Source organism: Papio anubis, chromosome 1 (genome assembly GCF_008728515.1).
Source record: "Papio anubis isolate 15944 chromosome 1, Panubis1.0, whole genome shotgun sequence".
Classification (NCBI taxonomy): Eukaryota; Metazoa; Chordata; class Mammalia; order Primates; family Cercopithecidae; genus Papio; species Papio anubis.
The window spans coordinates 120,789,065-121,061,735 of NC_044976.1; the positions used below are offsets into that span (position 1 = coordinate 120,789,065).

At 45.5% G+C, this 272,671-nt stretch overlaps 6 protein-coding genes across 22 annotated transcripts; all 6 read left to right on the plus strand.

Annotated features, from left to right (window-relative positions):
- The first annotated feature begins 12,887 nt into the window (after positions 1 to 12,887).
- Positions 12,888 to 45,839, plus strand: PRPF3 (pre-mRNA processing factor 3). 3 transcript variants are annotated; one of them, XM_021923375.1, is made up of 17 exons: positions 12,888 to 13,012; positions 16,296 to 16,488; positions 17,140 to 17,270; positions 18,927 to 19,022; positions 19,701 to 19,847; positions 24,629 to 24,712; positions 24,928 to 25,148; positions 26,924 to 27,230; positions 29,849 to 30,015; positions 32,259 to 32,338; positions 35,360 to 35,503; positions 36,150 to 36,249; positions 36,422 to 36,535; positions 38,010 to 38,128; positions 38,399 to 38,482; positions 41,195 to 41,256; positions 45,476 to 45,839. In XM_021923375.1, exons 5-17 carry the CDS (start codon positions 19,830 to 19,832, stop codon positions 45,620 to 45,622), a joined length of 1,647 nt encoding a protein of 548 aa, XP_021779067.1. In that variant the 5' UTR covers positions 12,888 to 13,012; positions 16,296 to 16,488; positions 17,140 to 17,270; positions 18,927 to 19,022; positions 19,701 to 19,829; the 3' UTR covers positions 45,623 to 45,839. The 3 variants fall into 3 exon arrangements, with proteins under 3 accessions (XP_021779067.1, XP_021779054.1, XP_021779060.1); XM_021923362.1 differs by lacking the exon at positions 18,927 to 19,022 and having other exon boundaries at positions 12,893 to 13,012; XM_021923368.1 differs by lacking the exons at positions 18,927 to 19,022; positions 38,399 to 38,482; positions 41,195 to 41,256; positions 45,476 to 45,839 and having other exon boundaries at positions 12,904 to 13,012; positions 37,898 to 38,122.
- Positions 45,840 to 56,511: 10,672 nt separating this feature from the next.
- Positions 56,512 to 174,845, plus strand: RPRD2 (regulation of nuclear pre-mRNA domain containing 2). 4 transcript variants are annotated; one of them, XM_009180472.2, is made up of 11 exons: positions 56,517 to 57,327; positions 115,142 to 115,271; positions 139,014 to 139,114; positions 141,321 to 141,373; positions 141,996 to 142,122; positions 143,968 to 144,143; positions 155,228 to 155,510; positions 158,324 to 158,581; positions 162,853 to 163,053; positions 168,840 to 170,021; positions 170,162 to 174,845. In XM_009180472.2, exons 1-11 carry the CDS (start codon positions 57,123 to 57,125, stop codon positions 170,248 to 170,250), a joined length of 2,805 nt encoding a protein of 934 aa, XP_009178736.1. In that variant the 5' UTR covers positions 56,517 to 57,122; the 3' UTR covers positions 170,251 to 174,845. The 4 variants fall into 4 exon arrangements, with proteins under 4 accessions (XP_003892628.2, XP_009178736.1, XP_003892627.1 ...); XM_003892578.4 differs by adding an exon at positions 139,976 to 140,053 and having other exon boundaries at positions 168,840 to 174,840; XM_003892579.4 differs by having other exon boundaries at positions 56,512 to 57,327; positions 168,840 to 174,840.
- An 8,774-nt stretch (positions 174,846 to 183,619) lies between these two features.
- Positions 183,620 to 204,564, plus strand: TARS2 (threonyl-tRNA synthetase 2, mitochondrial). Of its 4 annotated transcripts, XM_003892582.5 has the most exons (18): positions 183,620 to 183,763; positions 184,105 to 184,301; positions 186,251 to 186,374; positions 187,877 to 188,001; positions 188,657 to 188,774; positions 188,861 to 188,925; positions 189,673 to 189,751; positions 193,134 to 193,280; positions 193,462 to 193,560; positions 194,182 to 194,399; positions 195,444 to 195,606; positions 195,832 to 195,969; positions 196,156 to 196,233; positions 201,341 to 201,441; positions 201,636 to 201,737; positions 201,912 to 201,984; positions 202,594 to 202,708; positions 203,901 to 204,564. In XM_003892582.5, exons 1-18 carry the CDS (start codon positions 183,698 to 183,700, stop codon positions 204,047 to 204,049), a joined length of 2,157 nt encoding a protein of 718 aa, XP_003892631.2. In that variant the 5' UTR covers positions 183,620 to 183,697; the 3' UTR covers positions 204,050 to 204,564. The 4 variants fall into 4 exon arrangements, with proteins under 4 accessions (XP_003892631.2, XP_021779075.2, XP_021779074.2 ...); XM_021923383.2 differs by lacking the exon at positions 201,636 to 201,737; XM_021923382.2 differs by lacking the exon at positions 193,462 to 193,560.
- ECM1 (extracellular matrix protein 1) lies at positions 204,565 to 210,515 on the plus strand. Of its 3 annotated transcripts, none has more exons than XM_017946891.3 (10): positions 204,565 to 205,231; positions 206,487 to 206,537; positions 206,617 to 206,718; positions 206,875 to 206,955; positions 207,055 to 207,518; positions 207,829 to 208,151; positions 208,411 to 208,785; positions 209,303 to 209,523; positions 209,678 to 209,765; positions 210,191 to 210,515. In XM_017946891.3, the coding sequence occupies exons 5-10, from the start codon at positions 207,419 to 207,421 to the stop codon at positions 210,419 to 210,421; spliced, it is 1,338 nt and encodes a 445-aa protein (XP_017802380.1). In that variant the 5' UTR covers positions 204,565 to 205,231; positions 206,487 to 206,537; positions 206,617 to 206,718; positions 206,875 to 206,955; positions 207,055 to 207,418; the 3' UTR covers positions 210,422 to 210,515. The 3 variants fall into 3 exon arrangements, with proteins under 3 accessions (XP_017802380.1, XP_003892633.1, XP_021779083.1); XM_003892584.5 differs by having other exon boundaries at positions 207,055 to 207,135; XM_021923391.2 differs by having other exon boundaries at positions 206,617 to 206,955.
- Positions 210,516 to 251,264: 40,749 nt separating this feature from the next.
- On the plus strand, positions 251,265 to 263,395 carry ADAMTSL4 (ADAMTS like 4). Of its 7 annotated transcripts, none has more exons than XM_021923398.2 (19): positions 251,265 to 251,965; positions 252,222 to 252,751; positions 254,685 to 254,801; positions 255,032 to 255,095; positions 255,393 to 255,748; positions 255,921 to 256,617; positions 256,860 to 256,962; positions 257,921 to 258,057; positions 258,665 to 258,869; positions 259,121 to 259,293; positions 259,441 to 259,552; positions 259,653 to 259,838; positions 260,002 to 260,131; positions 260,448 to 260,652; positions 260,964 to 261,140; positions 261,454 to 261,657; positions 261,779 to 261,958; positions 262,242 to 262,386; positions 262,541 to 263,395. In XM_021923398.2, the coding sequence occupies exons 3-19, from the start codon at positions 254,782 to 254,784 to the stop codon at positions 262,675 to 262,677; spliced, it is 3,231 nt and encodes a 1,076-aa protein (XP_021779090.1). In that variant the 5' UTR covers positions 251,265 to 251,965; positions 252,222 to 252,751; positions 254,685 to 254,781; the 3' UTR covers positions 262,678 to 263,395. The 7 variants fall into 7 exon arrangements, with proteins under 7 accessions (XP_021779090.1, XP_031508431.1, XP_031508432.1 ...); XM_021923414.2 differs by lacking the exons at positions 251,265 to 251,965; positions 254,685 to 254,801 and adding an exon at positions 254,632 to 254,657 and having other exon boundaries at positions 252,221 to 252,374; positions 255,393 to 255,447; positions 255,659 to 255,748; XM_031652571.1 differs by having other exon boundaries at positions 251,265 to 252,374; positions 254,632 to 254,801.
- LOC101018850 lies at positions 252,733 to 253,656 on the plus strand. The gene is given in 5 exon segments (XM_017946896.2): positions 252,733 to 252,979; positions 252,981 to 253,090; positions 253,093 to 253,256; positions 253,259 to 253,465; positions 253,467 to 253,656. Coding segments are annotated over 5 exon segments (762 nt in total). The 5' UTR covers positions 252,733 to 252,764; the 3' UTR covers positions 253,533 to 253,656.
- Positions 263,396 to 272,671: the final 9,276 nt, after the last annotated feature.

Here is a 272,671-nt window from a genome sequence, read left to right on the forward strand (position 1 = left end):
GATCATGCCACTGCACTTCAACCTGGGTGACAGAGTGAGACTCCATCCCAAAAAAAAAAAAAAAAAAAAAACGGAAAGGGATGATGGATGGTGATGGTGGTTGCTCAAAAGGATGAATGTACTTAATGCCTGAACTATACCCTTAAATGTTTTAAGATGGTAAATTTTTTTTTTTTTTTTTTTTTTTGAGACGGAGTCTGGCTCTGTCCCCCTGGCTGGAGGGCAGTGGCGCGATCTCGGCTCACTGCAAGCTCCGCCTCCCGGGTTCCCGCCATTCTCCTGCCTCAGCCTCCCCAGTAGCTGGGACTGCAGGCACCCGTAACCGCGCCCGGCTAATTTTTTGCATTTTTAGTAGAGACGGGGTTTCACCGTGGTCTCGATCTCCTGACCTTGTGATCCGCCCGCCTCAGCCTCCCAAAGTGCTGGGATTACAGGCGTGAGCCACCGCACCCGGCCTAAGATGGTAAATTTTATGTTGTACTACAATAAAAACTTTTTTGGAAGTCTAGGAGAAGTAAGGAATTGTTTTTTCTTTTTTTTCTTTTTGTTTTTTTAAGAGGAAGTCTCACTCTGTCCCCCAGGCTGGAGTGCAGTGGTGCAGTCTCGGCTCACTGTAACCTCCGCCTCCTGGGTTCAAGTGATTCTCCTGCCTCAGCCTCCCGAGTTGCTGGGACTACAGGCACGTGCCACCACACCCGGCTAATTTTTGTATTTTTAGTAGAGACGGGGTTTCACCATGTTGTCCAGGCTTGTCTCGAACTCCTGACCTCAAGTGATCCGCCCACCTCGGCCTCCCAAAGTGTTGGGATTACAGGCATGAGCCACCGCACCTGGCCGGAAATTTTTTTTAATATATTGAAATATGTTTACCATTTCCTACCCAATATTTTTGAATCCCCAAGCAAAATCTTACTGAGAAAGCATCTATTACTTTTTATTAAACTGTTCCCTGTTAGATAGAGAGGAGAGGATGCATGTATGTATTTGGAATAAATTCTGCTTCTGAAAACACCTATCAACCAGACTGGAGTGCTGGAATCCTTGCCCAAAGAAGTTCTTAAATCTACCCTAATGTTCATTCCTGTTTTCTGTCCTTTTAGTTTTCTTAACGGAGACTTAAGAGAGGGATGATGGGCTGGGCACAGTGGCTCACGCCTGTAATCTCAGCACTTCGGGAGGCCGAGGTGGGTGGACCACAAGGTCAGGAGATAGAGACCACCCTGGCCAACATGGTGAAACCCCGTCTCCACGAAAAATACAAAAATTAGCTGCGCGTGGTGGCGCACGCCTGTAGTCCCAGCTACTTGGCAAGCTGAGGCAGGAGAATCGCTTGAACCCGGAGGCGGAGGTTGCAGTGAGCCGAGATTGCACCATTGAACTCCAATGTGGGCGACAGAGTGAGATTCCATCTCAAAAAAAAAAAAAGGGATGATGGAGAAGAAATAAAGCAATAGATGGGTGGGACTCAGTAGACTGTAGGAAAGAGGGAATGGAGTGTTGAGAGAGAATGGCACAGAGCCAGAAATACCCAACAAGCAGTGCTTTTCAGTGTCAGATCAGCAGCATCAGTTTCACCAGAGGGATTGCTTGAAATGCAGATTATGGGACTCTACTCTAGAGCTTCGATATTGGAAATTGAGGTTGGAGCCCAGCAATCTATTTTCACAAGCCTTGCAGGTGATTGTGATGCCTGCTAGAGTTAGAACCACTGCCCTTTGCAGTACTCAAAGAGACTTCATGTGGAGGTTCGCACCATCACTGCCTCTACCCAGCAGGCACTCCTGATTATGTTACTCTTGACAGCTGGGGAAACTGACCACTGTGGGAAGACAGCTATTCTGCTTTTTCTCCTGCTGTTTTCTTCACCATTGGTTGACTGACAGCTGTGCTGTTATTATAAGAGTTAGTGCCAGGCTGGGTACATGGCTGACACCTGTAATCCCAGCACTTTGGGAGGCCGAGGTGGGGGATCATGAGGTCAGAGGTTTTGAGACCAGCCTAGCCAATATAGTGAAACCCCGTCTCTACTAAAACTACAAAAAAATTAGCTGGGCATGGTGGCAGGCACCTGTAATCCCAGCTACCTGGAAGCTGAGGCAGGAGAATCGCTTGAACCCAGGAGGCAAAGGTTGCAGTGAGCCAAGATCGCGCCACTGCACTCCAGCCTGGGCGACAGAGCAAGACTCAGTCTCAAAAAAGTTGGTGTTGGCCGGGCGCAGTGGCTCACGCCTGTAATCCCAGGACTTTGGGAGACCGAGGCGGGCGGATCACGAGGTCAGGAGATCGAGACCATCCTGGCTAACAGGTTGAAACCCCGTCTCAACTAAAAATACAAAAAGAAATTAGCTGGGTGTAGTGACTGGCACCTGTAGTCCCAGCTACTCGGGAGTCCGCCTCCTGGGTTCACACCACTTTCCTGCCTCAGGCGTGATCTGCCTGCTTCGGCCTCCCAAAGTACTGGGATTACAGGCGTGAGCCACCACCAACGGCCAATTCTGTCTTTTAAATATATTTTCTTCCTTTCACAATTGCCATACTTACTAATGAAGCAGGGACTTCAAAAAAAATATGCAGGAACTTCTGTGGTCCCTACCTCTTAGGGCTTGATCGCTTTTACTCCATTAGCAATAAGGCCAAGTGAATAGAGCATATTATTGGACCCTCCATAAAAATTGCTCCAAAATACAACACCTTGGGACAAGCGCGGTGGCTCACACCTGTAATTCCAGCACTTTGGGAGGCAGAGGTGGGTGGATTCCGAAGTCAGGAGATCGAGACCATCCTGGCTAACATGTTGAAACCCCGTCTCTACTAAAAATAAAAAAAAAAAAATTGGCCGGATGTGGTGGCGGGCATCTGTAGTCCCAGCTACTCCGGAGGCTGAGGCAGGAGAATGGCGTGAACCCTGGAGGCGGAGCTTGCAGTGAGCAGAGATCGCGCCACTGCACTCCAGCCTGGGCGACAGAGCGAGACTCCGTCTCAGAAAATAAATAAATTAATTAAATAAAATAAATCTGAATTTGGTCTTTAGCACATTTTAATGATATTGAGCCATAACATAGTGTCATCTACCACAGTGGTAAGGCATGTTTGTGATAACAGAACCGGGCCTGTTACTTGGCATTATTCTCCTGGGGCTAAAGTTGCTTCTGAGCTCCCTCCAAAATACTAAGAGGTGGCTGAGATTTGAAATTTTCTTAGTCTCTAAAAATTATCCCCCACTTGTTTTAATCTTCAGTCCTATTGCCCATGCTCCCCCAGAGCAGTGAACAATGATGGGTTTTAGCAGCTAGTCCGTTGAGAGGCCTCATAAATGCAATAGGTGGCTGGATAAAGTTCCGATCTGCTTATGCTGTGATGATAGGGAAAAAAACTTTCCACTCCTTGCTCTGGGAAGCTAGAAGATAACTTGCATGGTAGTTTAATGAGTAGGGGTTGCACTAATCCTTTAATCCCTGCATTGGTTTCAGAGGAGGAGTGGTTTGGTGTTTACCCAGTTACAGGATGACAGGTAAGTACCTCCTACCCTGAACTTGGGCACTTGTGAAATCTCTTACCTGTATAGTGAAGTGCCTCTGACAGGCCTGCTCCCATCATAGTTTAAGGATCTCGTAATCTAGTGCTCTGGAATCAGGTACCCCTTTAAAATTGGGACTCTGTTGAGTAATTTTGACATTGTACTTTCAAGTTTTCAGAATTGCACCAAGTACAAAATAAGAGTTTGTATGTTAAGTGAGAATGCTAAGGAATAATCACTCACTGTATACTAACAAGGTTAAGGAATAGTGTTTATATAGGTAACCGAAGGGAAAAGAAAATGTTGGAACTTCCACTATGTGTCAGCTACCTTACATATACAATTTTTACTTAGTCAAAAAAATCTGGATTCCATCATGATCTTGGTACCTTATTTAACATAAACCCTTGTTTCCCCTGTGAAATAAGGATAATGGGGCTGGGCGTGGTAGCTCAAGCCTGTAATCCCAGCACTCTGAGAGGCTGAGGCGAGCGGATCACAAGGTCATGAGATCGAGACCATCCTGGCTAACACAGTGAAACCCTGTTGCTACTAAAAATACAAAAAATTAGCTGAGCGTGGTGGCAGACACCTGTAGTCCCAGCTACTCAGGAGTCTGAGACAGGAGAATGGCTTGAACCCAGGAAGTGGAGGTTGCATTAAGCCGAGATCATGCCACTGCACTCCAGCCTGGGTGACAGAGCGAGACTCCGTCTGAAAATAATAATAATAATAATAATAAGGATAATGGTATCTATAGTTTTTGTTTAGTTTTTTTTATTTTTTATTTTTTTATTTTTTTTTGAGACGGAGTTCCGCTCTTATTGCCCAGGCTGGAGTGCAATGGTGTGATCTCAGCTCACAGCAACCTCCGCCTCCTGGGTTCAAGTGATTCTCCTGCCTCAGCCTCCTGAGTAGCTGGGATTAACAGGCATGCGCCACCATGCCCGGCTAATTGTGTATTTTTGGTAGAGATGGGGTTTCTCGATGTTGGTTAGGCTGGTCTCGAACTCCCAACCTCAAGTGATCCACCTGCCTTGGCCTCCCAAAGTGCTGAGATTACAGTCATGAGCCACCTCACCAGGCCAGTATCTATAGGTTTTTTAATAAGCATGAAATAATGGAATGCATATCAAGTACTTAGCACAAGTCTGGCACACAGAACACAATGGGTGTGAGCAATTAATCATAGTCCCCTAGTTGTGCCAGCCAGACACCTGATTTTTTTTTTTTTTTTTTAAGATAGCATTTCACTCCCGTCACCCAGGCTGGAGTGTAATGGCTTGATCCTGGCTCACTGCAACCTCTGCCTCCCAGGCTCAAGTGATTCTCCTGCCTCAGCCTCCCAGGTAGCTGGGACTACAGTCGTACACCACTGGACCTGGCTAATTTTTGTATTTTTTGTAGAGATGAGGTTTCACCATGTTGCCCAGGCTGGTCTCAAACTCCTAGGTTCTAGTGATCTGCCTGCCTCGGCCTCCCAAAGTGCTGTGATTACAGGCGTGAGCCACGCCCAGCCTAGATACCTGATCCTTGATTCTTCCTCCCCATTCAGCCATGACTAGCATGTGTTTAATCCCTTCTGGCTGTCTCTATGATTAAATGCCACGACCCTACTCCCAGCTACCATCATGACTCTTCTGGATTACTACAACAGCTATTTGACTATCGGCTTACCTTAGTGTTGTCTGGCTTCAATCTATTCACGCTTTGGCCAGTGATTGTTCTAAAATGCAACCCTGATCTTTTCACTTTCCTGCTTAAACTGACCATTGGTTCCCATTGCTTTCAAAACAAAATCTAAACCACTTTAAACCACTTAGCATGGCATTTAAGACTCTTCATGATTGAACCCTGCTTTTCTCTCTACCCATTTTCCCCCTCAAATGCACATCTGGATCACAGCACATGCTGTTTTCTCTCCTCCCTAGTCCACAGGCTCTCAGTTGGAATTTTTTTTTCTCTTTTTGAGACAGGATCTTACTCTGTTGGTTAGGTTGGAGTGCAGTACTATGATCATGGCTCACTGCAGCCTTGACCTCCTGGGCTCATGTGATTCTCCCACCTCAGCCTCCCCAAGTAGCTGGGACTATAGGCACATGCCAACACACACAGCTAATTTTCATATTTTTTGTAGATATGAGGTTTTGCTATTTTACCCAAGCTGGTCTTGAACTCCTGGGATTAAGTGATCCACCCACCTCTGTCTCCCAAAGTGTTGAGATTACAGATGTGAACCACCACACTTGACCCTGGAATGTTTTCTAACATGCCTTCCTTGATCCCTTTACCAACTTTGTATTATCTTTTTAATGTCTTAAGTTTAATGTCTTTGTAAGTTTACTTCTATAATAACACAGCTTCTTTCTTTTTTCTTTTTTTTTTGAGATGGAGTCTTGCTCTGTTGCCGAGGCTGGAGATCTCAGCCCACTGCAGCCTCCGCCTCCCAGGTTCCAGCAGTTATTCTGCCTCAGCCTCCCAGGTAGCTGGGATTACAGGCATGTGCCACCAGGCCCGGCTAATATTTGTATTTTTAGTAGAGACAGGGTTTTACCATGTTGACCAGACTGGTCTCAAACTCCTAACCTCAGGTGATCCTCGCACCTCAGCCTCCCAAAGTGCTGGGATTACAGGCATGAGCCACCATGCCTGGCCTTTTTTACCACTGTATTCCCAGTGCCTTGTATAATGCCCAACATTTAAATGCTCAGTAAATATCTATTGAAGGAATCTATGACAACAGATATGATCTACTGAGTCTTAATATGTGCCAGGCCCTGTCCTAAATATGTTTTGTTTTATTGTGATAAAATATACATACACGAAATTTCCATTTTAATAATTTTAAGTATGCAATTCAGTATCAAGTAAATATTGTATAATTATCACCACTGTTTCCAAAACTTTTCATCACCCAAAACAGGAACTCTATACCCATTAGGCGTTAACTCCCCACTCACCTCTCTCCAGCCCCTGATGGCCTCTATTCTACTTTCTGTTTCTATTTGGCTATTCTGGTTACTTCATGAAAGTGGAATCATACAATATTTGCCCTTTTTGTCTAGCTTATTTCACTTAGCATATGAATTTCAAGGTTCATCTGTGTTGTAGCATGTATCAGTACTTCATTTGTTTTTATGGCTGAATAATATTCCATTGTATGTATATACCATATTTTGTTTATCTACTCATCTGTTGATGGACACTTGGGTTGTGTCCATCATTTGGCTATTGTGAATAATGCTACTATAAACACAGGGGTACAGATATCTCTTTGAGACCTTGTTTGCATTTCTTTGGGGTATATACCCAGAAGTAGAATGGCTGGGTCATCTGAAAATTCTATTTTTAATTTTTTGAGGAACTACTATACTGTTTTACATAGCAGCTGCACCATTTTATATTACTACCAATAGGGCACAAGGGTTCCAACTTGTTTCCTTCCTTCCTTCCTCCCTCTGGATCTTTCCTCCTTCCTTTTCTGTCACCCAGGGTGGAGTGCGGTGGCATGATCACAGTTCACTGCCACCTTGATCTCTCAGGCTCAAACTATACACCCGCCTGGGCCTCCCAAAGTGCTGGGATTATAAGCATGAGCCACTGCACCTGACCTCTTTTATTTTATTTTATTTTATTTTTATTTTTATAGTAGCCATCCTACTGGATGTGAAGTGGTATTTCCTTGTGGTTTTACTTTGCATTTCCCTAATAACTCAGACTGTGGAGCATCTTTCCATGTGCTTATTTGCCATTTTTTGTCTTCTTTGAATATACATATATTCAAGTGTTTTGCCTGTTTTTGAATTAGGCTGTTTTGACCAGGCACGATGGCTTACCCCTGTAATCCCAGCAATTTGGGAGGCTGAGGCCGGCAGATCACTTGAGGCCAGGAGTTCGAGACCAGCCTGGCCAACATGGCAAAACTCTGTCTCTACTAAATACACAGAAATTAGCCAGGCCTGGTGGCTTGTGCCTGTAATTTCAGCTACTCAGGAGGCTGAGGCAGGAGAATTGCTTGAACCTGGGAGGCAGAGGTTACAGTGAGCCAAGATTGTGCTACTGCACTCCAGCCTGGGTGACTGAGCAGACTCTGTCTCAAAAAAAAAAAAAAAAAAAAAATTAGGCTGTTTCATTGTTGGGTTGTAAGTGTTCTTAATATATTCTGGATATTAATCTCTTGCAAATATTCTCTCACATTCTGTGGGCTGCCTTTTCATTCTGTTGATAGTGTCATTTAATGCACAAAACTTTAAATTTTGATGAAGTCCAATTCATCTGTTTTTCCTTTGTTTGACTGCATGTTTGGCATCACATCCAAGAAATTATCGCCAAATCCAATGTCATAAAGATACTCTCTTGTTCTCCTGTATTTTCCTCTAAGAGTTTAACAGTTATTGCTCTTTAGTTTTAGGTGTTTTTTGAGACAAGAGTCTCACCCTAGGCCGGGCGCAGTGGCTCACATCTGTAATCCCAGCAGTTTGGGAGGCCAAGGCAGGCGGATCCCTTGAGGCCAGGAGTTGCCGACCAGCCTGACCAACATGGCGAAACCCGTCTCTACTAAAAATACACAAATTAGCCGGGCATGATGGCAGGCGCCTGTAATTCCAGCTACTCGGGAGGCTGAGGCATGAGAATTGCTTGAAACTGGGAGGCAGAGGTTGCAGTGAGCCAAGATCGCACCAGTGCATTCCAGCCTGGGGCATACAGCGATACTGTGTCTCCAAAAAAAAAAAAAAAAAAAAAAGAATCTCACTCTGTGGCCCAGACTGGAGTGCAGTGGGACGATCTTGAGTCACTGCAACCTCTGCCTCCCAGGTTCAAGAGATTCTAGTGCCTCAGCCTCCCGAGTAGCTGGGATTACAGGCATGCACCACCATGCCCAACTAATTTTTGTATTTTTAGTAGAGATGGGATTTCACCATGTTGGGCAGGCCGGTCCAGAGCTCCTGGCCCCAAGTGATCTATCTGCCTCAGCCTCCCAAAGTGCTGGGATTACAGATGCGAGCCACTGCACCCAGCCCTACATTTATTTATTTATTTATTTGAGATAAAATCTCCCTCTGTCATCCAGGCTGGAGTGCAGTCGCATGGGATTATTGATGTGAGCCACTGCACCTAGCCCTACTTTTATGTATGCATTTATTTATTTGAGACAGGGTCTCCCTCTGTCATCCAGGCTGGAGTGCAGTTGCGTGATCCCAGCTCACTGCAACCTCTGCCTCCTGAGTTCAAGCGATTCTCCTGCCTCAGTTTCCCAAGTTGTTGGGACTACATGAGTGTGCCACCACACCTGGTGAATTTTTCTGTTTTCAGTAGAGACGGGAATTGATTCATCATGTTGACCAGGCTGGTCTTAAACTCCTGACCTGACCTCAAGTCATCTTCCAGCCTCAGTCTCCCAAAATGCTGAAATTATAGGGGTGAGCCACTGTGCCTAACCCCTAGTTTTTGTATATTTCTTTTTTTTTTTCTTTTTTTTTTGAGACAGAGTCTTGCTCTGTCGCCCAGGCTGGAGTGCAGTGGCGTGATCTCGGCTCACTGCAAGCTCCACCTCCCGGGTTCACGCCATTCTCTGCCTCAGCCTCCTGAGTAGCTGGGACTACAGGCACCCACCACCGCGCCTGGCTAATTTTTTGTATTTTTAGTAGAGACAGGGTTTCACCATGTTAGCCAGGATGGTCTCGATCTCCTGACCTTGTGATCCGCCCGCCTCGGCCTCCCAAAGTGCTAGAATCACAGGCGTGAGCCACTGCGCCCGGCTGTATATTTCTTATATTCAGGTCTTAGATCCATTTTGAATTCATTTTTGTATATGATATGAGGTAGGGGGTCCAACTTAACTCTTATGTATGTGGATATCTGCTTTTCCCAGCATCATTTGTTAAACAGACTGTCCTTTTCCCATTGAATAGTCTTGGCACCTTTGTCAAAAATCAGCTGACCATGGCCAGGCGCAGGGGCTCATGCCTGTAATCCCAGCACTTTGGGAGGCTGAGGAGGGCAGATCACGATGTCAGGAGTTCAAGACCAGCCTGGCCAATATGGTGAAACCCCTAATAAAAATGCAAAAAAAAAAAAAAAAAAAATTAGCTGGGCGTGGTGCCATGTGCCTGTAGTTCCAGCTGAGGCAGGAGAATTGGCTGAACCCAGGAGGCGGAGGTTGCAGTGAGCCAAGATTGTGCCACTGCACTCCAGCCTGGGCAACAGAGGGACACTCCGTTTGGGGAAAAAAAAAAAGGGCCGGGCACAGTGGCTCATGCCTGTAATCCCAGCACTTTGGGAGGCTGAGGCAGGTGGATCACCTGAGGGCGAGAGTTCCAGACCAGCCTGACCCACATGGTGAAACCCCATCTCTACTAAAAATACAAAATGAAGGCCGGGCGCGGTGGCTCAAGCCTGTAATCCCAGCACTTTGGGAGGCCGAGACGGGCGGATCACGAGGTCAGGAGATCGAGACCATCCTGGCTAACACGGTGAAACCCCGTCTCTACGAAAAATACAAAAAACTAGCCGGGCGAGGTGGCGGGCGCCTGTAGTCCCAGCTACCGGGAGGCTGAGGCAGGAAAGAATGCGTAAACCGGGGCCCGGGCTTGCAGTGAGCTGAGATCCCGGCCACTACACTCCAGCCGAGGCGACACAGCAAGACTCCATCTCAAAAAAAAAAAAAAAAGCCAAGGCAGGCCAGGCACGGTGAGAAACCATCGTGTAATCCCAGCACTTTGGGAGGCGAGGCGGGCAGATCCACCCAGCGAGGTCAGGAGATCCCGAGACCATCCTGGCTAACACGGTGAAACCCGTCTCTACTAAAACTACAAAGAAATTAGCCCAGTGTGGTGGCTGGCCTGTAGTTCCAGCTTCCGGGAGGCTGAGGCAGGAGAATCAGCAGACAGGAAGTGAGGAGGTTACAGGGTGGTGTGCCATTACGAAATCCAACCTGGGCGACAGAGCAAGACTCCGTCTCAAAAAAGAGAAGAAGAAGAAGAAAGAAGAAAAATACAAAGCAGGCCTGGCTTGATGGAAAGCCTGTCCAGCTACTCCAGAGGCTGAGGCAGGAGAATGCTTGAACCTGGGAATTGGGAGGTTGCGGTGAGCCAAGATTCTTTATGCATTGTACTCCAGCCTGGCCAACAAAATGGCTCATTTCAAGAAAAGAAAAAAAAAAAAAAATCAGCTGACCACATATGTGAGTGTTTATTCTGGGCTCTCTATTCTCCTTTTTTTTTTTTGAGACGGAGTCTCGCTCTGTCGCGAGACTGGAATGCAGTGGCGCAATCTTGGCTCGCTGCAACCTCCACCTCCTGCGTTCAAGCGATTCTTCTGCCTCAGCCTCCCCAGGAGCTGGGACTACAGGCACCTGCTACCACGCCCGGCTAATTTTTGTATTTTTAGGAGAGACGGGGTTTCACCATGTTGGCCAGCATGGTCTCGATCTCTTGGCCTTGTGATCCACCCGCCTCGGCCTCCCGAAATGCTGGGATTACAGGCTTGAGCCACTCCGCCCGGCCCTCCATTCTCTTTGGTTGGTTTATGTGCCTGTTCTTATGCCAGTACCACACTAACTGTGTCTTACACATTACATTTAATCCTCACGATACCTTTTTGAAGTAGAGATTCTTATTCTATAATTGAGGAAACAATCTCAGAAAAAATTACGTGAAGGAAACACAGCTAGTAACTGGAAGGCTACAGTTTAAATGTATCCAATTCTAAAAATTGGAAATAAAATCAGTTTTGTTTTGTTGAAACGGAGTCTCCCTCTGTTGCCCAGGCTGCAGTGCAGTGGCGTGATCTTGGCTCACTGCAACCTCCACCTCCAGAGTTCAAGCAACTCTCTTGCCTAGGCCTCCTGAGTAGCTGGGATTACAGGTGCCCACTGCCACTCCCAGCTAATTTTTGCATTTTTTTAGGAGAGATAGATTTTCACCATGTTGGGCAGACTGGTCTCAAACTCCTGACCTCAAGTGATCCAACTGCCTTGACCTCCCAAAGTGTTGGGATTACAGGCGTAAGCCACCACACCTGGCCTAAAATCAGTTTCTAGAAACACATTTCTCCATAGGGAATTGAACTCAGACTGTTAGAAGCACTAAAACAAAATAAATTTACAACAACCCTGCAACGTTGAAACTCATTAACCCATTCAACAAACTTTTTTGAGTGAATATTTTGTGAGACATTGGTGTTAGAAGCTGTAAGTGGAGAAACTGATTTGTGAATAAGTTGAGCAGCAAGTTGAAGCTCCCCCAACTGGTTCCTTCAGAGCCAGGCTTTATCCTTTTAGGTCATGCTGCCCCATCAGGGACGGTGGGGCTTGGTATGTACATTGTGTCTTTAGATACAAAAATCTCCTACTATCTGGGGAATTTGAATAACCTCCCTGAAGAACAACTGCATCTTCTAGTGAGCCTACCACCAAGAAGACATTTTGGAATTTTAGTTTGGATAGTTTATAATATAAAAATAATGGAATTTTTTCCATTTCTCACATAAGAAATTGTGTCATAATACTGGACATCCTTTTTCCAAACTATCTTTGCCCACACACATGTTGTTATGATTTAAAGGGTCAGTAGGGGCCAGGCGTGCTGGTTCAAGCCTGAAATCCCAGCACTTTGGGAGGCCGAGGTGGGCGGATCACGAGGTCAAAAAATCGAGACCATCCTGGCCAACATGGTGAAACCTCGTCTCTACTAAAAATACAAAAGCTAGCTGGGCGTGGTGGTGCGCGCCTGTAGTCCCATCTACTTGGGAGGCGGAAGTTTTAGTGAGCCGGGATAGCGCCAGTGCACTCCAGCCTGACGACAGAGTGAGGCTCCGTCTCAAAAAAATTAAAAAAAAGAAAAAGAAAAAGAAAGGGTCAGTAGGTTAGAGCCTCATTTTGGAGAAAAGGAAATATATAGACCTATTGATAGAATGGAGAAAGCAATACTGGTAGGTCTCACTTGTCATTTATTGAGCCCAAAGTGCTGGGATTACAGGCGTGAGCCACGGCGCCCGGCCTGACACCACTGTTAAATTAGGGAGAAAGGTTAAGGATGGGTGGCTAATTCTAGTGATCACGACTGTGAAAGGGTTTACTTTCTACCAGAAAGACTGTGTTTGAACACAAACGCAGAAGCCTCGCTCTTCATTCTATCCGAAGTTTACCTTTGCGCACTTATTCTCCATATGAAGCAAACTGCAAGTAGCCCAATTTCCGCTTCAGGAAGTTAAAAACATTAACTTGGCAGAAATCTAGTTAATAGGTTTAGCCCGGGAAATAGCAAGAAACTTGCTCAGGGAAACTTTTCGGTTCTACGACGCATGCGTTCAGCCTCCAAGAAAGTGGCAAATACGGCTGCGCGAATTGCCGGCCCAGCCCTCCTTGGTCACGTGTTGGGAGACAGCGGCGTGGCGGCGGCCGTGGCGGTAGCGACGGCAGGCCGTAGGGCGGTCAGAAGGTTTCCGGTTCCGGTGTAACGTTCGGGCTCCGTCTCAGGGGCTGAAGTTTGTGAGGTGAGTAGTGGCCCCGGGCCCAGAGAGGGTAACTCCAGTCCGCGCGACTGTGGCCGGGGGCTTAGTCCAAGGGGAGGATCGAAGCGGGAGGGTTCAGCGGGAAGGAGTGTGAAAGGAGTACCTGGTTTGGTGGAAGAAGAGATTGGAATGAGATTGTTGAGAGGAAAAGGGCGGGGGCGGGAAGCAGACCGGGTGAGGAGACCAGCTCTGAGGTGAGGAGTTTGGGTAGAACAAGGTAGAGTAAGAGACTGGTTGGAGTGACGGAGAGTAAAAATAGAAGATTTGGGGCTGCAGAGGGAAACTCAGGTTCTAGCAAACAAGAGCACGGAGTAAGGAATTCCTTCAGAAGACTGGATTTGGATTCTGCTGCCTGCTCATTGAGGGATCATTGTACCTCGCTCTCCTTCCGCACCCCCATTACCCCTGCACCTCACAGTTATTGTTGAGCATTTGATTAGTGACAAAGCTAATTACCGTTTGAAACTTTTCTGTCCATGGCTGTTTAGTTTGCACATCATCTTATGGAGGTAACAGTGGCACCTCATTTATTGCTTTGGGCTTTCAAATTGCTTATACTTTGTAGCCTATCATTCAATTCTAGTGGAATATGAGACCCGTTAAGGTGAGGACTCTTGTTAGTTTTGCTCACTGTTTTGTGTATCCACTGCACTTAGTACATTGCTTGACACTTGGTAGTTAATAAATATTTATTGAATGAATTAAGATGTAAATATGGCAGTCCTCATTTTGTAAGATGAGTAAACTGTGGCTCCAAATAATTAATTAACTTGCCTAAGGGCCTGTAAATGGTGGAACTCAGTGTCCTAACTGTTCTGTGTGAACTCTTGTTTTCACTTTCTAAGTCGTCTGGATATGCTGCTTTTGTGCAATACGTGTATAATACGTAGAAATTGGTAGGCTGTATGTCTACTCATTATGGGGTAATAGAGTCACCATAGAATTACTCACGTAACTTGTCACTGAGGCAGAAAATCTTTCAGTCTTAGTTTCATCACTTCAGTCTGCTAGCTTCCTTTGGATATACCAAAAGTGAGTCTACTATTTGGCAGCAAGTCTTTTTTTTTTTTTTTTTTTTTTTTTTGAGACGGAGTTTGGCTCTGTCGCCCAGGCTGGAGTACAGTGGCGTGATCTTGGCTCACTGCAAGCTCCACCTCCCAGGTTCACTCCATTCTCCTGCCTCAGCCTCCCGAGTAGCTGGAACTACAGGCGCCTACCACCACGCCTGGCTAATTTTTTGTATTTTTAGTAGAGACACGGTTTCACCGTGTTAGCCAGGATGGTCTCGATCTCCTGACCTTGTGATCCGCCCACCTCGGCCTCCTGAAGTGCTGGGAAGGCGTGAGCCACCATGCCTGGCCAGCAGCAAGTCTTGTAGACTCTAGTATAGAAGCTAAACCTACCAAGAATGTAGAAGTTAATCAGACTGGATTTTTTTGGAGAAAAGATGTCTTAAAACATCTTGAAAAACTGATTCCCAGATCTCTGATAAGTGGCACTGCTGGGAATAGCTGAGCTTAGAAATTGAGGTCAGTGCAATTTATTGGCTCTCATTTAGGCACTTTTTTTTCCCCCGAGGCGGAGTCTTGCTCTGTCGCCCAGGCTGGAGTGCAGTGGCGCGATCTCGGCTCACTGCAACCTCCGCCTTCCAGGTTCAAGGGATTCTCCTGTCTCAGCCTCCGGAGTAGCTGGGATTACAGGTGCAGGTCACCACGCCCAGCTAATATTTGTGTTTTTAATAGAAATGGGGTTTCACCATGTTGGCCAGGCTGGTCTCGAACTCCTGACGTCAGGTAATCCACCCGCCTCAGCCTCCCAAAGTGCTGGGATTACAGGCGTGAGCCACTGCACCTGGCTTTCTTTTTTTTTTTTTTTTTTTTTGGCGATACAGTTTAACTCTGTCACCCAGGCTGGAATGCAGTGGCGTGATTTTGGCTCACCGCAACCTCCGCCTCCTAGGTTCAAGCGATTTTTCTGCCTCTGCCTCATGAGTAGCTGGGATTACAGGTGCCCACCACCTTGCCCGTCTAATTTTTGTATTTTTAGTAGAGACGGGTGCAGTGGGTCATGCCTGTAATCCCAGCACTTTGGGAGGCCAAGGTGGGCAGATCACTTTAGGTAAGGAGTTACCTGGCCGATACGGTGAAACCGCGTCTTTACTAAAACTACAAAATTGGCCAGGCGTGGTGGTGCATGCCTGTAGTCCCAGCTACTCGGGAGGCTGAGGCAGGAGAATTGCTTGAACTCAGGAGATGGAGGTTGCAGTGAACCAAGGTTACGCCACTGCACTCCAGCCTTGGCGACAGAGTGAGACTCTGTCTCAAAAGAAAAATGAGCGTATTCTTTTCTGAGCTGAAGGATCATCAAGTCAGCTGATGCAGACCCTGTAGATTGAACATGATAATTATCTGTATGCAGAATTCCCACTGGGATGAATATGACCACAGAGAAATGTGAGAGAACATTCTTAAGGATCATGAGATTTAATTTAATATCCAGGATGACTGACCTGGATAAACCTGTTTTACTTGCATATCTTAAAAGAAGGGAATCCTACATAAGTCAGGGTTGGATTAGGGAATGCCTGCCTGGAAGTAGGAAGAATGGAGAAGCTGGCCTCTGGATGGGCTTTTTTAGTTTTGTTCTAGTGTTACTAGGTTTGCAAGTCCTTGTTGATATGACAGGATCAAGAAAGAAGCTAGAATTAATCTCTCAGACATAGCTTATTCACAGAGTTTATTTATTCCACAGATTTCATTGATCAGCTTAAGAGTTAAAAATCAAATGGGATCTCTTTCTGCTTTGAGATAAGATTCTTGGGGAAAATACTTGCCTTCAAATGAGTTGGAAGAACTTGTTTAGGGATTGAGAATAGGGGTGGGGAATGCATTCCTGATGCACTAACCATTTCCCTGGATCACTTTAGTCTTCTTTTTTTTTTGAGCCAGAGTCTCACTGTCACCCAGGCTGGAGTGCAGTGGTGTGATCTTGGCTCATTGCAAGCTCCACCTCCCTGGTTATTCCCCTGCCTAAGCCTCCGGAGTAGCTGGGATTACAGGCTCATGCTACCATGCCCAGCTAATTTTTTTGTATTTTTAGTAAAGACAGGATTTCACTCTGTTGGCCAGACTGGTCTCTGACTCCTGACCTCAAGCAGTCCACCCACCTTGGCCTCTCAAAGTGCTGGGATTACAGGCATGAGCCACTGCACCCAACCCACTTTAGTCTTTTCTTATTCTCTAACTTGTCTCTCTTTTTTTTTTAGGTGTAGTATTGAGTCCAGTTTGAACTATTGTTCTCTTTTTCTTGCAAAATGGCACTGTCTAAGAGGGAGCTGGATGAGCTGAAACCATGGATAGAGAAGACAGTGAAGAGGGTCCTGGGTTTCTCAGAGCCTACAGTGGTCACAGCCGCATTGAACTGTGTGGGGAAGGGCATGGACAAGAAGAAGGCAGCCGGTATGTACCTTTCTGCAGCTTTTGTCTTAACATATAGGGTGACCCCAAACACTGAACTTCCCTAAAATTCTCTCTGTTGGGAACATCTAAAAAAAGGGCAGGCCATATTTTGTTTTCATCTGTATTATAATGAAAATAGGCTAAATCATAATTTGCTTTTTCTTATTGTTTATTTTTTATGTTTTTTATGATAGATTTTAAATCTTTGGCTACCATACTGAGTCACCTAAGTTAGATTTACTTAGGAAGTATGCTTAAGTCAGATAGGCATATTCAGATTCAGATTGACATCTCAACATATAAAAGTCTTTATGAAATACATCAAAAAGCTTGAAGGAGGTAGATTTTGTTAATGGTAGTCTCCTACAACTTGCTATTTGGGAAAGGTTAGGGTGGTTATTCATCTTAAACTTGATGTTCAATGTAAACAGGTTGCTCTGACTGTACGACTTCCCACTCCAAAAAATTATAACTATTTTCACCTCATAGGGCAAGGTCATTCAATGTAAGAGAGATGGGAATCGTAGAAAAAAACTTAAAATTTGTTTCACTCCTGGGAATAAAATTCCAGTGTTGGTACCTGTTATAGGCCTAGTATTAGACTATGTAGTCTTACCTTTCCAATCCTACCACTGCCTTTCTTCCTGTCAGATCATCTGAAACCTTTTCTTGATGAGTCTACTCTCCGATTTGTGGACAAACTCTTTGAGGCTGTGGAGGAAGGCCGAAGCTCTAGGCATTCCAAGTCTAGCAGTGACAGGAGCAGAAAACGAGAGCTAAAGGTAGGTTACAATTTACTGTCTAATGAGCTCAGGACTGTTTTGAATGGTAACAGAGTTGCTGAGCTTACCAGTTTACACGTTGATATCCTCTATTTAGAGCAGCAAATGTTCAAGAGAGGTACTTAGACATTAAAGTAGGAGAGGTGAATTTGTGTCGTCACCATCTGAACTACCTAAGTTCATGGGTTTAAATATCCAAATAAATAATTGGTAGCTTTGTCTTTTTTTAGATAACAGGAGTTTTGGTTCTCATGTTTCTCCATATTTCCTTTTTTTCCTTCTTACCTATAAACTGATTGCTCTAAGATTTTATGTTTGATTTATTTGAGGCCTAATAAGTTGTTTTAGAATGGGCTCCACTGGTACCTGAGCTGTAGACCTCCTTGTTGCCTCTTTGTAGAGGTTTCTCTGCAATGCACTTGTAGATAGGATACCAAAAAAGTAACTATTATTTATTATATTCTTGAGAGCTTACCATTTGCTCTATGGCATATTGCTGGTCCTCTGGTGCCAGAAGTGAAACACTTGGAGGAGTTGTCAGTACCCCCTTAACTACTACACTTTTTATTCTGTAGTTGCTGACTGATCCTGGCCTTTTTCAATATTAGCAGTATCAAGTAGTCTGTCTTTCTACTCATTTCCCAGTATCTCTCTTTAGAAAAAAAAAATTCTGCAACTCCTATCAAACCTTCCGAAGTTCTTTTGATACCTTGGCTATCCCATTGCTTTTCCTGAGGGAAAAGAGTGAATATAATGTCTGCTTGGTCCCCTGGCCAGGCTATGGAACTAAAAAAAACCAGAGAGATTTGTGCCCTTTGTGTTTAGAGCATTGTAGGGTGATCAGAGAAGGAGAGATAGTGCTTGCCTTAAAACAGTTTGTAATTTGCCAGGCACTATGGCATGTGCCTGTAATACCAGCTACTTGGGAAGCTGAGGCAAGAGGATCTCTTGAGCCGAGGAGTTGCAATTTAGAAGAGGCAGGAGTATCACAAAATATATATTTACGTATTATAAAATCTAAGTAGCAGTTTCATGTAAATTTTAGGGTTGGCTATAGAATTTCAGACTTATGTTGAATTTTGTTATATTTAAGGGGGAATGATTGAGCCACAGTATACACAGATCTGTACAGTGAAGATTATGTCACGATAGGGCATACTGCTTTGCTTTTTTTTTTTTTTTTTTGAGGCTGAGTCTCACTCTGTTGCCCAGGCTGGAGTGCAGTAGCACAATCTCGGCTCACTGCAACCTCCACCTTCCAGGTTCAAGTGATTCTCCTGCCTCAGCCTCCTGAGTAGCTGGGATTACAGGCACATGCCACCATGCCCGGTTAATTTTTGTATTTTTAGTAGAGACGGGGTTTCACCATGTTGATCAGGTTGACCTCGAACTCCTGACCTCATGATCCACCCGCCTCGGCCTCCCAAAGTGCTGCAATTACAGACATGAGCCACTGCATCTGACTAGTAGGGCATACTTCTGTATGAGTGTTGAGGGCATGCTGTGAATGAAGTGACTACATTGGGTGGGATTAATAAAAATGGCTTCTTGAAGGAGGTGTCTAGATAGCTTTGGGATACGGGTCCCATTTTTGGTCCATTCAAGTCCCCACCCCACACAATATATTATGGGAGAGTCCTTTTTCTTGAACTGTAGGAGTTCCAGGAAGCGCTCGCCCCTGGCCGAGGATATGTCCTTGCAAAACACGAGCCCTCCTAGTGAAGAGGGGATGTCACCCAAAGCCTACCACCGGTGTGTACATTTGCTTTTTCCCATTGTCCCTTCCAGTTGGCCACTCTCGGTCCTGTTAAATTCACCTTGCAAATTAGTCATCATATTTGAGTTTCCATTGTTTGATGAAAACAAAGTGTTAATGGGGATTACTGAAGAAGAAAGAGAAAGCCCGTGTCCTGGAAGAGCTTAGACTTAGTTGGGAAAATTATACTAACATTGACTTACTTAACACTTGGCAAACAGAATATCAACAGTGTAATTTAACCTAATATGAACCAAGCTCTTACATGATAAGAGAATGTGAAACAAAAAGTTTAATCAGAATGAGATAAGGTTGTAATGAGGAAAACTTCTTGGAGGAGGTGAGTTTTAGGCAGGATTTGGAACAGGGGTTGTGGAAAAGTTGAGAGAAATCATAAATGTGGGCAGTAGCATTTGCAAAGACCTTAAGATGGGAACATTTATAAGAACATGGGAATGAAATTTGTTTGACTGGATTAGGAGAATGTTGAAGTTGGGTGAGATGGTCCACTTGATGGAGAGTCTAGTAGACCCTGCTTCTGGCAGGTGGCTATTTGCAAGGTTATGTCATATTCCCCTGGGAATAGCCAGAAACTGCTGGTAGGGGCTAGGATAATTCTTCTCTTCTCCCCACGGGGAAGGATACAGCTTTTCTTTCACCTTGGGTTCCCTTAGGAGGTGTTTGGTGATGACTCTGAGATCTCTAAAGAATCATCAGGAGTAAAGAAGCGACGAATACCCCGTTTTGAGGAGGTGGAAGAAGAGCCAGAGGTGATCCCTGGGCCTCCATCAGAGAGCCCTGGCATGCTGACTAAGCTCCAGGTTAGTAATTAGGGACTGGAAGCAAAGTGGTTTTGTGAGTTGAAGAAGCAAAAGGTGCATGGGTCTGTATTTATTGTGATTTTTTTTTTTTTTTTCGAGATGGAGTTTTGCTCTTATCACCCGGGCTGGAGTGCAGTGGTGCGATCTCAGCTCACTGCAACCTCTGCCTCCCGGGTTTAAGCGATTGTCCTGTCTCAGCTTCCCAAGTAGCTGGGATTACAGGTACCCGCCACCAAGCCCGGCTAATTTTTGTATTTTTAGTAGAGATGGGGTTTCACCATCTTGACCAGGCTGGTCTTGAACTCATGATCTCAGGTGATGCGCTCGCCTCGGCCTCTCAAAGTGCTAGGTTTACAGGAGCGAGCCACCGTGCCTGACTTATTTTTTGTATTTCTTTTAGTAGAGACGGGGTTTCACTATGTTGGGTAGGCTGGTTTCGAACATCTGACCTCAGGTCATCTGCCCACCTCGGCCTCCCAGGGTGCTGGGATTACAGGCGGGAGCCAGCGTGCCTCACCTTATTGTGATCTTGATTTAAATTAGTGTTTAGCATTTGGGGAAGTTTGTTTTTTTTTTTTTTTGAGATGGAGTTTCACTCTGTTGCCCATGCTGGAGTGTAGTGGTGTGATCTCAGCTCACAGCAACCTCCACCTCCCAGGTTTAAGTGATTCTCCTGCCTCAGCCTCCGGAGTAGCTGGGACTACGTGCACACACCACTACGCCTGGCTAATTTTTGTATTTTTAGTAGAAGCGGTGTTTTGCCATGTTGGCCAGGCTGGTCTGGAACTCCTGGCCTCAAGTGATCTGCCACCTTAGCCACCCAAACGGCTGGGATTACAGGTGTGAGCCACTGCGCCAGGCCAGCATTTGGGAAAATTTTATTTCTTGCTTTATGTTTTAGCATTCTTTGATTTGACCAGGAGTATTCCAGGTAAGGGTATTGAAATTGCCATTTACTGTGGCCAGCAAGGTGTGTTATGTACATTATTTGCCTAATTACCTACGTCACTGAGTCATTGAGAAAATTAAATGAAATGATCAGAATTCATCTTGATGACAGAAGAGAATTTCCAAACATAATGCAAAGAAGATATAATCCACTAATAAATAATTTTAAGTTGACTTTGTATTTTTTTTTAACAGGAAATATTTGTGTTTTTTCAATTGGTAGTGTTAAATAATTTTGATACCACATGAACAATAAGTGTTTACCATTTAATATTTGAGGGGGGTAATAGAACATACACAGAAATATGGATGGGTGGATTTGCATATATGTGATATTTACAGAAGGAAAGAAATGGTTGATTTTTTTTTTTTTTTTTGGAGATGTCTCTCTCTGTCACTCAGGCTGGAGCACGCTGGTGCGATCTCAGTTCACTGCAGCCTCCGCCTCCCAGGTTCAAGTGATTCTCCTATCTCAGCCCCCCAAGTAGCTGGGACTATAGGCATGTGCCACCATGCATGGCTAATTTTGTATTTTTAGTAGAGATGGGGTTTCACCATATTAACCAGACTGGTCTGGAACTCCTGACCTCAGGTGATCTGCCTCCCAAAGTGCTGGGATTACAGGCGTGAGCCACCATGTCTAGCCTGTTTCTGTTTTTCAGGCAAGGTCTCACTCTGTCCTCCAGCTTGGAGTTCAGTGGCGAGATCTTGGCTTACTGCAACCTCTGCCTCCCGGGCTTGAGTGATCCTCCCACCTTGGCTTCCCAAGTAGCTGGGACTACAGGCCACTATGCCTGGCTGATTTTTGTATTTTTTGTAAAGATGGAGTTTTGCCATGTTGCCCAGGCTGGTCTTGAACTCCTGGGCTGAAACGATCCTCCTGCCTCAGCCTCCCAAAGTGCTGGACTTACAGGAGTGAGCTACCACGCCCAGCTGATTCTTTTCTTTTCTTTTCTTTTTGAGATGGAGTCTCGCTCTGTCACTTAGGCTGGAGTATGGTGGCGCGATCTCAACTCACTGCAACCTCTGCCTCCTGGGTTCACACCATTCTCCTGCCTCAGTCTTCTGAGTAGCTGGGACTACAGGCACGTACCACCACGCCCGACTAATTTTTTGTATTTTTAGTAGAGACAGGGTTTCACCATGTTAGAATGGTTTTGATCTCCTGACCTTGTGATCCCCCCGCCTCGGCCTCCCAAAGTGCTGGGATTACAGGCATGAGCCACTGTGCCTGGCCCGATGATGTTTTTTATGGAGAATAGGGATGGATGTATTCACAATATATCCTTTTGCAATTTTTCTTTTTTTTTTGAGACAGAGTCTTGCTCTGTCACCCAGGCTGGAGTGCAATGGCGTGATCTCGGCTCACTGCAACCTCTGCCTTTGGGGTTCAAGCTATTCTTCTGCCTCAGCCCCCCAGGTAGCTGGGATTACAGGCGCACACCACCATACCTGGCTAATTTTTTTGTATTTTTAGTAGAGACGGGGTTTCACCATGTTGGTCAGGCTGGTCTTGAACTCCTGACCTCATGATCCGCCTGCCTTGGCCTCCCAAAGTGCTGGTATTACAGATGTGAGCCACCAACCCAACCTATAATTTTTCATTTTATTATTTTATTTTATTTTATTTTTTGAGATGGAGTCTCGCTCTTGCACTGTTGCCCAGGCTGGAGTGCAGTGGTGCAATCTCAGCTCACTGCAGCCTCCGCCTCTTGGATTCAAGCAGTTCTCCTGTCTCAGCCTCCTGAGTAGCTGGGATTACAGGTGTGGATCACCATGCCCAGCTAATTTTGTATTTTTAGTAGAGACTAAATTTAGTTTCACCATGTTGGGCAGGCTGGTCTCAAACAACTGACCTCGTGATCTACCTACCTCGACCTCCCAAAGTGCTAGGATTACAGGCGTGAGCCACTGCGCCCAGCACTGTAATTTTTTATTTTTTTATTTTCTTATTTATTTATTTAGAGATGGAGTCTCCCTCTCTTGCCCAGGCGGGAGTGCAGTGGCATGATCTTGGCTAACAATAACCTCCGCCTTCTGGGTTCAAGCAATTCTCCTGCCTCAGCCTCCTGAGTAGCTGGCATTACAGGCGCCCACCACCACACCTGGCTAATTTTTGTATTTTTACTAGAGATGGTGTTTCACCATATTAGCCAGGCTGGTCTTCAGCTCCTGACCTCAAGTGATTCACCCACTTCAGCCTCTCAAAGTGCTACAGGCGTGAGCCACCATGCCTGACCCTTCTGTAATTTTTGAATTTTGAATATCACCTATTCAAGAAAAAATGTTAAAGACAAAATTTTTTTTTTTTTTTTTTGTTTTTGAGACGGAGTCTCGATCTGTCGCCCAGGCTGGAGTGCAGTGGCCGGATCTCAGCTCACTGCAAGCTCCACCTCCCGGGTTCACGCCATTCTCCGGCCTCAGCCTCCCAAGTAGCTGGGACTACAGGCGCTGCCACCTCGCCCGGCTATTTTTTGTATTTCTTAGTAGAGACGGGGTTTCACCGTGTTAGCCAGGATGGTCTCGATCTCCTGACCTCGTGATCCGCCCATCTCGGCCTCCCAAAGTGCTGGGATTACAGGCTTGAGCCACCGCGCCCGGCCTAAAGACAAATTTTTAAAAATATCTGGAAGCTCTTTTTGCAAAATGCAAGAGGAGTTGTTTGACTATACCCTCAAAGCTTATCATTCTGAACTTCTTTAGGACAGAAGGGCTTTATAGAGACTAGGGAGCAGGTCTTTGCACCATCGTCTCTTGTTTCTCAAACTAGTAGTTCAAGTACTAATATCATGATTTTTTTAAAAAAATTAAGTATAGGCTGGGAGCAGTGGCTCACGCCTTTCATCCCAATACTTTGGGAGGCCAAGGCAGGCGGATAAGGAGATTGAGACCATCCTGGCTAACAGGGTGAAACCCTGTCTCTACTAAAAATACAAAATCCATCCTGGCTAACAGGGTGAAATCCCGTCTCTACTGAAAATACAAAAAATTAGCCGAATGTAGTGGTGGGTGCCTGTAGTCCCATCTACTTGGGAGGCTGAGGCAGGAGAATGGCGTGAACCCGGGAGGCAGAGCTTGCAGTGAGCCAAGATTGTGCCACTGCACTCCAGCCTGGGCCACAGAGTGAGACTCCGTCTCAAAAATTTAAAAAAAAAAAAATTAAGCATAATATTTTGTGTAGGTTCTGTTAGGTTTGCATGCATTATTTAAGTGGTTACAATAGACCTATAAGGTAGGTACTGTTTTTTTCCTCCCTTTTAGACGCTTAGGAGGTTTAGAGACTAAGTTCCTTATCCAAGATAACAAAGGCATTAAGTGTCAGAGTTAAGATTCAAACTGGGGCCAGGCGCGGTGGCTCAAGCCTGTAATCCCAGCACTTTGGGAGGCCAAGGCGGGTGGATCACGAGGTCGGGAGATCGAGACCATCCTGGCTAACATGGTGAAACCCCGTCTCTACTAAAAATACAAAAAACTAGCCGGGCGTGGTGGCGGGTGCCTGTAGTCCCAGCTACTCGGAGGCTGAGGCAGGAGAATGGCGTAAACCTGGGAGGCGGAGCTTGCAGTAAGCCGAGATCGCACCACTGCACTCCAGAGTCTCAGTCATCACACTGTATTGCTACCTAATATGCCAATCTTGCCTTAGGAACTTGGGTTGAAAAATTCCAGTGCAAACTTTAATCTTGACTAAATTTTTTGCACTATGGTAGACAGTATGTGGTATATTCAAAAAATTTTAAGTGTCTAGACCTGAGAGCCTTGTGGGTTTAAAAACCTGAATGGGAGTAGTAAAGAGGAGAAATTAACAGTTTTTCAATTTTTTTCCTGGAGAGCAGATCAAACAGATGATGGAGGCAGCAACACGACAAATCGAGGAGAGGAAAAAACAGTTGAGCTTCATTAGCCCCCCTACACCTCAGGTATTGTATCTAGATTACTCTGAAAACAATAGTCTTTGGCACAGAATTTCTTGCCATCCACTCAAAATGAGAGACCAGAAGAGGTGACTGCATGTTTTACTTCATAATCATCTACTACAGTCTACCATGATGTGTATGTGTGTATCTGTGTGTATGCATACGTGTATTTGTCTGCCTGCCTTAATGCCTCTGATTTCTTTTACTCTATCTCACAGCCAAAGACTCCTTCTTCTTCCCAACCAGAGCGACTTCCAATTGGCAACACTATTCAGCCCTCCCAGGCTGCCACTTTCATGAATGATGCCATTGAGAAGGCAAGGAAAGCAGCTGAACTACAAGCTCGAATCCAAGCCCAGCTGGCACTGAAGCCAGGACTCATTGGCAATGCCAACATGGTGGGCCTGGCTAATCTCCATGCCATGGGCATTGCTCCCCCGTGAGTGTCTATTTCATGGAATACCTTTTCATTTCTGAAGTTTGAGAAGCAATAAATACCTTTGAATGTTACTGATCTGGCTGGGCGCAGTGCCTCAGGCCTGTAATCCTAGCACTTTGGGAGGCCGAGGTAGGTGGATCACCTGAGGTCAGGAGTCAGAAGTTTGAGACTAGCCTGACCAATATGATGAAACCCCATCTCCACTAAAAATACAAAAATTAGCTGGACGTGGTGGTGCATGCCTGTTATCCCAGCTACTCAGGAGGCTGAGGCAGGAGAATCACTTGAATCCAGGAGGCAGAGGTTGCAGTGAGCTGAGATCGTGCCACTGCACTCCAGCCTGGGTGACAGAGGGAGACTCTGGCTCAAAAACAACAACAACAAAAAAAATTACTGATCCTCTTTTTCCAGAGAACCTAGATCATTTCTCACAGTTCCATATTTCTTATGTGTGATTGATTAACCAGTTGAATTTTTTCTCTTGGCTTCCCTGTTGTTGCAGGGTTTATTATCTTCTTATGATTGATATAACTGAGATTAAGGTTATTCATCTGATATTGGAGCTCTGAATAGAGCCAGGTTTCCTTCCTGGTTTCAAACTCAGATTTATCCATTAAAGCACATTATGTGAGATCAGATCTGAGGTTCCTCTGCAACTGGTCAAAGATGTTACACGTTTTTTTTTTTAGCATCGACAGTTGGTCTGGCATCCCATGACTGATGTAAGAATTCAGGGATAAAGAAAGATAGGATTGTAAATTCATATAATTTATAAACTCATTTCTTTTGGTGGTCTTGTATGCTGAAATATCTACTTTGATATTTTTAATCAAGATGTTATTGGCAGGTCGTGGGGACTCACACTTGTAATCCCAGCACTTTGGGAGGCCGAGACTGGCAGATTGCTTGAGCTCAGGAGTTCAAGACCAGCCTAAGCAACATGGCAAAACCCCATCTCTCTAAAAAATACAACAATTAGCCAGGCATGGTAGAGCATGCCTGTAATTCCAGCTACTTAGGAGACTGAGGTGGGAGAATTTCTTTGAGCCTGGGAGGTTGAGGTTGCAATGAGCTGTGATTATGGCACTGTACTTTAGCCTGGGCAACAGAGTGAGACCATGTCTCAAAAAAAAGATGGTGTTACTCACTGATGAGATTGTTCCCTAGAATTATTTTATCGTCTTTTTTTTTTTTTATTGAGAGGGAGTCTCACTCTGTTGCCCAGGCTGGAGTGCAGTGGCGTAATCTCGGCTCCCTGCAACCTCCACTTCTTGGGTTCAAGGAATTCTGCCTTAGCCTCCAAAGTAGCTGGGACTACAGGTGCCCGTTTAAATTTTGTATTTTTTGTAGAGATGGGGTTGCACTATGTTGCCAAGGCTGGTCTCGAACTCCTGGGCTCAAGCGATCCACCTGCCTCAGCCTCCCAAAGCGCTGGGATTACAGTGTGAGCCACCACGCCCGTCCATCCAATAACTCTTACGGAGAAGGCACTGCACCCTCAACTCCTGGGCTCAAGTGACCCTTCTCAACCTCCTTAGTAGCTGGGACCAAAGGTATATGCCACCACACCCAGCTAATTTTAAATTTTTTGTTGAGATGGGATCGCCTTGTGTTGCCCAGATTGGTCTCTAACTCCTGGGCTCAAGTGATCCCTCTGCCTTGGCCTCCCAAAATGCTGTGGTTCTAGTCTTGAGCCACCAAACTTTATTTTGTTTGTTTTTTTGTTTGCCTTAATGTTCCATACAGGATTTATTTCTTTGCGGGCTATTTTTCAGGAAGGTGGAGTTAAAGGACCAAACGAAACCTACACCACTGATCCTGGATGAGCAAGGGCGCACTGTAGATGCAACAGGCAAGGAGATTGAGCTGACACACCGCATGCCTACTCTGAAAGCCAATATTCGTGCTGTGAAGAGGGAACAATTCAAGCAGCAACTAAAAGAAAAGCCATCAGAAGACATGGAATCCAATACCTTTTTTGACCCCCGAGTCTCCATTGCCCCTTCCCAGCGCCAGAGACGCACTTTTAAATTCCACGACAAGGGCAAATTTGAGAAGATTGCTCAGCGATTACGGACAAAGGTATCTGGCTTATAGTATAACACAGAATTTAGAAAAAGTTAAGAAGCTGAAAGGAAAACATTGTAAAATCTCTATGCTCTAGGAAATTAGATAAATAGGTCATTTAAAGCAGCAGTCCTCAACCTTTTTGGCATCAAGGATTCATTTCATGGAAGACAATTTTTCCCCTGGAGTAAGGATGGTTTTGTGATGGTTTAAGAACATTACCTTTATTGTGTACTTTATCATTATTATTATTTTTGAGATGGAGTTTTGCTCTTGTTGCCCAGGCTGGAGTGCAATGGCATTATCTCGGCTTACTGCAACCTCCGCCTATCAGGTTCAAGTGATTCTCCTCGAGTAGCTGGAATTACAGGCATGCACAACCACGCCTGACTAATTGTGTATTTTTGGTAGAGATGGGATTTCTCCATGTTAGTCAGGCTGGTCTTGAACTCCTGACGTCAGGTGATCTGCCCACCTTGTCCTCCCAAAGTGCTGGGATTACAGGCATGAGCCACCACACCCGCCTTTTTTTGGCAGGGGAGCGGGGACAGAGTTTTGCACTGTTACCTGGGCTGGAGTGCAGTGGTGCAATCTCAGCTCACTGCAGCCTCCACTTCCTGGGTTCAAGCCATTCTCCTGCTTCAGCCTCCTGAGTAGCTGGGACTACAGGCGTGCGCCACCATGCCTGACTAATTTTTTGTATTTTTAGTAGAGATAGGGTTTCACTGTGTTGGCCCGGCTGGTCTTAAACTACTGACCTTGTAGTCTGCCTGCCTTGACCTCCCAAAGTGCTGGGATTACAGGCGTGAGCCACTGTGCTGACTTCTATTATTATTTTATTTTAATATATGATGAAATAATTATATAACTCACCATAATCTAAAATCATTGGGAGCCTTGAGTTTGTTTTCCTGCCGAGACGGTCCCATCTGGATGTGATGGGAGACAGTGACAGATCATCAGGCATTAGATTCTCATAAGGAATGTGCAACACAGCCCCCTCGCATGTGCAGTTCACAATAGGGTTCACTCTCCTATGAGAACCTAATGCCACCGCGGATCTGACAGGAGGTGGAGCTCAGACCATAATGCAGGTAATAGGGAGCAATTGTAAGTACAGATGAAACTTTGTTGGTTTGCCTCCTGCTCACCTCCTGCTGTACAGCCCAGTTCCTAAAAGGCCACAGACTGGTGGGTTGGGGACCCCTGATTTAAAGCAATGAATAATTTGAAAATATGCAGGACGAGGTGGCTCAAGCCTATAATCCCAGCGCTTTGGGAGGCCGAGGTGGGTGTATCACAAGGTCAGGTGTTCGAGACCAGCCTGCCCGACATGGTGAAACCCCATCTCTACTAAAAATACAAAAATTAGCCGAGCGTGGTGGCGGGCACCTGTAATCCTAACTACTTAGGAGGCTGAGGCAGGAGAATCACTTGCAATTGGAAGGTGGAGGTTGCAGTGAGCTGAGATCGTGTTACTACACTGCTGCCTGAGCGAAAGAGCGAAACTCCGTCTCAAAAAAAAAATTTTAAGCAGATTTTACTTCCTAATTAGTTTCTACATAAGTGGAAATATTAAATTGAGTTTGAAAATTCTCCACATACAACTAAGTGGAGGGAAACAATTTGAAACATTCTGACTGACTAAGGAAGACTTGCCTGGAGTTAAAATTTCCTGCAGACAGTACACCTGGAGAGTTGAATTGATTGTATATTGAATGACCTTTGCCTTCTTTTTATCCTCTCAGAGTGAGGTTTTCATAAAATTCTATTTCTGTGTATTTACTGCAGGCATATACTGTGGAGTGAAGGGAGAGGGTGAAGGTGAGGATCTATGTAAATGAACTAAATAAAGGATAAAATAAAGCAGAACAACTCCTTTCTAAACTTTCAGAATGAATTTGTTGCATTAGGTGTAAAGAGTTCAAAGGGAAAATGTTTTAAAATTTGGGATTATTGGCCAGGCGTCATGACTCATGCCTATAATCCCAGCACTTTGGGAGGCCGAGGTGGGCGGATCACGAGGTCAGGAAATTGAGACCATCCTGGCTAACACGGTGAAACTCCTACTGTACTAAAAATACAAAATAATTAGCCGGGCGTGATGGCAGATGCCTGTAGTCCCAGCTACTCGGGAGGCTGAGGCAGGAGAACGGCGTGAACCTGGGAGGTGGAGCTTACAGTGAGCCAAGATGGCGCCACTGCACTCCAGCCTGGGTGACAGAGCGAGACTCCGTCTCAAAAAAAAAAAAAAAAATTGGGAATCTGGCCCTGCACAGTGGGTCATGCCTGTAATCCCAGCACTTTGGGAGGCCGAGGCAGGCAGATCACCTGAGGTCGGGAGTTTGAGACCAGGCTGACCAACATGGAGAAACCCCATCTCTACTAAAAATACAAAATTAGCTGGAGTTGGGGGCGCATGCTTATAATCCCAGCTACTCTGGAGGCTTAGGCAGGAGAATGGCTTGAACCTGGGAGGCGGAGGTTGCTGTTAGCCAAGACCATGCCATTGTACTCCAGCCTGGGCAACAGAATGAAACTCCATCTCAAAGAAAAAAAAAAATTGAGATTCTACAAATTCTGTTTTCTATGATTCCAATTTATCTTTCTGTCTTGGATTATCTTGTTTTTAGGCTCAACTGGAGAAGCTGCAGGCAGAGATTTCACAAGCAGCTCGAAAAACAGGCATCCATACTTCGACTAGGCTTGCCCTCATAGCTCCTAAGAAGGAGCTAAAGGAAGGAGATATTCCTGAAATTGAGTGGTGGGACTCTTACATAATTCCCAATGGCTTTGATCTGTGAGTTTGTTTTAGTACCTTTTTAAAAAAACAGTTTTTAATCAGCCGAGTTTAAGATTCAAGTTAATACCTTTTAGTAAAGCTAGTGGGAAGGATGGTACTCATTCATTAATTAAAATTTTAAAATCCAAGAAAGATAAGTAACTGTACACAAGCTCCTGTGTTTTTTGTTTTGTTTTGTTTTGTTTTTTTTTTTGAGAGGGAGTCTCGCTCTGTCACCTAGGCTAGAGTGCAGTGGCACGATCTCAGCTCACTGCAACCTCCACCTCCCGGGTTCAAGAGATTCTCCTTGAATTCTCCTTGAACCTCAGCCTCCCGAGTAGCTGGGACTACAGGTGTGCACCACCACGCCTGTCTGCTTTTTGTATTTTTGGTAGAGAGAGGGTTTTGCCATGTTGGCCAGGCGGGTCTCGAACTCCTGACCTCAGGTGATCTGCCCGCCTTAGCCTCCCAAAGTGTTGGGATTACAGGCATGAGCCACTGCACCAGGCCAAGCTCCTGCATTTGTGATGTATCATATAGGTTGTTTTTAGCTTTTGGGGTTAATGTAGGATAACCAGGGACACAAATAATCTACAAAAGCAAAGTCTGTAATTATTTTTGCTCTGTTACACATTGTTGCCTGTTTTTAGCATTATTTTCCTTAATTACATTCTTTTGCTACATATTATAGGTGTTTACATTTCCTAAAGATCTCATTGTGATAGAGCAAGGATTATTAGTTGGTAGGTGAGGTAATTGTAAATATATCTTATAAGGCTGGGCTTGGTGGCTGACACCTGTTATTTCCAGCACTTTTGGAGGCTGAGGGCTGAAGGATTGCTTGAGCCCAGGAGTTAAAGACCAGCTTGGGCAATATGGTGAGACCTCATTTCTATAAAAATTAAAAAAGAAAAAAAAAGTAGCTGGGCATGGTGGGTTGGCTACCCAGGAGGCTGATGTGAGAGAATCACTCAAGCCCAGGAGTGTCTGTGCTGCAGTTAGCTATGACCATGACCACTGCACTCTAGCCTGGACAACAGAGTGAAACTCTGTCTCAAAAAAAAAAAAAAAAAAAAAAAAAGGATATAAGACACAGTTGAGGAGCTTTAAATATATCTGCTCCATCATTCTTTTTTTTTTTTTCTTCTGTCTGAGACAGAGTTTCGCTCTTGTTGCCCAGGCTGGAGTGCAATGGCGCGATCTGGGCTCATTGCAACCTCCGCCTGACAGGTTCAAGTGATTCTCCTGCCTCAGCCTCCCAAGTAGCTGAGATTACAGGCATGCGCCACCACGCCTGGCTAATTTTTTGTGTTTTTAGTAGAGACGGGTTTCTCCATGTTGGTCAGACTGGTCTTGAACTCCCGACCTCAGGTGATCCACCCGCCTCAGCCTCCCAAAAGTGCTGGGATTACAGGCATGAGTCACTACGCCGGGTGTTTTTTTTTTGTTTTTTTTTTTGTTTTTTAAAGACAGAGTCTCACTCTGTTGTCTGAGCTGGGAGTGCAGTGACATGATCTCGGCTCACTGCAACCTCTGTCTCCTGGGTTGAAGCGATTCTCCTAGCTCAGCCTCCTGAGCATCCAGTACTACAGGCAAATACCACCACACCTGGCCAGTTTTTTTTTTTTTTTTTTTTTTTTGGGGTTTCACGGTGTTAGCCAGGATGGTCTCGATCTCCTGACCTCGTGATCCGCCCATCTCGGCCTCCCAAAGTGCTGGGATTACAGGCTTGAGCCACCGCGCCCGGCCCGCCAGTTTTTATATTTTTAGTAGAGAAGGGTTTCACTGTTTGGCAAGCTGGTCTCAGACTCCTGACCTTAGGTGATCCACCTGCCTCGGTGTCCCAAAGTGCTGGGATTATAGGCATAAGCCTCTGCGCCTGGCCCTGCTCCATCATTCTGATACATGGCTTTAGTAGATTTTATCTTAGCCTTTCCTTGCCCATTCTTTGTCAGCCACTGTTCCAGGGACTTATTGTCACTAATGAGAGAACATAGCATCTATCAGCTGTGGCATGGTAGAAAAAAGGTTGGGAATGACTGCTATGGAGAGTGTGTTCAACCATAGAGGGACTCAGTTCTCTCATCATAAAAATTATATGTAATTTAATTATATATTTTAGGTACGTAAATGCTATTTTAGGTATATCAAGCGCAAGAACCCATTATGGAGAATGGATTTTTTCATTGTATTTCTGAGACTCCTCTCTTAGAATCATCTCTACCCACATATCGCGTTTTCTTTCCTTCCTACAATTTTAGTACAGAGGAAAATCCCAAGAGAGAAGATTATTTTGGAATCACAAATCTTGTTGAACATCCAGCCCAGCTCAATCCTCCAGGTAATGTATAGATTCCTCAATCAAGTCTCCAGAGCAGCATTATCCACTGGAAATTTATACAGCAATGAACATGTTCTGTATCTGTGCTGTTCAATACAGTAGCCACTATCCATGTGTAATTCTTTTTTTTTAATTCAGTTTTTTTCCTAACAATAGTTTGTAGTTTGACCAGTGAACATACATTTTAAGTGCATATTCCTGTGCTTAGAATTTCATGAGACAGCCAAGCATGGTGGCTCATGCCTCTAATCCAAACACTTTGGGAGGCCAAGGCAGGAGGATCGCTTGAGGCCAAGAATTCAAGACCAGTCTGGGCAACACAGTGAGACCCATCTCAAGGAAAAATAATTTGGCTGGATATGGTGGCTCATGCCTATAATCACTGCACTTTGGGAGGCTGAGGTGGGCAGATTACTTGAGCTCAGGAGTTCCAGATCTGGGCAGCATAGCAAAACCCCATCTCTACAAAAAATAAAATCAGCCGGACATGGTGGCGTGCATCTATAGTCCCAGCCTCTTGGGAGGCTGAGGTGTGGAGGATGGCTTGAGCCTGGGAGGTAGAAGTTGCAGTGAGCTGAGATGGCGCTGCTGCACTCCAGCCTGGGTGATACTGCCAGACCTTGTCTCTTAAAAAAAAAAGAACCCCAAAAATTTCGTGAAGCTTTACATTTACAGTTCCCTGGTTGTTCCTAGGAAGCAGCCCTCAGCTTGCTCCTTTTATAGAACCACATGTTGTCATGGCATCCATAGCTAAATGCAAATGCAAGAGCTAAACTCCTGGTTTGGTGTGTTATTACATGCAATATGCTCCACTACCCACTGTGAGGGATGCTAACTCCAAAAGACTTTTTGTTAGTTTCCCAAAGTTGAAACTGGGAAACAAAGTCGCTTTTTTTTTTTTTGAGATGGAGTTTCACTTTTGTCACCCAGGCTGGAGTGCAATGGCGCGATCTCCATTCACTCATTCACTACAACTTTCACTCCCTGGCCAGGTTTAAGCGATTCTCCTGCCTCAGCCTCCCAAGTAGCTGGGATTATAGGTCCCCACCACCACACCTGGCTAGTTTTTGTACTTTTAGTAGAGACAGGGTTTTGTCATGTTGATCATGCTGGTCTTGAACTCCTGACCTCAAGTGATCCTCCCACCTCAGCCTCCTAAAGTGCTGGGTTTACAGGTGTGAGCCACCGCACCTGGCCCTAATTTTGTTTTCTGCATTTGCCAGGGATCATTGAATGAGGGGGTTTAACAGCTTAAAGGAAAACAACTAAGAACACTACTTAAGAAAGAGGCTGGGCGCGGTGGCTCACGCCTGTAATCCCAGCACTTTGGGAGGCTGAGGCAGGTGGATTATGAGGTCAGGAGTTCGAGACCAGCCTGGCCAATATGGTGAAACCCTGTCTCTACTAAAAATATAAAAATTATTGGGGAGGGGGTGGTGCGTGCCTGAAGTCCCAGCTGCTCGGGAGGCTGAGGCAGGAGAATCGCCTGAATCCGGGAGGCAGAGGTTTCAGTGAGCCGAGATCGTGCCACTGCACTCAAGCCTGGGTGACAGAGCGAGAAATGACCGGGCGCGGTGGCTCACGCCTGTAATCCCAGCACTTTGGGAGGCCAAGGCAGGCGGATCATGAGGTCAGGAAATTGAGACCTCTGGCTAACAAGGTGAAACCCTGTCTCTACTAAAAATACAAAAATTAACCAGGCCTGGTGGTGGGTGCTTGTAGTCCCAGCTACTCGGGAGGCTGAGGCAGGAGAATGGTGTGAACCTGGGAGGCAGAGCGTGCAGTGATCGGTGTGCCACTGCAACTGCCCCAGTCTGGGCAACAAATGAGACTCCGTCTCAAGATAAATTTTGAGGCGGAGTCACCGGCTCTATCACCAGGCTGGGTGGGCCAGATCTCAGCTCACTGCAAGCGCCGCCTCGGGTTTCGCCATTCTCCTGCCTCCAGCCTCCTGAGTAGCTGGGACTACGAAGCCTGCCACCTCGCCCGGCTAAGTTTTTGTATTTTTAGTAGAGACGGGGTTTCACTGGGTTAGCCAGAATGGTCTCGATCTCCTGACCTCATGATCCGCCCGTCTCGGCCTCCCAAAGTGCTGGGATTACAGGCTTGAGCCACCGCGCCCGGCCAAGAATGTTTTTTAAAAATATACTGCTGGGCACCAGGCCTGAACTGATTTTAATCTTACTGATCCCTTATTAATGAGTTTTCTATTTAAAGTTTATATATATATATACACACAGACACACACACATATTTTTTTTTTTAGATGGAGTCTCGCTTTATCGCCAGGCTAGAGTGCAGTGGCACAATCTCAGCTCACTGCAACCTCCGCCTCCTGGATTCAAGTGATTCTGCTGCCTCAGCCTCCCGAGTAGCTGGGACTACAGGCGTGTGCCACCATGCCCAGCTAATATTTGTACTTTTACTGGAGTCGGGGTTTCACCATGTTGGCCAGGCTGGTCTCGATCTCTTGACCTTGTGATCTGCCCGCCCCTGTCTCCCAAAGTGCTGGTATTACAGGCATGAGCCACTGCACCTGGCCTCAATATATTTTTTACATAAAATGTTTATAATAGAGTTGGGTCTCACTTGGTTGTCCAGGCTGGTCTGGAACTCTTGGGCTCAAGCAATCCTCCCACCTTGGCCTACCAAAGTGCTTTAGGCATAAGCCACTGTGTCTAGCCTAAAGTTTCTTTTAATGATGTTGATATTGACCTAGGTCTCTTTAATATTCTTATTGCTGTCCAGGCATGGTGGCTCATGCCTGGCCAACATGGTGAAACCCCGTCTCTACTAAAAATGCAAACATTAGCCAGGCATGGTGACATGTGCCTGTAATCCTAGCTACTCGGGAGGCTGAGGCAGGAGAATTACTTGAACCCAGGAGGCAGAGGCTGCAGTGAGCTGAGATCGGGCCATTGCACTCCAGCCTGGGTGACAGAGTGGGGGGGAAAAAAAAAAATATATATATATATATATAATTTTCTTATTGCTTTGGTATACTAATCTCTGCCCTGACAGTTGACAATGACACACCAGTTACTCTGGGAGTATATCTTACCAAGAAGGAACAGAAAAAACTTCGGAGACAAACAAGGAGGGAAGCACAGAAGGAACTACAAGAAAAAGTCAGGCTGGGCCTGATGCCTCCTCCAGAACCCAAAGGTACATCTCTTAGTGGCCTCTGCTGTTAAAAAGAGTGGCAAGTTTATGTCTTTAATTCTGGAGGAACTTTAACATCTCTCTATGTCTGAGTGATTTCTGTTTCTAAGAATCATTCTTGGGGTCTTTTTTCTCCAAGTGTTCTACCATCTTTTCATATTAAGATAGGTCAACACATTCATTATAGAGGCCATTTAAGGCTTATTTTTAAGCATACTGATCATACAACACTCTGGTTTTCCTGGAAGAATACAGGTCTTGAAATTCATGGAGATAGTAGTTGCAGTATTTGGGTAGACTTTTTATGTACATAATTCTTAATGTTTTAATTTTTACAATGAAAGTGCAGGATAAAGAAATTGCCCCTGTAGTTACATTCTCGTTCAGCAATATTTTGACTGAGGACTGTTATGTATAAACTCTCACTAGATGCTGTGATAAGTACCAATCTTCAACTTAATTGTGTGAACTTCTGCAAATGCTGAAGTGATTGGGTTAGATTTTCAAGGTAGTAGTTATTGGAGGAAGTGAGTTTAGAAGCAGAGATTTGAAATAGGTAAATAATATGAATTGGTGTAGAAGAGATAACAAGTTACTCCAGCTGGAGAAGTGACTTCAAAGATTGACTGCTGTCCTCTCTTCACTGCAGTGAGAATTTCTAATCTGATGCGAGTATTAGGAACAGAAGCTGTTCAAGACCCCACGAAGGTAGAAGCCCATGTCAGAGCTCAGATGGCAAAAAGACAGAAGTAAGTGCCATGGGATTGGGTGGAAACCCTGGGCAAGGACCTTTCCCAGACTCTTCTGGGGGATCCATATTTGGAGGGAGGGGAGAGTTCTCCGTTGCTCTCTCTTTCCCTCAGCCCTGCCTCTGATCTTCAATGCCTTTCTCACTTGTGGATGTCCTTCCTGTCACGACAGAGCGCATGAAGAGGCCAACGCTGCCCGAAAACTCACAGCAGAACAGAGAAAGGTCAAGAAAATTAAAAAGCTTAAAGAAGACATTTCACAGGGGGTACACATATCTGTATATAGGTAGGTGTCCATACTGGGCCGACCTTCCCCTTAGAATTACTAAAACATTTTCCAAGTGCTTGAGGCAGAATCATTGTGGCCTAAAAGCATACCTGACACCAGTTCCTACTCTCTTTTAATGACCCTAGTGTGGATCAAGAGCTAGTAAATCTTGTAAAATAGCGAGGGTTAATGACTTATGTTTATGGTTATCCAAGTCTTCCCTCTGAAGTCTTCTTTTTTTACCAGACTATTAGTTCTGAAAAAATGAACAAATCAATATACTTGTTCAGGCCAAGATATGAACTAAAGATTGTATGTCCTTTGAGGACTATAAAATATCATCCTATTTCTTTTTTTTTTTCCATCTTTTTTTTTTAAATGTTCTGAGTTTGCTTCCAACATCCATGGAAGCATTACAAATTTTCTTTCCTCGGTAGTCATATCCTTACCCTGATGTATTGCTGTGTTTCATCCTCACTCCAAAATGCGTTTTATATGTTGTAAATATTTTTCTACCTTTGTGTTGATTTAATGTTTTTGTTTTTTTATGTTGAGTACATGTTTATATTCTATTTTTAAAATGTGCTTATTTCTATTAACTAGTTCTTTATTATAAAAGTACATTATTACAAAAGTAGTGAATGTTTATTAAGATTTAAAAAATTGTCTGACAATACAGAAGAACACTTACTCAGAATGTCTCCTTTCTATTCTGTGATCCCTTAGAACCACTCTCTTTAGGTAATTGCTATTAACAGTTCTTCACATCTCCTCCTAGAAAATTTTCATGCCTATATAGTGATCCTATATAGATTTCATTTGTTTATTTATTTATTTATTTATTTGAGACGGAGTTTCAGTCTTGTTGCCCAGGCTGGAGTGCAGTGGCACAATCTCGGCACACTGCAGCCTCTGCCTCCCAGGTTCAAGCGATTCTCCTGCCTCAGCCTCCTGAGTAGCTAGGATTACAGGCATGCACCCCCACGCCTGGCTAATTTTTGTGTTTTTAGTAGAGATGGGGTTTCACCATGTTGGCCAGGCTTGTCTCGAACTCCTGACCTCGTGATCTGCCCACTTTGGCCTCCCAAAGTGCTGGGATTACAGGTGTGAGCCACTGCGCCAAGCCGAGTAATCCTATATTATGAGGGTCTAAGGGTCTAGAGGACAAAAAGTCTGTAGGTCTTTACATTGTCAAGAACAATGAGATTATAAACATTTTTGGGTAATAGTAAATACCGCTCCCTGATTCTTAGAGTAAACTTTGGTTACCTGCTATTGTGTAATGTAAAGTGCTAGACTTTGAAAAAATATAAGAGTGTGGAAATATTTCTAGACTCATCAACTCTACCTTTTAAGCATTCATCTATTTGTTTACTCCAGAGGCCTTTGTTTATAGAGAGGAAACCATTTGGGATTCATCTCTACTTGCCACTCCATTCAGGCAGCTGCTGATGCTAAAATGGAAGACATAACTAAACTTTCCCTTCTCCAGAGTTCGAAATTTGAGCAACCCAGCCAAGAAGTTCAAGATTGAAGCCAATGCTGGGCAACTGTACCTGACAGGGGTGGTGGTACTGCACAAGGATGTCAACGTGGTAGTAGTGGAAGGGGGTGAGTCTGAAAAACTTGAGGGAGACTGTCCCCAGACAACCCTGAGCTTAGAGTGATTAGCATTGTGGGGAGAAAGGAGAAAAAGATAGTATTTTAGTGCCATACCTGATATAATATGCTAGGTCATTGCTTCTGTGTTTATTGGAATAGAAGGCCCTAAGATGTGGTCCTGGGATTGCTTCAACTACCACATTAATGTCTGAGCTCAGAGGTTCTTTCTAACCCATCATCTTCCACAGTTCTGGCAAAATTCTTCTTCTCTGTTTCCAGGCCCCAAGGCCCAGAAGAAATTTAAGCGTCTTATGCTGCATCGGATAAAGTGGGATGAACAGACATCTAACACGAAGGGAGATGGTGAATGGGGGTTAGAGGGGATTAAGTGGGAGAGCTGTGGGAGGTGGGGATGGTGCATCTGTCCATTCATTTTATTCCCTCCCTGTGACACTCTTGCTAACACTAGATAGTGTTCAGGAATTTTAGAAAGACCCATTTAGACTTTGAGCCTCCTAGACATTCATATAATATTTACTATATAATTATATGCATGAATGGTAAAGCTTTTTTTTTTTTTTTTTTGGCCTATCATTTAAGGCTTTTCTACCTGCTGGTTTCTGTGTCGGTCCTGGATCTGAGTACTGGTTATATGAATTTATTCAGTATTTGAAAATTCAGCAAGCAGCTAGGCATGGTGGCTCCTGCCTGTAATCCTAGCACTTTGGGAGACTGAGGCGGGCAGATTGCCTGAGGCCAGGAGTTCGAGACCAGCCTGGGCAAACAACGTGGTGAAACCCCATCTCTACAAAAAGTATAAAAATTTGCTGGGTGTGGTGGCACACACCTGTATTCCCAGCTACTCAGGAAGCTGAGGTGGGAGGATCACTTGAGCTTGGGGAGGTCAAGGCTGCAGTAAGCTGTGATTGTGCCACTGCAATCCAGCCTGGGTGACAGAATGAGACCTTGTCTCAAAAAGATAAAGCAAATCCAGTAAGCTATACATTCATGTATACAGTGTCTATATTATATTATTATTTGATTTTTTTTTTTTTTTTTAAGGATTGAAGGCAAAAAGATTTTCAGGTCAAAAAAGCTCTGCTTTGATCAAACTACTTTTTCTTTTGCCTGTTTTTTTTTTATATGTATATACATACACATATATGTATACATGTACGTGCTCACACATATGCTCCTCAACTTATGATGGGGTTAGTTCCAATAAACCTAAGATAAGTTGAAAATATCGTTAAGTCAAAGATGCATTTAAGGCCAGGCGCAGTGGCTCACACATATAATCCCAGCACTTTCGGAGGCCCAGGAAAGCAGATCATTTGAGGTCTGGAGTTCGTAACCAGCCTGGCCAACATGGTGAAACCCCATCTCTACTAAAAACACAAAAATTCGGGGCATGGTGGTGGGCCTCGGTAATCCCAGCTACTCGGGAGGCTGAGGCAGGAGAATCGCTTGAACCTGGGAGGCGGAGGTTGCAGTAAGCTGTGATTGCACCACTGCACTCCAGCTTGGGTGACACAGCGAGACTCCATCTCAAAAAAAAAAAAAAAAAAAAAAAATGCATTTAATACATCTGATCTTTAGGACATCATAACTTAGCCTAGCCTTCCTTAAACTTTCTCAGAATACTTAGATTAGCCTACAGCTGGGCAAAATCATCTTACACAAAGCCTATTTTTATCTCACATAAGAGTATTTTACTGCATATTGCTAGCCCAGGAAAATCTCAAAATTTAAAATTTGAAGTACATTTTCTACTAAATATTTATCACTTTCACACTGTACTCAAGGCAAAAAATTCTAAGTCAAGGACTGTCTATCTGACATGCTTCTGGCCATCATACTTCCATTAGTGTTCGTTCTCATCTTTGAAGACCTGGATTAGCATTTAAAATCTGCAGAGAGGCTGGGCGTGGTGGCTCATGCCTGTAATCCCAGCACTTTGGGAGGCTGAGGTGGGTGGATCACCTGAGGTCAGGAGTTTGAGACCAGCCTGACATGGTGAAACCCCGTCTCTACTAAAAATTACAAAAATGAGCTGGGCATGGCAGTGTGTGCCTGTAACCCCAGCTACTCGGGAGGCCTAGGCAGGAGAAGCATTTGGAACGGGGAAAGCGGAGGTTGCAGTGAGCCAAGATTGTACCACTGCACTCCAGCCTGAGTGAGAGAGTGAGACTCTGTCTCAAAAAAATAAAAATATAAATAAAATCTGCAGAGAGTTCATCTTAAGAGACCCAAGAATAAAAAATAAAATCTACAGAGAGCCTTTTCTTAACTTTACCTAACTAGCCTTCCTGACTTTTTGTCCTTGAAGTATTTAAAGTACATTTTTGTAATATAATTGGTGTATATTTTATTTTGTTTTACACGTGCATTTTTTTTTTTTTTTTGAGATGGAGTTTTTGCTCTGTTGCCCAGGCTGGAGTGCAGTGGCACCATCTTGGCTCACAGCAACCTCCGCCTCCCAGGTTCAAGTGATTCTCCTGCCTCAGCCTCCTGAGAAGCTGGGATTACAGGCACCCGCCACCATGCCTGGCTAATTTTTGTGTTTTTAGTAGAGATGAGGTTTCACCATGTTGGCTAGGCTGGTCTGAAACTCTTGACTTCAAGTGATCCACTCACCTCAGCCTCCCAAAGTGCTAGGATTACAGGCGTGAGCCACCACACTGGCCGATAATTTTGATTATATCTGCCTTCCTCCATTGGGCGAAAGTTTTTTGAGAGTAATAAATGATGTTGACATCTGAAGCCTGCTTCCCAGAGTACCTAGGACAAGTTTTTATTCTTGACTGCTTGTCTTTTATTTCCTTATTCCCAGTACCTGTTACAGCTCTTGATTCATAACAAGTGCTAAGTAAATGCTAATTGTATCAATTAATATTCCTTTTTACTTGGAGCTTCAAGTCTAATTTGGGGAAAATAAAGAGCAACAGAAAATAAAACATTTGGTCCAACACATAAAAAGGGTGACAATATTTAAGAGAGTTTGGTTAGACTTGAATATTGTTTCTTTAGAACCTGAATCTCAAGTCTAAGTCTATAACAAGATTTCTCTTCCAGATGATGAGGAATCTGATGAGGAAGCTGTGAAGAAAACCAACAAATGTGTACTAGTCTGGGAGGTAGGTGATCCTTTGTAAAACATTGTAAAACTTTAGCCAACTCCTGATTATTTATACTATTTAAGTAGAGCAATGGAATGTAAGATCTAATCAGTGAATAATCCCTTAAATAATTTATGTTTCTTTTTGGAATCCATTTTTAAATGGTTGGCAATAAATTCTTCCTGATCATCTGTTTAGTTAAATTGATGAGTATTTAGTATATGCTATCTGGGGAAGTGTGTGGACAGTGCTGCTGGTAGCAGGAATACAAATTCTCTACCAAAAATTGTTTATTTCACAGTCATGAATATGAGACTTGGAAAGAGGGGAATGAATTGCTGTGGGATTTACCTTTGGATATAGTGAAGGAAGTATGATACTTAAGAATATAAAGTTAGGAGGCTGGGCAGTGCTGCTTATTAGCTGTGTAATCTGGGCAAGACAATGTCAAATTCTGTTGCCTTAGCTATAAAATGTGGATACTGTTTGCTATCTATATTGTCAATTTTTTGAGAATGAAATTAGATAATTGTGTGATAGTGCTTCATAAAATGTGACTAAATCACTCTTCAAGTGGAATATTTTTTATGGTTATCTAGTTCTTTAATCCTTGAAGGCTTCTTAGAGAACCAGTATTAAAACCAGTATTAATGTTTTCATGTTTGTTTTTAGGTATAGTACATGTATATCTTTTTTGGGGGTGGGTGGAGGGTACGGAGTTTTGCTCTTGTTGCTCTGTCTCCCAGGGTGGAGTGCAATGGTGTGATTTCGGCTTACCGCAACCTTTACCTCCCGGGTTCAAGCAATTCTTCTGCCTCAGCCTCCCAAGTAGCTCGGATTACAGGCATACGCTGCCATGCCCAACTAAGTTTTGTATTTTTAGTAGAGACGGGGTTTCTTCATGTTGCTCAGGCTGGTCTCAAACTCCCGACCTCAGGTGATAGACCTGCCTTGGCCTCCCAGAGTGCTGGGATTACAGGCATGAGCCACTGTGCCCAGCACCTGCATTTTTTTTTTTTTTTGAGACAGAGTTTTGCCCTTGTTGCCCAGACTGGAGTGCAATGGTGCAATCTCAGCTCACCGCAACCACTGCCTCTTGGGTTCAAGCGATTCTCCTGCCTCAACCTCCTGAGTAGCTGGGATTACAGGCATGAGCCACCATGCCTGGCTAATTTTGTATTTTTAGTAGAGATGGGGTTTCATCATGTTGGTCAAGCTGGTCTTGAACTCCCAACCTCAGGTGATCCGACCACCTTGGCCTCCCAAAGTGCTGGGATTACAGACATGAGTCACCACGCCTGGCTATACATCTTCTATTTTTAAAATGTACTTATTTCTAGTATATGTGCTGCTGAAGCAAGCACTAAAATGTGCTTGTTTCTGTTAATGAATTCTTTTTTTTTTTTTTTTTTTTTTTGAGACGGAGTCTCGCTCTGTCGCCCAGGCTGGAGTGCAGTGGCCGGATCTCAGCTCACTGCAAGCTCCGCCTCCCGGGTTCACGCCATTCTCCTGCCTCAGCCTCCAGAGTAGCTGGGACTACAGGCGCCCGCCACCTCGCCCGGCTAGTTTTTTGTATTTTTTAGTAGAGACGGGGTTTCACCGTGTTAGCCAGGATGGTCTTGATCTCCTGACCTTGTGATCCGCCCGTCTCGGCCTCCCAAAGTGCAGGGATTACAGGCTTGAGCCACCGCGCACGGCCGTGAATTCTTTATTATAAAAGCAGTACGTTATTACAAAAGTAGTAAATGTTTATTAAGATTAAAAAAAAATTCTAGGCCTGGCGTGGTGGCTCAAGCCTATAATCCTAGCACTTTGGGAGGCCGAGACGGGCAGATCACGAGGTCAGGAGATCGAGACCATCCTGGCTGACACGGTGAAACCCCGTTTCTACTAAAAAAAAAAAAAATACAAAAAACTAGCCGGGCGAGGTGGCGGACGCCTGTAGTCCCAACTACTCGGGAGGCTGAGGCAGGAGAATGGCATAAACCCGGGAGGCGGAGCTTGCAGTGAGCTGAGATGCGGCCACTGCACTCCAGCCTGGGTGACAGAGCCAGACTCCGTCTCAAAAAAAAAAAAAAAAAAAAAATTCTAATTATACAGAAGAGTACTTACTGAGACCCAGCACAGTGGCTTACGCCTATAATCCCAGCACTTTGAGAGGATGAAGTGGTTGGATCACTTGAGCTCAGGAGTTCAAGACCAGCCTGGGCAACATGGGGAAACCTCGTCTCTACAAAAAATACAAAAATTAGCCAGGCCTGGTGGTGTCTGCTTGTAGTCCCAGCTACTTGAGAAGCTGAGGTGGGAGGATTGCTTCAGCTTGGGAGTTTGAAGCTGCAGTGAGCTGTGATTGTGCCACTGGACTCCAGCCTGGGCACCAGAGTGAGACCCTGTCTTAACAAAAAAAGAAAAAGTCTCAGGCCGGGCATGGTGGTTCACGCCTGTAATCCAGCACTTTGGGAGGCCAAGGCGGGCGGATCACGAGGTCAGGAATTTGAGACCAACCTGGCCAACATGGTGAAACCCCGTCTCTACTAAAAATACAAAAATTAGCTGGGCGTGGTGGCCAGTGCCTGTAATTGCAGCTACTTGGGAGGCTGAGGCAGGAGAATCGCTTGAATCCGGGAGGCGGAGGTTACAGTGAGCCGAGATCACACCATTGCACTCCAGCCTGGGCGACAGTGCGAGACTGTTTCTCAAAAACAAAAGGTCTCTTCCTATTCTCTCTGATCTCTTCAGACCAGTCTTTATAGGTAATTGCTATTAATAGTTTTTCTTCTGAAGGAGCAATCAAAAAATAAAAAAAAGGTTTTCATGTATCCTTCTGCCTTATCCCAGATTCTTCAATTTATGCATACAAATTAGATGATAATAACCATAGTATTTGTTTCTCTGTTTAATAAGTTCCCACCTGCATATTATCTTTTTTTTAAATGAATTTTTTTTTTTTTTGAGACGGAGTCTCGCTGTGTCTCCCAGGCTGGAGTGCAGTGGCGTGATCTCGGCTCACTGCAAGCTCCGCCTCCCGGGTTCATGCCATTCTCCCGCCTCAGCCTCCGAGTAGCTGGGACTACAGGCACCCGCCACAACGCCCGGCTAGTTTTTTGTATTTTTAGTAGAGACGGGGTTTCACCATGTTAGCCAGGATGGTCTCGATCTCCTGACCTCGTGATCCACCCGCCTCGGCCTCCCAAGTGCTGGGATTACAGGCTTGAGCCACCGCGCCCGGCCAATTTTTTTTTTTTTAGAGACAGGGTCTTGCTCTGTTGCCCAGGCTGGCGTGCAGCGGTGCAGTCATAGCTCACTGCAGCCTTGAACTCCTAGGGACAAGCAATTCTCCAGTCTCAGCTTCTCAAGTATCTGAGACCTCAGGTCCACACCACTGTGCCTGGCTAATTTTTAGAAATGCAGTCTCACTATGTTGCCTAGGCTTGTCTCGAACTCTTAGCCTTGACTGATCCTCCCATCTCAGCCTCCCAGAGTGCTGGGATTATAGGCATGAGCTACTGCGCCCATATCTTCACATATCTCAGCCCCCTCATCTCTTTTCAATTTTCTTCTATTTATCTCTGAAGAGTAAAAAAAGTCGCGGCTTCTTAGAGAACCAGTATTAATGTTGTAGGAATTTAGTTTTCAGGAATTGTCTTTCATGTTCAGAAATAAGCCAAGTTCTGCTCCAGCCTCCTTATTGGAGTCTACTCCCTGAAAGCCTCTTGAGGTAGTGCTTTATGACTGCCATTGCTGCTGGTGCCTTTGGCAAGAATGCCGTTCTACCCAGTACTGTCTTTTTCTGTTGTAATTCTCTGCTGGTACCTGCTCTTCTTCTGTTCCCCACCCAGAGTTGTTCTTTGTTGCTGGGCCCCAAAGCCTTCTGCTTGTATAAATAGTTTTTTGGGCCTTTTTGAAGGCCCAAATTTAGTCCTGAAGGCCTGGTGGGAGATAAGTTTATCTCATTCCACCTTCCATAGTTCTTCCTGACTTGCTGTTCCACCCAGGCACCAGAGCAAAGAATTCCTCATCCTCATTTCAAAAATCTAAAAACCTTATACATATGAATTCATAAAAACTCATACAAATATCCAAGGAAATGGAGGTCACAATTTTTTTTTTTTTTTTTACCATAAAATCACGTTCAGCTGGGCACATGTCTCACAAATGTTACTAGGTCTTATAAAAGAATATTATATCTGATTTAAATAAGAAATTGAAGTGTTTTTATTACATATCTCTTTCCTAGGGTACAGCCAAAGACCGGAGCTTTGGAGAGATGAAGTTTAAACAGTGTCCTACAGAGAACATGGCTCGTGAGCATTTCAAAAAGCATGGGGCTGAACACTACTGGGACCTTGCGCTGAGTGAATCTGTGTTAGAGTCCACTGATTGAGACTACTGCAAGCCCTTGCCTCTCCCCCCCTTGCCTTTGTCTCTTCAGTCCTCTCACTTATTCTATTTCCCAACCCACTCCCACTTGTTTGTGTGATCTCAGAACTGTGCCAAGCAGACACTGGGACAAAGGGAGAATATCTTGCTCCCCTCCCGAGTCAGCCTGGTGTTGCCCTTTATTCCCCTTATGTGCATATGATTAAAGAGTTATTTTTAAACTTGGTGTGATATTTTTCACACATTCCTAAGTACTAGAGTTTGGGTCTCCAGGTGATCTTTTTTCCAGACTTTTAGCAATTGCTGTAGAAAAAAAATTTTTTGTCATTGACATTTATTTATATATATAAATGGATGAATGGATGGATGGATAGATGGATGTGTATTTTTGAAGTCTAGTGGAAATGTCTGATCTCATCCTGGAGCTAGAATGATAAATACTGTTTTCCTGGAGCAGAATGAAGCAGGGAGATGTGTAAAGTGGTAAGGGAGGGAGGAGGGACAAATGAGTATCCATCCCTTAACTGAGAGAATCACCAGGTCAGACAGATTACCTCAGGACTTGGCTAAGTAGTCTTTCCAGGAAATCAGTTCCTCTAAGGGGTGCATATGTGGGAATGTGTGTTGTGGGTAAAAAGGACACAGGGAGAGTCCAAGGAGGATGCTATGGGTCAGTTTGTAAAGTGGAATAGGATTTAAGAATTTAGCCCATTTTGTCTCTTTTACTAGTTTAAAAATTCACTTCTAGTAGAAATTGTGTAATTTTTTTTTTCTATCTATGAATCCGACTACCTGTGGTTGGTTTTATTTCAGCATTTAATGTTTCTGGTTTGATTTTAGGAGTATATGAGTCAGCATAAGTTATCTATTGAAGTCCAAAATTTTTACCATACCTATCCTTCTGTTTCATATTGCCTGTGTTGGGAATGGATTAAACAAGTCAATAGAGCTCCCTTGCCTTCTTGCTAGGTGGAGCATGCTATGAATTGGTATTTGAGAATGGATGTCTGACAAGAAGTTAAAACATTCTGTGTTATAAAATTCCCTTTAAAAAAAAAATCTGTATTTCAGGTACTGGTCAGAGTTCCAACTTTAAGGTAGTATTAGGGAGCACTACGGTCAAGGAGGTGGGAAGAGATAGGGGACCACACAGGTTTGCACTACTTTGAGGAAAAACTAGTGCAACTTCTCTCCTTAATTTTAATTTTAATTTTTTTTTTTTTTTTTTTTAGACTGAGTCTTGCTCTGTCACCTAGGCTGGAGTGCAGTGGCGCAATCTCGGCTCATGGCAACCTCCACCTCCCAGGTTCCAGCAATTCTCCTGCCTCAGCCTCCTGAGTAGCTGGGACTACAGACACATGCCACCATACCTGGCTAATTTTTGTATTTTTTAGTAGAGACCAGGTTTCACCATATTGGCTAGGCTGGTCTCGAACTCCTGACCTCGTGATCCGCCCACCTCGGCCTCCCAGAGTGCTGGGATTACAGGCGTGAGCCACCACGCCGGGCCTGATTTTAAGTTTTTTAAGTTCCAGCTCAAAGGATTCTCCTTTTTTAGAGATAAACAAGCTGAGCTTGGTGGCTCACGCCTGTAATCCCAGTACTCTGGGAGGTCGAGGTGGACAGATCATCTGAGGTCAGGAATTTGAGACCAGCCTGCCCAAGATGGCGAAACCCCATCTCTACTAAAAATACAAACAATTAGTGGGGTGTGTTGGTGGATGCCTGTAATCCCAGCTACCCAGGAGGCTGAGGCAGGAGAATCGCTTGAACCCGAGAGGCGGAGGTTGCAGTGAATCAAGATTTCATCACTGCACTCCACCCTGGGCGACGAGAGCAAAACTCTTTCTCAAAAAAAAAAAAAAAAAAAGCCAAACAAAGATATAAGCACTGTTGGGCGCAGTGGCTCACGCCTATAATCCCAGCACTTTGGGAGGCCGAGGTGGGTGGATCACCTGATATCGGGAGTTTGAGACCAGCTTGACCAACATGGAAAAACCCCGTCTGTACTAAAAATACAAAACTAGCCGAGTGTGGTGGTGCATGCCTGTAATCCCAGCTACTCGGGAGGCTGAGGCAGGAGAATTGCTTGAACCCGGGAGGCGGAGGTTGCTGTGAGCTGCGATCGCGCCACTGCTCTCCAGCCTGGGCAACACGAGCAAAACTCTGTCTCAAAAAAAAAAGAGATAAGCAAACTAACCCAGATGAGTGAGGTTCATCATCTGAAGGATGGTGCAGGATGAAATCTTTGAAATAACTCTAGCTTGCCAGAACACAGCAATGAAGATTTTGAGTGCTTACTAGTAATTATATCTGTGAAATTTGGGAGCTAGAGAGTTGAACTAGCTATTTTAGTATTTCTTGATTTAAGCAAATGCAGGGGAAAAATTCATTGTCATAAAAATAAGTGTTCTGTTAAAGGATTTGTTACAAGTATGTGTGTAAATTATACACTACTTCAAAAATGAATTGGTTGCATAAGATCTAAAAGAAATATTTATATTACAATATGCTATAGTTTATTGTAATGTACCCATAATGAGACTCAAAACTTGTCTTGAGTATATCACTTGTCTCTCTGTGCCTCCAGGTTTTAATTGTTGTTAAATTTTCTCAAGCATTACCTCCTTATTTCTCCTTACAAACTTAGGAGAAATATGCATTTTAGAGATGAAGAATCTGAGGCTTAGAGTAAATAATTTGCCCAAGTTTATGACTTAGTAAGTTGTAGAACTTAATTTGAACCCAGATTTGTTTGACTACAAACCAAAATCAGCCACTAAGTATATATTGCCTCATTTGTACAATAAAGGGGTAGGGACAGATATGTTCTTTGAAATGAGTGTTATTCTCAGGATAGTTCTTACCTGAGGATGCTGTTATCACTTGAAATACTTTGTGAATTTTGGTAATTTCATCTATTTCCAGTCCTTTTGGAATACCTTTAGTTAATGGCAGTTATTAGTTTTGGAAAGAGTTTTTTCTTTATTTTTATTGGAAGAGTTTTAGAAACCCTTTGGCTGGAATTAATAAATGATTATAGTAAGGTTGCAGGATATAAGGTTACAATAGAAAAATCAGTTGCTCTCCTGTATACCAGTAATGAACAAGTAGAATTTGAAATTAAAAGCAATTCCATTTATATTAGCACCAAAAGGAAGTGGAATACTTCAGGATAAATCCAAATATGTGTAAGATCTATATGAAGAAAACTACAAAACTCGAATGAAAAAAAAAAAAACTAAACTAAATAAATGCAATGGTATTTCACATTCAAGGTAGGAAGATAGATATCAATTCTGGTTGGGTGTGGTGACTCATGCCTGTAATCTCAGCACCTTAGGAGACCGAAGCTGGAAGATCATTGAGACCAGCGTGGACAACATAGGAAGACCCCATGTCTGCAACTTTTTTTTTTTTTTTTTGAGACAAGGTCTCCCTTTGTTGCCCAGGTTTGGAGTGCAGTGGCATGATCTCGACTCACTGCTGCCTTGACATTCCTAGCTCAAGCAATCCTCCCACCTCGTAGCCTCCCAAGTAGCTGAGTCTACAGGCACATGCCACCACACTTGGCTAGTTTTTTAATTTTTTTGTAGAGACGAGGTGTTGCTTTGTTGCCCAGGCTGGTCTCCAACTTCAGAGCTCAAATCATCTTCTTGCTTTGGCCTCCCAAAGTGCTGGGATTACAGATGAGTCACTGTACCTGGTCTACAAAAAATTTAAAGATAAAATTAGCCGGACATGCTGACATGTGCCTGTGGTTCCAGCTACCTGGGAGGCTGGGAGGATCACTTAGACCTGGGAAGTACCATTGCACTCCAGCCTGGGTGACAGAGTGAGACCCTGTCTCAAGGAGAAAAAAAAAAAAATCCAATAGCGAGTTGAAGGACTGACATTACCCAACTTTGAGAATTACTGTAAAGCTACAGTAATGAAGGTGGTATTTTTGTTGTTGTTGTTTTGAGACGCAGTCTTGCTCTATTGCCCAGGCTGGAGTGCAGTGGCACAATCTCAGCTCACTGCACCCTCCGTCTCCTGGGCTCAAGCAGTTCTCCTACCTCAGCCTCCCAAGTAGCTGGGATTACAGGTGCCTGCCACGATGCCCAGCTAAATTTTGCATATTTTTAGTAGAGGCAGGGTTTCACCACATTGGCCATGCTGGTCTTGAACTCCTGACCTCAGGTGATCCACCCACCTCGGCCTCCCAAAGTACTGGGATTACAGCGTAAGCCACCCTGGCTGGCTGTTTTTTTGTTTGGGTTTTTTTTGGTTTTTTTTTGTGTCTAGATTCACTATTTGAGACGGAGTTTCATTCTTGTTGCCCAGGCTGGAGTGCAATGGTGCAATCTCAGCTCACTGCAAACTCCGCCTCATGGGTTCAAGTGATTCTCCTGCCTCAGCCTCCCAAGTAGCTGAGATTACAGGTATGTGCCAGCATGCCCAGCTAATTTTGTATGTTTAGTAGAGATGAAGTTTCACCATGTTGGTCATGCTGGTCTTGAACTCCCGACCTCAGGTGATCCCCTGGCCTCTGCCTCCAAAGTGCTGGGATTACAGGCATGAGCCACCATGCCCAGCTGGTAGTATAGTATTGGTGAAACAATAGATCAGTGGAACAGAATAGAGAGCCCAGAGATAGACTCACATAAATACAGTCAACTGCTCTTTGACAAAGGAGCAAAAGCAATAGAATAGAGGAGAGAGAGAATCTTTTTTAAAAAATGGTGTTGGAACAACCGGACATTCACATGCAAAAAAGTGAATCTAGACACAGAAATTAACTCCAAGTAGGTAACAGACCTAAACGTAAAATGCAAAGCTGTAAAGCACCTAGTAGATAACAGAAAATTTACCTGACCTCGGGGTTGGCCTTGACTTTTTTTTTTTTGAGACAGAGTCTCACTCTGTCACCCAGGCTGGAGTGCAGTGGCGTGGCCTCTGCTCACTGCAACCTCCACCTCCCAGGTTCAAGTGATTCTCCTGCCTCAGCCTCTCGAGTAGCTGGGACTACGGGCGTGTGCACCACACCCGGCTAATTAGTGTATTTTTAGTAGGGATGGGGTTTCAGTATGTTGTCCAGGCTGATCTCGAACTCCTGACCTGATCTGCCCACCTCGGCCTCCCAAAGTGCTGGGATTATAGGTGTGAGCCACCGTGCCCAGCCAGCCTTAACTTTTTAGAAACAACACCAAAGGCATAATCTATAAAAGAAAAAATTGTAAACTGGACTTAATTAAAATGAAAAATTCTGCTGTGCAAAAGATACTGTCAAGAAAATGAAAAGAAGGGCTGGGTGTGGTGGCTCACACGTGTAATCCCAGCACTTTGGGAGGCTAAGGCAGGTGGATCACTTGAAGTCAGGAGTTCAAGACCAGCCTGGCCCACATGGTGAAACCCCATCTCTACCAAAAATACAAAAAATTAACTGGGCATCATAGTGGGCGCTTGTAATCCCAGCTACTCAGGAGACTGAGGCAGGAGAATTGCTCAAACCCAGGAGGCGGAGGTTGCAGTGAGCCGAGATCACAGTACTGCACTTCAGCCTGGGTGATGGAGCGAGACTCAATCACACACAAAAAAAAGAAGCCACATACTGGAAGAAAATATTTGCAAAAGATCTATCTGATAAAGGACTTATCCAAAATATACAAAAAATTCCTAAAACTCAACACTAAGAAAATGAACAACTCAGTTAAAAAGTGGTGCTGGTACTGTGGCTCATGCCTGTAATCCCAGCACTTTAGGAGGCCAAGGTGGGCAGATCATGTGAGGTCGGGAGTTCCAGACCAGCCTGGCCAACATGACGAAACCCTATCCCCACTAAAAATACAAAAATTAGCCGGGCATGGTGGCATATGTCTTTAATCCCAGCTCCATGAGATGCTGTGGCAGGAGAATTGTTGGAACCCAGGAGGTAGAGTTTGCAGTGACCTGAGATCCTGCCACTGCACTCCAGCCTGGTCAACAGACAGACTCTGTTTAAAAAAAAAAAAAAGCAAACTGGGTGCGGTGGCTCATGCCTGTAATCCCAGCACTTTGGGAGACCAAGGCAGGCGGATCACGAGGTCAGGAGATTGAGATCATCCTGGGTAATGGTGAAACCCCGTCTCTACTAAAAATACAAAAAATTAGCTGGGCGTGGTGGCGGGCACCTGTAGTCCCAGCTACTCGGGAGGCTGAGGCAGGAGAATGACGTGAACCCGGGAGGCAGAGCTTGCAATGAGCCGAGATCACGCCACTGCACTCCAGCCTGGGCGACAGCGTGAGACTCCGTTTCAAAATAAAAAAATAAGCCGGGCGCGGTGGCTCAAGCCTGTAATCCCAGCACTTTGGGAGGCCGAGACGGGCGGATCACGAGGTCAGGAGATCGAGACCATCCTGGCTAACATGGTGAAACCCCGTCTCTACTAAAAAATACAAAAAACTAGCCGGGCGCGGTGGCGGGCGCCTGTAGTCCCAGCTGCTCGGAAGGCTGAGGCAGGAGAATGGCGTGAACCCGGGAGGCGGAGCTTGCAGTGAGCAGAGATCCGGCCACTGCACTCCAGCCTGGGCGGCAGAGCGAGACTCCGTTTCAAAAAAAAAAAAAAAAAAAAAAATAGTGGCCGAAGACCTTAATGGACACATCATCAAAAAAAGATACAGAGATGGGAAATAAACATGAAAAGATGCTCTACATCGGGCCGGGCGCAGTGGCTCACACCTGTAATCCCAGCACTTTGGGAAGCCAAGGCGAGCACATTACTTGAAGTCGGGCATTCGAGACCAGCCTGACCAACATGGAGAAACCCTGTCTCTACTAAAAGTACAAAATTAGGCAAGCATGGTGGCGCATACCTGTAATCCCAGCCACTTGGGAGGCTGAGGCAGAAGAATCGCTTGAACCTGGGAGGCGGAGGCTGCAGTGAGCCGAGATCGTGCCACTGCACTCTAGCCTGGGCAACAACAGCAAAACTCCATCTCAAAAATTAAAAAAGGCCAGGCACGGTGGCTCATGCCTGTAATTCCCGCTCTTGGGGAGGCGGAGGCGGGTGGATCACTTGAGGTCGGGAGTTCAAGATGAGCCTGACCAACATGGAGAAACCCCATCTCTGCTAAAAATACATAATTAGCTGGGCGTGGTGGCACATGCCTGTAATCCCAGCTACTCAGGAGGCTGAGACAGGAGATTCGCTTGAACCCAGGAGGCAGAGGTTGCGGTCAGCCAAGATCACTCCATTGCACTCCAGCCTGGGCAACAAGAGCAAACTCCATCTCAAACACATTTAAAAAAAAAATCCTCCACATCATATGTCATTAGGGAAATGGAAATTAGAACAACAAATACTGCTACGCACCTATTAGAGTGGCCAAAATCCAAAAGACTAACAACATTAAATGCTGGTGAGGATGTGGAACTGATGGAAATACAAAATGGTAAATCCACGTTGGTAAACAGGTTGATGATTTTTTTTTTTTTTTTTTTTTTTGAGTAGCTGGGATTACAGGCAAGTGCCAACATGCCCAGCTAATTTAGTATTTTTAGTAAAGATGGGGTTTCTCTATGTTCGTCAAGTTGGCCTCGAACTCACAACCTCAGGTGATAAGCCCATCTCGATTTCCGAAAGTGCTGGGATTATAGGCATGAGCCACTGTGCCCGGCCGATTTTTTTCTTCCTTTTTTTTTTTTTGTTTCAGAGGAAGTTTCACTCTTGCTGCCCAGGCTGTAGTACAATTGCCTGGCTCATTGCAACATCTGCCTCCCAGGTCCAAGTGATTCTCCCGCCTCAGCCTCCCAAGTAGCTGGGATTACAGGTGCCTGCCACCATGCCCAGCTAATTTTGTTTTATTTTATTTTATTTATGTATGTATGTATGTATTTATTTTGAGACACAGAGTCTCAGTTTGTCACCCAGGGTGGAGTGCAGTGGCGTGACCTCGGCTCACTACAACTTCTGCTGCCCAGGTTCAAGCAATTCTCCTGCCTCAGCCTCCCGAGTAGCTGGGATTACAGGCACCTGCCACAGCGCCCAGCTAATTTTTTGTAATTTTAGTAGAGAGGGAGTTTTACCATATTGGTCAGTCTGGTCTTGAACTCCTGACTTTGTGATCCACCCCGCTTGGCCTCCCAAAGTGCTGGGATTACAGGCATGAGCCACCGCTCCTGGCCCTGTATTTTTAGTAGAGATGTGGTTTCGCCATGTTGGTCAGGCTGGCCAGTTTCTAACTCCTGACCTCAGGTGATCCACCAGCCTCGGCCTCCCAAAGTGCTGGGATTACAGGCATGAGCCACCGCGCCCGGCCTCAGGTTGAGGATTTCTTACAAAAGTAAACATATTCTTACCGTATGAGCTAACAATTGTGCTCCTTCGTATTTACCCAAGGAGTTGAAAATATATTCACCCCAAAAGCTGTACAGAGATGTTTATAACAGCTTTATTCATAATTGCCAAAATGTGGAAGCAAGATGTCCTTCAGGTGAATGGATAAATAAAACTGGCACATCTGGACAGTGAAATATTATTCAGCACTAAAAAGAAATGAGCTATCAAGCCATGAAAAAGCATGGAGGAAACTGAAATGCATTTTTTTTTTTTTTTTTTTGAGGTGAAGTCTTGCTCTGTTGCCCAGGCTGGGATCTCGGCTTACTGCAACCTCCACCTCCCGGGTTCAAGCGATTCTTCTGCATCAGCCTCTCGAGTAGCTGGGAGTACACGGGTGCCCCACCATGCCCAGCTAATTTTTGTATTTTTAGTAGCGACGAGGGTTTCACTATGTTGGCCAGGCTGGTCTCGAACTCCCGACCTCATGATCTGCCCGCCTTGGCCTCCCAAAGTGCTGGGATTACAGGCATGAGCCACCGCGCCCAGCCTGAAATGCATATTATTGAGTGAAAAAAGCCAGTCTGAAAAGGCTACATACTGAATGATTTCAACTATATGACATTCTGGAAAAGGCAAAACTATGAAGACAGTAAAAAGATTAGTAGTCGCCAGGGGATTAAGGGGGAGGGAAGGATGAATAGGTGGAACATAGAGGTTTTTAGAGCAGTTTCATTGCTCTGTATGATACTATAATGGTGGATACATGCCATTATACATTTTTCCAGACTCAGAAGGTATAACACCAAGAGCGAACCCTAATGTAAACTATGGGCTTTGGGTGATAATGTGTCAGTGTACGTTTGTCAGTTGTAGCAGATGTATCGTTCTGGTGCGTGACATTGATAATGGGGGAGGGTATGCATGTGTAGGGGCAGGAGGTATACGGATTTCTCTGTGCTTTCCACACAATTGCTGTGAATCTAAAACTGCTCTAAAAAATAGTCTATAAAAAAGTGGGTCTTTGGCTAGAGTTACAGAAAAAAGGAAAAAAAATGTGGGGTCAGGACCAGGCATGGTGGCTCACGCTTTTAATCTCAGCACTTCGGGATGCTGAAACCAGGAGGACTGCTTGAGGCCAGGACTGAGACCTGCCTGGGCACCATAGGGAGACTCCCCCTCTCAAAAAAATTTTGTTTTGTTTTGTTTTAGCTAGATGTGGTGGTGTAGGCCTGTAGTCCCAGCTACTTGAGCTGCTGAGGCAGGAGGATCACTTGAGTCTGGAGGATTGAGGCTGCTGTGTGCTATGATAGTGCCACTGCACTCTAGCCTGGGCAGGGACAGAGCGAGGCTGTGTTTTAGGGCCTTTGCACTTGCTATTCCTAATGCCAGCATGTTCCGCTCCCCGTCTCGCATATCTGCTTGGTTGCTTTTTTCTCAATGTTCAGATAGAGTTATTTCCTTCAAGAAGACTTCCTGGTTCACCATACCACCATTCTCATACTGGCGCGTGCGTGCCGTGCGCGCACACACACACACCCCTTTTTGCCTTACCCTGCTTCACCTTTTTACAGAATTTAATACTGTCTGAAATGTACTTGTTTGTGGTGTCCTGCCACTAAATCCTGGAGGGAAGGGATTTTTGTCCGTTTTGCTCCCCATCATCTAAAACAGTACTTGGCACAAGAGGTTCAGCAACTCGTCGAATTAATGAACAGTGGACATGAACTTGACAAAGCAGGTTCCCTGTCTCAAGAGGCGTGGCCACAGTGGGGAGACGTTGAAAGAATTATAATAAAATTGTATATTTTTAGTGAGAACACAGGAGCCTTTAAATTAGCTCAGAGGATTTACATAGGTACATGCGATAAAATGGTTCCTATAAGGTTCATATAATAGTTACGTAAAGACTCCTGCAAACTATAATGTATTATGCAATTTTAAGATTGTGTCATAGCTGGCGAAAATGAGGTCACATCTTGCCATTCTGTTTTCGCCTCGAAAAATTTTATGAGGAAAATTTCCTTTCACTTCTTCATTTATTTCCTTTTCCTCTAACCTAAATGGTCAAGCGGCTGTGAATGTTATCTTCCAAGGGAAGCGAGAAATACGGTTTGGTCTCGGAGTCTGCGTAGTGAATGGCTCACTGGAGCTGGCGCATGCGCATCTTTTGTGGTGCTGCAAGATGGCTGCCAGCCATTTTGTCGCGCGTTGCTTCCCCGAGGAGCTGGGGGCGATGGCTGCAGCCGCCAAAGACTAACAGTGGGCTCAGTGGTGGGAATTTTCTGTCTCTCTTGTGTGAGCTGAACACACCCAAGAGAGCGACCAAAGCAGCAAAAGGCGGGGCGGAGCGGTGGAACCCCCCCACCCCCCGTCTAACCTTAGACCAGCTTCCTCACCCATCCCTCCTAGTTTTTCCTTCCATCCAGCTACACGCTCATCTTCTGCGCAGGCGCACAAATAATCGTAGCGCCTCCTGGGTCCTGGGGGCTTCACAGCTCCTGCGCGCGCTTCTGGTTCTGCACTCCTGATTGGTCAGATTGCCGCGCCATCACACCTCCCTCTGCTTTCAAGGTTGAGAAGGAAGCAGGGATGAGGGGGTGGGGCTAAGCGGCGCGTGCGCGATACTGTTGCTGCCCCTTTGCTGCTATTGCGTTGCAAAAAAAAAAATCCTGACTAGGTAGCCTTGGACCTTTTCTGTGCTAGCCAGTCTAAAGGAGAGAAAGATTTCTGCAACTGAAGGGGCAGTCGGGTAGTATTAAATTTAAGATATTAACCCCTGACCTGGCTCACAGGAGTGTGGGGATAGGGGCGGGGAAGGGCCTTAGCACTGAGAGCCGAAAAGTATAAAACCATTAGTTTCGGCGTCAGGCGGTTTGAAAGGTTCTGCAGGTCCTGTTTTCTGCGTAATTTTTCCGTGATTACTGACTGGTTTAAACACGACCCCTTGAACAATACTGATAAAAACCTCTGAGACCCGCAGCCCCTCCTTGCAGCGTGTAGGAGCTGCCAGTGTGCCCAGCAGCTGGTGTTCCCGTCCGTACCTCCAGAAGAGCCCAGCGCGTGCACCATCCCCACCCCCTAGCCTCCCTCCCCACCTACGGCTTTCACGCACTCGCAGTGATTGTTTTGCCCGCTCCCGCCGCCGCCGCCGCCGCCGCCGCCGCCGCCGCCAGAGGAGCAGCAGCGCTTGTGCAAACCGGGAAGATGGCGGCCGGCGGCGGCGGAGGCAGCAGTAAGGCCTCCTCCTCGTCGGCCTCTTCGGCAGGGGCTCTGGAGTCCTCGTTGGATCGAAAATTCCAGTCGGTAACCAACACCATGGAATCCATTCAAGGCTTGTCGTCTTGGTGTATAGAGAACAAAAAACACCACAGTACTATCGTCTACCACTGGATGAAGTGGCTCCGGAGATGTGAGTGTTGGGGGTGACTAGGGAAGGGAAGACTGGGGAAATGGAAGGAAGTGTGGCCCGAAACGCCTGGAGTTTTCCCACGGAGCCTCAGCGTTTGGTTGGGGTTGTTCACATTAAAGGTTTGACCCCAGTGTTCCCAAACCCAGACTCCATTCCTAGCCAGGATTGTCTTGAATTGCAGGAGACTCATTTCTTGGGTTTTTTAGCTATTGAATTGTTGTGACCTTGGGCCGTTGGGCCCAGATCCATAGAGATTTACGTATATATATTTTTAATATTTCAGAACCTTGTAAGGTGTATTGATTTTTCCGAACCTTCGCGGAAATTGTAGCGTCTGTTTATTTCTTACAGGCCTTGACGTGTTAGTGATTTCTGGCTTTCCTGATGGTAGGCAAGCTGTGGTTTTAAGCAGTAGTAAATCTAGTGATGTTTAATACGGAGTGCCTTGTCTGGATGAATGTATCTAAAACTTGTGATGTGTAGTAAGGAGAGCCTTACCTGGATGAATGTTAAGAAGCAGCATGAGCTCTGCATAGATCTGAGGCACCACCGGGTTTTACCTGTACCTGTGTTTGCTGCAATATAATACAGGTTTCTTGTATACTGACCAGAAACAACTGCGATACTGTAGTCATAGTCAGTATCATCATTAATACCTTAAAATATAAATCGTGTCCAGTTACTTTTTTTTTTTTTTTTTGAGACGGAGTTTTGCTCTTGTCGCCCAGTCTGGAGTGCAGTGGCGCGATCTCGGCTCACTGCAACCTCCGCCTCCCGGGTTCAAGCGATTCTCCTGTCTCGGCCTCGCGAGTAGCCGGGATTACAGGCGCCCGCCACCATGTCCGGCTAATTTTTTGTATTTTTAGTAGAGACAGGGTTTCATGTTGGCTAGGCTGTTCTCGAACTCCCGACCTCAGGTGATCCACCTGCCTCGGCCTCCCAAAGTGTGGGGATTACAGGCGTGAGCTCCCCCGTGCCCGGCCCCGTTACTTTTTAATTACCTCAAATACCTTTTTACACAATTGAGTTGATCTCATGGGTAATCACAAAAGGAAATGTGCTTTTTGAATATGTAGTACCTTTTTCTCCAGTTATGCCTTTTTTGTCTTTATCCTGGAGATTTTTCCATTTTGCTGCTTTACTACAGAAATGAGCTCTGTTAAAGCATGGATTGTTTGCAGAAGGTTTCAAATCTTATAGGAGGAAGTGTGGAGAAGTCACTGTTTCCTGCTGAGAAGAGAGGGTTAACTCTTACTCCATATATATCTATTAGAATTTTTCTTTGCTTCCTGCCTGCGGCATTTCACCAGTGAGATCCATCATCCAGTTATTCTGCCTTATTTCACTTTTGCCATTGCTCCTGTAGTGTTTTGATTTGTTTACCTTTTAGAGAACAGATAGATAAAGTTTGCAAAATTATAGGCCCCATGCTTCAAACTATTTGTGTTTAAAGTTTTGAGAGGGATGTTTTGTGGTTCTTTGAATAATAATGCAGAGAAATTAGTAGATGCAAGACAGAATTACCTGTGTTTACCAATAACAGATCAAATAGTTTTCTTGCCCAGAGATAAAATTATAACATGCAAAAACATCAAATATGCTAACAGTCATCATCGAAGACTCACATGTTAAGTATCTGCTATGTGCCCAGCCATCTCATTGTACCTTAAAATCGTCTGAGAAGTAGATTTTTTGATCACTGATTTACAAACGAGGAAACTAAGACTCAGAAATTAAGTTGCTTAAGGTTACTCAGTAAAATGGTGGGGTTAGGGTTTGACTTCAGCATTAACTTTGTAAAATAATGTTTAATGTACTTGGTACACCAGTGATATATTGCAAGCAGTTCTAATGTGAGTGAGAGAACCTATTCTCCACCCTATTTTAAAACATTTTTACTAAACTATACAAGCATTTTACATTTCCTCACCTTGGGCTCTGGGGCTTTAACTGTATGGTTACATCATTTGCAAGAATAAGTTGGTCCCCGTCCTGTCTCTGCTGTGTGGGATCACCAGTGACAATTACAGTTTTTTTTCTAGTCAGCAATAATGAGATATAATGAAGCCAGAATTTTTTACCTCAGCTGTTGTTGCTATTGTGCCTGAGCTTATTTCCTTTGTTGGTATCTTAAGAGTGAAAAAATGAATGCTCCAGGAGGGCAGTGTGTCAGTTGAAGTGCATTGTGTGTAGTTTATATAGTTAAGTGCTTTTGGCTAAAACAACATCATACATTGATGTTGTTTTTCTAGGAGAATGGAATTTAACTTTCTAAAATGATTAAGGGTAATTTTAGTCATTTTGTATTTACATTTAATGAACTTCATTGATCTCACTGTAAATAAAGTGTTTTGAGAGAAATATTCAGCAGAATGGTGTGGGGCGCAATGAAAACAGTTTATGCATGGGCCTTGTTTTCATTTAAGTTCTTATTTCTTTACAGTTATACTTAGTTTAGTTTGAGTTTGGTTTCTAAGTCAGCTTTAGGAAAAATTGTGAAGTAGGTATCTTTGTCATTCCCAGCCTTTCTGTTCATTTTCCTGATGCTACTTTGCTTATCTTTTTTCTTCTGACATCCATTATTTAGTAACTTATATTTATATTTAGACCTCAGTATAAATTTAAGTAACTGTTAGATTCCAGAGATAATTTTATTTTATGCTTTATTTCATAATGTGTAATTAGACTTTTGTTCATATAAAAGGGAATAATTTAGAGAAATAGGCTACCTGAGGATATGTTCCAGATATATTTTTATTTTATCCTTTTTTTTTTTTTTTTGAGACGGAGTCTCGCTCTGTCGCCTAGGCTGTAGTGCAGTGGCGCGATCTCAGCTCACCGCGACCTCCGCTTCCCAGGTTCAAGCAATTCTCCTGCCTCAGCCTCCTGTGTAGCTGGGACTACAGGTGCCGGCCACCACACACGGCTAATTTTTTTTTTTTTTTTTTTAGTAGAGATGGGGTTTCACCATGTTGGTCAGGCTGGTTTCGATCTCCCAACCTCCGGTGATCCACCCGCCTCAGCCTCCCAAAATGCTGGGATTACAGGCATGAGCCACTGCGTCCTTTTCTTTTCTTTCCTTTTTTTTTGAGATGGACTCTCACTCTGTCGCCCAGGCTGGAATGCATGATGTCGGCTCTCTGCAACCTCCGCCTCCCCGGTTCCTGTGATTCTCCTGCCTCAGCCACCTGAGTAGCTGGGATTACTGGCGCACATCACTAAGCCCCGCTAATTTTTGTATTTTTAGTAAAGACAAGGTTTCACCATGTTGGTCAGGCTGGTCTCGAACTCCTGACCTCTTGATCCGCCCACCTCAGCGTCCCAAAGTGCTGGGATTACAGGCGTGAGCCACTATGCCTGGCCTGTCCTTTATTTCATAATGTGTAATGAGACTTTTGTTTGTATTAAAGGAAATAATTTAGAGAAATAGGCTACCTGAGTATATGTTTCATAGATGATGAGTTCTTTTAATTTGCTTGACTATAGCATTCATTACCATCTTTTTTTCTTTTTTTTCTTTTTTTTTGAGACGGAGTTTTTGTGCTCTTGTCGCCCAGACTGGAATGCAATGGCACTATCTCAGCTCATTGCAACCTCCACCTCCAGGGTTCAAGCAGTTCTCCTGCCTCAGCCTCCCAAGCAGCTGGGATTACAGGCACACACCACCACGCCCAGCTAATTTTTGTATTTTTAGTAGAGACATGGTTTCACCATGTTGGCCAGGGTGGTCTCGAACTCCCGACCTCAGACCATCATTTTCTCAAGTGATCTTTCTGTAGCATAAACAAATATCATTCCTCTGCTTTAAAACCCTGCAGTGATATCTCATTGCAACAACGTGAAGATCTGAATTTCTTTTACGTTGATCTATAAGTCCTATACAATCGGCTCTGCCTACCTCGGGCTTCTTCACATCCTGCCTCATTCTCATTGTTTAGATCAAAGCTCAAATATTACCTCCTCAGAAAGACCTTCTTTGATCACCTTTGTTTTTTTGTTTTTGTTTTTTTTGAGATGGAGTCTTAATAGATTTTTTAAGTTACGTGTATCTGTTTAATTTAATTTAATTTAATTTAATTTAATTTAATTTAATTTTTTTGAGACAGAGTCTCACTTTGTCTTCCAGTCTGGAGTGCAGTGGCATGATCTCAGCTCACTGCAACCTCTTCCTCCCAGGTTCGAGTGATTCTCTTGCCTCAGCCTCCTGAGTAGCTGGGATTGCAGGCATGCACCACTAAGCCCAGCTAATTTTTTTTTTTTTTTTTTTTTTGAGACAGAGTTTCACTCTTGTCACCCAGGCTAGAGTGTAGTGGCATGATCTCGGCTCCCTGCAGCCTTCGCCTCCCGGGTTCAAGTGATTCTCCTGCTTCAGCCTCCCAAGTAGCTGGAATTACAGGTGTGTGCCACCATGCCCGGCTAATTTTTGTATTTTTAGTAGAGGCAGGGTTTCACCATGTTGACCAGGCTGGTCTTGAACCCCGGACCTCAGGTAATCCACCTGCCTCAGCCTCCCAAAATGCAGGGATTACAGGTGTGAGCCACCATACCCGGTGCCTGGCTAATTTTTGTACTTTTTGTGGAGACAGGGTTTCACCATGTTGGCCAGGGTGGTCTTGGACTCCTGATCTCAGGTGATCTACCCGCCTCAGCTTCCCAAATTGCTAGAATTACAGGCGTGAGCCACTGCGCCCGGCCTCACCTTATTTCAAGTAGTGCCTTCAATTGCTGTCATATCATATTATTTTCAGTATATATTACCTTGTTTGTTACGTTTATTGTCTGGCTTCCCTCCACCAGATGACAGGGCTGTCTTGTTTGCTGCCCTGTCCCCAAACAACTAGAATAGTGCTGGCATACAGTTAGCAATCAGTAAATATTTGCCAACATAATGTTGTGAAATAGCTAATCAAGAACTTAAGGAGCAGAATTGCTTTAATTTCTGTTTATCAGAAGGAAGCATTTTTAATTTAGTGAAAGAAATTACAGGTACAGTAGTTGGAGGTATGGATTTGATGTGCAGTTTACCCAGATTATAATTTCTATACTACTTCTTTCTTTCTTTTCTGTGGGGAGGTGGGGGAGGGACAGAGTCTGGCTCTGTTACCCAGGCTGGAGTACAGTGGCATGATCTCCACTCACTGCAACCTCCACCTCCTGGGCTCAAGCGATCCTGCCACCTCAGCCTCCTGAGTAGCTGGAACTGCAGGTGCATGCCACCACACCTGGCTAATTTTTATGTTTGGGTTCTTTTTTTTTTTTTTTTTTTGATACAGAGTCTCGCTCTGTCGCCCAGGCTGGAGTACAGTGGCGGGATCTCCACTCACTGCAACCTCCATCTCCTGGGCTCAAGTGATTTTCATGCCTCAGCTTCCTGAGTAGCTGGGATTACAGGCACATGCCACCATGCCTAGCTAATTTTTGTATTTTTTAGTAGGGACGGGGTTTCGCCATGTTGGCCAGACTGGTCTCAAACTCCTGACTTCAAGTGATCCGCCCAGCTCAGCCTCCCAAAGTGCTGGGATTACAGGCGTGAGCCACCACGCCCGGCCAAATTTTTATGTGTTTTGTAGAGACGAGGTATTGCCATGTTGCCCAGGCTAAACTGTTGGGCTCAAGCTGTCTGCCTGCCTTGGCCTCCCAAAGTGGTAGGATTATAGGCATAAACCACCAGGCCCAGCCCTTCTTTCCCATTTTTTTTTTTTTTTTTTTTTTTTTTTTTTTTTTTTGGAGACGGAGTCTCGCGCTGTCGCAGGACTGGAGTGCAGTGGCCGGATCTCAGCTCACTGCAAGCTCCGCCTCCCGGGTTTGCGCCATTCTCCTGCCTCAGCCTCCCGAGTAGCTGGGACTACAGGCGCCCGCCACCTCGCCCGGCTAGTTTTTTGTATTTTTTAGTAGAGACGGGGTTTCACTGTGTTAGCCAGGATGGTCTCGATCTGCTGACCTCATGATCCGCCCGTCTCGGCCTCCCAAAGTGCTGGGATTACAAGCTTGAGCCACCGCGCCCGGCCCCTTCTTTCCCATTTTTAATGTAAAATGTGAATCAATATGGAAAAGTATAAAAGAGTTAGGCCTGTGTTAACATGTTAACTCCAGTCACTTAATACTGGATGACACTTTGCAAAGTACTTAAACTGTGAGCCTCTGTTTTTCATAGTAGTTCTGTACCTGTAGATGAAAATTCTACAATCTACAAGTAGAGATAATTCTGTCTACTTGTAGAGGAATCGTATGATCTCTCAGGGTTTTTGGCTAGATTTAAGAAGATAATGCATGTATTTCATCATTGGGCCCTAGCACATAGAAAACATTCAAATTGTTTATTATTTATGATGATGATAGTTATGCAGATAAAATTTTAAGATCCAGAGTATTAAAAATAATTGCATCAGAATTTTGTTTTGGGCACCTTGGCACAGTTCTGGAAATTACATTCCCAGTTTGTAAGAGACGAATTGGACCAGCCTCTCTAGTAAATTAGCGTATTCTTTGAAGAACTAGTAGGACAAAATGGAAAATACTGTGTTCATGACATCCATTTTGTCTTTTTTTTTTTTTTTTTTTGGAGACATATTCTTGTTCTGTTGCCCAGGCTGGAATGCGGTGGCGCGATCTCGACTCACTGCAACCTCCACCTCCTGGGTTCAAGTGATTCTCCTGTCTCAGCCTCCCAAGTAGTTGGGATTACAGGTGCACACACCACACCCAGCTAATTTTTTGTATTTTTTGTAGAGAGGGGGGTTTGCCATGTTTGCCAGTCTGCTCTCAACCTCCTAAGCTCAAGCAGCCCACCCTCCTTGGCTTCCCAAAGTGCTAGGATTACAGGCATGAGCCACCACACTCTTCTTAGCTGTTTTTCATAGAAACTTTAAATATGTATAAAAACAGAAGGGTAATGACACACCACCTTTCTATGATCTCCCCACTTCAGTAGTTACCACGTAACAGTCTTTTTTCACCTATCTCCTTAACTTTACCTCCTCTCCCTTAGTACTTTGAAGTAAATCTCAATGCAAGCTGGTATGTTTTTTACAAATGAAACATATAAACGTGGACTAGAAAAAAATATCTTCATACAGGATTTTTTTTTTGCAGAGGATTTACAAAGCACAGTTATCTATGCCAATGGTTTCTCAGTTTGGATATCAAGATCCTTAGATGGACCATGAAGCTGGTAATAATTTTATAGCTTAACTTTTGTTAAGTGCTTACTGTATGCCAGGCACTGTTCTAAGCATTTTACACGTATTAATTCATTCAGTTCTCACAACTCTTGTAAGCAGGTATTATTATGATCTCCATTTTGCAGATTAGAAAACAGAGATCCCAAGAGGTTAAGTAACTTGCCCATGGTTACAGAGCTAATAGATGGTGGAGATGGAGACAGAATTCAAACCTAGGCATTCTTAATCTGCGGTGTACACTCTTACCCACCATCCTACACAGCCTTTCCTATTCATAAAATATTTTCTACAGTGCAAGAAAATTTTGATAGTTTCCTTATTTATTCAAGATTTAGACTGTATAGATTAATTAGAATGTCAAGATTTTAAATTCTTGTGTTTTTTGTTTTTTTCCCCTCTGTGGCAAAACTATCTTTTAGTGATTTGAAGTTCTGATAGGCATTTATTTATGTTTTTGATTAAAAAAGGGAAAACAAATGGAACGTAATTATTGAAGCTATCGTCTAGGTAAAAACCTTTCTAAATATGAGGTTCATTTAGATTGATGACATATAGAGTGTAACAGTATTGCCATAGGCATTTTGATCACATATGATACATAAACAAATTAGTAATACAGGTGGGTAGATACAGACCCTAACTTTGAGTTATAAGATGAAATTTGTTTATAAATCCCTACCTTGCATTCAGTTTTTTCAGTATTTATCGAACACCTACTGTGCCAGGCATTGTTTAGGCACGGGGATACAGCGGGAGAACAAAATGAACAAAAATTTTTGCCTTCACAGAGCTTAAAATTTAGCCAGGCGTGGTGGCGCACACCTGTGGTCCCAGCTACTCAGGAGGCTGAGGCAGGAGAATTGCTTGAACCCTGGAGGCGGAGGTTGCATTGAGCCATGATCATGCCAGCCTGGGCAACAGAGTGAGACTGTGTCTCAAAAAAGAAGCACACACAAACACACACACAAAGACAGCGTATACTCTAGTAAGGGGAGACAGACAACAAACAAATAAGTAAAATATTAAACATAATAGAAGGTGATAAATGCTCTAGAGAAATAGAAAGCAGGGAAGCGGGAAACAGAAGGGTTTGCAGTTTTACATTAAATGGTAAGGGAAGGCCTCACTGAGAAGGTGACATTTGAGTAGGGAGGTATGATATTAAGCAATATAGACATGAGGATATGAGGTGGGAATGTGCAAGACTAAGTGAACAGAAAAAACAAAAGTCCTGAGGTTAGAGTGTACCTGGTGAGTTTCGGGAGCAGCAAGAAAGCTTCTGTGGCTGGAAAGGAGTAGTTAAAATGAAGATTAGTGGATGAGTTCAAAGAGATTATGGTGGATGGTGTTGGGGAGGGGAGAAATGGGATTCACCAAGGGTTTTATAGGCATTGTAAAGATTTCGGTTTTTATTCAGAGTGAGATGGCAAGCCATTTAAGCAGAAGGAGATGAACTCTTTTTTTTTTTTTTGATTGAGACGGAGTTTTGCTCCTGTTGTTCAGGCTGGAGTGCAATGGCACCGTCTTGGCTCACTGCAACCTCTACTTCCCAGGTTCAAGCGGTTCTCCTGTCTCAGCCTTCCGAGTAGCTGGGATTACAGGTGCATGCCACCATGCCCAGCTAATATTTGTATTTTTAGTAGAGACAGGGTTTCATCATATTGGTCACGCTGGTCTTGAACGCCTGACCTCGGGTGATCCGCCAGCCTCAGCCTCCCAGGCTGTTGTAATCCAGTGTAAAATATTGATGGCTTGGACCAGGTTTTGGCCAGTGGAAGTGATAAGTAATTTAATTCTAGATCTATTTTGAAAGTAGATCCAACCAGATTTCTAGATGGATTAAATGTGGGGTGAGAGAGGAGAATAATCAAGAATGACTTTTTTTTTTTTTTTTTTGCCTGAGGAAATTGAAAGATAAGAGTTACATTTACTGATATGGGGAAGGCTGTGAGTGGAGCAGATTTTGGGAAGGAGATGAGAAATTTAGTTTTGGATGTGTTAGGTTTGGGATGTCTATTTTAAGAAATCTTTTTAAAGATATAATTCACAAAAAAATACTCATTTAAAGTGTACAATTCAATTGTTTTAGTATATTCATAGAGTTGTTCAGCAGTCACCATAGGGTGTCTAGTATATGGATTGTTTTTAGAGCCAGGAAGCTGGAAGAGATCAACTAGAGAGAGAGTGTAGATAGGGAAGTAAGTCTAGTAAAATAGAGTGGCAAGTACAGATAGAGAAGAGGTCCAGAGAGAGGGCTATGGTATTGTGAAATCTATATTTGGTCTCTATCCCGTTTCCTGGCATACTACTTCAAAAATCCTTGGGTCTTCAAAGTGATAAGTGTCATTTTGTATGCTAATGAGTTGACTGATGGTTAGCATCCCCTGGGTAGCCTAAGGATAGGGGCTGGTCACTGGAAAGAATAAGGCAGGACTAGAGGTTGTGACTTTCTGCCCTACCCTCTAACCTCTGGGGAACGGAGAAGGGCTGAAGGCGTAAACTGAACACCAGTGGCCAATGATCAATTATGCCTTCATAACGAAACTTCCATAAAAATCCAAGAGGACCAGTTTCAGGAAGCTTCTGGACAACCGAACATATGGAGGTTCCTGGAGGTTGGCATGCCCAGAGAGAACGTGGAAGCTCTGCACTCTCAGCCCTACTTTGCCCCCTCCATCTCTTAATCTGGTGTTCATTGGTGTCCTTTGTTATGTCCTTTATAATCAACACGTAAACGTGTTTCCCTGAGTTCTGTGAGCTGCTCAAGCAAATTAATGGAATCCAAGAAGGGGGTTGTGTGAACCCCGATTTATGGTGGTTGGGTCAGAGCAAATGTTAAAACAACCTGAGATTCGTGCTTGGCATGGGAAGTGAGGCTCAGTCTTGTGAGATTGAGCACTCAATCTGTGGGATCTGATGCTCTCTTCCAGTGTCAGAATTGAATTGGAGGGTACCTAGCTGGTGTTCATTGCAGAATTGCTTGCTTGGTGTGTATGGGGAAATTCCTCATACATTTGGTCAAAGAAGTCTTTGTTGATTGTCGAATAAGAATATAGGAAAAGCACTTTAAGTTTGTTTATTACTCTATTCTCAGAAGGCCGTTGGGGCATTCTAGTATTTTAGATGACTCTTTCTACTTAGTCTAGTGTGTTATTGACTTATGTTCTTTTTGAGGTTCAAGGTAAACTTTGTTTCAGCCCTCCAAAGAAATAATAAATCTATTTTGGTCTCTTGCATATTTTTACTCTTGGTTTAGGCTTAATGGCATTTCTGGATTCATTGAGCAGGAGCTCTGTTATAATTGCATTATTATCCATCCTCTCCCTCCCCTTTAGATGCCTAAGTCACCTTTTTTTTTTTCATTCCATTGCTCTAGGTTCATAGAGTTATAGGTGGTATTTTTCCAGGTTTCTGGCAATGTTTCAAAACATGGAACTGTCTTAATTATAAGTTATAATTACTGTAATGGTATATATTAAGCCTTTTTGTCTGTATTGTGAGACTTTCCAAGCCGTTGTTGTCTTCTTCCTTTCAGCTGCTTTGTCTCTCACAGCAGAAGGGTGATTTCATCCATGGCCTTAGGTGGGTTTGAAGAAATATGTGAACCATAATTTTGCTATACCAAATTCCATAGTAAGCTAAAGGGTAAATTTTGCAGCAAATAAACATTCCCATAACTCAAAGTGTGAAACACTACTGACAAACTTCACATGATTCTGTGGCATGGAGATATCTTGAAAATTACAATGGCAATGGAAAAACACTAATATTAAAATTTGCCCCCACAGGCCATTCCAGAATTACTTTAATGTTAGTTTTGTCTGTAGAGGAGGGATGAGTGTATGTATGTGCGTAATTTTTTAGGGAGTAGAGGCTTACTGATTTTATTCTTTTTTGTTGTTGTTATCAGCTTCCTTGGGTTGAATGATTTTACTCTTAATGATTTGGCTTCCTGCCTTTCATAAACTAATAAATAATAGTTGCATCAAAATTCTTTCTTCCGCCTAGGCTTTTGTCAGTTATGGTCTCTGTTTTCCTCCCACTTTTTCCAAGTGTTTATTGTTTTATAGCAGTACTTTTAAAAGTTAAAAGGGGAGATTTTGGTCAGCTGTTTTAAAATTTCAACTGAGAATTAAGGATATATGAGGTTTAATTTGTTGAAGGAACTCAGAGACCCTAATAAAAATTACCCAAGAACGGAACAATTTACAAACCAGCTTGACTGACTTTCTCATCTATTTGTCAGGGAAACAAAAAGTAGGTGTGTTTTGTAGTGATTTCAAATTCCACTGCCCCCACAGATATTAATTATAGAACACTGGAGGAATGTACGTCTTAGGGAGGAAGTAGTAGAACTTAGTTATTCCTTTTGAGAAAAGGCAACAATTCCAGCGCTTTGAAATATTAAAGCTTTTCTGGCTAAGATAAAGATAGTTTTTAAAAATGCTTCATTCTTATTCTCTTATTTTTAAGAGAAATATTGAAATAGAGGCTCTTTGAAGAAAGAAATGAAATGTTTGGTTTGCTGGGTTTAAATTTTACTAGTGTTTGATTGAGGCCTTGATCTCTCCCTCATCTCTCTTTCTTCACTTCTTCGTCTTATAATTAATTTCACTTTCTTGCACTTTCTAGTTCTTTGGAATCCATTAGCAGAGAGATAGGGTGATTCTTTATTACCCTTTAGTAAAAGTTGCACTGTGAAAGGAAAAAAGGATCTTTTAATGTTTGGAATTATAACTTAACATTTTTTGTTTTAAAAAACCTAGAATGGATCCTGAGCTGTTTTTGTGTTCCTTTACTATCATCATAGTTTTAGAGCGTAGCATGATACAGTCTTTTAAAATGATGATCTTTGTGTCTAGGAGGCAGTATTACTTGAAAGATTAAAATTCTCTTACAATATGTTATGCCTAAAGATACAGAATGAGAAAATGAACTTAGAAATATTGAGTGCTGGCTGGGCGCAGTGGCTCATGCCTGTAATCCCAGCACTTTGGAAGGCCAAGGTGGGCGGATCACCTGACGTCAGGAGTTTGAGACCAGCCTGGCCAACATGGTGAAACCCTGTCTGTACTAAAAATACAAAAATTAGCTGAGCGTGGTGGCATGTGCCTGTAGTCCCAGCTGCTCAGGAGGCTGAGGCAGGAGAATCGCTTGAACCCAGGAGGCGGTGGTTGAAGTGAGCCGAGATTGCGCCACTACACTCCATCCTGGCAACAGAGCGAGACTCTGTCTCAAAAAAAAAAAAAAAAAAGAGAAGGAAAAAAAAAGGAAATATTGAGTGCTTCCTCTGTGTAAACCCCTGTACTGGGTGGGAAAGAGATGGAATTATAAGGAACTTAACATTTAGTAACTAAGATAGGAATTGAACAAATATAAGTGGTCTGGGAAGTATGATAATATGAGTTTTATATGCTTTAACAGTTTAGAATAGGTATCACTTTGGTTGTATTGCCGGATCCTTATTGTTTACTGAGGATCCTCACTAGCTATCAAACATGTATTACCTATAATCTTGATGTCAGCTCTGCAAAACAGGAATTTGTAAGTTTATTAAAAATATGAATTTATAAAAGATAAATGTATAACAGATGAATTTATAAATTTATTAAAAATCTATAAATTGAGTCTCAGATAAGTAAATTGATTATTTTGAGGAAACTGTCAGAACATTTATAGCGTAGGAAAAGGAAACCATGCCTGGTTTCAGGGTGGTTAAGCATAATTTTAGTTTTCTTTTTGTTTTATATAAGCAGAAGGTGAAGGTAAGTGGGAGAAAGAAAAGAAATACAGTGGATTCAAAGCCCAAGTTACTTACAAGAATGTAAATTTCCAGTCATTAATGTAGTTAATTTTACAAACATAACACTAATAGTTTAGTAAGAAAATAACATTTACTGAGTTCTTATGTGATTGCATTTAATATGACAATTCATTAGTTAATATATTATTACTGAGTAAATCTATTAGTGATGTATATGTAAATTACACTGGTGACAGGTAAAATAATAAACCCTGTAAATGATAATAAATTAAGTACTTGAGGGCTCAGTGAGGTTAAAATAACTTGTTCAAGGTACACAACTAATGAACAATATATTGAGCCAGGTTGCAAACTTAGCCAGTCTTGACTCCAAGGCTTCTACTTTACCGTTATGGTAGACAGCTTCCTGCTTCTTTAAAAGTGTATTGGTATTTTATAGTGTTCCATGGACAGTGTGGTATGTACAGGATAAAAGTTCCCAAACAGCCTTGCACCTGTCCATTCTCATATAGAAGCAAGTAGGAGAACCCACTTCTCTCCTTTTAAGCCAGACCTTAAACAGATTTGCAAAAATGTGAAGCAATTTACTCCCACTAAATTTTTGTTTTACAAAATACAGTTATTTTTAATTAAGAAATAATTTATTGGCTAGACAGGGTGGCTCCCTGAGCGCCTCTAATCCCAGCAACTTGAGAGGCCAAGGTGGGTGGATCACTTGAGGTCAGGAGTTCGAGACCAGCCTGGCCAACATGGAGAAACCCCGTCTGTATTAAAACTACAAAAATTAGCCAGGCATAGTGGTGCACGCCTGTAATCCCAACTGCTTGGGAGGCTGAGGCAGGAGAATCACTTGGACCCAGAGGTTGAAGTTGCAGTGAGCCAAGATGGTGCCACTGCACATCAGCCTGGGCATCAGAGCGAGACTTCATTTAAAAAAAAAAAAAAAAGCGGCCAGCGAGTTGGCTCATGCCTGTAATCCCAGTACTTTGGGAGGCCCAAGCTGGCGGATCACAAGGTGAGGAGTTCGAGACCAGCCTAGCCAATATGGTGAAACCCTGTCTCTATTAAAAAGTACAAAAATTAGACCATCATGGTGGCGTGCACCTGTAATCCCAGCTGCTTGGGAGACTGAGGCAGGAGAATTGCTTGAACTTGGAAGGCGGAGGTTGCAGTGAGCCGAGATCACGCAATTGCACTCCAGCCTGGTTGACAGAGCAAGACTCCATCTCAAAAAAAAAAAAAAAGAAAAAAAATAATTTATTAATTGTAATGGATTTATTGTTTTTTATGAGTTAATGGAAGTTTTTAAATTCTTAGGTTTAGTTTCTTTCTATTTATTTTATTTTTATTTATTTATTTTTTTGAGATGGAATTTTGCTTTTGTTACCCAGGCTGGAGTGCAATGGCGCAATCTCGGCTCACTACAACTTCCGCCTCCTAAGTTCAAGCGATTCACCTACCTCAGCCTCCTGAGTAGCTGGGATTACAGGCACGTGCCACCATGCCCGGCTAATTTTGTATTTTTACTAGAGATGGAGTTTCTCCCTGTTGGTCAGGCTGGTTTCGAACTCCCGACCTCAGGTTATCTGCCCACCTCGGCCTCCCAAAGTGCTGGGATTACAGGTGTGAGCCACCGTGCCCAGCCCCTATTTTGTTTTATTTTTATTTTTTTGGGACGGAGTCTTGTGTGCAATAGCGTGATCTCGGCTCACTGCAACCTCTGCCTCCTGGGTTCAAGCGATTCTCCTGCCTCAGACTCCTGGGTAGCTGGAATTACAGGCGCTCTCTACCACATCCGGCTAATTTTTTTGTATTTTTAGTAGAGACAAGGTTTCACCATATTGACCAGGATGGTCTCTATCTCTTGACCTTGTGATCTGCCCGTCTTGGCCTCCCAAAGTGCTGGGATTACAGGCGTGAACCACCACACCTGGCCTTTATTTTCTTCATAGCTTTTCTCATTATAAGATACTGCCTTGTTTATTCATTTATTTGCTTATTTGTTGAGACACATGGCCCCCCTCACCCCCAAAAAGAATGTAAACTGCTAACAACAGATCGTTTGTTTTGTTCACCACTGCATCCTCAGCACCTAGAAGAAGGCATGGAACGTAGAAAGTGCTGTAATTGGGCCGGGCGCGGTGGCTCAAGCCTGTAATCCCAGCACTTTGGGAGGCCGAGGCGGGTGGATCACGAGGTCAGGAGATCGAGACCATCCTGGCTAACATGGTGAAACCCCGTCTCTACTAAAAATACAAAAAAATAGCCGGGCGAGGTGGCGGCGCCTGTGGTCCCAGCTACTCGGAGGCTGAGGCGGGAGAATGGCGTGAACCCAGGAGGCGGAGCTTGCAGTGAGCCGAGATCGCGCCACTGCACTCCAGCCTGGGCGACACAGCGAGACTCCGTCTCAAAAAAAAAAAAAAAAAAAAAGAAAGTGCTGTAATTGGCAGGGTGTGCTGGCTTGTGCCTGTAATCCCAGCACTGTGGTAGGCCAAGGTGGGAAGATTGCTTGAGCCCAGGAGTTGGAGACCAGCCTGGGCAACATAGTGAGACCCCCATCCGTACAAAAAAAAAAAAAAAAGGTAGACGTGGTGGCGCATACCTGGCTACTCAGTCCTGGCTACTCAGGAGCCTGAGGTGGGAGAATTGCTTGAGCCTCAGAGGTTGAGGCTACACTGAATTGTGATTGTGCCTCTGCACTCCAGCCTGGACAGCAGCAAGACCCTGGCTCCAAAAACATAAAAGTGCTTAATCAATGAATCTTTCTTAAGTGTGACCCCAGACCACACGTTGAGAACTGCTGCAATAGGACACAATTTTTTGTTAGATTTATGTATATAGGGAGACATACTGTATTGTACTGTTGTATGGTGGTTAGTTGGTAAAGAACATGGACTTTGATCTCAAATAGACATTATGGTTGCTACTCACCTCTTAAAACTTTTAAATAGAGATAATAATTGTATAGTTCACCTTATATGATTGTTGGTGGAATTAAATAAGATGCTTCATATGAAGTGTTTTGCAAACTACCTGACGTTTAGAAAATTCAGCAAATGATAAGTTATTTAAAATGCAATTATGATATACAGTTATTATAGCATGTTTTATGCAGGCCTGTCTGCATAAGCTTTAAATTCTTCCAATTAATCCCGCATACTCTATGTGAAATGTTAAGGTTAATAATCTAATAATCTAAGGCTAATAATCTAAAGGTTAATAATCTAATAATCATGGATTTTTTTAAGCCCTTTCTTATTAATACTGGCGAATAGCAAAAGAACATATAATTTGGAAACTGTTTCCTATTTTGATTATTTCAAGGACCTATTCATATAGCAACATCTTGTAGTTCCAGAAATTCATTGGTAACTTAAGAATGTTTCATGTTTTTATAGCATGTTTGTTTGTTTGTTTCTTTTGAGACAGAGTCTGGCTCTGTCGCCCAGGCTGGAGTGCAGTGGCGATCTCCCGGATTCAAGTGATCCTCTTGAATAGCTGGGATTACAGGCGCCCATCACCATGCCCGGCTAATTTTTGTATTTTTAGTAGAATCGGGGTTTCACCATGTTGGCCATGTTGGTCTTGAACTCCTGACCTCAGGCAGTCTGCCCACCTCAGGCGATTTGCCCGCCTCAGTCACCCAAAGTGCTGGGATTACAGGTGTGAGCCACTGCACCTGGCCTATAGCTATTGTGCTGTAATATAAAATGCATCTTATTGGGTGCGGTGGTACTTGCCTGTAGTCCCAGCTACTTGGGAGACTGAAATGGGAAGATCACTTAAGGCCAGGAGTTTGAGGCCACAGTGCACCCTGATCATGCCTGTTAATAGCCACTGAACTCCAGCCTGGTCAACATAGCAAGACATCTTTCTAGTTTTTAAAAATAAATGAATAAGAGATGAGACAAGGTTTCACCACGTTGCCAAGGCTGGTCTCGAACTGCTGGGCTCAAGCAGTCTGCCCACGTCAGCCTCCAAAATTGCCAGGATTATAGGAGTGAGGTACACTGTGCCCAGCTGGGATTTTTAATTTTTTATTTTTTGAAACAGAGTCTCACTGTGTTACCCAGCCTGGGGTGCAGTGGTGTGATCATGGATAACTGCAGCCTTGACCTCCCGGACTCAGGTGATCTTTCCCATCTCAGCCTCCTGAGTTGCTAGGACTATAGGTGCAGGCCACCATGGCCAGCTGACTATTAAAACTTTCTAAGGCCGGGCGCGGTGGCTCAAGCCTGTAATCCCAGCACTTTGGGAGGCCGAGACGGGCGGATCACGAGGTCAGGAGATCGAGACCATCCTGGCTAACACGGTGAAACTCCGTCTCTACTAAAAAATACAAAAAAACTAGCCGGGCAAGGTGGCGGGCGCCTGTAGTCCCAGCTACTCGGGAGGCTGAGGCAGGAGAATGGCGGGAACCCGGGAGGCGGAGCTTGCAGTGAGCTGAGATCCGGCCACAGCACTCCAGCCTGGGTGACAGAGCAAGACTCAGTCTCAAAAAAAAAAAAAAAAACTTTCTTAGAGATGATGTCTTGCTATGTTGCCAGGCTGGTCTTGAGCTCTTGGACTCAAGCTATCCTCTTGCCTTGACCTCCCAAAGTGCTAGGATTATAGGTGTGAGCCACGAGACCTGGCCTCAAAGAAGATATATATATATATATATATTTTTTTTTTTTTTTGAGATGAGTCTTGCTGTCACCTAGGCTGGAGTGCAGTGGCGCAATCTTGGCTCACTGCAACCTCCACCTCTCGGCTTCAAGTGATTCTCCTGCCTCAGCCTGCCGAGTAGCTGGGATTACAGATGCGCACCACCACGCCCAGCTAATTTTTGTATTTTGGGTTTTGCCGTGTTGGCCAGGCTGGTCTTGAACTCCTGACCTCAGGTTATCCACCTGCCTCGGCCTCCCAACTTGCTGGGATTACAAGCGTGAGCCACCGTGCCCGGCCAAAGAAGGTATTTTAAAAGGACATCAATATTCTTGGTGTCACTGGATTTTTAAAAATAAATAATAGAAACAAAGGGATATAAAAAAATCTACATTAGATCAACAAAGACCAAATATTATCATATTTTCGTGTTTTTTTTTTTTTAAGAGATAGGATCTTGCTGTGTTGCTCAGGCGGGCCTCAAACTCCTGGGCTCAAGCTATCCTCCCTTAGCCTTCTGATAAATATTTTAAATTTAAGACATTTCCAGAAGAAAATTTTATATTAAGATATACATTTTTGGACGATCAATTTCACTTTAAGAAGACTTAAAAAGCCTGATAATAGAAAAGTGAAGAGCTTTTGAAATTCATAGGACATCCCCACACATGCATACTATTTTTAGTATCAACTAGGATAAGAATTCACTTCTGTCCTCTTAGGCTTCTCAGATTGCCATATGTAGCACATATGCATCCACTGACAAATGTGATAAGATACGGAGAAAATATACCATACTATAGTAGTGAACAGAAATAACAGTACAAATTTGTACTTTGTACAACGGAATTTCCCAAAAACTGGTGATAGTTTAGGGTTTCACTGTCAAAGTTTAGGAACTACCAAATTAAAGTTAAACCTGCTTTCATGCTGCTGGACTTTAGTACCCTTAATAAAAAGACCCATGAGTTTCTGGAGGGGGTGGGTAGAATATTCAGCATTTTCCAAACTTATTTGACCATGGAATCCCTTTCTTTTTTAGCCGTCTCATGTGATTAATGTTTCCTGGAACATGCTTAGGGAAAACTTTGGTAATGTAAGTGTTTCTAGGAAAATCCTAGTTGTAGAGCAGAGAGTACCAATTTATATTTGTGTACAGTGAGAAAGGCTTCATGGAAGAAACGGTTTTTCAAAAACTGTGTGAAACAGGTGAAAGAAGACATCCGACATGTAAGTAAAAGTGTGAAAGAATCAGAGAGGAGTCATAACCAGAAGGCACACATGCATAGCTAAGTGAGAATGGAAAAGACAAAGAGAAGGAATAAAAGGCATTATTATTGTTGTTGTTGTTATTATTATTATTATTATTTGAGACGGAGTTTCGCTCTTGTTGCCTAGGCTGGGGTGCAATGGCACGATCGCTGCTCACTGCAATCTTCGCCTCCTGGATTCAAGCAGTTCTCCTGCCTCAGCCTCCAAGTAGTTGGGATTACAGGCGCCTGCCACCACGCCCAGCTAATTTTTTTTTTTTTTTTTTTTTAAATTTTTAGTAGAGACCGGGTTTCACCCTCTTGGCCAGGCTGGTCTTGAACTCCTGACCTCAGGTGACCCACCTGCCTTGGCCTCCCAAAGTGCTGGGATTACAGGCGTGAGCCACTGCACCCAGCCAAAAGGCATGATTTTTAAGACATAAGAGTTGTGGTAGGGGAATATATTTAAAAGAAGGTAACTAGCTGAGTGTGGTGGTGGCGTGTGAAGTCCCAGCTAGTTGGGAGACTAAGGCAGAAAGATCATTCAGCTCAGGAGTTAAAGGCTATAAGGCGTGGTGATTCTGGCTGTGGATAGCCACTGCACTCCAGCCTGGGCAACATAGCAAGACCCCATCTCTTAAAACAAGTAATTACATGTACGCATAAAAGCTACAATAAATAGTGATTATAACACTGAACTAAGATTACTTTTTGTAGTACTAGTATTAATATAACATTTGGGTTTTATTCAAAGCTTTTGAAATTCATAAAACTGAAATTAAATCAGTGAAGTGGCTGGATATGCGGTGGCTCATGCCTCTAATCCCAGCACTTTGGGAGGCTGAGTTGGGAGGATTGCATGAGCCTGGGAGTTTGAGATCAGCTGGGGCAACATAGTAAGAGTCCATATCTAACCCCCCACCCCCACCCCCACCAAAAAAAATTAGTTGGGCGTGGTGGTGTGTGCCTGCAGTCCCAAGTACTTGGGAGGCTGAGACAGAATTACTTGAACCCAGGAGGTCAAGGCTGCAGTGAGCCATGATTGTGCCACTGCACTCTAGCCTGGGCAGCAAAGCAAGATCCTGTCTTTAAATAAATAAATAGATAGGTAATATATTTAATATTTTAAGAATTATTCTAGAATATCAAATAAAAATATAAATTTACTAAACTGTAAATACTAAGTATGGGTTATCATAATACGAATCATTAGCTCCTACTGGCTTTGCCATGTCCTTTGACTTTGGTCTTTTTGTTAGAGGTACCCTTAGTGTTGTCATGTGTGATGTAGCTTGTTAGGTTGGACTTCAGTTTCGTCTTGCCGTGCTTAACTCCCTTGAGTAGTGCTTTCAGAACTGTCTCTGTTTAGTGGTTCAGAATTGCTGAACTTTTAATTTTTCTCTTGGCCAACTTGGCTAAGATGCCCTAATAGAAGTCTGAATTCTTTCTTTCCCCAAAGAGAAGTCCTTTATTATGGAGTGTTTTTTTCCCCCTTGGGTGCATATTCTCAAACTTTTAAGTAGGTGGCAACAAGCGTAGAGGGGATTGAGTTAGGGGAGTTTCCTGAGTTGAGTAATAAATTGTAGATAAGTAGGGTATAGTTTGTATTGGAAAGTGAGAGGGGTGTGCTGTATGATTAGATAGAGAGAAGACATTAAGATAAGAAAGATAAATAAAGCCGATTTTGTATTATGCCAACAAAAATACTATATTTTGGTTCTTATTTATTTTTATTTATTTATTTATTTTACTTTTTTTGAGATGGTAGGGGGATCTCACTATGTTGCCCAGGCTGGTCTCGCACTCCTGGGTTCTAGTGATCCTCCCACCTTGGCCTCCCAACATGTTGGGATTACAGGCATGAACCACTGCACCCGGCCTGTATTTTGGTATCTGAAATAGCACAGTTGGCCAGGCGTGGTAGCTCACGCCTGTAATGCCAGCATTTTGGGAGGCCGAGGCAGGTGGATCGCTTGAGCCCAGGAGTTTGAAACTAGTCTGGGCAACCTGGCAAAACCCCATCTCTACCAAAAATACAAAAAAAATTAGCTGGGCTTGGTGGTGCTGCATTTATCAATACCATAAGTTTATGTCACTTTTTACAAAATGAACCGTCTGAAATGGTGGGCACCTGCGGCTGGACACCTCAATCTGTGATACATATCAAGTAGTCCGACTTTTTTTGGTAATGTCATGACTTTTTGTTGCTCCTTTGGAGCACTTCTGACATCACTAGTGGCACTTCGTGTGGGTCCCATGTTGTTTACTTAAGGTTTACAATATTGCACTAAACCTGAAAAATATGAGAACCACAAGAGATCACTTTTTACTGACATATGCAATTTTCTGGAGAGATGAACTGCTTACATAGAGATAATTAGCATCACAGGGTGTTTTAAGTGGATATCACAATGCTTGAGCTCACTACAGTAGCAACAGGAGATGGCTACAAAATTATTACAGTACAGTATGTACAGTAGTGAATTTTATGCAGTTATGATTTAATACTGAATTTTCATGATTGTTTACATTACTCTCAACTGTGGATGGCTGCACATATGTCTTTAAGTGTGTGCATAAGTTTTGATAAATTTTAACTTTTTAAAATAGGTTTGTTTATATTTAATGGTAGTAAATGAGAAAATAGCGTCTACATAGTTTTTATGCGTTCATGACATACCTAATTTTCTCAACTTTTTAAATAGTTTTAGACTACATGGTTCATCTGTGAGTCTTTTCAAATTGTTGTAAATCTCCTAAAATTTTGAAAATGTGTTTATTGAAAAATCCACGTATAAGTGGGACCCGTGCAGTTCAAACCTGTGTTGTTAAAGGGTCATCTGTCTAAGCATATGTTTACTAGTTAATGGATAAGCACTTCAGAGTACAGTGAGTTAAGTGAGAAGAGAATAGGGCCAATGAAAGAACCTTGGGAACACCAGAGTTTCAAGAGTTAGTGCAAAAACAGGTGTCTTAGGGAGAGGAGAGAGGATCAGAACAAAATGGTTTCTCAGAAACTAAGGGAAGAGAAAGTTTGCCAGAGGGAAGGAGCTTGATTGTACTGGGTTGAATCTGTACAGGTGAAACTGTACTGTTTCTAGTCATGTGACAGGCTAGATATTTTGCAGGATCTTTCCACCAGAAATACAACTAAATCTTGCAGAAGTTGCAACAGACCTTTTTTTTTTTTTTTTTTTTTTTTCATTTCACTCTTGTCGCCTAGGCTGGAGTGCAATGGCATGATCTCGGCTTGCTGCAACCTCTGCCTCCTGGGTTCAAGTGGTTCTCTTGCCTCAGCCTCCCCAGTAGCTGGGATTGCAGGCAGGTGCCATGACACCCAGCTAATTTTTGCATTTTTAGTAGAGACAGGGTTTCGCCATGTTGGCCAGGATGGTCTTGAACTCCTGACCTCAGGTGATCTGCCGCCTCAGCCTCCCAAAGTGCTGGGGTTACAGACGTGAGCCACTGTGCCTGGCCATTTTTTAATTTTTTTCTTTTTGAGACAGAGTCTCTCACTCTGTCATCCAGGCTGGAGTGCAGTGGTGTGATCTCAGCTCACTGTAACCTCTGCCTCCTAGGCTTAAGCCATCCTACCACCTCAGCCTCCTAAGTAGCTTGGACTACGGGGGTGCACCAGCACGCCTGGCTAATTTTTGTATTTTTTTGTAGAGACGGGGTCTCACTATGTTGCCTAGGCTCGTCTTAAACTCCTGAGCTCAAGCAGACCACCCACCTTGGCCTCATATAGTGCTGGGATTATAGGCATGAGCCACTGCAGCTGGCCCAGACATAATTTTTAAGTAAAATTTTAGCTTCGCAGTAGTTTTGGATTTACAGAAAAGTTGTGAAGATAGTGCAGAAAGCTCTTGTGTGTGTGTGTGTGTGTGTATGTATGTGTATATATGTGTGTGCATATATATGCGCATATACACACATGTATATATACATATATATGAATATATACATATAATATATACGTATAATATATGCGTGTATATTCATATATACATATATACATATAATAGATATATACATGTATACATATATACACACATATACACATATATACACATATACACACACACATATATATACATACACACCCTGCATCCTGTTGCCCTTGTCGTTAACATCTTACATTGGTGTGGTATGTTTATTAAAACCAGTGAATCAATATTAATATGTAATTTTTTTTTTTTGAGATGAAGTCTCGCTCTGTCGTTCAGGCTGGAGTGCAGTGGTGTGATCTTGCAACCTCCGCCTCCTGGGTTCAAGCGATTCTTCTGCCTCAGCCTCTCGAGTAGCTGGGACTACAGGCACACACCACCACACCTGGCTAATTTTTGTATTTCTAGTAGAAACGGGGTTTCACCATATTGGCCAGGCTGGTCTTGAACCCCTGACCTCGTGATCTGCCTGCCTCAGCCTCTCAAAGTGCTGGGATTACAGGCGTGAACCACTGCACTCGGCCTAATATGTAATTATTAAGAGTCCATATTTTATGAATTGCCTTAGTTTTTACCTACTGTCATTTTCTCCATAACTCCACATTTTATTGTTATATCTCTTTAGTCTCCTCTAGATTTTGACAGTTTTGTTTTGTTTTTCCCTCCAGACAGAGTCTTGCTCTGTTGCCCAGGCTGGTGTGCAAAACTGTCAAAATCACAGCTCACTGCAGCCTCCACCTCTCGGGTTTCAGCAATCCTCCCACCTCAGACTCCCGAGTAGCTGGGGCTATAGGTGTGCGCCACTACGCCTGGCTAAATTTTTGTAATTTCTATAGCGATGGGGTTTCACCATGTTGCCCAGGCTTGTCTTGAACTCCTGAGCTCAAGCGATCTGCCTGTCTCGGCCTTGCAATGTGCTGGGATTACAGGTGTGAGCCACTGTGCCCACAGTTTTCTTTTAAGCTTCTCTAGATTTGGTCAGATATTTTGTAGAATGTCCCTCAGTATGGGTTTGTCTGTTTTTGTTGTTGTTGTGGTTGTTTGTTTTAATGATTAGCTGGGGTTATTGGTTCTTTGGAGGAAGAACACAGAGGTGAAGTTCCATTTTCATCACATGATATCAAGAGTGTCCATCTATCAACATGGCTTACTGCTAATGATACTAACCTTGATCACCTGGCTGAGACAGTTTTTTTTTCAGATCTTTTTTGAAGCCTCTTACCACATTGTACTCTTTGGGAAGAAGTCACTGCACAGCCCACAATTTAGGGGAGTTAATGCTGTCTACCTCCTTGAGGAGGCAGCATCTATGTAAATTTTTCAGAATTCTGTGTAGACATTTATAAGCACACATTTTAATGCATTACTGGGTATACTAAAAAAGCAAGGGAGGTTTCCAAGGGTCTGTTCCCTCACAAAAGTAAAGAGTCAGCTGAAACAGGAGCAGTCAATAAGTTTGTGTGCAAACAGGACTGGCAAAGTTTTCCTGAAGGCAAACGCTCACATCAGCACTGATGGGATACTAAGCCTTGGACCCCCAGGAAAGTTGAAAAGCCCCTTGAGAAAGAAAGATGCTGAATTGAACCTAGATCAGTATTGCCCCTAACTCTCTGCCAGAGTAAATGCAAATACATTTTTAGAAAAAGCTGTCTCTGATTAGGCTTTCAGAATTCCCATAGATAAAATTCAACAAAATATAAACTTACAATAAAAGAATTGCCAAACACAAGGAAATAAACTACTGTGGGTGAGATTTAATTAGAAACAAACCTCGAAGACTTAAACTATTGAAATAATAAGAGATGAAATATAAAATAACTGACCGGGCACGGTGGCTCATGCCTTTACCAGAACTTTGGGAGGCCAAGAGGGGCAGATCACCTGAGGTCAGGAGTTGGAGACCAGTCTGGCCAACATGGTAAAACACCATCTCTACTAAAAATATTTAAAAATTATCCATGCGTGGTGGCACATGCCTGTAGTCTCCCAGCTACTCGGGAGGCTGAGGCAGGAGAATCACTTGAACCTGGGGGGCAGAAGTTGCAGTGAGCTGAGATCACGGCATTGCACTCCACCCTGGGTGACAAAAGTGAGATTCCCTCTCAAAAAAAAAGAACCATGTATAAAATATTTAAATTAATAAAAGAATGTAAAATGTTAGAAACAAAAAGTATAACTGTTGAAACTGAACACTTAGTGGATAATTTGAACAACAGATGAGGCCATTGGCAAAGGGAGAATTCAGGAACTGAAAGATCTGAAGTAATTTCCCAGAATGTAATGTCAAGAAATAAGTTATAAAAGGAAGAGCATAATGAGTCTGACATGTGTAATTGAAGTCTTATAAGGTGAGAATTAAGAACAGGCAATATTTTAAGGGAATAATGGTGGAGAAAATGGAATAATTGATGAAAGATAGGAATATATAAATACAGGGACCATAATGCATATGAAGGAAGGGGGTTAAATAAAAAGAAATCTACTTGTACATACTTTATAGATAACTGAAGAATATCAAAGTCAAAGGGAAGCTCTTAAAAACAGTAGGAGAGGATGGGTATTCTATCAGTATACAGTATTCTTACGATATGAAAATATCACTGCACAGATCATGAAATGCAAATTGATAATTATAGATTATTAATTACTTACAAAGGAATGACAAGTTGATAACTGTGGAAGCAAGAGGACATTGGAGTAAAATATTCAAAGTGCAGAGAGAAAACAGCCATCAAATTAGAATTGTCTACCTAGCAAAACTAATTTTTAAGAACAAGAGCAAAGTGAAGACATTTCCATAAAGATAAAAGCTAGAAACCAACAGATCTTCACCTAATGACCTTTATTTTATTTAATTCATTTATTTATTTTTGTAGAGATAAGGGTCTCACTGTGTTGCCCAGGCTTATCTCAAACTCCTGGGCTCTAGTGATCCTCCTGCTTTGATCTCACAAAGTGCTGGGATTATAGGTGTGAGCCACCACACCTGGCCCATTAATAACCTCTGAAAGGACATATACTTCAGAGAAAGGAAAGTAATCCCAGAAGAAAATCTAAGAGATAAAAATGCAATGCTAAGCAAGTAAATTGGTAACCATAAGAGTAAATCTGAATGAACATTTCCTGTATGAGATATTTAATTAGTATAGTTTAAAAAGCCAGGACAGGTCGGGCTCAGTGGCTGACGCCTGTAATCCCAAAACTCTGGGAGGCTGAGGCAGGCAGATCACCTAAGGTCAGGAGTTTGAGACCAGCCTGGCCAACATGGCGAAACACTGTCTCTACTAAAAATACAAAAATTAGCCAGGCCTGGTGGTGGACACCTGTAATCCCAGCTACTCAGGAGGCTGAGGCAGGAGAATCGCTTGAACCTGGGAGGCAGAGGTTGCAGTGAGCCGAGATCATGCCACTGCACTCCACCCTGGGCAACAGAGTGAGACTGCATCTCAAAAAATAAAAATAAAAAAAGGACAAAACTATTTCTGTTCAATATTGTAGTTCAAGAAGAGAGTGGGCCGGGCATGGTGGCATGCTCTTAAGAAATGTTTGTGTGTTGCTCAAGGCCCATCTCTACTAAAAATAGAAAAAAAATTAGCCAGGCATGGTGGCGTGCACCTGTAGTCCCAGCTACTCAGGAGGCTGAGGCAAGAGAATCGCTTGAACCAGGAGGCAGAGGTTGCAGTGAGCCAGGATCGTGCCACTACAGCCTGGGCAACAGAGCAAGACTCCATCTCAAAAAAAAAAAAAAGAAGAGAGTGATTTATGACTGGGTGCGGTGGCTCACGCCTGTAATGCTAGCACTTGGAAGGCCAAGGTGGGTGGATCACCTGAGGTCAGGAGTTCCAGGCAGTCTGGCTAACATGGTGAAACCCCATCTCTACTAAAAATACAGAAATTAGCTGGGCGTGGTGGCACATGCCTGTAATCCCAGTTATCTGGTAGGCTGAGGCAGAAGAATTTCTGGAACCCAGGAGGCGGAGGCTGTAGTGAGCCGAGATCGCGCCACTGCACTCCAGCCTAGGTGACAGAGTGAGACTCCAAAAAAATCGGGTAAAAATAGAATATATAACTTTCAGCCACTAAAAGGGGGAGAACAATTTAAAAAATAAATTTTTCTGCCGTGGCTCATTCCTGTAGTCTCAGCGCTTTGGAGGGCTGAGACCAGAGTATCGTGTGAAGCCAGGAATTCAAGACTAGCCTGGGCAACATACATAGCAAGACTTCGTCTCTACTAAAGATAAAAAATAACTGGGCCTGGTGACAAGTACCCGTAGTCCCAGTTACTGGAAATGCTGAGGAGGGAGGATTGCTTGATCCCAGGAGTTGCAGATTTCTGTGAGCTATGATTTTGCCACGCACTCCAGCCTGGGCAGTAGAGCAAGACCCTGTCTAAAAAAAAAACAAAAAAAGAAAAGAAAATGTCCCCAAAAGGCAAAGAGTATGAAGGGAATAAAGAAGTGTGAGGCATAGAAAAAGCAGGGCAAATAAAAGCACAATATAAAATGATAAAAACAAATTCAAATATATCAATCACAGTTAAACATAAAAGAATAATCTTAGCAGTTAAAAGGGATGATCAGTTTAGATTTTTTTAAATGTAGCTATGTAGAGAGACATATCTAAAATAGAAAAGTTAAAAGGCAGTTACTAACCAAAAACAATAAAAAAACATACCACTGTAGTAGCTGCGTGAATAAAGACGTTAACACCCAAACCAAAACATTATTAAAGAGGGCTGGGTGTGGTGGCTCACACATGTAATCCCAGCGCTTTGGGAGGGTTAGGCGGGCAAATCGCTTGAGCCCAGAAGTTCAAGACCAATCTGGGCAACATGGCGAAATCTCATCTACAAAAACATTAGCTGGGCATGGTGCACGCCTGCAGTCTCAGCTACTTAGGAGGCTGAGGTGGATGGATCGATTGAGCCCAGGAGGTTGAGGCTGCAGTGAGGTGTGATCCTGCCGCTGCACTCCAGCCTGGGCAATACAGAGAGACCCTGTCTCAAAAAAACAAAACAAAAAAAATGAAAAAAACGTTGGGTAAAAGACTGTTGAGGAGCAGTATATAGTATTTCCACAGTGTGAGTGTATCACCCCATAGATTATGAATTACAAATTGATAATTATAGATTATTACTTTATTATAGAGGGAAAATATACATTTATAATGCAGAGAATTTGGCATCAGTAGTAGTGGGATGGCGTGAAAATTATATGTCTCTTGATGGAACATAGTGGGTGGTATACAATGCCAGCAAAGTTGTATTCTTGCCAAAAATTTTTTTTTTTTTTTTTTGAGACGGAGTCTCGCTGTGTCGCCCAGGCTGGAGTGCAGTGGCGCAATCTCGGCTCACTGCAAGCTCCGCCTCCCGGGTTCACGCCATTCTCCCGCCTCAGCCTCCGAGTAGCTGGGACTACAGGCGTCCGCCACCACGCCCAGCTAGTTTTTTGTATTTTTAGTAGAGACGGGGTTTCACCATGTTAGCCAGGATGGTCTCGATCTCCTGACCTCGTGATCCACCCGCCTCGGCCTCCCAAAGTGCTGGGATTACAGGCTTGAGCCACCGCGCCCGGCCGCCAAAAATGTTTAACCTGAATCTACTCTTGAGAAAATGAATGAATCCTGAAATGTGGGATGTTCTGCAGGACATCTGGCTTGGATCTTTGAAGTCATGAAGAATAGGCAGAGGTGAAGGGACTCTCCTACATTGAGAGATATTAAAGAGATAATGAAAATCAAAGCTAAGAACTTTGGTTCTTGGAGTGATAAAAACAAAGGTAAAATAATAGTATTTTTAAAAAACCCAACTATAAACAGTCTGGCGATTGTTGGGAAAATTTGATGATGAGCTTTATGTTGGCTGGTGTTGCTGAATTAATGTTTTGTTTTGTTTTGTTTCATTTCGTTTCGTTTCTTTTCTTTTGTGACAGAATTTCACTCTTAAAAGTTGCCCAGGCTGGAGTGCAATGGCGTGGTCTCGGCTCACTGAAACCTCCGCCTCCTGGGTTCAAACGATTCTCCTGACTCAGCCTCCTTAGTAGCTGGCATTACAGGCATGCACCACCACGCCTGGCTAATTTTGTATTTTTGGTAGGGACAGGGTTTCTTCGTGTTAGGCTGGTCTTGAACTCCCTACCTCAGGTGATTCGCCCGCCTCAGCCTCCCAAAGTGCTAGGTTTACAGGCGTAAGCTACCGCACCCGGCCTGAATAAAGTTTTTTAAAGATATAATGGTACTATGATTGTATGAGAGAATGTTCCTTCTGACATATTTAGGGATAAATTATATTGCTCTCTACAATCTTCTTTAAGATGGTTGGGCAAAAGAGAACTAAGTGTTGTGTATATATAGAGAGAGCGAGCTGATATATAGAGAGAGAGGGAGGTGGCAAGATATTAACAGTTGCTAAATGTAAGTAAAATGTAGGAATGTTTAGTGAACTTTAAACTTTTTTGTGGAGTTTTTTTTTTTTTGAGACAAAGTCTTGCTCTGTCGCCCAGGCTGGAGTGCAGTGGCATGATTTCGGCTCACTGCAACCTAAGCCTCCTGGGTTCAAGCAATTCTCCTACCTCAGCCTCCCAAGTAGCTGGGATTACAGGCACCTGCCACCACGCCTGGCTAATTTTTGTATTTTTAGTAGAGATGAGGTTTCACTGTGTTGGCCAGGCTGATCTCGAACTCCTGACTTCTGGTGATCTACCTGCCTCAGCCTCCCAAAGTGCTGGGATTGCAAGCTTGAGCCACCGCACCTGGCCTTTTGTGGAGTTTTAAAATAAGTGAATGAGGCCAGGCATGGTGACTCATGCCTGTAATCCCATGCTTTGGGGGCAAGGTGGGCAGATCACTTGAGCTCAGGAGTTTGAGACCAACCTGGGCAACATTGTGAAAGCCCGTCTCTACAAAAAATACAAAAATTAGCAGGGCGTGCTGGTGTGCACCTGTAGTCCCAGCTACTTGGGAGGTTTAAGTGGGAGGATTGCTTGAGCCTGGGAGGCAGAGGTTGCAGTGAGCCAAGATCACACCACTGCACTCCAGCCTGACTTGACAGAGTGAGACCCTGCCTCTGAATGAATGATTAGCTGAATGAATGAATGGATTAAAAAAAAGAAGAGAAATTAAGGTGAGGAAACACCAAGCACAGAGTTCTATTGAACTTTCAAGAAACAAATTCTAATTATATAACGAACTGTTTCAGAGAACACTAGTTTGTTCCACGAGACCAGAATAACCTGGATACCGCGCGGTGGCTTATGCCTGTAATCCCAGCACTTTGAGAGGCCGAGGCAGGCGGATCACGAGGTCAGGAGTTCGAGACCAGCTTGACCAATACGGTGAAACCCTGTCTGTACTAAAAAATACAAAAATTAAGGCCGGGTGCAGTGGCTCAAGCCTGTAATCCCAGCACTTTGGGAGGCCGAGAAGGGCGGATCACAAGGTCAGGAGATCGAGACCATCCTGGCTAACATGGTGAAACCCCATATCTACTAAAAAATACAAAAAACTAGCGGGGCAAGGTGGTGGGCGCCTGTAGTCCCATCTACACGGGAGGCTGAGGCAGGAGAATGGTGTAAACCTGGGAGGCGGAGCTTGCAGTGAGCTGAGATCCGGCCACTGCACTCCAGCCCGGGCGACAGAGCAAGACTCCGTCTCAAAAAAAAACCAAAAAACAAAAATTAGCCAGGCGTGATGGTGTGCGCCTGTATTTCCAGCTACTCGGGAGGCTGAGGCAGGAGAATCACTTGAACCTGGGAGGTGGAGGTTGCGGTGAGCCAAGATCATGCCACTGACTCCAGCCTGGGTGACAGAGCAAGACTGTCTAAAAATAAATAAATAAATAAAATAATCTGGATACCAAATCTGGAGAAGAAGAGTAAGGGCAAAGAAGATTACAGGCCAATATTATTTATAAATGTAGATACAAAAATCCTGAATACAATATTACCAAACTGAATCCAGTAACGTATAGAGATATTTTATTTATCCCAAGAAAGCAAGGGTAGCGTTACTTGAGACCATCTATAAATTTCATTTGCTGTATTTACAGAAAAATACATTGATAAAATTCATTGTCCATGTAAACAGATAAAAGGGAACTTCAGAACCTGATAAAAAAGCCTTGAATACAAAGAGTAGGGGCTGGGCATGGTGGCAGGCACCTGTAATCCCAGCTACTCAGGAAGCTGAGGCAGGAGAATCACTTGAACCCCGGAGGTGGAGGTTGCAGTGAGCCGAGATCATGCCACTGCACTCCAGCCTGGGCGACAGAGGGAGACTTTCTCAAAAATAAATAAATAAAATGAAAGAAAATAAAAAACAAAGTTTAGATACTATAATGGGAAGACTATCATAAAGTTGTTCTTCTAAATTGCTCTCTAGATTCAATGCACTTCCAGTCAAAATCCTAATAGAATATATTAAGGAATTTGACAAGGTGTTCTGCATTTTATGTGGAAGTGTAAAGGCTTGAGAATATCAAAGATACAAAGTGGAGGGATTTGGCCTAGCCAGATAACAGAACATAATAAAACAGGGAGTATGAGGCTGGGTGTGGTGGCTCAAGCCTGTAATCCCAGCACTTTGGGAGACCGAGGTGGGTAGATCACTTGAGGTCAGGAGTTTAAGACCAGCCTGGCCAACTTGGTGAAACCTCGTCTCTACTAAAAAATACAAAAAATTAGGCATGGTGGTGGGCACCTTAATCCCAGCGACTTGGGAAGTTGAGGCAGAAAAATTGCTTGAACACAGGAAGTGGAGGTTGCAGTGAGCTGAGATGGCACCATTGCACTCCAGCCTGGGCAACAGAGAGAGACTCTGTCTCAGAGAAACAAACAAACAAACAAAAAACAGAGTATGGAATTTGTAGAGGGATAGCCAAATTGACCAGTGGAACAGAATGTAGAGCCCACAAACAGACCTATGTATTTAAACTGACATTTCTGAAAGGGGTAGCAATGTAGATCACTGGGGAAAAGGAGAAAACTATTCATTAGACAGGGACAGTTCCATTGTAATATAGGGAAAAAAAAGGAAAATGAACTGTATCATGCTGTATACAAAATGTCTTTTTTTTAAATTTTATTTTAAATTTTTGTTGTTGTTGTTGTTTGTTTTTTGAGACAGGGTCTCTTCCGTCGCCCAGGCTGGATGGAGTGCAGTGATGCAATTTTGGCTCACTGCAACCTTTGCCTCCTGGGCGCAAGCCATCCACCCACCTCAGCCTCCCAAGTAGCTGGGACTACAGAGACACACCACCATGCCCAGCTAATTTTTGTATTTTTTGTAGAGACCAGATATCGCCATGTTGCCCAGGCTGGTCTCAAACTCCAGAGCTCAAGCGATCTGCCACCTCAGCCTCCCAAAGTGTTGGGATTACAGGCATGAGCCACTGTGCCTGGCCACAAAAATTACTTCAGCATAGGATAAAGGCAAATACAAAAGGCTAACTAAACAAAGGTTTTATCAGAAAATAAAGATATGACCATAGTATAGGGAAATAATTCTTTTTTTGAATGTTTTTATTTCCATAGGTTATTGGGGAACAGGTGGTATTTGGTTATATGAGTAAGTTCTTTAGTGGTGATTTGTGAGATTTTGGTGCACCCATCCCCTGAGCAGCATACACTGAACTCAATTTGTGATCTTTTATCCCTCACCCCCTTCCCACTCTTTCCCCTTGAGTCCCCAAAGTCCGTTGTGTCTTCCTTACGCCTTTGCAATCTCATAGCGTAGCTCCCACATATGACTGAGAACATATGATGTTTGTTTTTCCATTCCTGAATTACTTCACTTAGAAAGTAGCCTCCAATCTCATCCAGGTCGCTGCTAATGCAATTAACTCATTCCTTTTCATGGCTCAGTAGTATTCCATTGTGTACATATATATATATATATACACACACACCACAGTTTGTTTATTTACTCATTGATTGATGGGCATTTGGGTTGACTCCACATTTTTGCAATTGCAAATTCTGCTGCTATAGACATGCATATGCAAATATCTTGGTGTTTTTTTTTGTTGTTTTTTTTTTTTGAGACAGAGTCTTGCTGTATGGCCTAGGCTGGAGTGCAGTGGTACCATCTTGGCTCACTGCAACCACCGCCTCCGTGTTCAAGCAGTTCTCCTGCCTCAGCCTCCCAGGTAGCTGGGATTACTGGCACATGCCACCATGCCCGGCTAATTTTTATATTTTTAGTAGAGACGGAGTTTCACCATGTTGGCCAGGCTGGTCTCGAACTCCTGACCTCGTGATCTGCCTGCCTCAGCCTCCCAAAGTGCTGGGATTACAGGCATGAGCCACCGCGTCTGGCCGCAAGTGTCTTTTTCATATAATGACTTATTTTCGTCTGGGTAAATACCCAGTAGTGGGATTGCTGGATCACATGGTAGTTCTACTTTTAGTTCCTTAAGGAATCTCCACACTGTTTTCCTAGTGGTTGTACTAATTTACATTCCCACCAGCAGTGTAGAAGTGTTCCCTTTTAACTGCATCCATGCCAACATCTGTTAATTTTTGATTTTTTGATTATGGCCATTCTTGCAAGAGTCAGATGGTATCGCATTGTGGTTTTGATTTGCATTTCCCTGATCATTAGGGATGTTGAGCTTTTTTTCATACATTTGTTTGACAATTTATACTTTTTTTTTTTTTTTTTTTGAGACGGAGTCTCGCTCTGTCACCCATGCTGGGGTGCAGTGGCCGGATCTCAGCTCACTGCAAGCTCCGCCTCCCGGGTTTACGCCATTCTCCTGCCTCAGCCTCCTGAGTAGCTGGGACTACAGGCGCCCGCCACCTCGCCTGGCTAGTTTTTTGTGTTTTTTAGTAGAGACAGGGTTTCACCGTGTTAGCCAGGATGGTCTCGATCTCCTGACCTTGTAATCTTCCCGTCTCGGCCTCCCAAAGTGCTGGGATTACAGGCTTGAGCCACCGCGCCCGGCCGACATTTGTATACCTTTCGAAAATTGTGTATTCATGTCCTTAACTCACTTTTTGATGGGTTCGTCTGTGTTTTTTTGTTTTGCTAGTTTGTTTGAGTTTATTTTAGATTCTGGATATTGATCCGTTGTTAGATGTATAGATCGTGAAGATTTTCTCCCACTCTGTGGATTGTCTGTTTGCTCTTGCTGACTGTTCCTTTTGCTCTGCAAAAGTTCTTTAGTTTAATTAAGTTTCAGCTTTATATCTTTGTTTTTATTACATTTGCCTTTGGGTTCTTGGTCATGAAATAGTTGCCTAAGCCAATATTTAGAAGAGTTTTTCCAATGTTATTTTCTAAAATTTTATAGTTTGAGGTCTTAGATTTATGTCCTTGATCCTTAATTTATTTTGTATAAGGTGAGAGATGAGGATCCAGTTTCATTCTTCTACATGTGGCTTGCCAATTATCCCAGCATCATTTGTTGACTACGGTGTCCTTTCCCCACTTTATCTTTTTGTTTGCTTTGTCAAAGATCAATTGGTACCACCATTATCCTTCACAGAATTAGAAAAGACAACCCTAAAATTCATATGGAACCAAAAAGAACCCACATTTTCAATGCAAGACTAAGCAAAAATAACAAATCTGAAGGTATCACATTACCTGATTTCAAACTATACTCTAAGGTCATAGTCACTAAAGCAGCATGGTACTGGCATAAAAATAGGCACATAGACCAATAGAACAGAATAGTATAGGGAAAGAATTCTTAAACGAGACACACTATGCTAGCCGTAGTAAAAATCATGTTTACCACAATAAATATATAAATTCAGCATTATTTAAATTAAAATTTTCTTTCTTTTTTTATTTTTATTTTTGAGACAGAGTCTCACTCTGTCGGCCAGGCTGGAGTGCAGTGGCACGATCTCGGCTCACTTCAACCTCCACCTCCCAGGTTCAAGCAATTCTCCTGCCTCAGTCTCCCGAGTAGCTGGGATCACAGGCACCCGCCACCACCTTCGGTTAATTTTTGTATTTTTAGTAGAGATGGGGTTTCACCATGTTGGTTAGGCTGATCTCGAACTCCTGACCTCAAGCGATTCGCCTGCCTCGGCCTCCCAAAGTGCTGGAATTACAGGCATGAGCCACTGCACCTGGCTGAAACAACAAGTCTTATTGATTCTGTTGGTGTTTTGCTTTTTTTGGGTGGTGGGGAAGTCAGGTTTATTGTGTTATGATTTACATGCACCAAAGTTTACCCTTTAAATGTACCATTCTATAAATTTTGATGAATTTATAATTGTGTATCCACCACAATTATGATAAAGAGCTTATATAAGTTCTGTTACTCCCCAAATTCTTCCCCATTTTTACTGAACTGCTTTCCTCTTTGACCCACTATTTGACCTTATAGTTTTGACTCTTCCAGAATGTCATATAAATGGAGTGATGTAACTTTTTGAGTCTGACTTCTGTCATTTGGCATGCTGCAATTGTAGTAAAATATACATAGCAAATTTTTTTTTTTATTTTTATTTTTTAAATGAGACGGAGTCTCGCTCTGTCGCTCAGGCTGGAGTGCACTGGCGCGATCTCGGCTTACTGCAAGCTCCATCTCCCCGGGTTCACGCCATTCTCCTGCCTCAGCCTCCCGAGTAGCTGGGACTACAGGCTCCCGCCACTGCGCCCGGCTAATTTTTTCTGTTTTTTAGTAGAGACGGGGTTTCACCATGTTAGCCAGGGTGGTCTCGATCTCCTGACCTTGTGATTCACCCTCGGCCTCTCAGAGTGCTGGGATTACAAGAGTCAGCCAACGCACCTGGCCAATTTTCTTTTTGTTGTTAAATGGTGTTCCATTTTAAGGATGTTTTACAGTTGTTGAAGGACAGTTGGGTTGTTTTGTTCTTGGTAATTATGAATAAAGTCACCATAAGCATTTCTTATTTATTTATTTATTTATTTATTTATTGAGACAGAGTCTCGCTCTGTCACCCAGGCTGGGTGCCATCTCCACTCACTGCAACTTCTGCCTCCCGGGTTCAAGCGATTCTCCTGCCTCAGCCTCCAGAGTAGCTGGGATTACAGGCATCTGCCACCAAGCCCAGCTAATTTTTTTCTGTTTTTAGTAGAGATGGGCCTTGAGCAACACACAAGCATTTCTTAACAGCATCTTTATTTATTTATTTATTTTGAGACAGAGTTTCACTGCGTTGCCCAGGCTGGAGTGCAGTGGCATGATCTTGACTCACTGCAACCTCTGTCTCCCAGGTTCAAGCCATTTTCCTGCCTTAGCACCCCGCCTCCTGACCCCTGCCCTGCAGTAGCTGAAATTACAGGCACCTGCCACTATGCCTGGCTAATTTTTGTGTTTTTATATTTATTTTATTTTATTTTATTTTTTCCTCCCTTTCCCTTTCCCTTTTCTGACAGAGTCTCACTTTGTTGCCTAGGCTGTAGTACAGTGGCGTGATCTCCGTTCACTGCAATCTCCGCCTCCTGGGTTTAAGCCATTCTCCTCCCTCAGCCTCCGGAGTAGCTGGGATTACAGATGTGCACCACTATGCCTAGCTAATTTTTGCATTTTTGTAGTGACTGGGTTTCACCATGTTGGCTAGGCTGGTCTCGAACTCCTGACCTCAAGGGATCCACCCTCCTCAGCCTCCCAAAGTGCCGGGATTACAGGCGTGAGCTGTTGCACCTGGCTAATTTTTGTATTTTTAGTAGAAACAGGGTTTTGTCATGTTGGCCAGGCTGATCTCAAACTCCTGACCTCAAGGAATCAACCTGCCTCAGCCTCCCAAAGTGCTGTGGTTACAGGCATGAGATACCACACCCGGCCTTAACAGCATTTTAAAAAAACAGTAATTTCTTAATTTTGATGAAGTCCAGTTTATTTTTAAAATTTTAATGGATTATATTTTCATTATATATAAGAAATCCTCCCCTAATTCAGTCATAAAGAATTTCTCCTGTATTTTCTTCCAGAAGTTTTATTTATTTTAATTAGTTTATTTTTTGAGAAAGGGTCCCAGTTGGTTACCCAGGGTGGAATGCAGTGGTGCCATATAACTCACTGCAGCCTCAACCACCTACGCTCTAGGGATCCTCCTACCCCATCCTTTGGAGTAGCTGGAATCACAGATGCAAGCCTCCTCACCTGGCTAATCTTTTAATTTTTTTATAGAGAAAGGTCGTCCTATGTTGCCCAGGCTGCTCTCAAACTCTTGGGCTCAAGCAATCCTCCCACCTTGGCTTCCCAAAGTGCTGGGATTACAGGCATGAGCCACTATGTCTGGCATAGAAGTTTTATAGTTAGGTTTTACCTTAGGTCTATAATGCATTTTGAATTAATTTTTGCAAATAGCATGAGGTATGGATCAATTTTTTAAAATGGGTATCCAATTGTTCGAGCACCATTTATCAAGAAGCCAGTCCTTTCATCATTAAATTGTCTATGCACCTTACACCTTTGCAAAAAAATCGATTGCTGGCTGGGCACGGTGACTTACGCCTGTAATCCCAGCACTTTGGGAGGCCGAGGTGGGTGGATCACCTGAGGTCAGGAGTTCGAGACCAGCCTGGCCAACATGGTGAGACCTCGTCTCTACTGAAAATACAAAAATTAGCTGGACTTGATGGCGGGCGTCTGTAATCCCAGCTACTTGGGAGGCTGAGACAGGAGAATTGCTTGAACCTGGGAGGCGGAGGTTGCAGTGAGCTGAGATCGCGCCACTGCACTCCAGCCTGGGTGATAGAGTAAGACTCCGTCTTAAAAAAAAAAAAAAAAAAAAATTGATTGCCCGCATATATATATGCTGCCTTGATTATTGTAGTTTATATGGAAATCAGGTAGTGTACGTCTTCTAACACAGTTTTCAAAACTATGTTGTCTATTCTAGGTCTTTTGTTTTTTCTTATAAAGTTTAGCTTGTTGATTTCTACAAATAATCTTGCTGGGATTTTGATTAGGACTAAATTGAATGTGTACATTAATTTGGGGGCCGAATTGTTAAATATATTTAGTTGTTTACCATAAATACGGTATATCTCTCCATTTATTTAGGTCATCTTTGATTTCTTTTATCAGTGTTTTACACGTTTTTCAGCATAGCAATCTTGCATATATTTTGCTAAATGATAATCTAAGTCTTTCATGCTCTTATAAATGGTACTGCTTTTTTTAAAGAAAAATTTAATTTCCCCCTGTTTGTTGCTATGTAAGAATATAATTGACTTTGGTATCCTGCAACCTTACTAAACTTATTATTAGTTCAAGTACCTATTTTGTAGGGTCTCTGATTTTTCTGTATGGATAAATCATGTCTACATAGAGACGGTTTAGTTTCTTCCTTTCTAATCTATATACCTTTTCTTTCTTTCCCTTGCCTTATTGCATTGGCTGAAACTTCTAGGATGATGGTAGCAGCAGTCCCCAACTGGAAGAGACCGGGATGGGGTTGGTTTTGGGATGAAACTGTTCCACCTCAGATCATCAGGCATTGTTCTCATAAGGAGTGCACAGCCTACATCCCTGGCATGGGCAGTTAACAGTAGAGTTTGTGCTCCTGTGAGAATCTAATGATGCCACTGATCTGACAGAATTTGGGGCTCGGGGGTAATGCTTGCTCACCCACCACTCACCTCCTACCATGTGACCCAGTTCCTAACAGGCCGCTGGGGTTGGGAAACCCTGTGTAGAGAAAGGGTGAGGGTGAACATTCTTCTTTTTCCCCTGTTCTTGGGGGGATAGCTTTTGGTTTTCCACCATTATATATGATGTTAGCTGTAAGTTTTTAATAAGTGTCCTTTGAGGAAGTTCCCTTATATTTCTAGTTTTTGGAAACTTTTTTTAAAAATTATTATTATACTTTAAGGTCTAGGGTACATGTGCATAACTTGCAGGTTTATTACATATGGATACTTGTGCCATGTTGGTGTGCTGCACCCATCAACTCGTCAGCACCCTTCAACCAGTCATTTACATCAGGTATAACTCCCAATGCAATCCCTTCCCCTCCCTCCTCCCCATAATAGGTCCCGGTGTGTGATGTTCCCCTTCCTGAGTCCAAGAGTTTTTGGAGACTTTTTATCATAAATGAATGTTAAATTTTATTGATCCTTTCATAGTACTTTAAAAAAAAAAAATTAAAGAGGGCCTGGCACGGTGACTCATGCCTGTAATCCCAGCATTTTGGGAGGCCGAGGTGGGCAGATCACGAGGTCAGGAGATCGAGACCATCCTGGCTAACACAGTGAAACCCCGTCTCTACTAAAACTACAAAAAATTAGCTGGTTGTGGTGGTGGGCACCTGTAGTCCCAGCTCCTTGGGAGGCTGAGGCAGGAGAATGGCGTGAACCCGGGAGGCAGAGCTTGCAGTGAGCCGAGATCATGCACTCCAGCCTGGGCGACAGAGCGAGACATCGTCTCATAAAAATAAAAAAAAAGAGAGACACCGTCTTGGCTGGGCATGGTGACTCACACCTGTAAGCCCAGCACTTTGGGAGGCTCAGGTGGGTGGATCACCTGAGGTCAGGAGTTTGAGAACAGCCTGGCCAGCATGGTGAAACCCCTTCTCTACTAAACATACAAAAATTAGCTGGGCATGGTGGTGCAAGCCTGTAGTTCCAGCTACTCGGGACGCTGAGGCAGGAGAATTGCTTGAACCTGTGAGATGGAGGTTGCAGCGAGCTGAGATCGTGCCACTGCACTCCAGCCTGGGTGACAGAACAAGACTCCGACTCAAAAAAGAAAGGCAGAGTCTTACTTTGTTGCCCAGGTTGGATCGTAGCTCACTGCAGCCTCGATCTCCTGGACTCAAGCAGTCCACCCACCTGGGCCTCCCAACATGTGAGGATTACCCCTTTCATAGTACTTTTGATGGTTTTTTTTGTTTGTTTGAGACGGGGTGTCACTCTGTCACCCAGGCTGGAGTGCAGTGGCGTGATCTCAGCTCACTGCAAGCTCCGCCTCCCGGATTCACACCATTCTTCTGCCTCAGCCTCCCAGGTAGCTGGGACTACAGGCACCCACCACCATGCCTGGCTAATTTTTTGTGTTTTTAGTAGAGACGGGGTTTCATTGTGTTAGCCAGGATGGTCTCTATCTCCTGACCTCGTGATCCGCCCGCCTCAGCCTCCCGAAGTGCTGGGATTACAGGCGTGAGCCACCGCGTACAGCGGGGTTTTATTATTACTATTTTTTTATTTTTTGAGACAGAGTCTCACTGTCACCCAGGCTGGAGTGCAGTGGCGCGATCTCGGCTCACTGCAATCTCTGCCTCCCAAGTTCAAGCAGTTCTCTGCCTCAGCCTCCCAAGTGGCTGGGGTTACAGACTCCCACCACCACAACCAGCTAATTTTTTGTATTTTTAGTAGAGATGGGGTTTCACCATCTTGGCCAGGCTGGTCTTGAACTCCTGACCTTGTGATCCACCGGTCTTGGCCTCCGAAAGTGCTGGGATTACAGGCATGAGCCACCGTGCCCAGCCTTGATGGGGTTTTAAATGGAAATAATGGCAGTTGTAAAGTCAAACATTTGCATACCTATCTTCAATTCAGCAGTTCTACTCTTGCACATGTGCCCCAGAATACAGATATAAAAATATTTATATCAGCTTTATTTATCATATAAAAATGTAGAGAACAGGCCAAGTGTGGTGGCTCACGCCTGTAATCCAAGCATTTTGTAATGTCAAGACGGGAGGATCGCTTGAGCCCAGGGGTTTTGAGATCAGCCTGGGTAGCATAGTGAGATCTTGTCTCTACAAAAGAATGAAAACAGCCACACGTGGTGGCACATGCCTGTGGTCCCAGCTACTCAGGTGACTGAGATGGAAGGATCACTTAAGCCCAAGAGGTTGAGGCTGCAGTGAACTGTGATTGCACCACTACACTCTAGCCTAGGCAACAATGTGACAAATCAAGATCCGCGTCTCAGAAAAGAAAAGAAAATGTGGAAACAACCTGAATGTCCATCAGCAGCTCAATGGATAAAACTGGTATATTCACAGTGAAACCTTTTACTGCAGTGAAATAAATGTAGGTATATGTTATAAAATGAAAAGCTCCGCTTCACCTTCTTTCTCTACATACCCAGTTCCATTTTGAGTAATATCTTCTATATTCTTACAGCGTGATTTAATATTTGCATACATATATATTATCAGTTTTTTTTAAACTTTGGTAAAGTACACATAACATAAAATTGACCATTTTAACCAATTTTTAGTGTAGGTACAGTGGCATGAAGAACATTAACATTGTTATGCAGCCATCAGCACCGTCTGTCTTCAGAACTCCGTCTCACTTTCCAGACTGAAAGCGTATACCCATTAAACAATAACTCTCCATTCCCCAGCCCCTAGCAACCACCATTCTAATTTTTTTCTCTGAATTTTACTACTCCTAGGTACGTCATGGTATTGGAATCATATAGTATCTGTTCATCTGTGACTGGGTTATTTCCATAACATAATGACTTTGCAAGGTTCATCCATATTATGGCATATGTCAGAATTTTCTCCTTCTTATGGGTAGATAATAATCCATTGTATATGACCACATTCTTTTACCATATATATATATAATTTTTTTTTTTTTTTTTTTTTTTTTTTTGAGACAGAGTCTTGCTCTGGCCCAGGCTGCAGTGCAGTGTCATGATCCCAGCTCACTGCAACCTCTGCCTCCCAGGTTCAAGCAATTCTCGTGCCGTAGCCTTCTGAGTAGCTGGCACCACTGGTGTGCTAATTTTTGTTTTTTTTTTAGTAGAGATGGGATTTCACCCTGTTGCCCAAGCTGGCCTGAAACTCCTGAACTCAGGCATTCCACCCACCTTGGCCTCCCAAAGTGCTGGGATTACAGGCATGAGCCACTGCTGCACCTGGCCTCTTTTACCCAATGTTTTCTTAAAAGAAAGCTTCCTGTAGGTCTAGAGATTTTTAAAATTATAGACAAATAAATGTTCACTTTACACTAATAAATTGAAAGCCTGGAGGAAATGGAGAAAATGTCTATAAAAATACTAACCCTATTGACTCCAGAAGTAGAAAACCTGAAAAAAAACCTAAGACCCAGCTGATTTAGCAGCCACACTTGTGTGATTATGTGTTTGTGTTTGCTTTTATTAACGCATGTTTTGTGGTTAAATATTAGTTTGAAATAATTTTTTAGGTTCAAAATTTTGAACAAGGCTGTTTTGTTTTTGTTTTTGTTTTTCGAGATGGGGTCTCACTCTGTCATCCAAGTTGGAGTGCAGTGGTGCAGTCTTGGCTCACTGCAACCTCTGCCTCCTAGGCTCAAGTGATCCTCCCACCTCAGCCTCCCGAGTAGCTGGGACCACAGGTGCTTGCCACCACATCCAGCTGATTTTTTGTATTTTTGGTAGACAGGGTTTCACCATGTTGCCCAGGCTGGTCTCAAACTTCTGAGCTCAGGCATTCCTCCTGCCTTGGCTTCCCAAAGTGCTAGGATTACAGGTGTGAGCCACCACACCCGGCCTAAGGAGTCTGTTTCTTATAGCTAAAGTGGATGTCTTTGCTAGGCTGTATCAGATCTCATCCAAATAAAATAAAATTTTTTTGAAGTGGGATCTGCCTATGTTGCCCATGCTAGTCTCAAACTTCAAACTTTGAACTCTGAACTCCTAGGCTCAAGCAGTACTCTTTCCCCAGCCTCTTGAGTTGCTGAGATTACAGGTGTGTGCCACTGTGCCCAGCCTCATCACATATTTTTTAAAAATCTGTATAACTTACATTCAAGAGATCCTATCCAGAATTCAGTCTGGTTTTAGACCTCATTTTAATGTTTACTGCACCTTTAGTGCATGTCTCTCCATTATTACATATTGTCCTTTCAGTGCTTATTAGTCAGTCCCTTGAATTCAGACTACCATATCTTACCTATTCTTACCTATTATACCATGTGCTTTGCATGAAGCGGGTAGTTTATGAAAATTTGTTGAATCTGTACCAACATTTCACGGACTTTGCCAAGTATTGCTGAGGTTGTCTGCAGGACAGAGAAAAGAAATTGATGCTTGGAGTTTTTCCTTTGGAGGATTTGGTATTGTTTGTTACAGATTGTTGTGATTCGCAGGTCCTGGGTGAAAATGAGAACAACTGACAAAGGAAGAATGTGGATTCTTGTAAAAAACAAAACCAATGCCTGGAACAAATGCGGAACTAATTATGATGAGAGACATCTGAAAGTAAAAGACCATCTGAAAACAGGGAAATAGTGATTATCTCCTAGCTTAGGTCTTTGGCCCTTAGTTCACAACTTAACATTAACATCATCTTAGCCTCTTATTTGCTTATCGGCCTGCTTTCTTACCTGTGATTAGAAGGATTATGATTTATAGGCTGGGCATGGTGGCTTACCCCTGTAATCCCAGCATTTTGGGAGGCTGAGGCGGGCGGATCACCTGAGGTCAGAAGTTGAGACCAGCCTGGCCAACATGGTGAAACCCTGTCTCTATTAAGAATACAAAAATCAGCTGAGTGTGTGGCAGGCACCTGTAATCCCAGCTACTCGGGAGGCTGAGACAGGAGAATCGCTTGAACCCAGGAGGCAGAGTTTGCAGTGAGCTGAGATCGTGCCACTGCATTCTAGCCTGGGCAACAGAGGGAGACGCCATCTCACAGAAAAATAAAGGATTACGATTTATACAGTCCAGTTCTATCTATATAACTACCATCCCCTACAGAGACAATGGGAAGCTTATTTACTATAAACTCCAGGACTGCATAAAATAGCCACTAACGTCCAAAGAACAAGTATAGCTTTTGGTAAAATGTAAAGGTTTTTTTGTTGTTTTGTTTTTTTTTGACACGGAGTCTCGCTCTGTCACTAGGCTGGAGTGCAGTGGTGCTATCTCTGCTCACTGCAACCTCCGCCTCCCGGGTTCAAGCGATTCTCCTGCCTCAGCCTCCCAAGTAGCTGGGACTAACAGGTGTGTGCCGCCACGCCCAGCTAATTTTTGTATTTTTAGTAGAGATGGAGTTTCACCATGTTGGCCAGGATGGTCTAAATCTCTTGACCTCGTGATCTGCCTGCCTTGGCCTCCCAAAGTGCTGGGATTATAGGCGTGATGTGAAATTTTAAGTGTCTTACTAAAATTACTATACTGCAAAATATTTTATCACATAAACTCTTTGCTGCGGTGTGCTATTTTTAGCTGCTTTTTGCATTTTTATGATCTGGAGAGTATGGTCCATATAATCTCAAGAAAATATTCCAGCAAAGTTAAAACACAAGGCTAATTATCAATTATAAAAAGCAGACTAAGTAAATGAAATATTTAAGCATGCATTAACTTTGGTAGCTCACAGTAAGAGGCAAAGAACCACCTCTGGATTAGGAGACATGAGCCAATCAATTTAAGAAAATGAAAACTATGGGTGCTGATATAGGATTGTTTATATTGCTAATTAAGGACATTAAAATTGCTAACATCATGTCAGAAAGACATTTTACTAGAAATATAAGAAGATAATAAGTAACAGTCTTTTAATTTGGATATATTTTGCTTTAGAATAAACAAACATGTCCTCATTTTTCTAATTTGTCTGCAAACCAGTGGAAATCTCATCACAGTCTAAAGCTAGAATTTGGGAACTGTTGTACCAGGCCATGCTGTTTCTTGGAAACTTTTCTTTGCATATTAGATAAATGGAGAAAAGAGTTAAGGCACAGTATCTGACTGAAAACTCATTAGCTGACATTGTATTATAAAGGTTTTATGGAAAAATCTCCCAAGTTTTTTTGGTTTTTGGTGTTTTCTTTTTTTGACAGGGTCTCTGTCATCCAGGGTGGAGTGCAGTGGTGTAATCATGGCTCACTGTAGCCTCAACCTCCTGGGCTCAAGTGATCCTCCCACCTCAGCCTCCTGAGTATCTGGGACTACAGGTGCATGCTAGTGGGCTCAGCTACAGTCTCCCTGTCGCCCAGGCTGGAGTGCAGTGTTGTGATCTCAGTTCGCTGCAACCTCCGCCTCCCAGGTTCAAGTGATTCTCCTGCCTCAGCCTCCCAATTACTTGAGATTACAGGTGCCTGCCACCATGCCTGGCTAATTTTTTTTTTTTTTTTTTTTGGTAATATTAGTAGAGACAGGGTTTCACTGTGTTGGCCAGGCTGGTCTCGAACTCCTGACCTCATGATCTGCCCTCCTCAGCCTCCCAAAGTGCTGGGATTACAGGCGTGAGCCACTGCACCCAGCCTTTTTTTTTTTTTTTTTTTTAATTGAGATGGAGTCTCACTCTGTCACCCAGGCCGGAGTGCAGTAGCACCATCTTGGCTCACTGCAACCTCCACTGCCTGGATTCAAGAGATTCTTGTGCCTCAGCCTCCCAAGTAGTTGGGACTACAGGCGCGCACCCCCACGCCTGGCTAATTTTTTTGTATTTTTAGTAGAGACGGGGTTTCATCATGTTGGCCAGGCTAGTCTTGAATTCCTAATCTCAGGTGATATGCCTGCCTCGACCTCCCAAAGTTCAGGGATTACAGGCATGAGCCATCGCGCCCAGCCAGCTCAGCTACTTTTTAAATTTTTGTAGAGAAAGGGTCTCCTGTATTGCCTAGCCTGGTCTGCAACTCTGCGGCTCAAGTGATCCTCTCACCTTAGCCTCCCAAAGTGCTGGGATTACAGGTGTGAGCCACTGCACCCAGCTTCTTCCAAGTTTTTTTGCAAATGTGTAATTTTACAACTCCTGGTCTCAGATATGCTCTGTTATGGGTGATGGTAATGTTGGTATTAAAATGTTAAACAATATCCTGGTTAATACATTGTTTTCTCAATATACTATTTGATTTAGTAGACTTCTAGATAATCGTCTATAACAATGTTTAACAAATATTCTGAATAGTAAATTAAGTAACTGGTGGATTGATACCTTATGAATGTTAACAGACTACTTTGAGATTTTTATTTTAGATACGGCTCTTTCAGTGTATATTGAAGTTATTTTACTCAGGACTTGGGTTCTAAAGTCAGTACATAAAATGAAATTAGGCTTGAAAATACTGGAAATTTTTAGTAATGACAAAATTTTTGATTTTTTTTGTAAACAGCCTTGTACAGAAATATATATATGCATGATTTGTGCTATATTTGGTAGCATATAATTCCGTAGGGTGAATCATATTAAGAGATTGAATCAGCTGAATGTTTTGATGCTTGGAACATGAAGCCGATTTAGGGAGAGTCAAATTTCCTGGTTTTTCTCTCATCATCTTTATGAAGATAATATTTCTTCTGGTTCTTCATCAGTGAGTATTTCTCTGTGGCCTCAAATGTCTTTCTGACTCTTACAGTTTAACTTTCCTAGGTTAACCATGCCTAAAATATTAAGTGGAAAATTGCAGAAATAAACAGTTCATAAGTTTTAAATTGTGCACCATTCTGAGTAGTATAATGAAATCTCATGCCATCTTGCCCAGGACAGGAATCCTCTCTTTGTCCTTTGTATCCATGCTGTTGATGCTTCCCACCCATTAGTGCCCCTGTTATATTGACTGCCAAGGTATTGCAGTGTTTGTGTTCAAGTAACCCTTAGTTTACTTAATAATGGTCCCAAAGCACAAGAATAGTGATGCTTTTAATTTGGATGTGCCAAAGAAAAGCCATTAAGTGCTTCCTTTAAGTGAAAAAGGTTAAAATTCTTAATAAGAAAATAAATCATATGCTGAAGTTCTAAGATCTGTGATAAGAATGAATCTCCTATCTGTGAAATGATGAAGAAGGAAAAAGAAATTTGTGCTAGTTTTGCTGTTGCACCTCATACTGCAAAAGTTATGGCCACAGTGCTTGATTAACTGCTTGGTTAAGGTGAAAAGAGCATTAAGTTTTTGGTGGAACATATGAACAGAAATGTGTTTCAGTTGACAGCAGTCAGTTTCTGTACTGTCTGGTTTCAGGAATCCACTAGGGGTCTTAGAACATATGCCCTGAGGTTAAGGAGGGACTACTGTAATTGCCTTTACCCCGAACATCTGTTGAAGGTTCTTGTTAATTGTTTTCTCTCTCACGCTCTGGCTTAGTACTTACATGTAAATTTTTTTTTTTTTTTTTGAGACAGAGTCTCTCTCTGTTGCCCAGGCTGGAGTACAGTGGCACAATCTCAGCTCACTGCAACCTCTGCCTCCCAGGTTCAGGTGATTCTCCTGCCTCAGTCTCTCGAGTAGCTGAGATTACAGGCGATTGCCACCACACCTGGCTAATTTTTACTATAGATGGGGTTTCACCATGTTAGTCAGGCTTTTCTTGAACTCCTGACTTCAAATGATCCTCCCGCCTAGGCCTCCAAGAGTGCTAGGATTATAGGAATGTGCCACCATGCCCGGCCAAGTACTTACAAGTAAATTCTTTTTTTTTTTTTTTTTTTTGAGACGGAGTTTCGTTTTTGTTGCCCAGACTGGAGTGCAATGGCGTGATCTTGGCTCGTTGCAACCTCCTGGGTTCAAGTGATTCTCCTGGCTCACACCCTGAGTAGCTGGGATTACAAGCATGTGCCACCACGCCTGACTAATTTTGTATTTTTAGTAAGAGACAGGGTTTCTCCATGTTGGTCAGGCTGGTCTCAAACTCCTGACCTCAGGTAATCCACCCACCTCGGCCTCCCAAAGTGTTGGGATTACAGGCATGAGCCACCATGCCCAGCCTATAAATTCTTGTAAGTGCGAATATGATATGACCTATAGTAATGTACATTTCTTATTAGCTCTGATTTCTGTATTAGTGTATTCTTTGTAGTTCATTCTGTAAAGCATATGGTATTCACATAATACTTTTGGTTATAGGGTATGGCACATACAGTGCTAGGGTTCTCATTGTTTCTCAGTCCCAACAAGAACATCTTATCAGAGGAGTTTAAAGTACATTTTAAGTTCATTCATTAATATCTCCCCAGATAAACTTAATTGTAAATCTGAACCCCCAAGCAAGAAATTAAGGTACTCCTTTAAAAAATATATTATTTAGTAAACATAGCATCTCTGACTTCTATACATATAGCACCATTTGTTCAGTATTTTCAGTTCTTAAAAAAGAAATAAAATTATAACATTTAGATCCAAAAGGGGCCTTAGAAACTTTTTGAGTACATTCATTTTACATAGACTTAGGCTAGTTGCATCTTAGCTCAGCCTAACATATGTGAGCACCTGTCCTGATGTGATGCCCTTTCACTCTCAAAATGTAACAGTTTGAATGATAATGTGATCATCCTCACATAGTGGTGGAGGAGTATGGCACTCAGATTCTCTACATAGTTCAGTGTTCTTTCTGCTACCTTGATACTTTTACAGATAATTTTTTCTTGTTAACCCTCAACAAAGCAACTAAGTGATTTTAAGGAAGTTGGAGGATTTATCTTTTTAAAGAGAAGATGTAGATTATTTGAAAAAAAGGTGTTGTTTTCTTCTATTTAAGTATTCAAGTGACACTGCCATTATTTGTACTGAGTGTCCTTACAGTTAAATATTTATTTAATCATAGGATATTGAAGCCAGAGGGTATGTTATGGATGATCTAATCTAAATTAGTTATTTTATATGGTTTGTGTGTGTGTGTGTGTGTGTGGAGACAGGGCCTTGCCCTGTCGTTCAGCCTGGAGTGTAGTGGCACAACTATGGCTCACTGCAGCCTTGACCCCCCTGGGCTCAACCCATCCTTACATCTTGACCTCCCAAAGTGTTGGGATTATGGGAGTGAGCCACCACACCTGGCCTATGCTTTTATTTTTTATATAAAGGTATTATAATTGTAGCATAGAAAGTTTAGAAAATAACATTTATTTAAAAATATTCATATAATTTTTTTTTTTCGGAGACAGTCTCACTCTTTGCCCAAGCTGGAGTGCAATGGCGCAATCTCAGTTCACTGCAACACCTGCCTCCCAGGTTCAAGCAATTATCCTGCCTCAGCCTCCCAAGTATCTGGGATTACAGGCACCCACCACCACAGCCAGCTAATTTTGGTATTTTTGTATTTTTAGTTTAACCATGTTGGTCATGCTGGGCTCAAACTTCTGACCTCAGGTGATCTACCCACCTCGGCCTCCCAAAGTGCTGGGATTATAGGCAAGGGCCACCCTGCCCGGCCCGCATATACATTTAGATAGTGTATTTACATAGTTTACATAATGGTATATGTACATTCTTCTTTCCTGTGTTTTTACTAACTCTCATGCAAGCATCTTCATGTTATTTACAGACACGTACTTATCCATATAATATGGATGTACCTTTACATATACATTTGAATAGTGTATTACATAATTTACATAATGGTATATGTACATTTTTCTTTCCTGTGTTTTCACTCTCATGCAAGCATCTTCATGTTATTTATAGACATATATTTATTTATTTATTTATTTTTTTATTTTTTTTTTAGTAGAGACGGGGTTTCACTGTGCTAGCCAGGATGGTCTCGATCTCCTGACCTCGTGATCCGCCCGTCTCGGCCTCCCAAAGTGCTGGGATTACAGGCTTGAGCCACCGCGCCCGGCCTATAGACATATATTTATTATCCACATAATATGGATGCACCTTTACTTAGCTATTCCCCTGTTACTATTCTTTAGGTTGCTTCTAGTTTTTTCTACAACTATAAATAACATTTTTGTCCATGTGGCTTTTTCTTCTTTTTGTTTTTCCTTTCTGCAGCCTGTTTTACAAATGAAGACAGACCTAAGCTAATGAAAATGAATGTTTTTCAAGGGTTACAACTCAGATCTGGACTCTCGTGCTGATGCCCTTTCCATTATACCATAATGGTTGTTTTCTATAACTGAAAGACTACATTGATTGAAAACACTTTATGTATCAGCTATCTTAGCCCATTGTTGGAACAAGGCAAGGTAGACATAAAATATAAATTCAAGTTAAAAATTATCTAACCCGTCTCCTACCAAGTTAACGGTTTTATTTTGTAGGTACTTAGACTCAAATCAGTAACCTTCCAGTTTCCTGTTGTTCTTTTCCCCTTCTGCATAATAATTAAAAGAAGGCTGAATACTTAGCGTGTAGATAGTTGAGGAATTGATGTTGTGAGAACACTGACTATATCTAGATTAACTTCTGCAACAACCCCTAGAATACTTCATTGTACCTAGTCGCTACCTATGCTGTGCATTTACAGAGAAGCCTATGGATTGTTAGCCAAACTGAATAGAGAACTACTCTTTTTTTCCCCTTTTCTTTTTTTCCTTCTCTTTTTTTTTCTAATTTATTTATTCAAGAAATAGTTACTGAACACCGACTAAGTGTTAAGCACTATTCTAAGTGCTGAGAGTTCAGCAGTAAATAAAACTGACAAAAATCCTTGCTCTTATGAGGCTTATATTCTCGTGGAGGAGATAGGCAAAAAATAAATTGTATAGTATATTGGAAAATTATGTGTTATTTGGGAGAATAAAGCAAAGAAGGTTGTAGGAGTGTTGTTGGCTTGATGTTGCTTTTTTTTTTTTTTTGAGTCGGAGTCTTGCTCTTTCGCCCAGGCTGAAGTGCAGTGGCACAGTCTTGGCTCACTGTAACCTCCGCCTCTGGGTTCAAGCAATTCTCCTGCCTCAGCCTCCTCAGTAGCTGGGATTACAGATGCATGCCACCACACCCGGCTAATTTTTGTATTTTTAATAGAGATGGGGTTTCACCATGTTGGTCAAGCTGGTCTTGAACTCCTGACCTCAGGTGATCCACCCATCTTGGCCCCCCAAAGTGCTGGGATTACAGCCGTGAGCTACCACACCTGGCCTGATGTTGCAGTTTTAAGTAAAGTAGTCAGGAACATATTCACTGAAGGCTAAGCATTCAACCTTCTTTTAATTATTATGCAGAAGGAGAAAGGAACATTTGAGCAAGATTTAAAGGCAGTGGTTGAATGAGCCATGAGAAATACGGGGGAAGAAAGTTCCAGAACAGTGAGCTTAACAGACCGTGAGGCAAAGACTCAGCCAGGTGTGTTGGAGGCCTTGTAAAGACAGCAAGGTGGCCACTGTGGCTACAGTGGAATCAGTGGTGATGAAAAAATTAGGTCAGGAAGATAAGACAGTGCCAGATTGTTTAGGATTTATAGGCCATTGTAAGGACTTTGAACTTTACTCGTATTAAAGAGGGGACCATTATGGGAGTAATTTAAGAAATGGAATAATACAATCAGTTTATATTTTTAAAGGATCACTCTCTCTTCTGAGTTGAGATTAGACTGAAGCCAGGCAAAGGTAGAAGCAGGGAGACTAGGTAGGAGGCTACTGCAATAATTCAAGCAAAAGATGATAGTGACTTAGACCACAGGCAGTGGTGGAGGTACTAAGTAGTGGTTGGATTCTGTGTATTTTTTTAAACTTGTTATTTTTGAATAATTTCAAATGTTAAAAAGTTACAAGAGTATTACAAAAACCTTCTGTGTACTTTTCACTCAGATTCCCCAGTTATTAACATTTTAACATATTTGCTTTATCTCACTTACTGCTTTCTCTACAGGCACTCACACTTTTTATTTCTGAACTGTTTGAGCATATGTTACAGACATGCTGCCCTATGTGGTACTTTGGTGTTCATTTCCTAAAAACAAAGATAGTCTCCTTATACAGTTGCATTAGTCAGCTTGGCTGCCATAACAAAATACCACAGACTGGGTGGCTTAAACAAAGAAACTGATTTTCTCACACTTCTAGAGGTTGCAGAGTTCAAGATCAAGGTCCAGTTTGGTCTCTGGTGAGGGCTCAGGGCTCCTTCCTGGCTTTGGTCTGTCACACAGACCAGAGTACAGTGGGGCGATTGTGGCTCACTGCACCCTCAGCCTCCCAGGCTCAAGTGATCCTCCCACCTCAGCCTCTGAGTAACCAGACTACAGTTGTGCAGTTATGCCTGGCTAACTTAAAAATTTTTTTTGGAGAGATAGCATCTTACTGTGTTGCCCAGGCTGGTACCAACCTCATAGAGTTGTGGTGAGGATGTAAGTTAATATCTGTATCCTCTTTAAAACAGTCCCTGGCATATATAAAGTATTAAATAAATTAAAAATTATAGGCTGGGTGCGGTGGCTAACGCCTGTAATCCTGGCAGTTTGGGAGGCCCAAGGCAGGTGGATCACCTGAGGTCAGGAGTTTTAGACTAGCCTGACTAACATGATGAAACCCCATCTCTACTAAAAATACAAAAATTAGCCAGGTGTGGTGATGCGCACCTGTAATCCCAGCTACTCAGGAGGCTGAGGCAGGAGAATTGCTTGAAACTGGGAGGCGGAGGTTGCAGTGAGCTGAGATCGTGCCACTGTACTCCAGCCTGGGCGACTACCTCAACCACTTTTTTAAGACTCTGTCTTAAAAAAAAAAAAGGAAACCAAACAAAAGAAAAGGCAGTAGGCCGTGCATGGTGGCTCATGCCTGTAATCCTAGCACTTTGGGAGGCTAAGGTGGGTGGCTCACTTGAGGTTAGGAGTTCGAGACCAGCCTGGCCAACATGGTGAAACCCTGTCTACTAAAAATACAAAAATTAGCCAGGCATGGTGGCCGGCACCTGTAATCCCAGCTACTCGGGAGGCTGAGGCACAAGAATCGCTTGAACCTGGGAGGCAGAGGTTGCAGTGAGCTGAAATTGTACCACCGTACTCTAGCCTGGGTGACAGAGTGAGACTCAGTCTCCAAAAAAAAGAATAAGGCAGTGAACAAGAGAAATTCAGTCTTCTGGGTGCTTATAATCCAGTGGGGATACAGACAAGTACACTACAGGGTGATAAATGCTATAGTAGGTAAAGTATAGGGTGCTTAAAGACCACAGACTTTAAGCATCTTCCCAGACTACCTCAACCACTTTTTTTCATTCCTCCAGAATTTCCAAAGTACTCTGACTAGAGTGGAGAGTTTACATTGAGGAAACGTAGTAATAAAATAGTTTGGGGTGGTTTGCAGGAAGAAGGAGAGATTTAACATGGGGGTGGTCAGAAACTGACATGAGTTAAATTTAAAATTTTGGACGTTTTCCTATGGATGAGTAGAAAACCACGGAAAACTGTTTAGGATGAATTATAGAAAAGGAAAATTCTGACTAAAAAGAGAAAACACAAGGTAGCAGGGTTTTTGGCAATTGTGAGTAATTCATTAAAGATGGAACTTTGAATTTGAGGGGGAAGAAATGAGACTGGAAGAGAAGGCAGGATGCAGATAGATCATAAAGGAAGCTGAAGTGTTTCCGCTTTTTCCGTTGAGCAGTGTGAAATCATTGACAGATTTGATATGAGAAATAATTAGATAATTTTGCATATTTGAAAATGAATTTGACTCCCACTTCCCTACCTTGCTCCCCTGTTAAAATAGAAACGGGGATTAATTTATATCCTGCTCCTGAATGCATGTAAAATTTATACAAAAATATCTTCTATAAAAATGATTTGTAATCTGTAGACTTAATACCTGGAGATGTCTTGAGATATAAAATCGCATCCTTTGGGCTGTGGGTTTTTTGTTTTCTCCAAACAAATCTGATCTTTTCTTTAAAAAAAAAAAAAAAAAAAAGGAAGAGAAAAAAAGAAAAGAAATAAATTTGGCAACAATATAGGGAGGAAATTTAAGGGGAGCAAGTCTAGGGGCAGATGCCTAGGAGGCTGTTGCAGGAGTGGCCAGGTCAACGGTAATGAAACCCGGAAAACAGCAATAGTAGGAAGGGAAAGACAAGAGGGGATAAAGTTGAGAAATATTATTGGAGACAAAATTGGCTAGAGTTTGGAGATTTATTAATGGGTGTAGGGGGGTAAGGAGGAGGAGGAGTCAGAAATAATTGCTAAAATTCTGACTAAAGAGTAGTAACAGACAGAAAAAGAGGAAGGTGATTAATAAAATAATAAGGCCGGGTGCAGTGGCTCATGCCTGTAATCCCAACACTTTTGGAGGCTGAGGCAGGCGGATCACCCGAGGTCGGGAGTTCGAGACTAGGCTGGCCAACATGAATAAACCCCGTCTCTACTAAAAATACAAAAAAAATTAGCTGGGTGTGACGGCACATGTCTGTAATCCCAGCTACTCGGGAGGCTGAGGCAGGAGAATCGCCTGAACCTGGGAGGCAGAGGTTGTGGTGAGCCAAGATCGCGCCATTGCACTCTAGCCTAGGCAACAAGAGTGAAACTCCATCTCAATAAATAAATAAATTACAATAAAATAAAATATTAAAATCAGCCGGGTGCAGTGGCTCACGTTTGTAATCTCAGCACTTTGGGAGGCTGAGGCTGGTGGATTCCTTGAGGCCAGGAGTTCAAGACCAGCCTGACCAACATGGAGAAACCCTGTCTCTACTAAAACTACAAAATTAGCCAGGCATGGTGGCACATGCCTGTAATCCCAGCTACTTGGGAGGCTGAGGCAGGAGAATCGCTTGAACCCAGGAGGCAGAGGTTGCAGTGAGCCGAGATCGTGCCATTGCACTCCAGCCTGGTCAACAAGAGCGAAACTCCATCTCAAAAAGAAAAAAAAAAAACAACATTAGCCAGACATGGTGGCATGTGCCTGTAGTCCCAGCTACTTGGGAGGCTGAGGTGGGAGGATCACTTGAACCCAGGAGGCACAGGTTTCAGTGAGCCAAGATTGTGACTGCATTCCAGCCTGGGTGACAGAAAAAAAAAATTAAAATCAAGCTCAGGGTGCCTCGGAGACTTTGAAGTGGATGTGTACATTGACTGGTAAAGGGAAATCCAGGCTTGATACCTACAAACATGGGAGTCATTGATACATTGGTTGAAGTAGTTAAAGCAACTAGAAAGAGGTGATTATGCTGATAGCATTCCATTTGCTGTGCATTAAGCTCTATCTTAATTGTTTTACATATATTGTTTTATTTAGTTCTTCTAACAATCCTGTGAGGTTGTCATTTTACAAAGGAAAGCAACATAGAGAAGAGTTAAGTAATGTAAAAGACTCCAAAGCTAACAAGTGACAGAGCCAGAAATGGAAAAGATTGACTTAAAGCCTGAAATCTTAAAACACTATGCTATGAGTAGAGAAGAGTGCTCAGGAGAGAATCCTGGAGAACATCAACATTTAAATAAGGATGATCTCAGCCAGACTGGCTACCTGTACATGATTCTAGAGGAGGACCTGGAGAGGTAGGATGAAAACCAGGAGAGTGGTTAAGACAGAAGCCAAAGGAGAAAGTACTGTGACAGATTATCTGTGTGCCAAAGCTACAAAGAAATAACATTTAAAAAAAAAAAACAACTCCATTGGGTTTAGTAAATTTAATTTATTAGTAACCTTGAAAATTGGCGTTTGAGTGAACTATTGGCAACATAAATGAGATAACATAATTTATAAAAAGCTCTTAGCATGGTAGATTGCATATTTTTTAAGTGCAATAAAAGAGTGGCTCCTATAATTATGGAGTTAATGGGAGTTAAAAGTGTAGACAGCGAGCATACAAAACTCTTTCAGACTCTTCACACTAAAAGGTCTTAACTAACATTAGGCAAGGAAGGAAAGGCTAGGGGTAACCTAAGGTGGTCGCAAGAAAACTTTAAGATAGGAGAGACGTGTATATACCTATGTTGAGAGACAGCCTGAAGGAATACAATGTAAATATATAAATACAAATAAGAGGTCGGGTGCGGTGGCTCATGCCTGTAATTCCAGCACTTTGGGAGGCCAAGGTGGGTGGATTACCTGAGGTCAGGATTTCAAGACCAGCCTGCCAACATAGTGAAACTCCATCTCTACTAAAAATACAAAAAAATTAGCTGGGCATGGTGGCAGGCGCCTGTAATCCCACTTACTTCAGGAGGCTAAGGCAGGAGAATAGCTTGAACCCGCGAGGTGGAGGTTGCAGTGAGCCAGGATTGTGCCATTGCACTCTAGCCTGGGCGACAAGAGTGAAACTCTGTCTCAAAAATAATAATAATAATAATTAATATAAATAAGAATCAAACTAAAATACAAGAAGCAAGGATAAGCCAGGCTCAGTAGTTCATGCCTGTAATCCCAGCAATTTGGGAGGCTGAGGTGGGCAGATTGCTTGAGCTCAGGAGTACAGGACCGGCCTGGGCAACATGACAAACCCTTGTCTCTACTAAAAATACAGAAGAAATTAGCCAGGCATGGTGGCATGCCTTAAGTCCCAGCTTCTCGAGTGACTTGAGGTGGGAGAATCACCTGAGCCCGGGGAGGCTGCAGTGAACTGTGATCGCACCACTGCACCCCAGCCTAGGTGGCAGGAGTGAGACCCTGTCTCCAAATAAACAAAAAACACAAAAAAAGAAGCAAGCATGGTTAATGTAGTATAATGTGCTCAAGGTGTGAATAGGGTCTAGGAAACAGTACGTAGTGGAAGGATTACTCTTTAATAGGAGTAATGCTTTTTACTAGGTAAATTGATCTAGGTAAGTTTAAATGTGGATACATTTTTTTTTGACAAGATAATTTCCATCTAATGACTTTTGCCTTCTCTGTGGAACACCATATAAGCTTATCTCCTGAGAGTGAGAAGTGATGTGGTAAAGATTCGGGCCTGACAAGTGGTTAAAATTCGAAATACTTCTTTGAGAGAGGATGCTGACTAAGCACGTGTGGAAGGTCCAGGTGAAGAAGGAGACTTTTAATTTGTATGATTTAAATTTTTTTTGTTCGATTTTTCTTCAGCAGAATCCAGCAGCAGAAATAAAGGTGCAGTAAATGCAGTTAGATTGATCCAAATTTGGGATTTGATTAAGTACATGAGATAGAAGGCTAAATTAGAGAGGAGAAGGACAAGAGTATGAGGGTTTTAATAAAATATTGGTTTAAATAATGGACAAAGACTCTGGAATTGGTGAAGAATTGAGTACTAAGAAGAGAATGTAGAATTAGAGAAAATAAAAAGCTGAGATCTTGATGAAATTAAAGAACAAGTATAATAGGAGTGGGAGATTGTGATCAGAGGAGGAGATTTTTAAATGTGCAAACGAGTGGTTCTTGAAGGTCACTGAATATGAGGTCAAGGAACTGAGACAAGAAAACATGGTAGATCATCCATTTAGACATTGAAATTACCCAGCATAATAATGAAACTTAAGGTGACTTTGCTCAGGGTTCCAGCTAGTACATTGATTGGGCCTTGTCGTGAGCCGTTGACAAACTTCACCAACTGGGCGCGGTCGCTCACACCTGTAATCCCAGCACTTTGGGAAGGCCAAAGCGGGCAGATCACCTGAAGTCAGGAGTTTGAGATCAGCCTGGCCAACATGGTAAAACCCCATCTCTACTAAAAATACAAAAAAATTAGCTGGGCATGGTGGCACACACCTGTAGTCCTAGCTACTTGGGAGGATGAGACAGGAGAATTGCTTGAGCCCAGGAGGCAGAGGTTGCAGTGAGCTGAGATTGCACCACTTCACTTCAGCCTGGACGACAGAGTGAGACTCCATCTCAAAAAAAAAAAAAAGAAAAAAAGAAAAAGAAAAGCTTAACCTAGATGCGTACATAGGATCGTATTATTTTGCAGGACATTCGTCTAGTGATGAAAGCAGCAGCAGAGCCTCCCTCCAGTAGATGGGAAGACTAAGATGTATCTGAGTAGTATCTGGATTGGTTGATGGGGAGGAGGGTCTATCTATAATAAATGTTAAGCAATTTGCTTAAGGTCACAAGAATTTGATTACAAAGCCCATGCTCTTTCTACTAACCTTGGTATTTCTGCAACAAGTTGAGCATGTTCAGCTCATTTTTTTTTTTTTGTCTTCCCAGATGTTTGAGACTATAATTTTGTTTTATTTTAGCTTCTCCAGAGTTACTGGGTCTTTTTTTTAGTGCCAAACATCTACAGAGTGAGGGAGAAATCTCCTTGAGGAGTACCTTGAACAGAATCTTAACCTGAAGTAGTCAGGGTTTTTAGTATGTTTGGTAAACTGATCCCTTAGTTCATTTGCTAGTTTATCCATCCATCCTTCCTCCCTTCCATCCATTAGTTCATTTGTCAGTTTATCCATCCATCCTTCCTCCCTTACATCCATGTAATTACATTCATCTTTTTATATCCATGTAAGAAAAAAAATACCAGTTATAGTTTGAGAACACTGTATTTGGAATAAGTTGAAATAACTGTAAATTGACTCATTTGGTTTTATTTATTGTCTTTTGTCATCTCTAGCTGCATATCCCCACCGTTTGAATCTCTTTTACCTTGCCAATGATGTCATACAGAACTGTAAAAGGAAAAATGCAATCATATTCCGTGAATCATTTGCTGATGTACTTCCTGAAGCAGCTGCTCTAGTGAAGTAAGTAAATCTTTGTTGCTCTATGGGATCTAAACTTAGGCAATTTAGAATTTTAGTTTCTTTACCCATTAAGAACTGTAATAGTTGAACATGCTTGAAGATTGAAGGATAATTTGCCTAAATGGTTGATTATTACTTTCTTGTTAACACACGTCTTTCTTTCTCTTTCTTTCTCTTTCTCTTTCTTTCTCTTTCTTTCTCTTTCTCTCTCCTCTCCTCTCCTCTCCTCTCCTCTCCTCTCCTCTCCTCTCCTCTCCTCTCCTCTCCTCTTTTTCTCTTTTCTCTTTTCTCTTTTCTCTTTGAAACAGTCTCGCTCTGTCACCCAGGCTGGAGTGCAGTGGTGCAATCTCAGCTCACTGCAGCCTCCGCCTCCTGGGTTCAAGCAATTCTCCTGCCTCAGCCTCCCAAGTAGCTGGGACTACAGGTGCGTGCTACCATGCCCAGCTAATTTTTTGTATTTTTAGTAGAGATGGGGTTTCACCATGTTAGCCAGGATGGTCTTAATCTCCTGACCTTGTGATCCACCCGCTTCGGCCTCCCAAAGTGCTGGGATTACAGGCGTGAGCCACCGTGCCCAGCCATATTTTTCTTTTAAAAACTCTTTCTTCTGTTTTCAGAAGCTGGTCTCCTGTTTATCCTTACTTGACCATGTATGTCTCCTGGTGATAATCTCTGAATGTGCTTCCTTCTAACTACTGTGTCTGTTTTGTTTAACACATTTCATTTCTTCTGAGTCTTACTGAAATTTTTTTCCCTCCATGAAATCTGTAAAGAGAAATGGAAATTATTTCCCAACGTCATACTCGCAACTCAATATTGATTTAACTTCATTTTTAGCGGTAGTTGGATCCAGCACTTCCCACAGTGTATTCCTATGAAATGATCAGAGGAAGAAGGGTTCTGTGCTCAAATAAGTTTAGAAAATGATCCATACTACTTTTCCTTTCCTGAAAATTCAAAGTTCACATTACCATATCAATAATTTGATTTCTTTTTGGGGCTTTACAATGCTAATTTCAAAACAGCATTTCCTGGCTGAGCACGGTGGCTCACGCCTGTAATCCCAGCACTTTGGGAGGCCAAGATGGGCAGATCACAAGGTCAGAAGATCAAGACCATCCTGGCTAACACGGTAAAACCCCGTCTCTACTAAAAAATACAAAAAAATTAGCCGGGCATGGTGGCGGGCACCTGTAGTCCCAGCTACTTGGGAGACTGAGGCAGGAGAATGGCATGAACCTGAGAGGGAGAGCTTGCAGTGAGCCCAGATTGTGCCACTGCACTCCAGCCTGGGCGACAGAGTGAGACTCCATCTCAAAAACAAAACAAAACAAAAACACAGCATTTCCTAAACTCTGACCATGGGCCCTTCTTTTTGAATGCCTATTGAACATCCCCACATTCGGGGAGAATTCTGGTGTATATACAGTACAGGCTTATATCTCATCTTATTTTTGCCCTGTATTAATAGTGTGTTCTTTGTGTTGCATCCGTATTTGTAAATTGTTTTCTACAAGAGACACACATAGTTACAGGATAAACAATATATGTAACAATATATAAACAATTATATGGAACAACCATAATAGCTAAATGCTTCCTCAGATTATGTATTTATTATCATTGACCCATTTGTTAGTATTAACCCAGTCAGAACTGAGTGATCTTGTGAAACTATGGAATATATTGAAAATAAGAAATAAAACAAAATAACTGACTGATCCCTCTTCCTTCCTTAGGATTGTTAACTTGAAATGTCTACCTTGCTATTAGAAAAGATTAAAATATGGTACTACTTGAATGTACTAAGTAAACAAGTACATAAAATAATAACACCTACCATTTGTTGGATATTTATAATTGACTAAATATTATACAGAGTGCTTTATCATTTAATTTTGAGAACAACTATACCGTGGGCACTATTGTTACACTAATTTTTTCTTTTTTTGAGATGGAGTTTCCCTCTTGTTGTCCAGGCTGGAATGCTATGGCACAATCTCGGCTTACTGCAACCTCTGCCTCCTAGGTTCAAGCAGTTAGGCAATTCTCCTGCCTCAGCCTCCCGAGTAGCTGGGATTACAGGCATGCGCCACCATGCCCAACTAATTTTGTATTTTTAGTAGAGATGGGGTTTCTCCATGTTGCTCAGACTGGTCCCGAACTCCTGACCTCAGATGATTTGCCTGCCTCAGCCTTCCAAAGTGCTGGGATTACAGGAGTGAGCCACCGCATCTGGTCTCGTTACTCTAATTTTAAAGAAGAAGAAACTGTGACTTCGAGAGGTTAGGTAAATTGCCTAATCTCTAAGAGCTACCTGGAGGCAGAGAGCCAGATTCCCACTTCAGGCTATCTAAATCCAAAGCCCATGTTCTTTGCCACTTAACCACTAATCCATGCTGCCTCTTTATATATAAAACCCAGTATAATTGTGAATAAGAACAACAATACACTAGAGTTTCTGCTATAAATATCACTGTAATATCTGTAACTTAGCCTAGTGTTTCCTAGACTTGAATTTCATGACCTATTTCATGGATTAATATATAGTCGTCAACCTTTTTTTTTTTTTTACCATGTAAAGATATGTTTAAAAACAACTACTTTGTGTGTTACTACCATTATTTCATGGAAAAAAGTGAGAAGGACATAATCTCGGAATAAAGTACGGTTCTTAAATTAAAACCTTAAGCCCCCAAGAATGTTTTAACTCAATGAAACATGTCTTCAGAAACCTGTAGTAAACATCATATGTAATGATGAAACAAAGCATTCCAAGACAGAAGTCCTCCATTATCATTACTGTTGATCATTATGCTGGAGGTTCCATTTATTTAGAAATGAGTGAATGAATAAATAGGTCAAGTGCAGTGACTCATGCCTATAACCCCAGCACTTTGGGAGGTCGAGGCAGGCAGATCACTTGAGGTCAGGAGTTCAAGACCAGCCTGGCTAACACGGTGAAACCCCATCTGTAGTAAAAGTACAAAAAGTAGCTGGGTGTGGTGGTGCATACCTGTAATCCCAGCTACTCGGGAGGCTGAGGCACAAGAATTGCTTGAACCTGGGAGGCGGAGGTTGCAGTGAGTTGAGATCGTGCCTCTGCCCTCTAGCTTGGGCGACAGAGCAAGACCCCATCTCAAGAAAAAGAGAAAAGGAGTGAATGAATAAACAAAATGCATTTAGAAGAGACAGAATTGTCATTACTTGCAGGTAATATAATTATCTACATCAGGTGGGCTGGGCAACCCTTTTCTATAAAGGGTCGATAGTTAAGTAGTTTAGGCTTTTTGAGCCATAGTATCTCTGTCACAGCTCCTTAACAATGCCATTCTAGCATGAAAGCACCAAACAGTACAGAAACAAATGGGTATGGCTATGTTCCAATAAGAATAGGCAGCAGGCCAGATTTGGTCTGAGGTCCATAATTTGCCAACCCTTAGCCTACACAGAAAGTCATGATGATCAACTAATAACTCAGCTAAATAGCCAGATTCAAGTTGAACATATAAAATCAGTAGCTTTCCTATGTATGCCAGCAGCAACTTATTTTAAACTGTAATTAGGAAGAAAGATTTATTTTGCAAGACAAAAAATAAAAGAAAAACCCCACCCAAGAATAAATATAAGAAGTATGTAAGGCTTTTATAAAGAGAATTTTTAAAATTTAAAGGATATTAAAGAAGATCTGGATAAATGAAGAGATATATATATATGTATGTGTGTATATATATGTATATATACATATATATGGGGTTTTTTGAAGGAAAAGATTTGGTATTGTTAAAAATACATTTCTTTCCTAATATGTAATTTATACTCTGTAATCCCAATAGGATTTCCTGTGGAAGGATAAATATCCAAGGTAATTTTTTTTTAAGAATAGTAAGGTTAAAATTCCCTACCAGTTATAAAATATATCTTAAAACAATAAACAGGAATGGAAGATTGTATTAGTGAAACAGAATACACTCTTGCTTATAAATAAGTTAATTATAAATTATATGGTAAATCAGAGGATATTAAAATAAGAGCTTAATGCCAGGTATGATGGTTCTCATACCTGTAATCCTTGCACTTTTAGGAGGCTGAGGTGGGAGGATCACTTGAGGCCAGGAGTTTGAGACCAGCCTGGGCAACATAGCGAGACCCTGTCTCTACAAAAAAATTAAAAATTAGCCAGGTATGTTGGCATGTGCCTGTAGTCCTAGCTACCAGGAGGCCAAGGCAAGAGGATCTCTTGAGTCCAGGAGTTCAAGACTGAAGTGAATTATAGTCATACCATGGCACTCCACACTCTGGCCTGGGTGACAGGGCAAGACGCTATCTCTGAAATAAACAAATAAAGGACTTAAGTATTCCTTAAACAGCCCCATCCTGACCACCACTTCCCCTTTTAAAACTCACACCTGTAATCCCAGCACTTTGGGAGGCCAGGGAGGGTAGATCACAAGGTCAGGAGATCGAGACCATCATTCCTGGCTAACATGGTGAAACCCTGTCTCTACTAAAAATACAAAAAAAAAAAAACATTAACCGGGCGTGGTGGCGGGTACCTGTAGTCCTAGCTAGCTGGGAGGCTGAGGCAGGAGAATGGCATGAACTCGGGAAGCGGAGCTTGCAGTGAGCCGAGATCATGCCACTACACTCCAGCCTGGGTGACAGAGCGAGACTCTGTCTCAAAAAATAATAATAATGAATAAATAAAATAAAATAAAGCTCTTATTCACAATTCTACTATAAACTGATTTCTTTTCTGAATTTTTTTGTCTTAACTTAAGGCTGTTTTGAGTCCTTTAATTCAAGGAGGGCAAATGTCTAGAAGTTCCTGGCAGGTAATACAGATGAGTAAAGTAGGTTGAGTATGAGAAAAAATCCACTTAAGAGGGACAGCAGTTACTCAGTCCTTGGCTAATGGCCATGAAGAAATGTGAGCCCAACATTAACATACGCTGACAAACTTTTCTCACTTTTAAACTAGGACAGAAATTTGGATTTTTATATGTGTGACATTGTCAGATTTAAAAAATAATATTGCTGACAAAACACATTTGGTGATCATATTGCACCATGGGCAACTTATTAGGGACATTAATTTTATTCCTTGAGTCCCTTTAAGGTGTTTATTGATTTCACTTGATTAAAAGTTGGTATGGGGTGGACTCAACGGCCACATGTTAAAAGAGATGCCCAAAGAAGGGAAAGTAGGACTTTCAGATAAGTTGGGAAACTATTTTCTCTAGTACTTACCTAATTATTTCAGTTCTTTTTATTAAATTTCAGTTTATCTTTTCTATCACTGGTTGGAAATTCCATGGGCTGGAAACCTGGAGATTGTATTTTAGATATACTAGTTATTATTGTAAGAAAATATGTATGTGAGAGGGAGGGGTAAAAATGAAAGTTAAACCAACCTGATATTTGCCATTTGTGTCCTAGAGGTCCTAGCTAAGGGACAGAAATGCCAGTTTATCTGAATATACATCACCGTGAGACCAGAATAGTTGAAACTTTAATTTGAAGCACAGGGAAAGTGTTTATGAATGTCAGAGTTGATTTACACTTGGGAAACTGTGGACTACTCTGCAACCAGCAATGACTTCAATAAGTTATATATAGATTATGGAAGAATCCCTTTAAGAACTGAGGGTTTGCTTGTATTGTGTCAGGATGGTGTAAGAGTAGGTATATCTTTGATGTGGGTGGAGCTTTCCAAAATCCTGTCCCTATCCCAGGTGTTCGTAAAAGGCAATTATTTGTGCTTATACATTTTCATCTTTAATTGAACTGAAAAATGAATTTATGCTAGTTGTTGTATAACAGCTTAATGTGATTTTATTGACTCTCAAGGGTGTATAGAGAATTATATGCATGATCTTTTTTGGGAAAAGGTGTCATGACAGATTTTGAGGAAATAATGAGCTTGGTACCGGTTAAATACCCATAATCTGAAAATTTGAAATCCAAAATGCTCCAAAATCTGGAGCTTTTTGAGCACCAACATGACGCTCACAGAAAATGCTCACTGGAGCATTTTGGATTTCAAATTAGAGATGCTCAACCAGTAAGGATAATGCAAATATTCCAAAATCTGAAAACAAACTCTTTTTTTTTCTTTTCTTTTCTTTTTTCTTTCTTTCTTTCTTTCTTTTTTTTTTTTTTTTTTTTTTTTTGAGACAGAGTCTCGCTCTTGTTGCCCAGGCTGGAGTGCAATAGCGCAATCTCTGCTCACGGCAACCTCCGCCTCCCAGGTTCAAGCAATTCTCCTGCCTCAGCCTCCCAAGTAGTTGCCACAGCACCCAGCCAGTTGAGAATTTCTACTTAAATGTTATATGTCCATATTCAGTTCAGAATGCCTGAAACAGTAACACGCCTTACTTTGTGTAAAGTCCTACTCCTACAGTTTCAATTTATGTGAAAATATGTTCAATATAAATTGAAAATTGCTATATAAATGGTAACTAACTCTGCAGATAAGCAGATTGGATTTTATTATTTCTTCTTCTTCTTCTTTTTTTTTTTTTTTCTTTGAGATAGAGTCTTACTCTGTCGCCCAGACTGGAGTGTAGTGGCACGATATCGGCTCACTGCAACCTCCGCTTCCCGGGTTCAAGCGATTCTCCTGCTTCAGCCTTGAGTGGCTGGGATTACAGGCACGCGCCACCACGCCCAGCTAATTTTTGTATTTTTAGTAAAGACAGCGTTTCACCATATTGGTTAGGCTGGTCTCGAACTCCTGACCTCATGATCCGCCTGCCTTGGCCTCCCAAAGTGCTAGGATTACAGGCATGAGCTACTGCACCTGGCCCAGATTTTATTATTTCTTTCTACAAAATGAGAAAAACTGAAGTCCAGAGCAGTTAAGATACCGCCCAGAGGAAAATGACAATTTAGCGTAAGTCCTGGGACTAGAACCCAGATTTTTCTGACTCTTAGTCCTTTATTGTTTCTGTTCTGCCAAATAGCTCTCCTAAATCTAACTTACAGTTTTTCATTTTATAACAGCCCCTTAGTAATCTTAAATTTTTGTTTCTTATTTCTTAGTCAGTTACCAGGGACTGATTCTTCTGTTAAAGTTTCTTCCTCCTTTTCTCTCTGCCTTTTGATTTTCTGTTATTGTCGCTCTGTTTGATATATTAATATTATATCCTGCTAACTAGTTTCCCAGTTTGTTACCTTTTTCATTCACTTCAAACTACATACACATAGATGTCCAGAGATACAATGGTTTAAGACCACAGTCTCTGGAACCCAGTGTGCCTAGATTTGAATTCTGGCTCTGCCATTTGGTAACTCTATAACTTTATGTAAATAAAAAAAAAAATTAGTTTATCATCTGTATAATGAATCCAATAATAGTACCTACTTCATAAAGCGTGGAAACTAAATGAGTTAATAATACATATAAAGGGCTTAGAACAGTGACTGACGTTTAATAAACAACAAATGTTAGCTGTTGCTATGATGAGGAAGATGACTGTGCCTACTACTGCTATTATTATAATTAACAAATTAGTATTAGCAAGGCATACTCTGAAATCCTTTAAAATATATTTTTACATTGCTTTATGATTTAAGAAATTTCTGGCCGGGTATGGTGGCTCACACCTGTAATCCCAGCACTTTGGGAGGCCGAGGCAGGTGGATCACCTGAGGTCAGAAGTTTGAGATCAGCCTGACCAACATGGAGAAACCCTGTCTCTACTAAAAATACAAAATTAGCCAGGCATGGTAGCGTGTGCCTATAATTCCAGCTACTCAGGAGGCTGAGGCAGGAGAATTGCTTGAACCTGGGAAGCAGAAGTTGCAGTGAGCCAAGATCACACCATTGCACTCCAGCCTGGGCAAAAGAACAACACTCCATCTCAAAAAAAAAAAAAAAAGAAAGAAAGAAATTTCCTTCCATCTTTATTATTTTCTTTGATTCTCAAATCAAATATATGATATAATTAGGGGCAAAGATTATTATCCTCATTTTACAGATGAGGATACTGATGATAAAATAAGTCATATAAAACGACTTGAAGATAGGAAACTGAACATTAAAAAATAAGAGAGGGCTGGGTGCGGTGGCTCACGCCTATAATCCCAGCACTTTGGGAGGCCAAGGCAGCAGTATCACCTGAGCCCAGGAGTTCGAGACCACCCTGGGCAACATAGGGAGACCTCATCTCTACTAAATTAACTGGGTGTGGTGGCATGTGCTTGTGGTCCAAGCTACTTGGAAGGCTGAAGCAGGAGGATCACTTGAGCCTGAGAGGTGGAGGCTACAGTGAGCTGTGTTGGTGTCACTGTACTCTGCCCTCAGCAACAGAATAAGACCCTGTGTCAAACAAACAAAAAAAAAGGGATGCCACTTAAAGACTTCTACAGTCAAATCTCAGTCTTCCCATCCTTACCACCAACTCTCCTAAATCCCAGTAATGAGCCATTGCTCTAGCCAGACGCTCATACTGTATATCTTAATATAAGGGCTTATGAGTTTTTCTTCATGGAGTAGCTCTTCCTCCTTGGGAAGCAGCAGAGCTTAGAGGTTAAAAATGCAAGGTTTGGAGTCAAACTTGCAAGGTTGCATGGGTTTCAATCCTGGATCTCTTACTTGGTAGAGGAATTTATTTAACTTTCTCATCCTTCAGTTTTCCCATCTATAAAATGAGAATAATAGTACAGTTTGTCTCTTAGGGATGCTGTGACGATTAAATAGGCTAATATATGTAAAGCATTATAAAGGAACATGAAAGTACTCTAAAAATCAGTGAACTAAGTATCCATCTCAAGAAGTTTTAAAAGAAGAGCAAAATAGCCCAAGAAAGGAAGGATATAATAAAATAAGAACAGAAACTAATGGAAAAAAAAAAAAAAAACAAATACACAGTGAGGTACTTTCACTGTCAAATTCACAGAAAGAATAGAATAGTGTTTGTCGGGGACTAGGGTAGGGGGCAGGGAATGGGGAGTTATTGTTCAATGGGTATAGAATTTCAGTTTTGCAAGATGAAAAGACTTCTGGAGATATGGATGGTAGTGATGGTTGCACAGTATGAATGTACTTAATGCCATTGAATTGTACACTTGAAAATGGTTAACATAGGCTGGGTACTATGGCTCACACCTGTAATCCCAGCACTTTGGGAGGACAAGGTGAGCAGATGATGAGGTCAGGAGTTCGAGACCAGCCTGGCCAACATAGTGAAACCCCATCTCTACTAAAAATACAAAAATTAGCCAGGCATGGTGGCATGCGCCTGTAGTTCTAGCTACTTGGGAGGCTGAGGCAGGAGAATCACTTGAACCCGGGAACTGGAGGTTGCAGTGACCCGAGGTTATGCCACTGCACTCTAGCCTGGGTGATACAGTGAAACTGTGTTTCAGTAAGTAAGTAAATAAATAAATAAATAAAAAGTTTACCAAAAAAAAGAAAGGGCGGGCACTGTGATTCACGCCTGTAATCCCAGCACTTTGGGAGTCTGAGGCGGGTGGATCGCTTGGGGTCCGGATATTGAGACCATCCTGGCCAACATGGTGAAACCCCATCTCTACTAAAAATGCAAAAATTAGCTGGGCGTGGTAGCGCACGCCTGTAGTCCTAGCTACTCAGGAGGCTAAGGCAGGAGAATCACTTGAACCCGGGAGGCAGAGGTTGCAGTGAGCTGAGATCACCCTACTGCACTCCAGCCTGGGCGATAGAGTGAGACTCTGTCTCAAAAAAAAAGAAAAGAAAAGAAAATCGTTAAGATATCTGGGTGTGATGTGGTGACTCACACGTGTAATCCCAAACTCCCAATGTGGGAAGCCAGGGTGGGTGGATTGCTTGAACCCAGGAGTTTGACACCAACCTAAGCAACATGGTAAGACCCCATCCCTACAATAAATACAAAAATTAGCTGGATATGGGGGCGTGTGCCTATGTTTCCAGCTACTCAGGAGGCTGAGGCAGGAGGATCTCAAGGTCAAGGCTGCACTCTAGTCTGGGTAACATAGTGAGACTCTGTCTCAAATATGAACTCTTTAATAACGGATTCTAGGGTATAACACTTTCTGTATAGAAAAAATAAAGTTAAATGATTTCCTACACTCTACACAGAAATATATTACAAGTGAATTACTTTGGTGTGTAAAACAAACTTTAAAATTATTTGAAGAAAATATAAATATTTTTATGATTATAGGGGATAAAGGCGCTTAAGACACAAAAAACAGTAGTAAAAATATTTGAGTTTGATTACATAGAAATTAAACTTCTGCATTACAAAGATAACATAAAATTAAAGTGATACATTAGGGAAGATATTTGTCATAGACTAAGTTATATGAATGGGAATTAAGTTAGGAGATACGGAGTGGCAAATTTGAATTTTTAGAATGAAAATCTATCCTCATACCCTGTTTTTCAGCTTCAAGATTTTTTGACTAAGTGTTGACTGTCTCTCTCTTGAGGTGATCCTTCCTCCCTCCCTTTCCCTGTCTCGAGCTGTTCTCCTGCCTCAGCCTCCCAAGTAGCTGGCACTATAGGTGTATGCTACCTGGCCTGAGTCAACCCATTACTTAGTCTTTTTTTCAGACATTTAGCAGATGTTACTAAGGACCTGTAAGATAGCGCATTATTCTGATGACTTCCCAGTAATGAGGTATTGATAAAGGAAAGAGACTCCTCTGAGTGAGATACAAGATTATGGTGTTTAGTTTTACGTAACTGTGACATCTGGACACCTCCTCTTGTACTTTATCAACTTTATCCTTTGAAATAATTTGCTAGTACCTTCCTGTTATAAGAGTAAGGGGGGTGTCACTAGCAAAGAAAGCATCTGTTGAACATCCTAGCAATTCTATAAGGTCGCTGTTGAACATCCTAGCAATTCTACAAAGTCAGCCAAAATTTTTTTTTAACTTAAAAATCAAAGAACAAAAGGTTATGTAACTAAGCATGTTACATGGTTTGTGGTGATTATAAATTCTGTGAAAATTGACATTGTGGTCAGTAGTGGCTTTTTTTTTTTAACTGGAGTTTTGCTCTTGTTGCCCAGGCTGGAGTGCAATGGTGCAATCTCTGCTCACCACAACCTTTGCCTCCCGGGTTCAAGCAATTCTCCTGCCTCAATCTCCTGAGTAGCCAGGATTATAGGCATGCGCCACAACACCCGGCTAATTTTGTATTTTTAGTAGAGACGGGGTTTCTCCAAGTTGGTCAGGCTGGTCTCGAACTCCCAACCTCAGGTAATCCACCTGCTTCAGCCTCCCGAAGTGTTGGGATTACAGGCGTGAGCCACCACGCCCAGCCAGTAGTAGCTTTTTAACCTCCCAGGCTGGAGTACGGTGGCACGATCACGGCTCACTGCAGCCTTGACCTCCAGGTTTCAAGTAGTCCTCCTACCTCAGCTCCCCAGAAAGCTAAGACTGCAGGTGCATGCAACCATACCTGGCTAATTTTTGTATTTTTTGTAAAGGCAGGGTTTCGCCATGTTGCCCACACTGGTCTCGAACTCCTGGCCTTAAGCTGTCCTCCCACCTCGACCTCCCAAAGTGTGAGACCTGTTTCAAAAAGGAAAAAAAAAAGAAAACGATAATATCCTGTTGTCATTCATTCAGCTACTATTTAGTAACAGCAAAGAAACAACAATGAATAAGTTGTAATCATTGTTTTGAAGAAGTTCTGTAGTCTAGTTGAAGAAACAGACGTTTATATATAATTATGACTTGACTTCTGGCAGAAGAGTCAACCATCTATTCCAAGGAGTCATTTTGTTACAAAATACCTATGTCCTTGACAAAACTTAAGCAGAACCAAAAACAGTGGATGTATTAGAATGGCAAAGCCAACATTAACCAACATGCTGATAACATTAATATTTTGTGATCTTGGCATTTAAACTAGGCTCTGGAGAAGGGCAAATGTGCTCTTGGGTAATTAGCTCCCCCTGGCTTCTGAGATATATTTTTTCTATATGAACATATTTTCTATTTAGGCCACAAGGAATCCCATAGGTTAAGATCAGACAAACGTGCTCACAGTGAAAGATCTCTGAACACACAGAAAAACAAACCACCACAATTGAGAATCTGTCGATTTAGTTCCTCCCAAAATGAGTTTCAGAGATTGGAATTATCAGACAGAATGTATAAAGCAATGTATATGAAATGTTAGAGAAGGATTAAATGGAATAACAAAATGAACAACAGGTAAGATATTGGACAGATTGAAAAAAATAATCTATAGGAACTCTTGAAAGAAAAGAGAATACAGAAGAATGTAGTTCTGAAGAAATCAGAATGCAACAGGAGAAATAAGGAGTGGAGAAAATGAAGAATGAAGGCCAGGTGTGGTGGCTCACACCTGTAATCCCAGCACTTTGTGAGACCAAGGTGGGAGAATCACTTGAGCCCAGGAGTTTGAGACCAACCTGGGCAACATAGTGGGACCTCATTTCCACAAAAAAATACAAATTAGGCAGGTGTGGTGGTGTGTACTTATAGTCCCAGCTACTCAGGAGGCTGAGGTGGGTGGATCACTTGAGCCTGGGAGATTCTGTACAAAAGGAGAGAACTTTTGAGTGATTTAGAAGATAACACTGTTTGGCCGAGCATGGTGGCTCATGCCTGTCATCCCAGCACTTTGGGAGGCCGGGGCAGGCAGATCACCTGATGTCGGGAGTTCGAGATTAGCCTGACCAACATGGAGGAACCCCGTCTGTACTAAAAATACAAAATTAGCGGACCTGGTGGTGCATGCCTGTAATCCAGCCAGTTGGGAGGCTGAGGTGGGAGAATCACTTGAACCGGGAGGTGGAGGTTGCGGTGAGCCAAGATCACGCCATTGTACTCCAGGCTGGGCAACAAGAGCGAAACTCTGTCTCAAAAAAAAAAGATAACACTGGCTGAGAACACCTTAAAAGTGATAAAAAATATGAATCTAAGATAAAGGAAGCAATAACATATACTAAATAGCATAAATAAAAATTTTATACCTAGTTATTGTAATGAAATTATAAAACAAGCAGTTTTAAAAACATCCAAAGTTTACATCTACTGGGGTAATTATAATTCAAAACAAATAAAAAACTAGAAAATGACAGGGCTGAGAGAGGGTGTGGAAAAATTGGAACCCATTTACATTTCTCGCAGTAATGTAAAATGGTGCAGTTGCTGTGGAAAACAGTTTGGTGGTTCCTCAAAAATTAAACATAGAATTACCACATGATCCAGCAGTTCTACCTCTAGATATATACCCCAAAAGAAATGGAAACGGAGACTTAAAACAGATAGTTGTATAGGCATATTCATAGCAGCATTATTGACAGTAGCCAAAAGGAAGAACAACCCACATGTTCGTCAGTGGATGAATGGATAAACAAAGTGTGATGTATACAAACATGGAATATTATTCAGTCTTAAAAAGGAAAGAAATTTTTTTTTTTTTTTTTTTTTTTGAGACGGGGTTTTGTTCTTGTTGCCCTGGCTGGAGTTCAATGGCGCAATCTTGGCTCACTACAACCTCCGCTTCCTGGGTTCAAGCAATTCTCCTGCCTCAGCCTTCTGAGTAGCTGGGATTACAGGCGCACGCCACCATACCCGGCTAATTTTTGTATTTTAGTAGAGATAGAGTTTCACCATGTTGGTCAGGCTAGTCTTGAACTCCTGACCTTAGGTGATCCGCCGACCTCAGCCTCTCAAAGTGGTGGGATTACAGGCGTGAGCCACTGCACCCAGCCAAAAAGGAAGGAAATTCTAATACATGCTGCAACATGGGTGAACTTTGATGACATTATGCTAAGTGAAACACGCCTGTCACAAAAGGACAAGTATTATATGATACCACTTACATCAGTCACCTTCAGTAGTTAAATTCAGAGACGAAGTAGAATCGTGGTTGCTGGGGAAAGGGGAGAATTGGAAGTTATTGTTTAGTGGATATAGTATATCAATTTGGGAAAATAAAGTTTTGGAGTTTGGTTGCACAACAATGTGAATGTACTTGACTGTTGAACCGTACACTAAAAAATTGGTTAAGATGGTAAATTTTACGTATATTTTACCACAATTTTTTTAAAAAAAAGGAATGACATTACACTTTCTTCTGGGTGATGGAACAAGACCCTAAATCTTAAAAAAAAAAAAAAAGAAAATTCTGATAAATGCTACGAAATGGTTGAAACCATGAAAACATGCTGAAATAAGCCAGACACAAAAGGACAAATATTTATCAAAATACCTAGAATTGGCAGGTCCATAGAGAGAGAAGATTAAAGGTTATCAGGAGCTGGGAAAAAGAGGCCAGGGGGAGTTACTGGTACAGAGTACTGTGGTCTGAATGTTTATGTCCCCCTAAAATTCATATGTTGAAACCTAGTCCTTAACGTGGTGGTATTAAGAGGTGGAGCCTTTGGGAGGTGATGAGGTCTGAGGGAGGTAGTGACAAATTTTGGAAATAGTAGTGAAAATTGCACAACATTGCGAATGTAGTTACTGCCACTGAATTGTACATTTAATGGCTGAAATGGCACACTTTATGTTACATATATTTAATCACAATAAAAAAATGATTTAAAAAACAGCAGCCAAAAAAAGATCAGTATAAAAGGACTACAATTAAAGAGTAATAATTGGAGCTGGGCACAGTGGCTCACACGTGTAATCCTGACACTTTGGGAGGCCAAGGTGGGAGGACTGCCTGAGCCAAGGAGTCTGCGACCAGCCTGGGCAACATGGTGAGATTCTGTCTCTAAAAAAAACACAAAATTTAGCCAGGTGTGGTAGCATGTGCTTGTAGTCCCAGCTACTCAGGAGGCTGAGGTGGGAGGATCACCTAAGCCTGAGCAATCCAGGCTGCAGTGAGCCGAGATTGCACCACTGTACCCCAGGCTGGGGGACCAGAGTGAGACCCTGTCTCAAGGTGAGGTGGTTGGGGGAGAAGTATAATTGGAATGATTGTAACCCAAAGAAATGATAAATGTTTGAGGTGATGGGTACCCTATTATATACTCCAATGTGATTATTACACATTATATCAACATATCTCATGTACCCCAAAAAGATACACATCTATGTACCCATAAAAAAAATTTTTTTAAAAAGACTACAATTAAACTGATGACAGACTTCTCAGCGGCAATGGAAGCCAGAGGCAGTTGTGAAAAAATATTTCTATAGCATTGATAGAAAGTAGCTGTCAGTGTAGATTAGCATACAAAGCAAAACTACTTTCAAGAAGTAGGAAAACAAGGCCGGGCGCGGTGGCTCACGCCTGTAATCCCAGCACTTTGGGAGGCCGAGGCGGGCGGATCACAAGGTCAGGAGATCGAGACCACGGTGAAACCCCGTCTCTATTAAAATACAAAAAATTAGCCGGGCGCGGTGGCGGGCGCCTGTAGTCCCAGCTACTCGGGAGGCTGAGGCAGGAGAATGGCGTGAACCCGGGAGGCGGAGCTTGCAGTGAGCCGAGATTGCGCCACTGCACTCCAGCCTGGGGCACAGAGCGAGACTCTGTCTCAAAAAAAAAATAAAATAAAATAAAATAAAAAAAGAAGTAGGAAAACATAAAAACAGAGAAACAAAAACAGATAATTCACCATCAACAAACAGACCCTCTCTCTCTTTTTCTGTATATATATAATATATAATAATATATATACACTATATATATACACACACACAGACATAATTTTTTTCTTTTCTCTGAGACGGAGTCTTGCTCCGTCTGGAGTGCAGTGGTATGATCTCAGTTCACTGCAAGCTCCTCCTCCTGGGTTCACGCCGTTCTCCTGCCCCAGCCTCCCAAGTAGCTGGGACTACAGGCGTCCGCCACAATGCCCAGCTAATTTTTTGTATTTTTAGTAGAGACGGGGTTTCAGCATGTTAGCCAGGATGGTCTCGATCTCCTGACTTCGCGATCTGCCCGCCTTGGCCTCCCAAAGTGCTGGGATTACCGTAATTTTTTTTTAACCAAGAAGAATCACTGAACCATCACCAAACTTCTAAATGAGTTTTACACTGGGAGGTTAGCAATATATATAATATATGTATAATATATGTAATATAATATACATAATATGACACACACACACAGAGGCATATAATTTTTTTTTAACCAAGAAGAAGCACCGAACCATCAACAGACTTAATAAGTGAGTTTTACTCTGGGAAGTTAGCAATAAGGATAGTGAGTCACGCTAGCAATAAAATACATGAAATATCTGGCCAGGCACGGTGGCTCATGCCTATAATCCCAGCACTTTGGGAGGCTGAGGGAAGCAGATCACTTGAGGCCAGGAGTTCGAGACCAGCCTGGCCAACATGGCAAAACCTGTCTCTACCAAAAAATACAAAAATTAGCTGGGCATGATGGCACATGCCTTATAATCCCAGCTACTGGGGAGGCTGAGGCAGGAAAATTGCTTGAGCCTGGGAGGTGAAGGTTGCAATGAGTTGAGATTGTGCAACTGCCTCCAGCCCGGGCAACAGAGCGATACTGTCTATATATATATGTAAACAGTTTTTAAGAACAGTTAAAGCTGTTCTTAGATGTTTAAGAACAGCCTTAATAGAAAATATGAGAAACCCTTATGAATAAAGTTTGGAAATGTTAAATATACATTTATAAATACTAATGGAGTATTGTGTAGTCATTAAAAGTAATGTTTAGGGCTGGGCACCATGGCTTACGCCTGTAATCCCAACACTTTGGGAGGCTGAGGCGGGTGGATTATTTGAGGTCAGGAGTTCAAGACCAGCCTGGCCAACATGGTGAAACCATGACCTGTCTGTACCAAAAATATAAAAATTAGCCAGGTGGTAGTGGCGCACATCTGTAATCCTAGCTACTTGGGAGGCTGAGGCAGAAGAATCGCTTGAGCCTGGGAGGTGGAGGTTGCAGTGAGCCGAGATCATGCCACTGCACTCCAGTCTGGGTGACAGAGTGAGACCCTATCTCCAAAAAATAAGAAAGAAAGGAATGTTTATAAAGAGTTGATTGGAAGATGGGGAAATGTTTGTTAAGTGAAAATAATAGAATAGAATTTTTTGAGTGTGAAGAGAGTTAGGGCATACTTTGTTTTATTGTGCATTGCAGGTAATGTGGTTGTTTTTAGAAATTGAAGGTATGTAGCAACCCTGTGCCTATTGGTGCTGTTTTTCCAACAACATATGCTCATTTATGTCTCTGTGTCACATTTTGGTAATATTTGCAACATTTCACATTTTTATGGTATCTGTTACGGTGATCTGTGATCAGTGATGTTACTATTATAATTGTTTTTATGTATTCCTAACTTCGTCCATGTAAGACAGTGAACTTAATTGGTAAGTGTTGTGTGTTTTCTGATTGCACTAACCCACCATTCCCCATCTCTTTCTGTCTCCTGGGACCTCCTTATTCCCTGAGACACCACAATATTGAAATTAGAACAATTATTAGCCCTACAGTGGCCTCTCAGTGTTCAAGTGAAAGGAAGAGTCACACATCTTTCACTTTAAATAAAAAGCTAGAAAAGATTAAGCTAAGTGAGTAAGGCATGTTGAAAGCCAAGACAGGCTGAAAGCTAGGCCTCTTGCACCAGTTAGCCAGGTTGTGAATGCAAAGTTCTTGTAGGAAATTAAAAATGCTACTGTAGTGAACATATGAATGATAAGAAAGCAAAAGAGCTTTATTGCTGATATGGAGAAGGTTAGTGGCCTGGATAGAAGATCAAGCCAGATAGAACATAAAGCCAAAGCCTAATACAGAGCAAGGCCCTAACTCTTTTCAATTCTATGAAGGTTGAGAGAATGAGATTTAAGAAAAGAAGTCATCTCTATAACACAAAAGTGTAAGATGAAGCAGCAAGTGCTGATGTAGAAGCAGCAGCAAGTTGTCCAGAACTTCAGCTCGGATCACTCATGAAGGTGACTCCATTAAACAGCAGATTTTCGAGGTAGATGAAACAGCCTTCTGTTGGAAGATGCCATGTAGGACTTTCATAGCTAGAAAGAAGTCAGTCCTTGCTTCAAAGCACAGGCTGACTCTCTTGTTAGGAGCTAATTCAGCTGGCTGGAAACTTTAAGTTGAAGCCAGTGTTCATGTACAATTCTGCAAATCCTAGGGCTGTTAAAAATTATGCTAAATCTACTCTGTCTGTGCTCTGTAGATGGAACAACAAAGCCTGGATGACAGCACATCTGTTTACAACATGGTTTGCTGAATATTTTAAGCCCAATGTTGAGACCTGCTCTTGTTCAGGGAAAAAAAAAACACACACACACACAGATTCTTTACAAAATATTATTATTCATTGACAATGCACCTGGTCACCCAAGAGCTCTGATGTATGAGGAGATTAATGTTATTTTCTTGCTTGCTAACACAACATTTATTCTGCCCATGGATAAATGAGTGATTTGACCTTTCAATTCTTGTTATTTAAGAAATACGGGGCTGGGCATGGTGGCTCATGCCTGTAATCCCAGCACTTTGGGAGGCCAGGACTAGTGGATCACTTAGGTCAAGAGTTCGAGGCCAGCCTGGCCAACATGGTGAAATCCCGTCTCTACTAAAAATATAAAATCAGGCATGGTAGCACACACCTGTAATCCCAGCCACTCAGGAAGCTGAGGCAGGACAATTGCTTGAACCCAGGAGGCAGAGGTTGCAGTGAGCCGAGATGACACCATTGCACTCTAGCGTGGGCAACAAGAGCAAAACTCTGTCTCAAATAAAAAGAAAAAATACAGGCTGGGCATGGTGGCACACATCTGTAATCCCAGCACTTTGGGAGTCCGAGATGGGAAGATCTCTAGAGCTCAGGAGTTCGAGATCAGCTTGGGCAACATTGCAAGACCTAGTCTCTATTATTAAAAAAAGAAAGAAATTATAAGGCTATAATGTCTTATAATGTTGCCACTAATAGTGATTCCTTTTGTGGATCTGGGCAAAGGGAATTGAAAACCTTCTGGAAAGGATTCACCATTCTAGATGGCATGAAGAACATTTGTGATTCATGGGGAGAGATCAAAATACCAGTATTAAGCCTAGGCATGGTGGTTTACGCCTGTAATCCCAACACTTTGGAGGCCGAGGTGGGCAGATCATGAGGTCAAGAGATCGAGACCATCCTGGCCAGCATGGTGAAACCTCGTCTCTACTAAAAATACAAATATTAGCCAGGTGTGGTGGTGCACGCCTGCAGTTCCAGCTACTCAGGAGGCTGAGGCAGGAGAATCCCTTGAACCCGGGGGCAGAGGTTGCAGTGAGCCGAAATCGCACCACTGCCCTCCAGCCTGGCCACAGAGCGACACTCGCTCTGTCTCCAAAAAATATATATATATGTATACTATATATACATTTATAATGTACCTACATTATATATACATTTTATATATATAAAATATATAAATAATATATATTTATAAAAACGTAAAACAGGAGTTTGGAAGAAGTTGATTCCATCACTCATGGATGTCTTTGAGGGGGTTCAAAACTTCAGTGGAGGAAGTAACTAAAGGTGTGGTGGAAATAGCAAGAGAACTAGAATTGGAAATAGAACCCAAAGATGGGACTGAATTGCTATAATCTCATGAATAAAGCTTGAACAAATGAAGAGTTGCTTCTTATGGATGAGCAAAGAAAGTGGTTTTGCTGGGCACAGTAGCTCACGCCTGTAATCCTAGCACTTTGGGAGGCAGAGGCAGGTGGATTGCCTGAGCTCAGGAATTCAAGACCAGCCTGGGCAACATGGTGAAACCTCGTCGCTACTAAATATACAAAAAATTAGCTGGGTATGGTGGTGGGTGCCTGTAGTCCCAGCTGCTCGGGAGGCTGAGGCAGGAGAATTGCTTGAACCCAGGAGGCAGAGGTTGCAGTGAGCTGAATTCGTGCCACTACACTCTAGCCTGGGCAGCAGAGTGAGACTCTGTCTCAAAGAAAAAAAAAAAAGAGTTTCTTGAGATGGAATCTACTGATGAACATGCTGTGGACATTGTTCAAATGACAACAAAGGATTTTAGAATATTGCATTAATGGAGCAGCAGCAGAATTTGAGAGGATTGACTCCAGTTTTGAAAGAAACATGGGCAAAATGCTATCAAGCTACATTGCATGCTACAAAAAAAATCTTTGTGAGAGGAAGAGTCAATTTATGTAGCAAACCTCATTATCTTAAGAAATTGCCAGAGCCACCTCAGCCTTCATCAGTCACTACCATGATCAGTCAGCAGCCATCAACATCAAGGCAAGACCCTCCACCAGCAAAAAGAATATGATTTGCTGGAGATTCAGATGATTGTTAAGGTTTTTTGAGCTACAAAGTATTTTTTTAACTAACATGTATATTATTTTTAACACATAATGCTATTACACACTTAATTGACTATAGTATAGTGTAAATGTAACTTTTTAAAAATTTGTTTGTTTTTTAGAGACAGAGTCTTACTCTGTCACCCAAGCTGGAGTGCAGTGGCTTGATCAGGGCTCACTGCAGACTCGAACCGCTGGTCTCAAGCAATCCTCCCACCTCAGCCCTCCAAGTGGCCAGTACTACAGGTGTGCCCCACTACGTCTGGCTAGTTTTTGTATTTTTTTCCCGAGACAGGGTTTCGCCATGTTGCCCAGACTGGTCTCAAACTCCTGGGCTCAAGTAATCTGCCAGCTTCAGCCTTCCAATGTGCTGGAACTGCAGGCATGAGCCACTGTGCCCAGCCTAAACCTTACAATTTTCTAGAGGTTTATTAACCAGAAAGAACAGACCCTATTGTCATTTCTTATATTTTTTTATGCTGAGATTCTTTCTCTCATTATAAAAAAAAAAAAAACCAGAAAAGTCGAGCCGCGCATCGTGGCTCACATCTGTAACCCCAGCACTTTGGGAGGCTGAGGCGGGCAGATCATGAGGTCAGGAGTTCGAGACCAGCCTAGCCAATACAGTGAAACCCCGTCTCAACTAAAAAAAAAAAAAATACAAAAATTAGCCGGGCATGGTGTCACAGGCCTGTAGTCCCAGCTACTTGGGAAGCTGAGGCGGAAGAATCACTTGAACTCGGGAGGCGGAGGTTGCAGTGAGCGGAGATTGCACCACTGCACTCCGGTCTGGGAGTGACTCATCTCAAGAAAAAAAAAAAAAGTCATGTGTTGCTTAACATCAATATATTCTGAGGCCCGGTGCGGTGGCTCACGCCTATAATCCCAGCACTTCGGGAGGCCAAGGTGGGCAGATCACTTGAGGTCGGGAGTTCAAGACCAGCCTGGCCAACATGGTGAAACCCTGTCCCTACGGAAAAAAAAAAAAAAATTAGCTGGGCATGGTGGCAGGCACCTGTAATCCCAGCTACCTGGGAGGCGGAGGCAGGACAATTGCTTGAACCCAGGAGGCAGAAGTTGCAGTGAGCTGAGATCGCACCATTGCACTCCAGCTTCAGTGACAAAGCAAGACTCAATCTCCAAAACAAAAAAAGAATATGTTCTGAGAAATGCGTCATTAGGGAATTTTATCCTGTGAACATCATGGAGTGTACTTACATAAACGTAGATGATATAGCCTACTAAAAACCAAAGCTATATTGTGTAGCCTATTGCTCTTCGGCTGTAAACCTGCACTGCATGTCACTGTATTGAATACTATAGGCAACTGTAACACAATGGTAAGTACTTACATATCTAAACTTTTTTTTTTTTTTTTTAAACGGAGTCTCGCTCTCTCTCCAGGCTGGAGTGCAGTGGCGCAGTCTCAGCTCACTGCAGCCTTCGACTCCCTGGTTCAAGCAATTCTCCTGCCTCAGCATCCCGAGTAGCTGGGATTACAGGCATGCACCACCATGCCCAGCTAATTTTTGTATTTTTAGTAGAGACGGCGTTTCACCATGTTGGCCAGGATGGTCTCGATCTCCTGACCTCTTGATCCGCCGGACTCGGCCTCCCAAAGTGCTGGGATTAACAGGCGTGAGCCACCGTGCCTGGTCATATCTAAACATTATAGAGCACAGAAAATTGTGAAAAGTATAAAGAAAAATTCACTCACTTTCACCAAATGGAGATTTACAAAATAACAATTTCCTTTTTTTTTTTTTTTTTAAGATAACAATTTCAGTATTACTATCTTACAGTCTTTTTCTTCTATAAATGTTAGCATTGTATTTGAAACCAGTTACACGCATAGTCAGGCATACCTTGGAGATATTGAAGTTTCACTTCCAATCCACCACAATAAAGCAAATATTGCAGTAAAGCATGTTACATGCAGGTGGATCACTTGAGCCCAGGAGGTTGAGGCTGCTGTGAGCCAAGGTCACGCCACCATAGTTCAGCCTGGACAACTGAGTGAGACCCTGTCTCAAAAAAAAAAAAGAAAATTAGAAGGTTTAATACAATTTTCTCTGTTTCTTACATAAGCCATTCTTAGGCAAGAAAAAAAATTCTTTGTGAATACATGATGTTATGGATTCATAGACTCTCATCCTTGAAAGAGGCCTTAAATTTGACATAGCATTTTTTTTTTTTTTTTTTTTTTTTTTGAATCATATACTTCAATCTCCACATGGTTTGGTGGATTCACTTAAGGAGAGGTTAAATTCCTGTTTTGTCTTTTGACAGATCTATTAAATTATTAGAATGGTTTCTGTTCTTTGGCAGATCTGTTAGAATAAAATTTCTTTTCCCTATGGCTTCATACTTTTGTCCTTGTTTTGCTTCCTGAGATCACACCAGTTTGATTCCTCTTCCTGACAACGGTTATGCCCTTTCTGCATTGTTTTTTTATATTTCTTCTACATTTCACAAAACATAATTAAAATCTTAAATTATTAATTTTATTGGTAATTATTTCTCATTCACTTCTACTTTAACTTTTTTTTTTTTTTTTTTTTTTTGAGACAGGGTCTTGCTTTGTGGCCCAGGCTGGGTTGCAGTGTTATGATCACCGGTCACTACAGCCTGGATCTCCTAGGCTCAAGCGATTCTCTTGCCTCAGGCTCCCATGTAGGAGATACTACAAATGTGTGCCACCACATGTGGCTAATTTTTTCATTTTTAGTAGAGATGAGGTCTCTCTCTGTATACCAGGCTGGTCTTAAACTTCCAAGCTCAAGTGGTTTTCCCAGCTCGGCCTTTCAAAGTTGGCCAGACTGGTCTCGAACTCCTGACCTTAGGCAGTCCATCCACCTCGGCCTCCCAAAGTGCTGGGGTGGCAGGCGTGAGCCACTGTGCCCGGCCAACATTTTTTAAAGTTAGATAGCCAACTTGAACCAGAAGCTCATCTGTGATCCAGCCAGAATAAACCAATACCCTTTACGTCCCTCATTCTTATTGTGTATTCTCATAGTATTATGTAATAGTCTTTTAGAAAACATGTTACAGTATGTGATTGATTCAAGATTTTTTTTCTAAACCTTTAAAAAATGAAAAACTATAGCATTGCTAAACCTTGTCTTCTTATTCAGTACTACTATAATTGTGTTTTAGACCAGGTTTTTCAATCTCTTTTAGAATTCCCGTTGTGTCCACACATTCCCAGCCCTCTCAAGTTCATATCCATCAAAAAGCTCTCAGTATGTCATCTGTAGTTTCATCTATGTCATTTATAAAAGTGTTGAATTGGTAATTTAAGATTCTTAAAATCCTTAAAGTTTAAGATTTCTTTAGTCCTGGATATTATAGAAAAAAAGTTTTGAAATAAACATCAGAAGAAATTTGGAAAATAATTTTATTGATAACTTTATTTTCAGATTTCTAGTTTGGAATAGAAGTCAAGGTTTTTATAGTCTGTATTACTTTTTCTTTGTTTTCAGGGATCCATCTGTCTCTAAGTCTGTAGAACGAATCTTTAAAATCTGGGAAGATAGAAATGTATACCCAGAAGACATGATTGTGGCATTGAGAGAAGCTTTGAGTAAGTGTCTTTTTTCTCTCCTAAAAGAAAATTTTGAGTCAGTCTTTACAATTACATAATTTTATAGATGTGGTCATGTTGTATAATAGTGAAAAATTAAGTTTTGAATCTAGCCCTATTTTTTTAAAATTAAATACTTTTGAGAAACCTAGATCTGTTTGAATTAAAATGTAAATAGAATTGGTTTTAGGGATGGGGTTGGATTTTGTTTTTTAGTGATAACAAAAGTCAAGCATATTAAGTGGTGATAGCCATCTGGTTATTTTCCTGCATTTGCATTGAGTGTTTCAAATGGTTCATTGTTTGTGTTAATAAATACTGCCCTGTGCCCTTACTGTTGGAGAATTTTTCACAGGGTGTCAATTCTTACTAAGCTGTTTGGTAGTAAGCATATATTGGCAGTCTTTAGACTGTCTTTTGATTTAGATTTACAGTAAGTTGTGTACTGTTTTGTTAAAAAGAATTTAATTCTTATGTATATGCTTGTAATTAAGTTATTGAGTAGAAGTTGGTGATAATCTGCTACCATGACCGTCATTTGACTAGAAATTTGCTTTAAAAATGGCATCTTCTAAGAAGCTGTTAAATTCTTCATTTTAATTTGTTAATTGGTATTTTTAAGCCTCCTTCCCTATTCTTTTCAGAATTGGTAATTTCACTGATGATGATAATCGTGTTTATTTGACAGCTTCTTAGATCGGGTAGGAATTTCTATTTTTTCATAAAAATTAAAGAAAAGGAAAGAAAGAAACAACACACAGTCTCGGATTGCCTTTTTTCATGCTGCAACTTTGGCACTGAAGTGGACAGACAGAACAGCTTCCCATAATGCCAGATTGCAAAAACTGAAATGTTTTCCAGGTACCACTTTCAAAACTCAGAAGCAGCTGAAAGAAAATCTGAACAAACAACCGAATAAGCAGTGGAAGAAATCACAAAGTAAGGAACAAAATCTCAACTAATATAAAATTACCTCCTCTTTTTGGAGCAGAAGAAAATGTAGACCATTTGACATCGTACCTGGCATAAACCATGGGCAAGCCTGTTTTCCAGGCCTGGGAGGCTCCCAGTGACCTATGATAAACAAGCCATCATGGAGTTACTTCTTTAAAAAAAAAAGCAAACAAAAACTACACTTTAAAACAAAGGAAATGCAGAAAAGGGTTTAATTGAGTGAAGATTCAAGAGTAGTTGGGGGATTGAAAGAAGAAGAAAATACTTGATAGTGTCCAGGCTAATTTTCAGGTTCAAGGATATATGACGTTAGAGGCAGCTGGCATTAAACAACAGATCTGAAGAGGAGACTAGGCATTAAGAAGCATTTCTGTGGGAACCATGAAATCTCCAGATTTGGGGGATATACTCTACCAAATTAGACGTGGGCCTCAGATCCTGGCCAGAAGCTCATTCTGTAATGGGAGCTCCTGTTATATTTATCGTATTTACCCAGCATGAGATCAAGGGAATGGAATACTGCATGTGATAGGCTGCTGTGGGCAAACTGAGGAATATTGAGAGAGACTTGAAGGTATGGAGGGAACAAAGTAAAAGAGAGTGAGAATTGGGAGGTAAAACAAGACACTTGGGATGGTTTTGCTCCAGCGAGCATATGGTATCCATCATGATTAAGGGAGTCCTCAGACATCCTTTTGGTCGTAAGTTGCATGCTTAGGAACAACAAGAGTCGTCATTTCAGCCAAAGTTCAACCACAGTGTTAATATACCTAGAAGTTTCCTTGCCTATTTTTGCTATGAATTGAGTCAGCAGAAAAAGAAATTCAAAGGATAAATATATAGGAATAGAGTTATTTGTCACTAATTTTCTTCAGCCAGTGCTCAGGATTAATTGGATGTCCTGTTCCTGAACACTCTTAATTTGAGGTATTTAGATCCTCTTACACCCACACTAGGAAAAAAAAGTACTTGATGTATCTCGGTGTCTCCAAATCAATAATTCTAGGACTTTATGACTTCAAGGGTCTGTTGGAGGTAAGTAGATTAGGTCTGTCTAAATAGCATATTTTTACATTGACCACGTTTAGGAGTATTCACATTTCCTAGTCCATTATTTATTTTAGGAATTATGACTTAAATGTGCATGTTGCCATATGTTCAGAGTATATCCTTAACTATAGAGCTAAAATTTTTCCTATTAGTCAACTTTTTGTGTCTGTATTCTTAATGACCTTTTGTTTAATTCCAACAGCATCTACAAATCCAAAAGCTGCTCTCAAGTCTAAGATAGTTGCGGAATTTCGAGTAAGTTACAGAATTTGTTTAATACAGCAAAGTATTATTCACCCCTTTTGTATTATAGTTTCCTGTATAGTCCAATAAGATTTATTTGTATTCAGTTACACCTGTCATGTTTTAAACATGCGGGAACTGTTCTAAAGGAACCCAGATTGGGATTAGATTGCTTGGCGTTTTATCTGTTCCCCTAATGGTAGAAATAACCTTCTTCCAGTATATCTATTATCAGCTGAGTTCTGTATTCAATTTATGCCAGCAAGAGAGTTTATTTTCCTGTGAAACTCTTTCTAAATTAGAATTTGCTTACAGAAGGCTATGTTTATGTAATTAAAATTTAAAGAGGCTTTGTAAGTGGACCTTTGTCTGTTTTAGTCTTAACTCTGTATCCATAAATTAGCTTTGTATAATTAAGGAAAAGGATCTTTTAAAGTCTATAACTAAACATGATTTTGACATGAGAATTGATCATTAATATCTGTGACTGTGAGAAAAAGTGAAAAGTTTTTTCCTCCCAGGGTTTTGTTAAACTTTAGGGTTTTGTTTTGTTTTGTTTTATAAAACAGGGAGAGATAGAATGAGAATAATTGAATGATCTTGTAAATGAAATATGACTCTGGTCTGTGTTTAGTCTCAGGCCCTAATTGAAGAGCTGTTGCTATACAAGCGCTCAGAAGATCAGATAGAACTGAAGGAAAAGCAGTTGTCAACTATGAGGGTGGATGTGTGCAGCACAGAAACTCTCAAATGCTTGAAAGGTAATGCTTACATCCTTTTAGAATAAGTCAGATTTTCTTTCCATATCTGTCATTTTTCCGGTAATCATACTGGTTTACCTCATAAGGAGAGCCTTGGGTAGAAAATAGTTGTGGCACCTCTGGTTTCCCAGGTAGTTGTTTCATGCATATAAATTTCGTAAGTAAATTCTATCTTTCTCATTTCTAGTACTTTCTTGGTGTATTGGGTTATATATATAGACAGTTGTGTTTCACATGTGTGGTTACTTGGTATGGGTATGCTCTTCAATGAAGTTACTCTAATGCCTCATAAAATCTAGTTAGACCATCTCTTTTCCTTGCATTGTAAATTGTAAATCATACTAATAATTTATTATAATGTAAGCCTCATGAAGGCAGAAATTATATTGATTTGTTCATTGCTATACACTGGCACCTAGAGCTATACTTGGCACATAATAGATATTTGATGAATATTTTTGAGATAATAAGTAAATGACTACTAGCTATTAATTTTGGCACCAATTTTATTCCTGTACCATACTTTAAATTTAACAGACCAGGCACAGTGCCTATAATCTCAACTCTTTGGGAAGCCAGGGCAGGAGGATTGCTTGAGACCAGGAGTTTGAGACTAGCCTGGGCAACATAATGAGACCCTGCCTCTACAAAAAAATTTAAAAATTAATGTACTTGGTGGCACACACCTGTAGTCCTAGCTGCTCGGGAGGCTGAGGCAAGCAGATTGTTTGACCCCAGGAGGTCGAGGCTATAGTGAACTGTGATCATGCCACTGCACTCCGGCCTGGGTGACAGAAGAGACCGTCTCTAAAGAAAACATTTTTTTAAACAAATAATTAATTTAACATATATTATCTAATTCAATCATCATAACAGAAAACATGCTAAAAATCTCTATTTTATCACATGAGAAATCTGAGGTCTCGTAAGGAGATTAGTAGCTTGCCCAAGTTACACAGCTGGTAAGAGGCAAAGCCAAAATTTATACTCACATCCAAAGCCGTATTCTGCCAGTCACTGGGAAAGAAGTAGATGTACTGAATTATCACGAATCTTTTTCAGATAGGAAAGAATAACTTTTATTGTGTTCATACAGAGGTCACTTTATTTTTACTTTTCTGAACGTTATTTTTCTTGTTTAAGAGATAACATCTTACTGCCTTCTGTAATGCAAAAGTTATGGTATAAGTGAATAGAATTGAGCTTCATTCTGTTATTCCTAAGTAAGTAGCAGTGTAGAATCCAATTTGTGAAGAAAATAAGTAATCACCAAACTCTTTTAGTTGAACTTTCTTTTCTTTACCTTAGTTACAAGTGCCTTCACTCTGGCAGGTTCACATGAGTCTGTTTTGTAAAGAATTTTAATAATCTGTTTTGTGGTTTTGTAATTTGGAGAAGCTTCTTTAAGATAAAATTGTCAGGCCGGGTGCGGTGGCTCATGCCTGTAATCCCAGCAACTTTGGGAGGCCAAGGCAGGCAGATCACGAGGTCAGGAGATCGAGACCATTCTGGCTTACACAGTGAAACCCCGTGTCCACTAAAAATACAAAAAATTAGCCGGGCATGGTGGCGGGCGCCTGTAGTCCCAGCTACAGGCTGAGGCAGGAGAATGGCGTGAACCTGGGAGGCAGAGCTTGCAGTGAGCCGAGACCGCGCCACTGCACTCTAGCCTAGGTGACAGAGCAAGACTCCGTCTCAAAAAAAAAAAAGATAAAACTATGAAAGTAAGAGTATTGCACAGTAAGGCAGCAAGAGTATGTTCACAAAGAGAGGTTTTCTTCAAAAGTCAAAAGACTACATTTTTTTTTTTTTATCCTGAAACGAATACTTCCCATGTCATTTTAGATAAAACAGGTGGGAAGAAGTTCTCCAAAGAATTTGAAGAGGCAAGCTCCAAGCTGGAAGAATTTGTGAATGGATTAGATAAGCAGGTGAAAAATGGACCCTCATTAACAGAAGCACTGGAAAATGCTGGAATTTTCTATGAAGCACAATACAAAGAAGTAAAAGTGGTGGCCAATGTAAGTAATAATTAAAGCTGTCTTATGCTGAATGCTTGTTACTATGTTTCAGAGATTATTAACATGCATTATCTAACTGTTAGGATAAGCATTTTTTATCTCATCGTAGATGAAGAAATTACTTTTGGGATAGATGTTGTAATCCCAGCACTTTGGGAGGCTGAGGCAGGAGGATTGCTTGAGCCCAGGACTTTGAGACCAGCCTGGGCAACATAGTGAAACCCTGTGTCTAGCAAAAAAGTACAGAAATTATCTGGGTGTGATCTCAGGCTGCAGTGAGCTGTGATCATGTCACTGCACCCCAGCCTGGCCAACAAGAGTGAGACCCATCTCAAAAAAAAAAAAAAAAAAAAAAAGAAGAAGAAGAAGAAATTACGAGGATTAGTAACGTTGTATAAGGTAATATAGCTAGTGAGTGGTGGTGGTAGAATAAGACACCTGGGTCTTTTTTTTTTTTTTTTTTTTTTTGAAACAGAGTTTCGCTCTTGTTGCCCAGGCTGGAGTGCAGTGGTGTGATCTCAGCCCACCTCAACCTCTGCTTCCCAGGTTCAAGCAGTTCTCCTGCCTTAGCCCTGCTGAGTAGCTGGGATTACAGGCATGCACCACCATGCCCGGCTAATTTTGTATTCTTAGTAGAGATGGGGTTTCTCCATGTTGGTCAGGCTGGCTTCAAACTCCCGACCTCAGGTGATCCTCCTGCCTCAGTCCCACAAAGTGCTGGGATTATAGGCATGAGCCACCACACCTGGCCCAATTTTTGTATTTTTAATAGAGGTGGGGTTTCTGCATATTGGTCAGACTGGTCTTGAACTCCTGCCCACTTCGGCCTCCCAAAGTGCTAGGATTACAGGTGTGAGCCACCGTGCCTGGCCTTACTTTTTTCCTTAATCAGAAGACTGGACGGAAACATCCTGTTACCAAATTTCATGTAAATTGACTGAATTAAGGAACTTTTTTTTTTTGAGACGGAGTTTCGCTTTTATTGCCTAGGCTGCAGTGCAATGGTGCGATCTCAGCTCCAACCTCTGCCTCCCAGGTTCAAGTGATTCTCCTGCCTCAGCCTTCCGAATAGCTGGATTACAGGCATGTGCCACCACGCCTAGTTAATTTCATATTTTTAGTAGAGACAGGGTCTCCTGCTTTAGCCCTGCTGAGCCCAGCCTCCCAAATAGCTGGGATTACAGGCATGCACCACCATGCCCGGCTAATTTTGTATTTTTAGTAGAGATCGGGTTTCTCCATGTTGGTCAGGCTGGTCTCAAACTCCTGACCTCAGGTGATCCGCCCATCTCAGCTTCCCAAAGTGCTGGGATTACAGGCGTGAGCCACCGCGCCCAGCCAGGGAACTTCTTTTTATTCCCCCAAGAAAGGGAGAGAGAGAATAAGTGGGCATGTGTCTAATGACCTCTGAAAGAAACTGTTTCATAATGAATTTTCTTTTTAAGTTTTAATCACTGTGTATGGTCATGAAAGTATATGGTACTGTAGGTCCCACCAATCCTACTTCCTAGAAGCGATCCCTTTTAACGCATTTTGCTATTTTTTTTCTGGCATTTGCTTCCATACATGTAAATGATTTGCCTATATTGTTCTTTCTTGATTTATCCTATTTTAGAAATAGCTGTTAACTTCCTGATACGACAGATGTGGATTTAGCTTATACTCACCCACCTTTCTCCTTCTCCCAATTTTGTTGTATGACTGTTTTAAATCTGTTATCTATAAATTAAGGACTGTATTTACTATTTTTTGACCATTAACCCTAGACTCCCTACTTCGTAAAATTTGCTTAGTAGCATCCCTATTTGCTCCCATTAGTTTTCATCTATCTACCCTTCAATTTTCCAGCTTCAAGCAACTATATTTACTTTTTTTTTTGAGATGGAGTCTCGCTCTGTCACCCAGGCTGGAGTGCAGTGGCACTCTCTTGGCCTCACTGCAACCTCCACCTCCTGGGTTCAAGTGATTCTCCTGCCTCAGCCTCCCGAGTAGCTGGAATTACAGGCGCATGCCATCATGCCTGGCTAATTTTTGGTTTTTTAGTAGAGACAGGGTTTCACCGTGTTTGACAGGCTCGTCTCGAACTCCTGGCCTGAAGTGATCCACCTGCCTCGGCCTCTCAAAGGGACAGGACCATAGGCATCAGCCACCATGCCCAGCCAACTATATTTACTTCTGTATTGTCAAAGTTGGTAATATTTACATTCTATTCTGTAATCATACTTAATTCTTCTTTGCTACTCTAAAGATTCGAAAACAATTTTTTTATTTTTTTTTATTTTATTTTTTTTTTTTTTGAGACGGAGTCTTGCTCTGCCGCCCAGGCTGGAGTACAGTGGCCGGATCTCAGCTCACTGCAAGCTCCGCCTCCCGGGTTCACGCCATTCTCCTGCCTCAGCCTCCCGAGTAGCTGGGACTACAGGCGCCTGCCACCTCGCCCGGCTAGTTTTTTGTATTTTTAGTAGAGACGGGGTTTCACCGTGTTAGCCAGGATGGTCTCGATCTCCTGACCTCGTGATCCGCCCATCTCGGCCTCCCAAAGTGCTGGGATTACAGGCTTGAGCCACCGCGCCCGGCGAAAACAATTTTTTTAAAAGCTTACATTATAACCCTGTAAACATTGTTCATTGCAAGGTTTTGTGGTAACTATAGTCGTACTAGAAGTTTTGGTTTTTTCCTAGAGTTTTGTTTTCTCTTTGTTTGCCCTTGCATAGCCTTTTTAAATTCTCTGTCACACCAACTATTCTGAATTCCCTTTTCCCCTGGGACCTCCCTACCTGAATTTTCATTCCCTGTCCCCAGTTTAGGTTATTCTCTAAGTCTCAGGCTGAAATAGCTATTAACTGTTGTCCTGAGTTGAGTCCTCTATTTTCCAGATTCCATGTCTTTTTTTCTTAGTTTCTCTCATTGTACTGGAGCATTCTCAACTAATTTCCCAAAAAAAGTGTTTGTGAGAGAGAAATTTTGTCTGTCCTTATGTTTAGAAACGTCTTAGGCTGGGCACAGTGGCTCGTGCTTGTAATTCCAACACTTTGGGAGGCTGAGGTAGGAAGATCACTTGGGGCCAGGAGTTCAAGATTAGTCTGGGCAACATAGTGAGACCCTTCTGTACATTAAAAGAAGAGAGAAAAGGAAAAATAAATTAAAATGTCTTGGATCATTTATTTTCTACCCCCACGCAACCCTGAATTGACTAATGGATAAGCAGGTTGATTTTCAGCTTTTAGGACAGGTATACATTTAATACAGTAAATTTCCTTCTAAGTTGCATCTCATGAGTTTTTATATTTAAGTATATCTTTTGCAAACAGCATATAATTGGATCTTGTTTTAGTTTTATTTATTTATTTTTTTAATCTAGTCTGAAAAATCTTTGACTTTGCGGTGTTTAGTCTGCTTATTGATATGCTTGGGTTTAAGTCTACCATCTTTCTATTTGTCCTGTGTGTCCTTTTCTTTGTTACTCCTTTTCTGCTTTTTTTTATTAATCAAATAATTTTTAGATTCTGTTTTATCTCCAGTTTTTGCTTGCATGTACTCTCTCTTCCTCTCTTCCTTTCTCCTTCCCTTTTCCTCCCTCCTTTCCTCTCCCTCCCTCCTTCTTTCTCCCTCCTTCCATCTCCCAGATTTCACCTTTTTATAAGGATACCAGTCAGATTAGATTAGGGCCCATCCTGATAACCTCACTTAACTTGATTACCTCTGTAGAAATCCTGTCTTCAAATAATTCTAGGGTTCTAGGGGTGAGGACTTCAACATATGAGTCAGGGAGTGCAGAGAGAGATAATTCACCCATAACATGGCTTCATGTTTTTTATAAATTTTCAAAAATTCTCAGCTGTTGATCTCAATTATTGTTCCTGTTTCATCTCCCTCCTCTCCTCTTGGAACTCAGATTAGTATGTATATTAGATCTCATTGTTGTGTTCCAAATGCCTTTTTTTTAGTCCTTTCTGAATTTTCCATCTTTTATTTCTCTCTCTGCTTCCTTTAAGATGATAGCGATATTGTAATTCATTAATATTTTATTCTGTTAGGCTGCAGGCTGGTGGCTCCCAGCCTGTAATCCCAGCACTTTGGGAGGCGGTAGGATCACGAGTCAGGAGATTGAGACCATCCTGGCCAACATGGTGAAACCCTGTCTCTACTAAAAAATACAAAAAATTAGCGGGCATGGTGGGGTCTGTAGTCCCAGCTACTCGGGAGGCTGAAGGGCAGGAGAATGGCGTGAACCCAGGGCTGAGCTTTGCAGTGAGCAAAGATTGCACCACTGCACTCCAGCCTGGGGAGACAAGTGAGAGTCGTCTCAAAAAAAAAAATATATATAGAGAGAGAGAGAGAGAGAGAGAGAGAGTTTCTGTTGAATCTTATCTATGGTTAAACCCATCTAAGTTGGTTTACTTTTTGGTTCTAGAATTGCCACTTCAATTTAGAGATGAGTCTCACTGTGTCACCCAGGCTAGAGTGCAGTGGCGCGATCTCAGCTCACTGCAACCCCCGCCTCCTGGGTTCAAGCGATTCTCCTGCCTCAGCCTCCCGAGTAGGTGGAACTACAGGCGCCCACCACCACGATGGCAAATTTTTGTATTTTTAGTAGAGATGGGATTTCGCCGTATTGGCCAGACTGATCTCAAACTCCTGACCTCAGGTGATCCACCTGCCTCAGCCTCTTAAAGTGCTGGGATTACAGGCATGAGCCACTGTGCCCCTCCAGTTGTAGTTATATAATCAGGAAATTAATTGATACTTTGACACACTTATAATCTAATCCTCAGAACCTATTCAAATTGGCCAGTTTTTATAGGAAAAATGCTATCCAGAATCACAAGTTGCATTCGGTTGTCATCTCTTAATTTTCCTTTGATCTGAAACAGTTTCTTAGCTTTCTCCTTGATTTTCATGACTTAAATGTGTTTGAAGATTACAAGTCAAATATTTTGTATAATGTTTCCCAGTTTGAGTTTATTTGATATTTCTTTGTGATCAGATTGAGATTATGCATCTTTAGAAGGAATATCACTAAAGTGATTCTGTGTTCTTCATGTTTCGTCTCGTCAGATGGCATACAAGTTTGGTTTATCTCACTACCGGGAATGTTCCCCTTGATATTCTGATTAATGTGGCATCTTCCAGGTTTGTCCATTATAAAGTTTTCCCTTGGTAATTGTTATGGGTTAAATTATGCATCCCAAAAAGATGTGTTGAAGCCCTAACCTCCAGTACATGTGCATGTGACCTTATTTGGAGATAGGGTCTTTGCTGATATAATCAAGTTAAAATGAGTTCACTGGGGTGGGCCTTAATCATCCAATATAACTGGTGTCCATATAAGAAGAGGGAAACTGGCTGGGTACACTGGCTCACACCTGTAATCCCAGCACTTTGGGAGGCCGAGGCAGACAGATCCCTTGAGGTCAGGAGTTCAAGATGAACCTGGCCAATATGGTAAAACCCTGTCTATACTAAAAATAGTAAAAATTAGCCAGGCATGGTGGTGGGCACCTGTAATCCCAGCTACTTGGGAGTCTGAGGCAGGAGAATCGCCTGAACCCAGGAGGCAGAGGTTGCAGTGAGCCGAGACCACACCATTGCACTCCAACCTGGGCAAGACAGCAAGACTCTGTCTCCAAAAAAAAAAAAAGAGAGAGAAACTGGAAAACTGGAGAGAAGCACAGGGAGAACATCATGTGACAACATAGGCAGATATTGGAGCGATGCAGCTACAAGCCAAGAACATCAAGGATTGATGGGCACCACCAGAAACCAGGAAATGGCAGGGAAGAATTCTGCCCAGTGTCAGAGAGAGAGCGCAGCCTGCTGACATCTTAATTTTGAACCACTAGCCTTCAGAGACAATAAATTTCTATTGTTTTAAGCCACTCATTTTGTAGTACTTAATTAACCACTGCCCTAAGAAACTAATATACCAATTAATGAGTGTTTGTGAGGAAGTATTTTGAAACTATGTAAATATCTTGTTCCTTACCAGACTTTCGATGTATTCATTTATTTATATGAATGGATTTGAATCCTATTTACTCACTGTTTTAATTCATTACTACTAATATTTACGTTGATGCTCAGATTGACAAAGATTTGGTCAATGTGAGCTCCTTTCTGTGTTCTTTTGACATATCCCTTTTTTTTTTTTTTTTTTTTTTTTGTAAGACGAACTTTCGCTCTTGTTCCTCAGGCTAGAGTGCAGTGGCACAGTCTAGGCTCACTGCAACCTCTGCCTCCCAGGTTTAAGCAATTCTTCTACCTCAGCCTCCCAAGTAGCTGGGATTACAGGCATTCGCCACCATGCCTGGCTAATTTTGTATTTTTAGCAGTGATGGGGTTTCACCATGTTGGCCAGGCTGGTCTTAAACTCCTGGCCTCAGGTGATCCACCTGCCTCTACCTCCCAAAGTGCTGAGATTACAGGCATGAGCCACTGTCCCCGCTTTTTTACACTTCTTCTTTTTTTTTTTTTTTTTTTGAGACGGAGTCTCGCTCTGTCGCCCAGGCTGGAGTGCAGTGGCCGGATCTCAGCTCACTGCAAGCTCTGCCTCCCGGGTTCACGCCATTCTCCGGCCTCAGCCTCCCGAGTAGCTGGGACTACAGGCGCCCGCCACCTCGCCCGGCTAGTTTTTTTGTATTTCTTAATAGAGACGGGGTTTCACCGTGTTAGCCAGGATGGTCTCGATCTCCTGACCTCGTGATCCGCCCGTCTCGGCCTCCCAAAGTGCTGGGATTACAGGCTTGAGCCACCGCGCCCGGCCTTTTTTACACTTCTAATTGCTTTTCTAACAGTGTAAAGCCTCGCTCCCTGTCTTCAATATATTTACTTTTTTTTTTTTTTCTTCGAGATGGAGCCTCGTGCTGTCACCCTGGCTGGAGTGCAGTGGCACAATCTTGGCTCACTGCAACCTCCGCCTCCCAGGTTCAAGCGATTCTCCTGCCTCAGCCTCCTGAGTAGCTGGGACTACAGGCGCATGCCACCATGCCCAGCTAATTTTTGTATTTTTAGTAGAGTCGAGGTTTCACCATATTGGTCAGGCTGGTCTTGAACTCCTGACCTCATGATCTGCCTGCCTTGGCCTCCAAAGTGCTGGGATTACAGGCGTGAGCCACCGCACCTGGCCTCAGTATTTTTACTTAATCAGTTGTGGCCAGTCTGCCAGCACTTCCATCTCTCTCTAGCCACCTTTATGAATTTTCTTTTTATCCTGCTTATACTCCAACATCCTTTGCAATTCCTCCCTCCCACGCAGACATTTTTCTCATTTTTGGGTCCATTCTCTCTAAGCCACTGAGTTTTTTCCCTCAGCTCCAGCTAATGGGTTTAGGACTGAATTGTTCACAAAGGAAGGGAAAGAAATTTTTCATTATTTTCATGAGCATATTAATCATAGCTGTTTGGGTTTTGTCATATAGTTGCAATATTGGCTTCACCTGTTATGGGTATGTTCGTGGTGTTTGGTGTTTTTGTTTTGTTTTGTTTAGTGCCCAGAGATAGTTGCTAATGTAGCGTCTGCATTTTCTTTTTAGCTATTTAGACCTATCTCTTAGCATGTCTGCTAATTTTTTATTGAATGCTGAACATTAAAAGATTATGGAGTCTCTGGATGATTTTTCTCCCTCCAGAGACAGTTCACCCTTCTTTTCCTAGGCAGATGTTGGGGCTGATCATATTAATTAAATCTGAAACCTAACTGACTTGAGGCTGAATTGCAGTTTGAGCAAGCCCTGCTTCTGGAATGTAGATTTTTCCCACAGAGAGCCTGGAATGACCACTAAGCCCCCTTCTCCATGGCATGATTTAAACTCTCTAGTCCTTGTTTCCTCATCACCATGAGACCACTGCTTTTTCGAAGGTTTTCTGCTTGGCTTCTTCCCTCTCAAGCAGCTGAGAATTCAGCAAATACCTTGAAGGAAAAATTGTTGAGCCAGTTCTCTCTTTCATTGTTCATCAGAATCTTGGCCTTTCAGGTCTCTAATTTTTGCCTGTTAAGATCAGCAAGACTGTTAAAAACTCTGCTTTTTTCTCTTTGTTTAATAGTGGCCCTCTCTTGTCCTTTTTGCCTTAATTCTCAGCTTCTTGCCTAGCTCCCCAGAATCAGCAGAACCCTAAGAGAAAATAATGTCAGCATAGGTCTCCATGCTTTCCCTCTGATAGTATTTGCCACTTAGTTTTTGGTAGCCTTAGCACTCTCCAGTACATTCAAACAAGTGTGTCTGTGTATCTGGCTTTTCTACTTGTTCTTCATGAGAGCATTAGTCTACTATAAGCTACTCAGTTATATCAAAACCAAAAAGCTAGATTCTAATGTGTTCGTATCTTTTTAAAAATAATGCTTCTTGGCCGGGCGCGGTGGCTCAAGCCTGTAATCCCAGCACTTTGGGAGGCTGAGACGGGCGGATCACAAGGTCAGGAGATCGAGACCATCCTGGCTAACACGGTGAAACCCCGTCTCTACTAAAAAATACAAAAAACTAGCCGGGCGCAGTGGCGGGCGCCTGTAGTCCCAGCTACTCGGGAGGCTGAGGCAGGAGAATGGCGTGAACCCGGGAGGCGGAGCTTGCAGTGAGCTGAGATCCAGCCACTGCACTCCAGCCTGGGCGGCAGAGCGAGACTCCGTCTCAAAAAAAATAATAATAATAATAATAATGCTTCTTGGCTGGGCACAGTGGCTCACAGATGTAATCCCAGCACTTTGGGAGGCTGGGGCAGGCAGATCACCTGAGGTTAGGAGTTCGAGATCAACCTAGCCAACATGGTGAAATCTTGTCTCTAGAAAAAATACAAAAATTAGCCAGGAGTCGTGGTGTGTGCCTGTAGTGCCAGCTACTTGGGAGGACTGAGGTAGGAGGATCACTTGAACCCGGGAGGCGGAGGTTGCAGTGAGCTATGATCGTGCCACTACACTCCAGCCTGTGTGATAGAGCGAGACCTTGTCTGAAGTAAAATAAAATAAAATAAAGGTTCTTGAATTTATAAAACAAAATGATAACAATCTAATGGTCATCGACTCTCAAAAAATGAAAAATTCAAAAGATAACTTTAAAACATTAGCAATTAAGACCATCAGGACATCTATAGGAATTAAGTCAAGTGGTCAGTATTAACATCAACAGTGGAAAGTCATATTGATTGTATGTGCCCTTGATATGGTGTGATCACAGTAGCAATTTACCTCTGTGGCCTTCCGCCGAAAAACTTATTACCCCAGTCTAGCCATGAGAAAAGTATCAGTCAAATCTCATTTGACAATCTACAAAATACCTGACCAGTACTGTTGAAAACTGTCAAGATCATCAAAACCAATGAAAGTCCAGGCCAGGCACAGTGGCTCATGCCTGTAATCCCAGCACTTTGGGAAGCCGAGGCGGGCAGATCACGAGGTCAGCAGTTCAATACCAGCCTGGCCAACATGGTGAAACCCCGTTTCTACTAAAAATACAAAAATTAGCCAGGCGTGGGGGCGCGCGCCTGTAATCCCAGCTACTCAGGAGGCTGAGGCAGGGGAATCGCTTGAACCCGGGAGGCAGAGGTTGCAGTGAGTCAAGACCGCGCCACTGCACTCCAGCCTGGGTGACAGAGCGAGACTCTATCTCAAAAAAAAAAAAAGAAAATCCAGCAGAGTGTCACAAACAAGAGGAGTCTAAGGAGAAAGGAGACATGACTACTAAATGTTCTGTGGTATCTTAGATGGGATCCTAGGTTAGAAAAGGACATTAGGTAAAAAAAAAAAACCTGAGGAAATCTAAAGTATGGACTTCTCATAATTATCAATATTGGTTCATTAATGTGACAAATGTATCATACTAATATTAGATGTTAATAATAGGGAAAATTGGATATAGGGTATATGGGAACTATCTTTGCAATGATTTTCTAACACCTAAAACTTCTTTTACAATAAACTGTACTTTTGTTTTGAGATAGGGTCTCACTTTGTCACCCAAGCTGGAGTGCAGTGGTGTGATCACTGCTCACTGCAGCCCTGACCTCCTGGGCTCAAGCAGTCCTCCCACCTCAGCCGCCTGAGTAGCTGGCACTACAGGCAGCTGGGACTACAGGCGCATGCTACCATGCACAGCTAATTTTTTTTATTTTTTTGTAGAGACAGGATCTCACTATGTTGCCCAGGCTGGTCTTGAAATCCTGGCTTCAAGTGATCCTCCTTGCCTCAGCCTCCCAAAGTGCTGAGATTACAGACATGAACCACCAGACCCAGCCCCTGTTTTTTAAAACAATAGCCTTTGACCTCCCAGGCTTTGTTTTATTTTTGGATTTTATTATTATTATTATTATTATCATTATTATTATTATTATTATTTTGTCTGTCTCATTTCTTGCTGTATCTCCAGTACCTAGAAGATACATTTAGGTTTTCAATAAATATTGGTTGGTTGGATAGATAAACAGGAGCAAGGGAATAGAAAATACAGATAACTGCTAGGTTTCTAACTCAGGCAACTGTGCAGATGGTAATATTCACTTAGGGAGTATAAAAAGCAGAAACTAGAAACTCCTGCATGCTTGACAGATGATATATTGTCTTGTTTTGTGCCAGCAATGTACGTGGTTAATAATAATCAGAAAATCTAATCAGAGTCAAAATGGGTGGCCAGAGATGGTGGTGTATGCCTGCAATCCTAGCATTTTGGGAGGCTGAGGTGGGAGGATCACTTGAGCCCTGGAGTTCAAGACTAGCCTGGATAACATAGCAGGACCTCATCTCTCATTTAAGAAAATAAAATTTTATTAAAAAAAAAAAGCGGGGGGCGGCCGAGCACGGTGGCATAAGCCTATAATCCCAGCACTTTGGGAGGCTGAGGCGTGTGGATCACTTGAGGCCAGGAGTTTGAGACCAGCCTGGCCAACATGGTGAAACCCCATCTCTACTAAAAATACAAAAATTAGCCAGGCATGGTGATGTGTTCCTGTGGATCCAGCTACTTGGAAGGATTACTTCAGCCCAGGGGGCGGAGGTTGCAGTGAACCGAGATCATGCCACTACACTCTAGCCTGGGTGACAAAGTGAAACTAACTTTTTGGTCTTTTTCCAAGGAGTAAACTCCTTTTTTCTCTTTTAGGCATATAAAACCTTTGCTAACCGAGTAAACAATTTAAAGAAGAAGTTGGATCAATTGAAGTCAACCCTTCCAGATCCTGAAGAATCACCGGTTCCTTCCCCAAGCATGGATGCTCCCTCCCCGACTGGTTCTGAGTCTCCTTTTCAGGGAATGGGAGGTGAGGAATCCCGGTCACCAACCATGGAGAGTGAGAAATCTGCCACACCTGAACCCGTGACAGATAATCGTGATGTGGAAGACATGGAACTCTCAGATGTGGAAGATGATGGGTCAAAAATCATTGGTATGTCCTTATGTGATTAATAGACAACTTATTCCTTATCTGTTTTGCCTTCCCAGCAATGAATACGTCACAGGCAGGTATTAAAAGATACTTCATTTCTTAAAAGATAGACCACCAAGGTAGCATTATAATCTCTAGAGCAGTTGTTGAGGATTTGATATGCCAAATGTGTTAAGAATCATTGCTCGTTATCTGCATTGTTAAAATGGTAGCTACTAGGCCATGGGCGGTGGCTCATGCCTGTAATCCCAGCACTTTGGGAGGCCAAGGCAGGCGGATCACCTGAGGTCAGGAGTTCAAGACCACCCTAGTCAACATGGTGTAACCCTGTCTCTCCTAAAAATACAAAAATTATCCAGGTGTGGTGGCAGGTACCTGTAATTCCAGCTACAAGGGAAGCTGAGGCAAGAGAATCGCTTGAACCTGAGAGGCAGAGGTTGCAGTGAGCTGAAATCATGCCATTGCACTCCAGGCAGGTGACAGAGCGAGACTCCGTCTTGGGGAGATGGTGTGGGGAAAGTAGCTACTAGCTACCTGTGGCTAAGCATTTTAAATGAAGATTGTCCAACTTGAGATGTGCTGTAAATATAAAATATACATTGAGGCCGGGTATAATGGCTCATGCCTGTAATCTCAGCACTTTGTGAGAGTGAGGCGGGCAGATTGCTTGAGTCCAGGAGTTTGAGACCAGCCTGGGCAACATAGCGAAACCCCGTCTCTACAAAAAATATAAAAATTAATCAAGCGTGGTGGCATGTGTCTGTAGTCCCAGCTGCTGGAAAGGTTGAGGCAGGAGAATCACTTGAGCCTGGGAGGCAGAGGTTGCAGTGAGCCAAGATCATGTCACTGCACTCAGCCTGGATGACAGAGAGAGACCCTGTCTCCAAAAAAAAAAAAAAAAACACCAGACACATTGGAGTCCAGAAACTAGGCCGAGCACGGTGGCAAAAACTTAATACTCTCCCAAAGAGTTAAAATATCTCTTTTTTTTTTTTTTGGAGACGGAGTTTCGCTCTTGTTGCCCAGGCTGGAGTGCAGTGGTGCGATCTCCGGCTCACTGGAACCTCCGCCTCCTGGGTTCAAGCAATTCTCCTGCCTCAGCCTCCCGAGCACCTGGGATTATAGGCATGTGCCACCACACCGGGCTAATTTTGTATTTTTAGTAGAGACGGGGTTTCTCCATGTTGGTCAGGGTGGTCTTGAACTCCCAACCTCAGGTGATCTGCCTGCCTCAGCCTCCCAAAGTGCTGGGATTACAAGCGTGAGCCATCGTGCCTGGCTTAAAATATCTCATTAATAATTTTTATGTTTATAACACTGAAATGAAAATATTTAGGATATATTAGGATGGATAAAATAGATTTTTTAATTACATGTTTCTTTTTATTTGTTTGTTTTTAAGAGAGAGAGAGTCTGCCTCTGTTACCCAGGCTGGAGTGCAGTTGCACAATCTTAGTTCACTGCAGCCTCCATCTCCCGGGTTCAAACGATTCTCCTGCCACAGCCTCCCGAGTAGCTAGGACTGATTTTAGGTGCATACCACCACACCTGGCTATTTTTTGTATGTTTAGTAGAGACGGATTTTCTCCATGTTGGGCAGGCTGGTCTCAAACTCCTGACCTCAAGTGATCCGCCCGCCTCAGCTTCTCAAAGTGCTGGGAGGTGGACTTGAGCCACCATGCCTGGCCCTGGTTCTTTTTTTTTAAATTTGGGTGTGGAAAATTTAAACTTACATATGTGGCATATGTGACTTAAATTGTATTCATGTTAAATAGCACTGTTTTGGGATGAGGGGTCGCTTATACTGGAATTCCTTATTCTCTGTCACTTTTGACCATCAAGAATTCCAAAGTCAGTTTGTTAATCACACTTTCAGAAACAACCTGAATTGGTGAATTGTTTCTCTTATATCCCCAGCCTTTATAAATCTTACTAGATAATTTGACTCCTGTTGAATTTAATGCATTATTGATATAGCCTTTAAAACATTAAAAAGAATTATTCAAGGTGATCAAGAGTTAAAACGTTGTAGTTTCAAATTAGTTAGTGCCTGATTGCACCCCCCAATAGGGCAATTTCAGGAAGCCAGAGGAAAAGACAGTGAACACTATAGAGGTTCTGTTTCTAAGAACAGAAGTTCTTGGAAGGTTCTCAGGTTAATGGAAAAGAAAAAAACAGGACAATTTATGACAAATGTCATTTCCAAAAGACAGAACACAAATATGTACCAAATAATAACATGCTTCTTCAGTTGTACAAATTTAATACACAAATACTAAGAAAATGCAAAGGAATCATTGAAAAGTAAGATACAAGATAAATCCTGGAAATTGCTTTTTTTGTTGTTTTTTGTTTTCTTTTTTGAGACGGGAGTCTCACTTTGTTGCCCAGGGTGGAGTGCAGTGGTGCAATCTCGGCTCGTTGCAACCTCTGCCTCCTGGGTTCAAGCGATTCTTGTGTTGCAGCCTCTGTAGTAGCTGGGATTATAGATGCCTGCCACCACAACCAGCTAATTTTTTGTATTTTCTATGGAGGCAGGGTTTCACCATGTTGACCAGGCTGGTCTCGAAATCCTGACCTCGTGTGAGCCATTGTCCCCAGCTGGAAATTGCTTTTAAGCAGATATTAAAGGTGGGAATTATCATAAATTACAAAGAGTATGACTTTTTCAGAAAAGCATGAAGTGAGTCGTTGTTTTCTCTAAAGTAGTGCCTTTTCCCCCAAATCCGGAAATATTAGGACATGTTATTTCATATAGGAAGCAAAGTCTGGAAAGTAATAGGATGTAATATCTCTTTTCTTTGTTGAAACAGTCGAGGACAGGAAGGAAAAACCTGCAGAGAAGTCAGCTGTATCCACTTCCGTACCTACAAAGCCAACAGAAAATATCTCAAAGGCCTCTTCATGTACCCCAGTGCCTGTGACCGTGACAGCAACTCCACCTCTTCCAAAGCCTGTGAATACTTCTCTTTCCCCTTCCCCAGCATTGGCTTTGCCAAACCTGGCTAATGTGGATCTGGCAAAGATCAGTTCCATCCTTAGCAGTTTGACGTCAGTCATGAAAAATACTGGTAAGTAAACCCAGTAAAGAGGATAAAAAATTAGTTTCCGTCTTTTTAAATTGAATCATAATCTGTTTTGGGGAGGGGTGGTGGTTGTTGTTGCTGTTGTTGTTGTTTAGACAGAGTCTCGCTCTGTCTCCCAGGCAGGAGGACAGTGGTGCAATCTTGGCTCACTGCAACCTCTGCCTCCTGGGTTTAAGTGATTCTCCTGCCTCAGCCTCCCAGGTAGCTGGGATTACAGGCACCTGCCACCACACCCGGCTAATTTTTGTATTTTCAATAGAGACAGAGTTTCACCAAGTTGGCCAGGCTGGTCTCGAACTCCTGACCTCAGGTGATACACCCACCCTCGGCCTCCCAAAGTGCTGGGATTACAGGCATGAGTCACAGTGCCCGGTCTGTCATTTATTTTTTTTTAATTAATTTTTTTTTTTTTTTTTTTTTTTTTTTGAGATAAGAGTTTCAGTCGTGTTACCCAGGCTGGAGTGCAATGGTGCAAACTCGGCTCACTGCAGCCTCCATCTCCCAGGTTCAAGCAGTTCTGCCTCAGCCTCCCAAATAGCTAGGACAACAGGCATGTGCCACCATGCCCGGCTAATTTTGTATTTTTGGTAGAAATGGGATTTCACCATGTTAGCTAGACTGGTCTCGAACTCCTGACCTCAGGTGATCCACCCATCTTGGCCTCTCAAAGTGCTGGGATTAGAGGCGTGAGCTAGCGCACCCAGCTAAATTAGTTGTTAAATAAAAAATAAAACAATCCAATAATGGGTCATTATAGAAAAATTAGAAAATAAGCAAAGAGAATGAAGTAAATATCTAGGCCAGGTGTGGTGGCTCATGCTTGTAATCCCAGCACTTTGGGACGCTGAGATGGTAGATTATCTAAGGCCAGGAGCTCGAGACCAGCCTTGGCAATATAGTGAGACCCTATCTCTAAATAAAAAAATGAAAAATGAAAAAAAAAAATTTAATAAGTATCTATAATCCCGTTACCCCAAAGGAACCACTTGTGTTTACCCTTAAGAGTATATGTGTATATGAATATTTTGGAGAATTAAATATTTGTAACAATTTTTTAAAAAGTAATTTAAGTATGTTGCATATACTGTTTCAAAACTAGCTATTTAAAAGTTAATTACATATCTTGACTGTTTTTATGAATCATTAAATATTTATCTACATCATTTTTAATAGCTGCATAGCATTTAGTAACTTATCTAATCCTTTATTATTAGGCACTTAGTATGTTTCCAGTTTTTTACTGTTATGAAGAATACTGTAGGGCCAGGTGTGGTCGCTCACGCCTGCAATCCCACCACTTTGGGAGGTGGAGGCGGGTGGATCACTTGAGGCCAGGAGTTCAAGACCAACCTGGACAACATGGCGAAACCCCATCTCTACTAAAAAAACAAAAATTAGACCAGGCGTGGTGGTTCACGCCTGTAATCCCAGCACTTTGGGAGGCCAAGGCAGGCGGATCACCTGAAGTCAGGAGTTCGAGACCAGCCTGGCCAACTTGGTGAAACCCTGTCTACTAAAAATACAAAATTTAGCCAGGCATGGTGGCATGCGCTTGTAGTCCCAGCTACCTGGGAGGCTGAGCCTGGACAATCGCTTGAACCTGGGAGGTGGAGGTTGCAGTGAGCCAAGATCACACCACTGCACTTCAGCCTGGGCGACTGAGCAAGACTGCGTCTCAAAAAAAAAGAAAAAATTAGCCAGCTGTGGTGGCACGTACCTGTAATCCCAGCTACTCAGAAGGCTGAGGCATGAGTATCATTTGAACCCAGAAGGCAGAGGTTGCAGTGAGCCAGGATCGAGCCACTGCACTCCAGCCTGGGCGACAGAGCAAGACTCTGTCTCAAAAAAAAAAAAAAGAATACTGTAAATGATAAAATTTGTATGAATAACCCTTTGAAAGAGCTAAGTATATAAAACTTTTTAATGTAATTTTATTAATTAATTATTTTTATTTATTTATTTATTTATTTATTTTATTTTTTGAGAAAGAGTCTCGCTCTGTGCCCCAGACTGCTGGAGTTCAGTGGCACGATCTCAGCTCACTGCAAGCTCCGCCTCCCGGGTGCACGCCCTTCTCCTGCCTCAGCCTCCAGAGTAGCTGGGACTACAGGTGCCCACCACCACACCCAGCTAATTTTTTGTATTTTTAGTAGAGACGAGGTTTCACTGTGTTAGCCAGGATGGTCTTGATTTCCTGACCTCATGATCCGCCTGCCTCAGCCTCCCACAGTGCTGGGATTACAGGCGTGAGCCACCATGCCCAGCCGTTTATTTATTTATTTTGTTTCACTTCATCACCCAGGCTGGAGTGCAGTGGTGCAATCATGGCTCACTGTAAACTCAAACTTACGGGTTCAAGTGATCCTCTCACCTGAGCCTTTGAGTAGCTGAGACCACAGGTGTACGCCACCACATCTGGCTAAGTTTTGTGGGTTTTTTGATAGAGACAGCATCTTACTACGTTATCCAGGCTGATCTTGAACTCTTGGGCTCAAGCGTTCCTCCCATCTTGGCCTCCTAAAATGTTGGGATTACAATCTTGAGCCACTGCACCCAGCCTGAAATTTTTTAAATAAATTTTGCCAGGCATGGTGGGATACCGTGTAGTCCCAGCTACTCGGAAGGCAAAGGCAGGAGGATCATTTGAAGCCAGGAATTCCAGGCTGTGTAGTTCACTGTAACCACGCCTGTGAATAGCCACTGCACTCCAGCCTGAGCAACACAGTGAAACCATGTCTCAAAAACTAAATAAAAATAAATAAAGTCTTTTAATATATTATGACTAAATTGATATCCAAAAAAGTGCTATTTTATATGACTAATATATGAAAGTTTCTGTAATTCCTTACCTTCTCCAGTTACTTGCCTTGTGGAGTCTACAAATCCAACCTTAAAAAGTTGTTTAATTTCCATTTCTTCTATGAAAGATGTTAAAAATTTTTTTCCTTTGCTTATCACTTATGTTTCTTTGTGAAATATCTGTTCATATTTTTTATCTTTTTTTAAATATCAAATGTTTTTCTCTTTATATATTTTAGTTCCAGTTAAAGATCAACCCAGTGTTTTAAAATGTAAAAATATAAAGGAAATTTCTTAAATAATCTCATTTTAAAAGCTGTTTCAAAAGCACATAACTACCGGGCGCAGTGACTCACGCCTGTAATCCCAGCACTTTGGGAGGCCGAGGTGGGCGGATCACTAGGTCAGGAGATCGAGACCACCCTGGCTAACACAGTGAAACCCCGTCTCTACTAAAAATACAAAAAACTAGCCGGGCATGGTGGCGGGCGCCTGTAGTCCCAACTGCTCGGGAGGCTGAGGCAGGAGAATGGCGTGAACCCAGGAGGTGGAGCTTGCAGTGAGCCAAGATTACGCCACTGCACTCCAGTCTGGGTGACAGAGCCAGACTCTGTCCCCCCCCCCAAAAAAAAAAAAAAAAAAAAAGCACATAATTTACCAGTCACATAAAATTGTGCAGTGACTGAGTTATACAACTGTAGTGGCTCTCAGCGTCCAGTCAGCCAGCAGTATTTATTGAGCACCTACAGTGCTCTAAGCTGTAGGTGCCATTTGGTGGAGAAAAAAGAAATATTGTCCAGGTGTGGCAGCACATGCCTGTAATTGCCAGCACTTTGGAAAGCCAAGGTGGGAGGATCACTTGAGGTCAAGAGTTCAAGACCACGCTGGGCAACATAGCAAGACCCTGTTTCTATTTTTTAAAAATAAATAAGAAATATTGGGGCTCTCAAAACTATGCAAGTCACTTAATACTTGTTTTTTTGAGACGGAGTCTCACTCTGTCTCAACTCTTGTCTCACCACAACCTCCACCTCCTGGGTTCACCTCCTGCCTCAGCCTTCTGAGTAGCTGGGATTATAGGCGCCTGCCACCACACCGGCTAATTTTTTATTTTTAGTAGAGATGAGGTTTCCCCATGTTGGTCAGGCTGGTCTCGAACTCCTGACCTCAGGTGATCCGACTGCCTTGGCTTCCCAAAGTGCTGAGATTACAAGTGTGAGCCACCTCGCCCGGCCGATACTTGTTTGTTTTAATGGTGTTCCAAGTAAAAGGAGATAATCTTAATCTTTTCAGATTTTTTTTTTTTTTTGTACATGTCATGTTATGATGTACCATTTGTGGATCAACCACAGAAGAATTCCTGTTAATTATATCAAACTCATTGAAGTGAGTGGAAAGTATCGGGAATTGAAGTCATTTTGAATTGCATTTTCTTGAGTTCATCTTTCTGCCACCAGGGGTCAGTCCTGCATCAAGACCTTCTCCAGGAACTCCCACCAGCCCCAGCAATCTCACCAGTGGCCTGAAAACACCTGCACCTGCCACGACAACATCTCACAACTCTCTGGCAAATATCCTCTCCAAGGTGGAGATCACCCCAGAGAGCATTCTGTCTGCACTTTCCAAAACCCAGACACAGTCAGCCCCTGCACTGCAAGGTAACTGACATGTGCCAGAGGGACTCGAATTGTGAATGTTTGTCTCTGGCTTAAATTAATCCTGGATTCCATTTCTGAGGAATCCAGAGCCATAAAATGTATAACACAGTTAATTCATTATTATTTTTATTTATTTATTTTTTTAATTATTTTTTATTTTTGAGATGGAGTCTCACTCTGTTACCCAGCTGGTGTGCAGTGGAGCGATCTCAGCTCACTGCAACCTTCACCTCCTGGTTCAAGTGATTCTCCTGCCTCAGCCTCCCTAGCAGCTGGGATTACAGGCCTGCACCACCATGCCTGGCTAATTTTTATATTTTTAGTAGAGATGGGGTTTCTCCATGTTGGCCAGGCTGGTCTCCAACTCCTGACCTCAAGTGATTTACCCACCCCAGCATCCCAAAGTGCTGGGATTATAGGTGTGAGCCACCATGCCTGCTGGTCATTCTTCTTTTTTTTGTTTTGTTTTTTGTTTTTTGTTTTTTTGAGACGAAATTTCACTCTTGTCGCCTATGCTGGAAAGCAATGGCCCACTCTCGGCTCACTGCAACCTCAGCCTCCCAAGTAGCTAGGATTACAGGCACCCGCCACCACATCTAGCTAATTTTTGTATTTTTAGTAGAGACGGGCTTTCACTATGTTGGGCCAGGCTGGCCTCGAACTCCTGACCTCAGGCAGTCCGCCCACCTCAGCCTCCCAAAGTGCTAGGATTACAGGCGTGAGCCACTGCGCCCATCCTATTATTTTTATATTTATCATCTATGAGCTAACATCTGAAGAATTATAAAATGTCAAAGCTGAAAGAGACTAAGTATTATCTAGTCTAATCCCTTACTTTTCAGGTAAAGAAACTAGGCTCAGTAAGGTGGTAAGACCTGCTTATGGTCACATACCTTTCTATTCAATATGAACCGAGACTGAAAGCCAGATTTCTTGACTGGAGTTCAGTATTATTTCACCTACACCATGACACCCTAGGGGCTGCATTAGTCCCAGCTTTTAATACAGGTTTATATATGTTGAGTTTTATTAATTTTAATGTTAACCAAAGCTAAACACAATAGGAAAGATCTATCTATTATCAAAAAATTTGGCCAGGCGCGGTCGCTCACACCTGTAATCACAACACTTTGGGAGGCTCCTCGCCTAAGGTCACCAGTTCAAGACCAGCCTGGCCAATATGGTGAAATGCCATCTCTACTGAAAATATGAAAATTAGCCAGGTGTGGTGACACACACGTGTAGTGTGCTGAGATTACAGTGAGCCGGGATCACAACACTGCACTCCAGCATGGGCGACAGAGAAAGACTCAGTCTCCCAAAAAAAAAAAAATTTTTTATGACGCTTCGGGAACATAGTGAAACCCCGTCTCTACAACAGAATTAAACATTAGCGCCAGGCGCAGTGGCTCATGTCTGTAATCCCAGCACTTTGGGAGGCCGAGGTGGGCAGATGACGAGGTCAGGAGATCAAGACCATCCTGGCTAACACAGTGAAACCCTGACTCTACTAAAAATACAAAAAATTAGACGGGTGTGGTTGCGGGCACCTGTAGTCCCAGCTACTTGGGAGGCTGAGGCAGGAGAATAGTGTAAACCCGGGAGGCGGAGGTTGCAGTGAGCAGAGATCATGCCACTGCACTCCAGCCTGGGCGAAAGAACAACTCTGTCTCAAAAAAAATAATAATAATAAGCTGGGCATAGTGGTGCATGCCTGTAGTTCCAGCTACTCAGGGGGCTAAGGCAGGAGGATCACTAGAGTCTTAGATGTAGTATTTTTGTTTTCAACTACCTATAATCTCTCTCATTTGACCCTTTCTGTTCAACTGTACTAATTATGTTTTGTGCATGACACTGCCTGTTTCTAAACTTTTTTCATAAATCTTTCCTACTCTCTACTCTCTTACACTCCAGATACCAACGAAACCCTTTTTAAGTACCATAATATAATTACAAAATGAATTACAAATACCAGGATGGTATATTCAGTGTAGTGATTTACTCCGTATCAGTAGTCTCAACCAAAGGCCTCCAGGGAGGACACTTGGCAATATCTGGAGACCTTTTAGTTGTCTCAACTGGGGTAATGGTAGGGCTGCTACTTAGGAGGATGCCTTTAGGAGGATGCTCCTAAATATCCTACAATGTGTGAGACAGCCCCCAACAATAAAGAATTACCTAGCCCAAAGTGTCTAGTGCTGAGGTTGAGAAACCCTGCTCTCTATGAAAGGAATGGTGTAAAACAGTTTCCTAAACTGTTATGTAAGTGGATCATTCAAGCATATTATAGTGAGCTTTGTCTTGAGATACAGAAGAATTTTGTTACACAGAACTAAGTATTATTAATAATCCACAGCCCCTATCTATTGGCATCAGCAATAAAGAATTGATGATGACTGCAGCACATGTTGTACTACTAATATCAGGGACAATTTGAGAGTTTGACATGTTCATGCTTTCTCCCTTTTTATTTATTTATTTGTTTGTTTGTTTGTTTTTGAGACAGGGGCTTGCCCTCTTGCCCAGGCTGGAGTGCAGTGGTGTGATCTCGGCTCACTGCAACCTTCCGAAGTGCTGGGATTACAGGTGTGAACCACCGCGCCTGGCCTGTGTGGATTTTCTGATGAGACAAAATTTGAACAGAACTCGGTTCCTTATGGAATGTGGAATTCTCTTTGACTTTTAAAAGGATTGTATCTAGCAACTTAAATAGATGTATTTCCTCAAAGACTGTTAACGAAATCCCAGAACTTTGTTCTGATTGTGTCATCCACAGCCCTAGATATTGACGGATTTACAACACAAAAGAGAGAGACTTCAGGCCCAGTGTGGTGGGTCATGCCTGTAATTCCAGCACTTTGGGGAGGGGTGGATCACCTGAGGTCAGGAGTTCAAGACCAGCCTGGCCAACTGGGTAAACCTGTCTTTCAAAAAAAAAACAAAATACAAAAAATTAGCTGGGCGTGGTGGCTTGCGCCTGTAACCCCAATTACTTGGGAGGCTGAGGCAGGAGAATCGCTTGAACCCAGAAGGCAGAGGTTGCAGTGAGCCGGCCTGGGCAACAAGAGCAAAACTCCATTTCAAAAAAAAAGAGAGACTTCAGTGGGCAAAGGAGCAGAGTATGACTTGTTATGATTAAAGAGAAAACTTTTCGCTGGGCACAGTGGCTCATGCCTGTAATCCTAACACTTTGGGAGGCCACGATGGGAGAATCACTTGAGGCCATGAGTTTGAGACCAGCCTGGTCAATATAGCAAAACCCCCATCTCTATAAGACTTTTTAAAAATAATTAAAAAAAAAAAAAGATTGGAGAATTGGAGAAAAGTAATATTTAGTGGTGAGAGACAATTTTATCTATTAACAGAAATTTGAGTAGTGTATCTATCTGAAAAAGATGTTCTTTTGAAGAAGTTATCCCAAAATATCTGAAAAATATGCTGAAATATCTTCTAAAAATCATATTACATTATCATATATCACATTCTAGTGTTTGAGGACTTCTGGGTTTTGTGAGAACAATGATTACTAAGAATTAAATCAGGCTGGGCATGGTGGCTCATGCCTGTAATCTTAGCACTTTGGGAGGCTGAAGTGGGACAATCACTTGAGCCCAAGATTTTGAGACCAGCCTGGGCAACATAGTGAGACCTTATCTCTACCAATAATAAAAAAGTTAGCTAGGCGTAGTGACACACACCTGTGGTCCCAGCTACTTGGGAGGCTAAGACAGGAAAATCTTTTGAGCCCAAGAGGTTGAGGTTACAGTGAGCTATGATCGCACCACTCCACTCCAGCCTGGGTGACAGAGCAAGAGCCTGTCTCTTAAAAAAAGAAAAAAGAAAAAAAAAAGGAAACTATTAGGAGGGATTAATTATGTGGCTAGGGAACTCTTTGGAATGAAACATGGATTTTTTTTTTTTCTTCAGGAGGATCATAACTAAACATTATTTCAGTTTTTTGGATATTGTTGAATATTAGATAACAATAAAGACCATACAACATTATTTAGAAATGGCTTTAAAATGTTACAAGGATGGAGGGGACTTGAAATTCTTTAGACCTTAACTCTGTTAGAATATGGGTTAAAATTGAAATTTTGAGGAAACATTAATTGAAGTATCACATGAAGTATTTTCTTTAATCATATAATTACTAAGGAAAAATTTTAGTGTATTCAGTGACTAAAAGCTATAAATTTGGGTGAAATGTATATTAAAATTTTTTTAATTTATTTTTAAATACAGAGACTCATTTTGTCCCCCAGGCTGGAGTGCAGTGGCACAGTCATAGTTTACTGTAACCTTGAACTGGGCACAAGTGATCCTCCAGCCTCATCCTCCTGAGTAGCTAGGACTACAGGCATGCGCCATGATGCCCAGCTGATTTTTAAAATTTTTTTAGAGACAGATTCTCACTGTGTTGCCCAGGCTGGTCTCAAACTCCTGGCCTCAAGCCGTCCTCCTGCCTCTGCCGCCCAGAATGCTAGGATTACAGGCATGAGCCACCATGCCCAGCCAAAAGTTTTCATTTGTGATAAGAAATTGGGTAAATTTTTTAAAAATATGATTGAAGGCCGGGCGTGGTGGCTCACGCCTGTAGTCCCAGCACTTTGGGAGGCTGATGCAGGCGGATCATGAGGTCAGGAGATTGAGAACGTCCTGGCTAACACGTTGAAACCCATCTCTACTTAAAAAAAAATACAAAAAATTAGCCAGGCGTAGTGGCGGGCGCCTATAGTCCCAGCTACTCGGGAGGCTGAGGCAGGAGAATGGCGTGAACCTAGGAGGTGAAGCTTGCAGTGAGCCAAGATTGTGCCACTGCACTCCAGCCTGGGCGACAGAGCAAGACTCTGTCTCAAAAAAAAAAAAAAAAAAGTGAATTTATAGAACCTTCTGTTATCTTTTTGTCAAATATTTTTCTAAAAAATTTTCTACAGGAGCAGTTTGCTTTATTGAACTTCAGTCTTTACCCCGAAGAATTCTTTCTCAGTGCTTCTGAGAAAGTTTTGACTGCCAGTGAACACAGTTGAATTTCATCATTGTCAATCTGGACTAAATAATCCTTGGATTTTCCATGCTATAAAATGGGGATTGTGTGTTTTCTTGTGAAAGGACCAGTGTCCCTGGTGGTCTGTCTTTGTAAGTCTTTGTGGTATATGTTTATTATAGATACATTTTACAACCAAAATGGATGGTTGAAAGCATTGTTTTCCAAAAAGTAACAACACTCTACCAAGAGATGCTTCTTGAAAAAGATGTTTCCTGTTCAGATAAATTTCTGATATTTGCATTTCCCTGTCTCCCTCTTGAAAATAACAATGTATATTATTAGAGATAACTGTGGTTTGAAGGTTGGACAGGAAAGGTAGAACAGATCTGTTTGCATTTAGAGAAACATTTCCACAGATCAAACATTAAGAAATACTGGCTTAAAGAGTTGTTTGAAGAATAATTTTGCCTCCTTTCTTTTCCTGCTTTGCCTAACTTAAACTATGAATGATTCTGACATTAAAATTTCCCCTTCCTGTTGCCTTTTATTGTGCCATGTTGGGCTTATTTCTGGACTGTACTGGAAACATTTCAGTGATTTGCTCTTTATTGATAAATAGACCCAGTATTTTCTGTGACATTTAGCCATTGCTTGTTTGGTCTGGATTCCTTTTGGCCTTACACTTTGTCTATCTGGTTCTCACCAAAATGAATGAGAATATCTGATTAGCCTACATTGTTTGCATTGCATGGTAGGGAGTTATTCTTTTTAACCCCTCTAATCTTTGTTTCTACAGGCCTGTCATCTTTACTTCAGAGTGTTACTGGGAACCCAGTTCCAGCCAGTGAAGCTGCCTCACAGAGCACTTCAGCCTCCCCTGCCAACACCACAGTCTCTACCATAAAGGGAAGAAATCTGCCCTCCAATGCCCAACCTTTTATTTCCAAAAGCTTCAACTATTCTCCTAACTCATCCACTTCTGAAGTCTCTTCAACCTCAGCCAGCAAGGCCTCAATTGGGCAAAGCCCAGGGCTCCCAAGCACTACTTTTAAACTACCGTCCAACTCTTTGGGGTTTACAGCTACCCACAATACTAGCCCTGCTGCCCCACCTACTGAAGTTACCATGTGCCAATCTTCAGAGGTCTCCAAGCCAAAGCTGGAGTCAGAGTCCACCTCCCCAAGCCTGGAAATGAAGATCCACAACTTCTTAAAAGGTAATCCTGGTTTCAGTGGCTTAAACTTAAACATCCCAATCCTGAGCAGTTTGGGGTCCAGCGCCCCATCAGAGAGTCATCCCTCAGACTTCCAGCGTGGCCCTACTAGCACCTCAATCGACAACATTGATGGAACCCCAGTACGGGATGAACGGAGTGGGACACCCACCCAGGATGAGATGATGGACAAGCCCACATCCAGCAGCGTAGATACTATGTCCCTGCTTTCTAAGATCATTAGCCCTGGTTCCTCAACACCCAGCAGTACAAGATCACCACCCCCTGGGAGAGATGAAAGCTACCCCCGAGAGCTCTCCAATTCTGTATCTACATATCGACCCTTTGGTCTGGGCAGTGAATCTCCCTATAAGCAGCCTCCTGATGGAATGGAGAGACCATCTTCCCTGATGGACTCTTCACAGGAAAAGTTCTACCCAGATACTTCTTTCCAAGAAGATGAGGATTACAGAGATTTTGAGTATTCAGGGCCTCCACCCTCTGCCATGATGAACCTAGAGAAGAAACCAGCCAAATCTATCCTGAAATCAAGCAAGCTGTCTGATACCACCGAGTACCAGCCAATTCTGTCCAGTTATAGCCACAGAGCCCAAGAATTTGGGGTAAAGTCTGCCTTCCCTCCATCTGTAAGGGCCCTCCTGGACTCTAGTGAGAACTGTGACCGTCTGTCATCTTCCCCTGGTCTATTCGGTGCCTTCAGCGTAAGAGGGAATGAACCTGGGTCTGACCGGTCACCATCACCGAGTAAGAATGATTCATTTTTCACCCCTGACTCCAACCACAATAGCTTGTCTCAATCTACCACTGGGCATCTCAGTTTGCCACAGAAGCAGTACCCAGACTCTCCTCACCCAGTCCCACATCGTTCCCTTTTCTCTCCGCAGAACACCCTTGCCGCTCCCACGGGTCACCCACCCACATCAGGCGTGGAGAAAGTCCTGGCCTCCACCATTTCCACCACGTCGACGATTGAATTTAAGAATATGCTTAAAAACGCCTCACGTAAGCCCTCAGATGATAAGCATTTTGGCCAGGCCCCCAGCAAGGGCACTCCAGGTGATGGTGTCAGTCTCCCAAACCTCACCCAGCCCACCTTGACCACCACTGATCAGCAGCAACAAGAAGAGCACTACCGCATAGAAACGCGCGTCTCCTCCTCCTGCTTAGACTTGCCTGATAGCACAGAAGAAAAGGGGGCCCCTATAGAAACCTTGGGTTATCACAATGCATCCAATAGGAGGATGTCAGGGGAGCCAATCCAGACCGTAGAGTCCATCCGAGTTCCTGGGAAGGGAAATAGAGGACATGGGCGTGAGGCTTCAAGGGTGGGTTGGTTTGATCTGAGCACATCAGGTAGCTCTTTTGACAATGGCCCTTCAAGTGCCTCTGAGTTGGCATCCCTTGGGGGTGGGAGCAGCGGAGGCCTCACTGGCTTTAAAACAGCACCATACAAGGAACGGGCACCCCAATTTCAGGAGAGTGTCGGCAGCTTTCGTTCCAACAGTTTCAATTCAACATTTGAGCATCATCTTCCCCCATCCCCCTTGGAACATGGGACACCCTTCCAGAGAGAGCCAGTGGGGCCATCATCTGCCCCACCTGTCCCTCCTAAGGATCATGGTGGTATCTTCTCTCGAGATGCACCCACTCATCTACCCTCTGTGGATCTTTCGAACCCCTTCACAAAGGAGGCAGCCCTGGCCCATGCTGCCCCACCCCCTCCTCCCGGAGAGCACAGTGGAATTCCTTTCCCTACCCCACCTCCTCCTCCCCCTCCTGGGGAACATAGCAGCAGTGGTGGGAGTGGTGTCCCCTTTTCTACTCCACCCCCTCCTCCACCCCCTGTTGACCACTCTGGAGTTGTACCCTTCCCAACCCCACCACTGGCAGAGCACGGAGTGGCAGGGGCTGTGGCAGTATTTCCCAAGGACCACAGTTCCCTCCTTCAAGGGACCCTGGCTGAGCATTTTGGGGTACTCCCAGGACCCAGGGACCACGGGGGCCCCACCCAACGGGACCTCAACGGCCCTGGCCTTAGCCGTGTACGAGAGAGCCTGACCCTACCCTCCCATTCTCTGGAACACCTGGGCCCACCCCATGGAGGAGGAGGTGGGGGAGGCAGCAACAGCAGCGGTGGGCCCCCCTTGGGTCCCTCACACAGAGACACCATCAGCCGGAGTGGTATGATCTTACGGAGTCCCCGGCCAGACTTTCGGCCTAGGGAACCTTTTCTCAGCAGAGACCCGTTTCACAGTTTAAAGAGACCCAGGCCACCTTTTGCTAGGGGCCCTCCGTTCTTTGCACCAAAACGCCCATTCTTCCCTCCCAGGTACTGATGGAAACCAAGGGAAAGGCATTTTGAACAGTCTAGAGAACATTGGAAGTAGGAGTTTGGTTTATTGTTGTTGTTTTTATTTGTTTTCTCTTTCTCGATTTTTTTTTTTATTATAACAAAGGGCCTCTCTTCCAAAGTAAGAAATCACATATGCTTACGTTTTACTATTCAATTCAATCCTCCCTCCCATTGCACTTATCTACCTTCCCCAAGTTGTTTGTATTAAAAAAGAAAAAAAAAAAAGTAAAGAAACACAACCAAAGCCACTTCATTTGGCTGGGGGGTTGGGGAGTGGGGAGGAAAACAATCTTTATTTTACCCCATCTATTGAAGAGTATTATTACATTTGAAATAAAACTTCCATCAGTACAGATAACCACATGTGCAATGTTGGGATGTTATTTTGGGCTTGGCTTATCGAGTAGTCAATGGAAGGATTCCTGTTCCCTCTCTTTGCAGCTTAGAATGTGCTGTAGCCAGCTCGGCTCCCTTCCCTGTGTATCTGTGTCCTGCTAACAGCCAAGAGATGTTGCAAGGGAGGAAATGTGGGAGATCTTGAACCTGTCAAGTTTATTTGTTTTGTTTCTAAAGGCATGATGAAGTTGAGTTCTTTACCCTTCTCCTAAAATCTTTTTTTAATCAGCCTCAAGGTTAAAATAAGGAGTGACTACAGTATATAAAATTAGGAAAGGAAGCATTAATGGTGTGACGTGACCTGCCTGGTTTTTGTAAACAAGATAATAGGAAATGTTTTCAAGGTAGTTTCACATGTCTTGCACCAAGCTCATGCCTCTTGCTTTTCTTTTTTGACTTTCTTTATCTCCCTCAGTTTTTCTTCTGCTGTGGCCAGAAAGACAGTCACTACAGTTGACTATTGATACAAAGGTGCAACAGAAATATTATCCTTGCATTTTTAAATATAAGAAGTAGACATTAATTTTACCACGGTGCTTCCCTAATGTAAGTGATTATTTATTGGTGGTTTTCAAAAAGGTTAACTATTAGAGAAATATTTGTCTTTATCTTCCTTTTCCCCTTGCTTCAGTTGTGTTATTCACCCCTATTCTTGATATTTTAAAGGAGAAGACTCAGTAGCATTTTCCTTTATATTATACACACGTGTCTATCCCATTTCAAGGCTCAAGTCTTACCCCCACCTCTCGCTCCCAATAGGAAATAAAGACCATTTCTGCCCTTAGTTGTTTTACATGCGAGATAAGTGCTTTCCTTCTCCCTGGACTGAAAGATTTGTTTGTATTTCTACATCTAGTACTTGGGAAATAGACAATCATCGTACTTTGAGTGTTTATATCTTTATATCTAGGGACACTGAAAAGTAAATGTTGCTTTACTCCAATTTTTTTTTTTTATTTAGTATCTTACCCCAAGGCATACACACTGATCATCTCCAGTTAGATGAGTAAAACAGTATGTGTTTAGTTTTTCAGAGAATTCTAGCAAGTTTCATATTTTCTTCCAAGTTAGTATAGAACTAACGATAGGAAGTATGGGGTTGCTTTTTCCTCCAGTGGAATATTACAGATGGGGGAGGGTGGGCAATGTAGTGACAGAAAATGATTCTCAGAATGAACTTACTTTTCAGAGAAAGAGCAGCATAAACCAGATGCACATCATGATTTGGGAGTTTTTGTGTAATTTATTCTATTATTTATTTGGGCTCGCCATGTGTTCTGGGGTTAGGATGCTGCAGGTCATTCATCTTCCTAATGCCTGTCTGGTCTTAAAGCCAGCTGTTCTTTCTTTCCTCGACCCTCTCTGCCCTGTAGCTCTCCCCACAAAAATGCATGATACCACGATCTTATGTGTAGGATGGGGTATGTAGTGTAGCAAAGAAAAGAAAGTATAGTTATATTGAGTCCTAAGACATTTGTTAGGGAAAAGCATAAGAGAAAATGGGGTGGGGGTGGGGAAATTATATTTTACTTTCAAAATTGAAATAGGGTTTTTTTTTTTCTCAGAAATTAAATGGGATGTTTTTCATTCTAGAATAAAAGAATGTGAATTCTCTCTGCTGCTCTCGTTTAAGCTAAAAGTAGTGTTTACTTGAAAAGGCTCTCTCACCATTTAATTCTATCAGAAAATGTGGGGATGTCAGGCAAGTGGCTTCCTGAACGTTGGGGCAGGATAATTGTCCTCAAAAGTTCAATGATGGTTAATACATGAAAGGAAGACTGTTGTACAGTTTCAAAGATGAGCTTTTAAGGAGTTGGGTTTTTGTGGGGTACTTTTTTGTTTTTTAAGCCACAAAATCCTCAATATGTTTGTTTTAGGATGGAAGTGAGGATTTGTATGAGACTGTCAGCTATTAATTTTAAGGAAATCTTAAAATTTACATTTACATCAGTTAATGAAGATGACAATGTGTATATATGTGATATAGTGAAACAAAAAAGACAGTTCTGGTATTCATAACATGAAAGAAAGGGGTTTTATTCTTTCTGTGTCTGTGATTTAAAACTCTGTGACCATGCTCTGACTTTTGTATTTCAACCTGAGTTCAAACAAATAAACAAGATATTTTTTAAAGAAAGCATAACATAGTGTGTCTTGGCAAGGACATGATTCATATGGCAGCAGAATGTGAGAAGTTGTAAGGTCCTTGGTACTCACTGTAAAATCACAGACAGAGAATTGGTAGGGGTTGTGAATACACTAGTACCACTTAAAGTTCAGTGATACAGTATCAGAAATAGGGTCCTTAAGTATTTTGAAAGAGTTTACTCTTCAGTCAGCTTAGATGAGAGCTCTCTCCCTGCTCCCCTCTTCCCTCTCAAAAGTTGAGAGTAAACAGAATTTGGTTTGATTCCAGGGAGGGGAAAATGAGCAGAGAATAGGACTTTTATACTTTCCAATACCAGGAATAAAATGTTTGTGATATATATGGGGTACAGCAAACCTATCTAGATAATGTGAATACGATAAACTTCCTAATTGCAGGATATTCACTCTCAATCCTGAAGTTACCGGTTCCTGCCGAATTGAGCTTCAGCTGTTACTGTTTTGAAGCCGCTGTAAATTACTGCTTTCCCCAGATCCCCCACTATTTTTTTAAATGGGCGGGGGCGCCTGTTCAGATTTAAAATAGATATGTTGGATTGATATTCTCACGTGTTCAGTGTGAAAACAAAACAAGTACATGCTTTAGAAGCAACAACAATGAAATCCTTTTGAAATGTGTATTGATATCATTTAATAAAATAACTAGTTCGAAAGGTTTGACATTTTTCTTTGAGATGGGCTTGGACCAAGGGCCCCTGGCTTCCTGGTGAGTGCAAATAGGAGGGAACTTCTCAGGAGCTGAAACTGCTGCTTTGTGGAGTAGGCCTATGGTTGGAAAACCTAAGTTTTCTCCAGCAAAGACCCAACATGACTGTCCAGGGCCGAAGGTGAAACCAACTAGAGAATGCAGAAGGAAAAGCCTGGATATATCTCAGAAGATACGGTTGTATTGGCTTCTGGTCCAAGGGTATGTGGGTGGGAGTAGTGGTGTGGGTGGGAGTAGTGGTGTGGGTGGGAGTAGTGGTGTGGGTGGGAGTAGTGGTGTGTGTGCCCACACATTTCTCAGGCACATACGGAGATACCACAGACCACCCACTTCGTGACCACTTGCACTTTACTCTCTTCCAGACATTCCTTTTTTAAAAAAATCTTTGTCCCCAATATTTTGTTTTCCAGTTTAATAAAGTATGGCTTCCTTTGTTGTGTGGTTGACTTTTCCCCTGATGTTGATCTTTTCCAGATGTCCCCTTTGACTTCTGCACTTAACGTCACTGAAGGCAATCTGAGCCTCTAAGATCTTTATGGCCTTGTGGGTTTTGTGTTTGATCCTTTGTGTAATTGAATTTTGGAAAGGGACAATGGATGGGTTCTAGATGTTCAGGGAGTGGTTGGTGAAGTGGGATATACTGTATTAATAATTTTTTGTGCATGTCTTCAAAAGACTGCAACTGTGAGCCAAGAAGCATTTTTAAAGCAAGCGTAGAATTGTGGATTTGGGGTGGTGGTGGGGATCCTTCTGGCCAATTCTTTGCCCACATCTGTCCTTCTTACTGCATATTGGCAATCTGTCGTGCAGAAGCCACACTTAACCCTTCTGTCTTACCCCATCCCTTGTTCATAACCCAATGAGGCTGGGTTGGAATGCTGGCTTTAAGGGGTAAAGAGGAATAGTCACTGCATCTTCTGGGCCAGGCCTGGGTCACTGGCAGGGTAGAAGGCTCTAAATAGCAGCTTTGCTTACGTGAAGGTACGTGCATGTATCACTAGACACTTAACTAGCAGTGGCCTGGGAACACACCCAGCATGTAGGGTGTACGACTGTACTGGAATCTGGCTCACCCTTTTTTCCTTGTCTCTTGGGACCTTGACTTGCCCACCTGATTACCCCTAAAGAAGCAACAGCTTTGAGACTTCCTCATTAGGTTTTCTGGGCACGTTATTCATAATTTCCTCTGCCTACTTTTTTTTTATGTAAGCCAATCTTGTATAGCAGGGATGAGTTATGTATGTAGACATAGCAATGCAAACACCATCAGAGTGGGTTTTGGAGTATTGGGGCGTTTCTCATACTTGTTTATGAGTAACTGTATGGACAAGTCCGGTCAGCTGCTGTTCACAATTGCTGAGTAATAATTCATTGAGACTGCATAGGCAAGGCTATGAGAGGGTCATCGGTAAGAGAGATATTGGCCCTTAAGTAAATATCCTATTCTATCTTCCCCGTGTGGAAGGAAATAGAAGCACTCTAAAGCAAAGAAGCAAGTGCAGTGTAAAACAGTATCAGTTACTTTTGACTAATTGCTGGGGAAAGAAAGGAGAAGCCTTTGCTTAGTTACAAGTTTGAGGGGAAGAAGATAAGAAGGCCAACATCTATGTAAAAGTTGATAATTGCAGTTACAGTCAACCCTCCTCGGTATCCATGAGGGATAGTAGGTTCCAGGACCCCCATGGATACCAAAATCCACAGATAAAAGCTTAAGTCCCTTACATACAATGGCATAGTATTTGCATATAACCTACACACATCGTCCAGTAAATTTTAAATCATCTCTAGATTACTAATACCTAATACGATGTAAGTGCTATGTACATAGTTGTATACAGTATCGGTTTTGAAATTTGTGTTACTTTTTAATTATTTTTATTACCTTTTCCCCGAATACTTTTGTTCTGTGGTTGGTTGAATCCACAGATGCAGAATCCCCAGACAGAGCCAACCGTATATTTTCTTTTTTAAATTTTATGTTTTTCTATCCTTTGTTCACACCTAGGGAAGAATCAAAAATTGAGAATACAGATATGGGTGGAGGGGCTAGTGAGTTCTTCAATGCCAAGTGAGGAAACACAAATACAGGCCGGGCATGCTGGCTCACGTTTGTAATCACAGCACTTAGGGAGGCTGAGGCGGGCAGATCACTTGAGATAGGAGTTCAAGACCAACCTGGACAATATGACAAAGCCTTGTCTACTAAAAATACAAAAATTAGAGCTAGGCGCCGTGACTCACGCTTGTAATCCCAGCACTTTGGGAGGCCGAGGCGGGTGGATCACGAGGTCAGGAGTTCGAGACCAGCCTGGCCAATATGGTGAAACCCCATCTCTACTAAATATACAAAAATTAGCTGGGCATGGTGGTGCGTGCCTGTAATCCCAGCTACTCAGAAGACTGAGGCAGAAGAATTGCTTAAACGTGGGAGGCGGAGGTTGCAGTGAGCCATGATCGCACCACTGCATTCCAGCCTGGGTGACAGAGCAAGACTGTCTCCGGGGAGGGGGGCGGGAAATTAGCCGGGTGTGGTGGCATGCACCTGTGATCCCAGCTACTTGGGAGGCTGAGAAAGGAGAATCACTTGAACCCGGGAAGCAGAGGTTGCAGTGAGCCAAGATCGTGCCACTGCATTCCAGCCTGGGTGACAGAGCGAGACTCAGTCTCAAAAGGAAAACACAAATGCAGGTTGCAGGTTTTTATGTTTGACTTGGCTAAACCAGTCTACCCTGGACATGTTCAGGGTCATGGTAAATTGGATTGTTCCAGCAATGTTCCTTCCTCATCCCCATTGTGCCCCCTTATTTTTGAGAATTACTCAAATCCTTTGCCACATGATTTGTGGGAGATGAGAGAAAAGGACTTGAAACTTGCTACATTTTTCTTTGGGTGTTTCAGTTGGAATGGTAGAAAGGAGACGGACAACATCCCTCTCCTCTGTTTCTCCCTCCTCCCTGGCTAACAGTCCTTTGCACCTACAAGAGACAACACTTAAAATAGTCATTGCCAAGGGCAAAAGTGATTAGGAAATGATTTGAAATCTTGATTACTTAGAAGTGGGCCTCAGTTGTATGCAGGTTGAGCATGCCAAATCCAAAGTCCAAAATCTGACACCAACATGACACTCAAAGGAAATGCTCATTGGAGGATTTCAGATTTTTACATTAGGGATGCTCAACCAGTAACTATAATGCAAATATTCCAAAATCTGAAAAGATTCAGACACTTCTGGTCTCAAATATTTCAAATAAGGATACTCAACCTGTATTTCCTTCTACAGATGTTATCTAGGACCTTCTTTTAGAGTACTTTGTCCTTCCCTTTGTTTTTTACTTTAGCATGGAACCTAAATGGACACATCCCTACCTAGACTGGCTCCTGTGTTTGGCAGATCTCCTCTTTTGCCCTGACAAATCAGTTGTGTAAGAGCTGGGGTGGGAGTGTCTGCTTGTTTTTCTATAGCCCTAAGAGATGTTCTGGGAAGGGAAATCTTAGTAGAGATTTTAGGTGAGCCCAAAGTTTTGTTTTCAAAGTCAAAGTTCAATTTATCCATGCTCTTGACAGAAAGCTTTCACCTCTTTGCTCATTGAGCAAATGTGGCTGAACATTCTCTCCCATTGTGGCTTTTTTTTAAATAGAGACAGGATCATGCTATGTTGCCCAGGTTGGTCTCAAACTCCTGGGCTCAAGCAGTCCTCCTGCCTCAGCCTCCCAAAATCCTGGGATTACAGACATGAGGCACCGTTCCTGGCCACATTGTGGCATTTTATTTTATTGATTTTATTTTCATTTATTTTATTTTACTTTATTTTTTGAGACGGAGTACCACCCTTTTTTGCCCAGGCTGGAGTGCAATGGCGAAATCTCGGCTCACTGCAACCTCTGCCTCCCAGGTTCAAACAATTCTTCTGCCTCAGTCTCCCAAGTAGCTGGGATTATAGGCATGTGCCACCACGCCTGGCTAATTTTTTTTTTTTTTTTTGTATTTAGTAGAGACAGGGTTTCACCATGTTGGTCACGCTGGTCTCAAACTCCTGACCTCAGGTGATCCACCCACCTCGGCCTCCCAAACTACGGGGATTACAGGCATGAGCCATTGCGCCTGGCCTGATTTTATTTTATTTTTTTATGTATGTATGTATGTATGTATGTATGTATGTATGTATTTATTTATTTATTTTGAGATGGAGTTTTGCTCTTGTCGCCCAGGCTGGAGTGCAATGGCGCGATCTCGGCTCACTGCAACCTCCACTTCCTGGTTCAAGCAATTCTGCCTCAGCCTCCCCCGTAGCTGGGATTACAGGCGCCCGCCACCACACCCGGCTAATTTTTGCATTTTTAGTAGAGACGGAGTTTCGCCATGTTGGCCAGGCTAGCCTCAAACTCCTGGCCTCGGTGATCTGCCCGCCTTGGCTTCCCAAAGTGCTGGGATTACAGGCATGAGCCACCAGGGCCAGCCTTTTTATTTTTTAGAGACGGGGGTCTCACTCTGTTGTACATGCTGGAGTGCAGTGTCACAATCATAGCTCACTGTCACCCAACTCCTGGGCTGCAGCAACTCTCACCTCAGCCTTCTGAGTGGCTGGGACTACAGGCATGCACCACCACGCCCAGCTAATTTTTTTACTTCTTTGAGGATCATTTTCCTGTTTTAAAGGGAGTATACTTGACATAGTTGTTTTAGGAATTAAGTGAATAGTGAAGGCATAGCACTGGGTGTTCAGTAGTATTCTAGCGTGGAGGGGCAACAACCCAAGTTTTTGTTTTTGTTTTTGTTTTTTTGTTTGAGACGGAGTCTCGCTCTGTCGCCCAGGCTGGAGTGCAGTGGCGCGATCTCGGCTCACTGCAAGCTCCGCCTCCCGGGTTTACGCCATTCTCCTGCCTCAGCCTCCCGAGTAGCTGGGACTACAGGTGCCCGCCACCTCGCCCGGCTAGTTTTTTGTATTTTTTAGTAGAGACGGGGTTTCACTGTGTTAGCTAGGATGGTCTCGATCTCCTGACCTGGTGACCCGCCCGTCTCGGCCTCCCAAAGTGCTGGGATTACAGGCTTGAGCCACCGCGCCCGGCCAACAACCCAAGTTTTAAGAATAGATGTTTCAAGCCAGGCGTGGTGGCTCACACCTGTAATCCCAGCACTTTGGGAGGCCGAGGTGGGTGGATCACCTGAGGTCAGGAGTTCAAGACCAGGCTGGCCAACATGGTGAAACCCCATCTCTACTAAAAATACAAAAAATCAGCCAGGTATGGTGGCAGGCACCTGTAATCCCAGCTACTCGGGAGGCTGAGGCAGGAGAATCGCTTGAACCTGGGAGTCGGAGGTTGCAGTGAGCCAAGATCGTGCCATTGCACTCCAGCCTGGGCAACAAGAGTGAAACTCCGTCTCAAAAAACAAAACACAGGCTGGGTGCAGTGGTTCATGCCTGTAACCCCAGCACTTTGGGAGGCCGAGGTGGTCAGATCACGAGGTAAGGAGTTTGAGACCACCCTGACATGGTGAAACCCTGTCTCTACTAAAAATACAAAAATTAACTGAGCGTGGTGGCGGGCACCTATAATCCCAACTACTCAGCAGGCTGAGGCAGGAGAATCACTTGAACCTGGGAGGCAGAAGTTGCAGTGAGCCAAGATAGCGCCATTGCACTCAAGCCTTGGTGACAGAGCAAGACTCTGATTCAAAAAAAAAGTTAGCTGGGTGTGGTGGCATGCACCTGTAATCCAGCTACTGGGGAGGCTGAGACAGGAGGATCACTTGATCCCAGGAGGAGGAGGTTGCAGTGAGCCGAGATCATGCCACTGCACTCCAGCCTGGGCAACAGAGCAAGACTCCACCTCAAGAAAAAAAAAAAAAAAAGAATAGCTGTTTCCTAGGCTGACTAATGGATTAAAATTTCCCAATACTAAGGCATATGCTAGTCACGAGTCCGAAGTGGTAGAAGAACCAGTAACTCATGAATTGGCCTTAGCTTGCTCTTGCACTTGCTTACTTGCTTGCTTGCTTCTTACAGAGGGCGGATGGAATAACTCAGCATTCCTTCCTTCCTCCACTGCAACACAAGTTACATAGGTGATGATGTGGTAGTTGATTGATCGGCATCCCCTCAGCACCCAGCTCACTGCATTGCACACAGTAAGCAGTCAGTAAATGATGGATGAGTATAAGGAGTTACCGTCTCAGGGTAGCCTGGTTATTTTACCATCCCTTTACTATTCTAACAAAAGAGGACAAGGTAGAATGATTAAAGGGACGATGTCAGTGTCTGTTTCCTTTGGAGCATCAACTCAATACTGTGATTGGTACACAGTTGATTCAATACTTTTTGAGCACCTACCATTTTGTTGCCTGTAATACACCTTCCCTTTTGGTGCAGAGGCATGAGAAGAATTCTGCCTGTTGACACCCTTTCTGAATGCCATTTTAAAATTCTTAACTACCTTCTCCCAACCACACACACACAAGTTATCTTCCTTTCCCACACTCTTGTCTCTTTCTCTTTGTATTTCAGGGTGTCTAACATATCAGAAGATGGACCCAAGATCCATAGAGGTGCTTGTGACTCAGATCAACTGCCCTCCCCAGGAAACCTGGTCTCTCTGGAAACCTTGATTAAACTGCTTTTTCTGACACCTCTTCCTCTACAACCCTTGATTGTATCACCACTGAAACTTCAGAACCAACTCTAACCATCCTCACCTCCAGGACTAATGGGAATTACTGACAGCCTGATGGCTACCCCCAAGTCAGTTTCCCTGCATACTTTACTACAAATCTGACCGTGTTCCCATATTTACTGAGTAAACTTGATGAAATTTACCTAGTCCTGTGTCCTAGATGTATCAGGGAGAGGGAAGGGAAAGAATAAAGGGAGTTGACAGCTGGGATAGGAATTAGAGGCAAAGGGCTTATGTAGGGAGCAGAGAGCTAAAATTCTAGTCAAGCACCTCTTTCTGAGGTGATGGGGGAGTACACTGCGAGTGAATTCTACTAGAGAAAGCACAGTGTGGTAAAAGAGAACCAGGCTTGGATTCAGAAATCACCATCAGCACTTGCTGTTTGACCTTAAATTCCTCATCTGTAAGATTAAAAGGTCTCCGCCGGGGGTGGTGGCTCACGCCTATAATCCCAGCACTTTGGGAGGCTGAGGCAGGTGGATCACCTGATGTCGGGAATTCGAGACCAGCCTGATCAACATGGAGAAACCCTGTCTCTACTAAAATACAAAATTAGCTGGGCCTGGGGTGGCACATGTCTGTAATCCCAGCTACTCGGGAAGCTGAGGCAGGAGAATCGCTTGAACCTGGGAGCCAGAGGTTGCGGTTAGCCGAGATTGCGCCATTGCACTCCAGCCTGGGCAACAAGAGCGAAGCTCCGTCTCAAAAAAAAAAAAAAAAAGAAAGAAAGAAAGAAAAAAGATTAAAAGGTCTGTAAAGTCCCTATTAAGCACCACGAGTGTAAAGGGACTCAAACTGACCTCTGCAGATTCTTGGTTCCAGCTTTTTGGGGTTTTTGTTTTTGTTTTTGTTTTTTTAGATGAAGTCTCCCTCTTGTCCCCCATGCTGGAGTGCATGGCGCGATCTCAGTTCACTGCAACCTCCACCTCCCGGGTTCAAGCGATTGTTCTGCCTCAGCCTCCCTAGTGGCTGGGATTACAGGCACCCGCCACCATGCCCGGCTAATTTTTGTATTTTTAGTAGAGACGGGGTTTCACCATGTTGGCCAGGCTGATCTAGAACTGCTGACCTCAGGTGATCCACCCGCCTCGGCCTCCCAAAGTGCTGGGATCACAGCGTGAGCCACCGCGCGGCCATCTTTGCTCCAGCTTTAAAGTGGTACATTTACCTGTAGTCCCAGCTACTCCCTAGGCTGAGGTGGTCAGCTGAGCCCAGGAGGTTGAGACTGCAGTGAGCCATGATTGTACCCCTGCATTCCAGCCTGGGCAACGGTGAGACCTTGTCTCAAAAATAAAAAATAAAACTGTTACACTCATTTATCATAATAGCTTCTTGTTGCTTTTGCCCGTTACCAAAAACCACGGGCCACACTAGACGATTTACACAAAATTTAACTCAACAATTGGGAGTAACGCTATTCTCATTTTATAGTTGAGAAAATTGAGGCTTAGAGAAATTAAGTAGGTCGGGCAAGGTGGCTCACGCCTGTAATTCCACAACTTTGGGAGGCCGGGAGTGGGTGGCGAAGGGCGGGGGTTGCTTGAGCCCAGGAGTTCGAGACTACCCTGGCCAACGTAGTGAGACCCCCCCCACCCCCATCCCCGGTCTCTATTAAATAAATATGAGAAGTTAAATAATCTTCCCAAAATTACATAGTTAATGGCAGATCCAGAATTTACACAAGGTCTGATTCCCCAGTCTATGCTCTTAAGTTTTGTTACTTGCTGTAAGGACCATGCGAAATAAAATGTATAGTTAAAGGGAACTTACTAACCGCCATTTCCTGTCTGTTTTTCTCCCACTCTCGCCCTCAAAAGTTCACCTACCCTTGTCCTCAAAGCCACAGGACGCATAATTGCTATTTTTGGGTTTCAGCTGAAACGCCACGGGTCTGGGGGGGGATAGCGAGGGTGTGTTACACTTTCGGTCTTCCGGTCAGCCGGAACCACTCACACCGCTGCTTGTGCTGTGTGGGGTGTACCTCTTCGGAGTTCCTGGAGGTGGTGCCAGACTAGAGTGGCAGCTGTAGTAACCAATAGACACGGACTTTGTTGGACCAGAAACCAATGAAGAATTATGTGTAGGAGAAGCGGCGATAATCTGAGGATGTAGGCACGGGTGTGAAGGAACATGGGACTGTATCAGAGGTGGCGGCGGCTCCGGCTCCAAGGTTTACAGGCTTGCAGGCTACACACGGTGCGTGAGGCACCCCCAAAGTTCCGATCCTCATCAGACCCAGCCCAGCCGAAGTCCCCAGATTTTTATGTTAACCCAGCCTCATGCCACTCCTCCTCTCCCTGGTCCTCCGAGTCCCCAGAAAAGGTCTCATATCTAAACTCGTTATCTAATTCTGGAGTTAGCGGTCTGGGGAGCGCAGAGCTTGAAGGGCCCCCAGCGTAGGGTCCTGTATCACCCAGTCCCCTTAAAGAGTAGGAATTCGGACGAAGTCCACTTTACCATCCCAAAGTGCCATCATCCCCAATTCTAAGAAAGAATGATGGGACGTGTGTTACCTGCTAATATATCTTTCCCTCCAGGCAGTTGTGTCGACCCCTCCACGCTGGTTGGCAGAGCGGCTTGGCCTTTTTGAGGAGCTGTGGTCTGCTCAGGTAAAGAGATTAGCAAGCATAGCACAGAAGGAACCCCGGACTATTAAGATATCACTTCCTGGAGGCCAGAAAATTGATGCTGTGGCATGGAACACAACCCCCTACCAACTAGCCCGGCAGATCAGGTAACAGGCCCATCCTGTAACTACCAGGATCCTTTTACTTTCCTTCTGCCCTTTTACTTTCTCTTCACCTGAGCAGGGGAAGAAAACTTGGTCTGCTTGTTTCTATTCCATGCCCATCAAGATAACCTTTCTCAAAGATTTTGTTTTTGTTTTTTGTTGTTGTTTTATAGAGACGGGGTCTCTCCTATGGGGAAAAGAAAGACAGATCAGCCTGTTACTGTGTCTATATAGGAAGAAGTAGACATAAGAGACTCCATTTGGTTCTGTATTTGAGATGCTGTTAATCTGTGACCCTACCCCCAACCTTGTCCTTGCAAGAGACATGTGCTGTGGTGACTCAAGGTTTAATGGATTTTGGGCTGCGCAGGATGTGTCTTTGTTAAACAAGTGCCTGAAGGCAGCTTGCTGGTTAAAAATCCTGCCCGTCCCTGGGCAATGGAACATCTCGGTGTGACACCCGATTGTACACTCTGTTTACTGAGATAGGAGAAAACCACCTTACGGCATAAGGTGGGACTTGCTGGCGGGACTTGCTGGAGCAATGCTGCTAAAAGGTTTATGGAGATGTTTGCATATGCATATCAAGGCACAGCATTTTCCTTTGAACTTACTCATGTCACAGAGATCTTTATCCATATGTCTTACTGCTAATTTTCTCCCTAAAATGATCCTACTGTCCTGCCACTCCCTTATCTTTAAGATGGTAAAGATAATTATCAATAAATACTAAGGGAACTCAGAGACCAGTGCAGGCGTGGGTCCTCTGTAAGCTGAGTGCCGGTCCCCTGGGCCCACCTTTTCTTTTTCTATACTTTGTCTCTGTGTCTCATTTCTTTTCTCAAGTCTCACCTTCCACCTAACGAGAAACGCCCACTGGTGTGGAGGGGCAGGCCACCCCTTCACTCTCCATGTTACCCAGGCTAGTCTTGAACTCCGGGGCGCAAGCAGTCCTTCCATCTCAGCCTTCCAAAATGCTGGGATTACAGGCATGACCCACCAAACCCGGCCTGAGATTTGTTTTATCTGTATTAGTTTCTGCATCAAGAGTCTCTGTCCTTTCATTGGGGAAAGAAATGAAAGCTTCTGTTGCTCTGGTAACTCATTTCACCTTTGCAAGTTTACAGTTGCTGAGAGATGAGCAACTTTCTCCCCACTGTGGATTGTAACCCTATCTTTTTTAAATCATTAATTTACTTTTTAATAATTGATACATAATAATTGAACATATGAACGGGGTATATGTGATGTTTTGATACATGCATACAATATGTAATGATCAAATCAGGGTGTTCAGGATATCTGTTACCCAAAACGTTTATCAGTTCTTTGTATTGGGACCATTTCAAATCTTCTAGCTATTTTGAAACATACAACAAATTATTATTATTTTTTTTTTTGAGACAGAGTCTCGCTCTGTCGCCCAGGCGGGAGTGCAGTGGCCGGATCTCAGCTCACTGCAAGCTCCGCCTCCCGGGTTTCCGCCATTCTCCTGCCTCAGCCTCCCGAGTAGCTGGGACTACAGGCGCCCGCCACCTCGCCCGGCTAGTTTTTTGTATTTTTTAGTAGAGACGGGGTTTCACCGTGCTAGCCAGGATGGTCTCGATCTCCTGACCTCGTGATCCGCCCGTCTCGGCCTCCCAAAGTGCTGGGATTACAGGCTTGAGCCACCGCGCCCGGCCACAACAAATTATTATTAACTGTATTCACCCTACTCTGCTGTGGAACATGAGAGCATATTCCTTCTGTCTAACTCTATTTTTGTACCCATTAGCTAACCTCTTCATCTTCCCTCCCCCATCCTTCCCAGCCTCTGGTAACTATCACTCTATTCTCTACCACTGTGAGATCAACTTTTTAAACTCCCATATAGGAATCAGAACATGTGGTATTTTCCTTTTTGTGCCTTGTAACCCTGTCTTTTTCTTCATTCCCACCTCCTGCTGCTGAAGTTCAACACTGGCAGATACTGCAGTGGCTGCTCAAGTGAACGGAGAACCTTATGATCTGGAGCGGCCCTTGGAGACAGATTCTGACCTCAGATTTCTGACATTCGATTCCCCAGAGGGGAAAGCAGTAAGTTTCTTTCTTATCAGGAATGCAGTGACTACTAAACCAAGAGATATTATAGCAGGAAATTCTAACATTTTATTCTTTTGCCTCAGTTTCTCCATTTGCAGTTGGGAAGAAGTCTATCACAGACTATCTTGACTGACTGTTTCTGGTTAGGAAACTTATGGTGAAAGTTTTTAACTTAGCTTCGATCTATTAAGCAAACATTTGTGCTAGTGAAAGGGAGAGAGATGATTTGTTGAAAAACAAAAGGATAAATATGTAAATTCAGCCTCCTCAACTTCTGAGCACGTACATTATAAGTCATCTGTAGTGTATATTCAATTCTCACATGGCTTATACAGCTGAGCACACAACCTGGTCACCTCCCCACCTTGTCTTCTTCATGTCAGCTCAGGTAACGCAGACCTCGCCTATTAGGATCCAGAAAAACAAGAGTTCTCCTGCCATCTATGTGTAAATAGTGACCAAATCCAAGAGGAATATTTGTATCGCACTAGATTCATGGGACAGAAACAGAGACCTAAGTAACCACTGTCTTAAGAACATAGCATATTCTGACCAAGCACCGTGGTTCACGCCTGTAATCCCAGCACTTTGGGAGGCCAGGCGGGTGGATCATCTGAGGTCAGTAGTTCAAGACCAGCCTGGCCAACATGGTGAACCCCCGTCTCTACTAAAAATATAAAAATTAGCTGGGTGTGGTGGTGAGCATTTGTCATCCCAGCTAATTGAGAGGCTGAGGCAGGAGAATTGCTTGAACCTGGGAGGCGGAGGTTGCAGTGAGCTGAGATCGCGTCATTGTACTCCAGCCTGGGCGACAGAGCAAGACTCCGTCTCAAAAAAAAAAAAAAAAAAAAATTATTCTGAAGGCCTAAAAGCTTACAGGAGCAGCAGAAGACTGACTGGCCTCCAGCTTCTATACTTTGCAACTGGAAAGCACCAAGGATTAAGGGGTGGGGCTGGAGCTTCTATACACTGAAAGAAGAAAAGATACTGGCCTTCTTTCTTTTCTATTCAGTCTTTTTTTTTTTTTTTTTTTCTTGAGATAGAGTCTCACTCTGTCACCCAGGGTGGAGTGCAGTGGCATGATCTCAGTTCACTGCAACATCCGCCTCCCGGGTTCGAGTGATTCTCCTGCCTCAGCCTTCTGAGTAGCTGGGATTACAGGCGCACGCCACTACACCTGGCTAGTTTTGTATGTTTTAGCAGAGACGATTTCACCATGTTGGCCAGACTGGTCTGGAACTCCTGACCTCAGATGATCCACCCGCCTCGACCTCCTGAAGTGTTGGGGTTACAGGCATGAGCCACTGCGCCCAGCCCTTTTTTTTTTAAGCTTGTTACTTTTTAGTAGATCTCCGAAATCTAGGATCCCATTTTGTGGTAGTTACTCCTAGAAGAAACATACCAGTTTTCCTATCAGCTTTTGTGAAGAAGAGCTAAGAGATCTAGAGGTTAGGGACAAGTTTATGAACTTGTGAACCCCTTTTTTGTCAACCCAGGTGTTCTGGCACTCCAGCACCCATGTCCTGGGGGCAGCAGCTGAACAATTCCTAGGTGCTGTTCTCTGCAGAGGTCCAAGTACAGAATATGGCTTTTACCATGATTTCTTCCTGGGAAACGGGAGGTGAGTAATGAAAGGAAGGAGGAGAATGATTCTGGGATGGTTTCTGAGGCTCTTTTCAGGGGCCTTGGGCTTGCTCCATTTGGAGGAGGAAGCTGGAGGAGGAGGGTTTCTCTAGGTCTCAACTATGACAGTACCTCCTTCTGTGCTAGTCCATGTCCTTCTTCTAACTCTGTTTGAAATTTACCTTGGCTGGTGCACGTGTAGTCCCAGCTACTTGGGAGGCTGAGGTGGAAGGATCACTTGAGCCTGGGAGGTTGAGGCTGTGGTGAGCCATGATCTTAACCACTGCACCCAGCTTGTGTGACAAAGCAAGACACTCTCTCAAAAAAAAAGAAAAAGAAGAAACAACTTACCTTGTTACTTGTTAGCTTTCATAAATTCAAGTTTTACTTAATCTCCCTCATTAGTATTGTTCTAACTTTGTCCATCCAGATTTCCTGCATTCAACTTTTAACTTCATGCATAGAGCTTTTTCTCCAGCTGTAATATCTGTTACCTGATTTCCTATTTATATTTTCTCTGAGTTTGTCTGTTTTTGCCTATAACTCTAGATTTATCCTGAAGGACAGGACCTTGCCCCCTAGCCAACAGGTTTGTCACCCAGGTGATTGATGTACCTCATAGAATGCAACCCAACCAATTCTCCTCTTTCCAGGACAGTCCGGGGCTCAGAGCTGCCTGTTTTGGAGCGGATTTGCCAGGAACTTACAGCTGCTGCTCAACCCTTCCGGAGGCTAGAGGCTTCACGGGATCAGCTTCGCCAGCTGTTCAAGGTGGGGTGGAGGGAAGAGGTGGCTCTTCCAGGACATCTTTGTGGGAATAAAGACTTTTCTTCAATCTCCCTTCTACCTTTTTCCAGGATAACCCCTTTAAGCTTCACTTGATTGAGGAGAGAGTGACAGGTCCAACAGCAACAGTATATGGGTAAGAGTTGTCAAGATTAAAGCAAATGGAGAGGTGGGGAAGCATTGAAGAAGGCCAGAAATGTGATAAGGGAAGAAAGAAGATAATTTATGTTGATCCAGAAAATAAACGGGAATGGGAATTGATTTTTTTTTTCTTTTTTTTTTTTGAGACGGAGTCTTGCTCTGTCTCCCAGGCTGGAGTGCGATAGCGCAATCTCGGTTCACTGCAACCTCCGCCTCCCGGGTTCAAGTGATTCTCCTGCCTTAGCCTCCAGAGTGGCTGGGATTATAGGCATGTGCCACCATGCCTGGCTAATTTTTTTTTTTTTTTTTTTTGGAGGGGACAGAGTCTCATTCTGTCACCCAGGCTGGAATGCAGTGGCACGATCTCGACTCACTGCATCCTCTGCCTCCCGGGTTCAAACAATTCTTCTGCCTCAGCCTCCTGAGTAACTGAAACCACAGGTGCGCACCACCATGCCTGGCTAATTTTTATATTTTTAGTAGAGACGGTGTTTCACCATATTGGCCTGGCTGATCTTGAACTCCTGACCTTGTGATCTGCCCGCCTTAGCCTCCCAAAGTGCTGGGATTATAGACATGAGCCACTGCGCCCTGCCGGAGAATTGATTTTTAGCTGCCATTGCCCTCTCAGTAGGACAGTTCCTTTCTCTTCACCTCTTTCTGTCAGCTAAAGACCATGAGAGGGAGAAAGCTAGAAGCTAAAGATTCTGAAAATCACTAACTGGCCTCTTCTTTCTCCCAGGTGTGGCACATTGGTTGACATTTGCCAGGGCCCCCACCTTCGGCATACTGGACAGATTGGAGGACTGAAGCTGCTATCGGTCAGTTGTGGAACAGAGTTAGGTTAAGATTCCTATTTTCATCCGGGCATGGTGGCTCACACCTGTAATCCTAGCACTTTAGGAGGCCAAGGCAGGTGGATCATGAGGTCAGGAGTTTGAGACCAGCCTGGCCAATATGGCGAAACCCCATCTCTACTGAAAATACAAAAATTAGCTGGGCGTGGTGGTGGGCACCTGTAGTCCTAGCTGCTCAGGAGGCTGAGACAGGAGAATCGCCTGAACCTGGGAGGTGGCGGTTGTAGTGAGCTGAGATTGCGCTACTGCACTCTAGCCTGGGCAACAGAGTGAGACTCCATCTCAAACAAAAAAAAACTTATTCCTGTTTTCACTGGGATGAGCAGGAGAATCTGAAGGTGATCCTTTCTGTCGGCCCTTTTTTTTAATTTTTTTTTTTTTTTGAGACTGAGTCTCTCTCTGTCGCCCAGGCTGGAGTGCAGTGGCATGATCTCGGCTCACTGGAAGCTCCACCTCCCAGATTCAAGCGATTCTCCTGCCTCAGCCTCCCGAGTAGCTGGGATAACAGGTGGGCACTACCACGCCCGGCTACTTTTTGTATTTTTAGTAGAGACAGGGTTTCACCATGTTGGCCAGGGTGATCTCAAGTGATCTTCTCTCCTCGGCCTCCCAAAGTGCTGGGATTACAGGCATGAGCCACTGCGCCTGGCCCTGTGAGCCCTTTCTTTACTCTCATAAGCTAAGCAGAGAATACAGGAGAAAGAAACTTTGTCCCCACATTCTAAAAACCCCAGTTTGATGGCACATACTGGACAGCCTACTAGGGCCCAGAAGCCAATTCAGATGCCCTAATATGACGTCATTATTAAGGGGGGTGGAGAAGGAGGGTATGAGCAAGCTGGATGGGTTATACAGGGAAGGGTCGTAGAGAGAGGGGGCGTGGTCCAGGAGGAAGATGAACACCATTTGACAGGCACAGGGAGAATACTTTTAGTGAAGGGCATGCTTTTTATGAGAATACTGTTCTGCATGGTGGCTCACAACTGTAATCCCAGCACTTTGGGAAGCCGAGGTGGGTGGACCACCTGAGGTCGGGAGTTCGAGACCAGCCTGACCAACATGGAGAAACCCTGTCTGTGCTAAAAATACAAAATTAACTGGGCGTGGTGGCACATGCCTGTAATCCCAGCTACTCGCAAGGCTGAGTCAGGAGAATCGCTTAAACCCAGGAGGTGGAGGTTGTGGTGATCCAAGATCATGCCATTGCACTCCAGCCTGGGCAACAAGAGCAAAACTCCATCTCAAAAAAAAAAAAAAAAAAAAAGAAAGGAAAATACTGTTCTGGACAAGATGAGTTATTAGATGGAATGGGATGAGTTGCAAGGGAGCAAGGGGAAATGGCAGAAGTGTACAGCAAAAAGCTCTGAACTTAGGCTGGGCATGGTGGCTCATGCCTGTAATCCCAGCACTTTGGGAGGCCAAGGTGGGTGGATCACTTGAGATCAGCCTGGCCAACATGGCGAAACCCTATGGCGCAGTGGCCTTGGGTAAATCTTACTTATTTTCCCCATCTGTAAAATGAGCCTATTAATTCCTTTTTGTCCTACCACTAAATTCACCTCGTAAAGATAATGAAAACCAGGCCAAGCGTGGTGACTCACACCTGTAATCGCAGCACTTTGGGGTGACTGAGGCAGGTGGATCACTTGAGGTCAGGAGTTCGAGAGCAGCCTGGCCAACATGTTGAAACCCCGTCTCTACTAAAAATACACAAATTAGCTGGGTGTGCTGGCCTACGCCTATAATCCCAGCTACCAAGAAGGCTGAGGCAGGAGAGTCACTTGAACTCTGCCAGGAGGCAGAGGTTAGAGTGAGCTGAGATTGTGCCACTGCATTCCAGCCTGGGCCACAAAGCGAGACAACGTCTCAAAAATAAATAAATAAATAAATAATAATGAAAACCAACTAATGCAGGAGAAAGGAAAAGTTAAAAAGTGCTGTAAAATATAGACTGTTGGCCAGGTGCAGTGGTTCACACGTGTAATCCCAACACTTTGGGAGGCCAAGTTGGGCGGATAACTTGAGCCCAGGAGTTCAAGACCAGCCTGGCCAACATGATGAAACCCCATCACTACTAAAAATAAAAAATTAGCTGGGCGTGGTGGCGTGCACCTGTAGTCCCAGCTACTCAGGAGGCTGAGACAGGAGAATCGCTTGAACTGGAAGGCAGAGGTTGCATTGAGCCAAGATCACACCACTGCACTCTAGCCTGGGCAGCAGAGTAAGACTCTGGTTCAAAAAATATACATACAGGGGCCAGGCGCAGTGGCTCACGCCTGTAATCCCAACACTTTGGGAGGCTGAGGTGGGTGAATCACGAGGTCAGGAGATCGAGACCATCCTGGCTAACACAGTGAAACCCCATCTCTACTAAAAATACAAAAAATTAGTTGGGTGTGGTGGCAGTGGCCTGTAGTCCCAGCTACTCAGGAGGCTGAGGCAGGAGAATGGCGTGAACCCGGGAGGCGGAGCTTGGAGTGAGCCGAGATCGCGCCACTGTGCCCCAACCTGGGTGACAGATAGATACACACACACACACACACACACACACACACAGGCTGTTTCTCATTAGTACTGTTTAACAGTTTTATTTTATTTTATTTTTATGAGACAGAGTCTCGCTCTGTTGCCCAGGCTGGAGTACAGTGGCCTAATCTCAGCTCACTGCAAGCTCCACCTGCCAGGTTCAAGCGACTCTCAGCCTCCTGAATAGCTGGGATTACAGACGCGCACCACCACGTCTGGCTAATTTTTGTATTTTTAGTACAGACAAGGTTTCACCGTGTTGGTCAGGCTGGTCTCGAACTCCTGACCTTGTGATCCACCCGCCTCAGCCTCCCAAAGTGCTGGGAATACAGGTGTGAGCCACCGTGCCCGGCCTTTCATTAGTATTGTTAAAGGAGACAGCAGGCACAGGCTTTTGGATTTCATGTGGCCAGGAATGGGATATGGTATAGAAGGCTGACTTTTCTAGCAGCTGTATAGGATATTGATAAATGGAGGAATAAAGTGACATTTGACCAGAGCTTATGGTTACTCCTCTAAGCAGTCATTGATTAGAATGGGAAGCAAATAAGTAAAGGGGTAGTGAGAATGGGGAGAAACAAAGATGGCAAGGTAAGGTTAGGCTTGACCAGGTTGTATGTAGGAATCAAGAGTCAGGCAATTTTAACACTGTAATCTAGAAGAAGGGTGTCTAGAGGATGGAGGTGTTCATCCTACTGGTGGGATTGTTGTCAAGAGGCATACCTGTGACACTTAACACTGAGAGTATCATATGAGTCTTGAAAAAGGTTGGGGGCCTTCAGTCCTCATCTTTCCTTTGATCCCCTATGTCCTCACACAGAACTCATCATCCTTATGGAAGTCTTCAGGGGCCCCAGAGACACTGCAGAGAGTGTCAGGGATTTCCTTCCCCACAACAGAATTGCTGAGGGCCTGGGAAGCATGGAGGGAGGAAGCAGAATTGCGGGACCACCGGCGCATTGGGAAGGTACAGAGATTGGGAAGATAGGGAGGGATGGTGATAAGGGTTGGAGAGAGATGACGCAACCTGATTATGAAATTGGGAGCAGGTTCAGTCACATAGACTGAGCAGCTCCGTCAGTTGTTCTGAGTTCCAAAGCCACCTCCTTGCCCTTGAAGTGACCCAATATTGCTATTCCTGACCCCAGGAACAGGAGCTCTTCTTCTTCCATGAACTGAGCCCTGGGAGCTGCTTCTTCCTGCCACGAGGGACAAGGGTGTATAATGCACTAGTGGCGTTTATCAGGGTAAGGGGACCCAGGTCTAGAGGAAAGAAGACCAGGGTGCGGCTGAGGGCCTAGAAGAAGCTAAGGTGTTTGTGTTAAAAGATGGGGGTTGGGGCCGGGCGCGGTGGCTCACTCCTGTAATCCTAGCACTTTCGGAGGCCAAGCTGGGAAGATGACCTGAGGTCAGGAGTTAGAGACCAGCCTGGCCAGCATGGCAAAACCCCGTCTCTACTAAAACAAATACAAAAAATTAGCTGGGTGTGATGGCAGCACCTGTAGCCCCAGCTACTGGGGAGTCTGAGGCAGGAGAATCCCTTGAACCCAGGAGGGGGAGGTTGCAGTGATCTGTGATTGAGCCACTGCACTCCAGCCTGGGTGATACAGTGAGACTCTGTCTTGAAGAGAAAAAAAAAAAAGAGGGGGATGGTTTGGAATCATAACCATAAATATTGAAAGTGCTGGTGACCTTTAATACTACAATTGTGTGATCTGCAGTTGGGGAGCATAGAGATGGACATGGTATTTAATAGGTTGTGGTTGCAATCAGCATGGCCTGAGGGCCCAGGAAGATCACACAGCTGACACCCTACCTGGTTTCCTTCCAGTTACTCTGACCTTCCATTTCTGTACCCTCCTCTCCAGGCTGAGTATGCCCGTCGTGGTTTCTCTGAGGTGAAAACTCCCACACTGTTTTCTACTAAACTCTGGGAACAGTCAGGGCACTGGGAGCATTATCAGGAAGACATGTTTGCTGTGCAGCCCTCAGGCTCTGACAGGCCTGCCAGCTCCCAGAGTGATGATTCTACCAGGCATACCACAGATATACTCGCCCTCAAGCCCATGAACTGCCCTGCACACTGGTAAGCTGGGAGCTAGGGTTACAATCAAGTTGCTAAATATTAAATAATAGAAAGCACCTTCGGGCCGGGCGTGGTGGCTCATGCCTATAATCCCAACACTTTGGGAGGCTGAGGCGGGCGGATCACCTGAGGTCGGGAGTTCGAGACCAGCCTGATCAACATGGAGAAACCCTGTCTCTACTAAAAATACAAAATTAGCCGGGCGTGGTGGCACATGCCTGTAATCCCAGCTACTTGGTAGGCTGTGGCAGGAGAATCGCTGGAACCCAGGAGGCGGAGGTTGTGGTGAGCTGAGATCATGCCGTTGCCCTCCAGCCTGGGCAATAAGAGCTAAACTCCATCTCAAAAAAAAAAAAAAAAAAAAGAGGCCAGGCGTAGTGGCTCACATCTGTAATCCCAGCACTTTGGGAGGCTGAGGTGGGCAGATCGTGAGGTCAGGAGATAGATACCACAGTGAAACCCCGTCTCTACTAAAAATACAAAAAATTAGCCGGGCGTGGTGGCCGGCGCCTGTAATCCCAGCTACTCGGGAGGCTGAGGCGGGAGAATGGCGTGAGCCAGGGAGGCAGAGCTTGCAGTGAGCCCAGATCGCGCCACTGCACTCCAGCGTGGGCAACAGAGCGAGACTCCGTCTCAAAAAAAAAAAAAAAAGACAGTACCTTGGAAAGAGTATTGGGACACCTGATTTGAGCCTAGAATCTTCCCTCTAGCTAACCATGTGAATTTGGGAAACTCATTTTACCTCTTTGGGTCTCAGTCTCCTTAAAGTTGCTATCTAAGGCTCCTCCTTCAGCTCAGTGACCATCACAGAACAGGGAAACAGTAAATGATGTCTGTTATTGTGTTACTGAGAAATCCACTTTTGAACCGCAGGGCTCAGACTGTGATGAGTGGGATTGACAGGACTCAGTGGGAGGATGTGGTGAGGTTGGAGAGGGCTATAGCAGATGGTGCAGAGAAGGTAGGCAAGCAGATTGGGTGGAGGAGCAGTCTTCGGGGGCTAGTCCTCCCTATGGCCCTGACTCCTCTGCACCCCAACCTCAGCCTGATGTTCGCCCACCGGCCCAGATCCTGGCGGGAACTGCCCCTGCGACTAGCTGACTTTGGGGCCCTACACCGGGCTGAAGCCTCTGGTGGTCTGGGGGGACTGACCCGACTGCGGTGCTTCCAGCAGGATGACGCTCACATCTTCTGTACAACAGATCAGGTGGCCTTTCCCTGGCTCCACCAAAGCTTTTCTAAACCACCTTTCTCCCTATGAACCTGCAAACCCCTGATTATTTGCCCCCTGTATGTACTATAATTCAGCTACATTCTACCCCTAGCTTGCTTCTGCTTCCTCTCTGTTTTTGCCCTTTGTTTTCCTCAAACTGCCAGCATCCCTGATCTCTAGCTGGCTCACAGCTCACTGACCCTTATTTCCTGCCCCCAGCTGGAAGCAGAGATCCAAAGCTGTCTTGATTTTCTCCGTTCCGTCTATGCCATTCTTGGCTTCTCCTTCCGCCTGGCACTGTCCACCCGGCCATCTGGCTTCCTGGGGGACCCTTGCCTTTGGGACCAGGCCGAACAGGTGAGTAGGAGGTACAGAAATAGAGGCAGATAAACCACTCTCTGGTGGGAAGGAGTGGAGAATACAGTAACCAAGGTTCTCAGAGGCATCTGGTGAGTGGGTCATTTGTTAGGGATCGACCAGATGTGTTGCTTTTGAAGTCTAAGATGATGTATTCTATTCCACTCTTGTCTCATTCCTTCAAAGGTCCTTCAACAGGCCCTGAAGGAATTTGGAGAACCCTGGGACCTCAACTCTGGAGATGGTGCCTTCTATGGACCTAAGGTAAGCTTGGAACCCTGGTTATTGTTGTATTTATTTATTTTTTGCTTTGTTTTAGTAAATATTTAATAGATACAAATAATTTTTTTTTTTGAGACAGTCTCACTCTGTCACCCAGGCTAGAATGCAGTGGCGTGATCTCAGCTTACTGCAACCTCCAGCTCCCTGGTTCAAGCAATTCCCCTCCCTCAGCCTCCCGAGTAGCTGGGATTACAGGTGCACACCACCACACCTGGCTAATTTTTTTGTATTTTTAATGGAGACAGGGTTTCACCATGTTGGCCAGACTGGTCTCGAACTCCTGACCTCAGGCAATCCACCCGCCTCAGCCTCCCAAAGTGCTTGGATTACAGGCATGAGCCACCGCACCCAGCCACAAAGAAATTTTTTTTTAAGTTATGTAGGATATAAAGAAAAACAAGATATTTTCTGCCTTCTTGGCATTTGCAATCTAGTGAGGGCTATTGGAGTTAAATAGGCCATGTCAGTGCTGCGAGATCCATGCAAGAGAGCACGTTAGCTGGGGTTAGCGTTACTCCGGGAGGTTACAAAAAGTTTCCTGCAGGAATCACTTTCCAATCTGAAAGGTGAGTGTTGGCCAAGTAAAGATGTGTTTCAGGAGGGAACAGTGTAGGCAGAGGGGATAGGGATAAAAACACACGGCAGACCAGTCTGGGCAACATAGGGAGACCCTGTGTCTACCAAAAAAAAAAAAATTAGCAGGTGCAGTGGCTTGTGCCTGTGATCCCAGCTACCCAGCAGGCTGAGATGGGAGGATCACCTGAGCCCAGGAGGTAGAGGCTGCAGTGAGCTGAGATTGTGCCCCACTGTACTCCAGCCTGGGTGACAGAGTGAGACCCTGTCTCAAAAAAAAAGAAGTCAAGGGAAAAAAAGCACTGAAAAGTGTCCACTGGATTTAGTAAAAAGGGTGATGGATTTTAAAGGACCATTTTCAGTAAAGTAGGGCCTGAGGGTGGGGTTAGAAGGTGAATAAATGAGGCCTGTGTGGTGGCTCATGCCTGTAATCCCAGCACTTTGGGAGGCTGAGGTGGGTGGATCACTTGAGGTCAGGAGTTCGATACCAGCCTGGCCAACTTGGCGAAACCCCATCTCTACTAAAAATATAAAAACTGGTTGGGTGAAGTGTTACACACCTGTAGTCCCAGCTCATCGGTAGCCTGAGGCAGGAGAATCGCTGAACCTGGGAGGCGGAGGTTGCAGTGAGCCAAGGTCACGCCATTGTACTGTAGCCTAGGTGACAGAGGAAGACTCCGTCCCAAAAAATAAAAATAAAACAGGCCGGGTGCAGTGGCTCATGCCTGTAATCCCAGCACTTTGGGAGGCTGAGGCAGGTGGATCACCTGAGGTCAGGGGTTTGAGACCAGCCTGACCAACATGGTGAAATGCTGTCTCTACTGAAAATACAAAAATTAGCCCAGGGTGGTGACAGGCACATGTAAACCCAGCAGGTGGAGGTTGCAGTGAGCCGAGATCGCACCATTGCACTCCAGCCTGGGCGACAGAGTGAGACTCCATCTCAAAAAAATAATAACAAAATGAAAAATAAAATAAATGCTATGATGAGAGGAAGTCTATTTGGAGGGAGAGGTTGAATTTATAAAAGAAGTTGTAGTAAAGGGAAGTTCCTGGAGAGGTTTAAGGTGGGATTGAGAAACCTTCATAGAAGGGATCACCATTGCCATTTTATCCAGGGTGGAAGGAAAGACTGAAGGTAGATGCAAGGAAGTTTATAGGCATGGTGACAGGAAGTTGAGGCTCTTCCCATCCCATGGTATCAATTATCTGAATTCTTCCTGAGGCAGGATCATTTGCTGAAATGAGAGTGGAGAAGAGGAGAGTTGTCAGTGAGGGGACTGAAGATATGAAGAAAAGGCTGGGCGTGGTGGCCCCCTCTTGTAATCCCAGCACTTTGGGAGGCTGAGCTGAGAGGATCACTTGAATCCAGTAGTTTGAGACCAGCCTGGGCGACAGAGTAAGACCTCGTCTCTACAAAAAAAAAAATTTTTTTGTTTTTGAGACAGAGTCTTGCTCTGTCGCCCAGGCTGGAGTGCAGTGGCTCGATCTTGGCAGCTCACTGCAAGCCTGCCTCAGCCTCCTGAGTAGGTGGGACTACAGGCGCCCACCACCATGCCCAGCTAATGTTTTTGTATTTTTTTTTTTTTAGTAGAGACGGTGTTTCACCGTGTTAGCCAGGATGGTCTCGATCTCCTGACCTCGTGATCTGCCCGCCTCAACCTCCCAAAGTGCTGGGATTACAGGCGTGAGCCACCAGGCCCGGCTGTCTCTACAAAAAATTTAAAACAAATTTTAAAATTAGCTTGGTGTGATGGTGGGCACCTGTGGTCCCAGCTACTCAGGAGGCTTAGGTGGGAGGATCACTTGAGCCCAGGATTTTGAGGCTGCATGAGCTATGATCAAGCCACTGCACTCCAGCTTGGATAACAGAACAAAACCCTGTCTCAATAAAATAAATAAATTAAAAGATACAGAGAGAAAGGAAATTACTCAAAAACTGTTATATAGCTAAAATCTTTTTTTTGTTGTTTTGTTTTATTTATTTTTATATATTTTTTTGAGACCTAGTTTTGCTGTCACCCAGGCTGGAGTGCAGTGGCACAATCTCAGCTTACTGCAATTCCGCCTCCCGGGTTCAAGCAATTCTCCTGCCTCAGCCTCCTGAGTAGCTGAGATTATAGGCATGTACCACCATGCCCAGCTAATTTTTATATTTTTAGTAAAGGTGGGGTTTCACCATGTTGGCCAGGCTGGTCTTGAACTCCCAACCTCAGATGATCCGCCCACCTTGGCTTCCCAAAGTGGTGGGATTATTACAGGCGTGAGCCACCTTGCCTGGCATTTTTAGGTTTTTTTGAGACAGACTCTTGCTCTGTTGCCAGACTGGAGTGTAGTAGCGGATCTTGGCTTACTGCAACCTCCACCTCCCAGGTTAAAGCAATTCTTTTGCCTCAGCCTCCCAAGTAGCTGGGACTACAGGTGTGCCCCACCACACCCAGCTAATTTTTTTTTTTTTTTTGAGGCGGAGTTTCACTCTGTCGCCCAGGCTGGAGTGGAGTGGCACAATCTTGGCTCACCGCAACCTCTGCCTCCTGGGTTCAAGCATTTCTCCTGCCTCAGCCTCCCCAGTAGCTGGGATTACAGGCACCCACTACCACACCAGCTAATTTTTATATTCCTATTTTTAGTAGACGGGGTTTCACCGTGTTGGCCAGGCTGGTCTCGAACTCCTGACCTCAGGTGGTCCGCCTACCTCGGCCTCCCAAAGTGCTAGGATTACAGGAGTGAGCCATGTGCCTTGCCTGGCTAAAATCTTTTGAGTACTCAAAGTTGCTGTTTACTGTGCTGGGGTCTTTTATTCAGGTAACATGTGTATTACTCATTTTTATGTCCCAAGTGTCTATTCCAGTATATGGTATTTATTTAGCTGCTTCAATAAGTAGTTAGTAAATTAAAATATTAACAGTAATGAAAATGTGTCTTCTGATTTATTTCAGCAATAATAGTAGGCAAATAAAATATCTTTATTACTAAGAAAAAAATTGAGAGAGGTTAAACATTGTGCTTAAGGTTACAGAGATAACAGTCATAAAGTGCATAAAGTGTGTATTATGTTGAATCAGTCTAATAAGTTGCTGGTTAAGATACTGCTATAAAAAGAGAGAGCAAAGGCCGGGCGCGGTGGCTCAACCCTGTAATCCCAGCACTTTGGGAGGCCGAGACGGGCGGATCACGAGGTCAGGAGATCGAGACCATCCTGGCTAACATGGTGAAACCCCGTCTCTACTAAAAAATACAAAAAACTAGCCGGGCGAGGTGGCGGGCACCTGTAGTCCCAGCTACTCGGGAGGCTGAGGCAGGAGAATGGCGTAAACCCGGGAGGCGGAGCTTGCAGTGAGCCGAGATCCGGCCACTGCACTCCAGCCTGGGCCACAGAGCGAGACTCCGTCTCAAAAAAAAAAAAAAAGAGAGAGCAAAAAGCTAGAAAACCCCTGAGGAGAACAGCGCATAGAGCTTATTAGGGCAACCCAAAGGATTGCTGGCAGCAGCCAGGGACCAGCTGAATCTCGAAATACTGACTTCCGTGGTGGCATCAATCTCTGCATTTGCATCTGTGTGGTTTGTGACATATTGGGCAGCACTGAGCAGTTCTGTTGCAGGGTCAAATATGTAGGAGGCTAAGGTGCAGAAGAACAACGAATGGTACAAGGGAACTAGGGAAAATGGTACAGCTTCATGGGGAAAGAAACAAAGGTGGAAGGGGCCTGAGGATCATAGAGAAAAAGAGGAGTTAAAGAACCTGTGAGTTGAAGTGCCATTAATAGGAATAGTTGTTATGGCCGGGTGTGGTGGCTTACACCTGTAATCCCAGCACTTTGGGAGGCCAAAGTGGGCAGATCACTTGAGATCAGGAGTTTGAGACCAGCCTGGTGAAACCCCATCTCTACTGAAAAAAAAAAAAATACACACACACACACACACACACATATATATATATATGTTAGCTGGGCTTGGTGGCATGTACCTGTAGTCCCAGCTACTCAGGAGGCTGAGGCAGGAGAATTGCTTGAAACCAGGAGGTGGAGGCTGCAGTGAGCTGAAATTGTGCTACTGCACTCCTGCCAGGGTGACAGAGCGAGACTCTGTCTCAAAAAAAAAAAAAGGAATAATTGTCAGAGCTAGCTGACCAAGAGACAGTAATCAGAGTAGGGTGTCTGATGGACTGTTTCAGAGGTACAGCCATTGAGGGAGAGGACAGGATAAAGGGTGTAGCCATAAATGGGTGCTGGTGAAGATCTCTGAGCTCATCTCAAGGAATTGAGAGGCCAGGGTGTGGACGTCTGGTAATATTATAACATCATTATTAAGTGGAGAGAGCTGCTGAGAACTACTGCCAGAGTGAGATGAGTAGAGTGAAGTGGAGGGGTAGCGTATGATAGTGCTGGGTGCCATGATGAGGGTAGTAGCCCGGGATGAGGGTAGGTTAAAGGGTGGGATGGCACAGGTAATGGAGGATAGTGGTTCTGGATAATGCTTCTGGCTTATTTCATGCCTTCCCATCTGTTTCCTGTAGATTGATGTGCACCTCCATGATGCCCGGGGCCGGCCACATCAGTGTGGAACAATTCAGCTTGACTTCCAACTGCCCCTGAGATTTGACCTCCAGTATAAGGGGTATAAAGCCTTGCCCTATCCTCTTTTCCCTTGACAGTGCATGGAATAGGTCCTTCTGCCTTTGGCCCTAAAAACCAAATCCTCTACACCCTCTCCTGCCGGAGCTGAATATTTCTTAAAAACTGGAAGGTGATCTTGGGTACACAATTTGTGATACTTCCACCATTCCATCTACTTCCCTTTTTCCTTTCAAGGCAGGCGGGTGCCCTGGAGCGTCCAGTCCTCATTCACCGAGCAGTGCTCGGTTCTGTGGAAAGACTGTTGGGAGTGCTGGCAGAAAGCTGCGGGGGGAAATGGTGAGACCTCTGACCCTGGATTTCTGTTCTGGCCCCAAACCAGATAGTTTATGCTCCCGATCCTGTCGCCCTTCATATGCCAGCCTTTTTCCTTCTCTAGTCTGCTCTGTACAACCACACTACTGGCAAGAGCCAGAGTGACTAATTTGCCATCATCTGTTCTTTCCCTACCAGGCCACTGTGGCTGTCCCCGTTCCAGGTGGTGGTTATCCCTGTGGGGACTGAGCAAGAGGAATATGCCAGGGAGGTAAGGAGTTGAGGCAAGGGAGGGGGCAGAAGCAGGTCCAGTAGAGTCTGGTGCCCTGCAGTGGGCAGGAAGAGGCCACACGGGTGGTGGAGGAAGGAGCACAGCCCTTGGAGCCACAAGACTGGGCTCGAGTGGCTGCTGTCCTAGATGCTAGAAATCCTGTATCTAAAAAATGTGATTAATCCCTACCTTGTAGAGATGTGTGAAAATTAAACAAATTAACAAATGTTGAAAGCCGCCAAAAGGGCACTTGGCACAAAAGTGGGATTGAGTACACAGTTTTTCCTTTCTAGAGAGAATTGAGGATATGGATGGTACTAGAGTTGAACAGCTGGTTGGATAGAGCAGTGGCTAGGAGGCAAAGCCCAGGGAATAATTGGGGGGCCATCTCCAGTAGGAGGCAGACGGAAAGGTTGTGGGACTGGGGATGAATGGGGAGGAGGCCTCAATGTGGAGATGAAATGAGGAGAGGTTGCTGGTGAGAAGTGGAGAGCCCCGAGGCAGGGAAAGGAGGAACAGATGGGAGAATTGAGGGAAAAGAGCATCAGACTGTTCTAGCTCCTCAACCTTCCAGTAAATTAACTTCCTGTCACCAAACCTCTGATGCAGGCACAGCAGAGCCTGCGGGCTGCAGGACTGGTCAGTGACCTGGATGCAGACTGTGGACTGACCCTCAGCCGGAGAATCCGCCGGGCCCAGCTTGCCCACTACAATTTTCAGTTTGGTAAGCTGAACCTCAGAGCCGATGTTCTCCCACCTGCCGTCTGCATTCTTGCTGTTAAGTTTACCAAGTCTGATAATGCATATTTGGGTTAATTGGGGCTCATTACCTGAGCAGGTAGGAGCCAGGATTCAGGACATCTGACTCATTTGGGCCCTGTGTTCCTTCACATTGCCCTGCCCTCCCCATAACCACTTCTGACCTTAAAAATAGTTTTCCTCTTTTTAACTCCACTCTAGCTGTTAGTGTCTGTTAGGTTAATTAACCAAGGGAGCATCAGAGAGAAAGGGACAGGAGGGTTAATATGATGTTAATTACCCTTGTTTATTCTAGACCTAGATGGAATCAGCCCTAAGGGGTGAGGAGAAGGGCCTTAGGGAGAAAATTCTGGCACTGCCATGCTCCCTTTTTCATTTTCCAGGGTTCAGAGCTCTATCTCAAAGGCAAGGAGCAGAAACTCCTCAGCCAGATTACCTGATTCTTGAGTTTTACACACCCCACTCGTCCCACAAGCACCCACAGCAAGCTGTGCCACAATCCCATGGACCTGCACATGGCCCCTCTCCCTCCCTTACCGCCCAGTCAGCCCCTGCATACATCCTCCTCAGCAGAGGCGCCTCACTCTGTGAATCCAGCCCTAACAGACACCAAGAGCCAGAGTGGGACTGATGAGAGGAAACTGTTCTATGTCAGAAGTTAAGTGGGAGGTGTTGGGATGTGGCCACACACCACTCCCTGCCACCTCTCCCCCTCCTCTGCACCCCTTCAGATACACACACACACACACACACACACACACACACACACACACAGGTTGGACAGCGTGAAGGCCACACCACTCCTGCCACCTTCCCCTTCCTCACACCCCCTTCCAGGACACACACACAGAGTTTCTCTGTAAGGTTCTCTTTATAGTGTTTGTTCGCTTGACTCTAATGTCTGAGACCCTGGAGCTCCTGACCAGAAGCGATAAGGCCCATGGGGACTGAAGCATTTCCTTGTCTCCTCAGGGTGAGCAAGACTGGTCATTTAGTATTTAGCAGGCACAGCTGAATACTTCCTTTCTGTGAACCATATCTGGGCTCTGCTCCCACCCTTCCTAAAGATTTAGGTCTCTCAAGTTTCTGCAGAGCAAAAGAAACTATCCCATGTGGATGAATTTGCCCTGAGGTTCCCAAACTTCCTCTACCTGCAGTGGTTGGCCAGAAAGAGCAAAGTAAGAGAACAGTGAACATTCGGACTCGAGATAATCGTCGCCTTGGGGAGTGGGACTTGCCTGAAGCTGTGCAGCGACTGGTGGAGCTACAGAATATGAGGGTCCCAAATGCCGAAGAAATTTTCTGAGCCTTTGTACATAGATGAGGCAAAAACCTGCGAGAGCCATCAGCCTCCCTCACATGGGAGACCCCAGAACCTCAGAACTGCGTGGAGGCACGTGTCTGCTCTCCTGAAAAGAGACTTGGTTTGGCGACCCCACAAAGGGAGGGAAGCTGTAGCTGTTTGGATGTGAGGAGAATGAAACTAAAAAAAAAATACACTGGGCCAGGCGCAGTGGCTCGTGCCTGTAATCCCAGCACTTTGGTAGGCCAAGGCGGATGGATCATGAGGTCTGGAGATCAAGACCACCCTGGCTAACACAGTGAAACCGTGTCTCTACTAAAAATACAAAAAATTAGCCGGGCGTGGCGGCACACGCCTGTAGTCCCAGCTACTCAGGAGGCTGAGGCAGGAGAATTGCTTGAACCGGGAGGTGGAGGTTGCAGTGAGCTGAGATCGCGCCACTGCACTCCAGCCTGGGTGACAGAGCGAGACTCCGTTTCTAAATAAATAAACAAATAAATAAATACTGGAAGCTGCTGGTCATATGTCTTCATCTCTGACTCTGGAGAGGTGGGATAAAAGGATGTTCCACTTTGTCTCCCTCTTTTTTGTCCCAGAGAGTTAGGGAAATTGAAAAGGGACAGTCCAGACCTCACACTGGTAGGGGAGATCCCTTGGATAGGTGTCCTGCTCCCCCCTGTAAATTCCTTTGTGCCCTGTTTCCCCAACCCCAGTTCATGATTTGGCAGATCCCCTCTCCACAGAAGGCAGCATGTAGATGGAGAAACTGAGGCACAAACTAGGGGCTGAAACACCTCTTGCTCTTTGATTCTCTGAATCAGTTTCTCTTGAGGGTCATAAGAATGTTCTCCTCTGGTCAGTCCCATTCTCAATTCTCTGATGAGGCTTCAGGGTGACTTTTGGAGGAGTGGCTTCCAGAGGAGGAGCAGCTGGGACTGAGTCATGGCAGGAAGCTGAGGAGGGCGGGAGATCACACCAGACAATTATAAAAGAAGAGCCGGTCCTGAAGCTCACGACAGTAACAGCCACCAGACAAGCTCCAGCAGCTGGCCCTTCACATCCAGACTTGCCTGAGAGGACCCACCCTTGAGTGTCCGGTGGTCAGTCGCCCCAGGATGGGGACTACAGTCAGAGCAGCCTTGGTCTTGGCCTATTTGGCCATTGCTTCTGCTGCCTCTGAGGGAGGTGAGTTGAAGGGTCAGCACTTGGGAGAGGGTCTGGGCTTGCATGGCAGGGGTTTGGGTCCAGGCATCCCAGATGGCTCATCACTAGCAGAGTGATTCTCCATTTGACTTGCCTTTTCTGAGCAGGCCCAAAGTGGGCCCGGGCCACTGGAGCCTTTAACCAAGGAGGCAGAGAGCAGGGGCACAGAAGGAGAGGGGCTCCTAGAAACTGCTGCCAAGAAACACAGAATCCCAGTCAAAGGGACAACTGAGTGGGGGTGGGTTCACAGAGTGAGGGTCTCCTGCTGAGGAGGATGTAGGGAGGGGGCTGGTGGGACAGGCAAGGGAGGGAAAAGGGGCCCCCAGGCTGCTCAAAACCGGATTGTTGACCCAGCAAGCCTTGACGGGCTCCCTGTCTGATTAGAGGAGTTGAGGGGTGTCCATCCACAGAGCCACCCTCCATCCAGCACAAACACATTCTTTATCTGCTTTCATGCCTGAACAAAACAGGAACCCCTCAATGCTATGGGTGGAAACTAAGAAAAAAAGGAAAAGAAAAGGAAAAAAAAACAGCCAGGGCACTCCTGCGGGAAGTTGCTGAGGATGTCAGCAGATCTGTCTGCTTCTCTGTGAAGCCTCATGTCATCATTCTTCCCAGCTCCTGGTCTTTTGTGTCTGCAGATCACCTACAAGTGACTCCCTTCCCTGTGCCTGTCCCAGTCCCCCAGGCCCTAAATTGAGACCTAAACTAAGGAGGAGCTGAGACTGGCTGAAGGGGAAGTACTCAACCTTCAGGAAGCCTCCTTAGCCAAAGGCCTAAAGATGTTTCAGGGGCCTGGAGTAGGAGGGTGGGTGGAGGAGGTGGATAGGGTAGGCTCCAACCAGCTCAAGGTCTAGACTTTTTCCTCTGAAAGCTAGAGACTCATCCCAGGAGAGACTGGGGAGGACAACCCACAGCCCTGAGGGAAAGACCCTGGCAGAGGAAATGAGGGCCTCCCTCCCCAATCCCATATGCCATACTCCCTTTAGGCCCAGCCTCTGAGCCAGTAGAGGTGGAGCTATCAGAACGCCACAGGCTTTCTCAGAACCCAGCTGGTTATGTCTAGGTGTGTTGGGGCTGGGAGAGGATTAAGGGACACAGGGCAGGTGAATACAGAGGGGCATCTCGTGTCTTGCTTGTCTCTCCTACACTCTTGATCTCCACAGCCTCCCCATCCCTTGCTGAAGTCCAGGGAAGGCCCTCCCAGCGGCCCCTGACTTGCCCTTCTTCCTTCCAGGCTTCAAGGCTACAGGGCAGAGGCAGCTGAGGCCAGAGCACTTTCAAGAAGGTAAGAGTTTGGGGGAGCAGCATGGGGTTGGGACTCCAGCAGGCATCGTAGGCTCTGATGTCTCCCCTCTTGCCTCTAGTTGGCTACGCAGCTCCCCCCTCCCCACCCCTATCCCGAAGCCTCCTCATGGATCACCCTGACACCTCTCAGCATGGCCCTCCCTTTGAGGGACAGAGTCAAGGTAAGGTCACCCCATGCCCTCCTCAGTGATCCTCCAGGTTTCTAATCTGCCCTACGTGCCACTTTTCAGATGGAAAGGAGGGAAGAGGCCCTCGCCCCCTCTCCCAGCCCTGGCTAGGAGAAAGGATGGGCTGCTCACACATTCCCCCTTCTATAGTGCAGCCCCCTCCCTCTCAGGAGGCCACCCCTATCCAACAGGAAGAGCTGCTGCCTGCCCAACTCCCTGCTGAAAAGGAAGGTGAGCACTTGCCCACCCTCTCTCACCTCTGTCCCACTATGGATCCTGCTGGCACCAGGCTGATCCCTGCTCCTTGGTGCCCTCACCCCTATCTTGCAGTGGGTCCCCCTCTATCTCAGGAAGCTGTCCCCCTCCAAAAAGAGCTGCCCTCTCTCCAGCAGCCCAGTGAACAGAAAGAAGGTAAGCAGCCCCCTCTCTTCTTTACCCACCTTTACCCCATGGCCTTCCCCAAGAGCATGGGCTGGGGGCAGACAAGATGGTGGACTCTGCCACTCACCAGTTATACAACCTTGGGTAAGTTACATACTTCTCCAAGCCTTTGTTTCTTCATCTGTAAAACTGAGGATATACCTGTTTTAGAAACTTATGTGATTAAATACGCAAAAAAAGCATCTATTTTCACTTGCTTCTCTGCTGAGTTCTTCTTTGTGTATGTAAACTAGCCAGGCTTTCTCTGCTTGAAATGGCCATCCCAACATGGCTTTTGCTTACTCCTTCCACGCCAGTAGACCCACCTCTTCTATATCAGGAGGAGATAATCATACGATCCATGCCGAGAGAGGGTGAGTGACAGCTTTGGTCTGTCCATCCCCCTAACTTAGTGCTCAGGACCCTGGGGAGAGGAGCAGTAAGCCCGAGCCCTGAGAAGCAGGAGGAGGTGGGGGCAGGCTGTGAGCTGACACCTTTCACACCTTGCTTCTCTTTTCCTTTTAGTTATTTTAAAAGGAAGAGCCACAAATTGTTCTTCCTCATTTCCCTTATATCCTCCCAACACTTTCTCCTCCATCCTGGATTCTTTCAATCCTCTCAGCTCATCCAGCCTTTGTGGGTTCCTCCACATGTCCCCGCTTCCCACTGTTTTCCCCATTCCAGGAATGCCAGCTCCGTTTGGGGACCAGAGCCATTCAGAACCTGAGTCCTGGAATGCAGCCCAGCACTGCCAACAGGGCCGGTCCCAAGGGGGCTGGGGCCACCGGCTGGATGGCTTCCCCCCTGGGCGGCCTTCTCCAGAAAATCTGAACCAAATCTGCCTTCCTGACCGTCAGCATGTGGTATATGGTCCCTGGAACCTACCACAGTCCGGCTACTCCCACCTCACTCGCCAGGGTGAGACCCTCAATTTCCTGGAGATTGGATATTCCCGCTGCTGCCACTGCCGCAGCCACACAAACCGCCTAGAGTGTGCCAAACTTGTGGTAAGGTTGGGTTCTTGATGCCGGGGGGTGTCCTTGAACTCCCAGACAGTATGTGTGTTTTAAGGGTTAGAGCACTAGGCCTGGGTCTGGAGGAACCTCAGGTCCCATTCACTGGCCCTACCCTGGGCCTCCCCAGTGTGCCAGGCGAGCAGAGGACAACCACTGTTTCTTTTCTATCTGCCTGCCCAGGGTCCTTTCCTGGAACCTGGGAGCAAGGCAGGAATGTGGAAAGTGGGCTGATCCTCCCCTCTTGCTCTAGTGGGAGGAAGCAATGAGCCGATTCTGTGAGGCCGAGTTCTCGGTCAAGACCCGACCCCACTGGTGCTGCACGCAGGAGGGGGAGGCTCGGTTCTCCTGCTTCCAGGAGGAAGCTCCCCAGCCACACTACCAACTCCGGGCCTGCCCCAGCCATCAGCCTGATATTTCCTCGGGTCTTGAGCTGCCTTTCCCCCCTGGGGCGCCCACATTGGACAATATCAAGAACATATGCCACCTGAGGCGCTTCCGCTCTGTGCCACGCAACCTGCCAGCTACTGACCCCCTCCAAAGGGAGCTGCTGGCACTGATCCGGCTGGAGAGGGAGTTCCAGCGCTGCTGCCGCCAGGGGAACAATCACACCTGTACATGGAAAGCCGTAAGTGGGCGTCCCAGCCTCCCCGAGAGCCTGTTTGCCTGCCTGCCCATCTTCGACCTCTGATCCTGCCGGTCCGTCCATCCATGTAACCCTGCTGTGAGTGCGTCCACCCGTTCATCTGCTTGTGGCTGTCCGTCCATCCATTGTGTTCGTCACCTGAATCTGTTCATCTCGAGCTTGGTACTACACTTCTGGCCTCCTCCACTCATGACCCACACATGCACCTGTCTACCATCCATCCATCTGTCCAGCTCTGGCCTCACCTGACCTTCTCCAACCACTGTTCCAGCTCATCTCCCGGCGCCAGCTTGGAACCTCATCCAGGCTTCCACCCATCCACCTTCCCAAGCCCACACATCAACAATTGCCTCCTAACCCTCTACTTCTTTGCCATCCCCTTTGGGCCCCTGGGGCTGGGAGCCCCTCATCTAGTTGCCAGGGGCAATAAGAGAAGTCAATGGTCAGGAGAGAAGGGGCCAAGTGTCCAGCTTCTAACTTTCCTGTCTCTGGCCCACAGTGGGAGGATACCCTTGACAAATACTGTGACCGGGAGTATACCGTGAAGACCCACCACCACTCATGTTGCCGCCACCCTCCCAGCCCTATTCGGGATGAGTGCTTTGCCCGTCGGGCTCCGTACCCCAACTATGACCGGGACATCTTGGCCATCGACATCAGCCGAGTCACCCCCAACCTCATGGGCCACCTCTGTGGAAACCAAAGAGTTCTCACCAAGCAGTAAGTCTTGCCTAGTCCTTCCCCACTCTCTTCCTTTCCCGAAAACTTCCCTTGGGGACACCTTTGGGAAAAGCAAAATCATGATATCCCAACCCCATCTGATGCTAGAAGATGCCCAAAGACCCTAACCCCTGCCCCTTTCACACCAACATAGTAAACATATTCCTGGGCTGATTCACAACATGACCGCCCGCTGCTGTGACCTGCCATTTCCAGAACAGGCCTGCTGTGCAGAGGAGGAGGTGAGTGTGTGGAGTCTAGTCTCCAGAGGAATGCAGGGGAGGGAAGGGAAAGAGCTAGAACTGCAAGCCACCCCTTCTCTTTAGTACCTCAAACCAGCCCTCAGTTATAATGACTAGTGGGGGAGGTGTTTTTTTCTTGGTTCCAGAAAAGTCTTCACTCTGACCTGGCCTGCTCCCCATCTCTAAGTTCCTATTTATGCCTTCTCTGGGCCTCAAACTTCTGGCATTTCCAGATGTACACATCTGTCAGTCACAAGGAATCCAGCTGTGCAAGGCAGGCTTGTACTCTCTCTGGGCCCCAGGAGGGGAATCAGGGAGAGAGCAGTAGAAGCTGATGAAAGGGGGACTTTGGGCACCCAGGTATCTACATCTGTCCTTGACCACCTCCCCACCCCATCATCTGTTTTACTTTTCTCCTTCATCAGAAATTAACCTTCATCAATGATCTGTGTGGTCCCCGACGTAAATTCTGGCAAGACCCTGCCCTCTGCTGTTACCTGAGTCCTGGGGATGAACAGGTCAACTGCTTCAACATCAATTATCTGAGGAATGTGGCTCTAGTGGCTGGAGACACTGAGAACACCAAGGGCCAGGGGGAGCAGGGCTCAATTGGAGGAACAAATATCGGCTCCACCTCTGAGCCCGAGGAAGAATGAGTCACCCCAGAGCCCTGGAGGGTCAAATGGGGGGAACCTCACCCTACCCCACCCCTTTGGACACTCATTACAGTAAACACCTCTTGGATTTGGTGTCCTCGTTGTCTGTCTAATGCCTCACCCGCAGTGTTTTAAGTGAATCTTGGTGTCCTAGCCCAGGAGGGCACTGGCGTTTTCAGACACACCACACACACAAACACACCCTCCTAAGCCTGCCTGTATTTCCTTCAGTGCCTGGCCCCTGAGGCCCACTGCCCTGTCCCCTTCACTGAGCAGATGTTCCACAGGCTGTGTGATGGGACCATAACTAAACAGCTTGACATCACTTTGCCATCTTGAATTTATTCACACATTTTGAAAGGAGCACCATCTTGTGAGCTAGCTATTAGGACTCAAAGAAGATACGGTTCTGGGCCTTGGTGAGCCCCCAAAATGCCACAGCCCAGCCTAACATTTATAAAGCTTCACTTTTGATCCTTAAAATCCATGCCTTCCTTCATTCAGTATCCTTTTTGTTTCTTTTCTTGAGACGCAGTCTCGCTCTGTCGCCCAGGCTGAAGTGCAGTGGCACAATCTTGGCTCACTGCAACTTGCAAACTCCACCTCCTGGGTTCAAGTGATTCTCCTGCCTCAGCCTCCCGAGTAGCTGGGGTTACAGGTGTGCAACAGCACACCCAGCTAATTTTTGTATTTTTAGTAGAGACGGGTTTTCGCCATGTTGGCCAGGCTCCCAAAGTGTGGGGATTATAGGTATGAGCCACTGTGCCTGGCCGATATCCATTTATTGAACCCCTGTCTATGCACACTCCACAAGACTTGGGGATACACATCCAGAACACACACAGTCCCTGCCCTGAGGTTGTTCACTCTCCCTGAGCCTAGCAGGTGTCACAAGTGTTGTGGTACAGGGCCCCCAGTGTGCTCTGAGCATGACAGGAATGTCCCGAGGTGGGAGTGGGGCTGGGGGCAGCACAGGTTCACAGGAGGGGCACTGAGGTCAGAGCTTCTCCAGTAGAGTAGAGGGTGTGAGCGGGCAGAGTGTGCACAAGCGTCAAGGCTGAAAGGGCCTGACTCTTTGTTGGCTTTCCTCTCAGATATGGCTGGAATGATAAGCAGGAGCTCATCAATAATGCCTCACCCACAGGGTTTTAAGTGGATCTTGGCACCCTGGCCTAGGGGGCACTGGCATTTTCAAGCAGAGGATGTGTCCGATTTGCCTTTTAAAAATGTCTAGGCCGGGTGCAGTGGCTCAGGCTGTAATCCCAGCACTTTGGAAGGCCGAGGCGCGCGGATCACTTGAGCTTAGGAGTTCGAGATCAGCCTGACCAACATGGTGAAACCCCATCTCTACTAAATTACCCAGGCGTGGTGGTGCCCGCCTGTAATCCAAACTACTCCAGAGGCTGAAGCACAAGAATCACTTGAACCTGGGAGGTGGAGGTTGCAGTGAGCCAATATCGCACCACTGCACTCAGCCTGGCCAACAGAGCAAGACTCTGTCTCAAAAAAAAAAAAAAAAAAAAAAAAAGAATGTCTAGTCGGAGAGCTGGGGAGGTGGCGTGCGCCTGTAATCCCAGCCACCTTCAGCTACTAGGGAGGCTGAGGAGGGAGCATCGCTTGAGGTTAGGAGTTCCAATGAGCTATGGTCTCGGTACTGCACTTCAACCTGCGAGATCCAGTCTCAAAAGCAAAAAAAAAAAAGTTTAGTCGACAGCCAGCCAGGCGGGACGGTGGGAGGCCAGTTCAGAGAGTGTCATCCCAGTGCCAGAGGGAAGGAACTGTAGTCCCCATCCTGAGCTGGACCCAGGGGCGACGGTGACTAGGAGTCTCAAACCCTACAAAACTGCTCCCAGGAACCTGGGGCCTCAAGGCTGGATCTGAAAGAATTGGAATGAAGAGTCCCAGGGGGATGAGTCCTCTGTGACTCCACCTCCAGGACAACCTTCCAGAAAGCGGACTTCTCCGGCCCCAGTTCTGGCGGAGACGGGAGAGAGTGAACCAAGAACCACCATCCTGGCTGGGCGCAGTGGCTCACGCCTGTAATCCCAGCACTTTGGGAGGCCGAGGCGGGCGGATCACGAGGTCAGGAGATCGAGATCATCCTGGCTAACACGGTGAAACCCCCCGTCTCTACTAAAAATACAAAAAATTAGCCGGGCGTGGTGGCAGGCGCCTGTAGTCCCAGCTACTCGGGAGGCTGAGGCAGGAGAATGGCGGGAATCTGGGAGGTGGAGCTTGCAGTGAGCCTGGGCGACAGAGCGAGACTCCGTCTCAAAAAAAAAAAAAAAAAAGAACCACCATCCTGCGCTAGCCAGGGGCAAGCGGAATGTCAGTTGCTCCCAAACCCACGCCCACCTCTCCTTCCTCTCCTCCTCCACAGACTTTCATTTATTTACTTAGGTATTTTTAGCCAAGTAGCCCAGCCCAGCGGCTCCTTAGATCTTTCGCCGGCTGTCCGCCCCGCCTGTCCGTCAACACACTGGCCAATGAGCGGGCGAGGGCAGCGCTGTGCCCCGCCCCTGAGCCGGCAGCCCAGTCTCCCGAGCCTTGTGCCGCCGGGGTCTCCTACCCGCAGCGCTGGAGTCTGGAGCTCGAGAGTGACGCTGCGCATGTGCGGGCGTCCCGCGCAGCTCCTGCGGCCTCCAGCACAGAGGAACCGGGGAGGCAGGGTGAAAAAGGCCGTCCCAGCTCTTCGCCTACACCCCGGCCCCACGTGTACCTCCTGGCCTGGGTCGCCCTAACCCACGGGGAGCGGGCGGAGCCCTGGCCCGCGAAGCCTTGTCACCTGGCGGGCGAATCCGCCAGCGGAGACATGTCTTTAAAGGGCTTTGGGCCGGGCGTGGTGGCTCATGCCTGTAATCCCAGCACTTTGGGAGGCCGAGGCGGGTGGATCACGAGGTCAGGAGTTCAAGACCAGCCTGGCCAAGATGGGGAAACCCCGTCTCTACTAAAAATACAAAAAATTAGCCGGGCGTGGTGGCAGGCGCCTGTAGTCCCAGCTACTCGGGAGGCTGAGGCAGAGAATCGCTTGAACCCGGGAGGCGGAGGTTGCAGTGAGTCGAGATCGCGCCACCGCACTCCAGCCTGGGCGAGAGAGGACACTCTGTCTCAAAAAAAAAAAAAAAAAAAAAAGGGGTGGGGGAGGGGGCGTTGATCTGTGCAGGAGCTTCCCGGAGATGCTTTAGAGCTGCGTTTGCAAAGTGCAGCGCCAAATGCTGCAAAGAGAGGGGGGAGTCAGGCGAGGAGGACCGCGGTCCCAAACCCTAGCAGTTTCGTCTATCGAGGAGGAGACGAAGGGAACCCCGAGAACACTTGTAAGCTACAATGCTGAAAGAGGAGGAGGTACTGAATTGAGCATCAAGTGCAGAGAGTTAAAGAATTCTCCCTAGGGACCAGCCAGCTATTAACTGGAAGCAATGAGTTTGGATAGAGCCCGGAAGCACGGGTAGCATTGCTGTTAGCAATAAAAGGTGAACGTGTTAACATTCACTGCAATTCGTTGTATACACTATTAAAATATAACTTGCTCAATTCAGGGGTGGTGAGTAAAGTAAGGAGTCAGAGCTCCTAACTATTGGAGAGGCCGGGGAAAGCTTCACAGAATTCAAACTTGAGTAGGGTTTTGTTGGAAGGGAAGGAGATACAAAGCATTGAATGTTTGCACAATTCAGCTAAAGTAAACAGTCCTTTATGTGTTAGGCAGAGTGCTAAAAGTACTCTGGCTACAACGAAGACTACAACACCACCTTCAAGGACTTTAGTGTCTGTGGAAACTTGACCATCTAATGATAGAAATATTCTCAGAATTCTGAGACAGCCTCCTAGACTGGCCTTCAGGGAGATCTTCCAGGAAGAGGAAATAACACAGGAAGTGTGGTATATTTAAATATACCTAGCCAGGCGCGAGGCTCACACCTGTAATCCCAGCACTTTGGGAGGTCAAGGCCCGTGGATCACCCGAGGTCAGGAGTTCGAGACCAGCCTGACCAACATGGTGAAAGCTGTCCCTACCGAAAATACAAAATACATGCGCCAGGCGTGGTGGCGCATGCCTATAATCCCAGCTACTTGGGAGGCTGAGGCAGGAGAATTGCTTGAACCCAGGAGGCAAAGGTTGCAGTGAGCCGAGATTGTGCCATTGCACTCCAGCCTGGGTGACATAGCCCGACTCCATCTAAAAAAAAAAAAAAAAAAAAAAAAAAGGTTGAGAGCATAGTGAGGAAGGGGACATTTTTTAAAAGCTCTTTAGGAGACAGGGTTGAGAGAACCTGTTTGCTGGTGTCAGGGTTGAGAGAACCTGTTTGCTGGTGTCTAGGGTGACTGCCAAGTTTGAGGCTCCGGTAACTAAGGTGTTACAGACTGAATGTTTGTGTACCCCCAAATGCATTTGTTGAAATCCTAACCCCTAATGTGATGGTATTAGGAGGTGGGGACTTTGGGAGGTAATTAGGTCATGAGGATGGAGCCCTCATAAATGGGATTAGTGGTCTTATAAAAGGGACCTCAGAGAACTCTCTAGCCCCCTCTGCCATGTGAGATACAAGAAGCTGGCAGGCTGCAGCCTGGCAGAGGGCCCTCACCTGAACCTGACCATGCTGGCACATGATCTAGGACTTCTAGCCTCCAGAACTGTGACAAATACGTTTCTGCTGTTTAGCCCACCCTGTCTGTGGTACTTCACAGCTCATACTGACTAAGGCAGCAGGACATACAGGGGGAAGAGGAGTAGGTTTCACAGAGGGAAGACATGAGTTCGATTTTGGACTTCTCAGTAGTCGGTGTCCTCAGTGGTAGCATCTTTGAAAGGAAGGTGTCAAAAGTCGAAATCTGGAGAGCTGAGTATGAATGGGAGGTGAAGAAAAGGAGGCAGCACTTGTAGCCTGCTCTTAATGTATTTCTGCCCTCTACACTAGTGGCCTATTACACAGGACACTTGGATGTCTCCTAGATTTCACAAATTCAGCTTGTTCAAAAATGAATTCTTCTAGGTATATGGAAAGATGTGAAGAAGAAAATATAGCAATAAGTTAGGTGGTAGGTATATGGGTGTTTACTGTACAATCTGTCAGTTTTTGTGTGTTTTTGAAATTTTTAATGATAAAAAAAAAGTAGTAGGCCCATCTTCTTTACCCTCCACCTATTCTTCTTCCCATGGGCCCTATCTCAATAAATAGAACAACTGTATAGTCAGTTGCTTAGGCCAGAAAATATCAGAGTTGTTAGGCCTGGGAATATCATTCTTTAATTTCTCTCCTTTTCCCTTGTAGTCCAATCAGTCACCAGGTCTCTTAAGTAGCTCTCAAATCCATCAGCAATGGAGTTACACCTTACACTAAAGTTAGGTTATAAGTCAGTACATAAGGCCAAAGTTACATAGTTAACATAACCTTTGAAAATCCCTGGCCCAGGCGCTGTGACCCACGCCTATAATCCTGGCACTTTGGGAGGCTGAGGCAGGTGGATCACCTGAGGTCAGGAGTTCGAGACCAGCCTGGCCAACATGGTGAAACCACGTCTCTACCAAAAATACAAAATTAGCTGGGCATGGTGGCATGCATCTGTAGTCCCAGCTATTCGGGAGGTTGAGGCAGGAGAATCACCTGAACCCAGGAGGCAGAGGTTGCAGTGATCTAAGATCATGCCACTGCACTCCAGCCTGGGCGACAAGAGCGAAACACCGTCTCAAAAAATAATAATAATAATAAAATAGGTCGGCACAGTGGCTCACGCCTGTTATCCCAGCACTTTGGGAGGCCAAGGCGGGCAGGTCATCTGAGGTCGGGAGTTCAAGACCAGCCTGACCAACATGGAGAAACCCCGTCTCTACTAAAAATACAAAATTAGCCGGATGTGGTAGCGCATGACTGTAATCCCAGCTATTCAGGAGGCTGAGGCAGGAGAATTGCTTGAACCCGGGAGGCAGAGGTTGTGGTGAGCCAATATCACACCATTGCGCTCCAGCCTGGGCAACAAAAGCGAAACTCCGTCTCAAAAATAAATAAATAAATAAATAAATGTATGACAAAATTTGCCATTTTAACCTTTTTTTTTTTTTCTTTTTTTCTTTGAGACGGAGTCTTGCTCTGTCGCCCAGGCTGGAGTGCAGTGGCGCGATCTCAACTCATTGTAAGCTCCGCCTCCTGGGTTCACGCCATTCTCCTGCCTCAGTCTCCCGAGTAGCTGGGACTACAGGTGCCCACCACCATGCCCGGCTAATTTTTTGCATTTTTAGTAGAGACGGGGTTTCACAGTGTTAGCCAGGATGGTCTCGATCTCCTGACCTCATGATCCGCCCGCGTTGGCCTCCCAAAGTGCTGGGATTACAGGCGTGAGCCACTGCGCCCAGCCGATTTTAACCATTTTTAAGTGTAAAACTCAGTGGCATTAATCATATTCACAGTATTGTACAACCATCACCACTATCTATTCCAAAACTTTTCCATCACCCCAAACATAAGCACTGTAACCATTAAGCAATAACTGGCATTCCCCCCCCTCCCTTTAGCCCCTGGTAACTCCTAATAGAGTGTCTTTATGAATTTGCCTATTCTGGGTACCTCATATAAATTGCCTATAATATTTGTCATTTTGCATCTGGCTGATTTCACTTAGCATAATGTTTTCAAGGCTCATCCATGTTACAGCATGTATCAGAACTTCATTCCCTTTTATGGCTGAATCATATTCCATTGTATGTGTATACACACGATGTGTCTATATGCCACATTTTGCTTATCCATTCATCTGTTGATGGACATTTGGGTTGTTTTCATCTTTTGACTATTGTGAATAATGCACAATTATTTCATTTTGCCAATTTTTGAACTTTATAAGAATGGAATCAGAATAATTACAATATTTTGTGTGTGTGTGTCTGACTTTTTAAGTATGCATTCATGTTATTTTATATACCTGTAGTTCATTCATTTTCTTTTTTTTTTTTTTTTTTTGAGATGGAGTTTTGCTCTTGTTGCCCAGGCTGGAGTGCAATGGCGCGATCTCAGCTCATCACAACCTCTGCCTCCTGGGTTCAAGCAATTCTCCTGCCTCAGCCTCCCGAGTAGCTGGGATTACAGGCATGCGCCACCACACCCGGCTAATTTTGAATTTTTAGTAGACACAGAGTTTCTCCATGTTAGTCAGGGTGGTCTCGAACTCCCGACCTCAGGTGATCCACCCGCCTCGGCCTCCCAAAGTGCTGGGATTACAGGCATGAGCCACCGTGCCCGGCTTCATTTTCTTTTTCCTTTTTTTTTTTTTGAGACGGAGTTTCACTCTTGTTGCCCAGGCTGGAGTGCAGTGGCACAATCTTGGCTCAGCGCAATCTCAGCTTACCACAACCTCCATCTCCCGGGATTCTCCTGCTTCAGCCTCACGTGTAGCTGGGATTACAGGCACCCACCCCTACGCCTGGCTAATTTTGTATTTTTAGTAGAGACAGGGTTTCTCCATGTTGGTCAGGCTGGTCTCAAACTCCCAACCTCAGGTGATCTGCCTGCCTCAGCCTCCCAAAGTGCTGGGATTACAGGCATGAGCCACCGTGCCTGGCCTCATTTTCATGTGGAATTCTATTTCAGAAATATGCCACAATTTATCCATTCTACTGTTGATAGACATGTGGATTGTTTCCAGTTTTAAGCCATTTCAAATATGCCATTATAAAAATGGTAGCTATTGCATAAATTTCTGTCAGGTATACAGCTAGGAGTTGAATGGCTGGGTCAGAGTTTATTCGGCTTAACTAGAGAATGCCAAAGTGGTTGTACTAATTTTTCTTCCCACAGGCAGTGTATGAGAGTTCCAGTTGTTCTCACCCTCTCCAGTTCTTGAGGTTGTCAATGTGGTTGGCCATTCTGGTGAGTTTGTGGTGCAGTGGTACCTCAGTATGGGTTTAACTTGCATTTCTGTATTTATAAATGAGGTTAAACACCTTGTGATATGTCAACCGATCATTTGGATATCTTCTGTGAGATGCCTGCTCAAGCCCCTTGCCTATCTTCTGAAAGTGTTATTGTCTTATTTGCTCATTTAAGATTGGTAACCACCTGGAGTTGATTTTGACATTTATTGGGAGGTAGAGGGTCATGATTCATATTATTCCATTTGGAGATTCAGTTATTCCAGCACCATGTGTTGAAAGACTGTTGTTACCCCTCTGCAGGCCATGTTTGTCATAAATCAAGTGTCCATATTTGCATGGGTCTATTTATGGACCTTCCGTTCTAATACCTGTTCCTTCTTGCGCAATACTGCACAGTTGATAGCTTTATATTAAAGTTTGATATTTATAGGCCAAGCATTCCCTCCCACTTTGTTCTTCAGGAATGTCTTGGCTATTGTTTAACGATTGGACACAAATTGTAGGAACAGTATATACAAATTCTTTAAGTAAGTCTTAAAAGTGGAAAAGCCGCCCAGGTGCGGTGGCTGACTCCTGTAATCCCAGCACTTTGGGAGGCCAAGGTGGGTGGATCACCTGAGGGCAGGAGTTCGAGATCAGCCTGGCCAACATGGTGAAACCCTGTCTCTACTAAAAATACAAAAAAATTAGCTGGGCGTGGTGTCATGTGCCTGTAATCCCAGCTACTCTGGAGGCGGAGGCAGGAGAATCGGGTGCACCCAGGAGATGGAGGTAGCAGTGAGCCGAGATTACACCACTGCACTCCAGCCTAGGTGACAGAGTAAGACTGCGTCTCAAAAAGAAACAAAAATGGAAAAGCCATATTGTAATCCTTTTCTGAACAGTCATTCCAGTGACTTTCCAGCTTAGAAGTTAGCAGTGGTTGGCCGGGAGTGGTGGCTTATACCTGTAATCCCAGCACTTTGGGAGGCCAAGGCAGGAGGATCACCCAAGGTCAGGAGTTCAAGACCAGCCTGGGCAACGTGGTGAAACCCTGTCTCTACTAAAAATACAAAAATTGGCTGGGCATGGTGGCGCATGCCTGTAGTCCCAGCTACTCAGGAGGCTGAGGCAGAAGAATCGCTTGATCCCAGGACGGGGAGGTTGCCATGAGCTGAGATAATGCCACTGTACTCCAGTCTGGGCAACAGAGCGAGACTCTGTCAAAAACAAGCAGTTGGCAGTGCTGTCCAATACAGTAGCCACCAGCCACTTGTGACTACTGAGCACTTGAAATGTGACTGGTCTGAATTGCAGTATACTATAAGTGTAAAATACACAACGGATTTCTTCAATAAAGGATGCAAGATATCTCATTAATATTTTTCCTGTTGTTTACATATTGACATGAAAACTCGAGGGTATATTGGATTAATGAACTCTCCCCCTCTCTCTGTCTCTCTCTCTCTCTCTCTATATATATATATATATTTTTTTTTTTTTTTGAGCGAAGGAAAGATTCTTGTTCCGCAAAGCCCACCCGGTTCACTTCCCGGCTCAGCCCTTCTCCTCGAGCAGTCGGATAGCGCCTGGCACACTGGCTTCTCGTTGTTTCAGATATTTTGAGATTTTGTTCGCCGTCTCGCGCTGGAGTGCAGTGGTTCGATCTGTTTCTCGGTCGAGCCGCCATTCTTCCTGCCCTCAGTTTCGGTTGACTGGCGCTTCGCCCGGCCGCTGGTTTTTGTATTTTTAGACGGGCCTGATACACAGGATGGTCTCGTCTTCGTGATACCAGGATCCACTCCGCCTCGGCCTCCCAGCGTTGGATTACAGGCTTGAGCCATCACACCGCTGTTTTCAGATTTTTAGTAGAGACGGGTTTCACCGTGCTCGCCAGGATGGTCTCTGAGACATCCTGACCTCGATCTCGCTTCGCCTTCGCTCTCCGGGTAAGCGGGATTACAGGCTTGATCCACCGCTACCAAGCCTATATTTTTTAGACAAAGTCCACTCTGTCACTCCAGGTTGGATGAAGTGCAGTGGCATGATTTCGGCTTGTTGCACCTTCTGCCCCGGGTCTGCTAATAGTGCCTCAGCCTTCTGATGGCTGGGATCATAGGCATGCACCACCACACCCAGCTAACTGGCTCTTTTTGTAGCTTAGAGATGGGGTTTCATGTTGATCAGGCTGGTCTCAAACTCCTCAATCTTAAGTGCGATTCCACTCAGCCTCCCAGCCGGGATTACAGGTGTGATTTCTACTGTGCTTGCGGTATATTATTAAATTAATTTCGCCTGGTAGTTTCCGTTTGTAATCCCAGCACTTTGGGAGGCGGAGACGGGCGGATCACGAGGTCAGGGAGATTGGAGACTCATCCTGGCAAACACTGCTGGAAACCCCATCTCTACTAAAAAAATGGCAAGCTAGCTCCAGCGAGGGTGGCGTGGTTTCTGTAGTCCCAGCTACTCTCGGGAGGCTGAGGCAGGAGAACGGCGAAACCTGGAGGATGGAGCCTGGGCAGTGAGCTCGGAGATCCCCACCGCACCCAGCCCGGTTTGCAGACCCGCATCAAAAAAAAAAACTAATTTTTATCTGTCTCTATTTTGAGAGCGGACAGCATAATTTTCCGAATGATGAGGATACTGGTATTAGTGGGTTTGCGTTTGTAATCCAGTAATTTCTTTGAGGTTATAGAGGATCACTTGAGGTTGAGTTCGAGATCAGTTTGGCGCATTATGCGTCCCCACCCCACCAAAACACAAAACCAGCCTGCGCTACTAAGTAAGCATTACCTGCAGTCCCAGCCTCCCGTGAGGCCGGGATGCTAAGGAGAACGGGTACGAACCTCGAGCAGAAGCTGCAGGAGCCGAGACTGCGCCACCGCACCCGTTCAGGGTGATAGAGCGACTCCGCTCCCAAAAAATTACATATGTGGCTTACATTGGTGACTGACATTATATTTCTGCTGGACAATGTGGTGGGATAACACGTCCCCAAAGATTCCTAAGGCCATAATTCCCTTTAAACCAGAATGCCATTCCTACGCTAAGTAGCCGAACCGCAAGATGTTTCTAAGGGTATGGATCTGAGATGGAGCTTATCCAGAATTATCTGGCGCAGACCCTGAATGTCATCACAAAGTAGGCAGAATGAGATTTGACAAACAGAAATATAGTCGAATTTGATCAGAAGCAGAGATCATATGGATCAATGTGTGCCACTATAAACGGGAAGAAATAAGCAAAAGAATCTTTCTCCCTCAGAGCCTCTGAAGGAACCAGTCCTGCTGACACCTTTGATTTTAGCCCCATAAGACTCATTTTGGACATTTGGCCTTCTGGAATTATAAGAGAATAAATGACTGTTGTTTTATGCTAAATTTGTTTCTTTAAATCCTTTTTATTTTAATTCCTTTTGGTGATGGTGGATTCATTCCACACCCAGGCCGGAAATGCAGAAAAGGATTTGATCTTACTCGCAGCCTTGAACTCATGGCTTCCAAGAGACACTCCTCACTCTTAGCGCCACTGAAGCACTGGGATTACAGGTGCGGTGCACAACTGTGCCTGGCCAAACTTCTTAAATTTAAATATTATATAGCAACAGAGACTCAAAAATCTCAGGCTTCTCTTACAGCATGATAAGTTGTTAAGAATAACTAGCTGGCGCTGCGGCTCAAGCCTGTAATCCTGGCACTTTGGGAGGCCGAGAGGGCGGATCACGCAGGTCAGGAGGATCGAGACTATCCTGGCTGACACGGTGAAACCCCGCCTCCTACTTCAAAAAAATACCTAAAAACAGCCGGGCTGCAGGTCTGCCTGTAATCCCAGCACTTTGGGAGGCCGAGACGGGTGGGATTACGAGGCTTGTGAGACGAGACTATCCTGGCTAACACGGTGAAACCCCTGGCCCTCTACTTAAAATACAAAACCAGCTGGCGAGGTGGCGGGCGCTTCCAGGTCCCAGCTACTTGGGAGGCTGGAGGCAGGGAGAATGGCGAACCCGGGAGGATGAGCTTGCAGTGAGCTGAGATCCGCCACTACACTCCAGCCTGGGCGACAGAGCTAGACTGGCCCCAAAAAAAAAAAAAAAAAAAATACGCAAAAACAGCCGGGCGCAGGTGCATGGCTCTGCAGTCCCAGCTACCGAGGCTGAGGCAGGAGAATGGTGTAAACCCGGGAGGTGGAGCTTGCAGTGAGCTGAGATCCGGCCACCGCACTCCAGCCTCCAAGCGACAGAGCCAGGACTCCATCCCCAAAAAAAAAAAAAAAAGAATAACAGAGGTCTACTTCATAAAGATGTCAAAAGTCTCAAGCATCATCCTATTTGATAGTGGAACGAAAACTAGAGGTAGTGTTGAGTTTTAAGACATAATTCTACTGAAAAACAACATGGGTGTATATGCAGCAAAGAATATCCAGAACTCATGCCTCAATGATAAGACAAGTCAATCAAAAGATGGGCGAAAGATTTGAATAGACATTTCATCTAAGAAGATATACAGATTGCTAATAAGCAATGAAAAAATGCTGGCCGGGCGCGGTGGCTCAAGCCTGTAATCCCAGCACTTTGGGAGGCCAAGACGGGCGGATCACGAGGTCAGGAGATCGAGACCATCCTGGCTAACCCGGTGAAACCCCGTCTCTACTAAAAAAATACAAAAAACTAGCCGGGCGAGGCGGCGGGCACCTGTAGTCCCAGCTACTCGGGAGGCTGAGGCAGGAGAATGGCATGAACCCGGGAGGCGGAGCTTGCAGTGAGCTGAGATCCGGCCACTGCACTCCAGCCTGGGTGACAGAGTGAGACTCCGTCTCAAAAAAAAAAAAAAAAAAAGAAAAAAAAAGAAAAAATGCTCAACATCTTTAGTAATTAGAGACACGCAAATTAGAACCACAAGAAGGTACCATTTCACATCCACTAAAATGGCTGTAATGAAAAAAAGCAACCAGGTACTCATGCCTATAATCCCAGCTCTTGGGAGGCCTAGGCAGGAGGATGACTTGAGGCCAGTCTTTACAAAGAGACTCTGTCTTTACAAAAAATAAAAATAAATTAGAGTGGTGTGGTGGCACTTGCCTATAGTCTTAGCTACTCAGGAGACTGAACTGAGGGGATCTCTTGAGCCCAGGAGTTTGAAGGTACAGTGAATCATGATCACACCACTGCACTCCAGCCTGAACAACAGAATGACACCCTATCTCAAAAAAAAAGGCCTCATGCAGTGGCTCATGCCTGTAATTCCAGCACTTTGGGAGGCGAGGCAGGCAGATCACGAGGCCAGGAGTTCAAGACCAGCCTGAACAACATGGTGAAACCCCATCTCTACTAAAAATACAAAAATTAGCCAGGCATGGTGGCACGCACCTGTAATCCCAGCTACTCAGGAGGCTGAGGCAAGAGAATCGCTTGAACCCGGGAGGCGGAGCTTGCAGTGAGCTGAGATGGCACCACTGAGCTCCAGCCTGGGCGACAGAGCGAGACTCCATCTCAAAAACAAAAACCAAAAAAAACCCAAAACATTAGCCAGGTGTGGTGCCATGCGCCTGTGGTCCCAGCTACTCTGGAGGCTGAGGTGGGAGGATCACTTGAACCTGGGAGATCAAGGCTGCAGTCAGCCATTACTGCACCAGCCTGGGTCACAGAGTGAGACCATGTCTTTAAAAAAAAAAAAAAAAAAAAAGCATACAGTTCAATTGGAAAAAAAAAATATAGTCTGCAACCACTGCCTTTTAAATGAAACATTTGGCCCATTTACACTTAATACAAATCTTGATTTTTAAAAATTTGAATCTGTTTTGGTTGGTCCCACCTGTTCTATGTTTTGTTTTTTTGTTTTCATAAAGATGGTGTCTTCCTCTGTCACCCAGGCACTAATGCAGTGGTGCAGTTATAGCTCATTTTGCTTAGCTTATTTAAGGCTAGTAACCACCTGGAGTTGATTTTACAACCTCAAATTGCTGGGCTCAAGTGATCCTCCTGCCTCAGGCTCCCAAGTAACTGGAACTATAGGCACACGCCACCACACCTGGCTAATTTTGTAGAGACAGAGGTCTTACTGTATTGCCCAGGCTGGTGTCAAACTCCTGGCTTCAAGCAATTCTCCCGCTTCGGCCTCCCAAAGTGCTGAGACTATAGGCGTGAGCCACAGTGCCCAGCCCTATACATTTAATGTAAATTAAGTCATTCCATATGTGGTTATTTTGTCTTCTTTCACTTAATATAATATTTTCAAGGTTCATTCATGTTGAGCATGCATCAGTACTTCGTTCCTTTTTTTTTTTTTTTTTTTGAGATAGAGTTTCACTCTTATTGCCCAGGCTGGAGTGCAATGGCACGATCTTGGCTCACTGCAACCTCCACCTCCCAGGTTCAAGCGATTCTCCTGCCTCAGCCTCCCGAGTAGGTGGGATTACAGGCATGCACCACCACACCCGGCAAATTTTTTGGTTTTTGTCAGTAGAGATGGGGTTTCTCCATGTTGGTCAGGCTGGTCTCAAACTCCCGACCTCAGGTGATCCACCCACCTCAGCCTCCCAAAGTGCTGGGATTACAGGCGTGAGCCACCGTGACCAGCCTCATTCCTTTTTTAAAGTTTTTTTTGGCTGGGCATGGTGGCTCATGCCTGTAATGCCAACACTTTGGGAGGCTGAGGTGGGCAGATCATGAGGTCAGGAGTTCAAGACCAGCCTGGCCAGTATGGTGAAACCCCATCTCTACTAAAAATACAAAAATTATCTGGGTGTAATGGTGTGCACCTGTAGTCCCAGCTACTCGGGAGGCTGAGGCAGAAGAATCATTTGAACCTGGGAGGCGGAGATTGCAGTAAGCCGGATCATGCCACTGCACTCTAGCCTCTAGCCTGGGCGACAGAGCGAGACTCTATCTTTAAAAAAAAAAAAAAAAAAAATTTTTTTTGGCCAGGTGCTGTGGCTCAGGTCTGTAATTCCTGCACTTTGGTAGGCTGAGGCGGGCGGATCACCTGAGGTTAGGAGTTCGAGACCACCCTGACCAACACAGAGAAACCCCGTTTCTACTAAAAATACAGAATTAGCCAGGCATGGTGGCACATGCCTATAATCCCAGCTACTTGGGAGGCTTAGGCAGGAGAATCGCTTGAACCCAGGAGCCGGAGGTTGCAGTGAGCCGAGATCCCACCACTGCACTCCAGCCTGGGTGATTGATAGAGCGAGACTCCATTTCAAAAGAAAAGAAAAATTGTTTGTTTGTTTTTTTTTTTTTTTTTTTTTTGAGACAAAGTCTGGCTCTGTCTCCCAGGCTGGAGTGCAGTGGCATGATCTCGGCTCACTGCAACCTCCGCCTCCTGGGTTCACACCATTCTCCTGCCTCAGTCTCCTGAGTAGCTGGGACTACAGGTGCCCGCCACCACGCCCGGCTAATTTTTTGTATTTTTAGTAGAGACGGGGTTTCAGTGTGTTAACCAGGGTGGTCTCGATCTCCTGACCTTGTGATCCGCCCGCCTCGGCCTCCCAAAGTGCTGGGATTACAGGCTTGAGCCACCGCGCCCGGCCCGTGAAAAATTGTTTGTAACTGGGCTTGGTGGCTCATGCCTGTCATCCCAGCACTGGGAGGCCAAGCTGGAAGGATTGCTTGAATCCAGGAGCTTGAGACATGGATTTAGGAGTTCAACTGGGCAACATGGTGAGGCCCCATCACTGCCAAAAAACGATTTAAAAATTAACCAGGCATGGTAAGGCTGGGCGCGGTGGTTTACGCCTGTAATCCCTGCACTTTGGGAGGCCGAGGCAGGTTCTTCATGAGGTCAGGAGTTCAAGACCAGCCTGGCCAGCATGGTGAAACCTTGTCTCTACTACAAAAAAAATAAAGTACAAAAATTAGCTGGGCATGGTGGTGCATGCCTGTAATACCAGCTACCGGGAACCTGAGGTCGGAAAATTGCTTGATCCTGGAGGCAGGGGTTGCAGTGAGCTGAGATTGTGCTACTGCACTCCAGCCTGGGCAAGACAGTGAGACTCTGTCTAAAAAAAAAAAAAAAAAAATTAGCCAGGCATGGTGGTGTGCACCTGTGGTCCCAGCTACTCAGGAGGCTGAGGCTGGAGGATCACTTGAGCCCAGGAGGCAGAGTTTTCGGTGAGCTGAGATTATACCACTGCACTCCAAGCTGGGCAACAGAGCAAGACCCTGTCTCAAAAAAAAAAAAAATGAAAGAAAAAAGAAATATTGTTAATAGAAATATTTTGATATGAAAGCAGAAAGTGATAAAAGAAAAGAAAAATACTTTGAGGCCTGGGATAAATATTGTCTTCCTTTAAAGAGAACTTTTTATTATGCTGCCAGGCTCTTTAGGGCAGTAGCACTTCAAAATCACCTTAAGTCAAGCTCAGGGCTTGAGATTTTCTGGGTCAGTTTGTACCCAGCAAGCATCCCTTAAGCATCACACCCAAGGCAGAGCGATGTTTACCAGAATCCCTATTCTTCACAGGACTCGGAACTCTGAATTTTTCACCCTAGCCTGCAAGGCTGCCAGAATTGCAGCTCAGCCTCTTCCAGAACAAAACCCCAAGGTTATTCAGCCTTCAGCGGACGCTTCACTCCTCGACTTTTCCATCCTCTTCAGTATTTCAGCATCTCAATTCAGTAATTCCTCAAATCTTGTTAATTATCTGATGTTTTTTGTTCGTTTGTTTTGTTTTTTGAAACAGAGACTTGCTCTGTCACCCACGCTGGAGTGCAGTGGTGTGATCTCGGCTCACTGCAACCTCCACCTCTTGGGTTCAAGCGATGCTCCTGCCTCAGCCTCCTGAGTAGCTGGAATTACAAGCGCCCACCACGACACCCGGCTAATTTTTTGCATTTTTGGTAGAGACCAGATCTCATCATGTTGGTCAGGCTGGTCTCAAGCTCCTGGCTCTCGCCTCAGCTTACCAAAGTGCTGGAATTACAGGCATGAGTTGCTATCCCTGGCCAAACTAGCAGAGTTTTGTTTTTGTTTTTGTTTTTGTTTTTAAGTTACACATACATTTACCATATAAGCCAGCAGTTCTACGGTTTAGTATTTATCCAAGATAAATGGAAACATAGCTGGGTATGGTGCCACACACTTATTGTCCCAGCTACTCAGGAGGCTGAGGCAGGAGGATTACTTGAGGCCGGGAGGTTCAGATTGCATTATACCATGATCATACCTGTGAATAGCCACTGACTGTAGCCTGAGCAACATAGCGAGACCACATCTCTAAAAATAAGAAAAACAAATTTAGGACCGGCACAGTGGCTCACACCTGTAATCCCAGCAATTTGGGAGGCTGAGGCGGGAGGATTGCTTGAGTCCAGGAATTCAAGATCAGCCTGGGCAACATGGCAAAAATCCCATCTCTACAAAACATTAAAAAATTAGCCATGTGGCTGGGTGCGGTACCTCACACTTGTAATTGCAGCACTTTGGGAGGCTGTGGGTGGATCACCTGAGGTAAGGAGTTCGAGACCAGGCTGGCCAACATGGTGAAACCCATCTCTACTAAAAATACAAAAATTAGCTGGGTGTGGTGGTGGGCACCTGCAGTCCCAGCTACTAGGAAGGCTGAGGCAGGAGAATCATGTGAACCCAGGAGGCAGAGGTTGCAGTGAGCCAAGATCGCACCACTGCACTCCACCCTTGGCAACAGAGCAAGACTCCATTAAAAAAAAAAAAATTAGGCCGGGCGCGGTGGCTCAAGCCTGTAATCCCAGCACTTTGGGAGGCCGAGACGGGCGGATCACGAGGTCAGGAGATCGAGACCATCCTGGCGAACACGGTGAAACCCCGTCTCTACTAAAAAATACAAAAAATTAGCCAGGTGTGGTAGCATGTGCCTGTGGTCTCAGCTACTTGGGAGGCTGAGCTGGGAGGATCGCTTGAATCTGAGAGATCAAGGCTGCAGTGAGCCATGATTGCACCAGCCTGGATCACAGAGTGAGACCGTGTCTTTAAAAAAGAAAAAACATATAGTTAGATTGAAAAAAAAAATCTAGTCTGCAACCACTGCCTTTTAAATGAAACATTTTGTCCATTTACACTTAATACAAATCCTGATTTTTAAAAATTTAAATCTGTTGGTTTTGGTTGGTCCCACCTGTGCTATGTTTTGTTTTTTTTTTTTAATAAAGATAGGGTCTTCCTCTGTCACCCAGGCACTAATGCAGTGGTGCAGTTATAGCTCATTTTGCCTAGCTCATTTAAGACTAGTAACCACCTGGAGTTGATTTTGCAAGCTCAGATTGCTGGGCTCAAGTGATCCTTCTGCCTCAGGCTCCCGAGTCACTGGAACTACAGGCACACACCACCACACCTGGCTAATTTAAAAAAAATTTTTTTTTTTTTTTTTTTTTTTTGAGACGGAGTCTCGCTGTGTCTCCCAGGCTGGAGTGCAGTGGCGCGATCTCGGCTCACTGCAAGCTCCGCCCCCTGGGTTCACGCCATTCTCCCGCCTCAGCCTCCCAAGTAGCTGGGACTACAGGCGCCCGCTACCACGCCCGGCTAATTTTTTTTTTGTATTTTTAGTAGAGACGGGGTTTCACCGTGTTAGCCAGGATAGTCTCGATCTCCTGACCTCGTGATCCACCCGCCTCGGCCTCCCAAAGTGCTGGGATTACAGGCTTGAGCCACCACGCCCGGCTTTAAAAATTTTTTCACAGAGACAGAGGTCTTGCTGTATTGCCCAGGCTGGTGTCAAACTCCTGGCTTCAAGCAATTCTTCCATTTCAGCCTCCCAAAGTGCCAGCAACCATGCCCAACCCTGTATGTTTTATGTAAATGGAATTATTCCATATGTGGTCTTTTTTTGTGTGGCTTCTTTCACTCAGCATAATGTTTTCAAGGTTCATTCATGTTAAGCATGCATCAGTACTTCATTGCTATTTTTAAAAGTTTTTTTTTTTTTTTTTTGTAGAGACAGGGTCTTGCTATGTTGCCCAGGCTGTTCTCAAACTCCTGGGCTCAAGTGATCCACCCATCTCATCTTCCCAAGTTGCTGGGATTATATGCATGAGCTACCGCACATGGCGAGTATGTCTCTGTTATCTATTGAACCTAATGTTCTTTTTTTGAGTCTGAGTCTCTTGCTCTGTCGCCCAGCCTCAGCCTCCCGAGTAGCGGGAACTACAGGCACATGCCACTACGCTCAGCTAATTTTTGTATTTTTATTTCTATTTTTATGTATTTATTTATTCATTGAGAGAGTCTCGCTCTGTTGCCCAGGCTGGAGTGCAGTGGCGCGATCTCGGCTCACTGCAACCTCCACCTCCTGGGTTCAAGCAATTCTCCTATCTCAGCCTCCCGAGAAGTTGGGACTACAGACACCCACCGCCACACCCAGCTAATTTTTTATTTTTAGTAAAGACAGTGTTTCACCATATTGCTTGGGCTGGTCTCGAACTCCTGACCTCAGGTGATCAGCCCACCTCGGCCTCCCAAAGTGCTGGGATTTCAGGTGTGAGCCACCATGCCTGGCCTATTTTTATTTTTTATTTATTTACTTATTTATTTTTGAGATGGAGTCTTGCTCTGTCACCAAGGCTGGAGTGCAGTGGTACGATCTTGACTCGCTGCAATCTCTGCCTCCTGGGTTCAAGCGATTCTCCTGCCTCGGCCTCCTGAGTAGCTGGGATTACAGGTGCCCACCACCATGACTGGCTAATTTGTGTATTTTTAGTAAAGACGAGGTTTCACCCTGTTAGCTAGACTGGTCTTGAACTCCTGACCTCAGGTGATCCGCCCACCTGAGCCTCCCAAAGAGATGGGATTACAGGTGTGGGCCACTGTGCCTGGCCAAAAACTTTAAAAGCTTGAAAAACTCATTTTAAAAGCATGTGGTGGCCGGTCTCGAACCTGGAATTTGAGACCAGCCTGGCCAACATGGGGCCAACATGGCAGAACCCCACCTCTACTAAAAATACAAAAGTTAGCTGGGCATGGTGGTAGGCGCCTGTAATACCAGCTACTTGGGAGGCTGAGGCAGGAGAAACGCTTGAACTCGAGAGGCGGAGGTTTCAGTGAGCCAAGATCATGCGCCTGAACTCCATCCTGGGCAACAGAGTGAGACTCCGTCTCAAAAAATATGTAAGTAAGTAAGTAAATAAGTAAATAAATAAATAAATAAAAGTTTTCATTGGTAGGAGGACTTGCCTGAATTATCTAGCATATATATTCAGAATTGGTGGTCCCATTGACCCTCAAGTGAGGCATCCAATAGGCAGCAAATATTTGCAGGGAAGGTGGGGTCCTCACTGTATTACGGAAGAAATCATGATTGCTCTAAGTCAATCATGGTAACCCTCTTCCTCTTCGCCTATCTGGGGTGGGCATTTGACCCAGGTTTGACCGAAAAGACACAAGAGGAAGACTCCAGGGAACTTAGTGGATGAAGTTTTGTGCCCAGGCAGGAGTGCAGTGGCACAATCTTGGCTCACTGCAAGCTCCGCCTCTCGGGTTCACACCATTCTCCTGCCTCAGCCTCCCGAGTAGTAGCTGGGACTACAGGTGACCGCCACCAAGCCCCGCTAATTTTCTTTCGTATTTTTAGTAGAGACGGGGTTTCACCATGTTAGCCAGGATAGTCTTGATCTCCTGACCTCGTGATCCGCCTGCCTCGGCCTCCCAAAGTGCTGGGATTACAGGCGTGAGCCACGGCGCCCGGCACTTGTAATTATTTATATTTTTTTCTTTTTCCTTTTTTTCTTGAGACGGAGTCTCACTGTGTCTCCCAGGCTGGAGTGCAGTGGCGCGATCTCGGCTCACTGCAAGCTCCGCCCCCCGGGTTCACGCCATTCTCCCGCCTCAGCCTCCCAAGTAGCTGGGACTACAGGCGCCCGCTACCGCGCCCGGCTAGTTTTTTGTATTTTTAGTAGAGACGGGGTTTCACCATGTTAGCCAGGATAGTCTCGATCTCCTGACCTTGTGATCCACCCGCCTCGGCCTCCCAAAGTGCTGGGATTACAGGCTTGAGCCACCGCGCCCGGCCACTTGTAATTATTAATATGTATTGAACGATGGTCTTTGTCTTGGGGCTATTTGCTCCACGAGAGCAGAGACTCTGACAGGCATCCCAGAGCCTAGCCCAATGACAGGCACAGGAGCCAGTACATAAATAGCAAAAAAAAACCAAAAAGCAAAAAACAAAAAACGAAGGATCTAGAGCACAGGTGGAGGGAGAAACGGGATAAATCTGTGGAAGGTGTGAATTGAAATACATGCAGTTGGGCTTCTACTATTGCATGAAAACTTTAAAGCTTAATGAATCATTAAAGAAGGGTTGGAATGACCATTGTGGGAATAGGGTGTGAGTGTTTATCTGGTACAGTAAGAGCTGCCAAGTAGTGTTAAAGGCCCAGCTGGGATTAGAAACCATACGTGTGCATTGGCAGAAACCAGCAGAATTAGAAGATTTTCTCCAGCAGCGTTCAGCCCTCTGGGTGTGGGAGAGAAGCTGGGTAATTAGGTCAGCCCCAAGATGGGGGCTTGGTGGGCAGGCTGCTGCTTTTTGTTCCTTTCTCAGATGAAGTAAATGAAAATAGAATGGGGCCGGGCGCGGTGGCTCAAGCCTGTAATCCCAGCACTTTGGGAGGCCAAGACGGGCGGATCACGAGTTCAGGAGATCGAGACCACCCTGGCTAACACAGTGAAACCCCGTCTCTACTAAAAAATACAAAAAAAATAGCCAGGCGAGGTGGCGGGCGCCTGTAGTCCCAGCTACTCGGGAGGCTGAGGCAGGAGAATGGCGCAAACCCGGGAGGCGGAGCTTGCAGTGAGCTGAGATCCAGCCACTGCACTCCAGCCTGGGCGACAGCGCGAGACTCTGTCTCAAAAAAAAAAAAAAAAAAGAAAAAGAAAATAGAATGGAATTGTGGAATTGTGTTTTCCTTGTCCCCAGAATGAAACCTTGCAGAACTCAAAGGCTTGCCCTTTGGCCCCAGACTGGAGCCAAAAAGGTGAAGCATTTACCCCAAACGTCTTCCCCTATGGCCCACTTGCCTAGTGAGGCCCATGGAAAGATTTGTAGGGATCTGTGAATTTCCTAAAGTATGCAAAATGCTGTGTGTCTGTGTGTGTGTGCATTTTTCTGGGGAGAGTATCTGTAGCTTCCATCAAATTCTTGAAAGGGTGACCCAGAAAGACAAGAGCCCCTGACTCGGGTCAGCTCGTAGCCCAGGCCCTGGATTCACTGCTGTGGATCAAGCACTGACTGATGGGCAGTTACCTTCCTGCCTATTGACAAGGGGCAGCGTGGCACAGAGTTAGATGCGCAGGGGCTGGACTGTACCACCTCAGGGAAGCTACTTAGCTCCTCAGTTTTCTCTTCTGTAAAATGGGAATGATAATCCCAGTTCCTTATTTCAGAAGGCTGTGAAGATTAAGTGAGATAATACATGCAAATGCTTAGGCCATGCTGGGTACTTAGTAATGGCTGAATACTTACTAATAGGGCACACATTCAAGAACAAAGACTTTGAATCGGGAGGCAGCATCTGGGGGAGCACAGTTACAGATAATTTTTGTGCAAAGCACAACATCTGATCATTCTCTCCCCTCTGATACTGTGTGGTCCTGTGCAGGTTCCTTAATCACTGCCTCAGTTTCCTCATCTGTAAAATGGAGATGATAACAGTAACTGCCTCATGGTTTGCAGGGACTCTCTGAGGCCGGTGCTCACTAAGTGCAGGTTATTACTGCGATTTTTACTGCCCAGGACCCAAATTCAGGCTCCTCATCTTGATATGAAAGGCTCTTCCCACCAGGCCTTGCCCCACACTGAAGCCTTCACAACCCAGCAGGCATCTTCACACGGTCTCCAGTATCCAGTGGCTCTACGGGCTGAAGCACCGAGCACAGAAGAGAGCGAGTGACCAAACGGAGGCCCGCAACACCCGTGCCCTTCCTCAGAGTATTCCCTTCCAAGAGCGCCCTCGCCCTTCTCTTCCCAATTTCCATCTATAGATATCCCGCTTTTAGTTCAAAGCGGAACTCCAGAAACCACACTGTCCATAATGCCTTCCTAATTCCTCTCATCAGAACCCCCTGTTCTGAGCCAGTCATGTGGCATATGCAGTTAGCAGGAACAACACGCCTCGGTTCCCTAACTGCCCTGCAGCCTCTGGGGACAGGCCTGGCCCTGTCCTGTTCTTTTTACCGAATCTGTCACCATCTTTGCACAGAGAATGCCTTTGGTAGAGAGCTCCTGAACAAAGGAAATGAAATACTCAATGATTCTACTATTCCAAGGCATTCACACGTCTAAGGTAAGGGAGAAAGAATCCCCAAATGACTGATCTGCTGTGTAGACTAAGAAACGGATTATACAAATAGACAATGGCCAGACCATATATAAAAATACAACTCTCGGTCGGGCACGGTGGCTCACGCCTGTAATCCCAGCACTTTGGGAGGCTGAGGTGGGCGGATCACCTGAGGTCAGGAGTTCGAGACCAGCCTCACCAACATGGAGAAACACTGTCCCTACTAAAAATACAAAATTAGCCAGGCATGGTGGTGGGTGCCTATAATCTCAGCTATTTGGGAGGCTGAGGCAGGAGAATCGCTTGAACCTGGGAGGCGGAGGTTGCAGTGAGCCGAGATCGCACCACTGCACTCAAGAGCAAAACTCCATCTCAAGAAGAAAAAAAAAATACAACTCTCACCCATAGCCTGCAGTCACTTGCCAGGGAAACTAACATTATCTGCAACAATTAACCTGGGAGGTCTTCCTGCTCAAAGTCAGGCTTGCAAGAAGCCAGATTGCTATCTCTGGCGACAATCCAGGAAGTTAAACAATAACCAATAATGTCTGTAACTGTCAGCCCCAAATGGCCAGAACTTGATTAGTAACCGACAGTTTCCTTCATTTTGTTTTCACTTGCAATTTAGGACCAACCAGGGAAAGCAATTTAGGACCAACCAGGGAAAGCACCCCTAACCAAGCACACAGGATACCCTGCTTCTAGTTAGCCCACGCACAGGCAGCTTCCCCACACCAACAGCCTCCAATCAGGGCACACCTGAAGCCTTCCCTTTCCTCAGCTATAAAGCTGTCCCACTCCTCTGCCTGCCTTCGAAGCTCCGTCAAAATGCAAGTGCAGATGGCTGACGCCCTTGCTCTGTCGCCCAGGCTGGCTTGCAGTGGCACAATCTTGGCTCACTGCAAGCTCCGCCTCCCGGGTTCATGCCATTCTCCTACCTCAGCCTCCCGAGTAGCTGGGACGATAGGTGCCCACCACCACACCTAGCTAATATTTTTGTATTTTAAGTAGAGACGGGGTTTCACCATGTTAGCCAGGATGGTCTCAATTTCCTGACCTCATGATCCACCCGCCTCCGCCTCCCAAAGTGCTGGGATTACAGGTGTGAGCCACTGCGCCTGGCCAGCTTTGCTTTTTTAAAGTTGGTTTTCCTTTATTTCCACAAGACCCGGGAATGCAAGGGCAGGGAGCAGAGGCTGGACCGTCCTCTGTCAGTTCCCTCGTTCCCCTGGAGTGGAGCTCTGAGCCCTGGGATCACGGAGTTGGCTTTTATACTGGAAATACTGATCAGACCTTTGGACTCAACTGAGCTAAGGCTGGAGAAGCCAATTGACTCAGATGAAATACCCCAGGCATAAAATCACAAAAGAGTTTTTGTTAGATACTGGTTGGGAGGGCGTGGCTCTAGAGATCTGGGAAAAGAGCAGGCCGGCAGGCAATAGAGACATGAGGGAAAGGCAGGAACTTTGCCTAGAATGGGAGCCAGGGGTTGCCAGGACCCGCCTTGGTGGGACAGAGAATTGAGTCAAGATTCTTATCTCACCTCCACTATGATCCTTTTTTCATTCCACAGATATTCACTGAGTGCATAGCGTGTGCGCCAGGCCCTGTTCTGGGAGATGACAGTCAAGGCCACTGACTTCGTGGAGCTCGCCCCCTAATGGTGAAGACAAACAGTGAATGACTAAGGAAAAAAAAAAAGGTAATTTCAGAAGTGGCAAGTGCCCTGAGCAAAATGAACTAAGATGGTGCAACAGAGAGAAAGGGTGCTGGGGATGGGTGAGGACACACGCCCCTTTCTAATGCTGCTTCTCGGAGGAAGGTAACTGGGCTGACACCCTAGTAGCCAGGAGCCAGCAGTGCAACTAGAGAGCAAGAGCTTTTCCAGGCAGGGGGAACAGCTTCAGCAAAGACCCTGAGGTGGCCCGGGATTGACATGTCCAATAAACAACGGAGAGGCCAGTGTGGCCGGAGTAGCAGTAATAGCACTGGGATGAGGCCAGGGAGGAGGCTCAGGCCTGGTCAGGCGTGAAGGGCCTTCTTGGCCATGTCAAGAGTTTAGATTTCATTTTATTCAACAAGGAACTGAATGGCTAGCCTGCCTCAGCCGTTTTCCAGGGCCTTAGAAGAGCTGCTTTGCCAGGCTCCTGTCGGGATTGCAGCAGAGGGCAGCCGTGGGTGTTGGGAGACGGCCTTGAGAGGATGGAGTATAGATCAGCCTCACTGACGTAAGCCACAACCGAACCCCTTGCTGAGTAGGGCAGATGGGCCACATGGTGTGTGGAAACCCTGAAACTCTATCCTAAATGTTTTTTGTGTATACGTATCTTAGGAAGAGAACCAGAGCTTTTTTTTTTTTTTTTTTTTTTTTTTTTGAGATGGAGTCTCACTCTGTCACCTAGGCAGGAGTGCAGTGGCGCAATCTCGGCTCACTACAACCTCCTCCTCCCAGGTTCAAGTGATTCTCCTCTCAAATAGCTGGGACTACAGGTGGCGCGCCACAACACCTGGCTGATTTTTGTATTTTTAATAGAGATGAGATTTCACCATGTTGGCCAGGCTGGTCTCAAACTTCTGACCTCAGGTGATCCACCCGCCTCCTCTTCCCAAAGTGTTGGGATTACAGGCATTAGCCACCACACCCCGCCTTTTTTTTCAGATTCTAACTCTTAAGCACTAAGAACCCAGAGCTTTTATCAGCCTCTCAGGAGAGTCTCTGTGACCAAAAATGATAGAAAAAGGAGAATATTGACACATGTGCTTCCATATGCTTGGGGTATTTTAATAAGGATGTACAGATGTGGCCTTGGAGGAGGAGAGAGGGAGGCTGGAAGAAGGAGACGTGTCCTGGATCCTGTGTGTGCTTTACCTGTTTTTAAACTATGGCGTAAAGGACTAACACCGTGGACAAGGATGGCGTGGGGGGAAAGGTGCTGAAGTCTCGGCACGGCAGGAACCTCCTGGGAGGCCCTTCCCACTCTTAACTCAGCCTTCTTGGCAGGGTGGGGCAGTGACAAACCCACAGTCAGATCCTAACCCAGGTGGCCCCACCTCATGCCTAACCTGTGCTCACAAGCCTCAACTCTGAGGAGCTGATCCTGGAGAGGCAGGGCGCAGGAGGGCGGCACCTTCCCTGAGCCCGAGCAGCTGCCCTGCAGGTGTGGGCTGCACTGCTCTGCAAGAGCCTCCCTGGAGAGGGATGCCCTTTGTCCGGGCCACTGAAGCCACTGTCGTCCTCTGCGCAAGCCCCAGGCTCTTCTGAGCCCTGCACCTTCACGGAAAGAGGCACCTGGCCGGCCCCAACAGGATCGCTTTGCTTGGACCTGAGTTCTTATGAAGGGCTCAGTCCCAATGTCTTGGTTGGTCATTTTGCTTTCAGTCAAAGTTCACCTCACTCTGCCTGGTATCTGTGCCCAGCCCCACTCAGGAGAGGGAGGCTGAGATAGAAATGTCCTCTCTAGCCGGGCACAGTGGCTCAAGCCTCTAATCCCAGCACTTTGGGAGGCCGAGGTGGGCGGATCATGAGGTCAAGAGATCGAGACCATCCTGGCCAACATGTTGAAACCCCGTCTGTCCTAAAAATACAAAAATTAGCTGGGCGTGGTGGCGCGTGACTATAATCCCAGCTACTCAGGAGGCTGAGGCAGGAGAATCGCTTGAACCAGGGAGTTGGAGGTTGCAGTGAGCCGAGATCGTGCCACTGCACTCCAGCCTGGCAACAGAGTGAGACTCTGTCTCAAAAAAAAAAAAAAAAAAGAAAAGAAAAAAATCCTCTCTACCTCTCTCCAGAATCTTGGCTGGAATTGACTTTGCCTCTCCACAAATAGGCTCTGGCCTGGCCTTCAGGACCCACCTGTTTTCAGCAATCAGCCAGGCCCTCCTGGTGTTCAGATCCCCAGTAATCTGGGGCCACGAGCCGGGGAACAGAGTTGGCTGGTGGTGACAGGTCCCTGGCAGGACGCAAAATAGCTGAGGGCCTCCTGGGCCAGCACTTGGGTAAACCAAAGCGCCACCCTCCTCTGCTTGAGAACAATTAGGACTGCTGCACAGCTTCCTCCTGAGGCCTTCGAAATGTCCTCCTCTGACAGATAAGAGCACAGTCACCCATACTTATGTTGACAAACAGTATTTTAATGCCAAATCTTCTAACTTGATTTTTTTTTCTTTTTGAGACCGAGTCTCACTCTGTTACCCAGGCTGGAGTGCAGTGGTGCAAACTCGGTTCACTGCAACCTCCGCCTCCCAGGTTTAAGCAATTCTCCTGCCTCAGCCTCCCAAGTAGCTGGGATTACAGGCACCCACCACCATACCTGGCTAATTTTTGTATTTTCAGTAGAGACGGCCTTTCACAATGTTGGTCAGGCTGATGTCGAACTCAAGCGATCTGCCCGCCTTGGCCTCCCAAATTGCTGGGATTACAGGCGTGAGCCACCACACCCAGGCTCAAATCTTCTAACTCTAAGTTAAATAGTAATACAAATAGCCAATATGTGTGGGGGACCTATGGGGGCCAGGCACTGTTTAGTTACGGGCTTTATGTGTATCTTTTCATTTAAACTCCACAGAACCCTGACGCTTGGCATGGTCCATGGCCCCCTCCACACAGCCAGTTGGCCAGGGAGCCGGGGCAGCCTGTAAACGCTCTGCCTGGAGCTGCTCATAGACAAAAACAGAGTGATCCACAAAAGGGTCCCACAGTCTGGCACGGAATGGAATCCCACCTTCGGTCCAGCAACTGGAGAACAAAAGTCCACATCCTGATGACTGGTTCCGCACCTGGGGCTTAGAGCACGTAGCAAGGGGCTGAGAAGCAGCCACCACATAATCAGTGACTGAAATTTCATCACACAGTCCTCTGTGCCAGGCCCTGTGGGGAAACCAAGACATGTAAGGCAAGCCCTGCTCTTAGGAATTTCTAATCTCAGTACTGAAAAGTTAATAACATAAAGACGCAGCCTGTCTGTGGTCACACCATGGCATGAGCCATGTGGATTCCAAGTGCTGAATGAAGCTGGAATGGCAGAGGTCACATTGGGCCAGTATGTGCTTCTTGGAAGAGGTGGCATTTCAGTCACTTGAAGAATGAGCAGGAGATGAGGGATGGGAAGGGTCAGGCATTCCTGGGATGCCATGAGCAAAGTGTCACAGTTTTGCATTGATCACTGTCATCCATGTAAGAGCAAGAACAGCTCAGGCAGGTGGTGGCCACAGAATGGAGGTGGACACATAAATATGTGGAGAGGGAAGGAAGCCTTTGGGTTAAAAGACCAAGACTTGACACCTGTGAGGACATGGAATCTAACTCTGTGTTTGTCTCTAAACCCAAGACAAGTGACATTTCTTTTTTTTTTTTTTTTTTTTTTTTTTTGAGACGGAGTCTCGCTCTGCCACCCAGGCTGGAGTGCAGTGGCCGGATCTCAGCTCACTGCAAGCTCCGCCTCCTGGGTTCACGCCATTCTCCTGCCTCAGCCTCCCGAGTAGCTGGGACTACAGGCACCCGCCACCTCGCCTGGCTAGTTTTCTGTATTTTTTAGTAGAGACGGGTTTTCACCGTGTCGGCCAGGATGGTCTCGATCTCCTGACCTTGTGATCCGCCTGTCTTGGCCTCCCAAAGTGCTGGGATTACAGGCTTGAGCCACCGCGCCCGGCAGCAAGTGACATTTCTGAGGCACAGCTTCTTCACCTGTAAAATGAAGGGACCGGGCAAGACGGTCTCTAGAGTTCCTATGGCCAGGTGCAGTGGCTCACGCCTATCTTCGCAATACTTTGGGAGGCCGATGCAGAAGGATCACTGGAGCTCCCTCAAGACCAGCCTGGGGAACACAGGGAGAACCTCATCTCTACAAAAAATTAAAAATATTAGCTGGACATGGTGGCAAGACCTGTGATTCCAGCTACTCAGGAGGCTGAGTGGGGAGGATCGTTTGGACCTGGGAGGTCGAGGCTGCAGTGAGCTGTGATCACAACACTGCACTTCAGCCTGGGCAATAAATAAACAAACAAACAAGTACTAAAGTTCCTTACTACTTTAGAATCAGGGTAGAAAGGAGTGAAGATGACTTTAGGATTTTGAAGAACAGTCCCAGCAGCAGGAGGTGAGGAGTCTGGAGAAGAGCAGGTCTGAGGAGAGGCCTTCAGCTTCAGATCAACTGCGTGGACCCCTTCGCAACCGTTCCTTCTGCTGGGGTCCACCAGCACTGCCACAGGCTGACCTGTTCTCAGACTTGCATGGGACATGTGTTGCCTCCCTACGTCTCTCCCTGAGATGTGAACCTGGCTACGTCAAGGCCAGAGCAGTGAAAGGCAGCAGCCCTTGCCCCAGCTTTTCCCCAGTGAGGAAGCACCATCATCACCAACACCATCTTGCCACAATAGCACTGGAGAGCCTGCAGGTGAAGGTGAGAGTCCCCCACATTCACAATTAAGTTCCTTTGCCCCAGGGAAATGGGCACTGGAAACAGAAATCAGGTCGTTACTGAGAAATCAATTAACTTATGGTCCCTGCATACTTCTGTTTGAGGGCCCCAATTAGCTCATACCTGGTTCACAGGCAAACTTTCCAATAGGCGGTGCAGATCTCATGCTTGGCTGTGTATAAGGGGCCCTGTGGAGGCCGGGGGCAGCGACTCACAACTGTAATGCCAGCACTTCGGGAGGCCAAGGCGGGAGGATCGCCTGAGCCCAGGAGATCCAGGCTGCAGTGAGCTAAGATCACGCCACCACACTCCAGCCTGGGTGACAAACACCCTGTCCCAAAAACTAAAGAAGAACCCCTGTGGAGCTCATGAACAGAACCACCCAAAGGAGGGGACTGGGCACCTTTATTTTCATAACCTCCGAGGCAATTGTTAGGCGCACTAAAGTGAGAGACTCTTTGGGGTGGATAGAGCTGCCCAGGGGGTTTGGGCTGGGAGAGCGGCGGGGCGGGGGCCCTCCCTGGAGGTAACGGGCTCCTCAGAGTGAGACTGAGCTGTTTCTCCACAGAGGGCAGGGGAGGGAGGCTGGCCCTGGGCGGAGGGGATGAAGCTGGAGAGGCAGTGGAGGCCAGAGGGCACAGGTTTTACAGCTGAGCAAGGGGCCAGGGCCAGATCCTGAAGCTACTGGGACGGGGGTGTGGGGCTGTGAGCAGGGACAGGAGGCCTTTCTGAGGCAGAAGAATCACTTGAACCCGGGAGGCGGAGGTTGCAGTGAGCTGAGATCATGCCACCACGCTCCAGCCCGGGCAACAGAGCGAGACTCCATCTCAAAAAAAAAAAAAGCAGACACGCACCTTCCTGTCCACCCTTTGTCCACTGAGATGAGCTGGGCCCGTGGTGGGAGGGGTGAGCACCTCCTGCCTCAACTTGCGTTTCCTTCCCAGCAGGCCCCGGCTCTCCTGCATCTGACTTCAAGTCCTTGGTATGTATGAAATTCCTGCCTCTCCTCTGGCCGCCCTGCCCGCCTCCCTGGCTGCAGTTACAGTTTTGTCCCTTGTTCCTACCCTTTTATGTCTGCCTTTCTCAGGCCTTCAGCCCAATGTGTCAAGACTAATTTGACACCAAATTGGCTTTCTCTAGAAATTCAAGGAAACTTCTAGGCACAAGAGCAAGATTCGTTTGGGGAAAATGCTCATTGCCCCTTCCTCAAGGCAGTCCTGGGGTTGGAGTCCTTGACCCGACCCCGGCCGGGATAGCACCCTGGAGCGGGAGGCCCTGTCTGGAGGGAAACAGCTCGCTCAGGGTCTTCCACCCGCCCAGCCCCCTCAACCAACCCCCTGCCCTGCTCCTGACAGAGAGAGACAGGTCCTCCTGAAAGCATGACTAGGGCCCTTCTCACCCCCAGAGCTCACCTCTCTGTAAGCCTTTGCTCTGCTTGAAAAAAATTCATTTGCTTTTGGACTGGGGCGACAGGTTGCAATTTGGGGCCATCATGGTGTGGACGTTTATGTTCTCGGAGGAGCCTCTTTGGGGAAGGAAACTGGGTTTCTCTCACCTTCCTTACTTGAGACAAAATGTACTATTTCCTGCTCTTAATTCAGCATCTACAATTGTCCTGGGAATTGGTCACAGTGCCATGGGGTCAGGACAGTAGTGTGATTCCAGACTCCAGAACAAAACAATAGGTTGCTCTGTTTCCTCAAAATGCTTTGAGTCCTCAGGCCTGGCCCCCCAACCACTAGGCAGTGCCCATCCTTCCTCTGTGGTCTCGCCCCTCTTCCCAGAGCATCTGCCCTCACAGCCACCTCACATTCTGTCCAGAACCCCCAAGCACAAGGAGCCTGCCAAGCTGGGAATTCATCACGGAACTCAGTTCCGCTGGCGTATCTGCCGCCAGAATTCGTGGTAAAGAGGACGGTTCTGGTTGGGTGCATGGCTCATGCCTGTAATCCCAACACTTTGGGAGGCCAAGGTGAGAGGATCAGTTGTGCCCAGTTCAAGACCAGCCTGCACAACATAGCAAGACTCCGTCTCTACAAAAAACCTTTTTAATTAGCCAGACGTGGTGGTACACACTTTATAGTCCCAGCTACTCAAAATTAGCTGGACGTAGTGGTGCAGGCCTGTAATCCCAACTACTCAGGAGGCTGAGGCAGGATAATCGCTTGAATCCGGGAGGGAGAGGTTGCAGTGAGCCGAGATAACGCCATCGCATTCTAGCCTGGGCAACAAGAGTGAAACTCCATCTCAAGGCAGAAGGATTGCACGAGCCCCAGAGTTTGAGGCTGCAGTGAGCTCTGATCACGCCACTGCACTCCAGCCTGGGCAACAGAGAGACACCCTGTCTCAAAAAAAAAAAAAAAAAAGAAAAGAAAAGAGAAAGAAGAAAGAAAGAAGGGCCAGACATGGTGGTTCACGCCTGTTATCCCAGCACTTTGGGAGGCTGAAGTGGGCGGATCTCCTGAGGTCAGGAGTTCGAGACCAGCTTGGCCAACACGGTGAAACCCCGTCTCTACTAAAAATACAAAAATTAACTGGGCGTGGTGGTGGGCGCCTGTAATCCCAGCTACTCGGGAGTCTGAGGCAGGAGAATAGCTTGAACACAGGAGGTGGAGGTTGCAGTGAGCCAAGACCACACCATTGCACTCCAGCGTGGGTGACAGGAGCAAGACTCCATCTAAAAAAAAAGGAGAGAAAAGAAGGCCAGGCATGGTGGCTAATGCCTATAATCCCAGCATTTTGGGAGGCCAAGGCAAGTGGATCATGAGGTCAAGAGATGAAGACCATCCTGGCCAACATGGTGAAACCCCATCTCTACTAAAAATACAAAAAAAATTAGCTAGGCATGGTGGTGTACACCTGTAGTCCCAGCTACTTGGGAGGCTGAGGCAGGAAAATTGCTTGAACCCGGGAGGCTGAGGTTGCAGTGAGCTGAGATCACGCCACTGCACTCCAGCCTGAAAAAGAGCAAGACTCTATCTCAAAAAAAAAAAAAAAAGGCCGGGCGTGGTGGCTCAAGCCTGTAATCCCAGCACTTTGGGAGGCCGAGACGGGCAGATCACGAGGTCAGGAGATCGAGACCATTCTGGCTAACACGGTGAAACCCCGTCTCTATTAAGAAATACAAAAAAACTAGCCGGGCGAGGTGGCGGGCGCCTGTAGTCCCAGCTACTCGGGAGGCTGAGGCCGGAGAATGGCGTGAACCCGGGAGGCAGAGCTTGCAGTGAGCTGAGATCTGGCCACTGCACTCCAGCCTGGGCAACAGAGTGAGACTCCGTCTCAAAAAAAAAAAAAGCCGGGTGTGGTGGCTCACACCTGTAATCCCAGTACTTTGGGAGGCCAAGGCAGGTGGATCACAAAGTCAAGAGATCAAGACCAGCCTGACCAACATGGAGAAACCCTGTCTCTACTAAAAATACAAAATTAGCTGGACGTAGTGGTGCAGGCCTGTAATCCCAACTACTCAGGAGGCTGAGGCAGGATAATCGCTTGAATCCGGGAGGGAGAGGTTGCAGTGAGCCGAGATAACGCCATTGCATTCTAGCCTGGGCAACAAGAGTGAAACTCCATCTCAAAAAAAAAAAAGAAAGAAAGAAAGAAAAGAAAAAAGAAAGAAAAGAAAAAATAGAGAAAAGGATGGCTCAATGCCTGTAATCCTAGCACTTTGGGAGGCCGAGGCGGTGGGATCACCTGAGGTCAGGAGTTCAAGACCAGCCTGAGCATCACAGTGAAACTCCGTTTCCTACTAAAAATACGAAAAATTGGGCCAGGAGTGCAGTAGGCATTTGTAATCCGAGTTACTGGGAGGCTGAGGGAGGAGAATCACTTGAACTTGGGACGCAGAGGTTGCAGTGAGCCAAGATTGCACCACTGTACCCAGCTTAGGCAACAAGAGTGAAACTCTGCCCCAAAAAAAAAAAAAAAGGAAAAGGAAGAAGGGAAGGAAGGGAGGGGAGGGGAAGGGAGGGAAAAGAAAAGAAAGGTTCTGTACAGATGGCAACATCTTTCTTTTTTTTTTTTTTTTTGAGACAGAGTTCGCTCTGTCCCCAGGCTGGAGTGCAGTGGCGCTGACCTCGCTCACTGGTAAGCTCCGCCTCCCGGGTTCCTGCCATTCTCCTGCCTCAGCCTCCCGGAGTTGGGACTACATGCTCGGCCACCCCTCCCCGGGCTAGTTTTGTATTTTTAGTAGAGATGGATTTCACCCAGAAAGAAGTCAGATGGTCTCATCTCCTGATCTGCAGGATCCCCGCCCGTCTCGGCCTCCCAAAGTGCTGGGATTACAGGCTTGAGCCACCGCGCCCGGCCCTGCAGCATCATTTTTTCCCCCAATTCCTGGCACAGAGGCTGAACCATTATTGTCAACCTACTGTGAAAAGACATTATGTCCTCTCTGTCACTGGCAAATCCTGACCAGAGTCTTGTTGGACTCTGAGAGCATCCCCAGCAAAGAACTGAGCATCACAGCAGGGCAGCTTGAAGTCTTCCTCTAATGTAGTCTTGATCTACCTAGAACATCAGCTACAAAATAATTTTGCACAGCATCATTAACAATAGCACTGCCTTCGTGTTGTACATGACTCCGCAGCTTTCATACATATTCCATCAGTTGTATTTGGGGTTTTATGAAAACCTATGAAGTTGGCTGGGCACAGTGGCTCACACCTGTAATCCCAGCACTTTGGGAGGCCGATGAGGGTGGATCACCTGAGGTCAGGGGTTCGAGACTAGCCTGGCCAACATGGTGAAACCTCGTCTCTACTAAAAATACAAAAATTAGCTGGTGGTGGCACACGCTTGTAATCCCAGCTACTTGGGAGGCTGAGGTGGGAGAGTTGCTTGAATCTGGGAGGCAGAGGTTGCAGTGAGCTGAGATCATGCCATTATACTCCAGCCTGGACGACAGAGCAAGACTCCATCTCAAAAAAGAAAAAAGAAAAAATATAGGAGTATTTTTTGTTTTTCTTTTTGTTTTTTGTTTTGAGACGGAGTCTCGCTCTGTCACCCAGGCTGGAGTGTAATGGCCCGTCTTGGCTCACTGCAACCTCTGCCTCCCAGGTTCAAGCAATTCTGCCTCAGCCTCCCGAGTAGCTGGGACTATAGACGCTCTCCACCATGCCCGGCTAATCTTTGTATTTTTAGTAGAGATGAGGTTTCACCATGTTGGTCAGGCTGGTTTCGAATTCCGGACCTCGTGATCCTCCCGCCTTGGCCTCCCAAAGTGCTAGGATTACAGGTGTGAGCCACCGCGCCTGACTAAGTATATCTTTTTTTAAAAAAGAAAATAAATAAAGAAATAAAATCTACATAGCAGTGACTAGGAAACCAGAATATCCCATTCATGTCTTGGTCCTCATCTTACCGAATGGATCACATCCTGTTTCTTCATCATTTCATCAGCTGCAAGGCAGTTGGGCTGTGATGGGACAGGACAACAGCCAGAAAATGCTGGAATGTGGCCAGAGCTGAGGCAGTGCTCACCCCACACGTGTTCATTAAATGCCTACTGTGTGCAGAGTGAGGTGGTGAATACAAAGGTAAACACGGCAAGGTGGTCTCACCCTCCAGTCCCTGGAAGAGCACAGGTCACCACTGGCTGCTGTCATAGCAGCTGTCGAGTATGGGCAGCTGGGCCAAGCCAAAGCGGAATGGTCAGAAGAACGGCATCAGTGAGACAAAACAGTGGAGACAGCGTGACAGGACACGGACTCAACGGCTGGAGGCCAGCCTGGCACGCAGCAATTGGGAATGGGGTGTCTGTTCTGGAACAAAGGAGTTCAGCAACCATGATTTGGAGAGGCAGAAAAGCAAACACCAGGCTTTCCGAAAATGGTTGCTATGACCACAAACCCAAAGACAGCTGCATGGTCATTTCTGGGCCCCACCTGTGCTTATTATTGGTGTTAGCATCAGCATTATCTTGGAATAGGGACAACATCTTATATGAGGCATTCATTCAAAATGTTATTTAATTTGTAAAACTTCCTTATGCTACTGCCACGGGAAAAAAATTATTAAATAAACTCAGCTAAATTTCTGGAAATTTTATTTGCATACAATGTATACAAATAATAGCGCCTAATTTAGAATCCTGGCTCTCTCACTTTCTAGCTGAGAGATTAGAGACAAACTAGTGGATTTGTCTTTGTGTCTTTGTTTGCAAGTCTGTAAATGGTGTAACAGTCTCCACCTCACAGGGTTACAATGAGGACAGAGTGACGTAATGTGTGTAAAGCTCTTCTAACAGCCCAGTCAGGGGCACAAAGTAAGTGCTATATACATGTTAGGTATATTATTATTATTAAATCAGTATGTTGAGCTCAAAGTCAGACCAATGTCAGCCTGTCCCCTCTTTTTTTCCTTATTTTCCTATCTTTAGAGATAATTTTGGATGAACATCTACTTTTCTTTTTTCTGAGACGGAGTCTCGTCCTGTCACCCAGGCTGGAGTACAATGGCACGATCTTGGCTCACTGCAACCTCCGCCTCCCGGGCTCAAGCAATTTTCCTGCCTCAGCCTCCCCAGTAGCTGGGACTACAGACGCCTGCCACCATGCCTGGCTAATTTTTGTATTTTTAGTAGAGATGGGGTTTCACTGTGTTGACCAGACTGGTCTCGAACTTCTGACCTCAGGTGATCCACCTGCCTCAGCCTCCAAAAGTGGTTGGGTTACAGGTGTGGGTCACCGAGCCTGCCCTATTTTTTTTTTGCTCTGTCACCCAGTGCAGTAGTGTGATCTCAGCTCACTGCAACCTCTGCCGCCTGGGTTTAAGCAATCCTCCTGCTTCAGCCTCTGGGGTAGCTGAGATTACAGGTGTGCGCCGCCATGTCTGGCTAATTTTTGTATTTTTAGTAGAGACGAGGTTTCACCATGTTGGCCAGACTGGTCTCAAACTTCTGACCTCAAGCAATCTGCCCGCTTCGGCCTCCTAAAGTGCTAGGATTACAGGCTGGATGAACATCTACTTATTACATAATCTTCTTTTTTTTTTTTTTTTTTTTTTGAGACGGAGTCTCGCTGTGTCTCCCAGGCTGGAGTGCAGTGGCGCCATCTCGGCTCACTGCAGGCTCCGCCTCCCGGGTTCATGCCATTCTCCCGCCTCAGCCTCCCAAGTAGCTGGGACTACAGGCGCCCGCCACCACGCCCGGCTAGTTTTTTGTATTTTTAGTAGAGACGGGGTTTCACCATGTTAGCCAGGATAGTCTCGATCTCCTGACCTCGTGATCCACCCGCCTCGGCCTCCCAAAGTGCTGGGATTACAGGCTTGAGCCACCGCGCCTGGCCTACATAATCTTCTTAAAAACTTTTTTTTTTTTTGAGACGGAGTTTCGCCCTTGTTGCCCAGGCTGGAGTGCAATGGTGCAATCTCAGCTCACCACAACCTCTGCCTCCCAGGTTCAAGCGATTCTCCTGCCTCAGCCTCCCAAGTAGCTGGGATTACAGGCATGCACCATCATGCCCGGCTAATTTTCTATTTTTAGTAGAGACAGGGTTTCTCCATGTTGGTCAGGCTGGTCTCCAACTCCCAACCTCAGGTAATCCGCCCACTTCGGCCTCCCAAAGTGCTGGGATTACAGGCGTGAGCCACCGTGCCCGGCCTTAAAAACTTCTTTTAAAAAATTATGTATGTATTTGTTTATTTTTGAGACAGGGTTTTGCTATGCTGCCCAGGCTGGTGTCAAATTCCTGGGCTTAAGCAATCCACCCACCTCAGCCTCCCAAAGTGCTGGGATTAGAGGCGTGAGACACCGCACCCAGCCTAAAAACTTTTTATCCTGGAGACAGTGTCCATAAACTTAATCTGATATTTCACAAGTTGCTGAGGCATAGGAAACTCTTTTCTTTATACAATATTTTCAGACCACCAAGCCATGAGAGGTGACAGCAGTAGGAAATCTCATGAGCTCTTTGGTCAGCAGCCATTTCTTAGTGGAAAGGACTATTTCTGACCTTCAATTCTCAGCAGTTACAAATGTCAAAGGCAGACCTTTCCTCTCCTCCCACGCTCCTGTGCTGCAGCTTCCCTCCCTGTAGATAAGTGAATGCCGATGGGGTGTGACTGGGCCAGGACTGAAGGGTCCCTGGCCTAAAATATCTTACTCTGCCTGGAAGGCTGGGCTTCACATAATCTGTATCATACTCTGAGGTCTGGGCAAAGGGGCTTCCCCTTCAAAGCTAGCACTATAAATATGCCTCAAGGTTGTCACCGGGAGTCCCTAGATAAACCAGCCCTCTGGGAGGGGCATTAACCTTTTATCTTCCTAACCCATGTAGGAACTCAGGACCTGGATGGAGGATGAGGAGAGGCACCTCCCGGAGGCACAGGACGATCCGACCCGCGCCATGTTTCGTGGTGTACTTCGTGTTTTCAAGTTGTTGTTTTCAGTGACTTATCAAAAAAACAAAACTCTAATATAAAATAGGAAAAAGTATAGATGATATAAAGTAGCACAAATAGTCCTTTATCCTGAAAGAACTTAGGGATTTACCAAGAAAAAATATGCATGTTAAATTTCAAATAATGATACAATTCTTTTTCTCCTTCCTTTCTTTTTTCTTCTTTTTTTTTAGAGATGGGGTCTTGCTATGTTGCCCAGGCTGGATTTGAACTCTTGGCTTCAAGTGATCCTCCCACTTCAGCCTCCCGAATCACTGGGACTACAGGTGCCTGCAATTGTACCCAGCTCGGGACACCATTCTTACATTTTATTTTATTTTATTTTATTGAATCAGAGTCTCACTCTGTCACCTAAGCCGGAGTGCAGTGGCATCATCTTAGCTCAATGCAACCTCCACCTGCTGGGTTCAAGCAATTCTCCCTTTCTCAGCCTCCCCAGTAGCTGGGATTACAGGCGCCCACCACCACACCCAGCTAATTTTTGTATTTTTAGTAGAGATGGGGTTTCACCATGTTGGCCAGATTGGTCTTGAACTCTGACCTCAGGTGATCTGCCCACCTTGGCCTCCCAAAATGCTGGGATTGCAGGCATGAGCCACCGCACCCAGCCCAATTCTTACATTTTGAAAGCATTTTATGTTTTCATATCCATCATCTTCTTAGAGATAACATCTCCTTCAGCTGAGCCCAGTATTAACCTTCCCATGACCCCATTACCTGCAGTGTCTGTGCCTGATCAGACCCAACTCCTTGAGGCTAGAGACTGTCCTCTTGCTGCTTCCTCAACATCAAGTGCAAAAGGTGCCCAAGAAATGACAGGTAGGGGAACCAAAGACCTCCGATATTTTGTGAGGATGCACGACAATGTTGTTAGAGCTTCTATTTTTGTGTTTTAGTTTTTCAAGGGAAATTTGAAAATATCCAGGTTTTAAAATAGGTATTGACAAGTTATTAAAAAAAAAAAATACACCTTTAGGTTGGGCCCAGTGGCTCATGCGTGTAATCCTGGCACTTTAGGAGCCCAAGGAAGGAGGATTTCTTGAGCCCAGGAGTTTGAAACTAGCCTGTCTTAAAAACAAAAAACAAACAAACAAAAACCTTTAAAACACTGAGTAGACCCAACAAAACACAACGCGTCAGTAAATAGAAAGTAAAAATATAGGCCGGGCGCAGTGGCTCACATCTGTAATCCCAGCACTTTGGGAGACTGAGGCAGGAGGATCATGAGGTCAGGAGTTCAAGACCGGCCTGGCCAACACGGTGAAACCCCATCTCTACTAAAGATACAAAAAATTAGCCAGTTGTGGTGGCTCGCGCCTGTGATCCCAGCAGGCAGGAGGCTGAGGCAGGAGAATCGCTTGAACCCAGGAGGCAGAGGTTGCAGTGAGCAGAGATGGCACCACTGCACTCCAGCCTGGGTGACAGGACAAGACTCCATCTCAAAAAAAAAAAAAGTAAAAATATAAAAATAGCAGTGACCATTTATTGTCTACTCTATGCCAGTCATTTTACGTATTTTATTTGTGTATTTATTTTTTGAGAAAGGTCTCTCTCTGTCGCAGGGGCTGGAGTGCAGTGGCACAGTCATAGTTCATAGTTCACTGCAGCCTCAAACTCCTGGGCTCAAGCGATCCTCCCCCATCAGTCTCCTGAGTAGCTAGGACTATAGGTTTTCACCACCACGCCCAGCTGACATATATTATTTATTTTTAATAAATAATAGCCGGGCGTGGTGGCTCACGCTTGAAATCCCAGCACTTTGGGAGGCCAAGGCGGGAGGATCACTTGAGGTTGGGAGTTTGACACTAGCCTGACCAACATGGAGAAACCCCGTCTCTACTAAAAAATATAAAATATATAAAATAAGCCGGGCGTGGTGGTGCACACCTCTAATACCAGCTACTCGGGAGGCCGAGGCAGGAGAATCACTTGAACCTGGGAGGGAGAGGTTGCAGTGAGCCGAGATCACGCCATTGCACTCCAGCCTGGGCAACAAGTGTGAAATTCCGTCTCAAAAAAAAAAAAAAAAAGATAAAACTAATAGATGGATTACTCTTGTGGTTAAAAAATTCACAAAAATAACATAACACGGCTAGGCGCGGTGGCTCATGCCTGTAATCCCAGCACTTGGATCACCTGAGGTCAGGAGTTCAAGGTCAGCCTGGCCAAGATGGTGAAACCCTGTCTCTACTAAAAATACAAAAAAAAAAAAAAAAAAATTCGCCGGGCGTCTGTAATCCCAGCTACTCAGGAGGCTGAGGCAGGAGAATCGCTTGAACCCGGGAGGTGGAGGTTGCAGTGAGCCGAGATCGTGCCATTGCCCTCCAGCCTGGGCGACAAGAATGAGACTCCGTCTCAATAATAATAATATTAATAACAAGAGGCCGGGCACGGTGGCTCACGCCTGTAATCCCAACACTTTGGGAGGCTGAGACGGGCGGATCACGAGGTCAGGAGATCGAGACTATCCTGGCTAACACGGTGAAACCCCGTCTCTACTAAAAATACAAAAAATTAGCCGGGCTTGGTGGCGGGCGCCTGTAGACCCGGCTACGGGGGAGGCTGGGGCAGGAGAATGGCGTGAACCCGGGAGGCGGAGCTTGCAGTGAGTCAAGATCGCGCCACTGCACTCCAGCCTGGGCGAAAGAGAGAGACTCCGTCTCGAATAATAATAATAAACATAACACAGAGTAAAAAGCAAAAGCCTTTTTCAGTTCTCTTCCAACCCTGAACCCCTCCCCAGATGTCACCAATACTACTGAGTTTGGGGTGCATTCTTCCATATATAAATAGATAAAGAGACATATCCAAGTCCATCCTATATATTAGATTAGTCCCATTTTGCAGATGAGCAAACTGCACCACACAGAGGTGGAAGTATTTGTGGAAGACCACACAGCCGGCAAGTGCTGGAGCTGAGATTCAAAACCAGATCACTCTGACTCAGAAGTCAGCACGTTGTCCTTCCGCTGAGTCCCGAGTGTAAAACCTTACTGAGGGAAAAACCGAAGCTCATAGAAGTCCCAGCAATCAGAACCACAGGGTTCACTGCCCAACACGGGAGAGCTAGGAGTGACTGAGCTTGCAGGTGAGGCTGCGTGGAGGAGAGAGCCTGGACCCACGCGGATCCGGGGCCGCGGGCACCTCCGTCCAGGGGGCCGCCCTCCCGGACCAGCGGCTCTCCCAGGCCGCCTAGCTCCAGGCGCCCCTGGAGGCCGCCCGCGCCGCGCCGCTCTCGCACCGCTCACCCGAGCCACTCGGAGGCCCGGGCTGCTTAAGTCCCTAATCCCAGCCGGACACGAGGACAGCGCCCGGGAGCGACCGCAGCCTCCGACCCCGGCTGGGCCCGCCCGGGCTTCTGCTCACGCAGCCGTCCGGGGGCGCCCGGCGCGCAGCCCGGGGTGGGTGGTCCTGGCGAACGGGACTGCGAGGCCGACCGTCCCCACCCCGGGACCGCCAAGGGGCGCGGGCTGGGGCGCGTGGCGGGCGGGGCGGGGGCGGGCACGAGGGCGGAGTCGCGGCCGAGGCGGCGGTGTCCGGAGAGCGGCTCAGGGGCCGCAGTGGCCGCCGCGGAGCGAGGCTGCCTGTAGAGAGCGTCCGGGCGCAGAAGGGTTAACGGGCCACCGGGGCGCGCAGAGCAGGTAGAGACCTCCCCGAGACCCCGGCCCCGGCCGCCCCTCTCCCGGGTCCCATTAGACCGCCAGCCCCGCGCGCCCGCGTCGTCCCCTCTCCCTGCGCTGTGCGGTCGGTCGCGCCCCCGCCACGACCCCGGCCCCAGCTCCGGTGGTCTCGGACGATCTTCCAGCCCCTGGGGTCGAATTCCTGGGGAGGGGGTCTGATCCCGTGGAACTCTGGCCCCATCACCCGGGCGAGGAGTGAGCCAAAATTCCTCCTAAGTCACACAGCGAAGTTGGAAAACAGACCCACGACCTCCCCGCGCGGGCAGCGCCTCCTGCCCTCTCCCTAGGAGGGTGCTCTCGGACGGTGTGCCCCCCGCCCCCCTACTGCAACTCCTGGAGTTGGAGGACAGGGTCGCCGCGAGGGACGCAGGTGGGTGCCCTTGATCCAGTTCAGTCCGATGACAGAAGAGGTTGACAAAAAAGAAAGACACCTGTTGGGGTGGCCTGCCAGACCCAGGAGTGGAGGGCTCCATGAGGGCCAGGGAATTCGGACTCAGGGCAGGGATTCTCTGTGGCTATTCCAGAAACACAGGGGTCGAGCCACACTCTCCAGCAGGGAGACCTGGGGGTGAAGGGGTGAGCCCTGCGCAGGTCTCTGTTCCTTGGTCTTCACTGGGCAGTGTGGAGAGGTGTGGCCCGGAGGAGCCCACATTTGTCCAGACCAGGGTCTATTCTGGCACCAACCTCTGACCTCTCCTTTCCTCGTCCTGGGCCGTGAACGACACCAAATGAGGGACATGGAAAGGGGTGAGAAGCACAAATGTGCGTGTGTTTCTGCAGAGGAGGGGGCATGGGCCCCTGCCGGGCTGCGCAGGGGAGGGTGGGGTGGGACTTTTCCAGAGAGGGAGCCAGGCCTGGCCTGGGCCCCGGGAGCTCACGTCACCCCCACCCCTCACTTCTCCAGGGAACTGCCAAGGCCAAACCCAGCTCGGGACGGGATTATGTGTACTGGGTAGACCCGTGGAGAGGGGCGGTGAGATCTGGGTGGCAGAGAGAAACAGAGGCAGAGAGGGCATGGAGAGGGGTCGGCATCAGAGAAGGGGCCGGCAGTGACCATCACCCCCTTTCTTCTTCCCTCAGCTGGAGTAACAGAGTCAGGCAGAGCCTGAACACTTGGGTGGAACATGGGCCCTTCTCTGGAGACCCTGGCCTCCCCCGTTCAGTCAGGGCGGAGTTGCTGACCTCAGTGGCCGGCCCAGCCAGGGGAAGGAGTGGCCATCGGCAACCCCCTCCCCAACCCTAAACCGTGAGGCACGCCCGCTCTGGCTCAGCCACTCTGACCCCTCCCTCAAATTATGAGCCCTAGGTCTCAGGGAGGGCAGTGGGGCGCAGTGTCTGCCCCCAGGCACATTCCTTCCCTTCTCTTGGTCATTTTCTGCCCCAGAACTGGCCCACCTCAGCAATTCGAGGGCTCCCTGGATTCCTTTCCCGGGTGCCTTTCAGATCCAACAGAAACAGATTTTTTTTTTTCCTGGAAAGCAGACCCAAGAGTGGGATGAGGAGCAGGGGTGGGAAGGCCTCTAAGTGAGAAGGGGGCAAGGAGAGTCAGGCTTTGTGGCTCGGGAGGGTTCCAAGCCTCACTTCTCCAGTGTTCAAAGCTGAACTTCAGATGGACTTCCTGGCTCTTGAGAATGAGAGGCCTGTGGCTGGGGCAAGAGGCAGCCGTGGCTGCACCTCTCCTTCCCGCTTCCCCAGCTGGTAGAGCCGCACAGGAAACAAGCCCTCACTGAACCAATGCTGGATGCTGGCACCCAGAGTGGGTGTTACATTGCCGGCTTCTTCTCTAGAGATTAAACCGTCAACCCATTTAGCTTATCCCTTGGCCAAAAGTGTCTGAGATGTGCCTGGATGTTCCCGCACATCTCTTCCACAGAAGGGAAGAGAAAGCCAGGAGGCAATGGCTTTCTCGTTGAGATGAAATGGCTGGGGAAGGTCTCGTTTCTGGAAGACCCGAGGAAGGGGCTTCTGGTGGATCCTCAGAGAGAGTGTCTGGCACATCCTCAGTGGAGCCTTCCTCCTCTACTTTCTAGGCACCTCTGGGAGGGCAGGAGTGGGAGCAGATGACAACCATTTTAGAAGGAGCCCTCTGGCTGGGTGCGGTGGCTCACACTTGTCATCCCAGCACTTTGGGAGGCCAAGGCGGGAGAAGCGCTTGAGGCCAGGAGTTTGAGACCAGCCTGTGCAATTTAGCTGGATCCCGTCTCCACCAAAAAATACAAAAATTAGCTGGGTGTGGTGGTGCACGCATGTAGTCCCACCTACTCAGGAGGCTGAGGAGGAAGGAGAGCCTGTGAGTTTGAGGCTACAATGAGCTTTGGTGGCACCATTGCACTCCAGCCTGGATGACAGAGTGAGATCTCCATCTCAGAAAAAAAAAAAAAAAAAAGCCGTTTGTGTGTGCCTGAGCCGGCCTAGAAACAGTCTCTAGGTAGGATTTGGGGAGGAGCTAAGAAGCCCCTACAGGGCCCAGGAGTGGGGACTGAGCCTTAGTTGGAAGGCTGAGGTCAGCCCCCGACCATGTAGCCTCTACAGATGGACAAGGCAGTGATCCTCCCTGCTCCCACCCTGAGGATCCTAAAGGGGTGGGCCAGTCTCACCACCTCCTCCACTCTGATCTGTCCTCCCAGCCCCAAGCTCTCTGGACACTGGAGAGGTAACCACCAGGCTTCTGTCCCTGCAGAGAGCACCCTCCACACCCAGATGCCTGCCCAGATGGCTGTGTAGTTTTTGTGACCAGTCCGCTCCTCCTTTGCCCTGGGGCAGTAGAGGGGGGAGTGATGGAGAACTGGGCAGGCAGGTGAGAGAAGGAGCCATGGGGGGGAGGGAAGGGGGGGTTGCTGGGACGGCTCCGTGTCTGGAAGTGAGGGAAAGAGGACCACTGGGAGGGGCAGGGGAAGTGATGAGTAACTTCTGCTTTCTGAGAAGTTGGTAGTCAGGATATGGGGAGCCGGCTGGGGGCGGAGGGTGGTGTTGCAACACCCCCTCTGGCTCCAGTCTGACGTCCCTCCCATGGCCTTTGGTTTGCAGGCCCTGGCTGTATCTGCTGCTGCTGCTGCTTCTGTCCCTCCCTCAGCTCTGCCTGGATCAGGAGGTGAGCTTTGGACAAGTGAGCAGCTGCAGCCTGCCTGCCACCCTTTCATCTCCCCCTGGGCTCCCACCCCATCTCTCCAGGCCACGCCTCCTTTCCCCACAGCCCATCCACCTCCCCTGCCAACTCCACAGTTACTTGCCTCACAACACCAAGAGGCCGAGGTGTAGTTCTCCCTCTGCTGCTGAATGTGACCCTGGACTGGCAGCGACTCCGTGAGCCCCAGTGGTGGTCTAGATGGACGCTCTGGACAGTTCCCTCTAATCCTTCCAATTCTGTCTGACCTTTTTCTCTATATAGGTGTTGTCCGGACACTCTCTTCAGACACCTACAGAGGAGGGCCAGGGCCTCGAAGGTGTCTGGGGACCTTGGGTCCAGTGGGCCTCTTGCTCCCAGCCCTGCGGGGTGGGGGTGCAGCGCAGGAGCCGGACATGTCAGCTCCCTACAGTGCAGCTCCGCCCGAGTCTGCCCCTCCCTCCCCGGCCCCCAAGACATCCAGAAGCCCTCCTCCCCCGGGGCCAGGGTCCCAGACCCCAGACTTCTCCAGAAACCTTCCCCTTGTACAGGACACAGTCTCGGGGAAGGGGTGGCCCACTTCGAGGTCCTGCTTCCCACCTAGGGAGAGAGGAGACCCAGGAGATTCAAGCGGCCAGGAGGTGAGAGGCCTGGGTGGAAGAGGTGGGCCTTGGGCAAGGTGGGGGCTTAGCAAGAAGGAAAGGGGAGCACGGGTGACTTCAGAGGGCTTGTCTTTGGTGCCAGGAAGTAAACTGGGGAAACAGGGTCAGAGGTGGTCAGAGCTGTGCCCCCACATCTGAAACACCTTCTCAGGTCCCGGCTTCGAGACCCCATCAAACCAGGAATGTTCGGTTATGGGAGAGTGCCCTTTGCATTGCCACTGCACCGGAACCGCAGGCACCCTCGGAGGCCACCCAGATCTGAGCTGTCCCTGATTTCTTCTAGAGGGGAAGAGCCCATTCCATCCCCTACTCCAAGAGCAGAGCCATTCTCCACAAACGGCAGCCCCCAAACTGAGCTCCCTCCCACAGAACTGTCTGTCCACACCCCATCCCCCCAAGCAGAACCTCTAAGCCCTGAAACTGCTCAGACAGAGGTGGCTCCCAGAACCAGGCCTGCCCCTCCACAGCACCACCCCAGAGCCCAGGCCTCTGACACAGAGCCCCCCTCACCCACGCACTCCTTAGGAGAAGGTGGCTTCTTCCGTGCATCCTCTCAGCCACGAAGGCCAAGTTCCCAGAGTTGGGCCAGTCCCCAGGTAGCAGGGAGACGCCCTGATCCTTTCCCTTCAGTCCCTCGGGGCCGAGGCCAGCAGGGCCAGGGGCCCTGGGGAATGGGGGGGACTCCTCACGGGCACCGCCTGGAGCCTGACCCTCAGCATCCGGACGGCTGGCTGCCCCTGCTGAGCAACGGCCCCCATGCCAGCTCCCTCTGGAGCCTCTTTGCTCCCAGTAGCCCTATTCCAAGATGTTCTGGGGAGAGTGAGCAGCTAAGAGCCTGCAGCCAAGCGGTGAGTCTCCTCGGGTCTCCCCTCCCAACCCCAACCTCCACTGTGGCCTCCCCGCCCTGAAGCTGGGCCCTCAGCTTCTTCTCGGCCCCTGAGGGAGAAGGGCCTTGGCATCTGACCACCTCAGGGCAGGGGTCTTGGAGCTCTTCCGCTGACCTGATCCTCCCGCCTGCTCCCCAGGTTCAGCCCTGACCTTACCCTCATTTTGCTCCCCAGCTCTGACTCCTTTGTACCCCTCACCGCAGCCCTGCCCCCCCGAGCAGCCAGACCCCCGGGCCCTGCAGTGCGCGGCCTTTAACTCCCAGGAATTCATGGGCCAGCTGTACCAGTGGGAGCCCTTCACCGAAGGTGAGGTTTCTTGCCCACCCCTGGGCAGTGATGACTTGGAATTGGGGATGAAGGGGAGAGGAGACACCTGCTTACTCCCAGCCCTGAATGACTTCCAGCCCCTCTGCTTCCCCTGCGCCGTGCCTTCTTTCTTCTCCCTGGGGCTGGGTCAGGAGACAGCACAGGTGGCGGCGAGTGGTCTGCAGAGGGGTCGGGGTGGGAGGAGGAGGTGCGGGAGACACGCTTTGTCCGGACTCCTCTGGGAAGGCCATCACTGGGGGTCAGGTGGCTGTGACACAAGAGGGCCACAGTGGGAGAGATCCTGTCCAGCCGTGACAGCTGGGTGGAGGTGTGCCACGTATCCTGGGCACTACCGTATCGGTTGCTCCCAGGTTACCATCCGCTTCATTTTAGGCCTGTGTTGACACCAAGACAAGCACTCAAGAGCTCTGAACACACAGAATCATGGGCGTCAGGGATTGCTCCTCTCTCGGTTCAGAGTCCCCTTGATGGTCTCAGTGACCTCGACTGACCTGACCACCTTCCTTTTTTTTTTTTTTTTCTGAGACAGAGTCTCGCTCTGTCACCCAGGCTGGAATGCAGATCTCGGCTCACTGCAACCTCTGCCTCCTGGGTTCAAGCAATTCTCCTGCCTCAGCCTCCCAAGTAGCTGGGACTACAGGCATGTGCCACCATGCCCGGTTAATTTTTGTATTTGTAGTAGAGATGGGGTTTCACCATATTGGCCAGGCTGGTCTTGAACTCCTGACCTAATGATCTACCGGCCTCGGCCTCCCAAAGTGCTGGGATTATAGGCATGAGCCACTGTGCCGGCCCTGACCACCTTCTCAGCTTGTGCTGTTGTCACATTTCCTTCATCCACAGTGACCTGGGCAACCTCAAGGTGCCCCCCCGGGGCCTCTCTCAGCTAACCTCCCACCAGGGAGCCCACTAACCACCCTTCTACCCTGTCCCTTAGTCCAGGGCTCCCAGCGCTGTGAACTGAACTGCCGGCCCCGTGGCTTCCGCTTCTATGTCCGTCACACCGAAAAGGTCCAGGATGGGACCCTATGTCAGCCTGGAGCCCCTGACATCTGTGTGGCTGGACGCTGTCTGGTGAGGGAAGACGGGGTGCACACACACACACACGCATATGCGCACAGATACACACCCCTGTACACATACACATGTACACACACATGCATGAACATATGCACACATGCAAGCATGTACACACACGTATGCAGACACACATGCATATGCACACATATGGACACAGACACATGTATGCATACACATGTGCACTCGTGCATGAACACATGCACATATGCATATGCACACAGACACACACGGACACACATGCACACACGCATATGCGCACGCACACCTGTACACATACACATGTAGACACATGCATGAACACATGCACACATGCACACACACGTATTTGCACAGTCTCATTAATTAATTCAACAACAAAACACCATACTGAGATAACCAAGGGAGAATTTTAACCTGCCAAGCTGGGCTGAGCAGAGCCTGAAGGATCTGATCGGGCACCTGTCCGTGTCCCTGGGTCTGACTGGGGACGGTGGGGCTGCTTTTGTGCTCTCACTTGTAGCACAAAAAGCAGGGTAGTGAGCTGAGGCTCCCGAGGGGACCGGGGTGGGGTTGAGGTGGTGTCTGGCATTCTGTGGCCGCTGCCTCACCTCACTCTCTCCAGAGCCCCGGCTGTGATGGGATCCTTGGCTCTGGCAGGCGTCCTGATGGCTGTGGAGTCTGTGGGGGTGATGATTCTACCTGTCGCCTTGTTTCGGGGAACCTCACTGACCGAGGGGGCCCCCTGGGCTATCAGAAGATCTTGTGGATTCCAGCGGGAGCCTCGCGGCTCCAGATTGCCCAGCTCCGGCCTAGCTCCAACTACCTGGGTGAGCACCCAGCTGCCTCCCTTTCACTTCCATCTCTGTTCAGCCCTCCATACCCCCACTCAGTGCAGTGAGCAAGCCAAACGGGGAAGTCCAGGGTCTGGCCCCTCCCCTTGTGGAAGGAGTGAGGAAGCTGAGAGGGCTTGGGGGGATCTTAGGTTCTGGTGGGAGCTTCTATAGGCTGAGGACACAGTGTGGGAGGAGGAAAGTATTATCACCCTGGAATTTCCCAATCTCTCACCTCTGACCTGCAGCACTTCGTGGCCCTGGGGGCCGGTCCATCATCAATGGGAACTGGGCTGTGGATCCCCCTGGGTCGTACAGGGCCGGCGGGACCGTCTTTCGATATAACCGTCCTCCCAGGGAGGAGGGCAAAGGGGAGAGTCTGTCGGCTGAAGGCCCCACCACCCAGCCTGTGGATGTCTATGTGAGCCTGGGGCCAGGGGCAGCTGGATGCTGGGGAGGGAGGCTGTTCCCTCTAAGGGCAGAGCTGTGGTTGTCAAGATGGGAGATAGAGCTGGTGGCATCCCCCTCTGGCCACCCCCAAACATTCATTATCTTCTCTTCTCCCCAGATGATCTTTCAGGAGGAAAACCCAGGCGTATTTTATCAGTATGTCATCTCTTCATCTCCTCCAATCCTTGAGAACCCCACCCCAGAGCCTGCTGTCCCCCAGCTTCAGCCGGGTAAGACTCTGACCCCTGCACTTGGAAGGAGGAGGGAGAAGCTGCAGGGGTGGCTCTGGGGCAGTGGGGTGGCATCTGATTCGCCTGCTCCCCTGCACAGAGATTCTGAGGGTGGAGCCCCCACTCGCTCCAGCGCCCCGCCCAGCCCGGACCCCAGGCACTCTCCAGCGCCAGGTGCGGATCCCCCAGATGCCCGCCCCGCCCCATCCCAGGACACCCCTGGGGTCTCCAGCTGCGTACTGGAAACGAGTGGGACACTCCGCATGCTCAGCGTCCTGTGGGAAAGGTGAGACATCGCACCTTGGACCAGCACCTCAGTCCAAGCCCCCCAACTGACACTCCTGATCCTGCATCCGGGATAGTGGGGCCACGCCCGACCCTGCATCTGGGACACCACTGAGCTTGGGCTCCAGCCTCCTGCCTCCCTGGCTGCCTTCTCACCCACTCAGGTGTCTGGCGCCCCATTTTCCTCTGCATCTCCCGTGAGTCGGGAGAGGAAGTGGATGAACGCAGCTGTGCCGTGGGTGCCAGGCCCCCAGCCTCCCCTGAACCCTGCCACGGCGCCCCGTGCCCCCCATAGTGAGTATGGCCCACGGGGAGGGTTAGGGTACTGGAAACACAGCAGTTGCCCCCAGAATCTTACCTGAATTCTGCACTCAACGCGACATCTCCTGGCTGCAGAGAGACAACATTAGATTAGAAAGGCGGACATTCGGTAGGCAGCAAGAAAGCCATGGCAGGCTGAGCCCCCCAGGAACCCAGACTCCAAACGCCAAACGTGCCCACTCTCCTCTGAGGCCCCCATGTCCAATGTGTCTTCCATCTCCCCTGCCATGGCAGCCCCACATATCTCATCTGTGTCTCCATCTCTTCCCTGCCCTGCTGGTGCCTGAAGCTGGGAGGCTGGTGAGTGGACATCCTGCAGCCGCTCCTGTGGCCCTGGCACCCAGCACCGCCAGCTGCAATGCCGGCAGGAGTTTGGGGGGGGTGGCTCCTCGGTGCCCCCGGAGCGCTGTGGACATCTCCCCCGGCCCAACATCACCCAGTCTTGCCAGCTGCGCCTCTGTGGCCATTGGGAAGTTGGCTCTCCTTGGAGCCAGGTGAGTGTGCCCGGGCAAGGTGCCGGGGAGGGGAATGGGTACTGGTGAACAAGAGCAGCGGTTTTTCAACTTCTTTTTCATCAGCAGAAACTATTTACAAACAGGGTTTCATATGGACCCCCAATATAGAAGTCAGATAAGGGACTGAATCAGGGATTGGGGGCCTGGGGCCCTAGGGCTCAGCCTCCTCCTCAGCCCATGAAACCATGTGACTGCTGGGCTGGGGATCGAAGGCAGAGCCTGGTTCTGAAGCCCTAGAGCTGGAGGCTGGCTGAGAAGCCCAGCTCCCTGGATTCCCCTCACCCCCTCAGTGCTCCGTGCGGTGCGGCCGGGGCCAGAGAAGCCGGCAGGTTCGCTGTGTTGGGAACAATGGTGATGAAGTGAGTGAGCAGGAGTGCGCGTCAGGCCCCCCGCAGCCCCCCAGCAGAGAGGCCTGTGACATGGGGCCCTGTACTACCGCCTGGTTCCACAGCGACTGGAACTCCAAGGTGAGCCCCGAACCCCCAGCCATGTCCTGCATCCTGGGTGACCATGCCCAGGACACCTCAGCCTTTCCAGCACAGCTCAATAAACTTGTATTGATCAAGTGCCTGCTATATGCTTGACGCTGGGAACTCAGAGGTAAGTGAGAACAACTTCCATGAGGGGCCCAGCTAGGATTCCCCGTCCAGGCCTGGTACCCGGGGACGTTCCCTACCGCCCAGGATTCGGACCCAGGATGCATCCCTCCCTGCCCCCTCTCCTGTCCCTTGTGCCAGTCACCAGCAGGCCCCTCACGCAGGCCGCTCTCCTCCTCTGCAGTGCTCAGCCGAGTGTGGGACGGGAATCCAGCGGCGCTCTGTGGTCTGCCTTGGGAGTGGGGCAGCCCTCGGGCCAGGCCAGGGAGAAGCAGGAGCAGGAACTGGGCAGAGCTGTCCACCAGGAAGCCGGCCCCCTGATATGCGTGCCTGCAGCCTGGGGCCCTGTGAGAGGACTTGGCGCTGGTACACAGGGCCCTGGGGTGAGGTGAGCTGAGCGCCTGCTGAGGGCAGGAAGGGGGTGCCAGTCCCAGTGGGATTCCTTGTGGGCACTTGGGGCACTCTCTGTCCTCCCCTCCCCTCATCACCCTGCCCTCCCCCTACACTAGTGTTCCTCCGAATGTGGCTCCGGCACACAGCGTAGAGACATCATCTGTGTCTCCAAACTGGGGACGGAATTCAACGTGACTTCTCCAAGCAACTGTTCTCACCTCCCCAGGCCCCCTGCCCTGCAGCCCTGTCAAGGGCAGGCCTGCCAGGACCGATGGTTTTCCACACCCTGGAGCCCGGTGAGTGCCTGGCTGCCCTGCCCTGCTCAGCCTGGGCCCCCAGGGGAGGTCCTCTCACTGTACCCTTCCAGGCCTCTCTGTGCCCCAGAATAAGCCCAGCCAAGCGTTACCACTGTCCTACTTCTTATAGACTTGGAGGACAGATGGGCCCCCTCCACTTGGGATTTCACAATGTCCTAGGAGGGTCCCCACCACCACCTTTTGGGGAGAGAGGTGGCAGCCGGGGGTTAAGGAGGATCCCAGGCCTGGCAAAGGTCTGATATGATGGCCGGGGTCGCCCCAGTGTTCTCGCTCCTGTCAAGGGGGAACGCAGACACGGGAGGTCCAGTGCCTGAGCGCCAACCAGACCCTCAGCACCCGATGCCCTCCTCAACTGCGGCCCTCCAGGAAGCGCCCCTGTAACAGCCAACCCTGCAGCCAGCGCCCTGGTAAAGAGCCCCCTCTCCCCAATCCCCAATAGAGTGGATTAGCTGAAGTATGGGAGGAGATGAGAAGGGACCAGTGGGAATGGGCAGCACACCCATTCCCAGAGAGGTGGGTCCTGGTGACTGTCTTGTGCCCACTGGCCTCCTCTGTCCCTAGATGATCAATGCAAGGACAGCTCTCCACATTGCCCCCTGGTGGTACAGGCCCGGCTCTGCGTCTACCCCTACTACACAGCCACCTGTTGCCGCTCTTGCGCACATGTCCTGGAGCGGTCTCCCCAGGATCCCTCCTGAAAGGGGTCTGGGGCACCCTCATGGTTTTCTATGCCACCATCGGTCACCCATTGATCAGCCCACTCTGAACCCCCTGGCTCTCCAGCCTGTCCCAGTCTCAGCAGGGATGTCCTCCAGGTGACAGAGGGTGGCAAGGTGACAGAAAGTGACTTTCAGGGCTATGGTTGGGCCCATGTGGTGGTGTGATGGGTGTGTGCACATATGCCTCAGGTGTGCTTTTGGGACTGCATGGATGTGTGTGCTCAAACGTGTATCATTTTTCAAAAAGAAGTTACACAGACTGAGAAGGACAAGACCTGTTTCCCTGAGATTTTCCTAGGTGGAGAGGAAAGCAAGTCTGCAGTTCCTTGCTAATTTGAGCTACTTAGAGTGTGGTCTCCCCACCAACTCCAGTTTTGTGGCCTAGGCCTCATTTCTCATGTTCAGGCCTCATATCTTCTAAGCCGCCCTGTGTCTCTGACCCCTTCTCATTTGCCTAGTATCTCTACCCCTGCCTCCCTAATTAGCTAGGGCTGGCGTCAGCCACTGCCAATCCTGCCTTACCCAGGAAGGCAGGAGGAGAGAGACTGCCTCTTCAGAGCAAGGCCCAGCTGGGCAGAGTAAAAAAGAGAAATGTGAGCATGAGACGCCCCCAGCCCCTAGCCCCACTCCCTGCCTCCTGAAATGGTTCCCACCCAGAACTAATTTATTTTTTATTAAAGATGGTCATGACAAATGAGAAGCGGGCTCTTCCTTGTCGGCTACGGGCCCCTCAGCAGTGTGAAGGCAGAAGGTAGGGTGCGCAGGGGAACAGCATTAGAGCCCAGGAGGAGAGTTTGGGCCAGAGGATCCCTGCCAGCCCCAGGCCCTGCAGGCTGGTCATGGGCCACTAGAGGTCACCAGTTCTCCCAGTTGAGGTGTGGTGTGGGGCGCTGGGCTCCAGAGCTGAGGGAAGGGCTGCGCGGCCGCGGTGCCCTTTATTTTGGGCCGAGTCTCTCTGGGAAGTCTCCCGGAATCTGCGCCTTTCCTCTGGGGCCTGAGCGAAGGGCAATTGGCTTGTCGAAGCTCTTTTTTCCTGTTTCCTTTCTCTAGCCCTGCCTTCTGTCCCCCTTTCTGCCGTACGCGTTGGCCTACGCTCTGGGGCTTCTCCTGGGGTGGGGAAAGGGAAGGGATTCCTGCCCCGAGCCCTTCCCCTGGAGAGGGAGGAGCCCGGCCCGGCTCCGGGGCCCTGGGCGGGGCTGAGGGAGGAGCGGGGCGGCACTGGATGTCCTGCCAAAGCCACATTCCTCAGAGATGGCTCAGCCTGGCCTCCTCCATCCTCCTCCCACTCGCTTCTCCCAAGGTGGAGAACTTGCTAGAGGCGACCTGAGAGGGGCAGACCTCTGCCGTTCGGAGCCTGGGGCCACGTCTCTCCTGGACGCCGGGCTGCCTGGGAGGGGCGGTGCCACAGGAGCGCCCCCGCTCGCGGCTCCACAAGCCCAGCTGAGCACGGCGGGGAATACGGGGCCTGCGGAAACAGTGAACTCAGTGGCTGCTGTTTTCTGAGCACCTGGACCCTGCGGGGGACGACAGAGTTGCCCGAGGCGGCAGGATCTCCCCACACTCGCGGCCCCCCGCACATCTTCCTGTTGCTTTGGGACTCGGGCTTTCTCTGAGTTGAAAGTGGCTGAGAAGGAAGAATTTGGACACCTTAAGAGGAGAGCGAGTGGGGAAGGAGGCAAAAGGGAATGGAGAAGGAAGACAAAACTGACGTCAGCCCAGGGCAGGCAGCGAGGAAAGGGGGCCACAAGGGAAGCCCAGTTCCAACGTCTCCGCTGAGCCTAAAGAGGCGTCAGCAGGGAATCACAGATGGGGGGGGGCAAGGAAATGGGACCCGAGCCCGCCCAGTAGGTATAGAAGGCCGAAAGCAGAGTCCTGAGACCCAGGGAGGGGTGGGGTGGAGGCTGGGGCCCTCCCAGCGATTCCTGGAAGCCCCGAGCTGGGCGGCGCCGGCTCAGCTGACTTCCCCGAAGCTCCCCTCCCTCTGCTCAGGGCTGTTGCTGGGCAGGTTTGGCGTTTGCCCTGAGCCTGAGAACCAATCGCAGGTGGAGGTGCGGTCGCAGCCCCTCGCAGGGCTCCCCGGTTTCAGCACCCGTTTTCTCTTTCTGCCCGCCCCTGAGCTCCCTCTCGGCCTCCAGCCTCTGACCTCTCAGGAGGTGGGCTCTTATCTGGGGGTCTGCCCCCCTTCCCCTCTTATTTTAGAGCTAGGACTCAGCGCAGCCCCTAAGGATTCCTTCCTCTGGTCACTGACGTCATTATGGGGTCAATGTGGAAGTTCTCAGGAAGGGGAACCTGACCCAAGCAACCCCTTTTCCTGGCCCCGTAGAGGGGAGTAGTGTGGCCAGACACCGCTGACCTCTGAAACCCTCTGGAGGGACTGGGGAGAGCAGAAGCTGCAGCCTGAGGGCAGAGGAATGTGGGGAGGGCCCCTGGGTTTGGTGCACTGGTGGGAATTTAGGGAAGGACTCAGAGGAACTGGACCCCTGAGAAGTGAGATGAGGGTGGGGTAGTGATAGGAACAAACTTGATATGCACAAGAGAGATCAAGCATGCAAAAGGCCTGCAAATTGTTGAGGATGCCTCCTTTCTGTGGGTGTGCTGGGTGGGGGAGGGGGTTGTGGTTTGAGTATCATTGACACTAGGGGTGATCTGTGCTCTCACGAGTTCAGCTGGGTCAGGATTCCTCTCCCCTCCCCCTCCCAGCTTCCCCAGGGTAAATACCCACCCAATTTAAGTTGCAGCTTTTGGACTAAATTTAGCTCCTGGACTTCCCCAACCCCCAGGCCTCCCTGTAAGCAGGTGCTCACAGCTGCAGCGTGGGTCTGGTGGAGAGTTTGAACCTTCTCCTCACCTCCACTCATCCAGATTCCACCCTTCTGGTAACGAGGAATGAAGCAGAGCACAGGAACCCAGTGGCTGGCCCAGGGCATAAGTGTCTCAGCCTCAAGCCACCTTCTCCCAGGAAACCTGTAAGAGAAGAGCTCTGGTGGGAGGCTCTAGGTGGACATGGAGGGTGATGGGATAGAGAGAGAACAAGATGCTAGGAGAGCCTCCCTCCAGATTCTCTCCAGCCAGACCCTCTCTCATTCCTTGCTCTCCCCTTGTCCCCAGGTTTACAAATAAAGACTTCATGTAGGCCGGGCACGGTGGCTCAAGCCTGTAATCCCAGCACTTTGGGAGGCCGAGACGGGCGGATCACGAGGTCAGGAGATCGAGACTATCCTGGCTAACACAGTGAAACCCCGTCTCTACTAAAAATACAAAAACTTAGCCGGGCGAGGTGGCAGGCGCCTGTAGTCCCAGCTACTTGGGAGGCTGAGGCAGGAGAATGGCGTGAACCCGGGAGGTGGAGCTTGCAGTGAGCTGAGATCCGGCCACTGCACTCCAGCCTGGGTGACAGAGCGAGACTCCGTCTCAAAAAAAAAAAAAAAAGACTTCATGTTAGCATCCTCCCCACCAGAGTAAACTGACCCAGGAAGCTCTCTCCTCTCTTTGAACCATGGAGAATCATGCTATGGTAGAAATTATGGTTTGGGGAGGTATGTGTTTCAAGTAGAGGTGGTTTATTTGCCACAGGTAGGTGATGAAGAGGTGTCAGCTTTAAAGGGCAGAGACACCGTCTAAAGGAAGTAGAAAGCCTCAGGAAAGTACCTAAGTCTAAGTCTGTCAACAAGAGACAGAAAAAGTTTGGGTTAACCTCCAAGTAGCCAGCATAAACCTGACTTTTGGGCTCCTTGACCTAGGAGACTGGGAAAACGCCAGAAGAGGGTGTTTCAGGGCTGAGTCTGAAGGAAGAAAGGATTTGAGGGAGGAATGTAAAAGATTAATCCAAAACAAGGTATGCACGAGATATGGCAGTCAGATGCCAGGGAGCCATCAGCTCTGCCAGCTGAAGGGGAGGTACAGAGCTGGCTGGAAGGTGGCCAGAGCGGAGCATTTCTCCTGTGAGCACTGGAGAACTGTGCTGAGAGGCCTGGGAAGAGCCCCGGGCTGTGGGAGGAAGGCTAGGTTGGGTCGGCATATTTGTGTGCTGTGCTCTTCTGAGCCTTACCTGAATCTCTTGAGATAGCTCCACTGAATTTTGAGTGAAGAGTAAAAGAAACTGGGGGAAAGAGGGTGGGATTATAAAAAAAGGAGCAGACTGTACCCCTGGGATCCCTAGGCCAAAAGGCCCTCCCCTTGATGGACAGGCAGAGATCATCTCCCATGGAACAAGGTTACCCTTCCTGTCCCCCATCGCTACAGTCCTCTCCTCCTTACTGTTGACTATTGGTTGCCTGCCTCTTTCATCACAAAATGAGACTCCTCTTTAGCTCTAGTAGAGGGTTGGGCAAACTTTTTCTCTACAGGAGAGATGATAAATATGTTACGCTTTGCAGGCCCTATCATCTCTATTGCAGCTTCTCTGCGGTAGCAGCACAAAGCAGCCATAGACGATAAATAAACAAATGGGCGTAGCTGTGTTCCAATCAGACTTGTGACACTGAAGTTTTAATTTTTTTTTTTGAGACAGGATCTTGCTTTGTTGCCCAGGGTAGAGTGCGGGGGTGGGGCGCAATCATAGCTCACAGCAGCTTTGACCTCCAGGGCTCAAGCCATCCATCCTCCTGCTTCAGCCTCCCAAGTAGCTGGGACCACAGGTGCAGGTCACCACACCCAGCTAATTAAAAACAATTTTTTTTGTAGAGACAGGGTCTCATTGTGTTGCCCAGGCTGGTCCTGAACTACTGGGCTCCAGCAGTTCTCCCACCTCAGTCTCCCAAAGTGCTGGAATTACAGGCATGAGCCACTGTGCCTGGCCCATTTTTTTCAACCATTTAAAAATACCAAAATGATTCTTAGCTTGTGGGCCATACAAAAACAGGCGGCAGGGCAAATTTGGCAGGGAGGTGGTTTCTGACCCTGGGGATTTTTCCTAACTGGTGACTCCTGCTCTGCCTAGCCATAGAAAGTCCTGTTTATGTCTCTTCTGGGCCTCAAAATACAGCTGTAGAACCTTTTAATTCAACATACTGTACTGATGCCTGGTTCTTAATTGCTTCTCCTAGGGCATTTAAGGATTTGAAAATGGTTAATAGAGTAAACCCTTAAGGGACAGTCCTGAAACTCCTTCTGTTTGTATAGTGCTTTAAGGTAAAAGCACAAAGCACGTATATCAATAAACTCTCTTTAAATCTTGCAGTAATAAGATAGCTGACAGTATTGTTAAGTCCTGTTTATAGGGGAGAAAATTGAGGCTTCCGATCTAGTTTCTTCGCTTTTTTTTTTTTTTTTTTTAAAGGCAGAGTTTTGCTTCTGTTGCCCAGGCTGCAGTGCAATGGCGTGATCTCAGCTCACTGCAACCTCCACCTCCCAGGTTCAAGCGATTCTCCTGACTCAGCCCCCCAAGTAGCTGGGACTACAGGCACGCGCTACCACGTGCAGCTAACGTATTTTTTTTTGGTTGTAGAGACGGAGTCTGGCTCTGTCGCCCAGGCTGGAGTGCAGTGGCCGGATCTCAGCTCACTGCAAGCTCCGCCTCCTGGGTTTACGCCATTCTCCTGCCTCAGCCTCCTGAGTAGCTGGGACTACAGGCGCCCGCCACCTCGCCCGGCTAGTTTTTTGTATTTTTTTTTTTAGTAGAGATGGGGTTTCACTGTGTTAGCCAGGACGGTCTTGATCTCCTGACCTCGTGATCCGCCCATCTCGGCCTCCCAAAGTGCTGGGATTACAGGTTTGAGCCACTGCGCCCGGCCTAGCTAATGTATTTTTAATAGAGACGGGGTTTCACCATGTTGGTCAGGGTGGTCTCGAACTCCTGACCTCAGGTGATCCACCTGACTCGGCCTCCCAAAGTGTTGGGATTACAGGCACCACACCTGACCAAAATCACTTTTAAAAATGTATTTTTGGCCAGACATGGTGGCTTACGCCTGTAATCCCAGCACTTTGAGAGGCCAAGGCAGGGGGATCACCTAAGTCCAGGAGTTGAAGACCATCCTGGGCAACTTAGTGAGACCCTGTTTCTATTTATGTAAAAATAAAAGAATTTTTAAAAATTATATATATAGAGAGAGATTTATTTTTTATTTTGTATTTATTTATTTATTTTTGAGACGGAGTCTCGCTCTATTGCCCATGCTGGAGGGCAGTGGCTGGCTATTCACAGGTGCAATTCTACTACTGATGAGCGCAGGAGTTTTGACCAGCTCTATTTCCAACCTGGGCAGGTTCACCCCTCCTTAGGCAACCTGGTGGTCCCCCACTCTCAGGAAGTCACCATGTTGATGCAGAACTTCGCGTGAACACCAGATCAACATAGCACACTATAGCCCTGAACTCCGGGGCTCAAGTGATTCTTCTGCCTTAGCCTCCAGAATATCTGGGACTACAGGTGCATGCAACTGCGCCTGGCCAATTTTCCTGGGTCCAGGAAATGACAGTTTTCCTGGTCTTTGTTGGTTAGGTACACTGTCTTACAAACATAGGCTTATGTATAATGGTAAGCCACAAGCATTTACTCATTTTTTTTTTTTTTTTTTTTTTTTTTTTGAGACATAGTCTTGCTGGCCCAGGCTAGAGTGCAGCAGCATGCTAGGCTCACTGCAACCTCTGCATCCCAGGTTCAAGCAATTCTCAGGCCTCAGCCTCCCGAGTAGCTGGGACCACAGGTGCACAGCACCACACCCATTTTTAGTAGAGACAGGGTTTTGCCATGTTGGTCAGGCTGGTCTCAAACTCCTGACCTCAGGTGATCCACCCACCTCGGCCTTTCAAAGTGCTGGGATTACAGACATGAGCCACCGTGACTGGTCAAATTTTTCTTTCATACAGTAGCACTGATATACCTTTCACTGTTCATGATGGGGAAGGGAAGATACAGAGACTTCCATCCTGTTTCACACCTGACCCCAACCACCCAGCTTTGAAGTGGGGCAAGGGGCAAGGAAGCAGGTAGTCCAGCACTCCTCCCCGCCATCACCAGGCTCCTCTGCAGAGCTGTTGTTCCTTAAAGCTGACAACAAGCCACCTCATTTCAAAACACACACACACAACCTCATTTTGACACAAAGTTGTTTCCCTCTTTCTGTTTCTCTGCTTTGCCTCATGAGGGATTTCTGAGAAATGAAAAAAAGTCACCTCCCACAGCCGCAGCCTGCAGTTTTGTTTTTTGGTTTTGTTTTTACAGATGAAGAAGAGGGGGGTGGAGGAAAGGAGTATACCGCTTAAGCATTTAGTATTAATCCAAAACTCTGCAAAGTAAGAGAAATGCTCTTCCCACAGCCCTTCACCTGAGGTGTGCCCCACTTTCCTTAGATCTGGGCTCTCATGCAAAAGGAAATAAACAAGGTATCCTCCCCTCAGGAAAGTTCAGTAACAAAGCAGTGAAACCGAACAGCTGCTCCCTTGCAGCAGGCCAGCTGTCTCCCCTCCCCCCATTTCCACCAAGGGCCAGGGACGGTGGGAATTGCTCCAGGCAACCTAAAGGATGGTGGTGTGAGCTGAGAAAGGCAGGCCTGATAGATTTGGGCATAGGAGCTTCAGGAATAAAATGCATGTGAATGTGGTGTTTCTCAGGGAGAATTAACTGCATTCTCCCCTTCAAATATGAATACCGGAGAGTCATAACCAGCCCAGTAGGGTAGACTATGAAATGTATAGCAAAAGGCCGGGCGCGGTGGCTCAAGCCTGTAATCCCAGCACTTTGGGAGGCCGAGACGGGCGGATCACAAGGTCAGGAGATCGAGACCATCCTGGCGAACACAGTGAAACCCTGTCTCTACTAAAAAAATACAAAAAACTAGCCGGGCGAGGTGGCCGGCGCCTGTAGTCCCAGCTACTCGGGAGGCTGAGGCAGGAGAATGGCGTAAACCCGGGAGGCGGAGCTTGCAGTGAGCTGAGATCCAGCCACAGCACTCCAGCCTGGGTGACAGAGCAAGACTCCGTCTCAACAAAATAAATAAATAAATAAAAAGAAATGTATAGCAAAATTTTCAAAACCAGCTCCTCCTACCAGACAAGAAAATGATCATTTTTTAGGGCACAGAACTGAAAGCATATTTACTGAAATCTAATCCAGGATGAAACCTAACAGTTAAACATTCTTTTCCTTCTCTGCTTCCTTGGCTGTCTATCCCAGCACACCTTGTCCCAGGCTAACTTGAGTAAACATACACATGTGACCACATGAGGGCGGGAAGCACACCAAGTGGGGGTGGTGAAATTCTGAATGGAATGCAGCCCCAGCTAGTTAGGGGGCCCCGGGCTGAGACCTCTGGCACTGGCAGTAGATTTATACAGGCAAAGAAGCCAAAACAATGAGCTCATGGGCAAGAATGCAGCCTGTGGGGAAGTCTGGGCAGCTAGAGCAAACTGGTTTTTTGAATTAGGATGGGAATAGCAATAGTTGAGTCTCCCACGGGAACAGGATCAGGGAGAGTGGAAGCCACCATTCAGTATCTTGGGGTTCCAGTTAAGTAACTTTTGGGAACTCTTATTAAAATTCTGTTCTGCAGACAGCATAGTGCTCTTAGGCAAAACCTTAGTTCCTTTCCCTGACTATGTAAAACCTAGAGGGTGAAGAAACAGTGAGGCTCCAGTGACCTATCTTAGGTGATGCTCTTAAAAGGGCAACTTTATTCAAACCAGGCCTGCCAATGCCAGCTCCTTCAGTCTAGATTCAAAGATGGCTGTGACCCTGAGATTGTGTGCTTAGGGTCACCACTTTAACATGATATAGGAAGCAATTGAGTCTTTTCTACTTCCTAAATAAACACAATCCATCCAGTTGTGTGTCATGTATACCCAATCCAGACTTATTTAGACCAAAGAGCCTTTTTTTCCCTACCAGTGTTTTCCAATTTTTATCTTAAGAGGCAGGGTCTTGCTATGTTGCTCATGCTGGAGGGCGGTGGCTGGCTATTCACAGGTGCAATTCTACTACTGATGAGCGCAGGAGTTTTGACCAGCTCTATTTCCAACCTGGGCAGGTTCACCCCTCCTTAGGCAACCTGGTGGTCCCCCACTCTCAGGAAGTCACCATGTTGATGCAGAACTTCGCGTGAACACCAGATCAACATAGCACACTATAGCCCTGAACTCCGGGGCTCAAGTGATTCTTCTGCCTTAACCTCCAGAATATCTGGGACTATAGGTGCGTACAACTGTGCCTGGCCAATTTTTTTTTTTTTTTTTTTGAGATGGAGTCTCGCTCTGTCGCCCAGGCTGGAGTGCAGTGCAGTGGTGTGATCTCGGCTCACTGCAAGCTCTGCCTCCCGGGTTCTGGTGATTCTGGTGCCTCAGCCTCCCGAGTAGCTGGGCCGACAGCCATGAGCCACCATGCCCAGCTAATTTTTTTTGTATTTTTAGTAGAGATGGGGTTTCACCATGTTGCCCAGGCTGGTCTCAAACTCCTGGGTTTAAGCAATCTGCCTGCCTTGGCCTCCCAAAGTGCTGGGGTTACAGGCATGAACCACTGTGCCCAGCTAGATCGCAAACTTTAACATCTAGCCACATTTGCGTTCTCATTGTGAGATTTGTTATGCATAAATTCCTTAGCACACATCTCCTAAAAACAAGGTATAATACTCAAGAAATTTAACATCAATACAGTACTAACATACAATCCATAAATTTCTGCAAATGTCCCCACGTCCTTTATAGCTTTTTGACATGTAGTTGTCATGTTTATTTTCAACTATTCCCCAGTCTTGAGGTTTTTTTTTCTTTTTTTTTTTTGAGACATTGTCTTGCTCTGTCCCAGGCTGGAGGCAGTGGCCCAATCTCAGCTCACTGCAACCTCCGCCTCCCAGGTTCAAGCAATTCTCCTGCCTCAGCCTCCTGAGTAGCTGGGACTACAAGTGTCCACCACCACGCCTGGCTAATTTTTGTATTTTTAGTAGAGATGGGGTTTCACCATATTGGCCAGGGGGGTCTCAAACTCCTGACCTTGTGATCTGCCCGCCTCCACCTCCCAAAGTGTTGGGATTACAGGCGT

Bases quoted from the DNA above. Each gene is read 5' to 3' on its own strand.
- PRPF3 (XM_021923362.1), top strand. From the start codon at position 16,344: ATGGCACTGTCTAAGAGGGAGCTGGATGAGCTGAAACCATGGATAGAG. The intron at 17,271-19,700 runs GTAGGTTACAAT...GGGTTCCCTTAG, and splicing joins GCAGAAAACGAGAGCTAAAG to GAGGTGTTTGGTGATGACTC. The intron at 27,231-29,848 runs GTATCTGGCTTA...TCTTGTTTTTAG, and splicing joins CTCAGCGATTACGGACAAAG to GCTCAACTGGAGAAGCTGCA.
- RPRD2 (XM_003892578.4), top strand. From the start codon at position 57,123: ATGGCGGCCGGCGGCGGCGGAGGCAGCAGTAAGGCCTCCTCCTCGTCG. The intron at 139,115-139,975 runs GTAAGTGTCTTT...AATGTTTTCCAG, and splicing joins GGCATTGAGAGAAGCTTTGA to GTACCACTTTCAAAACTCAG. The intron at 142,123-143,967 runs GTAATGCTTACA...ATGTCATTTTAG, and splicing joins AACTCTCAAATGCTTGAAAG to ATAAAACAGGTGGGAAGAAG.
- TARS2 (XM_003892582.5), top strand. From the start codon at position 183,698: ATGGGACTGTATCAGAGGTGGCGGCGGCTCCGGCTCCAAGGTTTACAG. The intron at 193,561-194,181 runs GTAAGGGGACCC...CCTCCTCTCCAG, and splicing joins CACTAGTGGCGTTTATCAGG to GCTGAGTATGCCCGTCGTGG. The intron at 195,607-195,831 runs GTGGCCTTTCCC...TCCTGCCCCCAG, and splicing joins TCTTCTGTACAACAGATCAG to CTGGAAGCAGAGATCCAAAG.
- ECM1 (XM_003892584.5), top strand. From the start codon at position 205,162: ATGGGGACTACAGTCAGAGCAGCCTTGGTCTTGGCCTATTTGGCCATT. The intron at 205,232-206,486 runs GTGAGTTGAAGG...TCTTCCTTCCAG, and splicing joins TTCTGCTGCCTCTGAGGGAG to GCTTCAAGGCTACAGGGCAG. The intron at 207,136-207,828 runs GTAAGCAGCCCC...TCCCCATTCCAG, and splicing joins GCCCAGTGAACAGAAAGAAG to GAATGCCAGCTCCGTTTGGG.
- ADAMTSL4 (XM_031652571.1), top strand. From the start codon at position 254,782: ATGGAGAACTGGGCAGGCAG. The intron at 254,802-255,031 runs GTGAGAGAAGGA...TTTGGTTTGCAG, and splicing joins ATGGAGAACTGGGCAGGCAG to GCCCTGGCTGTATCTGCTGC. The intron at 256,618-256,859 runs GTGAGTCTCCTC...CCCTCACCGCAG, and splicing joins TAAGAGCCTGCAGCCAAGCG to CCCTGCCCCCCCGAGCAGCC.